Raw genomic sequence first — 244,765 nt, forward strand, 5'->3', positions numbered from 1 at the left:
AAGGGTGGGATAGATAGTCCGTTGATGTGGCTTAGGCATCTGAACAGGATGTCTCCTGGACACCTCGCTGGTTAGATGTTGGGAGCAGACCCCAGGACCCACAGCCTCTTCCCTTATAAGGAAGAAGTGATCGTGGCATTTCCGAAAGTCGTTTTAGATCAAAAGCCTCTCCCGAAGTTGGTCAAATGTATCTCTTGCGTCTAATATTTTCGTGGCAACCGAGTTCTCGTGGCACCATGATTGACTCTTTCCCATCGTGATAGAGGTAAAGACTGCTTTAATGTATACACAAAGAGTGTTTATTTTCACGTTTCCATTATTTTTTAACTTCTTTCCCGTCACCATTGTCTTGTACTAGCTACTAACAATCCCTCGTTCAATGTGCATTTTTTGACCAGGCTTAAATTTAAAATGCATTAAAATGTTGAGGTCCTGAATGAAATGACTAACCTGGTGACTAATGGTATGATGTCATAGTTCATGTATGACCGAGTTTCACGTCAACAAATGTTGTCATCTTCCACGAAAGTTTGGACACCCCCCCCTGACTTCACACTCTTGTGTCTTCACTTGAATCTCCGGACGGACGATCCTTTTTTTAATCATATCTTTCTCTTGAAAGGCAAATTTCAGCTACAACACATTCGTACGTGATAAAAAGTTTTTTTGTTTTAATATCTTAGCTTCTGTCCCCCTTGTCCTCTGATAACAGTCTTGCAGAAATTGGAAAATGTCTTTGAGGGAGTTTTAAAAAGATAAAATATGTGCAACGGGGAAATGATAGCAGAGATGGGAGGGTGTTGGAGGTGAATAAGCGAATGAATGGCAGCAGGTGAGGGTTGAGAGTTGATGTGACATTTGCTTTAGCGACTGTAGAAGAGTGTAAAGCCCACAGAGATAGGGTTTGAAGTTATCACGTTTACTCCAGGGCTATAGGTCTGGTGCCAAAGCTGCCTTCATCACTTCCCACCCTCACCCCTGCTCTCCGACCTTCCCCCCTTTTCTCCACCAGACTTCTTTTTTATCTTCCACGTTTTTTCAATCTTGTCTCGGACCGTCTCCGCTGCATCCTGCCTGCCCCTCCATGCTTCACGCTTCCATGGGCAGCTGCTTATCTCCCCCTCCTCTTCCTCCTCTTCAGGATTTCTGTTCTAAAGTAGGATACACCCTCAGAGATGTGTGCGGATCTGTTTGCCTGGTGGATGTTTAAAAAAAAAAAAGCACACATACATTGAAGCCGGTACATGCACACACACCGCTTTGTGTTGTCATGAATTATTCACTTTGTTTTTGCCGGACTGCAAACTGTGGTGTGTGTGAGGCGGAGGGATGAGCAGCGAGTTTCAGGCGGTGGTGGGAGAGCTACACCTTCTACACACTCTTGAATCATATATGCTGAAGCGAATACTAACATAAATGAGCCCTAACAAGATTGTTTAGTAACTACAGATCCTCCTTTATAAATATAATGCATGTTCTTCAATGGTCATAACCTATTATTAACATGTACTTCCCAAATTAATTGTTTTTGTAATTTGACAGCTCCTCATATGTCATAAATTGGAGGGATCATCTTCAAATGTACAAGAATATACTAATTCATGAATTCACATTACATCCTGGTTAAGAACTGGATTTGTTTATTCTCATAAATAAATGTTCGCCTCATTTCAGTTCCATGGGTCTGGCCACGCCCATTTCCTTGTGATTAGTTAAAGGCAGACAATTCAAATTATTTAATTATTTTAGACGAAGTGGCGACATACGATTTCAGAAAGTGAAGTCAATGTTAAAATGCAAAAAAAAAAAAAAAAACGCAGTTCATCGAGTGTCCACTTGAGGCTGGTTGCAGTAAAAATCAAAGTCACGTTCACACATAGCAAATAAAACAAGTCACTTTCAAGCATTTAAAACATATTTTATAGCCAGTTTAAGCACGCACTTAACAGGGGTAGTTATAAGCCGCAGTATCCTCAACTACATCGACACAGTTGTATCATAATTCAATAATAATAATTCATAATAAGTTGATCATAATGCTGCAAAATTTACCTCTTGGCCGACGCTTTGCTATACTGTGAACTAACACCAAACGTTAAAGAAACTTGCTAAGAGACTTGTTATCTGTGGAATAACTAAAGATGACTACATATGGGTGTCTAGTCCATATTTAATAATAATAAAATATTTTTTATACAGCACTTTTAGACACTTGCAAAAAGATGAACCAAAGCGAAAGCCTTATCAGTTAACGCATTGCTCACTGCGATGTCAACCCTGTTTAAAATATATTGATGCAAAAGTCATTTACGATAGTTTTTCTCTCTTCAAAGTTGCCAAAAGTTTTGACTATGCAGCTGAAAGTAAGTAGACTGTGTTGATATTTACCGTTTTAAGGTGAAACACTTGTTTTTAAGTGGTCTGCTAATTTTATTTGAGCAACAAACGAGTAAAAGTTACTTTTACCATCTTCAAAAAACTAACTTCACTATAGATATTCATTGTTTAATATATTATTTACATATTTCTTTTCAGTGGGTAGATCTAATTTGATATGCACAGTGTGTTGTAAACACGTATTCCCCTGAATAAATACATAGAAAATATTAACAAAGAGATGAAAGGCGAATGACAATCGTTTGTTTCCATCAGTGGAAAGAGTCTTCGGTAATACATGACTGACACATGAAGATGAATTGTGAGCTGCTACTGTAGCGCCTCATCCTCGCTGCAGCTCTCTGACGATTGAAGCTCGACGAAATGAAGAGAGACATGACTTTCTTTCCTCCATTTTTGCTTAAATAAAACAAGAGAAAATACCTTTTTACTCTTGAACTCCTGAGTTTTTCTCTCAGGAACCAGATATTTTATTTGACTTGGTAAATGTTTGTCAGAATACAGATATACAGATGGATGGATGGATTGATCGGGAAATTGTTTTTCCAGCTCACAGCAACACGGATGATAGATTCATGAAACAAGAACAAAGATGACACAATCTAAATCTAAAGATTAAGAACATTTATCAAAGAAAAATAACAACAATTTAAATGAGGAAAGGAATGAGTCCCTGAGTCCATTAGTGTTGCATCATGGGAGGAGCATTCGTGCGCTCCATCTGCTTCTCTGCTCACTGATGACAGTGTTCAGAGGATGACTGTCTTCATATACAGGATTTGAGTGATTTCTGAGTGTTTTCAAGGATTGAATTTAACATTGAAGTTGCTCTGACCAAATCCCTGAATCTCCAAAATACGATTGTAATTGCAAGTCAATCTTCAAGGTTGCCATTAGTATTGATATCGAGGCACGTGGAGTGCCACTTATTCAAGACCACATTTTCTTTCTCCTTCATTCAAAGGCGACTGTATTCAGATCACCAAGACTCACGTTACTGAAAAATATAGTCCATTTTCTATTGATTCTCCAAGCTTTAACAAGAGTTTTAACAGTTTAATTTTAGTAATTTTCAGTGTGAAAATATAAAATACATATCTGTTTGAATAATTCCACAGGATGAGACAGCACGAGGCAGATTGATCCACCGAATCCCCTTACATGTATCAGGGCTACCTTCCATCTTCTGTCTCTGCGTGTAATGGGATTTCATGCTGCAGTGTCCAGAGGTGCTGCAGCTCACGCATGCAGGAGAGCAGGACTCTCATTTTATTTCATCCCCACTCAGCAAATAATTCACACTTTAATCCTACGTGAAATTGTTCTTCTTTGTCTTCCTCTGGGTTTCAGTACACATCTTAAATGATTTAAATGAAACCTATTGGCGAGACCAACCACCCAAATGAGAAAAGAACTTGAGAGGGCAGACCTCTGCCAAGCAGCTAATTAACACGCACATTTTTGGTCGACATTTATTTTGTCTATTAAACCTTCTACCTTTTTACTTACTTGCACACCACACACAGAAAAAAGAAGCACCAGAGATCTGTCTACAAAGAGATTAAGAGATGACATATCCTTCAAAATCTTCATGTACTCGGATGGTAAAACGGAACTCCAGCAAAAGTCAATCATCGGTTTCCTTTTGAATTTTCTTTTCTGAAAATTTCACTGGAAACTCATCTTGCATTTTTTTTTTTAGTTCATTTGCAAACCGACCAACAAAGGTCTGAGACCACATACCTGAAATTATTTTGGCTGATGCATCAACCAAATACCGGAAAAGAGATTTGACTTTATTTTTTTATTTTTATATATATAAAAACGCCTCCTTTTGTGTCATTTAGAATTTTTTGGAAACTGCAAGTTGTTTGCTGTTTTATATTTGTGTCTTGTAATCCATGTGAAGTACAAACAAAATGACAAAAGACACAATAGAGAAGTGTTTTCATAGTAAAGTGGAAACCGATGAGTGGAAAACTTTGTGCATCCATGAGAAAGAACAAGTCAAGTGCATCACTAACATATTCATGTCGTCTTAGTTTCATAGCTCCGATGATGTCCCAGTGTCTTCTTACTCTGAACAACATCAACCAGGGTTGATCATTTCTGACGATGACATGTTGGATTTAGTCAATTTTTATTGTGTTTTACAACTTAATACATTTCATATTTATTAATATTGTGTTTCAGAATATAGAAATGACATAAACAGTCATATTGATGATGTATGTGTTCCCATTTCAGATGATTGACATTGAGGAACATGTCAGTACAAAGCTAAAATAAATAGTTTAAAGTCAGATGCTTTGTTACCAACTTAAACACTTAATGTTCATTTTTATGATGGGAAGAGCCTTAACCAGTTTTTACGGTTCAAGAAAGTTTGAAAAGATGATATACGCCTCAGAGGGTGAGTCTTACAAAGTTGAGCGGAGGATTATGTCAACAGATTGTTATCAGTTATTTGTCAAAGAAAATAATAACGAATAAATGTTCTGGTCAAACATTGATCATAAGACAAGATGCAAATTCAATCATGGCAATCATCCGATGATCAGTTTAATTAAATATATTATGTTATAAATTCAAATAAAACTGTTGTAAAAAAAAAAAAGAAAAATTATTGCATTAACTCAATAGACGATGGGGTATCTTTAAAAAATATGACGTACTAATGCATTCAATAGAGTCACAAAAGAAATTCTACTTTCACATTATTCATAAATATCATGTTGACTCAAGACTTTGTGGTTGAAGGTGGAATAGCTGTTCTTCAAAACTTTGTTAGCAAGCTGCTTTTAGATGAAAAAACCCAAAAAAAACCGCTGTCCATCTTTGATGTGATGGATTATTACAGTCAAGTTAAATTGACATATTACTATGAAGTCAATTCAAACGAAAGCTAAACATCGTTGGACAACGGTTTTATTTAAAATGTATTGCTTGGCTGCAATTAGAAAGAAAACAATGGAGCAAAAAGTGTTCTAGGAAATGGAATTTCTACCTTGTACGTGTAATTTGTAATTTTGTGGCCAGAATGGACACAAAGTATCCTTGAGTTTATAAGCAAAACATTAGTTGAATAATTAGTCAATACCTTTGCAAGTATGGTTTGGCTAAATTATATATGTTTTCTTCTTCTCCACTTGGTACAATAATATTTCAGGTAAAAATTAATTGCTTAATAGAGGTAAAATATACTTCTTAAAAATCTAGTAAATATCTTCTTTTTTTTTTTTGTTGAGTTAAACTGGATCATAGTCATGAGCAACTCTGGCTCAAAACTCTGGTCGACTGAAACTGGACTTACGATGGTAAGTTTAGTAGGTAAATGTTATTGTGGAACTGGCAAATATAAAAACAACAGTATATTGAACTCTTTACCTAATGGAGCAATAGGTAAGTCTCAAAATAATATTTCTGGCTCCCCCCAGTGTCAGAAATGTGCAACTTCGAAATTGTAGCTATTCATTGCGCTGTTGTCAAACACAACATGTACATTCTCTTAGTATTCTCAAGACTCTTGATGTATCAATTTCTCGTTTTATTTTCCTGGTAACTCTAAAAAGTTTATCTGTACTTGAAAACTCTCCCTGACCCACTGCTGTAAAGCAGTTTAAGGGTCGGTGGCTCATCCAGACAAAGTAAGGCATTGTAGAGTTTTGTTAAAACTACAGTTAGAGTTTTACTACAGGAGTCATGTCTGTTCAGAATTAAACTTTCATTACACAGATTATGAAAACTAGAAATAACGTAAACATTTTAAACATTTAACTACTAAAGGTTTCAAAACGTACCAGTGGACTAGTGAAGGCCGAAATTCTCACTAGTTAACTAGTACATTCAGAACACTCACTACTAGTAAACATGGAGACCGTTTGTGTATTACTAGTTCACTAGCTTACTAGTAAGCCCATTTTTTTAAGATGGACTAGTAAACTATTAACTGTCTTACCGTTACTAGTTCACTAATTAACATGTTGAGACTAACTAGTTAACTAGTAGCAGGGACGTGCGCTCAGGGGAGTCAGGTGAGGCAGTGCCTCACTTCTCAATGCGCAATCATTCCCAAACTGTGTTGATAAATGCAATTGATGCGCGCAGGTTGCAGTATCTCTGAATGTCGCCAATATAATGCTCAAGGAAACGTCCATTTGCATTGGTTTTCCACAGTCAGGCTGATGTCTTTAACCATTGGAGCGTTATGTTTGTAAGGGTCTTATTTAGTTCCGCTGATCGGAAATACAACCACAGTGTGGAGTTGGAGGCACACGCTAATGAGCCTCCACAAACTACGTCACAGCTCCATTGAGGTGGAGAGTATTTTAAAACTAAAGGAAATAAGGTGGACTTTTAAAACAACGTAACAGAGGTTTCTGTGGTGAAGGAAAAGCGTATGGACTATATCTACAGATAAAATTACGACCAGAAACGGGTTTTATTTTTTCTCAGGCTTATATTGACCCATTTAATACTCAATATTTATCTTTTCACCATAATAAACATTGTTCCAGTTTGCGATAATCAGAAGCAACAACCAACCATCCAAGCCAAACTTAAATCTGGAGAGTCCTCGCTCAACTTTACGGTAAATTCCCCAAACACCATTTAGTAGGATAAAATAAACGCTCGGCTTTTAGATTAAGAGCATTGAATCAATTGCGTCTTCCTTGTAATCCTTTATTATCACGGTCATGCTCTTTACTGTTTAAATCCAAGTTTGCTAATTTTTTAAAAATTATTTATCAGTTCATTCATTTTTTTTTTTTAGATTTTCAGCCAATTAAAAGGTCTCATTAAATATAATAATGTATATATAATATTTCAGCTATGACTCTTGTGTCAATGTCAAAGATGACATGATGATGAAGATTTATGAAGCTATTAATCAATATTTATCCACAATCGATGACTGCCATAGATGGAGATCTTGATCATAGATCATAGATCAGAATCACTTTATTGTCCCACGAGGGGAAATTCGTTTTAACAACAGCCAGAGCAATATACCAGAAAAAATAAAACACCCAGAAATAAAATATTAAAAAGAAAAGAAAAAATCTAAATAGAATAGAAAATAAATCTGCACTATATTATATACACAATCATATTTACAAAAATAACAAGAAAGGTGCAGTTAGATAATTATCTGGCTGTGTTCTTGTTGTGGAGTCTGATGGCAGTAGGGACCTGAGGTACCTCTCCCTCACACACCGGGGATGGAGCATCCTATCACTGATGGATCATATACCTCACTGCACGTCACTGATTAGTAGGCATGTTGACCTTCACTTGTAATCTAAAACTGCATGAATAGTTCACTAGTAACATAAATTAGGTTTAACTAGTTAACATGTCAGAGTTTTTGGGACCCACTATTGAACTAGTGTGTTTTTGACATGTGATATCAAGGCTATGGAATCAATCCTCACTTGGCTTTCCATAGATCCATAGTTTTCCCTCCCTTTCTCTCAGTGGTTCTGGTTCTTATGCCGTTGCTGTAAAAAGGTTTAAACGAGTCTAATGGATGGGACGATACTGGAAAAACCTGTGAATCAGCAGAGAACTCCCTCAGGTGGAGATCAATATGGCGTTATTAATATTTATACACTTCTCAGCGAAGGATCGGCGAGTGGAAGCAGGAGCAGGGTGGGCGAGAAAACACCGTCATAAAAAAAAAAAAAGCTCTATCCGGCCGACAGAAAGTTTGTTCAGCATGTGTCACCGTGTTTAAACAGCTACTCCCCCGACAGATAAATAGAGTGAAGCATGAAGCCAAATCCTGCCCAACATCGATCTGACCGAAACCCCCCCCTTCCTCCCTCTCTCCCCCCTTCACTGATGTCACCAGTGCACAAAAGCATGTGATGGAATTCGATGATCTCATGATCACAGTTTGTCAAAGTGTCCAAAGATCATCCCCAGTCTGGAATTCTCACCGCGACCCCTCCAAGTTGCCCAGATACTAATGTTTTGTTTTCTTCTTCCCCTTCATCTCTTGAATCTACTATTACCGCCTCACTTCTTTTTCTCTCTCTCTCTCTCTCTTTCCCACCCTCTTTTCCATCTCCCAGGCGAGTGATGCACAAAGAGGTGTGTGCGTTTAGTGTAAGAGCCAGTGTGTGTGGAGAGAGAGTCGCAGCCCGAGCCCCCAGCACAGAGCATGCCTCTGCGTCCAGCGGCCGGCAAACATGAGCCACCCAGCTCTCCACGGCAGGACCAGCATCAGCCTCAGCAGCAGCAGCAGCAGCAGCAGCACACACACACACTCGCACACCCTCACACACACACCGGGAACGGCAGCCAGGGGGGCAGCACCGACAGCTCGCAGGAAGAGGACAGCGGCGCTCCTGCTTTCCATCCCACTGCAGAGCGCAGTGCACGAGCACCAATGGAGGAACCGACGGGCAACACAGTGGTCATCCGCATTGGAATCCCAGACCTGCAACAGACGGTAAGAGCTCGTTCTGGTCTGGCGGTCTGAGCGGCGGGGAGGCTGCCTCTCCCTCCCACTTTTGAAGAAGAGAAATCCTCTACTTTTTTTCCTTTCACCTGCGTGATTATTGTTTGGTTTCCAGTTCTTGTTTGCTTGCTGCTGGTTTCTCCTCAGAGCTCTCGCCTTTTTTTCCCCACAGTCCTCTGACTGATAAATCTACCTCTTCATTAACTGGGCTCGACTCTGACAACAGGCCACTTAGGAAGAAGAAGTAGTGAGGCAGGGGGCGTCAAGGGAGACCCTAGGGATGGGCAAACAAAAACGCTTTAACCACACGTGTCTAACTTTGAACCTGCATGCTGTGGTTCTTGTAGGTAACGTCTCCTCCTCCTCCTCCTCATTCCAGCCACTGAGATCAGTTTTCTGTCCTCGACTATCCCATGAATATTTCAAGCCCTGCAAATTCAGATGAAATCAAAAACAGCGAGTGTGTAGTGTACTGCAAGAGGCCATTCTTAATTAATCATCCTGCTGGCATGCAGTTTTTTTTCCAGTTTCCCATGAAGCTTTTCAAAAGAGGACGCTTCTCTTGCGAGCACGACTTTAAAACACACTAATGAATAGCGGGAGATTGCCTGGATCGAGACATGAAAGCGGGATAAGTACTACTCTGCACATCGCCAGGATGATGGGAGGCAGTTTAGTCCATGTCAAGCAGGAGGATTTCGAAGCTTGACTGAGATTCTTTTTTGACAAGTTCTCATTCATCCCATCGTCTTAAAATGTTGAGCATCTTTTCTCAGTTAGATTTCCACCTGAGACATCTTTAGCTGATGATACAGTTCGCTTGTCACTGCACAGTCACGCTCTCTTGGCTCCCAGAGTTCATTTGAGTTTTTCTCCTTCTTCCTATATCGAGAGGCTTGTGTTGTTGATTGTGTTCCAATTGTTTTGGACTGATCCTCCACCATTGTGTGTTGGCAGGCTGGGGGTAGTTCAGCGTGAAGGGAAAAGCAGAATCTCAATGGTGCTTCTGAGATTGTGTTGTGAAATCGGTTGAAGGCAACAGACTGTTGGTCCGATTGTCGTACGTCCCAATGCACTTGAATGTGAGACATTTCGATCTCTAGGAGAGTTGATAACCATCCATGGATTGTTCGTGCTTGATGGACCACATAACCAGGAAGTGACCATCTATGTCTTCAAGCAGCTGATTTTAACCACCTTGTTTGCTCGTCTGTTTCAACAGTCTTTGATAACTGTTTGTTATCTGTTCATTTCACGATTGAATATTGAGTTTGTTGTTTTGGAAAATTCAAAGAAGACGTCATCACTTTTTATCGTGACGGTTTGATTCGTAGTTTGATAAATAATTTGACAGATGTGGCACCTGAGCCAATGCTAACTAGCAACATAGCTAACACTTAGACCAATGAATCCCATCTATATTTCTTGCATTTGAGACTAATGAAAACTGGACTAGTTGGTTGGAGCCCAAATCCTTACAATCTACAGATCATTGTGATCTTCGATCAAATTGAACACAGTTCACAGAAGTTTAGGACTATTGCAGAAGTTATAGATCTAATGTTAATTGGTATTATCAGAAAATAATATGTTTTTTTTACTAAATGACAGCAGAGAAAACCACGTTTTACAAATAGGAAGGTAGTATGGAGAATAGGTCCATTTAAATTACATTTTCTAAAAGTTATTTGCATTTAAAATTGGCCAAAACGCTTCACCTGGTTCGAATACTTCTGTGGATAAATAGAACAGTTACTCTGAACCATCACTTGTCTTCTGGATGATCATCTGTGTATTTAAAAAGGTTCAAGGAAGCTGAGCTGGAAGGATTGAGACACGTTAATGTAGTCCAGGTGAATAGGACAGTTTGCCTTCTATAGGAAGAACAACAAATACCTATAGGCCAAAAGCTTTGTCGTAGCTCTCAACTCAAACCTTTTACATGGCTTTAGAAGAACTCACATCTCTCCGGTCCTTAAAACTCTTCACTGGCTTCCAGTTTCTTTCAGGATCAACTTTAAAATTCTGGTTCTTACTTTCAGAGCTATTCATGGTCAGGCTCCTCCTTACATAACTGATCTGATCCAGACTTACACCCCAGCTCGGGCTCTTAAGTTTTTGGATCAGAATCTACTTATGGTTCCATGCACACGGTTCAGGACCTGAGGAGAGAAATCCTTCCAGACTGTTGCTCCTAAGCTTTGGAACAATCTTCTTCTCTCTTTGCGCTTGATGGAGTCTACTGACTCCTTTAAGAAACATCTTAAGACGTTTCTATTTGTTCAGGCTTTTCCTTAATTTCCTGGAACTCCTGTTGTGTTATCAGTTTTATCTTGATCTTTAAAGTATATACTTTATTGAATATTGTTTTGATTGTTTAAGCGCTTTGTGACCCTGGTGTGGAAAAGCGCTATATAAATAAAAATTACTTACTTACTTACTTACTTTGTTGGTGAACTAAATAACCAATAAAAGATGAAAATCTCGCATTTTCCCCAAACAAAATCGTGTGAATGAAGCCTAGGAACTGAACAAGCATAGAAAACATTACATTTAAAGACATATTTTCCTGCCAAGATTCAATAACAATCCTTGACTATATCTTACTCATAATTGTTGCTTGTTATTGCATCATTAATAACTTCCACTGAGTAGGTTATTTCTTCCGCCCTGGTCCACCAGTGATGTTATACTCAAAAAAAGCATCAATATGTCACCACGGCTGAAGAATCATAAAGCATCGGACACTTTACGTCAACCTTAATATATGCTGTTCGAGAAACACTTTATTTATGGAGCAAATCCATCAACAGAGTAGGAAACTAGGATCACAGAAAAATCTCTTAAAATCAGATTTTATTTTAAAGATTTGGCGGAGTAGTCAACATTGATTTGCCTTTAGTCTGACAAAAGTATATATATATGTGTGTGTGTGTGTGTGTATATATATATATATGTATGTGTATATATATATATATATATATGTAGTATGAGCTTTCACAAGTTTTACCAATAAAATGTACATTATCCTCAACATTGATGTCAACAGATTTCTCTCTATACTCTCATCTTATCTCTCACTGTATCCTTCCTCTCTATTTTCTCCATCGCTCTGTCTTTGTTAACATGGAATTTTCTGATAGAAAAAGAGGCGATGACCGTACCAACAATTATTGAAAATTTAAAAAAAGTATATAAATATTTTATTTTTTATTACAACGAAACTATTGAATATGTTGGGCGTACCATGTTATTTTTATTATAAATTACAACAGATAAAATGTATTTTAAACATGTTTTGACACTATTTCGTTTCAATTAATGTTAACAAAACTAAAAATACAATAAATGCTTGCACTCACCAACATGGATATCTTCTTCCATTTAGAAAAACAAAAAACATACTTTCTTTCTTTTCTCAAGACAATTTATCTGTGTGCTTCAGCTCCATACATAAGTATAAAATGTATATAACTGCAACCAAAACTATTAGTTCTCCTCCTGAAGCTTTGGTTTATATTCTGAATTATTTGTACCTTTAACAAAGTGCGTATTCAATCACAAGACACGTTCATGTCACCTTATGTAAGGCTACCCTAGTAGAGTGTTGATTGGTCAGGAAACTTTATTTTTTCCCTGTGATTCAACACAAACAAGTTGAGTTAATAGACTCAATGGTCTCCTTGGCAGAGGCATGAGTCGTCTCTGTGCTTCTACAATCGCATATGTGATGTCGTACCAACATTAGCCAACATATCAGCTTAGTTCTGGCAGCACGTCCAGGTTGATACAAAAGAGAATCTTCACTTTATCATCCATTTTTCCAAATTCATCAGATACCGTTCGGGTCTGAATGATCAAAGTGAGCGAGAGCGACAAGCTGCTCATGTCTTTTGGGAGAACAGCAGTCGGACACAGTCGGTGCAGCAGAGCTTCTTTGAAAGATAGAGGGGGGTTTGAATCAACCGTAGGATGGCTAAGCAAAGCAAATTTACAACTCGGAAATATAATGAGTCCTTGCAGGAGGAAGATTGTGTTATAATATATAGAAAACTTGTTTTATTTTCATCCTTCCAGATATTTAAATGAAAGCCCCGGAGAAGAAGAACTGTGTAAACCTTGTACAAATGTCAGACAATGGAGCAACGTCATGTGAGAGACAAATATGCAGATAATTCATGTGTGAATCTTTTATAACGCACTCAAATGTGACATTTGTGCACTGAGCTGGAGATTAGGCGAGACAAGCCTGTTAGAGGATGGATTATAGATCTCCTGTTGTGTTTCAAATATGGATCAGGAGGATCTCTGGACTCACGGAGGAAAGTACTCGCTCTCAGATGGGAATTTGACAGAAGCGAAGAAGGAGTTGTCGACAGAGTCAAACCCAAGTGATGTCATAAAAACATGAATGGTCCTAATATGGTTCCTATGCATCTAGTAGCACTTAAAGCTGAGGGCTACTTTGAAGTATAAAATACTTTGGAGCAATATTTTAAAAAAAAAAGTAAATTGACTTTTTCTCATTCTTTACCTTTAAAAATACATTTCCAAACCGATCTGGCTAATAGTATAAGCTTTATAATTATTCAATACTGAGTGTAAAGAAACAGCAATTAAAATTCAGTTAGAATCCCAGTGGAAGAGCTCATTGATAAGACGAAAATGATTTCATCATTTAAAGTTCAACTAATGTGTTGATTTAAGTGTATCTTAAATAGATCTTGTATGTGTCTGTTTTTACAAAAAACCCTTTTAATTGAAATATTCACATTAGAAAATGTGCTTAAGCCCCGCCCACTGAAAATACGTTTTTTTTCTGGAGATGTAATCTTGTTTACCATAACCACACCCACCCTGCTGTGATGTTAACCAGCAAGGTTTTGTGCGCGACCAATCATTTTTGCATCGTCAATCCCAGAAGTCTCCTTTTAAAAAGGCAGTCGTTGTATAAACAAAGCAGGGCGTGATTACAGCTAGGCTAGGAAGTGAGGCTATTATTACGTCATAATGGAATCCGCTCTCGTAACCTTTTGTTCGCCAAGATTTCAGAAGGGGGGAGAACTTAAGTAAATAAGCAAAAGAAGGTTAAGTATTAACTTGCGTGTTTCAAATGTCGAGGTCTTCCTCTCCACGCTGCAGTGAGTCGGGTAGAGTTGGGTGTTCACATTATTTGCCTTTTAAGGAATGCTTTAAGAATTATTGCCAAGTAAAATGTTTTACGGAGATTTGACTGCACGGTCAGGCGTCCAAAGTGAGATGGCATCTACTTTCCACTCGCATCGTACTTGGTCATGTTTTCAGCTGGGCTTAAAAGTTTTGGGCAGTCACAAGGGAACTGCATTAAAAGTTCATCTTCTCTGGGCGTCAGACCAAAAATATCGGCGCATTCAAGTCGGCCTAAACCGCGCTGGCATCCCCGTCCTTCCTTCCACCTGCTGTCCTCTCTGGTTGAAAAGGATTGTGCTGTGCAGAGAAGAGTGGATGTGAAAACAATGAGTGTCGAATCATAGACTTGTTTTTAACCGTGTTCATCCATCTGTTTAATAAATCCATCCTGGGCCAGAAGAACCATAATGTTGCAGTTTTCCATTTCTTTGCTATATTTTCTGTCCTTTTTTCTCTAATACAGGGTTGAGCGATTACGTTTCAGGCCACAATATATCATATTACTGTTGCTCAATTGAGATTAAACATGACTGGAAAACTTAAAGTATTCAAATGTATGCGATAAGACTGTTCGTTTTGTGACTACTTATAAACTAAAACATTTTTTAAATGAAGGTTAATAATAAAATTAAGTAATTCCAAAAAAGATTGACTGTAAGGTTTACAAAAAAACAATTAAATGACCTGAGGCCACACTTCGTCCATCAGCTCACACATACTTTTTGTTATTTGGTTCAATTTGTTAAACAATTTATTTTAAAATAATTCACATTTTCTTAAGGCATTTACGGATGTTGCTACATGAGTTCCGCATAGTCGGGGGAAAAATAATGTGAGTGTGTGTTGAAAACTAGTGGAATATCTGTTTGTGGTTGCGTGTGTTACTGTTACTCCTCAGGGCTGATGCCTAAAAGTGTGTTCGGTGTAGAATAATAGTCTGGAGGTCATATATGATGAAAACACATTAACTTTAGATTCAAAGTACACATCTCGAATCAGTGTTTTACAGAACATCCTCGGGCGTTTACTTGAATACATCTCTGGAATTCTCTGGGAGACTTTCTGAATCAGAGAAGAGGCCGGTGATGAAACAATGATGACATTTGGATAATAATCTTTCTATAAGTGGATGGAAGGAAAGTGTTGTGTAGTGTTTGTAGATGACCTATAACTTGTAAGTGTGTTTTACATTGATCTTGGACTCTATTGTACTCTACAGTATTTGTCTGTTTGAATAAAACTATTTTAATTGAAATATTTACATTGGAAAATGTACTTAAGACCCGCCCACTTAAAACACTTTAAACTAAGCAGGCGTGATAACAGTTAACTCGAGGAGTGAAGCCCATATTACGTCATAATGGACTCCGCTCACATAACCTCTCGTTCGCCCACATTTCAGACGGGGGAGAACTTTATAAAGTAATACGTTCAAAACATGGTTATGATGAGAGACTTTCTGCAACTTTGAGAGGAAGAATTGAAACATGTGAGTGAGTCAGAAGAGTTGGATTTTTTACATTAGTTGCACTTTATTGAAGTGAGTATCTACAAAAACTTAAGTTGCTGAATCTGTAGATGTTTTTTTTTCGACTTTAAAAATAGCTTTTTCATGCTGCAAATTGTAGGTTATGCCTATGTGCCGGAGCACAGGTCACGTCAAACATTAAATCACGTCCTGATCCAACTGAAGTGAGCATCTATGATTGAAGCATTAATTAAAGATCCATTTGGCATCTATTCATTTCAAAATATAATTATCCATTTGTTGGTGGGGAAGAGGTGAAGGTGACACTACCAAATTGACAAGAACGTAATGAAGGGATTTTGTCATTGCTAAAGCTTTCCCTTTCCAACAAGAGTTACCATGACAACAGTATTGAGTCTAATAGACTGAAATGAAAATGCTCTTTTCACGGGTTAGATTTTTAATATACGTTATAAATCTCCAACTATTCCTGTTGAAATTTCTACAGTACAACATCAGCATGACTGTGAGAGTAAGTGAATTGGAAGCCCACGGGAATCATCCAACAAAATTACGACATTAGCAACATGTAGGAAAAGATGAGGGGTCTCCAAGCTTAGCTAGTGCAAGAGGTACGTTCTCCTTGAGACTGGCACGCAGACTGGTGGAGTATATTTGTATACATATATTGTTGTTCAATGTTTTGTGGATATCTGTGTTGTTTCACTGTGAATCTGGTTTCTTTTCTATGTTTGCTTGTAACAAAAGCTATTTAAATAACGTTGTGATGGAATTAATTCAATAAACTGTGAATTAGTTGCATTAACAATTACTTGATGTGATCATTGTAGACAATATGTTGACAACAGATCTGCACATTAAGTACATTTTGACAACCTGCATCCATTCATGAACTGTTTGGCAAATACATATTAAATACATCTTTATGCTAAATACATCTTTAAACTATTTAAAACTTGTTCTCTGCACCAGAACATCAGAGATACTTTCTACCCACTTCTCACAAACAGACACTTCAAAAAAAAGAATTTATCAGTGTTTATTGATAAAGTTTATCAGTGTGAAGAGTGCCACAAATGGACAAAATCATCACTATGGGGTGGTGGCCCCAGCTGAAGCTAATATGTGTGAGTCGTGATGACAATACAAAATTAGTTAAATTCATAATAAAAAGACGGTAAAGACCAAAGAAGAATGGATTTGAGGATCTCCGAACAACAATGGGTAGACATGAGAACACACAACTGAGTCATCGGTTTATGCTTTGACTGACATGTCACACACAATATTTATAAAAATGGTCGGTAAATATTCCAATTGTTTCTGTAACTGAGTTCCCCTCATGGAGGTTGATTTATTACTGTTACTGGTTGGTTGTATTTGCTCTCGTGGGTCGATGCATTGATCCAGTGGGTTCAGTTGAACACTCATTACCTCTTTTATCCTGCGTTTCTGTGTTTATTAGTCAGATCAATACAAATCTTTGCCTGGAGTGAAAATGTAACATCTTATCCTTGCATGTTGTAAGAGAATCAAAACTATCCAGTCCACGTGAATCATTCTACTTTATTTTTTATTTTTTTTTACCATTGGCCAAGGTCTTCTACAGAGATGTCCTTTATTTAATTGGCTCTTTTTCTTTTTTTTTCCGCAGCCGTGGTCGTGACTGGATTCTTCTTTGTGACATTTTAAAACAGCAATCTTACACAGTGATGCATACAGTGTTGTTTCCCCTTTTATTTTTTTCCTCAGTTTACAGTGTTCTGTGTTTTTTGCATTATTTGTTATTGTCCCTGTGGTATCTACCAAGTTAAGCTCGCCTAAATTGCATCCTATTTTCAAAGAGTCTCTGAAGCCTTAATTATGGATATCCAAGCGCATTCTCTCTATTTCTGAACTCTTTGTTTTTTTTTTACTGCTTCATTTTTGCTGCTAATTACTATGAAGCGATGAGTTGATTTTTCACGGGCTTGATAGTCAACAGATGCCCCAGTGATCGGCCAATCAGCGGCGCCGGTTTCCATTAGCTGCCAGAGTGTAATAACCACTATTGATCTTTGGATGCAGGAGGCTACTAAAGCACAACCACTGCCATTTATTCTGCTTGCTTAGATCACTTCCTAGTATGATGCCACTGGTGGACCGGTAAAAACACTCTGTCCTTGGTTAAGAGAAAAAAAAATGCTCGCTGACTTCAAGATAATGTGAGTACTTCCGAAAAGCACTAGGAGATGAAAATAAGTATTTAATGTCCTGCCTATCATCACCCCTGAGATGTTTGACAAGTTCTGCTGTCGGTGAAATGCAGTTGCAGTTAAGTAACACACTCAGCAGTTGCTTTTATTCAAGAGTTTATTTGATTTATGTTGAGAACAACAAGCTCTTTCACGGATGCTTTTTATTTCAACAGCATATAGATCTCTTATGCAACACAATAAGAATCCTCTGCTAGAAGCTCTTGTGACTGGGATGTCGATTCAATCTGAAAAGGGGTTCATTATTTGTTGTTGAATCAGGGAGTCGAAGCCAAACAAAAGGATGTACTGAGAAAAAGAGTGTATTTGCCATGTCGTATATCAAATGTATGTTTATTTTATGGGAGAGGCAAATACATACACAGATGACGAAAAAATAGTATTCATTGATACTCCAACATAGTGAAATGTTGATGACACCTCATGAAACGGCTGATGAAGTATCATGATACAGTGTCTTCATTTTCAAAGGCCACTCGTTGGCGCTCTAGGTTTGAAAATGATGCCAGGTTTCATTCAATTAATAGATCAGAGACAAAGACATTTTAAAGCAGAGAGTGCCATCTAGTGGTCATTCAGAAGAAAGACACTGTATCGTGATACCTCATCAGTTGTTTCATGAAGCCTCATCACCACATCACTACTCGAACGTATGACAGGGTTTGGCAAAAACAAAAGATCTCACTGATCAACCAACAAAGGATGAGCACAGATGTATTTTTAGCCTCTTTTCTTTCTTCTTTTCGCCGAGCACTTGTTTTAGTTTTAATAATTTGCTGTCACACGAACATCTCCATCTCAAAGAGCTCAGTGCATTGTTTGTTGGTTAGTGGACTATGTTATTCTCTTCAACAAAAACACTCTTGAGGTCTTGTGGTAGCCTTCATGTTTTTTGTATGTATTGCTGATATAATTATAATCGTCTCACTTGTGTTTGCCTCTCGTTCAACGTGATCCTCAAGGAGAAACTGCTTGTACCGTGTGTGTGTGTCGGGTGTGGCTGACCTGTGCAGAACTAAACTGTAGTTCACACACAGTCATGCCAGGTACTTGATCATAAGCAGAGAGTACAAATACTTTTAGTGCTTTAGTACAATCCTTTTGGCATCTGCACTTAATATGATATTTTGCACGGACGTTAAACTTTTACTCCTCTACATAACATTGAAATTGAATATGTATCTCCCACTCAAATATACATTTTGTTCATAACCTTTCCTTCTAAAGAATGATTATAAAGAGACTACAATGTTGCGTCTAGAATTTACCAATGAAAGTTAATGTTTTAGTTGATTTATGAATATGAAGTAAAAATAACCTTAAAAACAATATGTTGAAACACTATTTTGTACTTCTTTCTGTTGTTTCCTCTCTGCAAATAGGCTCTGCATTATTGCAATTGTGTATTGTAAATTACAAGATTATTAGCTTAAATATAGTTGAATATATGATTGTGTTTTACACCTAAGGGCTACTGTAGCTTCACTTTGAACAATGCTAATGAAACCACCATAGCCAGAGTAGGGGCCGCAGCGATCCCATAGACCTAAACAAGTAGTAGTAAGTAAGTAATATTTATTTATATAGCGCTTTTCCACACCAGTAGTAAGTAGATTCATCTTCTAACTACTAAATATCAGCTGGACCTACACAAACGTCGCTTCTGGGGCTGTGTATTGTCAGTGCATCTCTTAATATTAAGCCAAATGAACAAAAAAACTAACTTTTTTTTTAAATTAAATTCTCAAAGATAAAATGTAGTTTTTATTTTGATTCAAATCAAGTCTCATCACTCAGCCTCTTTTGATGTGAGCTCTGTTGTCAGTCAAATCAACCACTTTTTCTGAAAATTCAGGGAAACTGATCAAAAAGAATATAATCCCCCCCAAAGTCAACCAGGCTGTTAAGGATTTCACTACAGTAAATAACCCGGTGTGTACACAACTAACATTCTCTCTGCAGCCAGACTCCATTGAACACTCAGTAAACTGCGTCTTTATGCAATTAAACATCGACTTCACCTTATAAAACCACTTGGATACCGTACCTCATAAATAAAATGGAGATTCCATGCAAGATTGAAGCCTCCTGTGTTGACACTGGTGTGTCTTACTGGCTGATAGTTGAGAGGGTTTAGGTCTCTGCCTGTCGCTTTCAACAAAGAGCGACTGATAAGGAGATGTTTGGAATGTTTGACGCTCCTTCCGGCCGACGCATTCTCACTCCCCATCCTTCCTCTCAGACCTTCAGACGTCCACCTGTCTGCTGAGGTGAAGCTCGACTTCATCGCTAATCTAGCCGCCACAGATCTCAACGTGAACAAAGCCAGATTGATCCGTTGAAATTGCCCTGCGATGAGGTACATAAGGAAGGAAGTTAATGGATTTTCCACGCGGTTCATGTAGATTTTTGATGAAGGTTTTAATTATGTGCTGACAAGATGTGTGATGGATAAACTTAATCAAATAATGTCCGTTATTATTTACCAGAGAACTGGGATTCATTTCAATTAAAACCTTATCGATCCACTTATAGATTGAGTCACCTTTCTCATTTACCTTGGGCTACATAATGTTCTTTTCATCATCGTCACGCAAATTATTTTCCATTTTTTTTATTTCACACAAGAATGCTCCCTATAGCTCCGAGTGATGCCTGTTAATTGACTTGGTTATAAATGATGGAAAAGTCAACCTCAGCTTTTTAATTTTTAATTTTTTTTCTACCCGTGTGTCACGACACTACATGTAGGTGTTCATACAGAAATATTGATCATGAACCAAGAACTTCTTTCCAAACTTGATAAAGTCTATTGAATAAAAGTATACATATTATTTTTACTTTTTCTATAAGAATTTGAAAGTTTTTTTTCCTAATATTATAAAGGAACACAGGATGTTTTTGTTGTGTTTTGGATACATTTATAAAATACAATAAACTAAAATATATCCAAACAATATATTTAAATAAGTGACTAATGGAATAAAGTGTGCATATAAAAAAGTAAGTAATTTCGAATTATTTTATTACCTGTAGTTTAACTTGCTCTCAATTCTTGTTATCTCTGGGTCAAGTTGAACGACCTCTGGGTCACCTCGACCCCGAGATAACACAAGGATTAACTTTATCTTCAGCCTTAGAATAAGATGATCTCATTATGGCTATAGCAGCTGGATCACGTAAAACTCAATAAAACAAGGGGCAACAATCTTTATCTAAAATGTATATTTACTGGACTGTCTACAAGCACAACTTTAAAAACTGTCTTTTCATTCTCCGAGGCTAAATTTATCTAAATGACTTCCGTGTTTGTCTTAACACACCAAACACTCCCATCAAATTCCTTTTCTTTGACATCAGTTTTACGCCTATTGGAAGTCTCGGTGTAACTGTTGACATCTGTCACGACACCAGCTTGTGAGGGTAAAGGTAAATAACTTAAAAAAAGATAGTTTGTTTTTTTTTACAGAAAATTAGTCTTTTAATATTTTGCAGACGGATAAAATAAGAAACAACTCAGGGAGGACTATTCCATAAAACAAGCACCAATACAAAATGGGAATAACAAAACTTTGGAATAATCAACTTAAATACTGGCTCACAGCCGTCAAAAGAGCGACAACATTAAACGCTAGTGAAGGAGACGCAGGCCATAAAAACAGTGATCGATCTTGCAATAAAGAGTTAACGTTGGGAAACATGGTGACAAAAGAACCAGAGTTAATAATCATGGACGGGCGGTTTAAAGAGACGACACAGGCATGAAAAGCAGAGAATACAAGTTCCAGGATTGGGGCAGGTGAGGATGAACCGGTGGATCGGTGGTGAAAGAAAGCAGGGAGCAGGTGATAACAGCCAAGGGCCGTGACAACATCCTTATCTTATCTTAAACACCGGCATTTTACAGGTACAAAATATCAACATGATCATTGTCTTGAACCCACCATCTGACCGTGGCCACATACAATGACTTGATGATGGACCATGAGCTGGATGCGATGCGAGCTAGATGGTTGGAATAACATTATTTTCTCCCGAAGCATTTTAATGAAGAGAATAATATGTGTTCATCACTAAGTGCATCTGCCGGCTCCTCCACATGAATGCACATTCTGCTCCTGGAGGTCACATGCTATCAGAGTAGCGAGATATCTGACTCTGGGGATATGTAAATCGTGTATTCTCAGGCTTGCAGTCCAGTTGAATATGATAATAAATGAAGTGATCACATAGCCACGACTTTTCCCAAGGGTGGTATTTTTATTATCTCGTTGATGGAGAAGAAGTGCGTTTGCTCCTATGGAGTCTTTTCCTGAGGTGATTCTGGGATGTCAGTTCACCATCGGTTCTGGAACTCTTTCATGTTCCCGCTACGACACGCACATCTACGTCGCAAGATGAATAGTCGGCCGTGTATAACGCCGTCGGGGGAATCAGATGGCGTTCAGGGAAAGAACGACAGCATGAAGATGATCCTTTCTCTGTGCTTAGGATTTGAAGTTGAAGAGACTTTTTCAGAGTTTTGATTTACCAAGAGTTCTGTGGCAAATGTTTAAAGAATCTGTAAGAGATATCTTTAGATCTTCAGTGTCGGTGATTGAGGAAACTCCAGATTGGGAGCAAACCGCGGTGCTTGTCTGGGTTATCTCTGGTCACTCCAATTTCCGCCCACAGTCCCACTTAGAGGCCTTTCACACCGTCATGGCCCCTTAAACTTAACTTTCAACCAGACAGCTGCTCACACACAACAATCCAGAAGTACAAAAAGCCGCAGTTCATCGAATGTCCACTTGAGGCTGGCTGAAAAAAAATCGAAATAAAAAATCTATAAAATAACAACTGGTCAAAAAAACAACTGGGTCTTATTTCACTATCGGGGTGTTGGTAATTTGCATAATAAGGGGCGTGGTTGACTTGACTGATAAGTGAGTCCTTGGGAAGTTGGTTCGAGCTCTGGAATGGTGACATCCTCCCTGAGTATATGTTATGAAATAAAAGTGACTTTAGTTCGAGAAAAACATTATAGCAACGCCTGACTACAGATCCACTTAAACTTGGTTTAACGTGGGGTCGTTCGATCACAAAGGTTCTGAGAATCAAAAGAATAAAACATGTTTATTTTTTTAACTTCAAGTTGATAAATAAAAAAGACAAATTAACAGTGGGTTAAAAATTATCCTTATCATTTAGTACTTACTAGTATTGATACTATGTATTCTGATAATTATATTATACTTTTTTTTTTTAAAAAAGCTTCCTTCATAATCCATAAAATCATTCTAAATCGACAAGTGCGTCAAATACCAATTATAAAGTTATCATTCACACTTTTCAGCCATATGTTCTTCCCTATTAGTTGCACCTCATTGAGTCGTCAGATAATTCACACTGGTTCTCATGTCGTCTTGTTGGTGAGTTGTTTTATTATCAGCTTTTTGAATTATGTCGAGTATTGTTTGATTTATTTCAAGAAGGAAGCTGCCACGATACAGGGATTAAAACTATTGAGAGAAAGTTTCATACAGATAACTGTTTAAGTCAAGCAAATGTCAAGTAGAGTTTCAAATAGAACGTTTAGAGATAATGGGATCTTTGATAATCAGGACGTTGAGTGTGAACTAGATCAGCAGTCAGTTGGAGTTCAGATTGTGAGGTCAGAAAGTTAGAACGATTCAAATGTATACCTGTTGAAGTTTACTTCCATCTCTGTGAATTTTTCACATGGAATGGGATTTAAAAACGACCAAAATGGGTCGACATAATATGGTCAATCGAGACTCGGTCCCTGGTTTCTTGCTGAATAAGTGTTAAAAACAAACTTCTTGAACAGTTCAAAGCAGCAAAATACATTTGAATTAAAACCTCCCGTCACAAGTCAATATTAACTTACATCTTAACTGGGTGTATTTAATTGACTACTGTTCAACATTGACTTGTGGTGATCCTTCAAAAGACAAATCTATATGTCGCATGAAGCACAACTGGACTCAAAAACATTATTCATTGCAACATTTTTTTTGTCACTTGACTTCTATAAAGCTAATAATTCTTCATTGAAAATGTATTCCATTTTTTATCCTGTGGTGTTGTAGAGACTTACTTTTTATTATTTGATGGCAATTTATCTATAATATCTATGTGATGGTTCTTCTTCACAAGAAATTCACACTTGTCAAATCTTATCTTAAAAACTGACCTTGGTATAGGTCAGTTAATCAACATGAAAAATAATCTACTTTGATTTTGCTGACAATAAGCTTAAAGGAAAGTTACAGAGTTAGAGTTTTGTTTCTCGAGAAATGACAGTTTGTGCTTAAGATACAGTGACCGCACAAGATATACGAGCTTATCTTCCCATGCAAGCTGTTATACAGCGCTCACTGACTCATACAGAGAACTGTTTCTAGCTGACGGCGTCCAGAAACAAGAGAACAAAATGTTTGTATCTAAGTTTGTAATCATCTGAGCTATCGAATAAAAAGGCAAGTACAGGAGCGTAGACCTTCAGTGGTTTGGGACGAGCTGTAACATTGCAGCAAGGATTGGAGGCGCTTCTTAAGTAAGTAAGTAAGTAATATTTATTTATATAGCGCTTTTCGAGACCAGGGTCACAAAGCCTTAAGACGTTTCTATTTGTTCAGGCTTTTCCTTGAATTTCTCGAACTCCTGTGTTGTTCTCAGTATTATCTTGATCTTTAAAGTATGTACTTTTTTTGAGTATTGTTTTGATTGTTTAAGCGCTTTGTGACCCTGGTCTCGAAAAGCGCTATATAAATAAATATTACTTACTTACTTACTTAAGAAGCGCCTCCAATCCTTGCTGCAATGTAAGTTAAATCTAGAGTCTGACTTTGTTCTCATACTAACACTTGTTCTCATTCCGATTGTCCGAGAGAAAATCCCTGACAATAGAGTCAGATCTCGATGCCTGTATCTGGCTTTTACTGTAGTTTCCTCATCATATTTGACGGACGTTTTTCTCTCCAGATTACCGTCTAACTTCCAGTATATTCCAGTATTGTCAAAAGTATATGTCAATCCACTTGTGTAACATCTGTCCTTTTTTATGTTGGAATATCTTCCCCTCTTTTCGTCTGTTGCGACTGTTTAACGATGACACATCTGTGTTGAAAGATTTATGAAGTGTATTCTCCAGAAATGTGCGCAGGCGGTCCCTGGTCAGCCTTCCTCTGGTGAGCGAGGGTCCTGCCGTACAAATGAGGGCAGATGTGGAATGTGGCACGAAGGGCACCAGCTAGCAATTACAGCCTTGTGGCTCTTTACTGATTCAGCTCCATGGGTCTCTGCAGATAAGGTCTCTAGTCGATTTAAGCTGCTCTCACTGACACAACTTTGGTCGCCCCTCTCGTCAGTTGTCTTTACACTGTTTGACCAAGTGTTGCAGAGAGGAACGTGGATTTAATGAAAAGAAAAAAAGCTCTAAATGTTTTGTAGATTCCACCAACGAGGCTGAAATATTAGCTTTTCAATCAGCTGTAAGCTATTTCCGCCATCATTTGTACAAATCAAGCTGAGACCTTTTCGCTCGTTTAACAAGAGAATGTGACCGTGATGGATGCTTTTCAGCTCGTCATTTAAAACCGCATTCATCTGAGCAATAGAGGTAGATGTAGTCACACTCAAGGCCAGTGACACATCTTCTATGCATCAGCATCCAATGACATGTACAGTATATATAATATGCCACCTTTGAACAGACTCGGGCTCAAATCATACCTTCGCCTTCTCTATGGTAATTAGAATCTGTACATTGAAGATGGAAACTAGTACATTTTCCACCTTTCTTTTTCCCTTCTTAGTTGCAGTTTAAAAAATAAAAGCTTTGATATATACCTTATAATGTTTTAATTTATAAAATATTAGCCTAAATGCCAATGTTTTACATGAATGTGCAAACCAAATAAGATAAGAAAAACACAGAGGAGACTCATGTAAATCAGATAATGGGCTTAACAATTGCAGAAAGACGAGTTGAAATCTTATTTCATATGAAATAAATATGCTATCATTTTAATTAAAACTGTATATTTACATATTTTAATTGTCATTTTGTGTTTCTCTTAGTGAATTTTAATATTAAAAATAAGAATCTAAAATATTACTTATATGGTATGTAATAAGTGTGGTTTATATTACATTTAATTTGACATTTTTCAATTTTCATGGGGGTCTTTTGTCCCCTTTTCTGTTGATAGGATCAAGTTGTGGTCGGTAAGCTACATGCTATTGTGTCAGGCATTTCGTGAGTCAATAAGACATTAACGTTAGATGGATCTCCCACCCCACACAGAGAGAGACCTACTGTTGTGTATAAATATATACAGATAGATGGATGGATGGACGGACAGACATATTTTGTTTTGTAAATCAAAAGTAAAAAATAATTAATCTACACAAATGTGTGTTCATCATTATTGTTAAAGAAGTGACTTCCATTTAAAAAAATAAATGGTAGCAAATCTTGCTGAAATGTGGAGAGTTTGGAGGCTCATTGTGAAACGTTCAATAGCTGTAATTATGATGAACAGGATAAGATGAGACGGACTCACACAACTTGACAAAAGAACTCACAAATCCTCGATGAATTAACATTTTCAGTCGTCGGAAAACTTGCTAACTGCACAAACTATTGTCCAGCAGCTTCACACGAAGAGGATCCAGCAGAGGTTTGAATTATAATTCTGACTGCTTTGTGTTTTCAATTCCATATTCTGTTTATTTAAGGTGTTTGTGTGTCCACATCCTTGAGACCTGGAATTGGATTCAGCTGCTCAGTGATGCAATATTGGACATATGGGCCTGACTTATGAAACTCTTGCAGCATCATTCTGATGTGATTTACAGTCGGTAACAGAGCAGGTCCAGGTCTCACAGAAAGTCTCTTGGATAATGGTGTCAGAGGTGGGATGCTAATAGGAGGACATTGGAATATAAGGCAGTGTTTAACTTGGTGATCTCACTAAATCAGTGGTTTGAGATGTATTTGTTACCAGCACACACAAACATCTGTGTCCATGCCGTATAAAACTCCAGAGTGTTTGACAAGATTTATTCAAAATAAGTATATAAACTACCATATAGCAGCCTGGCCCCAAGAAAATTAAATAACATCCTATAAACCATATGTATAACATAGTAAGTAGGGTACATCAGCAGCTCCTTTTGCTATTTGTAAGTGATTAGAAAGGAGGGTATAAGACCTTCAAGAAATTGAAATGCGTTTTCAATAAACATTTAATTAATGCATATTGTATTAGTAAGTCCCATAACCACTTCATTTATTTTCATGTTGTAATTTTTATTTGTACCCTTACTAAAACAAATCTACGTTACTGACTTACCCATGTTAGTAAACTATATTTTTTCTTATTTCTATACACATTTTTGGTCTGTATTTATTTCCACTAAACTATATTCATAAGTATATTTATATCCACATAAGTAAGTAGTTTAAGGGTTTTTGTAAAGTGCCTTTCTAGACTAGGGTCACAAGGTGCTTTAACAATCAAAAACAATTCACAGTTAAAATATATGCCTGAACATGAATAGCTCTGAAAGTAAGAACCAGAATTTTAAATTTTATCCTGAAATCAACTGGAAGCCAGTGAAGAGTTTTAAGGATCGGCAAAATGTGAGTTCTTCTACTAGAGCGCGTCAGAATTCTCGCTGCAGAGTTTTGTATGAACTGCAGGCGAGACAGATCCTTCTTGTTAAGACATGAAATCAAACTGTTTCAACAGTCCAGGCGAGAAAACACAAACGCATGGATTACAAGCTCCAGATCGTGTTGTGACATAATTTTTCTAGTTGTAAGTCGATGAATCATCACGAAAGCTATAAAATATTTTATGAAGGTAATATTTTATCCTAGTTATGCTTTAAGCTTGCTGACTAGCTAAAACAATAGTAAGTAGTAATAAAAAGTAATAACTGAACATTTTGTTGCTGCATAATCAGCCCAATGCTCAACTGAACCAGTTTAAAAGTAAGTTCTATCTTTCATGCATATAGCATTTGGTGTTACTTATTTAGACTTTGTGTTTTTCTGCCACACATGAAAGGCAGAGCCGTGAGAATAATTTTCAAAATAAACAGGTTTGTGGTGCAAAAAAAGTGTTGATACAGGAATAATTGAATGCACTGTCTCCGTAAATAACTAGGAGAAATACTGTAAAAATGAAAAGGTGTGTAACATACATAATAATATAAAGGCATCAATGAAAAAGGGTTTTTTAGCATTATGACAGAAGTCTAGATTAAATTGGATTCTTAAGCACATGTTTAACTTTCTGGTTCTCGAAGAGGGACACTTCTCATTTTTATACCGCTGCTTGGAGAAATACTTAACAGGGTAATCATTGCTAAGTACTGTTCACTGTCTGGTCCTTCTTCTCTTGACAATGAGACTCAATTTGAGTCAATGATTCGTGTCTAACCGAGCAAATGAATCATACTGTTGTCCGTGATTAAACAGAAGCGCGGCGTCAGCATGTTCCGTCTCTTCACCTCGTGTTTTCCAAGGTGTGTGAATCCCGATGTAAGCTCATTAATCTGAGTTAATTGAATCAATGGTGCTCCCCCTCTCTCATCTCCAGAGTGCAAGGTAATAGTTTGGATGTTAACCCCTGGGTGATGTGTTCATTTTGTCTTGGAGGTGGTGTAGTGGAACGTGTTTGGCACCGTCAGCAAGGCTTCAGATGAAAGGGAGCTCATTTCTGTGTTTAATTGATGAAGCCGTGGATCAAACCAATTTCCACCGACGAGCCGAGTAGCGGCGGGCGTTCGCCAAAAGGAGGTCAGGCCTCGCATCGCTCCGTAACAAATGCACGCCAACCTGGACTGTGACAGACATACTGTGTTTATATTAGCTCTCCTCACGCCAGATGTGTCCTCGCATCATGTTCCCTTGTAACGCCACAGCTGACCCGCCGCAGGCACCCATGGAAGGAGGGCGAAAAAAAAAAAAAATGATGACTCACAGTCATCACTTTAGGCTTCACAATAAAGTATATGGGATAGATTTATAAGGCGTGAAATTGAAAATGATTTGTAGTGCAATATAAAGAATAGTCATTTACAACCATGGTAACAGATGGACTCTCATTCTGGCCCAATTCATGTGAAAAGGCAAATCAAAATAGTTGAACCACATCTCGTGAATGTACCGTGAGAACCTCAGGGACATCACGATATGTAGATCATTGCATTTTAGCTACTTCTTATGCTTAAAAGATAACACTTTTTTGGTTAAAATGGAATTTCATTTTAAATGTAATGCCAGCAAGGTATTTTTAAGTTATTATATATACACGTTATTATGGGGTGTTGACAAAAGGCAACATGATACAGTCAAAGAAGGACGGGCAAAAAATAAATGGAAGCACCAGCGAGTGTAGACCTCTCCCAAGCAGCTTGTTTTCAACAAAATTGTAATTTCCACCTATTATTATTGCCCTACATATTTATGCATTTGAAATGACACTATTAATAGTGAAATTCTAGTAAGCAGATTTTGACAGCAGGTGGCAGTATTGTTCTAGAACTCACATGCACAACACACACTTAATGACAAAAATAGTTGAGTATTCATTGCAACACCACACAGTTATTGTTTTCCTTCCTGAAAATGAAATGATGTTTTTGAGGGTTATTTTCTACTTGGTAAACAAACACAGACATGCACTCAGCCTTTATGGCGGTGATATACAGTGAATAAAATAACAGCTTGTTTAACACAGATTTCTAAAGATGGCTCATTTGATCCAAAAATTGAAATAACTTGCAAAAAAAACTCCAAAAATATTTACATTTGAGTACCGTTTTTTCCGCACTATTAGGCGCACCGGATTATAAAGTGCACCTGTAAATCGCACAAATTTTGAACGAGCAGCAGTGAAGTTGAGCGCATGTATGACAACTAGAGCGTGTGTGTATGACATGTTGATCGCGTGTGTATGACTGGTTGAGCACGCAGCAGAGTGATTTTGAGTGTACAACAACCAGACACACTCGCTCAAACAGGTTGCAGTAGTATCACTCCATAGCCGTCCGCCATGATGTGACGTGCATCGTGAATCCCACCCCATGATGACGCAATGACGAAATCTCGACCCGGCATGTTGGCTCAGTCAGCGCAGAGTCATGAAAGATTTTGGAAACAAGTCACCCACCAGGTTATGTTAGTATATAAAGCGCTCCAGATTATAAGGCGCACTGTCTTTTTTTTGAGAAAATTAAACGCTTTCAAGTGCGCCTTATAGTGCGAAAAAGTTAGTAACTAGTTTAGTATGTGAAACAAACATAAAAATACACTTTTATTTCTTTGCTAATTATTTTCATCATTTACATCAAAGAAAAATACTTCAAAAATCATCAAGCTTTAAAAGTGCAATTCATTTTGTTTTGACGAAGGAATTCAAATCTTTATTGAAATGTTTCACTCGATCTGCGATATAACATGTGCCCGCATAGACTTCCGTTGTCTGCTAGTATCTGCAGTTTCCTTTTGGGGTTTAATTAGAGTAAAAATAAAAAAAATATTAAGAAGCAAAACTGATGAAACCTCTGATTTAATTTACACTTTCAAATGGAAACCAGTGCGTGTCCTTTGGGCAACGCTTACTCGTCTCTCACTTCGGGCAACTGGGGCTTCATTTGTTATTTGTGATTACCCTTCAACATTTCATAATTAAAGAAATGCGTAATAGCACGTTCCAGAGAGAGATGGAGACGGCTAATTGGGTTTTGTGGGGTTTGAATCCCGAATAAGTTACCAGTGAGCCCCACAGTAACACGATAACCTGATAAAAATGGAAACGGAAGAATTAATCTTCAAATGTGAGAATGCAAGATTACTTGCTGAAAATAAGGTTTGTAGAAGGAGGCTGATGCTCTGAAGAACCCCCATTGTTATGTAGGTCAAGATTTCAACATTCATTTTTCGACGTCAGAAGACGTCTTCGCCATAGACGTTGTCAAGAGGGAATCTTTGGAAGGTAACCTCAAGAAGACTCGCGAGGCCCCATTTGCCTTGTGAAACTTTGGGTTCTTGTATTATCGTATGAGTGAATCTCTCATTAAGCAACCATTTCTGGTTCCATCTGTTAGGTCAGTCTGACCCGCCAAGTCAAGACTAACAGAAAAACATCATCTGGACCCCCAAGAGAGAGGAGAGCGAGCTGATATGTCAAGACGTTCAGAGCCAACATCTCCAATCTTGGCGTCTTTCAGTGTGTTAGCAAGAATTTGAAAGTGAGCCGCGACCTGATTGGGATTCCCTGTGCATGTGTGCATGTGTTGGTAACTGTTAATTTGTTGTGAAATAGAAAGTATATGTTGAAATGTCATCATATGTCATATAATATATATATTTTTTATCGTGGCACACTTCTCTGTTCCCATGGGGGAATTTTTTCTGAACAGAACAATCACTATGTGATCATTACAGGGATAAAAAAAAGTTAAACTCAAGGCTCAGGGGCTAAATCTGGTTTGCAATATACCATGTTAGTGTGTTCAAAGTAAGTTTTGGTTTCAAGGAAAGTTTTGCGCGAAACAAACGCCCCATAAAACTTTCACTCTAAAGAAAAAAGCTTTTCCTTTTTTACACAACAAAATAAGTTGATTATAGATGAGTGAGTTGTAGCACAAGCTAATGCTTATGTTGAATTAAATCCAGTTTTGAGAAAGTTCAGTTTCTATGTGAACTAGTATAAAGTTAAATTCACCAATTTTGAAATCAATTAGTTCAGCGCATCGTTCAAGATTTAAAATATTTCAAAAGTTCACCACTTTTGTGCATATACAGTATATGTTACTATTTTTCGAAATCGTGTATATATATATACAACCAAAGTCAGCAATTACTGTATCTGTTTGTCATTAAAAATACACGTTAGATTTCATGGTCATATGAGAAATAACAAAAGTACAGAGAAATACAATGACACAGGGATTTTTATGTTGTGGAAAAACCTCAATAAGATAAAATAATAGAATGCGATAAAATAAGTGACTCTTACATTAAAGTTGGCGTATAAAAATGAAATAACTGAATCTTAAAGAACCAGGGGCCTCATGTACTAAGAGGTAGTACAAACAAAAAAAACACGCAGACATACTTTTCCATGTCAAAGTTCAAATCCATCAATAAGGAAAATAGTGTTAAAAAGGTCGGACTTCCCGACACGTTTGTAGGTTGCGTACGTCCTTATTCACTGCTAAGATGTAGGTCAGCCTCACTTGTGACGTTGAGATGTTCACATTAATGATAAAAATTGATCAAAAATTAACACACATACACAAGTGTTTGTAGTTACACAAGTGGATATTAAATTATTCACAAATGTATGTGTTAAATATGTTAGGAAATATGTCAAGACATTGATCGTTTTATACTGAATATTTGAATCCACTATTTCACACAATTCAGAAAACATGTAAAGGAATTATGAGCTTGTTTTTATAATATAATGAACAAAATGGCTGCAACTCTTCTACGAGAGTCACAGACGTTCTCGTGAAACAACATCGCTTCAGTTTGATCAGAGTGAAGCTGCAGAATGATAGCGGTTAAGCCAGTTTACCTCACGTGATCGGACAGATCTCCTGAAAAACACACTTGTATAAATGCACAATCACATGATTTGTTCATTTATAATTTGTGAATAAAGAACTTTTATTTAAAAAATACAACAAGAAATGAGGGTTGCGGAGGTGCATCACACATTCACATGAAGCTCAGACGATCAGATCATCATCATCATCACTACTCAGCGCTTTAAGCTACTGATTTAAAGTTTTATTCTTGTTAAACTCCATTTAATGATGTTTCAAATAAGCCCCTGATCGTCTCTGTTAATAAAGTAATCGGGCTAATAACTTTGTGTGTAAAATATAAACATTTACACCAGAGCTCGTCTGCACTAATTAAAATTTAAGTACGTGATCTATGTCAAAAATGTTTAAATGAACGAATATAAACTATAAATCCAGTTTAAATTCATGTGTTCATTAGTTTTTTCTGATGGTGGAGAGAAAAATCACAGACTCTGGTTTCTTTAAATATGATTTAAACTAGTAAACGAGGGCATGGAAAGGGAGGAACAAGGCTGCGATTTATTCTACATTGTTAGGGATGAACAAAGAAGAAGTGCTTGTATTCGTGTGCACTTCATACATGTTGATATTGTTGTACGTGCACCATTTTCTGGATTTGAGGAGAAGATCCAAGAACTTCTTTGTACATGAGGCTAGTGATGGTCTGATGAAGCTTCATGAAGCAGTGTCATTATTTTTAGAGTCCACTAGATGGCGGTCTCCACTATTTTCTTTTTTGTTTGAACAACTGTTCTAATGAAACATCACACTGATGGCGCCACCTACTGACTTCTCAACAGCACTGCTTTATGAAGCTTCATCGGTGCCGTGTCTCAAATCACATACTACTCTTAGTATGCTAGAAGTTAGTATGCATCAGTTTAGTGTACGTACTAACTAGTACGCAAATTCTCCACAGATAGTATGTCTCAAATCAAACTCTGCTGCTACACACTAACCGGAGATCACATGACAGCTTCTTCTTCTACTTATATTTAACGATGTTTCAACCAGCTGTTTGAACGCTAGCGACACCTGCTGGCAGCAGGTTTTGCAACTTCGGAAAAAGAAATAAAGAAAAAATATGAGAATCTAAACAATCGTGAGATATTTAAGCTGGTGTCAGCACTGAAGACGTGTTTATCCTCCTACTGCTGAGGAAAATACACCTGTAAGTATATGCATATATATATGCATTTATATATGACGTAACTTCCCGTTAAAACGTCACTAAGATGGCGGCTGTTTAGTGTGGTTAGTGTCCATCAAACCATGCTCAGTTTTGTGGGCGTGTTAGTACGCCAATTTAGTGTGCATGGCGCACTAAATTTCGCATACTAAGAATTGAGACGCACTAAAAATACTAACTTTTAGTATGCTAGTATGCGATTTGAGACACAGCACAGGTTTACATCTGGGAAGCGTTTCCGTCTATTCAGTCCACAGTGGCAGTGATGCGTTCGCGGTCCTGACGTGCGGATTTTCTTTCAAGAGAGTGTGACGTTCATGGTCACCAGAATAAACGCGTTCAAGGAAGCGTTCTTCGGGCAAAACACCCAAAGTTCAGTTGCCTTGATCTGTCTCCCAGTGACCTCTACATCCAGCCTACAGTACAGAGCACGAGCTGTGACCCCTCGAGGTGTTTGCTTCTCTTCATGAGCCAGGGTCCATCTGACACTCGCCGACGATCGTCCTTGTTGACCCAGAGAGAGAAAAAATAACGGCACCAAACAGTGAGTCTCGGGGTCCCTTTTGGGTTTTTTTTTGTGGTTACGTAACCAAAGAGTGATCTAGTTTAGTCGGGAACAAACACGTTAGCAGAAACGTTGTATCCCTTCAGGACTCCTCTCGTTCAGTCGCAGGATCGCTGCCGTTAATTAGTGCATATGTCATCGGGGCCGGCGACAGCCAAAAGGTCCGGGGAGATGGAACAGGCCTGAGTGAGAGTCATTACACTCCATCATCTCAGCCTCCCTCACTGCTGCCACCCTGCTCCGCTCTCCTTTCTTTACCCTTGCCATGCATCATTTCCTGCTAAAAGGCAACAACAGTCGGCTTTTCTTTTCTTTTGTGAGTCAATGCCATCTGTGTCTGCGGAGATACTGGAGTCCTCTCCAGCCCCGTGCATCATCCCGGATCACAGCATCTACAGCACGTACAGCAAACAATGGCTCTTAATTAGTGCTGCCTTTATAATGGAGAGCGAGAGAGGGAGAGAGAAAAGAGAGAGAGTTGGTTGCATTTTGAACCCGCTCTTAAAACACTGGCTGTTATTCTGCTTGTCAGTTTCGCTGGTTCCGTATGTGAATCATCGTTAGACATGTCTTCCCCGACAGATGTGTGGAGTTACGTCGTGTGTGAAATGGATTAAGCTGAAGGCGAGTTAATGAACTTCATCCCAGCGTGTCCCACCTACAGCTTCACACCGTCAGTATCATCAGAGAACTGCTTATGATGGACCTAAGCGAGCTTTGGCCCCCGGGGGCCACGTGTGCGATCCTTTGAGTGTATTCATGCAGACCATCATGAGTAGAAATGTAAAGACTGTTTTATTTTGTGCTTCTAATGGTTTTCTTTTACTGCCCTCTATGTTTGCATCTCACTCATCCTCCTTTTTTTTTTGAGTCTTTCTTATTCACTAAAAAAATTTGAAGGAAATTAAATAAAAGATTAAGAATTAATTATAATTTGTTCTATTTTGTCCATATATCTCTATGATTTCTTATTATATAAATATATATTTAAAAAAATATTAAATTAACATTTTGTGGTTTAAAGTCGCAACTTGACCTCATTTTGCTACTTTACCCTTAAGTATTTTTCAAGTTTTTAGTTGTTTTTCTTGGTTGGTGGTTCCTTACAAGAGTTTAACCCAAGCAAAAAAAAAGAGGGGAAGAAATGTTTCCCAAAAAACTACAACAAATTCTTAATTGTGTTTATTTTTCCTTTTTTTTTTGTAAATCCATTTTGTTGTACTTAAATGGATTTCACCCTAGTTTTGGCACGGAGACAGAAAATTCAACTATTTTTAAATGTGTGTATATATATCTATCTATCTTATCTATCCTATCTATCCTATCTATCTTATCTATCTATCTTATCTTTATATATATATAAAGATAGATATGTGTATATTTATTTATTTCAAGGAGTTTCAATTTTGGTTAGTGATAAGTCAGATGTCGATAAGAAATTAAGAAAATCAATATTTCATATTTGATTTATATATATATAAAAATGTATGTATATATATATATATATATATATATATATAAATGTATATATATATATAAATGTATGTATGATTTCTTTCTTTCTAGTTTACAAGCAAGTTTAATTCAGAATAGAACTAATTGGAGGATATGCATCTCTTCTGCACATCTATTTCTCACCTTTCTTTTCACTGTTTTGTTTTTGTGAGACTTCAACAGTCGACTAATGAAGAAGAAAAGGCTGTTGTTTATATGAAAAAAAAAAGAAAATCATTTGAATTCGTTCTACTCTTTCACCTGCTCTTCGAGTCATCATGCTCTCCACCAGTTCAATCAGCCTTTCGTCGAATCTATAATTTCACCAGACTGAAGACGAAGCCCTAACCTTTGATGAGAGTGTGTGAAGACAAGAGCGGGGCAGAGAAAATGTCATCCCCGGGGGAGTTTGACATTGATGACTACATCACGCCGCAGGCCCCTACATGTAAACAAAAACTGAAAAAGTGATAAATCAAATGTGTTAATATGCAAAAGTGGCTCAGCTGCTGATATCTCATCCTGAAGGGAAGACGACCTTATTCGTCCTTTCAATCTCTGTCGTGCTTCAAGTCTGCGAGCGAGAAAACTCGCCTCCAGCCATCAAAGTCATGCATTTTTAAAGGAGTTGCATCTACAAGCTACACTTAACAACAAGTTTAAGCCTAAACAAACTGAACTTGAAAACATTTGCATGTTGCTTAATCTGACTTCAACTGCTGGAACCAAGTCGGTAAATTAATATTAAAGATTCTTGACTTGTCATTCATTGTCTCACATTGAATAAAAAAAAAAACGAGAGTTGGAGACATGAAGTACTGCAACTGTTGCCAAAGGCTCTTTATGCAACTCTCAAGTTGTTTTTCAAGACAAACTTTACAGGTGTGATGAAGGAGGGAGATGAAGTTTATGTAGGTCGACAGAAAAGGCAGGAAAAAAGACTCAAAATATAGTTAAAAATATACATACTTTTATTTTCAAATGTACTTAATGTTAATTTAAAAAATGAAAACATTACACAGTTTTTAAAAATATTTAATTTCAATTACCATAAAAACTGCTGAGATAGGAAATACTGATATATATATTTTTTTCTCATTTTTTTCTAATGCAGACATAAAATCAACCCAGTTAAAAAAAACAAAATTTAAAAAAGGAATTCAGCCATTTTGAAAAACAGACTCCATAGAAGAGAAGAAAGAGAAATCAGGCTCTTACATGAAGAAATATATTATCGTATATTATATCATAATATAAATATATATATATATATATATATATATATATATATATATACGTGGGTCTATATATATATCGTAATATTTCACAAACCTAAATTATAATTAATTGTTACGCATATTAGAACCTGCTTTCAACCGGAGAGTTAAAATATAGCAACAGAGTTTGTCACATGACAACTGAGCACTTCCATCTGATCAGTTTATAGTTTTATACCGACCTCATGAATACTTGATTCATACACATTGAGGTTCATCGGTGCCTCCAGATGTGATGTCTCTTAAAAGAAAGTGCATTAGACTAGTTTAATAGAAGCGGTGTTTTGGTTTAGGTCAAACATGTCATTTTCCACACGTCTAGTTTTGGACAAACCTTTAATAAATAATGATGATCTTCTCTTAAAGCGGCAAAATGTACAATTTTTAACAAAAATACCATGTAAAAATGTACATGTGATTTGTGGGAAATGTATGATGGGGTAATTACAATATTGCAGTTACACTGTTCTGTACATTGGGGGAGCCAGAAATAGTAGCTTCAAACTTACATAGTCACTTTAATGTTTGCATTTTTGCATGTATGTCAAACTGAGCCTGAGAAACCTGGGTGTTGTATTTGACAAAGACATGTCTCTAGTTCAACACTGCAGAAAACTGACCAGAAACTGTTTCCATTAAACTGAGAAAAGTCTCTTAACTTAGGAAAATGTTGTCACAACATGATCTGGAGCTTGTAATCCATGCGTTTGTGTTTTCTCGTCTGGACTATTGCAACAGTTTGTTTTCATGTCTTAACAAGAAGGATCTGTCTCGCCTGCAGTTGATACAAAACTCTGCAGCGAGAATTCTGACCCGCTCTAGTAGAAGAACTCACATTTCTTATGTGTCTTGGAATTTTATAGTATATAGTTTTAACCGTGTATTGTTTTTGATTGTTATAGTGCTTTTTGACCCTGGTCTAGAAAGGCGCTTTAGAAATAACCTTTACTTACTTACATGTGACGATATGTAACGGGGCGTGAAAGCGAGAAAGAAAGAAGGACAGAGAATGTTGGGTTGTGAAACAGCAAGACTTTGGGGGTAACAGAACGCTAAATTAAAGATATTAAATGTAATGATTTGCATGGATTTTAAACTGACTATTATCTGTCACTGAGCTGCATTTGTGATCTCTGGAGTGTGAAATATAGAGAGAATTAGTTTGTCCGTGGTAGAACGACTTGGGAATAGAGTGAGGAAACACACGGGAGGGTTTGAATAGATTGAAAACTGAAACGGAAAACAGACATGATTTATGTTGATGTTTTCTCAACATCGCTGTATATATTTCAAACCTGCTTTAACCGCCGAGAACATTCACAATCCACTTCACATTTCCCTCTAATCATCATCATCATCTCCTGGAGTAAAACGATCCTTCCCGAACAAACATCTGTATGCCTTCTGCATCCGAGTCTCACGCACGTTTTAAATTCTGCACCAAGAACTACTTGAACGCCAGTTTAGCAGAACAAACAAGCAGTAACGGAGCCAGATGAAAATGACAAAAATGATTCTGAGCATGTCAGTCATGAAGGGTTTTTATGTGAGGAATCGTCTCTTGTGTTATGCTAAACAAACGTTAAGGAACATGAGCAGCAACATCATCTCTTATGGTAGACACTTCAAATATATTCATCAATATTCTTTCATCAAGGACTGTTAGCATCCGTGTTTCTCTTACTGGCACTTGAAATACATACTTGGACATGCATAAAAGTACTTTACATCTCTTTCAGAAGGATCTACTATAGCTGGAAATACCCACTTCGACATACATAAAAGTACTTTACATCTCTTACAGAAAGATCTTCTATAGCTGTCCTGTTCAAAAACTGTCTCATTAGAATGTGCCGATAAAAGAACACCACATTTCTTCATCCGACCCATGCATTACTTGTGTTCAGACGTGTTGCTCGTGGTTGTGCTAAACACAGCAGATTTAAGGATGGGCTGCTTCAGTTATTAATGTTGAGACCTAGTGATGGTCTGATGCTGCTTCATGAAGCTTCAACAGTGCATCACTACTGAGACCAGTATCAGGGTTGTGGTTGAGGGTCCACAAAGTAGTTACTGGAAGTAGTGCACCACAATCTCACTTAGCTAGTGATGTGTTGATAAGGCGTCATGAAACAGCTGATAAGGTATCATGATACAGTGTCTTCATTTCTGACAGGCCACTAGATGACACTCTTAGATTGAAAATCTTAGGCATTGTAAAAGTAGAGTAGTAGAGTTGAAAAATGCATGGTTAGATGTTGAATCACACGTTTGTTAATGAAAGTTTCAGAGACAAGCCAACACGTGGAGTCGTTTCAGTTTTCCATGAACGTATTGAGGCAGATAGAAACCACATGTGGGAAAGTTAGTGATCGTGTAAGAAGCTGAGAGTCTACATTTGAAGCATTTCAATACCTTTTCCTCAGAGACTGAATCAATACTTCAAGTTGTATTATTTCTCTTCGTGTATGACATAAGATAATTCAACCCCAGTTTCCAAGGCGTAGGTGATAGTGAAGTGTTACATCAAAACCAAGGAAATAATTCTGAATTCAAACCATTAAATCAATATCAGTACTTGCTGAACCCTCCTTAAATTTTTGGGATTTCCAAAAATAAGTGGGAAGATATTTCACCATTTTCTGAGTTGAATGCCTGTGACCCTGGTCTCGAAAAGCGCTATTGAAATACAAATTACTTACTTACTGTCAAGCACAACTAAATTAGAGCATTACCAGCATCAGCACAAAAAACACAGAGAAGATAGATCTCCCAGAAACATTTGCTTAAGATTTTTGATTTTTTTTAAAAATTAAAACTGCTGAATTTGGCATCACGCTATGAAACGACGTGCTATAATGGACGCTGAGCATGAAAAGATAAATTGAAATCACTTTAGTATGACATTATTTTTGTATTTTATCATGAGTTAATCGAACCCTCCTCAAACAGGGGGCTTGATCTCTCCACCACAGCAGATGATTGTTAGGGTTGTGATTATGCTGACACGGCAGTTGATAGCTTTACCCTTACGTGTCAACGTGTCCTAGTCCGGGAGAGGCCGATGGTCTGAAGTCCAGTGGTACAGGAAAAATACTCAAATACTCAGATGCACATGTCATCACTAATCAAGGATTTCACCGCAAAAGCCTACGACCCTGTTGCCCATTCTCTATCTGTGTCCAAACTTTAAAATCTGGAGGGTTACTGGGATATCCAACTGAAGGGGGGCCTAGGGCAGAGGCAGAACCTCTGAAGAGACAATAATATGTATCCCAGTAAACCTGGGGATTCTCCCAAAAGGTGTCTGGAAAGAGGTAGGCGTGAGGTCCCTCTCAAAATGAACACTTGAATGTAGGTGAAGATGTTTGGGCAAACTGTATCCGGCGCTTTTCATAAGAGCTGAGGACCGAAGGCTGGAACTTATCAACACTAAAGCACTTAAATGAAGCCATTTCAATTCGAAAACCCAGGAGTTTAATCATGACCCTGTTTGACAGTCAAGTATATATACTTGCATTAATGATGGACTCTGTGTCGTTATGACGGTGAAACTATTTCACGAGATAGTGTCAGGCGGCGCTTTTACACATGTTAACTTTTATCCGCCGCCGCTAACGCCGCCTCTGCGAGTGACCTTTCGGCGTAAAAATGACGGCGAGTTTCTCCCTCCGTTTTGACCTGCTCTTTCTAAAATGGCAAATTTCTCTGCAGGTATGACATTAGAAGTTCAGCGCCGGTGTTACGGCCTCTGTTTAATATTCCACCACATTTCAACCCTGCAATCTTTTATTTATGTGAATCGTTTTATTAAATATGTTTTTTTGACAAAAGTGCAAAGACGTGATATTTAGAGAAATGACTCCTGTTGACCCGCTTTTCGTTTCTGCTCTGGTGTCCACAGAAATGCTTGAAATTCAACGTGGACGCTCCTATCTGGCGCTCCAAACAGCGTATCCTGTGTACGCTCAACCAGAGCCTGAAGGATGTACTCAACTACGGCTTATTCCAGCCGGCTTACAACGGCAAGGCTGGCAAGTTCCTGGACGAGCAGAGGCAGCTGAGGGAATACCCCTTCCCATCTATCGCTCCGGTACCATACCTCGAGGTGAGGCCATGAGAACGTTGCGGGCTGTGGGGAGGAACTAGATTAGGGAAGAGTGAGCGTTCTGCATTTCAAACAGCAGAAAATGGAATTTTCCTCAGTCCGTTCAGAGAGTTCTTTAATATGCATGGCGTTGATTCAAGCTTTGCATTAAATTGACTTTGCTGACAAAGAGAGGAAAAGAAATAAAAGCAGTAGTAAACCCCCTGCAATTGAACTGTGGTGCACTCTTGGCATTAAACAAGACTTTATCTACTCTCTTATGATCCTCTCAAGGCTGGTGGACGACCAGGAAATAAACCGTAATTGAACCAAACTTAAATTACTTCAGAGCAAAAGCAATTCAATGCATTTCCAGAGGTGGAAATTATATGAGTGTGATAATATTTAACTAACCTGCAGGTACATTTATGAGTTGAAAAAAATATATATAAGTGACCCAAACAATACAATTGAATTCTTATTTTTAGTATTTCTTTTGTGAATGTTATAATTGAAATTAAAAATATTCTAGACACACCCTTTGTAATCTTATTGGAGGTCACCTAATGTGAAAAACCAACTCTCCTGACTTATTCACATGTTCTAAATGTTGAAGTCGTATTACTTAATAAAGTTCTCCCCCGTCTAAAATCTCGCCAGACAAGATTAATGTTTAAATTAAACATTCTGACGTCACACTGGTGCAAATGTCCTCCCCTAGAAGTCCTGAATCGGTTAATAACCTACATGTTAATTGTGAACCAAAATAAATATTTATGTAAACATGATGAGAGTTACTTCTGCCTTTAGGTGTTTTTTTAATGTGTACATTAAGCAGCAAACCTTATTTTTATTATTCGTTTTTAATGTACAAAACAGGAGTTTTAGGGGTGAGTTTGAAGTTTACGTGAGTCCTTGAATGCAACTCGTGTTTTTGAGACATACCATCTGTGGAGAATTGGCGTACTAGTTAGTACGTACACTATCCTGATGCATACTAATTTCTAGTATACTAAGAGAAGTATGCGATTTGAGACACAGCATTCTTCTGCAGCCGAAACGGCGCATCTTAAGTGGGCGGGGCTTAAGCGTATTTTTATGATGTAAATATTTTTTAAATGAGAATTTTGTGCAAAAAGAAACATACTGATGAATATAATAGAGGTCCTAGAACAGTTTAAGAGACACTTAAATCAGCACATAAGGTGCCCTTTAAGTTAAAAAAAACTACAGTTATAATAATATAATGATCACACATAACACAACATTTCGATGAGACTAACCTAGTGAATTGAATGTGTTTCTTACACCTCTGCTTGTGTCAAACTCATTTGTCCATTTGTGAAAGAGGTTTAAAAGAAGCGAAAAGGGAAAAAAAAAAGTGTGTTGTGTGATGAGTTGGTGGTGAATGGGAACAACCTGCAGCCCAGACTGTGTTTAACAATATGGCGTCTTCCCAAAGGGGTAAGACGTGTAATGGGTCTATTATTCTGGTTCATGTAGGAGTCAGATTTACCTCAGGAAGATTTGGTTCTCCTGCATATTCATCCAGCTGAGAGTTCGAAAAATATTCACAAGCCGGAATACAATGTCTAGGTTTGTTCCAACTCATCCATCCAAATATAATCACAGGTCTTGTTAACTGTGTACTTGTACCAGAATACGATCGGTAAACACTATTATCAAATTTTTTTTAGAAAAGATTGGCTAAGAAAGAAAATAAAAAAAGGAAGCATTATATTCTGAAGATTTTTTAAATAAACCATGACCTAAAACAAACATAATACTGTATATAAACAACTGCTTTTCTTACTGCATTTTAACATAAATTGAATTCTACTTCTATATATGTTAGTATTTTTGTTTCTTTCCCCCTTCCATTAACCCCCCCCCCCCCTTACTGAGCCACTTTGAGAACCACTATTCTATGGAATAACAAAAGTTCACTTTCAGTAAAATCATTTAGTTTTTAAACCAATTCAAAATTAAAGACCCAACTTGTGAGATTTAAAATATTAACTCTAGCTTCTCCTAGTGTTTGATCAGTGCAACTACATCATCGTGTAGGCAGTGGAATTAAATAGTTTTTTGTTTTGTTTCTCAGAATATTAGCTTGACTTGCTGATGATTGCCAGCAGAGTCGTAACACGCGGTGACAGCCTGTCATCTGTAACTGTTGTCTTGAAGAGTTAATTGCACAGCTCGACCATAACAGTCTGAATGAAGGAATAAATAAAAGACAAAATGACACAAATGCTTTTTAATAACTATGTGTCAACACAAAATATTTAAATAAATAGCAAATTTTATTGGATTTTTCTTTTACTTAATCAAATGTCAATTTTCCGCTGGAGACACATTTTCGGTTGTTGCTCTGTTGTTGTTTTTTTACCTCCTGGCAGAGCATCACACGTAATAAATCTTCTCCTTCAACATCAGAACACTCACAAGATAAACATATTTTGTCAGGAAATATTGGCAATAGGAAAAGTAAGCAACTCAAATTGTGTCTGGAAAAGCGCTATATAAATACAAATTACTTACTTACTTACTTACAGTTTATTTGCCGAACTCTGTTCTGAACCAGCAAAACACATAAAATGTAACTTAATACTGAAGAATAAAGCACTTAAATATAATCGACTTTGATGGTTCTATGGAGACAATACATGTTATTTTCTTTTACACAATGGGTCTAATAGTTCAAAATAGATTTTACTGGTGGTCTATTGGTTAAGACACTGTAGCATGTAGCTGGTGTAGGTTTGCCAAGTCAAACATGTAATTAGCTTTCATTGTGCTTTAGAAAACAATACCAACTCTTTATTTTGGTTATTATTGGTATTGGTGGGTTCATGAAGATTCATGAAGCAGTGTCCACTAGATGGCGCTCTGAACTCTCATTCTTTTTCTTTAGCTCTAATTTAATGAAAACTTTTTAACTGTATTTGTTACACTGAAATAAGAAAATGGTTCATGAATAATCATTAATTATAATGAAATCCGTTAGCAAGTAAAATGAGAAAACCTTACTCTTAACCCATGTGTTTTCTCCGGGTCATGGTGACCCGAAGGCCCCGACAACAAATGTGTTTGCAGTATCCCTTGTGTTGTGTCTGGGTTAAGGTGAACGACCTCCCTGGTTTACAGAAATACATATGCAGTGGTGGAGGTTGTTCACTTTGACCCAGAGACAACACAAGGGATAAAACAAACACATTTGTTTTCAGGCCCTTGGTCCCAATGACCCTGAGATAACATGAAGGTTAATAGTATTATTTACTTTATTATTATATTTTTCTAGCTTTTACTGAACTGAAGTTTGGACAAATGACTAAAACTAAATGACATTTATGTTTGAGAATAATATTTTATGGTTTATAGTATTCAATCGAATTTAATAATTTCCCAGAACAGAAGTTACTGCAGCAAGATAATTTAAAATGAAGATGATAATTAATATTGATAATATTAAAGCTGAATTATTGAAAATCATAGTAGATAAATTCAAATATATTATATCTCATGTAGTATAAGTTATTAATATAATAATTATATATATTTATATATATATATATATATATATATAACATATATAACATATATACGGACGTATTTAAGTAATTTTATCTAAGGAATCGGTGGCATAAAAATCCCTTGATTATTTTTCATTTTATTCTACATTTATATAATTATCTACTTCAAATAACTTTGTTTTTTTATGTGACTGATAATAAACATTTTCTGATTTCTAATTTCCACCCTCAATTTCCCACATATCAGATATCATTCGGGGTTGCAGGTTTGGGTCCAGGGCACATGAAACAGCGACCTCTGAATGCTCCCTGACAGCAGGATCCCCCGGAGCATCGGCAGCTTTCATGTTCAATGATAGAACCAGACACGAGCCCCTCACGGTAACAGATGTTGGAACCCGATTTACAAGTGCAGAAAATCGACAACTTATCTTTGCCAGAACACTCTGTCACAGACGCTGGGGATTAAAGTAAGTGTTCTTTGAGTCACAGCACTTAGATATCAGACTGTTAGATTTCTGCTACAACACTCTATTCCACGGGGAAGAGTTTTTCTGAGGTGAACTTAAATGGTTAAAGAGGAACAAAAGGACACTTGCGGGTTCAATACGTGGTTAAATGACACTTCAACAGACTCTGGCAATGAGTAGCCACTCATGTCCAGTGGTATTTCCACCCGGGAAAAAGGTGAGAAGAGGAAGCGAGGAAGGAGGTTACATTCAGATGCTGTCACCTCGTGTCAGAGGCTGGAAAGACGAGCTTTCATGGAATAATTCCACTTTTTTTATTGTATTTATGGATGATAATTGGATCTTCACGGGGAGTCGCTCATCCTGTCTGGATCTGACAATGTGATGTGAGACTAGTTGAGAGTGACAAGCACAGCAACTACAAGTTTGGTTTTCGCTGACTTAGCTTTTTTTTTTTTGATGGAATGTATAAAAACAAACCTGGGAAAAGTGTAGACCGGCCCAATCTGGGGCTTTGACTGTATTCTCGCGGCCCTCATGCTGCCTTCAGTGTTTAACTAGAAGCAACTGATCATCGGACAGTTTTTTCCTCGACACACTTGAGACGTTTCCTACTATTGCTGAGCTGTTCGGGATGCTTCGCTAGTATAGACGAATTTAAAAAAAATGTAACATTACATACTTTGTCCTGGTACTAAATCTTTGTAGCATGGTACAAAGATTCTTCACTAAAACACATCTTCACCAACGAAAAATTGACAACTCGCCACAGGACAGAATCAATATTAATGTTTCTCACCCCCAAAAAAAGAGAAAAGGAATAACAATATTTTGTGAGAGAAAATTCAACACCTTCTCTAATGTGAAAACTTGACTCACTCACACGTTTCAAATGTTTAATCTTCCTCTCCAAGATGCAGTAAGTCTCTCATCAGGACCATGTTTTGAACTTAATACTTTATAAAGTTCTCCCTCGTCTGAAATCTCGGCGAACGAGAGGTTATGAGAGGGGAGTCCATTATAATGTAATACCAGTTTTTACTCCTCCAGCCAGCTGTAATCACGCCCCACTTTGTTTATACAATGAGTCCCTTGGAGGTGGAGACTTCCAGGATTGAGCGCGGTGACAAACGTTGATGATTGACCAATCACAGCAGAGTGGGCGTGGCTAGTAAACCAGATTGAATCTTAGGCGGGGCTTAAGCACATTTTCTAATGTAAATATTTCAATAAACGAGTTTTGTACAAACAGACTAATACTGATGATACAATAGAGTCACACATATATTTAAGACACACTTACATCTACACATTGGTTTCCCAGTCAGTCTTTCATGAAAATGGTATATGCCTAACAGGACCAACATTGTAATGTTGCTGAAATCTGAATTAATACATCTTTATGACAACAATTTTATTTCTATTCTTGTTTATTTTTTTTAATTCAATATCAGTTTCATTCTAAATAAGTAATACAAGTAAATTTTTTTTTAAATGTTCAAAATCTTTAAATTGTGTGATTGATATAAATATTTTACACAAAAAAATGAAATTCATTTTTTTCACTATGCCTTGGCCTAATCCTCCTAATCCTTTTATTTTATTCATTAGTTTTCCTTATTAGACTTTTCCCCTTCTTCTACGTTCTTTTGATTTTCTACATCTTATTCACACCTGTATTTGAATCTCTGATCTAGAGGGATGTATTTGTGGTTCAAATTTAAACATCAGAAGTTGCTTAAAAAAAGTAGATGAGAAGAATTCCTCTCTTGAATATTCCTATATGTGACGGTAGAGATACTTGATAATATATTTATGTATAATAATCTGGGGGCAGGAAGCAGCTGGAAGAATATGTAAAGAATGTGGAAGAGGTGAAGGTTAATATAAAGAAGGTGTATGCAGGGTCAAATGTCAGGTCACATTAAAAAATAGAGGAATTCTCTGAAGCACCGAGATGTCACAGGTTAAGATGGAATCCTTTAGGGAAAGTTCCATCGAGGCTGTTTCCACCAATAATACCGTCCGGTTTCCACCTGCCACTGAAATACAGATGGATTTTTTAGATTTAGAAGTGTTGTTCGGATAAAGACAAGAAAATAGAGAGAATTTGTTTTCATTGGAAAACTGGGAGACGATTCTCAACCTGGAATGTAAAAAAAAAAAAGGTTTCCAGTTAAGTCCCGGAGGACAGCAGTTCCAGTTCAGTAGGTCTGGACTCTCTCCGTCTCCTGTGTTGCAACACAGCTTTGTGACATTGATTGACCAGCAGTGGGTCCCTGATGGACGGCAGTGGGTAAAGATGATTGGCAGGTTGGGATTAACCGGCTCGCCCTGTGGCGGATTTACTCCGCCGGTGACGAGTGCGACCGCGACGCACGAGAATTAAAAACTTTGCGAAGCTCTCCGTGAACGATTGTCTTCATGATTATGTTTCACGAGGGACTCGGGGGGGGGGGGGGGGTTGATGTATAGCGTTCGCTCGGGAAGGAAAATTGTGGAGGGACTTGAGCGTTTTCTCCATTTTCGTCGCCGTATTTCTTTTTAGCATCAGCATTTGTCAGTGTCACTCGGCATTGAGTGTTTGTAAAATAAACGTCAGCGCGGTGGGAAAGTAAACGGATGAATCATTTCAGGGTTTTTCTACTGTCAGAAATATACTTTCTGTGCTAATAGATCCAACAGCATTGACTGGATGAACCTTTGTTTCTAATTAGCTATTATGCTAACAAGGTAGCTCAACATTAAATACTATATACCCATTTTAATAATAATAAACTTTGGTCATTTTTGCATAAAACTAGCCAATCACTGATGCCACCCTGCAATATTAGCCAATCAGACGCAAGATAAGGCGGGTCTATCCAACAGGATCTCTACTCTACTACACAAACTACAGCCACTTTAATTGAGCAGAAAGTTAACTTAATGCTAACATAATGTTCACCTGGTCATAATATTCACCTGGTCATAATGTTCACCTCGTCATAATGGTCACCTTGTCCATTCAGAAGGAGGAAATAAACTATCTCAATTTTCTGCCTTCATTATTACGCTGGTTTATTTAATTTATTTTATCAAAAATGGCAGGTTTTAATATTAAAATAATAGCATAATAGGGAATTAATACAATTTCAGGACATTTGAATGTAGAATTTTGGAGAAATCGAGGACTCAAACTCATTTTTGAGCGGCGACTTGATGCTACAAACCAATAATTATCCCAAGTTACAATCAATGCTGCTCAAATCTCACTGTTGTCGCTGAAACTTGGCAGCCCTGCTGATCCGTCATGATTTCTACATCGTTTCTGCTCTATTAGTGCTATTTCTGTCGTCGACATTGACAAACCATCAACTGCAGCTATGCTTAAGTCAGGGGTGTCCAAACTTTTATCAAATGGTGCTGCATTTGGTGAAGTGAAAATGACAAGTGGCCAAATGTTAATAGTGACTCTCGGTCAGAAGTTTAAAATATTATCCCTACATCCAGTTTAACACAAGATTGAGGCAGAAAAGTAAAACATTGTCACCATTTAGAAATGGCGTTACCACTAAGAATCTTCACTTCGCCGTTCTTTCTTTCTTTCTTTCTTTCTTTCTTTCTTTTTGAACTCATCTTAGTTGCTACTTTGAATATGTCTGCTTCAAGTCCTTATTTTCTGGATTGCTGCGATATTATAAAATTCTCTAGCATTTTGTTGGTGACCTACAAGTGAAAAAAAGTGCAGCAAACTCTGAAAGAAATTTACAAACTCTGAAAACAATTTATAAAAATTCTAAATTTGTTTGAGGAAATTCATAGTTTGATAATTGATTCCGTTTTATAAATATGTTTCAGTGTGAATTTCTATTGGAGTATGTTTTAGGAAATTCAATTTGTTTTTCAAACTCCAATAAATACTTGAACACTGAAACAAATTTCAAAAACTGAAATTAATGTTCAAATGTTAAAAATTACAAAATCCAGAATAATTCTTAAAAAAAACATATAGATACAAATGTAAGTAAGTAATATTTATTTATATAGCACTTTTCGAGACCAGGGTCACAAAGTGCTTAAACAATCAAAACAATACTCAAAAAAGTACATACTTTAATGTAATACCTATTTATTTTTTTCTTTTAACTCTGTGGAATGTTTTATTCTTCAGATTTTGTTTGTTTCAAACGCATTTACACACTCTTAAAATCACGTTTACAAACTGAAATGTATTAAAAGGTCCTAAAACAAATGAATGATTTCTTAAAATGTTTTGTAAAGACTGTGTAAATCTGTTTCAGCTAATTGTAATGTTGTTTGTGTTCGAAAATGCTTAAAATCTTTTTCCCATCATTAAGGATTTAAAAAAGAACTTAAATGTCTCACACAGCACTACATTAGTTATTTATTTCCTCAAATTTTAAACGTTAATCCCTAAAACATAATAAATACATGTTTTTATTTTGTTTTTGGCGCCCTCTATGGTTGAGTGTGACACCGCTGTAACGGAATGTTTTGGTTTGTCGATAAGATCAGCGATTGTTGAATGTGTAGCGAGCCAATATGAAAAGAAAGGGTTAAAAACAAATGTTTTCTTTATGTTCCAGTTCCGTTACAAACGACGTGTTTACACTCAGTCTTACCTGGACGAGAAGCAACTCTTAAAACTCCACACAAAGGTAAGAAATCTGCTCAATTCTATAATAATGTATGGTTTTGCAAAACTGTTTGACATGGAGACGCATCATAAGTTGATGAAAACTTTTTATTTTTCTGACTTGCTTGTGGGAAATTCTAAAATTCTAGCCAGAATTTTTTTTCTGGTGTCCTTTTTTAAAAAAAAAATCAGTATGAATTTGATTTTTTATGTTGTTTGTGTTTTATCGATTAATGTGGATCCGTGATCATCTCATAGCAAGAGTTACATGACACTATTTTAAAAACAGTTTTTCTTGCTTAAATATTCAAACTGTGTCTGGAGTGGATGGTCCACCACTTGTTAGTGGCAGAGTATTAAACTGGCAAGAGGGGGCGCTTTAGTCACAAATCCAGAGGCACGAAATGACTAAAATGCTTCCAAATGACAATAAGTTGCATCTATATCCTCATTTAAAACAATTAACTTTTTTACTTCTTATTCTATGATTATAGTATTGTGAAGTTTAAATATACGGTTGAGTTAATTTCTGTTCCCTTTACAATTTGTTTGTATTTCAAGAGTTAACACTTTGGTTATTACTTTGAACAAGTAAGAAAAAAGAAAATTAGTTAATTAATTGATTGATAAAACAAATATATCTTTTTGTCTGAGCCCTGGGATTTGTTAATGAAGTGATTCATCTTCATAAATCTGGATGAATTAGTCTGACTAATCAGATAAGTCCTTTAATAGAACTATTTTTGGGATGCTCTCTTGCAGGTCGGACGGATGATTTCAGTAAAATTTAATTACATTAATTTATGTTATTAATCAAGTACCGTCTCAGAGAAGCTTCTCTTCTGACCTGAATACTTTTTAACCACACCAGAGATTTCCTTTTTTTAAAGCCACGGTCAAAAAAAGCATTTGTCCGGTTTAATTTGAAGACATGAAAGTGTCCAGCAGAGAACATCTTCCCCACGCAACGTTTGACAGCTTCCATTATTCTAAGAACACACTGAAGTGGCTCGGAGGGCCCGGGAGACGAGTATCCGACACGGAAACGACGATGTGATCATAATTAAACCTGATATGAATCCATAGGAGGCAGAAGATTTACATTGGAGTTTATTAAAAACGGCAACATGAGCTCAATCCGGCTAATTGATCCCTTTAACTGCTTTCACGCCTTCAGCCCATTGAATCCCTTTATCTTTAATGAAGAGAAACTGACGCTCTTGTCGTAAAACACACCTTTTATTAGTGTTTACGTACGAACAGACAAGACCCCATCGTTTTTTTAATGTGTGACTAACCTTCTTAGATTTGCTTCTCTTTTGGATAATCGACTAATGTTAGCACGCTCGGCGGCTTATTGCTGATTTGGTTTGGTGAGCTCCGTAAATTCACTGTGCGGAAAATGTGATTAAATGTCATGTTAATCCATGTTAATCAAAAATGAACAAGTGGTTTCGCTGTTTCGAAAATACTGTCCTGATGATTCATTATTAGAAATCGTCCAGAAGCGTCTTAAAATAATGATCTCATTGTCTAAAATAATTAAAGTGACTCACCTTTTAAAATAACCTGTACATCATTAGCAACCATTTGGACGAACTTTTACTTCATTTAAAGGTGAAGGGTGGTGAAGAAGAGAGTGCGGGGCAGGACGGAAGAAGTGGCCACAGGAAAAAAACGTAAAAAAAGGGTGATATTGGGAAACTCAAAGTCAACCAAAAGTGAATGCAAGGATCAATGGTCGCACAAGATTGAAACTGGAGGAAAAAAAGCAGAAAGAAAATGACCATCAACTCCATCAATTGCCCAGTAATTAGAGTCTGTATATTAAATAAAGTAATTACATTTTTTAAAAAGAGACAATGGCAAAAAACAGGAGAACAAAGTTGCTGTAAAAAGCATGAAAAAGGGAGAGACAAGGTAGCAAATAAATAATGGCTTATCCAGCACAAAAAAACAACATAACAATAAAGTAATCATTTATATCTTCCAGTATATCAAGTTGTTAACATAGTTAAGAAGTGATGTTTACAGGTTGTTTCTTTTCATCATATTGTGCTGGAATTTGTTTTTTTTTAAAACTTTTTTTGCACTGATTTAGGTTTTGGATTTCACTGTGTTGGGCATGTTTCATGTTATGTTTGGGCTGCAAACCATCCTCCAGTTCGGCAACCCTTTCTTGGAAGAGAGAGCTGTGTTCTCCTCACTTTCCTTCTGCATCTGCTCCTCTACTCACACTGTGATGTTTGACACTCAAAGTGCTGCTACTCTTCAGAGAGAAACACATGAGCCATGGTGGTAGATTTTTGGAAAATGGTTCAAGCCTTTTAGAAGAATTGTTTTCTTTGTTGAGACATTCATGTTGGAATGAATGGCCAAAAAAAGCATTTTTTTATATGTATATATATATATATATATATATGATTGTTTCTATTCATGTTGAGAAGAATGAAGTGTTCCATCAGAGTTGAAGAGATACGTTCTGGCATCTGACACAGCATCGCTCACTGACAGGAGAGATGACGGATGGAAGAAACCATGACTGGGACGTGACAGAGACAAATATTTCGTGGTTTGGGAAGAGAATTCATGTATTTTAAAGGGTGGAGGGTGGAAAATGGAGTCTAAGAAGAATGGTTAAACTGGAAAGAGTCCAGTTAAAGAGGAGGATGCTGACTTGACATGGCAACCCCTGAGCGAATCAGTGACTCCTTTAGTGTCATATTTACAAGTATATAAATTCAAAAGGAAAACTTATTTAATTGACTACTGGAGTCATATCTCATCACATAATTCACACACATATGAAGTTTAAAAAATATATGATAATTATATAATTATATAATAAACTTATAGAAAAATTATATAAGGTAAGGTAAGGTAAAACTTTATTGATTAATTTTTTTTTCCAATAGCCAATACATACAGCAATTTTATATAAAAAATAAAAAATAAATCAAAATAAAATAAGAACAAGAACATAAAGAGAAAGAACAAAATGACACAATCTAAGTCTAAAGATAAAGACAAAGAACATAGATCAAAGAAAAACAAAGACAAAGGATACAAAGACTAACATAGAACAGAACATCCAGATACTCTCACTCCACTCCTGCCCCCGAACTCAGAATTGTACAATTTAATAGCCCGAGGAATGAATGAGTCCTTGAGTCTATTTGTTTTGCACCTGGGAAGGAGCATTTGTGCACTCATTCTGCTTTTCTGCATGTTGCTTATATAATTTCTTAGGGAATTTACCGTAAAGTTTAGCGAGAACTCTTCAGATCTAAGCTTGGATCAAGAGTGAAGAATCCCGAGCGACGGCGTTAGACAAGTGTTGCTGTAATGACAGATAGACCCGCCTTTTGTTGCTTCTGATTGGTTAATATTGCGTCAGGCCTTCTGTGATTGGCTACAGTTACGCAAACCGGAACAATGTTTTTTATTGTAAAAAGATCAATTTTGAGAATTAAATGGGTCAATATGAGCCTGAGAAAAACAAATAATAATTTATTTAAGGCCACATTTTAGTGTATTATATATTGGAGACATTCAGAGATACAGCAACCGGCCCCCGTCAATTGCATGTATCAACGCAGTTTGTGATGGATTGCGCATTGAGAGGTGAGGCAGAGCCTCACCTGCCTCACCTGACCGCACGTCGCTAAAGCGAATAGATGAATACATGAAATATTAAAACATATTAAACATACAACTTAAAATGCTAATATCTTTTGCCAGCTGATGCAATTTTTTTGTGTTTTCCTTAAAAACATGTTTTATGTGTTGATGGCTACATTACCAAATGTATTAAAACCTGTTAAATTGGCGTCAAATTAAAAAAAAGAAGGTAAAATTTTTAATGATTATGCTGTCTCTGGACAACACGTTGCAATTCCCCGCTCCTGCTCACAGAACCTTCTTTTTGTTTTTATCAAAGGATGTTTTTTTGTTTTTTTTCTTTTGTGCGAGTTCCAGCGAGAGAATTATAAGGGCTGGCAGAAGAAATGAAAGGGATGAGTCATCTTCTCAAATAGTATCTCATGTCTAATTCGTCTGACTCAACTCTGTCTGCTATAGTTCCACATCTCGGTGTTACTCCGCTGATGGCCAGCGTTGCTCAGGAGCAGCAGGTGTTATTTTCAGGCGGTAACTCAAAAACTGAGGTGCAACACTTTTACCCAAATTAGTGTGTCAAGGATTTATTATACAAGCAGATTTGTGTGTTAAAATTAATAAAAGAGTACAAAATGTTCTCATCAAAACGCTCTAATAAAACTTGTGCAGGTCCTAAGATAACCAGCTAGCGTCATTGAAGGAGATGCAGAAACAGACAGGTGACCTCTTCTCACCCTCTCAGTGTCACATTGTGACGCCCCGTGACCTCACATGTACGCCCAACATGCTGATGCATCCACTCTGCTTTTCAGCACGACGTCCTCGGCATTAGTGCGAGTGTTTCGGCTCCATCGATGGAGTGATGTGTGCCGTGGCATTGATGGAACATCTGCCCAATTTACACATTCATTACTGAGCGCAATTATCTCAAAACCAGGGAAGCACTTTACATGTGAAATTACACCTGATCTGGTTTAATGCTGCCTGTGCCACGTTCCATGTCAGCTTTTTGGCGATTTTTGCGGTGCGGAGAATTTCGTGTGTCCCAACACCTAAGCAATGTGATTTTCCAATTTGTCTTTTTTTCTGTTTTACCCTTTCTCACTTTTAAGACTGCACATTTCTTCAGGATTCACATTTTAAATCAGATTATTAACCTTTTTTAACCTTCATTATTGTCTATTATGTTGAGTAGTGCAATGTCAGGTTAAGTTTAACATAAAAATGTAATTCTATACTTCCTAAATGTTCTAAAAGTTTCTATATAGACAAGATACACTTAGAACAATAACCTAGATTCTAAATTCTGGTTCTTACTTTCAGAGCTATTCATCGTCAGGCTCCTCCTTACACCACTGATCTGATCCAGCCTTACACCCCAGCTCGGGCTCTGAGGTCTGTGGATCAGAATCTACTTATGGTTCCACGCACACGGTTCAGGACCAGAGGAGAGAAATCTTTTCAGGCTGTTGCTCCTAAGCTTTGGAACGATCTTCCTCTCTCTTTGGAGTCTACTGACTCCTTTAAGAAACATCTTAAGACGTTTCTATTTGTTCAGCCTTTCCTTGAATTTCTCGAACTCCTGTGTTGTTCTCAGTATTATCTTGATCTTTAAAGTATGTACTTTTTTGAGTATTGTTTTGATTGTTTAAGCGCTTTGTGACCCTGGACTCGAAAAGCGCTATATAAATAAATATTACTTACTTACTTACTAGATATGATGGCATTCAAATAAAAATAAATGTAATAGGATATAACTTTTTACTATTTTTGCCAATAAATGTTGTCAGGTTATTAATATGACTTAATGCTTTTACTTAAAAAAAAACACAAGTACAAGTGGGAAAGAAGAACAACACAGAGCTTACATGTCTGTTGACAGAGCTGTTAGTTCGCTGTTATTTCTTCGTTGCAGTTTTACAAGCAGTGAATTATCTTACTCCAGCCAAACACCAACTTAAATGAGTTTTTATTATTAAGAAAAGAAATATCAACAAAACAAACAAAATACAAGAAAGCTAATTGATCATAAAACTAAGTACATTGACACCTTCCAGAAACTTTTTTACAACATAATTTTCGAAAAGCCAAATATGTATCCTTAAGCTTCTATTTTACATGTCTCCCTTCTAAAATACTGAGGCCCCCAGCATGCATTGCAGGACTGGAGAGGTTCAACTCGCCCACTTTTTGAATGTTTCATGAAACAGCAGAGTAGTATTGTGTTACAATAATTGTATTGTTCTGGCGCCATGATCTGTTAGTTAGTGTGTCATAGGTTTAGCACGGTAAGTATAAAAGAGCTGCGCACCTCATAATACTTTATTTGATTTTTGCAGTTTAACCATTTTCCTGTCGCGTTAATACCAACTGCACCTCGATGTTCTTGTATTTACTGCTCAGGATTTAACATTAGAGTTGTTAGTAGTGACAGGCATGGCGTCGTCATGTGGAGATGTCATTCCAAATTTGAAAATGATGCCACGTTTCATTGAAAACGTGGATCACACCGACGATTATAAATCAGAGAGCGTCATCTAGTGGCCTATTAAAATGAAGACACTGTATCATGATACCTCATCAGCTGTTTCATGAAGCGTCATCAACGCATCAATAGTTTTTAGTGAGGTTCATGAAACAGTGTCATGTTGTTTAGAGGTCAGAATGTGGCGCCATCAGTTTTAACATTGTGTGATGTTTCAATAGAACAGTTGCTCGAAACAAAAGAAAAACGCAGGGACCGCCATCTAGTGGACTCTGAAAATAATTACAATGCTTCATGAAGCTTCATCAGACCCTCACTACTAGTTGTTACTGTGAAGTGATGAAATAACACAATGTTTTAATGGCTAATATTTTTAACAATATTGTTTTAAATTTAAGAAAAATCTACAATATCAAAGTGCATTGAAGTAATTAGTATTGTAGCAATGCAAGTTTAGAAAGAGAATGTAAATAATTGGATTATTATTAAGCAGTTTTTTCGAGTACTTTTCCAGGGAAACTTTCTATAAGCTTTTCAAGATGGTGGCTGTGATATAGAACACATCGACAACACAATTATTCCAACATGAAAGTTGTTTTATTGATCTCAATGTATGCTCATGAGTACTTTTCTTTACTGAACTGTATGCCTCACGTTATTTAACAAAACTAGATTCAGTGTTTCCTGAATAAAGAGGCAGTGAAGTCACTGCAGATGGAGAAGAAGCCGGTCTAAAGAAAGATGTCTTGGTGGTGTAATGAGAACGGGACTTGAGGGAAGCTGCTGTAACACAGCTAAGTAACCCGTCCTGAACTGTACAACCTCAGACTTTTGCAAAGTAAAAGTTGTGGGCTGGCTCGACTTTCCTACTCCTACGATCCTCAGAACTTTTTTTATTTAATTTTTTTTATTTTGGGCCTCAAAATATCAATAATGTTCCGCTGGCGGTCTTGAATATGTTAACGGGCTGCAGAGAGTCGACACTTTAGAGCAGAGGTGCACTCTATTTAATAACAGGAGGCCGGTGTGCTGGAGTGCACGTGGTAATTGGACTGTAAGAGCGCGAAAAGAAGTGCCGCGCTAATACATTCTTCTCTCTTAGCTGAAAGATATGAGTCAATATTAAAAGACATGGGCGGCACACGTGGAGCACTTGTGTCTATGTGCGGAGTTTAAATATTTAGTGACTTCCTGTGCAAATATTGGAGGGATCTGAGTGAAAAGGCAACAGAGGCTGTGCTTGCAGCTCCAGCTGTTACTCTCAATGCTGGAGAACCAAAAAAAACACCGCTTTATTAACTGCTTGTTAATGCAACATTTTTCGCTGCACATAAAGATGTATATCATCGTATGAAAGTCTCTGCATTCGTTGCGTAATGGCGGGAAATCCTCAGCAACTATCCCGCCAGAGGTCAAACATTAGCCTAGTTTGCTAGCGCTGGGCTCATTAGCCACAGGCTAAAGTTTAAAACCAGGTCATAATTGATAGGATCTGCACATTATTTCTTTCTCTTTTCCTGACCCTCACCCTTCCTGTGTCCTGGTTAACAGCGCCGGCTCACAACATGGAAAAATGTACGAGCGTCACGTGTGTTGGAGAAAGAAAGCTTTATCGTGACTCTTTATATTGTCTGCTCTCCCTAAATTAATCTAACGAAATTACTTTTTCTTTCCTTTAAATTTTGATGTTTGCGGTTTTTATCTGATCATTATTACTAATAAGATCCATGTAGGAATACGAAGGTTGTCATTTAGTCCATCGCAGAATTCCCGGTAAGGATCCGTAAAAGATTAAAAAACTTATCGAATCTCTGTAGATTAGATGGTTAGCGTCTGGAAGGCGTTTTATTTTGAATAAAAAGTACATTTGCATTTAACTCTTGGCACATAAATATGCTCATTTAGCAAGTGATTACTTAAAAAAAAAGCCTGTAAAGAAAAACTAGTTGTAGTTTTGATGTTTTTTATCTGAAGGTTTGTGAAAAATAATGACGTAATAGACGATAAACATTCCACTTGAAACAAAGATTCATTTTGATACACTTGTGGTATTTCCTGCCATAAAATAGATTGCCAATAAGTATTGTAATACAGTAAATTATAGTTTAGTATTTTATTTGAAGATTTACTGAATTCAGATCTTTATTTAATTATATTAGTATTTGGGGGGTAGTAAATGTTGGATCGGAATGATTGCGGTTAAAGATTTTGTTTACTTGAATACACTACAGTTTTTAACAGTTTCCCTCCCTATCCCGGGCTATAGGTTAGTGTTTAATGGACCTAACTACCGAAAAGTGGATTAATTGCTTCAAACTGTGTTGAAACTTGGCTGCTTTAGACCTGATCTCCTGTAACGGTTTGAGTAAAAAGATGTCGACGATGTTTTTGGTGTATCCAGTAAATGAAGGTGTTTTGGGATGGTACGTATTTAATAAAGTCATAAATATAATGAATATCTTTACATTCAAACTACTGTAAAAGTGTTGCTTTACATGTCACTGAAACATCCATTATGTCATTCACAAGGCTTCCTTCAAAAGTTCTGGGACTTTGATTGACATTTTGACACATTTCTGTGGAGCTGAAGGAATGGACCGGACACAAAAGGGGCCAGTTTCATAGGATGACCCTCATATAAATTCACTTTACCATGTACGCTCCTCCAGCCGCAGGCGTCGATGCTGTTGAACCAGCGGTGGGGGATGTTTAGGTGGAAGCTGAAAGACATTTGTGATGCACTATTTATCAATGTGGTCACGGAGCACACACAGTAAAGCAGTGTGTCTCAGTTCTGTGTTTAAAAAAGACATAATACCAAAGTTAATCATCTCTTTTCAGGCTCGTATTATAACGACATTGAACTCATTTCAGCATTTTTTCCGTCTCAATATGTGTGTTGGACTCACAACAGATGTGTTGTTGTGAGGCGTCATCCAGTGTAATTGTATTCCTCCTACACCGCACATTTAATTCTTCTTATACAGGCTCAGCTTCTGAATGAGCGTCAGTGTTTCTTTCATTCACAATAGTACGAGTCAGAGAATTAGCCCGTTGTAGGTGTAATATTGTTCCGAGATGCTAAATTGTACGTCGGCAACGTAGCCAACAGGAAATTTGAGCGAAAAACACTCATGGCAGAGGATGAAACGCAATTGCATGAAATTCTCCCTTGATGGTTAAATCTCGCTGAAATTATTTTGTGAGCAAACAGAAAATCCTCAACAATAAACCGAAAAAACTTAAAGTTTGCATCTTTTTTTCAGGGAGAATATGGTGGCATCTTATTGGAAACAAAGCATACATGGACCTAATATTAATGTTGAAATCCCACTTTTGAAGAAATAATAACAGCCGACAGCTTCCTTTTAATCTGTGTCTTCTACTTTTCATTCGATTTTTTTCTGGCTATTCTAATTATTTTCATTTTGGATAAATTTGTGGCTCTGGGACCACATCTGGATCCAACTAGTCAAACTATAAAACCTTAATTTAGAAATATTTAGAAAGAAAAACTTTATATAAATGTATCACTATAAAACTAAAACTTTGGAAAATATGTCAGAGAGCTTACTGACTTACTTTTAAAATATATCAGACTCATGTATATATATTTATGAGTACAGGATTTCTCACTAACTCTCGCTAACTTTTTTTTTTTTTTTTAATATTTCTGACACATATCTTGGTCTTTATTTCTAATGTATAACTGTCAAACTAAAAATGTGGATCTATATCTGACTGTTTATTTTTTGTATCACTACAAACAAAAAAATGGAAAACGTGTCAGCCATTTAACTAACTTTAAAATGTATTTCATTAAAACTAAACATTTAGAAATACCTCTGACCTCTAACTTAAAAAGAAGAAAGTATTACTATAAAATAAAAAATGTAGTGATTACGTCTGACAACTAACTGACTTTTTTAATGATTAACTAAAAAACTCGAAATTTAGAAATGTTTTAGACGACCAACTTTTTGTTTTATTTCTCATAACCCGTTAAACTTTTTATACAGCTTTTATTTGTCGTTTTTGGAAGCTATTCCCTTCAAGTAAATATTTTAAAAATCAATCTTTTTTTCCCCCAAAAACGTGACTTTTCATTACATTTCCACATGTTATTCAAATATATTTAATGATTAAAATGCTGTATTACGACTTTATAAAAAAGACAACATGGAATCAAATAATTAAAATAACAAGTCTAACTGTTTTTTACCTTCAGAGCCACCGTACATATAAACTCAATGTTTTATATATTAGAAACGTTTGAACATCACTTAAGTTTGAACATATTTTCTTCGCCATCAGCTAAATTCCCCTTAAGATGTCATTAAATTTGCAGTTTTGCCAGCAGTAGATACATTAAAAAAACTCAATTCAATGTCAGAGTTTTACTGACGCTGGACTGAGGCCAGGGAGGTCGATGAAGTCGTCTTTTTGAACTTGAAATTGTTTCTGCGGCTATTTTTTTATTCTCTTTTTTTTCCATGTCTCTGCATCCACAGCCATTCAAACCACTCTCCTCCCTCATCACCCCCCTCTTTCTATCTTCCGCTCTCTCCACCCCTCCCTCGCTCTGCATCCCTCACAGTCACCCCTCGCCATCCTCTGCCCGTGCACAAGAGGCGACACGTGTGTCTCTGCGAGCGTCGCTGTGATTGATGCGAGTGTCAGAGCCGGAGAGAGGGAACAACGACAGTGACGCGAGGAGAGGGACGGGGGTTTTTTTTTTTTTGCTCTGGATATGGCCATGTGGATGATGTTTTGGTTCTGGGACTGTAGCTGACCTCTTGGGAGTTGCATGTGTGCCGCGAAGTGTGACTGTGTGTGAGATGGGTTCCTCGCTGGGCAAAAGTCAAGCAGCCAAGAAAAAGAGGAAACAAACCAAAGATACCAGGAAGGCCAGACTCTCTAGTAAGGTACCCCGATTGTTTTTCATCATCTATCTCCCAATCCTTTTTATCCCCACGAAACTTTTTCTGTAGCAATGATTATTGTTCACCTTTGCTGATGTTGTCATGCTCTGCTGCGTGTTGTGTTGTCCTCTCTGATCTGAACCACCGACGGGATGTCAATCTCTCTTAGCTCCCCCCGTGTTTACTGTCCAGCCATGAGCTGCGATCACAGTGTTTATTGTCTGTCATCAGACATGTAGACAGAAAGACTATTCATCTGTTCTCGTCTGCATATCTGTGTGTACATCTGTGTGTACATCTGTGTGTGGGTCTGCGATCCTGCATGTATTAGCGGACGCGTAAATGTGTCGTTTACAACTTAGTGACTGGAACGTTGAGGACACTTTCTTCTAAATATGCTGCAACACAAAGTGGTGTGAAGCTGCTTTTCTTTGCTTTTTTTTTACATGTCTTATGGAGGTTTTATCTCTTCATGTAGTGACGTGAAGCAACCATTTTTTTCTGAATGTTTATTTAGAACCTGCAAATGGTAAAATTGTAAATGGTTTTAATAACATCACAATTGTTTAGATATATTTTCACTTAACTGTTGACTTAACTTGGGTTGTACCCATAAAACTGTGAATTAAAATAGATTATTTTGCTCCAATTAAAGAGACAAACTTTTAAGATTTTACTACAATTATTTAAGTTAGATATAGTTCAGAAAATACTCATCCATTAATTGTGATAGAATATTTAGTGGTGGCATCTCAAAACAAAAAAAACAGAGGCTCCATCCCTCTCAAATGATTAATCAAAAGTATATTTTTAAAATAATTGTGTGTCTGGGTGATATACGTCATCCTCGTTTTCTGAACAGAGAACAAAACCTTCATGTTTTTGTTGGATAAAAACCTTAAAACATTTTTTATAATAGTTTCACTGGAATATTATTATTGTTTTTTTTGTTACCACCATTTCCTCCAACATGAAGCTACCTCAGATTTTCAGTTATTAATTTGTCGGACAACATGTCGGATGTACTGTATATTTTTGTAAATATATGATTTACCATCTGGATCCAGACTTTATTTTGAAGGAGGAATGACTTCTATTAATCTTATTTAAAATTTAAGCCAAAAAAAGGTTACAAAAGCATATTAGTTAGTATATCTCACAACAAATAAAACAACACATCACAAATGAGTGTAAATAAGGCAAATAAAACATTATTTAATATTTTCTTTCTATTTACAATAATATTAAGTTGCAATAAACTGTATTTACGCACCAGATCCAGCATGAGGGTTTGCGTCAGCGTTTTTATAGTTTCCTCACCTCACTGGAGGGAGACGGAGAAGAAAAACGAAGCAGATGTTCAAAACCACTCAGTCGAAAATCTGAGCCGCGAACACCTGATGTGATCATAAATACCATAAATAATATCCTGCAAAGTCTCAGATTAACTTCACTTTTTTTATATCATTAATATCACAAAAGTCATTTAACATTAAAGTTTTTCTCGAGCTCCACTTGTTGGCGAGTGGAACGTGCGTCGTCATCCATTATGACTCTTCACGTCTCGCTCCATTACCTAAAGTCATCCCGCGGTTGCAGGGGGGGGGAAGAAGAAGAAGAAGAAGAAGAAGAGATGCCATTAGAGATGTTGCTGTTCACGCTACACAACAGCTAGCTTAGACGGCTTCATTCTAGGTCAGCCGGTATGAATGGCTGAATTGGACGCCACAGGCGGAGAGTACAATAGAGTGCTGGTAATCATATGGCTGAATAAATACTCGACCCACACACTGGCCCGTCTCAGCCGTGAGTCGCTCTGCACATGTGCCAGCAGCAAAGCTACCATGCAGGGGAAACCATTCAGTTTCAGCTGAACGTCTGCTTTATAAAGACACATCGGTCTGCGTGGTCACTTTTTTTTCTTTTTTTTTGGCTCCTTTTAACTCTTATGATGCCGAGAGCAGTGTTGGGGAAAATTCACTTTCAATGTAAACTAGTTCAAAGTTCAGTTCACCAAATTTAAATGAAACTAGTTCAGTTCATAATACAAACGCTTTGAAAGTTCACCACTCCAAGAATGAACACGTCCATAGCTCTTGTGTTTATGTATGTTGATGCAAGGTATTATTTTTCAAATCTATTGCCACCACCCATATATAACCACAGATAGCAATTATATCTGTTTTACACGTTAAAAACATATTTCATTGTCATAACAGAAACAATTCAACATTTATTGTCCGTATTGTAAGAAGACGCCCATAATCTTATTTAGTGTAATGGAATTCAGTGTAGAAATTAATGCATGAAATAAATATCGATAAAATTAGATGAATAAAATCCAAAAGAATAGGTTACTTTTACATTAAAGGCCAACTAATGTGTAGATTTAAGTATGTCTTAAATTGATCTTGGACTCTATTGTATCATCAGTATGTGTCCATTCGTATACTCACATACTCTTTTCATTGAAATATTTAGATTAGAACATGTGATTAAGCCCCGCCCACTGAAAATACTTTTTTTCTGGAGATAAAATCTTTTTTACCATAACCACACCCACTCTGCTGTGATTGGTCAAGCATCAAGTTTTGTTACCTTGCGTTATCAATCCCGGAAGTCTCTACCTCCAAAGGACTCGTTGCATAAACAAAGCGGGACGTTATTACAACTTGAGGAGTGAAGAACGACATTATGTCATAATGTATTACACTCTCGTAACCTCTCGTTCGTCGATATTTTAGACGATAACTTTATAAAGTAATAAGTTCAAAACCTGCTCATGATGAGAGACTTACTGCGTCTTAGAGAGGAAGATTCAACACTTGAAAACCGAGTTGGGTTTTCACATTAGTTGCCCTTTAGAGTTGGCATATAAATATTAAATAACTGAAGGGTTCATGATCCAGATTTGAACCCTAACGATTCAGGGTTAACATCGGCGCAGCATTTCTTTCTATTCAGTCCACAGTAGCAGTGATGTGTTCACGGTCCTGAAGTGCACATTTTCTTCTTAGAAGTTGGCGGATAAAGGAGTAAAGAAACGTACAAGTGTAACGTCCTTGTCGATCTTGACGTAAAACTGATTATAGGAGGAATTCTTCATACTTTGTGGAGTTTGTCTTCTGTGCAGTACATGTTGCTGTAGCCCTTCTGTTTCTTGAGTAGATGTGAGTTTCAAGGACATTAGAATGAACGCACAATTATTGTGTTACATGTTCAATTTTTGTTCTCCTTCATAGTAGTCATAATAATACTAGTTCATCAACTATGAATGAACTTGTTCAGACAGAACACTGGCCACGAGTGTGTGTACGAGTGTGTGTGTGTCACATGACTGTATCCGATTATTCTCCACCATGTATTTGACTCTTTGATTGAGACGACAACACACATTCCTGTGATCCTCCGTAACAAGCAGCGACGCAAAGACAATAGTTTGATGTGACAAGCTTCACGATGACCAGGCTTCAGAATCTCAGAACAGATTAAAGTTGTTTCTCATCATTCGATACATTTCCTTGTCGCCATAGCGATATCTGTAGAGCGGAAGACTCTGTGAACTTAAAGATAAACATTCTTATTTTTATTTTATACATTTTATAACACAAACAGACATGATCAGCCGTCAACCGGACGAACATGTTTTATTCAATATTCATATGATGAATAATTTAGTACTTCAGGAAGAAAGATCCTAAAATATAAACCTTGTACATGTTCAGCCCTTTAAACTGTGCTTTTTGTTGCAGCTCTGTTTGTAAGGTATTGTTGATAATGGGACTAGTTAGTTGGTGGTTGAAGTTATAAGCTAGAAAATAAAATCTCACTCTCTGAGCTGCAGTAGGAGAACTACTATTTATCAACAGTACTAAGAATGTAAAATTTTATTAATTTCAGAAAAAGAACAAGAATTTATTTGAGACAGAAAATAGTATTGATGTATTTTTACATTTTGAATGAAAAAAAAACAACAAATAGTTGCAATTAAAAGTAAGCACTGAGACGGGGCATACTTCCCCCAAGTGCCCGATTGCTATAAAAACAAAGTAAGCTAACTCTGTTGTGATATTCAATTGAGGTGTTTGGCTAACTGCAAAAAAATAAAATAAAATCCTATTAATTCTCTAGATGAGGTTGAACTCAATGTAAATTGTTCTATCTAAAGTGTTAGCCATCTTTCCAGGGTGTCCCATCAGTCACAGGAGAGTTGCTAAATTTCATTGGTTCAATTCTATGTTGTGTTTTAAAAAGCCAAGCTTTCCATTGTTGCTTATTCTGTTCTTCTAAGCTAGTCGAGTGAACAGCAACGGTGAGAAGCCATACAAGTGAAGAACTTCTGAGCATTAAGAGCCAGTCCTGAGGTTTATGTTAGTTTTGTATTTTTTATTTTATAATATATATGTGACCAAATGCTTAACGTGAAGCACAAAGGAAACATTGATGCAGACTTGTTTGCTGGACATAAACCATGACTTAATCTGTAGTTAATATTTTACCTTTTTGTGGAATAAATACTTTGGCCATGTCAGGAATTTTCTGGGATGTTTCTGTGCGGTTAAAAACAGAAGCCTGGCGTTTCAAACGTTCATGTCACCGTTACTAACCTAAAGAGATATTTGAATACTTGACTGCCCACACCTGAGCGATTGAATCGACTTTATTTTGCATCGTTCTTCAAGCATTTTTCTTTTCAAATGACGAAGCTTGCCAGGGCTTTATTTTTGCTGGACAAAACTGGACTGCCATTGTGGTCAGAGGGCCGCCCGGATTTGGTTGTTTGGCAGAACGTCGCATAGAAAAAGTGCTGTGTGTGTTGTTGTTGCGAGGGACAGAGAATGCAGCTTTTGCCTGGTGCTGAACTTGAGTCCACTCTGTGATGCCTGGATGAAGCTTCTCTTGATTTAGTTTCGATCATTTGAATGTGAAGATCCACTGCTTGTGGGGAGGATTTACTCTGGAGGCGTCATGCTGCTGCAGAAAGACCGATCCAGCAGGAGTCGGGCCAGACAGGTTAGACAGAACATTACTATTGAACGACTCGTGGGATTGTGACTAAATAAAGATACATGTTTGAGTGGCAGAAAGAAGTTTTTAGACGTGTGACTTAACAATATATTTCAATCTATTATTACAATGGTGCATTTATATATCTTCAAATACATTTGAACGGTTTATTCTTGTCTGTTACTGCTGTATTTGTCCTATACTGTATATATATATTTTTTATATATATATAAACAAACTAATATGTGTCAACTTAGATGTACTGGATTCTAACAAAAATGTCTGAAAATACCTGATTTTCATACTTTTAAACATTATATTCAAAATTTTTACATGCTTAAGCTCCTCTGGTGTCAACTATTAAAACTCTCTAAGCGTATAACAACGTTGATAGGAAGTGAATTTAAAGGATTCTGTTTACTTCTGTTTAAACAAAAGTGGTTCACGTGCCAGTGTTTGCTTGTATTATGTGCAGCATTGACTGTGTCAGCAGTTTGTATACAGTCATGTGAAGCTGGATCAGGACGGAGGAATTTTGACTTTTCAATCTTTGTTTTTCTTAGTGTTTGGCTTTTTTTTTTTATTATTCTATAATTACTATTTTAGGTCAAAATAAACTCATTTAATAGATACTTAAACAGTTTTTTCGAATAAAATCAGTTGTAATTAGTAAAATTGTTGCATCTGTGACTAGCAAAATACTTTAATTATGAGTAAATATGTTGTATTTAGTTGAAAAATAGTGAACAAAAAATTTCAGCAAAAATACTGGTGATTGATAATTAAGAAAAAAAAATCGTGAAAATATGCTCGATTATTAAAAGTCGAGGATTTACAAGAGGCCAGAGACATGTTTGTTATTGCACATGCACTCAGGGTATTTCTTGTTTAAAATAATCATTTTTTCGTCGCAGTCGATTCAGAATACAGTCTATCTTATTGATTGTACACACTAAACTGATTGTAAATTGCATATTATTGATGAGTTTTATGTAAAACATTTTTTAAATTCCTAGTAGGTTCTTCAATTCTTCTTTAATTTTGTTTTTTTATTATATACGTATAAAATAATAGTTATTTATTTTGGAATGTCTAGTCATTCTTTGATGACTTATATTAAAATATTTCACCTTGAAAAATGTAAATTTAATTAATTTTAAATTTAGAACGGTTCTGCCCAATATAAATCAATATGGGTAAAATTTTATCCAACTGTTAATACAGTGCTTCTTTTGAAAAGTGATTTTGGTTTGCTCTACAAAAGACGGAGCTTGTTGTGTTGTTCATTTTTGTACTCTAGGTACTCTAGTTCCATCCTATACTCCCATAGCAGGAGTTAATATGTTCCACAGGTTTGTGAGTGTCCATGTTGTGGCTCTTGTCCCAACTAGCTGGGATTGGCATCATCTCTCTCTGAGCCTTTTAAGAGAATAACTTTGATTGAATAATTGTTTTAAACGTGGCTTGATTTCTAGCCTGTAGCTTCGAGGATTTGCTGATATCATTGCAGTCTAAGCTTTAATTGACCTTAACGTGTTTTAACAGATTTAATTCAGCATATTTCAAGCGTTTGCAATAGAAACTGACAAATAGAGAAGTGCTCAACATTTACACTGGTTGTTTGCTCCCCGTCAGTAAAGCCTCTGGCCCTCGAAGCACAGTATCGGGATGTATGCTTAATGATTTTTTTCAAATGCGCTATAAATATCGCCGCGAGGTCAAAAGAGTCAACCGATCACGTGTGCATACATTTCTAACTTTCTTTCCTTCCACTCGTAAAAAGGAAGTCACGCCCCTGTACAGTTTCAGCTACAGTTCAGATGTGTTGCGTTCTGTTGCCATGGTAACAGCACTTTCATCCCTCACCATGAGTGTGCGAGAACTTTTTTTTTTTTTTTTGTTCCTCCTGCTATAAATGATAAATAAAATGTGTGTCTTTTAGTCTGTTGAATTATGAATCCAAGTGCTGCTCTATGCCGCTGTGTGCCATCGAGAAAATCTGGTTCCAGAGTCTGGATATTGGCGAAGGTGTTACGTTACGCACAAGTGTTTGGATTACTCAGAGATTTATTTTGGCTCTTCATAGCAAAGGTTGAAGATTTGGCCTTTAAGAAATCCCATTATTGTGGTTGAAGTCTAATGCTGTCAGGCAATATCGTGGTGTTTTTGTAACACCGGGCTTCACATGTAAGCCTGTTAGATCTGGATATTCCTGGAGAAGTCGTTGCCCTCAGCAGGCACACGTCAGACGAAGTACAGCGGCGAGAATATCTGGAGTAGACGGAAGAAGCAGCAAACTTTACAGTCTGCAAATCCTGGATGATTGCTCGAGCGCTTATACTGCATTTAGATGTTCCTAGTTCACCACATGAACACACTGATGACTTGGCATCCATTTTTAAAATAGGAGCGTCACATTTATTTATTTTTTATCAGCACTAACATGGTAATAAGATTCATATAAATAGTCGCTAAAACACATTTCTATCTTTCAGGGACACAGCTCTGCTGTTTACCTAATAATGATTTCTGCTTTTGAGCCTTCATTTCTTCTTTTCTATTGACTTACTATATAATTATTTGATTTTCTGAGAGAAATAACACCTTTTATCTTTATCTTTAGACTTAGATTGTGTCATCTTTCTCTTTATGTTCTTCTTCTTATTTTATTTTTTATTTATTATTTTTTATTGTTTATGAAAAATTGCTGGCTATTGGAAAAAACAATAAAGTTTTACCTTACCTTACCTTACCTTTATTTGATTTGATTTTACTACTGAAGTAGTTATTAAAAAGCTCCTATTTATTTATTTTTAAATTTGACATTACTTGATTTTACATTATATTTAGATATAATAAAAGTTTTTTTTCTCAAAAATAATTATTATGACGTGAGAAAAAACCACTTAAAATCATCTCTCAATATACTTGTAAAGACATGAAACACTTGAAAAATAAGGAAAAATGAAGGAAAGCAGTGAAAATAAAGTCCTATATCAAGTGATTTTTAGATTAAACTTGTTGTCAAAAGTAAATGAGACATTAAAATAGTTGTTTTTTTAATCACATGATGAATATGATGGTTTTACTCGGGGCAGAGACGCACCTACCCATGATAATTACTTTAATTTGATTTAACACACAAGAAGCCGCTGTGCTCGAGTCTTTTTTATTTTAAGTAAAAGCTTCACTAAATCATGTGAACTGATTTCGTTTTATTAAAATTATTAACACAACCCTTTGTGATTTATTCTTTTCTCCTCAAGATTTCCATTTAAAAAGCAAAATTATTCTCAAGTTTAATACCTTGAACTACACAATCCTGACGAGAACAAAAGAGAAAACTGTTTTCATCGGGACATGAAATAGTTTTTCATTATTTTTATTTTGTACTTCAAGCATCAGTCAACATCTCCATCAAAGCTCTTCACATCTTTTTGTCTTGGCTGGAAACAGTAGTATTTGGCTGCGAAGATCATTCAAATCTGCTGTTTATTTATCATTTCTGGGTTTTAGGTCATTTATGGATGATGTAGTGTGTATTCCAAACTCGGTTTTAACATCTTTTAACAACACTTTTGTTGTTGTATGTGTCGTCCAGTTCAACAACATTCAATATTACTGGAACAGGTTAAACATGAAAAGCTTCTTTACTAAGCTAGTATGTTAAGTAAGTTAGTTTATAGCCATCTTTAGCCACCATACTTCATTATTAATTCTCATCACACTTTGGCCACCACCATGATCCATCAAACAGGCTTGCGTCAAGGGACGTATGGTCTTGCCCAAGGACACTACGGCAGCTACTGCGATGCAGCGGGAATTGAAAACTGGATTTGAAGGCAGTATGTGTAGCTTCAAACCGTATGAAGCTGGTGGTTTAATTCTCTATGGACTATGACTGAAGCGTTCAGTGACAAGAGTTTCGTCAATGGTTTTGACTGAAAATTCAGCAGTAGTTGACACCATCTTTACTTTCTCATCCTTTAGTCCCCAAACATCTCATACTCGCTCGACTATCCAGCCATTTGTCGAGTCTAGAGCATCATAAAAAAAACTATAAACTTAATGTTTGCTGTGCCTTATTAACAAATGCTCAGAGTGACAGTAGCTCAAGTACTTCACGAGAATTCCACGTCTATTTATTCTTTTGAATTGAATCCTTAAACAGTCTCATCGCTTATTCAAAGTTTGGTCTTAGAAGCAACATCTTTTCTAAAAAACGTTGTTTTGTCCACTAAACTCGAAGATAATTGCAGGCCAGAGGGAAGAAGTGATCTTCCTTCCTGGTTCTGGCATCCAGTTAAGACGCTTGTATCACTTCACTTTCTCTCCTCTGGTCCGGAAACGTGTTCAGGAACAATCAGTAGATTCTGATCCACAGACCTCAGAGCCCGAGCTGGGGTGTAAGGCTGGATCAGATCACTGATGTAAGGAGGAGCCTGACCATGAATAGATCTGAAAGTAAGAACCATAATTTTAAAATTGATCCTGAAAGAAACTGGCAGCCATTGAAGAGTTTTAAAGATGGGAGAAATGTGAGTTCTTCTACTATAGCGGGTCAGAATTCTTGCTGCAGAGTTCTGAATCAACTGCAGGCGAGACAGCTCCTTTTTGTTTAACAGGAAAAAAAAACTGTTATAATAGTCTAAACGAAAAGAAACAAACGCATGGATTATAAGATCCAGATCGTGTAGTATAGAGAAGTAATTGATTTAAACTCAACCCCTGAAAAGGTTTCTGTCAATCACAGCAGTAATTGAAACCATAACAGTCGTCATCACTCACCACACTGTTTGAACGTCTTTGTACACATTATCCCAAATTAACCACACAGGACGATTAAGATGAGCCGTTGTTTCTGGAAGTGTGTTCAGCTCTCAGCCATCATCCAAGTTTAATGAGATCATCTTACCCTCAGCACAGATTAAAACTCGCCACTCGGGGTAAAAAAAAAATCATCTTTAATCCTTTACAGTTTATGTTGTAAGCAAATATGTTCAAACAGATGAGATAAATCTGACATGATATAGAGTCAAACAATTAGCGATGGAAAGACATCTGTGAGGTGAACCAGATCAGCGGCTTTTGGATGGATGTGGAATGTTCGGCTGAATGTGATAATGATGATGATATGAAACATTACGTCTCCTTTAATAACATCAGATAACGACAGAGGCAGCAGTTTATTACTGGAGAAATTAAAATGATCATCTCAAACCCAAACTGATGTTACACTGAAAACAAATATGCTTTTTATTCACCATTGGATTTTATAGATGTACTCGTGCATTTAGCATCATATTTCTGTTTATTGTTTTTACTGTAGTTTTTCACATTAAACACATGTTTTACTTGGTCCTTATGTAATACACTTTGTGTACTTTATTATTCATTCATTCATTTTTTCCCAAGAGTTCCCAATCAACCTCTGTATGTTTTTGGACTGTGACCCGAGTACCCGGAGTATATATATATATATATATATATATATATGCTCCCATAAAATAGTAGTTTGTGAAAGCATATCGTTTTTTTTCTGACATTTTAAGGTCATTCTCTGTAACCAGATTTTTCTCTCAACCCGTAACTTTTCTTGTGTGCACTCTTTTATGAATGAATGGGTTTATTTGGGTTAAAATAAGAAACACTAAAATCACATTTTCTCACCACAAACCTTTATACAAACTCTGTAACCGAAAAAGGAATTGGCTGAAACCATGCCTTATTTTTGCCTATTGTATGCCTGCCAAACCATAAAATAACCCAGATTATACAAAGCAGAAGAAAAACACACGCACACAAAAAAAAATGTCTACATCCAAATAAAAAAGCCCGACAATTGGGAAAAAAAAAAAAAAAAGTGTTACAGATGCACCAGAGGAGCTGCTCAAAGTGGATACAAACTATTAATACTAATATTAAGAACTACTGTTGTAGTAATTTTTAGATTTCCGGTATTAAACCAAAGGGATACTTTTGGGAGCTTCTCTTGCTAGTGCAGGTAATAACACTTTCAAATGTATGTATATAAAGTTAAATAATTATATTATTAAGTTATTATTATATTATAATTGAATTTAAACTTAGCCTGTGGTTAATGTTTGCATGTGGTTTCAAACATCACACAATACAGTGTTTGCCTGGCAGCACTCATTAATTCAACATAAATGACTTGAACATTGTAGTCGGAGTGACACTTGTTCGAGTGTTTAGCATCATCTCACTCTTCATCCTCACGCAACCCCATTCGCTTGTTTTTGGCATACGATGTCATAGTGTTGCATATTTAATGTCTACAAGCCTCTGGTACTTCATACGCTACTTCAGAGTCATAAATTAAACAAACGATTCACCGATAAAAAAAAGTTGCTTATCCAAAAAAAAAAACGTTTCCACAGAAGTGTGATGGCTTTAAGTAGGTTTTACTTGATGGTATGAATCTTGTCACTAAGTGACTTCTTGGCCCAATTCACACACTTTCATCTCTTATTTTGGAAGTGGAGCCAAGATTTCTTGGTGGAGTTCAGAGCCAGAATTTTTTTGTTTTATCTTCTGTCAATCTAAAAAATCATTTGCGTCAGCGATATAGATGACATAATTGGTTTGAAAGGAAAAACAAGGCAATACAATATTTACTTTGCTTTCAATATATTTGAACTGTTACATGTAAAAAAAAAACATGCTTTTCCTCATTTATTTCTCACAAAATAATTATTAGAAAACCTCCGCAGAAGTAAACAGTTACATTTACCGCTGACATCAACAAAACATCAACAATAATTGAATATAAATATATAGTATTATTATTTAGATAGTGTGAATGTAGGTTTTTAATTAGTTCACAGGATAGAAAAAAGGGATAAAATGATTATCATGTTATGATTAAAACGTTTTATTTTATTTTATAGTGGCTAAGAAAGAAAACCATTAAAAGGTTTTTGTTATTTTACTTAATAAATAACTTAATAAAAACATTAACATGTCTTAAATCATGTCCACAATACATGGTTTGATTTTATCTTACTTTTTGTATTTTATCTGACATAAGTTTCTCATGTTTGATTCAATTCAGTAAATACTCATTTTCGTATATAAATTATTGATGTGTTTATATGAGGAAAAAACGTTGACCCACACATACAAAAGAAAGTTCTTATCATTAAATAGAGTTTTGAAAACATTTAGACAAAATTAAACAAAGATTTCCTTTTTTTTATCAATATAGATCTGGTCTAAATAAATATGTGGGAGAATGAATCATTAGAAAAGAGGTTTCTTTAAAAACATAAATAGTTTGTTGTATTAAAGAATAACTATTTTTCCCAGAAAAGTTTGAAATAAAACAAGTAAAATATCTAAATCAGCAAATATTCTATGCAGTTTTCGGAAGATGTTTTCCTTGCAAAACTCTTTGGATGACCATGACCTGGATGAGTGACACATCTCAGATAATAGGAAAAAAGTTGCAGAGAATCATTTTGAGAAGTCACCGACATGACATCATTACCGCTAACAAGGAGTGGCATTGAAATGTTAATTAAATTGAACGACTCAGAAGGGATTTGATTTGGAGATTTTTTTTTTTTGTACAGTCGATATGGCTCCTCATAGCAGCTGCTCTGTTCAGAACTAAGAGTGAGTTGCTTGAACAGACATGGTGAAGATAAAACTAGATGCTGAGTTTTAAGCCTGAGAGGTGCTAATCTTGGGGAACATTTGTGTTATTTTTATTATTATGATTATTAGCAATTTAAAAAATAAAAGTAAATGGATTTGTGTAGTCAGATAAAATGAGGACCTTGGAGGGGGTATGTAGTGTGCCAGTGCCTTTGTAGTTTTTGTTGAATTAAACAAAAAATTAAATACTAAATAAATGTTATCTTATATCAGTGGGGGGAGGGGGGCCGTCTCTGCTAGCCTAATTTTTGTTGTATTATTGTTTAATAAAAGCGATGCAATGTGTGTCGTGGCCATGGAAACCACACAGACTGTAGTGGGAGTGATATTTTTATATCATGCACTGATGTTCATTTGATGATAAACATCTAATTGACCTATAACTGTACATGGTCAGATCCCTGTGGTGTATAAAGAACATTAAAGTTATATTATATTATAGTTATTGTGAGGTGTGTATTCATTCAAACGTGCGCCGCTGAAGGCCTATGTATGTGTGAGTGCACATCCCGCCACTGTCTTATATTAACTCAAATGTGTCGTGTTCATGACTCATTGAAACACATTGTGTTGTGTGTTGACTATAGATCATTGAATAAATAATTCTCTTCATAATCAGTGTAACAATGTAATTGATATCTCTGGCACCGAGGAGGTTTTTGGAGCACACGCTGTTTCCAACTGTTTAGTCATCACGAGGGGTCCCCCGGGGCATCGCTGTGACCCACTGGCTTCCCTCTGTTGTGACACGCCGGAGTGTGTGTGTGTTTTATGCACCAGCTCCCATTAGGCCAGTGTGTCATCCTCCCCAATAAGCATGATCTCGGTGTGAGCCCTGATCACTACTCAACACTGCGTGTACTACAGTCCAGCTGCGAGCGACCAGAGGCTGTGTATCCATGTGGGTAACCAGTGTGTGTGAATGTAGGGCAGCCTCAGCGTCTGACACACATATGCACACGCTTGTATGCCATCGCACATGGATGCACCGCAGCTACTGAACCGGACATTTCGTGTGTCACCTGCTTTTATGAAGCCATGAATAGCCGGCCGATTAAAAGAAGTTGCCGGAGAGAAAAGGGATGGAGGATGTTGACAGTGAGTTAGAGGAGAGATGGCAAGAGAGATGTTCTCCCGGTTCCTCGCTTTTATCAGTCAGTGACAGATTCTTTCTTTTCTTGCTCAGCGACCCAAAAGCTTGAACTCCGGTCCATGCATGTGGCGGGAACGTCTCTTGATCCGAAGATAGTCGATGATTTCTAACATGTTGAAAGTCAAGACCGAATCGTAGCTAGCTAGTCAGGTTAACAGAGGGCCGACTCATTAAATATGCTGAGGGGAAACATTATATCCTGTCATCGTTGCGAGGGGCTGTCAAACGACATTATATACCCTTAATATGACTGAAAAATCATAACTATAAAAGGAAAGTAACTAGAACTAAATCTCAGAATTAACACCATTATAAGGTGAAATTATGATCTTTAATTATGATAGTGAATTAAAATGTTACTGTTTATCCCTTCATTTTATATAAATGATCATACAAAAATCCTATTAAATCTTGTAGGTAAAAACTGATTAAATTGTTCTTTCAATCTATGTTCAAAGACATGCTCACAAACGCACGGATAAAAAGAAACTACAGCCCCAAACAACTTTAACAAGTTATATTAAGATACAAGTGACTTATTAATAATACAAAAATAAAAAATGTTAGCTTTCTGCCAGATATGTTTTTACATGATAGTATCTCACTTTTATTCTTGCTTCCACTGCGATTGAGGGGGGAGGTCAAATTCAAAGCATGGACTACAATAATATATGAACTAGGGATGTTCTGATTTCGAACAAAATGACTGAAAATAAAAGTACTTTTTAAGCCTTAATGAAAGAAAATTATAAATAGTCAGTAATTCAGTCAAGTAGCAGCTGTAGCCTTGCTATCAACTGATCCCTCTCACGTACAAACAGAGACAATATTGTGAGTGTGGAAAGTTTCAATCCTAGAAATATTACATAGTCAATGGGCCGATCACCAGCTTATGATCAACTTGAATGAAGGACAGCTTCTGTAGCTGCATATGAGTGACTAAACTTTAGAAACTTTAGAATCGAATATTTGTGACGGGCTATTTTTTTTCAACAAAACTAGCTGTTTGACAATAAGATGTGTTAATGTTACAGTATATATTCAAGGCGCTGGCTTTGGTCTTGGCATAGATGTAAAAAAAAACAAAAAACAGGATCAATCTCTAATATAGACAACAAGATAATTTTATAATAATCCATATATTTTTTTAAATGAATCTTGGATTGACAAATAAAAAAACTTTAGATTTCATTCCTCACTCTGTAAATAGTAGATGGCTTTTACTTATATACTGTAGAGCTTTATATGCTTTCCAGCACCAAAGTACTTTATACAAAGTATCACAATTACACACAATCACACACGGGTGGGAGTAGGCCGTGACGCGTCATCATCAGTAGCCATCAGGGTAAAGTGTCTCAGTGACACACAGCAAGTATTTGATCCAGTGCTGGGATGGAACCTGCAACCACTCCATCTGTACTTTGATTACCTAGAAACTCTATTACATATTATTACCTGATAACGTTGATATTACAAATCAATTTATGATATTTTTAAAGTACATACTACTGTTAATTGTTATCTACTATAATGTCAGAAACTATTTTTATTTCTGCAAATTTGAATTCAAACCTTTCATCTGACTTGATCATATACTATTTTAATGCCAAAATTTTCCCGAGTCAGTTTTTTTCCTGTTTGAATCTGTTTCATTCATTTGGAGAAAACTTCTGTTGGAAACTCAAAGAATGCCTTTTGTATCGAGCCTACAAATGTATAGTTGAGGAGAAATCTCCTCTCGGATGATGAGCAGGGAAGCACATCGTGTGCAGAACATCAAGTGAAGCTGAAGGTTATTTTCTTGGAGTGATAAGTTGGTAAATTGTAGATTCTAGGAGCTGATTGTTGCATCACATTCTCGCTCTCCTGCTCCGTGATGAGAATCTGTTCCTTATCTCTTCCTTCCTCCTTTTATTCTTTTCTCTCAGCACGCAGAGTTTTCCTTTTAGCAATTGTTCAAGAAAGAAGCTGCTGAAAATGACCAGTCAGGCTTTTTGTCCGGTTAAATATGTTTTAAGTTGTATCCAGAGTACATGTTTAGTAGTATTATGTTATAGTGTTTACTATCAAAGTATTATACCATATTAAAGTGTAAAACAGAGACACAAGGTAAAGCTTGTTTTATTTTTGATATTGTTGCTTTTAAAAACAAACAAATAAAAACACACTTTACGACAACAAATGTAAAAAGAATATCTTTTTTTATTCTTTTCACAATTGTAAATGCTCTTCCTTTTATTGAAGACCATTTCTGTTCTAACATCATTTTATATATATCTTTGCATTTTACTCCATTGTGAAAGCAACAATATGTACAATTTTTACATTTTATTAAATGTTTAATTTTGAACAGTCGGGACTCGTGTATTTTCTTAAATTTTCATTGTGTTTTCATAGGAAGTACTGAGACCTTTGGAAGGTAGCAGAGAGATTAAAAAAGAAACTTGTCAAAACTTTTGTTTTTTTTACTAAAAACTAGAACCTTTTCCACAGCAAGACGAAGAATCCATGGCATTGCATAGTCCCTACTCCAACACTAGGGGGAGACAAAAACACAATTTCAAATCCTACCTATTAGGTCTTTAAGAACCATAAAAATCTAGAGATTTTAAGACCATTGAAAAACATTGTATTAAATCAGCATCTACTGTAAATCAGATGTAGGTGAAAAACGTAATTATAAAATATACGAGTAGGAGAAAAATGTGGAGGTTAAGGTTAAGCAGCCGCTCGGCGACTCATTTAGTATAAAAGAGTAAAAGAGGAAAAAAGAGACGAAAATGTGAAATGTGAGCTGAGGAAATAAGCAGTTAAGCGGAAAAACATTTTCCATATTCACTCGAACCTCCTTAGTCTCGTTCACTTTTACCTTCAGACAATTTTATTATTTCAGCAGACTCTGAATGTTGCATCGCAGTCATCCGTTTCATCTTCCAAACTCCCCCCAAAATAAATAAATAAATAAATTGAACGCGAGAGTTTTGTTTGTATTTCCCTCCTGATTTAATTTTCATAATCTGAACGAACGCAATCATATCGTCTTTGGCAATCATGGCAGGCGAGCTGGAATGATGAATAGAGATTAATAAACATTTCGACTCCCCGTCTCTCTGCTCAGAAGACTTGCTGCAAGATTTTGCTCCAGCAGGGAATGTGACAAATCATGACATGGACCCTTTTTTTTTTTTTTTTCTTTTCTTTTTTTTTCAAGCACGAGAAGAAATAAATTTGCAAGACTTCAAAGGAATGTACAGAAGCTCGGCTGCAGTTCATAAATAAAGATGCTTTTGCTTCTCTGAACAAGTCAAATGAGGGAATATAGGTTTAATGACAGATGATGATTGAGATATAATTTGGGGAAATGGCTTATTGTCAGCGTAGTTCGATTTTTTGTTCTAGTAGTTCAGTTACCTCAGGTTCAAAAGTGTCCCTGACTATGTTTTGTCAGTCGAGGTGACAGTTTGCTTTAAACCGTTGGTCCAGTTGCTGTCTAGTGTCTGGCCGAGTACGTTGAATAAATGGGGAGAAATGTCACTCAAAAATAAGGAAGGATGTCTTTTTTCTAGAACACTTGTTACTGTATGGCTTACAATTCTCTTTACACCTCAATTGCTGCCACCAATGATTTCAGTGTTCTAAGAAATAAGAAAAACGTTTTGGATGCTAACGTGTAATTCAATCTCAACTGCCATTTGTCTCTCTCTACGCTCTCTCTCTACACTGAACAGATTCAAATTTCCATTTTCTAAGAATATTTTTAATATTATTTACACTCCCTATAATCCCCTTGTATATGTGTGAAGTACATTTACCCCTAGAACTTGACATTCACTTCAGGTTTACAGATACTGACAACAAATGGCTTTAAATTATTGCAGATTGGTTTTCAAACAATGATAATGTTTTACTCAGCCTTATTCAATAAACCATTCTGTATTTGAATTCCGGGAAAATCGCGCTTGTTTTGCTATATTTATTTTATGTCTGACTCTGAAGGATTCATATCCCCTCTTTGTTTAAACATCCTATGAAGGTCTATTGTATAATGTATAAACAACACATTCTTATTCATGAATAAAGCATCACAGTAGATTTCATGGCGATTATTCTCTTCCGATACGACTTATAATAGGCTTTATAAAACATTATTAGTGGTGGAACTAATGCATCATAATGTTTGATAATTCCATGCCAACATAACTGATGTCACACATTATAATACATGACTTGATCTAGTTTCAAGACCCAAAGAACGACACACACATTCAATTAATGTTTAGAAAAATTGCTACACAATTTAAGAACTTCAAGTAAAGTGGTAACTCTATATCATGTTATTACAGTTGTTTGAAATAACAGTGTATCAATCAGGTTGATTCACGATTGAAAATCTGTTAAGGATGAAATCTGATGTTAATTGATCCCACTTTACTTAAAGAAATAATTCACCAAATTGGAAAATTTCAATTATTTTCTACTCGACCTTGTGGTGGAAAAAAGTTGGGAAAACTTTTGTATATTTTGTAGAGGGCTTTTTGGGAGACTCTGGCAGCTATAGCTACGAACGAGCTTAAAAAAAATGTAATTTAAAAATAATAAAATAGGTATACATGTACATTCCAATGAAAATGATAAAGATAAGCAGTAAGGAGGTATTTAAATGTTTTTTTGGATGTTGTCTCTTTTGACGAATAAATGTGAGCCCAGTTCGCCATCAACATAGTGACTTATATTTGTCATCGTTCAACATGAGTGTGAGTAGAACATTCATGAAGTTAGAATTTGGGGTAAACCATCACTTTAAAGCTCTTAAAGTCCACGACTTGAAAATTCTGATAAAGCTTGTAATAAGTTGATATTCATGATTATATACCGTCATATATTCTTCAATATGCTTGATAAATGCATTTTAATTAATAAAAGTGCTCTTATATTTGCATTTTACATATTTAAAATGTATACTTACATTTTAAATTATACTTTCATTAAGAACTAACTTTGCTTTGAAAATATGTAACGTGAGAGCTAATGCTAAATAGCAACACAGCTAGCGCTACCCCTAGCGGTTCATGTGATGTTACATCTGGTTTAATGAAAACAATAAATCTCCTTCAATAACCCCCCCATCAGAGACCAATTCCTTATTGAACGCTTTGGCATGCTAATCTGTGTCCCGTGTCTTATGTCATAAGGAACGGAAGCTTCTCTTTAGCGGTAGTTCATCATCCAGTGGTTGACACTCTCGCTCCGGGGCGACTCAATTCTCCGACTCTCTGCTGCGCTAATGCAGTAACATGACCTTTTCTAAAATAGATTGTCATGCCACTCTGCGCTTGTAGTTCCCGATGTACAACTGACTCACGGGTTGCATTGACGAGGCTGTTCACAGGGCGGGCGCGGAGCAGAGTCAAGATAGTCCAGAGACTCATTGGTACTTGGTTATAAGGACACTTTACTTTAAGTAAAAGTAAAACTTCAGGTGAAGTAAAACACATCTGACAAACTTGGCCAAATCTGGCCCAGAAATTAAGTAAGTAAGTCATTATATGTGGCCCTTTCAACAGGTCTTAAAACCATACAAGTAGATTAATGTTTACGTTGGTGACCTATAAAGATAACAGTGTTTAACAATAAGTGTAAAAATGAATTTGTTTTGGCAAAGGACAATAAACACAAAAATAATTTAGATAAATTGAGCCTCAAAGAATGAAAAGACAACTTCAAAATCGGATTCCAACTTCCTGTTAGGGGAATAAATGTTTAGTTTGTTCCGCAAAATTGACTGATAATCGATTTTGGCCGCTTGAGTCATTGAGCTACACACCCCTGTTGTAACACAACATGTCCCGTCAACATTACGCTGCGTTACCTTATGTAATGTTACGTTACTTGCTCCACATCTCAGAATGTACGACCGTATTCAACGCATTATTTCTCACCTGACTTTATACATGTTTGATGACATTTCTTAAATATTACGCATCTAAATGTTGTATTCTTAAACAGGAAATAATAGCTTGGACAAAATTCTATTTTGTATTCCTTTTGCGACGTTTCCGACAGGATCAACTTTGCCTCCTTATATGGTCATTCGTGGGCGGAGTTTTATCCTAATGACTACTCAAACTTTTTGGAATTCATCAAATACTTTACGATCAGATCTGAGGAATCTGGAGTATGTTTTCACGCCGCAGAGACCTTTATGTTATTTACTCACCCACTGGGTTTTGTTCTTGAAAAGTTAGTAAACTCAAAAATAGCTCTTAAAGGTCTTGCCTACTGAAGAACCTACTCTACAACCATCATGTATATATATATATATATATATATATATATATATATATATATTTAGGTTAGGTAGAACTTTATTGATTCCTCAGGAGGTCTCTTTTGGGAAATTGTTTTTTTTCCAATTAAGCACAGCAATATAGCAATTATTCATAAAAGTAAATATAAATAAAAATAAGAACAAAGAGAAATCAAGAGAAAGAACAAGATTATAAAAATCTAAGTCTAAAGATAATAAACATAGATCAAAGAAAAATAACAAACACAAAGGATACAAAAATTAACATACACCGGAACATCCTGATACTTTTACTTAACTTTTACTGATATATACTTTTATATATGAGTAAATTAAAATTAAAAATTAACAATAATTAAAAAAATCTGGAACTGAATCCCTGTAATTGCTAAATAATTTAACTTTTTCCAATAGTAATAGTGCATTAATCGACACAAACACTACACATGGTCTTAAGAAGGTGTAAAATTTGTGAGTAGCTACGAAAAGATTGAAGCTACTAAAATTTGGATAAATTCCGAAATTCGGCTGCTCACTTCGTACACAGAAACACCTCGAGGGGCCACTTTCGGTCCACAAATGAGCAGATCTGCAGGGACTGGTACGACCGCCTCTGACGGTTGATTTCTTTTTTTAAAAAAAACCGATGATGCATTATGCAGATGAGCCCCCCCCCCTGACAACACTACCCTTACGTTCTTCCCACTCTGGTGTACATTGGCTGCCTCGGCTGTCTCTTGTATCCCATCACCATAACAACTGCCTCCTGGAGTAGGAGAAAAAAACGCTAAAGTGAATTTTCTCTCACTCACTTTGTCTTGGAGATGTTGAGTGGTGGTCGACTGTGCTTCTTGGCATGTTGGCGAGGAACGGGCGAGGTGGAGGGAGACGATGTGTGGGATCTAGACTGGTTTGTTTGAGGGGGACAAAAAAAAAGGATCTCTACAGCACATGATGCCACACAGGGTGAGTCCAACGGCAGCTTTTCCTCTTCGTCTTTTTTACCAAAACGATGCTTGTGTGTGTGTGTCAAGAGCCACATGTGGGTGTTACGTAATGATAGCCTTGAGAGAATTCAATAGTACTGAAAGTTGTTTGTGGAGCCGTTGCTGCAGATGTGCTGCGATTACATCATAGTCTTAAGTTTTATATTCCCCGTAAATAATCGCGTCAACTGTAGTTTGTTGGTCTTTTTTTCACTCACAATAAGTCCGGTCGCTTTTTTTTCTTACAATTCCCTTTGTCGTTTCATATCAATAAAGCCTCAGAAGATGTTTTTTTTTTTTTACCATCCGAGTGAAATCGAGTGGAATGCGTGGATTGAACTTTTCCTTTTAAAGGATCAAATGTTTCATCATCAAGTCTCGCTTGGGGGTCTTCAGGGGGTCCTCAAGAGGCAGGTGTTTGCAGGCCTTCACCCCCTCTAATGACTCTCATATCTGGTCCATTTTCTTGGCGTGACGGAACCGAAATAAACCTTCAAACGGAGAAGAAGAGAGCTGCAACTGTAGCTTTCATCTCTCGGCTGCATTATTAAACATCCCCAGCCACAAAGTCTGACATCAACCAATCACAACGCTCTCCTGCTTCTCCCTCTCCCCCCCCATCACCTTGTCTCTCTCATTTAGGCCAACCTGAAGAAGTTCATGGAGTATGTGCAGCAGAGGAACACCGAGAAGGTCTCCAGGTTTTTGGATAAAGGGCTGGATCCGAACTTCCATGATCCAGACACAGGAGGTTTGGTTATGTGTGGTCTCGGTCTTTTTCTCTGTGGGTTTGTCTTCACCATGTTCTGCACAAACTTCAAGGCCAGTTATGTTGTGTGGCCCTGAAGTGAGAACATCTCAGTCAATACAGGCAATAAGATGCTACAGTTTAGGATAAGATAAGACATAGATATATTTAGGACCAGTGTCCGGTTTAGCTTGAATGATTTAAAAAATAATAGAAGCAAAATTTATATTATTTATTATTATTATTTTTTAGGTAAATACTCGTTGGAAGTACAATAACAATCTCATGAACACACGATAAAACAGAAAACATTAGCACTCAAGTCATTGTATTAGGAGAAAAGAAATGGATTAATTAAATAAAAAGATAAAGACATATGGATGATGAGTAAATGAAATACTAAGGAATAAAATAAAATAAAAAAAATAATAATAAAAATAATAAATTAATTAAATGAAAGACTTAGATTGCATCATCTTGTTCTTTCTCTTCATTTATCTTTGTTCTTGTTCTTATTTTACTTTTATTTATTTTTATGAATAACTGCTGTATTGCAGTGGCTAATTGAAAAAAAAACAATATAACCTAAATAACCTAACCTAAATATGTTACATGTGCAGTTAACACATTTATTTAAGTGCTCAGATGTATGATTTTATTAAAATTGTATGTTTAAATATTGATTTGAATTTAATAATCAAATGATTCCAAATACAAGTGTTTTATATTTAGATGTTTTTAAATAAAGAGAGAAACCAACCACATTTGTATAGCTATAATTTTCTTTTTTTACAATATAATTCACACATTTATATTTATATTATTGATATTATAATAAAATTAACATTATTATTTTTTATTATTATATATTGATATTTAATTAGAAAATAGAAACAGGTTTGGTTGGTGGTATTATTGTATGTTAAAAGCACACAATAATATAAATAAAATACTCTCATAAAATACTAGAAATTATATCTTATTGCAACCGAATATATGTAACACAAAATAAATGCTGATCATTTATATTTGATTGAACCTAAACTGTAGCTCAATGATGGGTGTGCGTCAGTGTTGTGTGTAAAGGGCAGCAACATAACAGGAAGTAACTAATTAGCTGAACTCTGATGTCAGCTCAGGATCTAATTAAAATGTTTACGAGTCTGAGAAGTCGAACCCGCTCAGACACTTCCTTCTGCTTCGTGACGGGGGGAGAATATCGTCTCATGTTTTTTTTTCTTTCGAACGGCATCCTGCAGAATCTCCCATGACGCTGGCGGCCCAGCTGGAGGGATGCGCCGACCTCATCAAGGTGCTGAAGAGCGGGGGGGCGCATCTGGACTTCCGGACAAAAGATGGAATCACGGCTCTGCACAAGGCTGTGCGCAGCAAGAACCACACAGCACTTATCGTAAGTGCAACGTACCTGCGGTACCATATCTATGATTCAGATCGCGTTCTAGAAAGTGCACTAAAAGAAATCTGTTGCTCTTTTAGAAGAGGGGAAAAAAAACTGTAGAAAATGTTGTTTTTACATCATTCGTGAGTCATCTTCACTATTATTGATAAGTGTAGCTGGAAGAAAATTTGAACAACTGCTTTAACAATATAATTTTTATTTTAGCCTCAGAGGCAGTTTTGAATGTCTATACAGTTTAAAGTGACACTAAGTAAGATTGAACAGGTTTGTTTCTTGCTCCCTCTAGTGTTGTAACGTGTATCTGCAATCTTGGACCTCTGTTTCTATGTGTGGGCATTTGTTTATAAAACAAGACTCTTGCCGAGTCCGTTTCTGGTTTTATCTTCCCTGGAAAGTTAAAAAAAAAAAAAGTATTTCATATGAAAATAATTTAACTGCTGTTTAATTAGTAGTGATGTGACACAAATGAAACTTTCCAGGTCTATGGAAGTATATCAGTATTAACAGAATCTTCAATGGTTGAATAATAATGTTTAATAATATTTGAAATGTTGAAAGTTTGAATTTTTTGTTGAAATGATGCCGTTTTTTAGAATTTTCTATATTTATTTGAATCATTTATTTCAATATTTTATATATGGAATGGTTGAATTTGTTAGGGTTTTTTTTGTTAAAAAATTGAATAAAATTGTTTTAATGTTTTGAAATTATTATTATTTTTTAAAACGTAGAGTTTGCTATTTTAATATCAATAAATTAAAAAAAGGAATCTTTCAAATTAAATTTCTATTTTATTTGTAGCCTCTTAAATTCAATGGGTATAATAGCGTGCGATTGCCTGATCATATTGAAATCAAAAGGCTAAAAATGTAATAATATTTTATTTGTTATTCTTCTTATGGGTTGTCCAGGAAAAGTTAATATTTAAGATCATTGTTAAAAGTAATAGTGACCACATGAATTGTAACTGTTCAAGATCAAACCAAAAAAATGACTATATATTGTAGCTCAAAGTTCAGATTGTGTGTAATGTACTTCTTCTTGCAGACACTTTTAGACTTGGGTGCATCACCCGACTACAAGGACAGCCGAGGGCTGACCCCGCTCTACCACAGCTCCATGGTGGGAGGCGACCCGTACTGCTGCGAGCTGCTCCTGCACGATCACGCACAGGTCGGCTGCGTGGACGAGAACGGCTGGCAGGAGATTCACCAGGTGACTCTTGACTCGCCTCGACTGCTCTTAACAATAGAGTCTTATCACTGCATCTTATCTTACTTTTAAATGCCTCTAGTTATTCACTTTTTATGAATTATTTACGAGTAAGAAAGTAAGTTATTTATATTAATGGAGCGCTTTTTTTCAAGACCAGGGTCACAAAGCGCTTAAACAATCAAAACAATACTCAATAAAATATATACTTTAAAAGATCAAGACACATAAGACGAACCCAGGAGTCTCAGAGAATCAAGGAAAAACCTGCACGAATAATTAATCTTAAGATGTTTCTTGAAGGAGTCAGTAGATCCATTTAACACGGAGGGAGAGGAAGCTCGTTCAACCTTTAATTTAAAACATCAACATGATTCGACAAGCAAAACCTCATTAATGGAAAAAGTTGCCAATTATTTTAATAAAGCTTTTTGAAAACTGACCCAGCATGCTTTGCATGACTAAATTGGCGCTTCAGTTCTTATGTTGATTTGAATTTTGGGGTTTTTATTTAATATTTTTCTTAACTATGCACAACTTATCTTTTTGGTTGGAAAGGTATGTAATTTTTCATAATTATATTTAATTGTATATGGTACAGTTAATAAAAAACTAAAAAATGCATAAAAATAATAGGATTTTTTTTATTTGAACAACGATTTCATGATCAACACAAGTGTCAAAGTCACGTCTGTATTTGAAAATGCAGGCGTTAAATATAAAGTGACACTCACGAAAAGAGGATTAACTCCCAGCTCTTCTTATGTCAGATCCATGTTACGCACGTCCATGCACAAGAAGCAGCGTAACTTCCTGTAAACACCGTAGATCTACGCGTCGGCGTGTTTTGTCCGTGCGAGCGCGAGGCTTTATGTGCGACTGATAGAGAGCGCACTGGCAACAAGCAGACAGCTGTGGGAGTCATTATTTGATTTGCTGACACACAATATGAAAATGCTCCGAGGAAATGTTGAATGAAACACATTTGTGGAACGACAGCGGAATGAAGTCATGATGTCGTGGCTTGTTTTCGTGTCACATTCACGCCGTCGTGACGTGAGAGACGAGCGGCTCAGGAAAAAGTGTCTCTGTGGTTGCAGGCGTGTCGCTACGGTCATGTGCAGCACCTGGAGCACCTGCTGTTCTACGGAGCTGACATGAGCAGCCAGAATGCATCTGGAAATACAGCCCTGCACGTGTGTGCGCTCTACAACCAGGTACACACTTCACTTTTACCTCATGTGTTTGGATTAGGAAGGTCTCTGGACCACTTCAAAACCTTTTTTTCAAACCTATTTGTATGTCCTATTGCCTTAAATATCCCATGTATGTTCCTCTGTAGTATTCCCAGATCTTATCAAATACGTGTAGAGGTTATTTATTAATTTTAAATACAAATACAGACTTATTTGTAAATTAATAATATATATGAGATACTAGTATGAGTGTGAATATTAACTAAAAGATTTATGCTCAGAAGAAGATCATGAATTTACTCATGAAAGTTACACTAAAAATGTAATTTACTACTGACCATCATGGATGATGACAGTCATCCTCTGAACACTGTCAACAGAGAAGCAGATCCCATGATGCAACACTAATAGACTCAGAGACTCATTCATTCCTCGTGCTATTAGACTTTATAATTCTGAATTTGGGGGCAGGAGTGGAGTGAAGGGATGATGTTATTCTATTCTATCTTAACATTTGGCTCATTTTCTTTGTGGTATTTCTTGATCTATGTTCTTTATAATTGTGCTTTTTCATCCCTTGTGTTTGTTCTTTTATTTGCACTTTGTTCTTGTTTTTATGAAACTATTGTCTGTTGTCAACTGGAAACTCAATTTCTCGAAGGAGATCACAAGAAGGATTAATGAAGTCTATAATCTAATCTAACCTAATTTTAATTCTATTTTTAGTATCATTAAAATTGTTTTATTTAAACCATTTTATTTGACTACGTTTGTTTATAGATAATGAATGAGTAATTGTTTATTTCTTTAAAAATAAAAGGCTAAATAAAATGTGGTTGAATTTGTTTTTTTAATAACATTAAATCATAAATACTCAACTTTTAATCTTAACTATTAAAAAAAGTAGTACAGTGTTGATGTAGAAAACGGTGAAGTTAGGCTAGAAGGATGAGGATAAGAGTTAGGGATCATTTATATAAGGTAAGGTTAGGTAAGGTAGAACTTTATTGATCCCTCATATTATATATGTTGTATATATATTTATATATTTATACAAAACAAAAACAAAAAGTCATATTGAAAACCGGACAATTGTTAAACATTCCCCTACAATCAACAGCCGTTAAAAAGAAAGTCCACATCTTTATCATATAATTCACATCTCGGCTCTAAATCAACAGCGGCTGATAAATAATTGACGTTGTTGGCGACGACAACTCTATGGTTTCAAGGCCTCTTGAGATCCAAGTCACATCGAGCACTTAGCGTCGAATTCGTTTTGAAATATAAATGAACTCGTTCTACATATTTGGAAAAGATGAAGAATCGAGGGAACCGAGACAAGTGGAAAGCGGAATTCTCCCGGGAGCTATTGTAGGGGCAACACGCTGGGGTGGTTTGAAGCTTGTGGAGGAGACGTCGTCGTCAACTTTAATTGAGCTTGAGTTGCGTAACATGTTGGCCGTCCATGTGTGTGACGGCGGGACAGAAAGTTCAATATAAATAGTTAACATATAGTGTAAGAAACACACACATCTTCTCGTGTGCGCTCCAGAACACAGGGATTTGTCAGAAGCTAGGATTGGGCCGAGGCCAAGCTGCCGGCTGCTGTGCCTGTGTAGTCTGAGAACCACGTAGAGCCTATTGATCCCTAAAATAGTGTGTCCAGGCAGGGAGTGGGACGACTGAACGAGCAGGCTTAGATGATTATCTGCAATCCAGAGAGGGACATGCAGCGCTGTCGGCGACCGGGAGCCTCGGGGTCCAAATGACTGGGATCAATATGCATCAGTAGAGAGTGAGAGAGTGTTGTAAAGAGTGACAAGGACATCAGCAGCAGCAGAAGAAGTCGGATCAGACGCTTAAATCTGGGGGTTTATGGTGGTTTTCAAGTGAGATTATTGGCTTTTGGATCTGCGGGCATTGCATCGAGACAAGCTGGGTGGATGACAAATCCATTACTTGTCGTTAATGAAACAGTTATCTGTCCGTCCATCTCTCTGTCTATACACCTACATGTCTCTCTTTACATTCTATCTACCAATCCACGTGTCTTTACCTACCTGCCTACCTACCTACCTACCTGCATACCTACCTACCTGCATACCTACCTACCTACCTACCTACCTACCTACCTACCTACCTACCTACCTACCTACCTACCTACCTACCTACCTACCTACCTGCATACCTACCTACCTACCTACCTACCTACCTATACACCTACCTACCCACCTATCCACCTACCTACCGACCTATCTATCCACTTACCTATTGACCCATCCACCTACCTATCCACCTAACTTCCGACCTACGAATCCACCTACCTACTGACCCATCCACCTACCTACCCACCTATCCACCTACCTACCTACCGACCTATCTATCCACTTACCTACTGACCCATCCACCTACCTATCCACCTATCCACCTACCTACCCACCTACCTATTCACCTACCTACCTACCTACCTACCTACCTACCTACCTACCTACCTACCTACCTACCTACCTACCTACCTACCTACCTACCTACCTACCTACCTACCTACCTACCTACCTACCTACCTACCTACCTACCTACCTACCTACCTACCTACCTACCTACCTACCTACCTACCTACCTATCCACCTACCCACCTACCTATCCACCTACCCACCTACCTATCCACCTAACCACCTACCTATCCACCTACCTACTGACCCATCCACCTACCTACCCACCTATCCACCTACCTACTTACCTACCTACCTACCTATCCACCTACCTACAGACCTACCTACCCACCTTTCCACCTACCTACCGACCCACCTATCCACCTACCTACCTATCCACCTACATACCTACCTACCTACCTACCTACCTACCTACCTACCTACCTACCTACCTACCTACCTACCTACCTACCTACCTACCTACCTACCTACCTACCTACCTACCTACCTACCTACCTACCTACCTACCTACCTACCTACCTACCTACCTACCTACTTACCTACCTACCTATCCACCTACCTACCTACCTATCCACCTACCTATCCACCTACCTACTGACCCATCCACCTACCTACCCACCTATCCACCTACCTACTTACCTACCTACCTACCTACCTACCTACCTATCCACCTACCTACAGACCTACCTACCCACCTTTCCACCTACCTACCGACCCACCTATCCACCTACCTACCTATCCACCTACCTACCTACCTACCTACCTACCTACCTACCTACCTACCTACCTACCTACCTACCTACCTACCTACCTACCTACCTACCTACCTACCTACCTACCTACCTACCTATCCACCTACCTACCTACCTACCTACCTACCTACCTACCTACCTACCTACCTACCTACCTACCTACCTACCTACCTACCTACCTACCTACCTACCTACCTACCTACCTACCTACCTACCTACCTACCTACCTATCCACCTACCTACCTACCTATCCACCTACCTACCTACCTATCCACCTACCTACCTACCTACCTACCTACCTACCTACCTACCTACCTACCTACCTACCTACCTACCTACCTACCTACCTACCTACCTACCTACCTACCTACCTACCTACCTACCTACCTACCTACCTACCTACCTACCTATCCACCTTCCCACCTACCTATCCACCTACCTACTGACCCATCCACCTACCTACCCACCTACCCACCCCACATATATATATTTGTAAGTGCAAATACATAATACTGTTTCTTTTTTGTGGTCTTCGGACACTGATTCAGCAAAAGGATAAGGCCAACCTACCTACCACTGAACAATCCGTACCAAGTGATTCATAAAAACTACTGGATTACACTTTTGCTGCCAGAGACACGGTTTGATGTTCGAAACCATCCAAAGCCTCTTCAACGGCGTCTCCTTGTGTGACACATCTTGGTTTGGAGCGTCCTGCAGGGCCGTTGACACACAGCTAACACTTGATTCTCCTGGTGTTTGTTTAACATTCCTGAGCTGCTTCTCCTTTTTGAAACTGAAAAGAAGGACTCTCTGTCAGCTTCACTTCATCTCACAATCCTCAGACGTATAGACGATGCTGCTGCAGGAAGCATCTGTCTCGACGGCTACACATGGACGAGCAGCAGCGTCACTTATACCTGCTTTCCTTCCTCACCAATGAATAATATCAACAATAACTTGGTTACGAGCGCTGGAATGTTTTGCCTATAAGAAGCGCAGGACAGATGGCGTCAGCTGTCATTAGCCACAAAGTTGACGTAGATAAAAGTAAAACATGTTTTCAAAGAACTTCTAAGACTCAATTGAGTCGAAACTGAAATGTTCTTCAATCTTAAACTCCAACTGTTTACTTCACTTACAGGCTTGTTGAAGGAGAAAATAGTCGTTTGACATTTGCCCCCAATTTCTGCTTTTTCTTCCCCGAGAGTGGAACGTTGGACATTTATGAATTATTCTGTCGTCTGCGATCAAAACAAGTTTTTTTTTTTTTTTAATATGACATGAACAGAGCCTCCATCTTTGCCGTGTATTTATTTCATTAAAGGTGACGTCAGCAGGTAGTTTTAGTGAATACAAAATGTCATCTGGATCATGCTGCGTTCTCCTTCTCTTTCAGGCAAAACCACAGATTTGTTATATTTTAGAAGCAATTTTACAACATTTCCTGAAGAAGTCTGCCTCAGATCTAGTGTTGGCAGTTGAATTTCGATGGAGGCGGCATTTTAGGCCCAGGGGGTTGTGAAGAATAAACAAAATAATTTTGTGCAAAATGAAAAAAAGTAAATGGAAAAGATTGTTTGACATTTACAATTAATTACACAAAAATAAAAAGAAGTCAAAACTTGAGGAATCACTTTGTCAATAGGTGATTATTTCACCTAAAAACAATATAAAATTGAATATACAATGAATCAAGCGAGCTGAGTAACGATGGGTTGGTATCATGAAACAGCTGGAGTATCATGATACAGCAGATCACTACTGTTTCACGACACTAGATGGCACTCTAAGCTTGACATTTTTGGGGGATTTCATTGAATTACAGAGAAAGCAGATAGTGTCATCTATTCATTATAACTGTCTTAAAGGTGTTTTTTTGTTTAGTTTTTTTAGTTTTTTTATTCCCTCTGAAGTAACATAAGCCTGTGACTCTTGACATGTAAGGACACTTTTCTTAATCCATTTAAAGCAAAAATTAAACCAGTGAAAACCAGTTTGTCTATGAAGGTGAATCAGTGAATAATAGTTTATATAAAATTGATCCCGTCCGCACTGCGAATACATTTGGGGATCCCTGATCTAGTGGCCTTTCAAAATGACTATCATGATACATCATCAGCTGTTTCATGAAGCCTCATCAACCCATATGAAAAATATATATACAGTATTTATTCAATGTAAATCCAATAAAATGTAGGGAAAAATACAATAATAAATGAACTTAAGAATCAAAATACATACAATTTATTATGAAAATGGACAATAGTTTATTAAGATAAAAATAAGAAATAAAATAATATATTCCTCCCACAGTCCAAAAACATACAGAGGTTGATTGAGAACTTTGGGAAATTGTCCGTAGGTATGAGAGGTTTGGTTGTCTGTCTTTGTGTGCCCTGCGACATACTGGCGTCCTGTCCAGGGTGTCCCCTGCCTCTCGCCCTATGATACTGGGATAGGCTCCAGTCTCCCTGCGACCCCGGTAAGGGATTAAGCGATAGAAAATGAATGAATATTAAAAGTAGCGAATACAAAAATGAAAAAATAAACTGTGGAAGGAAAAAAATCAGATTGTTGTTGTAGAGAAATTAAACATTCAAGAAAATTAAAATTAAAATCACTTGGAAATGAGAAAGAATTGATATACAAAACTAATGTAATGGGCAAAAGGGCCACATTTTTCCAAAGACAAACATTAAATTAACCTTTATTGTTGTGTTATCGCAGGTTTTGCCTGTAAACGTATTCTCCTGCTTAATATTTACAAATAATTTCTGAGTGCAAACCTGTTCTTCCTTGTGACTCTGTGGAGACTGAAAGTGGACCTCTCTCTCTGTCATGATCCAGGACAGCTGTGCTCGGGTCCTGTTGTTCCGAGGAGCCAACAAGGAGATCAAGAACTACAACAGCCAGACTGCTTTTCAGGTGAGTCGGTTCCTCCGCCCGCTTGTTTGTGATTTCCCTTAAGTGAATGTAAGACGACAGCTTATTAAAAAGTTTAAACGGCCGTAACATCCAGCGTCTGAGCTCGGCTGTCTGTGCCATTTTCTCTTCCTGTTTGATGAAGTCCGTGTGAAATCAACACTGGCACCAACTTCCTGTTCATATCAGAGTTAATTTGTTTTTACACGCGGCTCACACACACTCTGACCAGTGACACACACACACTTCTTCTCTGAGCAAGTGTGTGAACAGGAAGTTGAATAGATAACATCCATGTACTCGGAGTAAACCTGGGTTTCCTCCCCCAACAGGTGGCTATTATAGCAGGGAACTTTGACTTGGCTGAAATCATTAAGGTCCACAAAACATCAGATGTTGGTAAGTTCAACTGCTTTAAAATGCAAGTGTACAGATTCCCACGGTTGTTTTAAATACTATTGTTGATGGACGATTTCTAATCGATTTATCAGAACAACCCTGGTACAACCATGCAGATAATTTCTGCCATCTAGTGGCGACAATTAGTATAACAGTTCATTCGTGAGCGGAGGTTGATTCCTTTACATTTTATTTTGAAACATGTTTAATATTGTCTCATTAGACTTTAAATTAAAACTCCAGAGATACACATGGAATTCGGTTTAAAAATCTCAATATTCTTGAGCTTTTTTTTCTGTAAAGTTATCCAAAATATACGTATTAAATTCAAATTTGGCAAACGTATATTAAGATAAAAACATACATAGGCTTTCAGCAGGTTAAATGAATATGTAATACAAAAAATGATTTAAATATATAGTAGTACATGTATAGGAAAAAGTACTGTATATTACTATATGTACTATATATATACATAACAAACGTATATAATAAACAATTAAAATAAATGACCGACTAAATTCTGATAAGATAAAAGTTATAACAGAGGGAATACATACAAGTAAAGATACATAGCAAAAATTTAGGGGGGAAATATTTGTCATATAATCAATTGTGTTTTAGTGATATAAGAAGTAAGCATATATGAGAAATTAAATTTAAAAAAAATTAAATAAAGTTATTACAAAACTTGGATAAAAAAAGAGAAACTAATAAGATCCCATTTATATATAGATAAATAAAAAAGGGTAAATATGTAGGGAAGGGAATATTGAATTATGTTTTATTGACATGGAAAAAAAAAGAATAATGAGTACGTACAATTTAAATATGGTACTTAAATAAAATTTGGATCAAATTAAAGTGAAACAGAGCGATAAAGATTAATAAAAAAGTAATAAATATGTAGGGGAAAATATTTGTCTATATAATGAATGGTTAAAATGGAAATTTTAAATAAAATATTTATATTTAATAAAAATCAAAGTAAGAACGGAGGGAATCAAATGAATTTGTATTAAGATAAACAGAGAAATAAGGGGATAAGCACTTTAGTAAACAAAATAATATTTACAACTGTATCAGATTGTTCTATTAGTCAGTTTAAAGTGTTTTATTTGATTTACTTTCCCACCAAAGTATGTCGAGGCTGCAATAGACTCACTTTAATTTGATGAAGCATCAGAGCTGAGCCAGAGATGTGTCTGGAGTAGCTAAAGGTTGAAAGCGTTCCGTGTCATATTTCAGTGTCAAAAACCTTCTGTGTGTCTCAGTGCCTTTCAGGGAAACTCCCTCCTACACCAACAGGCGACGTTTCACGCCTGGCACAATGCCCTCGCCTCGCTCCCTGCTCCGCTCCGCCAGTGACAACAACCTGAACGGAGACCACGATCACCTCCACACGCAGGCTCCCCGGGAATACCGGGGTCGCCAGGGTCACTCTCCCGTCCCATCCCTGCGCAGCCTGCCGGCCTTCGGGCAGCAGCACTGCAGCCTCGGAGAGGTGAGTCTAGACCCGAGAGAGAGTGGTTGGACACGAGGTTGAATAATCCCCTTGGTGTCTGATGTAGAGTCGTCACGGGGAGATCCCTGACAGTAGCATCCTGAGCACCGGCAGCTCCAGATCTTCTCACTCCCGCTCGCCTTCGCTACATCACCTGCATGACGACGACAAGCCGGTGCAGAGGAGGTCACACAGCCACGGATACCCTCACGGACACAGTCCTCGTGGACGCCTCAGGTCAGTTCCCCCCGACGTCATCATGAAATAAAGTCGAGGAGTCACTGAACCGTTTCAACTCACAGGAAGCATTAAATACACATTTATTTAGCCTTAAAAATTGAATTGAAGCTTGAACTCTGGAGCTACTTTACCTCTGAACACCAGTCCCGGAGCATGGTTATGGGTGGTTGTGATCGGACTAGAAAGGTCATTTCAGAGAAATCTCCTCTGAGACATGTGCTGAGAAATAAAGTGCAGTGAGGGTCAGGACGCTCTCACTCCGTCTGTGAACTGCGGGGGTCCATCAGTGGTACCTCTGCCCTTGGAGGACTTCATTAGCTCACAGGTCCAAGTGTGTGTTTGAAGTCTTTTTTTTGGGGGGTTGTTTGAAGATGATCTCAGACAAAGTGTAAAGACAGAGACGATACGATGCGTGTTCACCCAGTTGTGAAGCCAAACTTGTTTTTATTGAAGTTTATTTGTTCAACACCTTCAGTGCTTTCGATGCTAATCAAGTTTCCATTTCTCTTATTCCATTACGACGATGCACACCTCATCATTTCTTACATTAAAAACCAAAAATACCATTTACAGCGGCATGCATCATTAAAATAACAACATCTTGTCGGCTCTTTAGGTTCCTAAATTTTAAAATGAAGAAAATCACTCAAGAGCAAACTTTTTTTTACTAAGAAGAAAACCATGAATAAATATCCATGTGTATACTCGTTGTACTTTATGCACTGTACTCACACGAGCAGTGTGTAACTCCTCAAATACACCCCATCTTCCCAATTTCATTTTTCTCAAGGTGTAAACACATTTTTTAAGAACATTTTTATACTTTAAAAAATAATAAATTCAATTTAAACATTGTGTTGTTAGTGAATCTCTTGTCAACCTGGTGCCCCAGGGACTAAATCAAGCCTTCCAAGTCATACGTGTTGATTAATGTTTAACTTTATATAAAGACTACATTTGATAAGTCAAGCACTACAATTTTGTAATTCCCTAGAAATCCGTTTTTTGAAATGTATTTGGAGACCTTAAGCAAATATGAGATTTTTGCTGATGACATTCAGCATGGGTCTGGATCTGCGTTAGAATGGTTCTCATCATACCTTTCTGGGCGCAGTTTTAGTGTATCTGCCAATCAAACGAGGTCTGAATCGGCAGATCGGTTGTGTGGAGTCCCTCAAAGTTCTGTTTTGGGTCCTTTATTGTTTTTGCTGTACTTGATTCCCTTAGGTAAAATCATTCAGAGATTTCCTGATTTTTCTTATCACATTTATGCTGATGACATCCAGCTCTACTGCTCATCTGATCCAACTGAGCCCCAGAGGCTGAACAGCTTAGTCAATTGTTTGCTAGAAATCAAACAATGGCTGAGTGAAAACACTTTACAGCTAAATGTGGACAAAACTGAAACTCTGGTTATTGCTCCTGAAGACAAGGCTCCAGGGTTGAGCCAGTACTTGGGTGACTTAGGTCAGTCTGTCAAACTGAGCCTGAGAAACCTGGGTGTTGTATTTGATAAAGACAAGTCTCTAGTTCAACACTGCAGGAAACTCACCAGAAACTGTTTCCTTCAACTGAGAAAAATCTCTAAACTTAGGAAAATGTTGTCGGAACATGATCTGGAGCTTGTAATCCAGGGGTTTGTGTCTTCTCGCCTTGATTATTGTAACAGTTTGTTTTGCGTCTTAACAAGAAGGAGTTGTCTCGCCTGCAGTTCATACAAAACTCTGCAGCAATAATTCTGACCTGCTCTAGTAGAAGGACTCACATTTCGTACTTACTTACTATAACATTTGTGACTAATTAGATTAATTAATCACAAATTCTGTAATAATCTTTTTAATGGCCTGACAGCACAAATTGTTATACTGGTTTCTTTCTACTCAAAAAACACACTTGTGGGAGGAAATCAGAGTTAACCCAAAGTTAACCATGCAAGCAAGAGGACAAAAACTCCACACAGGCTACAGGTTGCCTCAAGCTGGAAGTGAACCAGCAACCTCCTCGCTGTAAGTAAGTAAGTAAGTAAGTAATATTTATTTATATAGCGCTTTTCGAGACCAGGGTCACAAAGCGCTTAAACAATCAAAACAATACTCAAAAAAGTACATACTTTAAAGATCAAGATAATACTGAGAACAACACAGGAGTTTGAGAAATTCAAGGAAAAGCCTGAACAAATAGAAACGTCTTAAGATGTTTCTTAAAGGAGTCAGTAGATCCATCAAGCGCAAAGAGAGAGGAAGATCGTTCCAAAGCTTAGGAGCAACAGCCTGAAAAGATTTCTCTCCTCTGGTCCTGAGCCGTGTGCGTGGAACCATAAGTAGATTCTGATCCACAGACCTCAGAGCCCGAGCTGGGGTGTAAGGCTGGATCAGATCAGTGATGTAAGGAGGAGCCTGACCATGAATAGATCTGAAAGTAAGAACCAGAATTTTAAAGTTGATCCTGGAAGAAACTGGAAGCCAGTGAAGAGTTTTAAGGACCGGAGAAATGTGAGTTCTTCTACTTGAGCTGTGAGGAGATCCCTCTAATTACGACACCACAGTGCAACGATGACATCCGTGTTACCTTGTAATAGCAATAGATTCGACCTCACGCGTCTCACATCGATCTTAAATCCGAACCGGTCCTGGCGACAAACCCGGAATATATTTAACATTTCCGCGGCGCCTCGTTCAAGCGTTCCATTACGACCACCTTGAGTCTGAGACCAGCATCAACGTAGCACGGACTCACACCTAAGTGGGCCTGGCAGTGTCCTTGAATACGTTCTGCATGTACTACTCCCCCCCTTTCTTTCTTCCATCCCGTTGACCTTCCCTTCTCGCCCGGGGTAACTCTCAAGGCATTATGGGTAGCAAGGGAGTGTGAAATTAGCCCCGACTGGTCATTAGCGAGGCCTTTAGCCAGAAACACGGCGATGACTTTGAAGCTGAACATTTGTGCAGAGACGCAGCGGCTCACGGAGAGAAGATTTTGTTGATGGTGTTCGCTGGACTGGCGAGGTCGTCGCCGCTCGTAAATATGTTCACAGAACGCTCGTCGTCGAGCGTGTCCGTCGTCCTCCTCCACAGGTAGATGTTTCACCTCCAGACTTTTCTCCCACGTTTCCGGGATCTTCCTCTTTTTCCCTCGTCACCACATGACCCGCTGCCGAGGGTTTGAATTATATATGTATCGTCCTCGGGCTCGTGGGCTTGTTCCTCGCTGTGACAGTTTAGCCAAACACTTACATCTCTGCAAATTCCAGGCTTGTCATTCATCCACATTCAGCTGTCAATCACGAGCTGGAGCAGGTTGAACGGCGTCGCAGCTGTTTCTGACAGATGTTTGTCTTCCTGTACCGATGAAATTCTCCCTTTTTTTTGGAGTGATATAAGCCGCCGTCTGCACTGCTGAAGAATGTCACTTATTCCTAACTGGGACTCCGGATCTCTTTCTCTTCATGCACACAGTTATTGAATATTTTATATATATATTTATATTTTGCATTGTTAAATAGACGTCAGCCAGCTCTAGGCAAAGTGCAGTTTGGGGACCATATGCGGCCCCCTCGCTATTTATTTTCTGGCCCTGACACTGATTGGTATTAAATAGTATTACCGGTAGTTAATGACATGTTTACATTTACAACTAAAAACTATATGAAGCCATTTTGCTGTAAATCTACAGTCATGTAGATCAATCAGGATCATTTGAATTTTACTTATTTTCTTTTTCTTATGTATATACAGTACGTTATATTTATCTAGTAATTTTGTTTATTTGTAATCATTATATTTATTTAAATTAACTTTAACTGAAACATAATCATAATAATCTCGCCTGCTGTTAATACAAAACTTTTTAGCGAGAATTCTCAGTAGCTCTAGTAGGAGAACTCGCATTTCCCCGATCCTTTAAACTCTGCATTGGCTGCCTTTAAAAAGCATCGTAAGACCTTAATTTGTACAGGTCTTTTCTTAATTTTCTTATGGCTGCTGTGTTTGTCTCTATGTTGTTTCTTACTCAAGGTACAAAAATATATTTATATAATGATGTTTTCACGTACTTCGCTTATACTTAGTTATTTAGAGCTACGGTTTCATCTCACAGTCTAAAAACAAAGATATTTTGAGTGAAAACCTGTGCGTAGGTGTGAGTGGTTGTTTGTTTGACGACGTGCTCAGGGTGTCCCCTGCTTCTCACCCTAAGTAGCTTGGACAGGCTTCATCCCCCACAACCACAATAAGGGAATAAGAAGAGGAAAAGGAATACATTTTTTGGTTAATGTTTAAATTATCTTAATCAATTGTTATTCACCCAAAAGAAAAAAAATGACTGTAATGATTTTGTAATTAAAAAAAAAAAATCAGTATATTCAAGCCCTTTTCAACAATTTAAGTATGTTATTTAGCCAGACTTTTAAAAAAACTGTCAACATTTCAGAACGTAAACACAGGGGGCGCTAAAACAAACATAACCTCAACAGAATAACACTTTACACTAAACACAACACAAGACATATATGTTCAAAAATGTGGACTTGAGAACTGGGAAGTAAATATTTTGATTTCTTTGTCAATTACAATCATCTAGAAAAGGTTCAGATCAAAGTTTCTGAATTACATTTAATGAAACATTTTCCTCACAGTTTATTAAGGTCCTGGTTGAAATGATTGACTTGTAATTTCCAGCTCTGACGTCTTTTTTTGACAGTCGTCATGGCTACAGGGAAAAGGCAATGGTGTTCTCGGAAACCATGAGGCTTTTTGTGATATGTTAGCATTCGTGAGTATGTGAGCGTTTGTGAGGATGTGATGGATCTCCTCTGTTGTAGGTCGTACGCTGGAGCTTTTATATTGAAACAGCTTGAAAGAATTGGGGAAATTGTCCGTAGGTATGAGTGTGTTTGTGAATGGTTGTATTTCTTGATGTGTCCTGCAACAGACTAGAGACCTTTCCAGGGTGTCCCCCGCCTCTCTTCCGAGTAAACCCCGCGACTCATAAGGGATTAAGCGGTAAAGAAAATAAATGAATGACTGAATACTGAGAAATTAGGAATAATAAACCTTTTGTTTTCTGTAAAATAAGAGTTGGAAAAATTGAACTACATGAACAAAAAATGTATAAGTTATAGATTTATAGGATTATTCACTTACCACTAAAACGTTTTTTTTTTTTTATAATATAATGAAAGATTTTAGCCTATAATTTAATCTTTTCATCGTTATTATAATAGGAGCTATAAAAGTAGAATTTCATTCATTCCTCGCGCTATTAAATTGTACAATTGTGACCCTGGTCTGGAAAAGCGCTATACAAATAAAAATGACTTACTTACTTACTTACTTACAATTCTGAGTTCGGGGGCAGGAGTGGAGTAAAAGTATCATGACATTCTGTTCTATGTTAATCTTTGTATCCTTTGTCTTTGTTATTTTTCTTTGATCTATGTTCTTTATCTTTATCTTTAGACTTAGATTGTATATCTTTCTCTTTCTCTTTCTCTTTATTCTTGTTCTTATTTTATTTTGATTATTTTTTATGCAAAATTGCTGTATCTGCTGTGGATAATTTGGAAAAAAAATATTTTATTTGTATTTGTATTATTTGTTTATCAATAAACTTATACCTATACCTAACTTTAACCTAACCTAACCTAACCTAAGAAGATAAATAGAATAAATAATAATAATTACTTACTTAATAAAAATTGCTAACTTACTATGGTGAAGTGGAAAATCAATCGATATATCAGAATGTTAATAAATTAAATGAAGTTAAAGAAAATCTGCACAAATAAAACTTTCTGAGAACATAAAATAACGACACATTTCTTCACTGAAACTGACCTCACGTGGTCTGCTTGAATTAAGCTTCTTTAGTCTCAGTTTTATCTTTTTTTTTCTAGCAGAAATACAAGTTTCTCGTCGACTCAATCACTTTCAGACAATCAGAAAACTAACAATGAGTTTGTCACTCAACATTTCCCGACAATCCCTCCTCGGCGTTCACACTCCAGCTCAACTCGAGTCGCATGATGATCTTCATAAACCAGAATGAACTTTTACTGACAATGGAATCGTTGACTCTTGCTTGTGATCATCAGCGCCCGTTCTCGGGCTTCAACACGATTCCGTCGAACCCAGCCCTGCGGTGGCAGCGGTAATTGGAAAGCCGTCAGCGAGCGTTTGTTTCTTGGACGACAGAGGAGACGCTGAGTGAGAGCGGCAAGAAAAGCAAAGCGAAGGAGCAGAAAGAAAAAGAGACAAACAAGGCTGGAAATGAAAGGGAGGGTAGGCGGAGGGATTGGGGCGAGAACAGGGGAGGGAGCACAAATCACACGAGTGTGAGAGCTCTTGAGTGATGGACATGATGTGCCAGGGCAGCGGGGCAGGAGGCCGGGGATCTGGGGGGGTGTAAAGACGGATCGATGGGGTTTACCTCTTCATTTTTGGCACTTGTGAGTGTGAACGACAGAATCTCATAGTAGCAAGTTTACAATGTTGCTGCCAGATTTGAGGATTTAGTCCTTGAAAGACAAAACAAAAATATTCAACACCTTAAATAAATAGAGAGCATAGAGGTGATGATTAGCATAACTTACTTCTTTTAGACTGGATTTGTATTCTTTTGGCTCTTCAGTAAGTATTATAATGTACATTTTACTTCTCAATGTGATCAAAGTCGTATTAAAACCATTTATTAGCAAGTTTGACATTATGGTTTTATAGCCATGTTGGTCTTTACACCTACATACACATATTTATATGGTCATCTGTGCTTATCTATGTGTATATTAGTAGAAAAAACTCATATTTGGGCAAGAAAACAAGGATTATTAGCAGTATTCTGAATTATCATCTGCAGCCAGGAATCTTTTTTAGGGATTCATTAGCGGAAGATTATGTTCTTGGAAGTGTATATTTTATGTTATATGTCATATATTTTTAAATGCCACAGAATATAAAAGGTAATATTGATTGGTAATATCAAGGTAATATTAGTATATAAGTGTATTTCACAATACAAACTAAATAGTAAAATAAAATAAAATACAAAAAAGAAAGGAAAATTAAAAAATGAAATACATATGAACGTTTTTTGTGCAACACCTTTTCCAAACTCAATTGGTTTGACATTTTCCAAAATAATATGTCTGAACTATATCAAGGCTTTGCTCCAACATCGTTTGGATTTTTTTTTGGAATTGCTTTTTGATGTCCAGCAAATTTTCCTGTCGAGGAAAACTGACAGTTTTTACTCTCTCTTTGTTGGTATCTGTCCAGAAACCTGTGTCCCTCGTGTCATTCTTTTTCTGCCGAAAGCAGATCCGTCCCAGATCTGTCGACTGATATTAAAACCACTCAAACAAAGCATCATGACCACTTGTCTAACATTTACTTAATCTCTAAACCTTCTGCATATATAAAAGTGCTTGTAAGAATTTCTAAAACTGAGGGTTGTGTCGCAGGTGACCGAAGTCTCACAGACCCACACAAGCTGGTGAAGAATGGTCGATCCCATCACATCACCAAATCAAGTCTTTGTCATATGAAATGTCCACAGCAGATTGGACATGATGCACCTATAGCTCATTGAAAGTGCAAGACTTTGACCCTTTTCTCTACTCTCAACGCTGTAGAACAAACCTGATCAAGGGCAGCTCAGACTTCTCGCTACAAGAAGTTCTATCTTGTATACCCCGTCCATATTTTTCCTATTCCTTCCGTAGAGATGGCACAGACACGGTATGCACGGCCAGTTGATTCTTATGTCATTTTAAAAAGTCGAGATGATGCTTGTATAGCCATAGTGGGTGTAGATAAATTGAGATTTATAGACTCAACAAAATCATAAGGTTGTCAATGTTACATAGTTATTCTTCACTCAGTAGAGATTCAGATGAGACAGTCGTCCTCTTGATCTAGACCACCTTGAGAGACTTTTTAAAACTGCAGTTTAACCCTAAAAGATACTTAAAACATCCACGAAAAACATCAAACTGCCTGTAAAAACGTGTTGATTCTGTTCATATTTTTTCACATATTTCGTTTTTTGTTTACTTGTTATCGTAACAATGCATGACCAGAAATGATTGTAGCAGAGAGACTGGGTTAGAGATGGTTTGGACAGTAAGGGAAGAGGAGTGAGTACGAGGTAAAAGACGAGAGACCAAGTCGGTCAAGTCGGAGACATGACGTGACTGATGTACACAGTTTGGTGAAAAACATCTTGAAAAGTACAGATAATGCAAACAAGACTCTAACCTTCTTGTAGTAGTATACCAAGGGTTTTGACTTAATTGTGACACATTTCTACACTGAAATCTTCATTTATTTAATTTCTTCTTTAACTCCAATAGCTCTGTTAAGTCTTTGAACGGGGCTATTCTAGTTTTTGTAGGTTTAACCATAACTTCTAAACTAGCTTTATCAATTGAAATTTCAAAAAAAGAAAGTGGAGAAAACGGCAAGAGAGAAACAAAACAATACCTGCTCCTGTACCTTTTGAAATAAACACATTTTAACTAGAATCACAGTTAAATTATGGATTTAAAAAATGCATCAAACTCTGGAGTTTGATGCATGTTTTCATTTGAACCAAAGCATCGACAAATCTTGCTCTCTATTTAGGGTGACGTATTCTGAATCACCAAAAGGGGGACAACTTATTTTTAGTGTTTTTCACAAACTTCTTACTCGGTTAAACCCATATTCTCAACTCCCCAAATAGACACTTTTGAGAACGAAGATGTATTTATATACAATTTAGTCATGTATCTAAAAAATTTTACCACTAAGTAATCAGTAAAAAATCTCAAACAACTGAAGTTTTGTAATAAATCTGAGTAAATATTCAGATGTTTCTCTTCTCGTCTAAGTAATTAGAAATCAGAAGTAGTACAGACTTTGGATTAACTTTGCTCCTGTTGATTATGTTAGAATGTTTATTTTAGCACATTTTCTGGAACAAATAAAGACAGTAATATGAGGATTCTAGAATAAGCTTTAGTCTTGATTGATTCTAAATCATTTTAATTTGTTTAATCTATTTTAAGTTTCTAAAGGGGAAAATGCATATTACATTTATTTTACCATTTAAAAATAAAATATAATGTTATAAAAAGTGTTGTTATGCCATAAAATAAATTGTTTAATATTTAATTTGCTGTACATATCATTCTAAAAAAATATAACGTAAGCAAGCAATACGAAAAAAATATAAAACCAATATCAATAAAAAAGACAAATAAAAGGAGGGAAATGGGAGAGAAAAAAATGTCTGGAGTTGAACTTAACATAACATGAATGGAAAAAGCTGGAAAAGGATGAATCCCCAAAAAAAGAGCGAGAGCCTGATGTGGAAGGATGTGTGACATGAAGCGGAGGCATGTTCCGTAGTAGCCAGAAGTGATGAATGAAGACGAGGCGGAGCTTTACCTCGGCTGTATTAGTATTCACCCCGAGAGCGAGGGAGAGAGAGAGAGAGAGAGAGAGAGAGATGCGGTGCGAGGCAAGGCTGTGAACGATGGGAATGAGAGGGTGAGACTCATGTGAGCCAATGTGATGAATCGGGAGGAGATTCAAGGCGAAGAGAAGAAGGGAGGAGCCGGGGAAGAAAGAGAAAAAGGCGGTTGTTTACCTCACTGTACGCCAAGTACACACTCTGAACCATAGTAGACTCACAGAGGCAGGGGATCAATTGTGTGTGTGAGTGTGTGTGTGCAACATGTTAGTGACATGATGCTGGTGTTGACGGCGGCGGAGGAGGAGGAAGTGTGTGAGAGGCTGTGATGTACACAGAAGTGTGAGCTGGTGGACGGGGAGGGGAAGCCATCGAGTGCAGCAGCAGCAGCAGCAGCAGCAGCAAAAAGCGTTGTTGGCCAGAGCTCCTGCGAGTGTGCATGAGCGAGCGCGTGAGTGTGTGTGTGTGTGTGAGACGTGGAAGGGGGGGAAAGGAAGAGGCAGACGCGACGGGACTCCCGGGAGAAGGAGCGGGAGTCGGGGTTTGCAATTCCAGCCTCTCTCCTCCCTCAGCAGGACGACCGGGGGGGGACAAGGAGCCGGGGATCTGAAGCACCGGAGTAGGACGCTGGATTTCTCTCTCTTCGTCCCGTTCCGCCGGCGTCCCGTCTCAGGATGTCTTTGATTGACGGGGGCTCAGACATTCACAGAGGACACCGGACTGTCCCTCCTGGGGTTGAACGTTTTCCTATCCAGATGTTGGAGGGGGGGAGAGGAGAGATAGAAGGCTTTTAAAAGAAGCTGGAGAGTGAGCGCTCATGATTCACCCGTGGATCACTGACTGTTGGCTGTAGACTGTAGGGACCAGCCAGACGTTTATGAATCTCTCTTTGGCCACTGTGGCGTCCCGGGGGGGGGGTCACCCGGTTGCCGTCCCACTGACCACCATGTCGGTGACCACGGGCTTCGGTTACCAGCTCCCGGGAGTCACCACAGTAACGTATGTGTTTGTTTACAGCCCCGGCTCAGTGCAGCGAGACCCCAGCCCCCCTCACCATACCCCTCCGGCGCTGATGGGCCCTCGTGGCCCCAAACGGAAACTCTACAGCGCCGTGCCCGGCCGGACCTTCATTGTGGTCAAGCCCTACACGCCACAAGGGGAGGGGGAGATCCAGCTCAATCGTGGGGAGAGGGTCAAAGGTAGGCGGCTTGACTTCACCTCTGTTTTTACATTCAATATGCTTGAGTTCGAGTCGCGTTTTATTCTGATAGCAACAGTTTGTCCTCAACAGTCTGGACACTATCAGCACTTTCTGGCTGTTTTTTGTTGTTGAAATGATAAGCGAATCATTCGTGTAACATGGCAGAAGTGCAACAATACAGAATGTCCTGATATAATTGACCACAGCATTGACTAAAAACCGGATAAAAACTCACTTCAGTCCCGGCTAGTCACCACACGCTGAACATTGGAGAAGGTGCGACTTTGCCAATAGGTGAGCCTCGGGCGCAGCATGAACCTGATGCCACTTCTACACAATTCCTGTCTAGAATTGCTTATGATATGAGCGGCGGATACACAGGTTTGTAATAGGAGACGAATCTCTTGCTAAATCTTTAACGTGGGTCAGTCTACGAAACCAGTGCCTCTGGTGTGAAGTCCAGGAATTTTGAAATGTTATTGAAAATTTACTTTTTTGTCTTTTTTAACAAACACCTGGACTAAAATGTTACATTTAGAATCAGTGCCTACCTTTCTTCTTTCAAAACTGTTGCATACATTTATTGTGTCAAACATTTCCCCACTAGACTATTGGCTTTTTCTTACCAATCTAGCTTGATCCGGCCTTACACCCCAGCTCGGGCTCTGAGGTCTGTGGATCAGAATCTATTGATGGTTCCTCACAGACTACTGACTCCTTTAAGAAACATCTTGAGACCCTTTTTTTCGTGCAGGATTTTCATTGATTCTCTGAGACTCCTGTGTTTGTCTCGGTGTTATCTTGACCCTTTAAGTATATATATTATTGAGTATTGTTTTGATTGTTGAAGCGCTTTGTGACCCTGGTCTAGAAAAGCTCTAAATAAATATTACTTACTTACTGTATCGTTAAAATGTTCAGGGTTATTGAAGTATAAATTATTTGCCTGTAACATATAACTGAAGATGACTTTTTAAAATTAACTTTTTATTATTATGTTAATTTAACTGTAATGTGATTTAAATACAGTTTCGTTTACTAACTTTCAGATGGTATCCTTGCTTAGCATAGCTCAGCAAACTTTACAAAAACAAGAAACATCTTACACATTGTGAGGTGAAATTTTTCCACCTCTTAACACATTGTGTGTTTCAACTATATAAAGATTTGATTTAACATTATGCAAATGTCTAATAGAAAAACAAACCCAAAATGTCTAAGGCATAAAAACGGTATGTTTTAAAATAAATACATGTATATTTTGACACACGAAGGGGGGATATTGTATTGTGTATCTTACACTAATAGATGTGTAATTTTATTTTATTTTCAATCATGACTTTTTTATTGAAGATTAAAATACTGCGCTTTTACATTGAATACCACATAATTATAAAAAAAAAAAACATAAGAAAAACTGCAAAAAAGACATTAAAATGAAAAATAAATAATTATAAAGAACATTCAAATAAATGCAAAATATATGCCAAAAATGCAACAGAATCATTGAAGTATAGTTCTACATGTTATGTATACATATTCATTTTCAAAGGGTCCAACGCTTCATAAAATGTGTTTTCTTTTCAGTTTGTAACCAAGTATCTGATTTAGGCAGAACGTGATGTCTTCTATCCATTGTGTGTGTTTGATTTGTTTAAAAGTCAAGCATAAGTGGCACTGGTTTCCCAGAGTCTTGTAACATCAGAACACCGACCGACGGCATCACGAGCTCCCACGTGACCTCACAAATACCATCCATCACGGTCGCTTCACCTGCTCACGTTCCCATCCACCTGTTTACTGTCTCAACTCTGGAGGTCACCGACGGGGCAGCGTTCCACTCACGTTACTCTTGTGCTTCACTCGCAGCCTTCATGTGTTTATACGTGTGCTTCTGTCTCCATCCACGCTTCACTCTCAAGACTATGACTCTAGTGACATAGAAGGTAAACCATATTCTCTTCACCTCCGTGTGTCACCCCCCTTAAGTTTAGTCCTCAATTACCGGCCCTGTTTCAACCCCCCCCCCTGCCCGCCCTGCCCCTGAGACATGTGTAAGATCTGACTTTTTCAATCTGTGATGACTTCCAGGGCATGCAAACAGTTCCCTGGCACGTGTGGATGTTTGTTTGAATACAGATATTGTTTCCGACCCCCGACTCCACGAGTGCTTCCAGCTCTCCCTCCCCTCTTTACCTCTGACCCCTCTGCCCCTCACTTCCTGCCACTAACATCTCCGTGGACCCACGTTAGCTTAATCGAAATAATCTCCAAAAGTCCTCAGAGATCCGCTGCAGTCAAATGTTCCTCTGGTAGGGCAGAGGGAAGAACAGGTTGAGCCTCCAATTCAAATTTTAACAACGCTCACAATCCCTCTTTCTCTTGCCAATATTTACTTTTATTGCAGACAAACAATTTGGGCTAAAGTCCTTTTTTTTTTTTTTTCCTCTCAATAGTGTATAGTTGGAAACATTGATGCATATAGATGTCGAGCGGGAAATGTGATGACTCGACAGCGGCTCGAATGCCTCCATCTAGTGAATGGATCTGCTGTCAGTGTTGTTTCTGTCGGTGCAGCTGAATCCCTAACCTTGTCGCTAATGTGAACACACAATGTTTTGCTGTTCTTTCATGTTGACCGTGCAGGAAACAGCCTTACACTCTAATGGCTGCCAGCGCCAAAGCTCGGCCAAATAAACCATCTGGCCGCTTTATGCAACACTGACCATTAGAGTCGTTACTGTGTGGCGTGTCCTGTGCTGCTGGAATCTTGGGATTGGGAAGGCCTGGAATACATCTTTGATGCCAATCGTTTGGGTTTTTTCAAATCCCTTTCAATTTCTATTGTTGGTGCCCCCTTTATTTTCTAAAATAATAATTGCAAAAATAACTAATTTAATAAGACTTTTTTTAAACACTCGAAGCTAATACATGCACAATCAATTCCAAGATGTGGTTGCTATGCAACTGTTCTGTGCCGTTTGTTGCTCTCACTAGTTGCCTATAGTTCCCCCACTTTGCATGATTGTGCTTTGTTTTAAAATGAGCTTGATTCGAAGAGGAAATTAGATCTCAAAAATGACAACAAACAAGCGGAAGAAAACGACCGGGATCGTCTGCAACCATTGTGTTGTGATATATGGCCAAATAAAGCTCTATTACCATTTAATCATTTCATTACAATGTCTTAAAGGTTTTGATCACATTGAACACCTGAGACGCAAATTACTTAAATAAATGGGTATTACAATCGTTCTTATTATTTCTTCATGATTCAATATTTGTATGTTAACATTTATTTAGAATGTAATAACACATTCATTGTTCGTTTCATTAGCTTTCTTTTGGTAAATTAGCTAAATGGGGGAAATTTTAAAATGCAGGGTCACCATGTATTTCAGACAAAACCACTTTTTTGTCTAATTAAAAAAAAAAAACTATTACCATCTGCAAAAACTGACCCAAGTTTGTTGTGTATTAATGGAATCTCAACATCCCATTCTACATAGTGTTGTGTTTAAGTCGTAAAGGACTCCCTTGTAAAAGACATCTCAATGGGACTTACCTGCTTAAATAAAGGGTAAATAAAAATACATAGCGATACTTCAAACTGCTGTCTATTCATATTTTGTGCTCGATTTCATAGTTTTGGCTCGTTTTCGTAGATCAAATACTCAACCTTCAGACCTACTTTTTGCCAGGTTGATGGCCAATTTATGGAAAATTATTGTAATTTGAATTAGCTAGTGCTAACGTAGCATTGTGATGGGAAAACAAACTGGTCTTGCAGGTTTTAAAAGAAGTGTTTCTGCTACTAGCGTCTACCTTTATTTGATTTTTCCGAAATGATTCTGTTTTTTCCTTGGTCAGCCACTCGAGGTATGATATGTAACATCCCGTTCATATCAGAATAAACTACAATTCCGGCAGTTTCGGTTGCTAATAGCGAACATCCTAATTAATCATTTGAGTCCAACCACTGGCGTCGCACACACTTCTAAGTTAATGTCTTCACACTCTTGTTAATCAGCAGCTGAGCCAGACGAGCATTTCTACGACGACATCCAACTGGGTAAATCTCACTTGTTGGTGTGTGTGTGTTTGTGTTTGTGCTGCTCTCTTGCTCACTAGCATTACGATCCTTGTCCCGTAGCTGTTGATTGTAAGTGGTACTCGAGCGCTTTTGACATGTTTGGTGTTCCAGTATGTGTGTATTTCAGTGATTAATCCATCCTTGTGGTTATTAACTTTGACATTTTTTCTAATTTGGAGCCGAGAAAAATGATTGTCAAGACAGAAACGGTAAATACAGCAACATCTCCAAAAAAATAGTCATTTCTTGCTCTTTAAACTATTGAATTCATTCGTCCGGTGGACTTAAGGTGACACCATGTTGGACGAGGCTGCAGACGGTGACTCAGAAGATTACGAAGGTAATTTTCATTTTGAGGTTTTTCTCCTTAAAAGAAGGATGACAACGTGGTCTATGTCCTCTATTTAACACTGACAGTTTAATACCCTTAAATTATCCTGTCCGATTTACTGAATGACTCTGATTTTTCTTCGTAATACTTGAGCAAAAAAAAAAAGAAAATGTTGTTTAGAACCACGTTGTCGTCCTTCTCTTAGTCAGACGAGTAGATACCTTAGATCAGGGGTCGACAACCTTTATTGTTTTAAATGAAATAACATTAAAAACACTTAAAACGTTATTGTATCTAATACATGTTTACAAGCCGGCTATCTTTCATTTTTTTGGAGCAGCAAATTACAAGTTCACAAGAAAAAAACAAAGACAATTCAAGTTATAAATTGTTATTTTCTCAATTAAAAAAATATTTCTGTCTTTAATATGTTCTCAGTTTTTCAATCGTTAGTTCTCACTTTAGAATATTTCTGTCTTGGAACTATTTTAATGAGAAAACAACTTCCAAAATACCTGTGACAGAAATATTTTGAAGTCGGAGGTAAAGAACCAAAAAGTGAGAAAAGAAATCTAAAATATTAAAGACAGTCATATTTTAACGTGAGTAATAAAGATGAAAAAAGTTATAAAAAAAAAATACTTCTAATTTTCACAGTTAAAACATTTCAAGTTTTTATTTTTGTGTTTTCCTCCATATTAAGCATCTCTTAACTGCAGGGGCCAAATAAGGAGGATGAAAGAGCGATATGTGGCTCCCGCGAATTAGGTTGAAGACCCCTATCTTAGATTGTATTTGTAGGAAAGATCTAGTTGAGTTTTAAAGTTTTTTTTTGTGTAATAGCAGTCTGTTTTTGTGATTACCGGGTTAAGAATCTTTCTGTCTTGCATTCCACTTCAGATCAGTCAAAGGTATTGCTACCCAGGGCAAGAGGTGGACACACCCTGGAGACATAAATATGAAACTGTTTCATTGTCAAGGGAGCTCCTTAATCTATTTGTCTTCTATAATTTATCCAGGAAAAATTCTATCCTTCCGTTAGTGTGTCTGTTTGTCTGCCGGCACAGATCAATGTCTGCAGACACGTATCGTCTGGACTAACAGCCACACTGTCCACCGGTTAAGAGGGTCATCGTCGTCTGGCTCACAAAACAGTCTGTCGTCTAATGAGATCTGTTTGTTCTTCCTCCCTCCTCAGACTAAATGTCGGACAAGAATTAGGTTAAGATGTGCTTCTTATTTGTGCCCTTTGTTTTGCTTTAGTCTATTGAAGTATTTTTCACTTTTAACACAATAATGATACGGATTTACTACATGAAATGTGTGAACAAAGTGTCTCATTCTAGACCAGAGAAGGGGATTTGAGTTGAAATATTGGATACAAAAGTGTATTGTGTTGTTTTTTTTATGTTGGCCTTGCTTTAAGTAACTCACCTCCACACCTGTGAACAACTGCTTTCTATCACTATGGTTACCAGCAACAGGGAACAGAGTGCCAACAAATTGCTTGACAGATGTGCACATTTAAAAATATTTTTTAAAAGCTTAAAAACACCACAAAGAGAATGTTTTTTTTTGGGGGGGGGGGTTTTATCCCCCAACTCGACAACAATAAATCCACAGAACTGACCTTTCCCTTTATAAATCTTGGAGACAGCCATGGAAATGGAACCAATGCAAGTAACATTGAGATTAGACATTCACAAACGTGATTAATGGCGCAGGGCTGCGCCCGCTGTGTGCAGAATATTAACAGCGTGATGGGCAGCAGAGGAAAGGGTGACAAAAATGGACTTGCAGTGAACTCAATGCATCAGACCAAGATGATAACGGCTGATATGGGCTTGCGGGATTTTCACATGGCTGCAGCTAGCCATTGGATATGTCTTTGAGTTAGAGAAGGGTTTCACAATTGTGTGTTTGGATGGAGTGCCCATGTTAAAGGGGTGATACAAAGGTGACCAGGTGAATAAGGGGCTGAGAAATAACAACTATTATATTAAATAAGAAAATCCTGGAACAAAGATTTAGCTGAGGAAAGAAATAACATTTTCTAAACCTCAAAATACCTCATTTACCACAATGGAAGAAAACAAATAAGAATTTGAAAGAAAATCAATTAACCACCCTATGAGTATTTTTCTGAAGGAAGAAATCTTTATTCAACTTAATTAATTAATTAAAAATGCCGCATTAAGCCTGTAAAAGAGATAAATATTTGTTCTACATCAAAAAATACCTCATTATAAAAAAATATAGAATTTAAAAGAATAGCAATTAAACATTCAACAATTATTCTTCTGAAGGAAGAAATGCAAGTTCAAATGCAAATGCAGTACCTAAAAATACCACATTAAACCTCCAATTAATATTTGTCTAAAGAAAGACATTTTTTTTAATAAAAAAATTGATTTGCCATTTGACAAATATGCTTTGTAAAATCATTTTGACCTTATTCTAAACATAACAAGTATTATGCTGAAGGAAGAAAAACAAGAATACAAATAAATTAATAAATATATTTTATTTTAAAACAACCAGCAAATAATCTGTTTAAAATTCTGATTAAAAATAAACAAAACATTCAAATAAAAAAAGAAAACAATCTAGCTATAAAACCTGTAATCTAATGAAGGAACAAAATTGATTATCATAAAATATTTATTTTTTTGGAGGCAGCCGTGATGTCTCTGCTGAGAGAAGAGCAGCCTTTAATTTACAACAAGTTGAAGTAAAGCCTCTTTAACTTTTGATTCAAAGATAGTCAAATGTCTTCATCAGATTACCAGAGTTCTCATCCAACGTTCAGTGATTTTTCTGAACTTTCCATGCATTTATTGGCTCCGTCGTTGTTGTTGCTTTGACCTCTGTTGAATCGCCGTTGATCTCTGGATGTAAATTTGTAAATATATCAATATTTTGTAATCAAATACACCAGACATTTGCGTGAGCTGATCCTCATCCTGTTCTTTGCACACTTAGCTGTGAACAATTCCAACAACAGAAAACAACAACATCAGATAATCTGCAAAGATGAGAAATAATACAGTGATTCCATCAAACCTTCTTTGTGATATATTATTTTTAGGGTTTTATCCTTTTGAAGATGTAGTAGCTGAGGACGAAATTTTCAATCATCTCAAATTGTCTAAAATACCTTTAAGCGAATATATACACCCCAATGACTCCAACTTGTATCATTCTCTACACCTACCTAAAGGTGATTAAAATACACTTCCTCCTTGTTAAAGTGGCGCCCTCGCATTCCTGTGGATTCCTGTAGGCTTGCGAGTATTTAAGGCTCTACATAGTGTATGTTTTCCTATCTCGTTCTCTGGCTGCATATTCAAAGTAATTGCCTCCCACAAGTTAGATAAACAGCATCCTTCAAGTATTCAGCAGCCAGCTGTCCTCGTATCCAAGAAACACATGGAACAACCGCGGCTGTTTGTCCCTCTGTTTCCCCGCACTGTCGCTTACCACAAGCATAATTAAATGTCTTCGCGTTGGTCTCTCTGCAAGGATTTGTGGTTGAAGTTTTGCCCACAATTTATTCATTTTAGGTAATTTAGTGAACTGGACCCTGGAGGGAGATTTAACCAACGTGTAGTCACAGTACTATAGATACCTTACCAGGGAGCAAGAGGTGTGTCCTTAATTTTCATTTAAATGCATTTATTCATTCATTTTCTACTGCTTATTTTCTTAATGGGGTCACATGAGCCTTTTCCATCTATATAAGACTTACTTAAATTCAGACCTTGTCGACGAAGGGTTGGGATTATTTTCAGAGTCATCTGTTAGTTTTTAGAGTTATAGGCAAACATGTAAGTCAATTTTAATAAAGGAACTGGAGCTCAGTCATCTTCGTCTTCATCTTCGTCCAAGAAGACACTTAAAAACATCCAAATACCTCCGTGGTGCTCGTCTGTAACGTCCACTTAGTATTGAAGCCTCGACATGAAAAATTGTTCAAAAAAAACCTTAATAAGTATATATATTTTGCGCTTTTAGCACAAGTTATCAGTCTCTCAGTTCTTCTTTGCTCGTTGAAACACATTGCAAGTGTGCATGCGCAAGATTTAGACCTTTTTGTCGAGGCTTGATACAAGATGGATGTTGCTGAAGAGCATTCTGGAGGAAGATGAGCCTGAGCATCAGTCGTATATTAAAATGAACATACATTTTTGTCCCTACGTCATAAAAGGAATAGATTACTCTGAAAAGAATCCCGACCCTTAGACGACACAATAAGTGAAGTTTAAAATATGGGTAAAATAAGCCTTTAATTTATTGACAAACAACTATTCACACAATTTTAACTTTTTGGTTCCATCACTGGGATTCTAACCCAGAACTTACTATCCTGTTGTCATTGTTGTTGCCCAGTGAGCTAACTAGCCAATCTTAATATGACATTACAAAAAATAAATTACGATGGAAAATTACTGAAGCGTCTAATCAAATTGGCTCAACCACGGGTAATAACATGTTTATCCTTGCTTGTGTTTTAGAGGTTTGCTTGGTGTTATGTGGGAATGTCCCAAAAAAATTGCCTTAACCCTTGTGTTATCTCAGGGTCAAGGTGACCGGAAGGGCCAAAAACAAATGTGTTTGAGGTAACCTTTGTGTTATCTCTAATTCAAGGTAAACAGAATAATAATAATAATATAAATTACATTTAAATAAATATTTTAATGATTAGTTGTGGTTGTTGTTGGTCCTGTGCAAGCTAGCGTGACAATAAAGTTGGACCAGCCTACGGGGCCTGAGGCAAGGACACCGATGCCTCTCGCTGCTATCTCTTTAACCGTCCAATCAGAGACACAGCAGGGGGGCGTGCCCCGCCTGCCATCGCAAACTTCCAGTCACCCCTCCTCCCTCTAAATGCCCCAAATTACAGTATTATAATTGCACCCAAAATGCAAATAAACTCGGCACAAACAGCAGTTTTGGAGATAAGCCGTTTATGAATAAACATGAAGAAAAGCAACTGCGGAGCATCACTTGACACATATTTCATATTTGTGCAAATGGTTTCCTCTCTGAGCAATAATGTTTACCAGCCGCGCCGTACTGACTTGTTTGTAGATTTAGCATCTGGGTTGATCATACTAGTACTCTTGGTGTTAAAGTTGTGGTACTGTCCTACTGTTACCACTCATACTACAGTTGCTTCAGCTGATGCTAATATTTCTACCCAAGCTTTAGTTGCCATGGAGATTTTTGCTACTATTTATTTTATACAACAGCTCCTCGTGTAACCGTTGCTGTGAATATAAAGCCTGTTTTTCTCCTTATTATACTGCTATGAATGGTACAGATGCTAATGCTAATTTTTCCACTCATGTTGCACATTGTCAATGGTTACTAATGGCTCTTCCATTGAAGCTAAATCTATGGTTCCTGTGGCCATAGCCTCGCTTCTATAAAAAATGTTTGCTAATGCTTCTATAGGTTGATCATTCTGAACTAGATCCATTTTTAAGAGTCATAATGTCTCTACTTTTGAAGCTTTTTGTTGTTTTAGCTGGTGCTGCTATTGCTTGCTATTTTGCTACTATGCTTTAGTTTCCATGAAAGCTCCTACTCAAAAAGTACTTTTTAGAACTTTGTTTATGGACGGCATTGTACCACGTATTATTCAAATGTTACTAATTCATTCCCGAGATGTTTCAGCTGGTTGCACTGTTGCAACACCTTCTCGAATAGTTGGTACGTTAGCTACTGCTGCTAGTCCTTCCGCTAGTGAATACATTTCTGATACCAATGCTAATAAAACAAACGGCTTATAATGCTACTCATGCTAGCCTTCCTGTTGCTACAAATTATAGTTTTATTTCTTTTAGTTCCCCTTTTTCTAACACTGCTTTTAACTTAACCGAATAGTAAATTGTTGCTTTTTAAATTGTAAATCATTTTATCAAAGCTGCTGTTACTATTAATACTATTAATACCACTAATACTATTAATAAGTGCTATCTCCGAACGGATGCTAATCCTACAATTGCATCCACTGTATCTCGGAACAGAGTAAGTAAGTAATTACACAGAAACTGGTTAGTGGCATTAAGATATTATTTTTTAAATAATTGTATTGTTATATGTTATAACTGCTTCTGATGTTAGCATAGCTAGCTGCAAGGTACTTGGGCTACAAGTGCAACCACTGTTTTGACAAAAATAAGATAAGACAACTTTATTTTGTTCAGTGTCAGCAGTACAGATAACAGAAATATTTACATTACCTGAATTTCCTCTTTTTTACTATTGTCATTTTAACCATTATCCCCAACATCTTTCCCCCCAAGGTTCCCAAAAAGTCCTTTTGAATATTTACTGTACCTAAACCAATTTCAATGAACCAGACTTTATTCTTAATACTTCTCTTTTAGGTCTTGTGAAGCAGAGGATGACACATATGAGCAGATTCATGACCATTTAAGTTAATTTAATGCACCGTCTCAGCCACGATGGTCAAACGTTTAGCCATGTGATTAACAATTCAATAAATCCAACAATGCATCAGGAATTTACCAACAAGGCACGTGAATTACTCCAGGAGTAGTGTCTTCCTACCTCCACGTATGGACTGCACTAGTTTGTGTGGGTCCAGAAATAGAAGGGAAATAATTCATAGTTTTCTATTTTGGTCTGCACTTGAAGGTCAGCCCTGCTGTGGGGTTGAGATTTTTACAGGACTAAAGTAAAGTGGAGACGAGATGAGAGGAGGGATTCCTCTGAGTCATCCTTGGGAGTTTTCCACTCTCCTCCCGCCACCGAGATTTACCTCCCTCCCTCCCTCCGCCCGTTTCCTTCATCATTCTTTCATCCCACGATTTTCCTCTGGCGTCCAAAAAACTAAAACCACTTTTTATTATTGTTATTTACTTCTTCCTCGTCCGTCTTTCTTTTTTTTTTTCCTGTCTCACGTCTCTTCCTCCTCTGAATACTGATGAGACACTGCAGAACTCCCTCACCCTCTTATAAGAAGTCCTATTAAGGGGAACACACGGCATACTCAAGCTCACTCGTACTGATGGGATCGCCTTAACCTCCTCATTGTTCCTGCTTAGTTTTACGTCCGCTCATCCACCTTCGCCGCCGCTGTTCTCTCTTCTTGTGCAAAGTATCTTTTTCTAGTTATGCCTCCTCCATTTCACAAAGACGACGTTCTTCTCTCTCTTTCTATCGCATTTGATTGAAGTGCAGTTTAATAAAGAGTGCAGGGATCCAAATCTAATAACATCTCTATTCTGGTTATTGGACTGCGCTCTCATCTACCTCACACACATGGCCACACACACACACACACACACACTTGTGAGCTGAACAAAAGGTGTTACTCATCGTCGTCTTTCACACTTCGGTTCATACTTGTTGCTCAGTCAACACACATTTGTTGGCACAAAATGAACACATTCATTTTATTACGCTTATTCTGAGGCTATAGAAGAAGAGACAGAAGAGAACGGCGTTTACATCTTTTCGATAGTGTGAATATATTGACTTTTAATGTCGCATATAACCTGCAGAATAATGTTGAATCACCTGAGGTATACTTCCAAATTAATATCATACGTTTTTATTTTGACACCGTATTCATTTGAATTAATCTTTACCACCCTGTAATATATGAATGACATTCAACATTTCCCTGACATAATCAGGATTATAAGGCGCACCTTAAATCAATGGCCTATTTTAGAACTGTTTTCATAAATAGGGCGTGATTACAAGACGCATAGAATAAAAGATACAGTCAAACGTTTGACTGGGGTTACGTTATGCATCCTCTAGATAAAGCTGTGCTAAAGGGAATGTCAACTAAACAGTCAGATAAAGTCAAACTTCATTAAGTGTTCTGACAACTCCGTTCACTCCCGTGGTAAAGATGTTCAAATGATGTTTAAAAGGCTTCAAGCAGCAGCGCGTGATACTGGTGTTGTGAGCAGACAAATGATGATCGCGCAGCAGAGAAGTTGAGCGCGTGTATGACAGCTAGAGCGCGGGGCAGAGTGATTTTGAGTGTACAACGACCAAGACACATTCGCTCAGACTGGTGGCAGTAATCTCACTCCATAGAGTCCGCCATTATGATAATCCCACCCCGTGATGACGCAATGACGTAATCCCGCCCACGGCGTGTCGGCGCAGAGTCATGAAAGTGTTTGTAAACAAGTCACCCACCAGGTATGTTCATATATCCCATTTATTAGGCGCACTGTCGTTTTCTGATAAATTCAAAGGCTTTTAAGTGCGACTTATAGTGCGGAAAATACGGTATACAAAGACGCAAAGTTTATGGAGATCAATAAAGTTTATGAACTGAATTGAATTGAAAGTATTCTGGGGTCATTGTCATGGGAGGAACTTCAAAGGACCCAGAAGTGGAAACAGTCAAACAAAAAAAAGTGTATCCAAAAGTCTGTGTCTTTACTAAATAAAATCCTCAGGGGGCAAATCCAAAACAGGCTCCAATATGAGCAAAAACAAATTCACAGGAGACAGGGACATGTCTGGAACAGAACTCAGACCGGTGAGTTCAAATGAGATTCTGTCAATGTCAGGAACAGTCTCAGAAATATCATACAAGTTCAAGTTAAGGTAGCGATCAGAGTAGAGCCAAACCTTGTCCATGATCAACCAGTGATCTCTTCCTGCTTTGGAGCTCTTTTTCACATTATGTGGGAATTTGCTTGATACCTTGGCTCCTTGAAGGGTTTGAGTTTGTCATGGGCTATGATATTACTCAATGAAACAGGGACTTTGTAAGAGTGGTAGAGAGTAACATAGGAATTTAGAATTAAAGGTAGTTGTTGGTTACAATGATTGAAAAGTGGCCCCCAAACATCAACTAGTCTGGTTTCAGTGAATGACTCGACTGAATTATCCACCTGTGAGTATCTGTCTTTTGACTTGTGTGATTGTTTGAGACTCAATGCTGATGCAATTTGTGAGTCCAAAGGCAATTCGGGGGAAGTCTAGATGAAAAATAGAAATGTCTTTTACACTTCCTGTGAGCCGACTAAATCATACACCTCGTGTGATTGCATTCTGGCTGCAGGAAAAAAAAACCTCCCAACTCTCCCTGGCTTTATTTTTATTTTTTTATCCAAAAGAGCTCTTGCATCAATGAGCCAGTTTCTCCATTCATGACAGGTAGCAATATGTCAGTCTGCGTACTCCCCGAGTGCGAGTGTGTGTGTGTGTGTGTGTGTGTGCGTGTCTGGGTTGGTGTTTGTTGAAGTTTTCGCCCTTGGACAAGTCAGTCACGACTCGTGGTTTAAAAATAGCATCAGTGAGACTGCAGAGCTATTTATAAACCACACACATCCCGTCTGCAACGTGTCGCTGCTCCCGGTGCGTTTGTGCGTTCGCACAGACGTGTGTTTGTGCACTAGACAACCAATTTAGCTAATGTTTATTCTCCCTTTGCTTTGCTCTATCAATTCTGCTGAGTCATTCATTTGCATTGAGCTTACTCACCATTTTTTTCACACACACACACACAGATGCCTTTGTCACGGTTTCTTTTTTTTTTGTTCCGCTCTCTTTTGTGCTGCTGGGGATTTGTCACGTCTCCTTTTATGCTCTTTATCGATGTCGCTACAATAGTAACATTTTCTCTTGCTTTAACCTACTGCTACAGCGTTTGCTTCAGAAATCACACAAAGATTCAAAGATGGCTTTAAGTTCAAACCCATGTATGAAGTTTGGCTTTGAATTGAGTTTCTCATATTAGTTTTAAAGTAGAGCCTGCTACTCCTTATTTAGGATGGCTCTTTTACACAGACATGTCCTGGGGGGGCTGTGTTTTATAAAATGCTTCAAATATCCTGATTTTGTTTTCAGTTTTTAAAGCTTGTATTTGATCTTTTATGTACCCTAGATACTATAAAACATTCTCAACCATCCATCATTTATCGCTCACAATCTAACTTCGGTCTGATCCCGGATAGGTCCTTTGACAGAGAGCACTACTCTTAATTTCAAAGAAACTGGTTTGATCTCTGTATTTTAAATTGTATTATTACATGGTTATTATAGACACCTTATTGTGTTGTGACTGCAGTAGGAGACTTGCGTTATTCATCCTAATATTGTATTTTTTCTGGCGACCGCAAGCCTATATTGACACTTTAAAGAGCAACTAAAGTGAAAAATCAACACTTCTTACTGACTCACATCAAATGTTGAAGTCTTCCTCTCCAAGATGCAGTAAGTCCCTCATCATGAGAAGTTATTACTTTATAGTAATCATCTGAAATCACTGCGAACAAGAGGTTACAAGAGCGGAGTCCATTATGATGTAATAATGGCTTTTCCAGCCAGCTGGAATCATGCCCCGCTTTGTTTAGACAATGAGTCCCTTGGAGGTAGAGACTTCGGTGATTGATGATGTGCGGTGACAAACTTTGATGTTTGATCAATCACAGCAGAGTGGGTGTGGTTATGGTAAACAAGATTTAATTTCTAGAAAAAAATAAACGTGTTTTCAGTGGGCGGGGCTTATTTTCTAATGTATATACATCAATGAAAAGAGAGTTTTATACAAACAGACACATACTGATGATATAATAGAGTCCAACATCTATTTAAGAGACTTTAAATCAATACATTAGTTGCACTTTAAATCACAGAACTATCTTACAAAAAGAAGACTGATAAAAAAATCAAAGTTAAACAACAGATACCAATTTTTTTAACAATTAAAACATTGTATAATTGTAATACCTTTTGGTTTTTTTCTTTTAGTTTAGACATTATTTATATTCGGACATTATTAGCACTAGAGAGTTAATTTTGTATAATGTACTAGATCAGTATTTCTCAGATTTTTTGGATCTAGATATTTATACAGAACTACAAGAGGCCATTTTGTTTGTTGAGGAGATGCAATTTTTTCCTGATAAATATATCAACTGTTTATAAACAACTTTGTTCTCCAAGAGGCCTGGTTAAGTATCTTTTTAGTGTTAAATAAAGCTTCAACTGAGTTAGAACAAAAACACTAAACTCAACAGCCAAATTTTGCGTCAACTCTATTCCACATAATACACGTAGGACTTTTTGGTGATTCAGTGTTCAAACTACCTTAGCTAGCGCTATCTAGTTGGGAAAGCTATTTAGCTTATACGTTTATTTAGTGTAAATAACACTGACAAAAAAAGTTTCCTAATTGTGATTTTGATCTTCGTTGTCATTACATACAGTAGTTTACTTCTACAGCATATTCTTGCGCTGCTATTGTCATGACAACTACAAATTTGTGTCACTTGCGGACAATTCTAAAAGAAAAGAAAATATCCACGTGGACTTTTGCACGGCTGCCGCTCGTGTCCTTGGCCTGACACATGCTGGTCGTTCTCTGCTCACGGTCTTAAAATGCATGGGAAGTTCCCGTCGCCAGCAGGGCCGGCTCCTGCTGTTACAGGTATGTGATGAAGGTGTGATTGCGTTGGGACTCTGGGAACACACACTGCAATAAAGTCACCGCTGACCACCGGAGAGGTTCTTCATCACACAGCCTCGCATATTTCTACATCTTTTTATAACCTTTGTTGGATTAAGTTTGCTCACGGACGACTCCTGGTGATCGGCTAGTTATGAAGGAAGGCCTGATGTTTGGGTTCAGTCCAAGATCAAGAGAGGATAGAACATATATGAGGGTATGTAGGCTAGATGTGTCAAACCAACACCAAACACACGGGAGTCCATCAAAGTAGATTATTGTTCATGTTGATATCAAGACCTATGAAGATGTCAGTGTCTAAGATAGGATAAGGAACACGGCTTTTCCATGTCAATAATTATACGAGTTTGCAATCATAGTAAAAATGATGTTTGTTTATGTTTGATAGAAGAGGACAGACACATCGATAATTAAGATAGATTGAGCCTCCAAGGAAAATATATATAAATGTTTGGTAAATATAAATTTTGTTCCTCTCGCAATTTAAAAGGCTAAAGGATGTTAGCTTCTTGTATGATTGAGTTTGACACCACTGACTTATCAGTTTCACGACCTGCAAAGAGTCGCCCCCTAGAGGCTGTGATCGCAAATCTGAGCAATTGACCTAAGAATTGTTATCGGGGCAAACATTTGTTAATACTTCATCTCGACAGTGTCTTTAATAGAAACAGGCTAAACATCAAACCTTTCTTTCTAATTGATACAAGTTCTATTGTTAATTGATGATAATGATCAGATGATTACACAATTCAAAATTAATTTAGATTTTCCTTTATTAATGCAATAAAAGGCTTTCTAATGTTGTAGCAAGCTAACTTCATAAATGAATCCAATTTACCTTTTGACTTTTTAATGTAGTTGGTCTTAGACTTATTTTAACCACGTAATAAAATGGTTTTATTCCATGTTCAAACAACCTATTCTTCAAAATATAACTGATTTTTTTTTATGTGCTTTTTTAAAGTAAAGAATAGAATACACTTTTATCTATTTTAGGGGCATCACAGCTTAAATGCGGCAGTGGTTGCTCGCGGTCAGAGAGGTTGCACGTTCAATCCCAGTTCCGGAAGAGTTTGTGGCGTTTTGTCCCTGAGCAAGACCCTTTACCCTGATTGCTCCTGATGGCAGAACTGGTACGCTGCGTCGCAGCCTACTCCCATCAGTGTGTGTGAATGGGGGAATGCGTGACTGTTAAAACGCTTTGTGACCCTGGTCTAGAAAGGCACTTACCAAATAACCATTCATCTTCTTTTAATACTCTTTACAAGATATTTTATTTTATGTTATTTTATCATTTAACCTTTTAATTACCAGAAATAATCCCATTGAGATTCAGTAGGTCCTGGTCAAGAATGCACCGCAGTAGGTCTACAAAAAGTACTGAAAAAAGACCAAAAAAAACATACATAAAAACAGATTTTTAAAATCACATCATTAAACTTTAGTAAACTGATGTTTTATGTCGTGATGCGTTGTCCAGTGCCTGCAGCAACCATTCTGCTATTTTGAAGGTTGATGGACGAGTGTGTGTGGAGTGTGTGTGGAATATATTAATTACCTGTTACAAGAGGTCGTTGCATGCGAGGAGAGGTCGGCACGAGATAGAAATTCCAACCGAGGTGTTGATTGTGTTACTGAAGTTTGTTTGTTCAACAACAGCTTGAGGTTTTCAGAGTGAACTTTGACCTCATGTTATTTAAAGCCATAAATGTAAGAACTTGTCAATGTTCACAGTTGAAAAACGACAGCTGGTATTTTTTTTTTTTTTTTTTTATCTCACTCCCGGCTGCTAATTATTTCCTCTTCAGAAGTTTTATTTTAGAGCCATTATCTTATAATATGTTGTTTTTTAAACTCCTGCTCGGAGGAAGAGAAGCTTTTATTCATGATTAGCATCTTAAACAAAGCGCTTCCTGGTCTAATTAGGCTCAGAACACAACGTAAAAAGTTATTGAAATTAAATTCAAAGTAACATAATGAAATATATTTTTATTAACAATCTGTCAAATGGCCATCATTTATTTTTAAAAACACTAGCTTAAAAAAAAATATTTAAATATTATAATTATTTCTTATCAAAGTTAAACATACCGGAAATATTAACAAGATACAATAGTTGTCGTAATGGTTATAAAAATGAAGTATCTTCTGATGATTAATGAGATTATATGAGGCTCGTCCAACTCAAGGTCTGAGGGACACAGCCAGCCCATAATGTTGTTAACCTCTGACATAATTTTATGATGTCGATTATTAATATCCTGCTGGTGAAGCGCACGCCCGTCGCCCCGCACTACAAGTCCCATAAAGCAATGCAACAGAGTTTTCGCCAGAGTTTGTCTGATTCACACGGACAGTTGTCATAGCAACGCTGCATCACAAAAGTGTGGTTACTAACACAGCTGGATCTCTGAGAGCAATTGAGGGCATTTACTTGATTAGACAGATGTTTTGTTCGTGTGGCGCCACTCAATACGGAACAATAATGACGCCAAAACAACCATTCAACGCTTTAATACTTTCAATTGTCGTTAACTTAAAATAGCGTTGAGCTCGTCCTGATGAAGTGACCAAACGCTATTGTGACGGTCAATGAAGTCTGCATAACAACTGCTGTAATTCTCTTTCTGTTTCCCTCCCGCGGCGCTCTTCATCTGACAAATTACTGCAGAATTACAACAGTCTGCCGGTGGTTTGGCAACGAATAAATCCACGTCCAGAAGAGCAAGTGTGTTTAACCTCCTAAACAGAAGACGTAAAATGTCTATTTTATACTTTTGGAAAGACAATTTAACTAGATCGATTATTACCAAACCATTGTTTTTTCAGTTTATGTTCACATACAGTATACGTGAAAGTTTGAAATGTCAGTTTAAGTTCATGAGAATGGTGTATAAGGGGTTATAATGCTCAGAAAGAGTGAAAACATTCATATATAAATGAAAATAAAATGTTGGACTGATATGTGTGCATTCTAACATATATCAGATCTGTGATTTTAAATATATATTTTGCTCTCAACTAGCTCTTAATAGTAGGTCAATCCTGACCTCTTCGACTTTCATATATTTAGAACAACGGTGTGTAACCAGGCACTGCAGATAGTGTCTTAGACTTTGAGTCATATTTCTAGACTCTAAAGCGTGAAACTAGTAGTTTCTGAGACTATGGTACATCTTTTTGTTAATTTTATCCAGACACTTGTGTGTTAAGAAACATTTAACTTAATACATTGAGAAGAGGGAGGACACGTTCGAATGACACTTAGTTGAGACAAAGGTCCTCAAATGAAAACTGCCTTCATTTTTAATTTAGAAATCCCTTTAATATTTTTTTCTAAATAATTAGAACTAAAACATTTATGTATGCAATTAAAAAAAAAAATTGTTATGATGCAAAGACCAAGTTGTGATGTAGTTTAGACGTGGGTACATTTTCAAAATGTTTTGCTTTAAACTGCTGTGTGGGACCAAACAAAAGAAGTGATGATGAAAACAAGTTAATAAAAATTAAAACCCTTTTTGAAAAGAAAGAAATAGAAAGACCAGAATATTATAAATTTTATCATATGTTTTACTGTTATTTATATTTATATTTATCACATTTTAAAATGTTATATACACTTTATTCAAATATATGTAATGAAAACCATTGCAATTACATACAAAAGTGTGTGTGTAGGACTAGGAATATGGAGTGTTATATTTCTGAAATAAATTGTTTAAATGTATTTTAATGTTTATTAAAAGTTTCAGTTGTTTTCTTGATTTGTTTACGCTTTTATTTCAGACTTTCTGCACTTATGCCTTTAACTACTACCCACATAAATACGTAATTAAACAAAGCATGATTTTAACAAATCTAAGAATATGAAATGTATAAAAAGCACAGAAGCATGATCAGTTTTATATTTTTTCCTCGGGTGGATTATAGCCAGATGTGGCCGCAGAACCTGAAGATTAGGGTTATTGATAAATGTAGCAAAAATCACCCATTTATAGTAAAACCTTCTTGACTGTTTTGTTGTTACGAAATATGTCTGTACTGAACCTGCTCAGAGACGTCCAGGCTCGACAGTAAGATGTAACGGGCAATTACATGATCCAGGCAAGAGTAATATGAGTGACTTCTCTTTTATTATGGCGTCAGTTAAGATGAAGTCCAGCTGGCTGCGCCTCAGAGTGGCCTCCCCTCTCGCTCCACTCTGTCAGGTCCTCGCGCCAGAGTAAAAAAAATGCTCTGGAGGAAACGGGCTACATCATTTTACAGGCTGTCTGCCGGCTGCAACATCACACTGCTGTATCCTAGCAACCGGCGTGAGAGGGCTCGCCTTCACATCCAGCTGGTGGAAGTGTGTTGGTTGTGTGTCTGTGTGTGTTTGTGCTCTGATAATGGATTCTAGAAATGAGTATGCTTGCTCAGTCCCTGCAGGGAAGATCAATATCAACTACACATTCATCTCTAATTACCAAAGCTGGAACTTAAACGCCTTTTTCCCCTCGTGTTTACTTCAACCATCCGTCCTCACCTTTTCTCCGGATATCCTTGCTCTCCTTTGTTCCTCAAGCCCTGCGGTCAACTATTCAGAAGCACTCTTGTATGTTTCCTTCCTCGTCTGCCAAGACAAGGCAGCAAATCAAAGACTCATTTTGACATGATTGATGACTGATGCACGACTTTCCTCCCTCGTTTCGCAGTGTTGAGCATCGGGGAAGGAGGATTCTGGGAAGGCACGGTCAAAGGGAGGACCGGCTGGTTTCCGGCGGACTGTGTGGAGGAAGTTCAGATGAGGCAGTTTGACCCGCGACTAGGTAAGATGCCTTCAGATTAATGAGCAACTCTTCACTTGGACTCATAACTATGGTTCCAAGACTCTGTGAAAGAATGTGTGTTTTTTTCTTGTTTTCTGTCTTCTATGAAAGAGCAAAGTCTTCAGAGGTCAGGGTTGGGTGAAAACACAACTTCTGTTACAACGCATTGTAAAACACAAGAAATATCGCTTTTTATATGAACGAAAAACACAATATTGGATGTATACAAAACGACAGCCATCCCTAATCACAAAGTCTGTTTTGATTTTTCTTAATGTTTCTTCAACTTATTTTAAATAATTTGAGGAAACATGTTGTTTAAAGAGCAACTCAAGTGAAAACCAAACTTACTCACATGTTTCAAATGTTAAAGTCTTCCTCTCCAAGATGCAGTAAGTCTCTCATCATGACGATATTTTGAAGTTATTACTTTATAAAGTTATCACCCATCTTAAATCTCAGCAAACGAGAGGTTACGAGAGCGGATAAGAATGGTTTTTACTCCTCCTCCTGCCGGCTGTAATCACGTGCTGCTTTGTTTATACAACAAGTCATTTGGAGGTGGAGATTGTCACAGTGACAAATCTTGATGCTTTACCAATTACAGCACAGTGGGTGTGGTTATGGTAAACAAGATTAAATCTCCAGAAAGAAAAACATTGTTTTTTTTTCAGTGGGTGTGGCTTAATCACATGTAAATAGGTTTATTGAATGAGAGTTTTGTACAAACAGACACATGTCGATGATACAATAGAGGACAAAGATCAATTCGAAACACACTTAAATCAACACATTAGTTGCCCGTCATTGTGTCAGTTAGTTTTAGCAATGACCTTGACTTGAGTCTTCAAGGTTGTTGGACCTGCATGATGTCTGAAAATCTTCTAGTTGTAAGTTAATATAAAATAAAACCGTTTTTGGTTTGTTTAAACCCTTGTTGGACTCATGGTATCTTATAATTGAAGCCCAATAAACGAAGCAAAAAACAATCTGTTATGTCAGATCTGTTGTAAAAAGGCCTTGAAGTATTTACTATCTTTCTTTTTATTTATTTACATGGATATTTGCTGTCAATTTGACAAATCTTTACTTTAATAGCAACAATTGTACTGACTTAAACTACGTCTCCTCACGCCTCTGTCCGTGGTCCTGAAAAGATCCTTTCTTTCTTGGCCCTCCATCAGTTTATGTGGCCCTCTGGACAATTGTCTCAAAATCAAATTCAATTAATGTTCATGTTTATATTGTGACCTATGTCAACAATAAGATTATAACTGATGTGGAAGGAAATAAATGTGGTTGTTGAAGTAATGAAAACACAGATAATTAAGGTAAATCAAGCTTCCCAGATTTCTTGTTCAACATACATTTGGAGTTGAAGCACAGATTGTAGGTTGTCAACCAAAATTTACTTCAAAATTTACAGAAGAAGCCAAATGTGGCAACACCTTAGAATTATTAAACTTGGAACACGAGTAAAAAAATAAGTTTTCCTGTTGGCTAGATCAAGGTCGGTGATGGACTTTTATCTTCAGGGCTGAGCTGTGATAAACAGGTGGCATCAAGGACTTCTTGGTTAAAATTGGTTCATTTTTTGAAGAATCCAGTTCTAAAAAATGTTTTTTTTAATGCTGACCACAAATTTAATTAATTTCTGTAAGGTCTGCTCTTGCTGCAGTGCATTATGGGACTGGTAGTTTTAAGGAGATGTATTTAAGCAGCAACTAATGTGTTTATCAAGTTAAATATATATATATATATATATATATATATATATATATATATATATATATATATAATCATACGTAGCCTTTGAGACTAACATGTCTGTTCTGAAATCAAGGATTGAATTGATCTTGCAAATTAAACAAGGGATCCTGAAAAAAAAAAATTTGGAAGAGACTTTCCCAGCGTCTGTGGACTCAGCAGAATCTTTATCCCTGCAGGAAATCCATCTGTTCCTCAGTCCTTGGAGAGAAGGACAGGTTGTGGGGGTTCAGGCGTGTTGTCTCACCATCAGTCCATCATTTTCACGAGCTGACAGCTCCTAATACTTTGGTGTCTCGTCAAAAAACGTCTCTTATTTACGGTTCCTGCCTGTACAGCCCCGTATAAAGATCCGCCCTTCACAGAAAAAATAAAGGTCAAATTAAAGCAGTTCTTTCCAAATTGGTCCTTCACTCTAACAGAGGGAAGCTTCCAACTGAACATTAAAAATAAATGTGAAAATGTCTTATTTGGCAACTATTCATAGTTGTGTTAAATGAAATAATGATCAATCAAAATCATCTGCCCACCAGGTCAATATTAAGAATGAGAGACATCTTCTGACTTCAACTTAGCTGTAAAAATTCAACACATTCTCATGAGAGCTTCAGTTTATTTGTTTTGTTTTTTTCTTGATTTTTCTTAATTGTGATCCATAGCGTTTATTTTCAAGTCGGTGTCAAGGTCAACCTTTTATTTAAGTTTTTCTACTCACCCTCATTTCGATTAAGGAAAGAATTCCTTCTTAAGTAATCAGTTTCTTTTTAGCGTTACAGACAAAACTGTATGTTAATTTTAATGTAGCGACTGAGCTCCAAGTGGACAAACTTCCTCCAAAAAGATGCTTAAAAACATCCAAATACTAGTGATGGGTCTACGAAGTTTCATGAAGCATTGTCATATTTTTCATAGGACAGTAGGGGGCGCCATCACCTTAAAAATTATGTTAGGTTTCAATAGAATAGCTTTTCAAAGCAATCGATTGTAGAGCAAACAGTGACATCTAGTGGACTCAATTAATATAGACACTTCTTCATGAGGCTTCATCAGCCCATCACTACCAAATGCCTCCATACTGATGTCGGTAATGTTCATCTTGTATTGAAGCCTCGACGAGAAGAATTGCTCCGGAAAATATTAGTCCGTATTTTACACTCGTTTGTTGCAGATGTTTAAAGAACAATAGCGATATAAGCCGGAAGTACTACGTCGTCGAGGCTTCAATAGAAGATGGATGTTACATATGAGCAGCATGGAGGTATTTGGATGTTTTTAAGTGTCTTTTTTTGAGGAAGTTGAAGCATTAAGCTCTAGTCACTACATTAAAATTAACATATATCTTTATCTTTAACTCTAAAAAGGAACAGATTCCTCCGAAAATAATCCCAACCCTTAGTGGCCAAGAGGGCGAGTAGAAAATGAGTGAAGTTTGAACCATCACTTTAACTACCAAGAATGTCTGCAATTATATTTTTTGCACAAATTACTTAAATGTTTCCCCTTAAAAGTTATTCCACAATAAAATACCATATTTTAATTTGGATTTTTGACTAAACTATGCAAAAACGATCTAAAGTCTCTGATAAATGTATATGTTGCGTTAAACTCTAAAGGCCAAAATACATTATTTCCCATATTTGTCCCTAGAAGCTGATTTATTTTTTCATTAATGGGAAAACCTTTTCAATGTATAATTTAATGTTCCACACTTGTGTCACAGGTTTACGTTTAAGCATTAGTAGCTGTGAATTTACCAGAAAAAGCTTCACTTTCAATACATTTTTTATAAGACAAATTTCCCTATTTTTGTTCTATGCAAATATGAGTTGGTTACTTTAGTAATTTGGTGATTGTCGAATCATTAAAGATGAGGGATCATTCATAAGCAATGGACAGCGATCAAGGGAGGTGAAGAAGAGAGTGCAGGCGGGGTGGACTAAAAGAGGGAGTTATACATGTCAGAGAGGAAGATTCTGAGGAAGGAGAGAAGATCAGAAATGAGCATATTAGAGGTGCAAGTCATGACGGGAAATCATAAGAGAAAACTGTAGGAACTCCTGTTTAAAAAGTTGCTGGTGGAATGTTCTGTTACTGTGTGTGGTTGTTAACTTGATGTAAGAAGGTTCTCCGGGGTCAGCGCTAACTCATCTACGAACACAGCACAGATTGACGGATGCCTCGGACAACACCTGGCAAACGTCCTGTGAACGCGACGAGTCTCTCATCCATGCAGCCGTGACAGATTTGAATTGAAACCGCCGTAACAAGCCAGATTGTGTCAGACGAGCGCGTCCTCTCTCTGGACCGTCGTTTCATCAGCAGATGGCACGTGCTCCGGTGTCGTGGGGTAACCACGTGTGTGGAGACGGATGCCGATGTGTGTTTGCGTAATTACACAACATCTGCCGGTTTCGAACCCAGTCTAATACGTGACGTGGATTTCAAAAGTCTGGAGGTACGAATCCGGGAAGAAAGACTCACGAATCTCTCATTGTGATGCATTGTAAGCAGCAGGTACAGAAAATAGGTGAGAAGATGGAGGGAGAGAGAGGGAGGGAGAGAGAGAGAGAGAGGGAAGTAGGGCCCGGGGAGGAGCAGAGATGGATGCTGAAGCATACTTTAGGAGACGGCAAAGTGGTCTTTCAGAGAGGCAGCAAATGAGAGGTTGCAGGTTCTGAGATGAGGCGGATCGTAAGTGAGCACTCGTTCACTGATTTTAAAAAATACAATTCAAGATGTGCTGAAAGCTTTTTGTCACGGTCGTACATGGATGCTGAGAATGAAATCAGAGCGATTGTGTCTGATGCTTGTTCTTGTAGATGACTTTTTCTTGTTCCAGGCTCAGAAAACTCTTTTAAATCTCAGAATTAAAACAAAGAAAAAGTGGGATTCCCCGAAACAGAGCCAGCTAACACTCATGTAGTAGGTGTGAAATAAACAAACTCATGTTCTCAAGTTATATTTTATTATCATTTTTTTATTATCTCCTTTAAAAATTAACAATATATCAATTTTCCTTCATTGTTTATTACTTGGTTTGGTTCATGTACTACATTAAAAAGCGATTTCAGTGCTTCTTTTTCAACTCTATATATCACAATTTAAAAAAAGTTTTTTTCTTTGCCGTATTGTACGCTTTTTATAGCCATTATTACGTTGCAATGGGGCTCTGCTCTCGTAACCTCTCATTTGTCAAGATTTCAGACGGGGGAGAACTTTATAAAGTAATACGTTCAAAACATGGTCATGATGAGAGACTTACTGCGTCTTTGAGAGAAAGAATTCAACATTTGAAACATGTGAGTGAGTCAGGAAAGTTGGAGGTTGATATTAGTTGCTCTTTTCCAAATAACAATAAATATGAATATTTCTTTACCACCGGGTTGTTAATCCCTCCTCAGTGGTACAGCTTTAAGAACTGAGTAGCTCATGCATTTATATTCTGAGTCAGAAGACGATCGAAACACTGACAAGATTAGCTAAGATTCACGTTAAATAAAAAAGACTTATTTCTAAATACTATCAATTTCTTTTCTAATCTACAATAAAAAAAGATTAGTTTTACTTCCGTGCACATTGTTTTGCTCATAGACGCCTGTGGACAGTAGAATATCAGGGAATATTGAATGTATTACTTGATACTAACACACTGATATTTGAACACACTGAAGCATTACAAAGCTAATCTCTCACCGAGGCTTATGATTAGAGTAACAGCAGAATAACAATGACAATCATACACACACACACACACACACACACACACTCACAGGCACATGTTTGTTGATCTAATATTAATGCAGCTATTGATGCGTCGCTGACAGTTAAAGCAATGAGTCTCAGGCTAGTGAAGCAACAAAGACATTCCTGTTTACAATTTAGTCCAAATTCTCCATCTCTATCTCTCCCTCTCTGAAAACACACATCTCCTTATCAATCCATCAGCTCTCCCAGCGCTCACCAAGTTTAAAAAAAGCGATGATGGGAGATTGAGTTGGAAAACAAAGGCGTAATAGCAGGAGAACAGAGAGCGGCGAAGGCGTCCAGTCGGACTTGAGGAAGGTGAACGCTGGAAGAGAGCGAAGTTTAAACCATCAGCCGGTCCCTCGGCTCTCATCCGTCACCACAGCGCTCGGCACGAGTCAGAGTCGCTTGCAGGCAACATTTCATTCTCCTCCTCCACGGCTCCAGGGGACGGAGAGAAGGTGAACAGACAAAGACAAAAGTGTAATAATAGTCGGCGATGAGCGGCAAGGACAAGGTTCAGACGACTGTCAAATCATTTTAGCATTCAAGAGACGGATGACTTACCAGAAGGAGGTTTTTGTCACGTTTTTATTTAGAATATTTGTATTTAGTTCTTGTTTTATCTTTAATTTGAATAATTAGTAAAAGTGGCGTTTTTCGACACAACAAAATTATTTAAAAATACACAAAACTTAGACATGTTTAGCAACAAGTATAACACAGTATATGTAGGTATAAACAATATTGTCAAATTTTGTTTCCCTTTCTAAGGAAATAGATTATTGGTAATAACTTGTCTTCTGCCAAGGAGATTATGTTGTGTTTTTTTTATAGTTTATGTTTGCTGGCAAAGCTTTTGAACATGTTTGACTGTTATTTTCACAAATTGTTGCAAATGGAAAAAGAACAAATACAGTTTTTGGAGTTCTATTAAGTTGAAGGAAAGTTTTGATTGGCTTACATGGCTCCTTACTGCTGCTGCTCACATACCGAGTAAAAGAAACAAAATCTCTCAAATGAATTATGTGACCACAGAGATTAGCTGTGTTTTGAAGATGCTAGCTAAGACTTGGTTAAGATGTACTACAGCTATATCTTTGGTAGATAAGTGTAAACAACTCTTGATTCTCTGAGACTCCTGTGTTTGTCTCGGTGTTATCTTGATCTTTTAAGTATATATTTTATCGGGTATTGTTTTGATTGTTTAAGTGCTTTGTGACCCTGGTCTGGAAAAGCGCTCTATAAATAAAAATGACTTACTTACTTAAACAAGGAATCACAATTTTTAACTTGACTCGGTATGTTTTCCCAAAAATGAATGAAAAATAAAACAAAACAAAAAGATGAACTCCTAGTACTCTAGAGGTATACTATGTTTCAATGCCTATAAAGCAGTAACATGTCTCTCCTCCACTGTAATTTGATGAAAGTAGATGGTGATATAACAACCATGTTTCTACTACATCTAAGAAACGTGAGTGATTTATGCTCCATTGTCTTCCGGGGGTTTGTATAATCGGCAGCATCTGGCTTGTTTTCAGGGGTTAACATGTGATGTTTACTCGTGCTAATGGAGGAGATAATGATGTGAATATGAACTGCTCTTCCTTTTCTAATGATGTGACCAAATTGCTGGGGGGCGGATCATTCCGAGACGGAATACTGTTAATCTTTTTTGTCCTCAATCTGTTGGGATTCTAGAGACCGACGGCACAACACACATCACGCTGCTCTCAGTGATAAATAACATGTTGACGGGGAATAAAAAAATTGATTTTATTCCTGATCTAAATTTCCCATTATAATAACGTTCGCTTTTTTTCTGTTTAACCTCGAGATACTCGCAGCATAATAACACTCTTAATTTCAAGAGCAGGACTAGCTCTGCTCACTTAATGGTTTAATATCCTTGCATCTTCTCTCCTCCCTTTGTACTCATTCACTCCATCCTCAACTAACAGCAGCATGAATCAGTTCAGTCAAATGCCTGGACTATTTATAGACTGCCCATTAAGAAGTTTAGTGTCTGCACTGCTCCAGAATGCCTAAACGCCAGCGTTCCTGCGGCAGTGCAGGAGAAAGAAAAGAATGAACAGGACAAAGAAGATGAGATAAACGAGTGAGACCAAACATGTTTAATGAGTGGGATTAAAAATGAGTCGATTTAAAGCTTATTTATTTAGTTTAGGTTTTTTTCTGTTTGAGTTAGTTGCAGGGATCAGTTTCATTATTAATGGCGGTTAGTTGGATCGTAAATAAGAAGAGGAGAGTGCAGGCAGGGTGGAAGAGATGATCTGTGACAGGAGATGGGGAAAGAGAAGTTTTACATGTTGGTGTTTAAACAAAAAGACAAGAAGAAATGTTTAAACTCCTGTGTATCAAATGATTTACATTCAAGGAAGTAGATCAAAGAATTGAATGGATAAATATATCATTTAATTTGTTATGACCTTGATTGTTTTATTGTATTTTGATTTTTTGTTGAAATGCAGCTCTTTTTAAGTAATTGAATTCAATAATTTATATATTGAAAATTAATTTATTTCTATTGGGTGATTCAATAATCCTTATTAAATGAGGTTGAATTATTTTTTTGCTTTTAAATAATTTTCCACATGATTGGCTGAAAGTCCAATTAACTCGGTAGTCTGTTGGTATTGACTTGTGGCTCAATTAATCCAACATTTATATTGAGTTTAAAGGTCTTCGAAATTAAAAATGCTGTTGTTTTTTTTGGTTTGGCTAAAAAATAAAAACAATTAAAATATTGAATTAAGAAAAAGTATTTTTGAATTTAAATAATTAATGCAAAAATATTCTAGTAATTTAATTAAATGACTTAATAAAAGCACTTCAAATAATTGCATTCAATTCTAAAATTAAAAAAACTTTACATTTAGAGACAAATTCAATGAAGCAATATACTTTTAAATAAAATTATATTTAAAAAAATAAAAATTTTAAATGCAACTATTCAATACTCTGATTAATAACTTACATATAAGTGACACGTTGGAGGCGACAGGTTTGCAGGTTTATCTGTAGTTTTGAATGAAGTTCACAAACATGAATTCTAAATAGTGATCAGATTCTATGATGATTTATGATTTAGGACAGAAAGTTCAAAAAAAATAAAAAAAACAAAAGCAGAATGAAAGTCGTCTAACCTACGGTGCCTTTTAAGGTTCATCCTTCAAAATGTAAGTAAGTAACTAAGTAATATTTATTTATATAGCGCTTTTCGAGACCAGGGTCACAAAGCGCTTAAACAATCAAAACAATACTCAAAAAAGTACATACTTTAAAGATCAAGATAATACTGAGAACAACACAGGAGTTCCAGAAAATCAAGGAAAAGCCTGAACAAATAGAAACGTCTTAAGATGTTTCTTAAAGGAGTCAGTAGATCCATCAAGCGCAAAGAGAGAGAGGAAGATCGTTCCAAAGCTTAGGAGCAACAGCCAACAGCTAAATGTCAAACCTTCTCATTTAATTAAAACTATACTTCTGCCTTTCTCATTTACTGTTTTGATTTTCCACTAACTTTAGACCCGTCACCCAGCGGATCAACTTGTTTTTCTAGATGCAAAATGAGAAACGGCGGGAAGTCATTTTGTAATTGGAGACCAACGACTACTCAAAGTCCATACATCTTTTGATGCATATCATTTACCAGTGTTTAATTTTGTATAACTGTGGTCATTAATCTAAAATGTAATAATTAAGAATGTGCAATTGTAGTAAGATAAACAATTATTCATGATTATCAATAATATATTCCTGTACTAGCACATAAAGGCTAGACCACATGTCTGTACCAATCCAATGCCGACCCCTAAAACCAATGCCAGCTTTATTTTTATTTATTTATTTTCCAAGCTTTTTATGTCAAAGTAATTTTGATGCCATTTTTCAGGCTTTACATTTGCGAGTAAGAATCTAGGCCACCTTCAAGAATCTTACAGGAAATGCTATTTCAGTTGTTTTCTTCGCTAAACTGACAGATGGACTTTGGTTTTAAACATAAAAGCCGGAGACTTCTATGATTTACTGCTTGGAAAATGACAGGAGGTTGCGAGGAATTCCCTGAATACGCTTGGAGTGACTGAATAGGTCATTTAGCAAAATGGTGGGAAAAAAAAAATCAACAAATGAGATGTTTTATTTGCTTCGCTTGGAGAGAATGGTTGTGACGTAAAAAAAACATGTTTTACTCTTTTTCTTCCTGAGCTTTGGTTAGTTAGCCTAGTATAGTTGATATTTCCAAAAAAATCCCAATATGATATCCCAAAAAAAATGTATCAAATAATTAAGAATATCGAGCCACCTTCAGGTTTGTAGTTGGTTTACAAATTGCCGAGCTGGCACGTCTGTTGTTATGCAGATGACTCGCTCTTATGCATGACCACACCGAACGTGACACACATGATCATGAAAGTTGATCTGATCCATCTCATTAGCAAGCTTTTGTCCTACAGGTTAGAAGTTTTAGCCTTTTCAGGTTTCGCTGACTCAGCTGTATTCCAAACAGTGGCACAAGTGTGTGTGTGTGAGAGAGAGAGAGAGAGAGTGTGTGTGTATGCGCGTGTTGCGCCTGATTGTTGGCAGCAGGACTATGGTGACTATCTCCACTTTTCATCAGAAGTCAGTGGAGTGTGCTGAGCCATCTCTCTCCATCTATGCTGGACAGATTCATATCAAATCATAATAGATGGAGCTGCTATTTGAACAATTCCTCAAAGCCGAAAGCGGGTCGCATGCTGGAGGAGAGACTTATCACGTTTGACAGGCACCGCATTGCATGAGAGCCGCTCACATTCTGACAAACACACGTCTATTTCATGGCTGCCCGGCGTGTGCGGAGGCCGAAGACTGTAGCGTTTGTTGGTGATAACCGGGTCATTCTAGGAAAGCAAGCTGTTGATAATGTGGACAAATGTACTTTAAAAAATAACAGATACATTCTAAATATTTGTCAACCAAAAGTTCATTGATTTAATTAATAAAGCCATGCAAAATAAAACTTAAGCATTTATTTTAAGCGTTTATTTTATTAAGATCATTATTTATGCCTGTCATACAGTTAACATTCCACCCTGTAGGTCTTACCTGTCCTGCTCTTACAAAGACCATGTTTCTTTACAAGGTCTCAAGCAAGAAAGTTCTCAAGCATTTTGATATAATTTATTTGTTCTTTTAAGTATGGCAGGCTCTGTTTATTTAATGTGATGTGTCGATGAGGCATCGTGAAACAGCTGATGATGTATCATGATATAGTGTCTTTATTTTAAAAGGCCACTAGATGGAGCTCTCCGCTTTAAAATCTTCGTCTCTGATCTACTAAATCAATGAAATATGGTGTCATCTATAAACTTGGAGCGCCATCTAGTGGTCTTTCAAAATAAAAACACTGTATCATGATACCTCATCATCTGTTTCATGAAGCCTCATCAAAGCATCACTAGTGTTAATGTTAATTTAATTTAATTTTTTTTTTTTACATGAAATGTAAAGTGAATTTAAGTTTAAACTAAATGCTACACTTGCTATCTACAGTAGGTAGTTGATAATTAAGGCGATCTTTACCACCAGTACTACCTTGTATTTTTATAGTATATTTTTTAAGATTAGATTGTAAAATCTGTAGATTTTTGATAAAATATATAACAAAAAAAATGAGGTGATTAAATCAAGGATTTGTGACAATAAAATATTGAATGTTTTAAATATTTTGTGTCTGAAATGAAGCGTGCCTTGTTCGTAACGGGATGGTACGGATGAATTAATCTGCTTTATGAAAAATGACGGCTGGGTCGTGATAAACTCTGGAGAGGGGCCGAGTCCAGGTCGTTACTTTTGATGATTAGCTCCGAGTTGGTTTTTTTTTTCAGTTCAAGCTTTTATTTCACATCTGAATAATGAGTTCAAATTCAGCAGGAAATGAAGGCGACTTGACGTCAAGTCCCCTTTTGAAGCCGTCAGTCTAATCACATCTTCGTCATCTAATCCACGTTTCAAAATCGGATCCACGAATGTTGTGATCGTTCCCGTCGTACACGGAACAATGTCTGCCCTTGAGACCTTTTCTTTTGTCAGGTTTTTTTTTCTTCTTCTTCCTGACCTGGAATCACAACAACGACTTGCCAAGCTGTCACTGCGTTTGAAGAGTTGTACAGTATTTTTTTTTTCTGAATTATTCAAAGCTTTTTTTTTTCTTTTTTTTTCTTTTTTATCCCTAATATGACAGCTGAGGTATTTATAGGCGTTGGCATCTGCCTCTGACACTTTTACACGGAAACAACAAGCTCTCTGAAGGCTCTTCACAGCAGCCGACCGATTCCGCTGGAGACTCGGAGAAAGCAGAGACAGCAGAGATGAGAAACAACACAGAGCGCCGGAGCTGTTTGCCGGAGGCTGGACCACGGTGGGACTTTAAACACCAGCGAGAGTCTCTCGGTGAATCTGAGGAGCCGTGAGAAGTACCACAGCTTAAAAAGTATGGAGAAGAGAGTGACCAAGAACGTGTTGACCCTCCCTGTGTCGGGAGCCAGCTGACAGTGACAGGCTTTACGGTTGTCCTAGAACAAGAATTGAAAAATGGACTGTTGTCCCGTCCTGGTATCGGGTCTGCCGGTGATTTGTAGCAGAATAGATGGGATGGTGACTGTTGTGAAGTCTGTGGAGCCAAACTCTAGCCTTTTCCACCTGTACTGGGGTAAGTCCCTCCTTCCGACAAACACCAAACTAATGGCTACGTAGTTAAAATCTGAAATTTAATGGAGATATTTTTCTTTTTGGATTATTATTTCTATAAGTCTGTCTGTCTGTGTGTATTCTGAAATCCAGATATATAATGCTTGGGCCTCAATATTTCAAATACTAAAAGAGTTATTTATTACATAATAATAGAAAAGCACTCAGAAAGTGCAGACCTGCGCCAAGGTAGCTCAATACCTTACATCACAGTCGTCACCTGCTGAATGAAGAGCCAGAAAATCCATAAAAAAAAAAATGTAATGATTAAATTTGTTTGGTTCGAAAAAATGTTCAAAGACCAGTAATCAAACCTCAAACCACAACCACAAGTGACCTCAGATGAAATAATGTTGTGTCAGTGTTTGGGTTTACGCAGGTGAATTCTTCATGGCTCATGGGCAGCAGGGGTTAGAATCCATACAGTGAATCTATAAAAACCTAATCACAAACACAACAATAAGAGAGTAACTGAGTGACTTGTCAGAGTTCTTAACTGTCCTAGAGCTTTTCAATGTCACCTATTTTTCGGACTATAAGGCACACACCAGATTATAAAACACATTAATTGCTTTACTGCTTAGTAGAAAAATTTGCAAAGGCCGAGTATTAATAATATGGGAGGGAGCCTAGCAGAGTATTACTGTGATTTTTTTTGTTGTTTTTTTTCTGAGAAATACTTCGAGAGGGAGCCTAGCAAAATAATACTGTGATTTTTTAATTTTTTTGCTCAAACACTTCGAGAGGGATCCTAGCAGAGTAATACTGTGATGTTTTTCCTTCTTTTTTTTGGTCAAATACTTTGAGAGGGAGCCAAGCAGAGTAATACTGTGATTATTTTGCAGAAAAATACTTCAAGAGGGATCCTAGCAAGGTAATGCTGTGGGTTTTTATTTTGCAGAGAAATACTTCGAGAGGGAGCCTAGCAAAGTAATACTGTGATTTCTCTTTACTAAGAAATACTTTGAGAGGGAGCCTAGTAGAGTAATACTGTGATTATTTTGCATATAAATACTTCGAGAGGGAGCCTAGTAGAGTAATACTGTGATTCTTTTGCAGAGAAATACTTCGAGAGGGAGCCTAGCAGAGTAATACTCTGATCCTTTTGCAGAGAAATACTTCGAGAGGGTGCCTAGCAGAGTAATACTGTGATTTTTTTTTTGCTCCGAAATACTTCAGGAGGGAGTCTAGCAGAGTAATACTGTGATTATTTTGCATATAAATACTTCGAGAGGGAGCCTAGTAGAGTAATACTGTGATTCTTTTGCAGAGAAATACTTCGAGAGGGAGCCTAGCAGAGTAATACTCTGATCCTTTTGCAGAGAAATACTTCGAGAGGGTGCCTAGCAGAGTAATACTGTGATTTTTTTTTTGCTCCGAAATACTTCAGGAGGGAGTCTAGCAGAGTAACACTATGAAGTCTTTTACATTAATACAATGAAGTTTTTTTTTAGTAATACTACAGAGTCACAGAGTAATAGTTAGGAAGCTTGCTGAGGAATACTGTGTTGTTGTTTTTTTTCTGAGACATACTTCGAGAGGGAGCCTAGCAGAGTAATACTACGATTATTTTGCAGAGAATTACTTCGAGAAGGAGGCTAGCAGAGTAATACTGTGATTTTTTTTTTTTTTTTTGCTGAGAAATACTTCGAGAGGGAGCCTAGCAGAATACTATGAAGTCTCGCGCAGTAATACAACGAAGTTTCATGGAGTAATACTACAGAGTCAGAGTAATAGTTAGGAAGCATGCTGAGGAATACTATGCAACAGAGCCTAGGAGAGTAATACAACAAAGCCTTGTGGATTAAAACTATAGAGCCTTGCAGAGTAATAGAAGGTAGCCTTGCAGTCTTAACTTGCCATAGACATACTAAAATATTTTTGAGTTACGTGTTCCCTTCAATGTAATAAAGGTTTGAGGTCAGTAAGTATGACCAGAATTCAGGTAATATATGAGGCATTCATAAAGCGCACTTTCATTTTTTGAGAAACTTTTTTCAGAGTTCACCTTATAGTCTGAAAATTCTGTACATATTTTCCATTTTAAGTTTTATTCAGATTGATCTTTGTATCACTCTTTTAAACTTAACTGATGATTCACCATCAAAACCCTGACTTTTTTAACATTTAACTCTCTTTATAAGTAACATAATAACGCAAACTGTTGTTTTCGAACCACATCTAAATCCAGAAAATACATTTTAAACTACACAATGGGTGTTATTGTTGCGTTCATCTTCCACCGCTGGTGTTTGGAAGTTTAACACTCACGACCTAAAGAGGCAGTAAAGCAGAGATAAAGGTGAGCGGAGGTGTGGAAGGGAAGAATTAAAAAGTCAATGAGGCTGACTTGATAATTGCGTGTGTCGGCATGTTTGTCTGAGGCTGTTATCAGAGGTAAAACAGCAGAGGTTAATCCATGTCAGCGGGGGTGTGAGTGTGTGTGTGTCTGTGTGTGTAGTTAATCCCAGTTTACAGTTCACAGAGGATGAAAGAAGGATGCTTACTTGAGTTACACATTTGTATCCTTTTGTAGTTCTCAACATCCCAGTGCGTCCGCCCTTATCATTCAGCAGCTCTTTATGTTTCTTATTATTATTATATCCTGCTTTTATAATCTTTGTCGGTCCAACTAGAGAGATCCGGGACCGCTGAGACGACGGCTTCTCCTAACAAGCACTTTTGTTTCGAAGGCGGCGCCTGTTTAAACTTTGCTTGCGGAGAGACGGTGCTGCTGGAAAAGTTTGACAGTAATGAGGCCGGTGTGGGAGAAGGTGTTTCTGTGTCACAGGTTAAAGCACCAGACTTCAAATGATCAACTGTTGGTTCACTACCTGCAACACCTGGCTGTGTTTACCGAACACAGTTGCAGTGAGGGGGGTGAGATTACCATTTTAAAATGCGATAACTGGCTTCGGTCCCTTTTTGAAGGGTAAATATTGTTCAAAATGAAATGGAAAATGTAGTTTTAATTGCTTCAAATCCACTAAACACTGCAACCGACATTTGAGTGCTTTAACTCAAGCAGTATAATATTTAGTTACCCGGGTAAAATTTACCAGCAACTTGTATAAACCGACCCCTTCGAAATGGTAATAGGTAGTGATGGGCTGATGAAGCTTCATGAAACAGTGTCATGTTGTCAGTAGGTGGGGCCATCAGTTTTAAAATAATGTGATGTTTTATTAGAACTCCAAACAAAGGAAAAAAGTGCCGCCCTCTAGTGGACTCTGAAAAATAATGGCACTGCTTCATCAGACCATCACTAGTGATAGGTAAATAATACTCTACTGTCATTTGCCCCGCCTCCATTTCTATCCGGGGGCGTAGCTTCGTGTCAGGGAATGGAATGAAAGTCATTGAGGGTTTTTATCTAAAACAATCTGTTGGTACCAATGACAGTAGCCTAAAAAAATGTGTTTTTCATTTGTTTTATATAAGGATAAGCTGATAATGTTTCATGATACAGTGTCTTCATTTTCATGCTCTACTCTATTATTATTGTATCTGGACTGACTAATTATTCTAACCACTGATTCTTTATAATCTAACATCATTTTTTAAAAGGTAAAGCTGATGAGGTATCAGTGTCTTTATTATTTTAATAGACCACTAGATGGCACTTAAAGTTTTATTATATTACTGGATCAGAGTACATTAGATTCAATATTATAAAGCAGAGTGTGCCATCTAGTGGTCTTTCAAAATAAAGACACTGTATCAGGATGCATCATCAGCTGTTTCATAAAACCCCATTAACCCATCACTTCTTAAACTAACTATTTTAGAAGTTCATCACTATTTTTACATACTTCCATGTATATACTGTATATATAATTAGTTTTTAATTTCAAGAAAAAACACATGAAGTGTGAAACAAATTTTTCCATCAAAGTACACAGTACTAGAATGAGATTAATTACAAATTATAAAGTTGGTTTACATTTCTACAATGTGGCCTGAAAATCTCTTTCACAAAATCTATGTGTATTTGGAACTAGTGACGTGTTTAGTCATTAATGGATCCTTCACTTTCAAACTGTGTTTTTATTTGGAAAGTGAGCCATTTTGAGCACATTTTTTAAAAAATGAAGGAAGTTTTGAAGGCTGCATAAGAGTCGACCTAATATCGACGCTTAAGAGCACAAATCTTTGACCGACTTGTATCTAGTGATGGTTTGATGAAGCTTCATGAAGCAGTGTCATTATTTTCAGAGTCCACTAGATTGATAGATTCTTTGTTTTGAACAACTGTTCTAATGAAACATCACATCATTTTTAAACTGATGGCGCCACCTACTGACCTCTAAGCAACATGACACTGCTTCACGAAGCTCCATCAGACCATCACTACTCGTAGGACTCTCGCTCCTCACTGAGGTCTGAAGGATCACACTAGACCACGACGGCTCCGTAGCTTTTAACCAAAGAGCAGCTCTGGAGCAAGAACCGTTGGGTAAAGAGGACGTGACGACTCGTGATGGATGGCGTGTCAAAGTTGAGCGTGAAAGTGAGAATTTTCCGCCGACAGCTAAATGGTTTTATTTATTTATTTGCGTCTCTGTTTTTTTGTCACGAGAACAGTGTCGGTGGCTGAAAGTGTCACTCACACATTCACACACTCGTGCAAACAAGGATCATCCTGCAGGGGTCATTTAACTTCTGCTTGTTAGTCAATCATGATGTGTGTATTACAAAGAGGACACGTCATTGTGAACAGCTTGCAAGCAGACGTGTGTGTCTGTGTAACGTCAGTGCTGTAAATCACAGCATTAAGAAGGAAGTATGATGGATGCAGCTTTGATGGCTTCTCTGTGGTGTTTTTCAAACATGTGCTGCTCTTGTTAAAGTGCCAGATTGAGGCAGAAAACATTTTTCATTCAGCGTAACTGGTTTATTTATCGCTTCTGTATAAAAAACAATAAGCATTTGTCACCATTATAAGCGGGGCAGTCTTTTACATGAGTGCTTCTCTTTCTTGCAGAGACTCGGGAGGATCGCACCAAGAGACTGTTCAGACACTACACTGTGGGTTCCTACGACAATTTCACCTCATACAGGTATTTACTTCATCTTCCCGCCCATCCTGCCCTTCGGTATTGGTCCCTTTGATCATCAGAGAGAGTGGGTTTTATTAGTAATGATCAGCAATTTGGAAAATACCCCACTTAACTGCTGCCATCTACAGGTCACTAATTAGTATTGCATGATAAATAGGTGCTTTTAGTTATAATGTGAATGTTTATTCGCAGTCTTTAAAGCAAACTCCATCCATCATCACACATTTCTTTTAAAGTTTATGGGAAATATTTCCTTCATTTTAATACGTCATTCAATGACGTTGCCATTCTTATTTTGGATTTAAAAGATAAAATAAAAAACAAGTCTATTTAAATATTTCAATTTCGAGTTTTATTAAACATTTCTGATCTGTTTAAAAATTAATAATTAAAATGTATCTTAATCACCATGTACCATTTGAGGCAAAAAGGGGGTTTAAAAACATTCAATGTGTATCTCAATAGCTTTTTAATTTAGTATTTACGAAAATTAAGAGTCTATTATTATGTTACGAAGTGGTTTAAATCCCCCTTATATTGGCTTTAGCTAGCACTGCTATAAAGCTAGCAAGTATAGCATTCAGTTTAAAATTGTCTATCACTTTATATTTTAGTAGAAAAATAACAATTTTAACAGTTGTTTATCCATAATGCGTTATTTATAAACATAATAAGCATCATTCTCTAATCTTACATCCAAAAAAACCTCTTTCTTTTAAATAAATATTCAATATTTTTGAGCATTCATGAAACAAACCTTTCACAAAAAGAGACGAAGAGTTACAAAATAAAAGTTTGAATCTCAACCAACACTTATTATAAAACCCTAGTATTTTTATCTGACAGTATCAATAAACACTACAAAAAAAGCCTGGAATCCCCAAATTGAGATCATGTCCTTGTGTTGGTGCCAAAATGTGTCACCAGGTGATTTTGTAAATGTAATATTTATGGCTACACAGTATTATGATGTGTTATAAATATGTAAAGTCTAATACCTGAATAACAAGACGAGCCTCTCAGTCCTGCATAAAACATGAATACAGTCAATTGAACCACCAACTTTAAACGTGTACTTATGATTCTAAATGTCATTTTTAGGTGATCTGTCTGCATTAGTAGTTTTCAGCGAGTGCTTGTGCGTGTCATGAGGGTACATAAATAATGCAACGTTTTTCTCAAGTGCACAGATGAAAGGATGGTCGCGCTCATTAAAAACATTTGACTATTCTTAAGTGGGAAATTATATGTGCAGTAATTAATGCACAAAAGAGTGTAGAAGGTTTTTTTTTTTAATACAACCAGAACCTTTGACCTCCCTTCTGCAGAAAGGTTTGTTTTGGATCTCCCGGTCCCATGAGCAGAAGCTCTGTGATCTCTGGGTAAGTGCTGAGAGTGATGAGTAAGCCGAGCTGGCGGAGACACAGTTGCAGCGTGAAATGAAGATGTTTACGTGTGTTTGTTCGCTCGTTCGTGTGAAATACTTGCTCTTAAAACTGCGCTTCAGTCTCCTGGTTAGGTTGAGAGTGTGAGTGAAGAAGCCGTTCCTATTCAAACCAGAGATCACTTCCTGGTTTGTAGCTGGTGATACTGGAGAGACACAGGTGTACAAACTCACCACCAAGGATAGCACATTGAAAGTAAATCATTATTAATGGAAAAAGAAAGTGAAAATGAGAAAATAATTGAGGCTATTTTTCACCTTCACCAAACATAAAACATCCTTTTTATATATATATAGGCCGAAAACATGTAAAAGTAAACCTCTATATATTGTGGATGCACTCGAACTTCGCCCTCCACCAAAAAATGTTTGACCGAAAGACATTTATCACCGAAAATTTGGGCCAAAACAAAGTGAGAAAAAGTTGTTGCAGCCTGCTACACTAGTGACTGCACAAGCGCTCCGCAACATTTACTTCACAACAGTGGGTCTTAATAGAGAACATTTTTTCCTCTGAATGTCCACTTTGAGGAGCTTTTAAAAAGATGAACTCCTCTGATGCATCTGTTGCAACATGATGAAATGTTTAACTGCTCTGAACCATCATTTGAGCAAAGATTTCTAGACGGACTACCGAGTTAAAATGATGAAAAAACACTTTCCATTCTTATCCTCTTCACTTCATCGCGACCGTATATGATCTGCATTATAAAGGTGTGAATGAAGGAGTGCACACAAGAAAGATCCCGCTGGACGAAAGTAAAGAACCGAGTTATTTAAATGGGAGAATTGCCAATTTTAATTAAAATAACAAAAAAAAGTTTAGATTAACTTTACATTAAAGACTAAAATGTAAACACTCATTATCTAATTCACAACACATCTATTTCTTTCTACATTTTTTAATCATTTAGAAATCGACCAGACACGAAAGGAAATGAAAGATTATAAAATAAAAGGGTTAAATTTGTTACAAAAGTTTGTGAACAAAGTTAAAGGTGAAAAGCTCAAGAGAAGGAGAACAGAGCACCCTTTGTTTTGATCAAGTTTTGTGGGCCTACAAAAAAACACTTTTACTGTGACAGTATAACTTAATTTTGTTCATTGCTGGACATTATATGCAAGATAAACTTGCTTTAGTTGAGTGATTTAATGACCCTACCGTGCCTTAACTATACCTAAATCATAAAACTTCAGTTAAAAGTACTTCTTTACGGTCAGAAAACACATACTTACTTTATTAAATTACTTCTGAAAATACATTTTTTTTCCCATGGATCATCAATGAACAAGTGAAGAGTGAATAATACATCTTTATTGATACACCTCCACAGTCCACAGTGATCTTCTTGTTTGATTAAATTGTTGTACACAACAAACATACACATATAGTTTAACTTTATTAATCCCTCTGGAGAGCGCCTTCGAGAAATTGGGTTTCCCGTAAACAGCAGACGATTCATAAGAACAAGAGCAAAGTGCAAATAACAGAACAAAGTGCAAGGGATGAAAAAGTGCAAATATAAATAACAGAAATCAAAGGAAATGACACAACACAACAACACAACATACACTGCTGTAACAACTTATTTGTGAAACACTTAATTTACTTTCAAATACTTAGTTGTGTTCTCTGTGTATATTTTGAAAGTACATGTGAAAAGGCCTCAGATTGTGGTGTGTTGCTCGCCTGCACATGAATACCCGTGTTGCTTGCTTGGCTTTTAACCTGATTGATCATGAGGGAAGTACAGGTGTGTGTGTGTGTGTGTTTGCCTTCATCCTCCTCTCTCCTCCACTTTCCAAACCACTTTACCTCCCGTGAGTCCGTGAGGATGGACTCATACCTGCTCTCGCTCTCCTCCCTCCTGCACAGCGACTACATCATCGAGGAGAAGAACGCCGTGTTGCAGAAGAAGGAAAATGAAGGCTTCGGCTTCGTCCTGCGCGGAGCCAAGGGTGAGACGCACACACACACACACACACTCGCGTTGCACTTTTGACAGTCGTGTTTGTGTTTATTTGCATGCGAGTCAGTGACTTTGTGTCAACACCGAGGTCGGTTTAGGTCAACACTCGGGCTTGTGGACTCGGATGCACCGGTGGATCTATACCAGTGTGTGTGTGTGTGTGTGAGTGTGTGTGGAGTCGCTCCGGTGGCGTCAGCCTTGGCTGTGACTCTCCATCCCATCTGTTCCTCACACATGGTCCTCAGCTTTAATAGTCTCTCTTCCCGCCTCCTTTCTTTTCACTCATATCTTCTCATGTCTCATGATGTTTGCGCTAACGTCCTCCTCAGCTTTTCTCATGGAAAAAAGGCACCACTTTGCTCATCTCCGTTTACCGAAAATTCACTTTTACTCCTGCACGTGCTCAGGTTCGTAACCACGGCAACCGTCTTCAGGCTCCCTCGTCCGCTTTCTTTACTCCATCACTCACGAGCATGGATTTTTGGCTGCGTCTCACACACACACACACACACACACACACACTGCTCTTCTGAGAACATGTATGAGTGAGTTAGGTGAACTCATTCCAAGATTAAATGAAGTGTGTGTGTGCGTGCGTGTGTGTGTGCGCTCATTTTTTTTTTTTTTTGATGAATGAACTCCCTCTGACAGCATCAGCTGAGCGGAGAGGGCGCTGTAGGTAACAGTCATTCATCAGTCGCGAGTCTTTCTGTCAAGAGAAAATGTGTTCATGTCACTTGTTTTTTCACATCATTCCCATCTGAGCTGCAGAGCTGATCAACCTCGACATTACGACCAAGTGTCTATTCTTTTTTAGCCACCCCTCCATTTTATCGAGCACACAAGGTCAAGTCCCGGATTTTACTCCACACCTTCAAGTCTACTGAAATACAAAGGTGTTCTGAGGACAATGGAGAGACATTATCTCTCTCTGTGTTGTGCTGTGTCTCGCCTGGTGCTTCAATGTGTCACTCATGGGTTTTTTTTCTCTCTGAGGCAACATGTTTATGGTGGAAGATTAAGGGTTTTTTTTTTTACCTAGAATGATGGTCTGCTTTTATGACTAAATGTTCTTGCATTAACCAAGGTAAAGTTAGTTTGATATTTGAGATTCAATAGCTATTCGCTCCAGCACCAGCCAGGAAGATCAGCTTCAGTCCAGCTTCTGTTAGGGATCGTCAACAAATTATAATTCTGAATAAAGTTTATATATCAGAAATACGAAATTAATTGAGGGGTTAAAAAAAAAAAAAAAAAGGGTGTATCTTAAGTGTACAATAATCTGACATTGATTTTGAGCTAATTTATTTTCAAACATCTGGAAGCTTTTAATGAAAAAATGCTAATATTTACATGAAAAACATATTTGAAAATGAATCGAGTTGTGAAATTTCCACAAAATAAAATTGAAGGTATAAAAATAAATCATTTTGTTTTTCTTTTTAAGAATTTGAGTTGTGAAAAGAAAAGGTGTATTAAGTACATTGACATCACAATAATCTTGAGTGTATTTTCCAAAACATCTGGAAGCTTTTGACAAAAAAAATGTAAGTATTTACATATAAAATGATTGAAAAATCCATTGAGATCTGAACAACGACAACAAAAGATCTTGTACTTATGCATCTGATTAGGTTCAATCACCCCACACTGTTTTTGAGTGAACTTTCCAAAACACCTGGAAGATAATTTTAAAAAAAATGTACCACGCCGTGTCCTCAGGGTTCATGTTTTCACGGAACCCCATAATTCTTCAACTCTGAACTCAGATTCTTGCTAAAAAAAATGAGCATTGGTTGCTGCCACCTGCTGCCACTTTCTGCTTAATACATCAACAAAACCGATGTTGAAGGAAAAGAAATTGGACAGGACAAAAAAAATGTCAATAATTATGATAGTTCCAGATATAGAATATCGCAGTCAAACTCTTACTTTCTGTCACAGACAGTTTGGTTAATATTTCTGATCAGTCAAAGTCACGGCCCAAAAAACAGTTATTTACTAGTGATGGCCTGATGAAGCTTCATGAAGCAGTGTCATTATTTTCAGAGTCCACTAGATGGCGGTGTCTGCACTATTTTCCTTTGTTTTGAATAAATGTCCTAATTAAACATCACATAATCGTTTGAGCTGGTAGCGCCACCTACTGACCTCTAAACAACATGACAGTGCTTCATGAAGCCTCATAAGCCCATCACTAGTGAATACCTGTTATTTTCTGGGCCGTGACTTTGACTGATCATCAGTAGTATCTTTTAGTGATGATCTGATGAAGCTTCATGAAGCAGTGTCATTATTTTCATAGCCCACTAGAGGGCGGTCTCTGCCTAGGTTTTCTTTTGTTTTGAACAAAATTATAGTAAAACATCACATAATTCTAAAACTGATGGCACCCCCTACTGACCTCTAAACAACATGACACTTTTTCATGAAGCTTCGTAAGCCCATGACAAGTATCTTTCATCAACTGTATATTCAGGTTTAAGGAAGAAGTTTGAAAAACAATTCATGGGAAAAATATATTTTGTGATCGCTTCATTATTCAGACCTCGCATATTCTTTCTGTTTTTTTGTAGCCGAGACTCCTATCGAGGAGTTCACGCCGACCCCGGCGTTTCCGGCGCTGCAGTATCTGGAATCCGTGGACGTGGAGGGAGTGGCCTGGAGGTCGGGTTTGAGGACGGGAGACTTTTTAATCGAGGTACGTCTTCCTCCATATGGTCCTGGATCTGTCCATGTGGTCGAGTCAACGTTGTATCTGACGTCAGGTCAATGGGGTGAACGTGGTGAAAGTCGGCCACAAGCAAGTGGTGTCACTGATCCGACAGGGAGGCAACCGGCTCCTGATGAAGGTGGTGTCGGTCACACGCAAGCCAGAGTCGGAAGAGGTCGTCCGCAAAAAAGGTAAACACCGATAAACGGTATCAATGCGTGCAAGAATGCGTGTTCATGTTTCCAGTGGTGTAGTGTTTGTTTTGTGCACTGATCAGTTTTGCTTAGCTGTTGTCAGGGTGATTTTGGTATCAGTTTTCTTTGCTGTAGTTTCAAGTGGTTTCTATGTCAACCAGAACTCGCCACTACTCGGCTCCCACTCAGTGCTAGTACTATGACCTCAGGGCTTTGCAGTTGTGTATTTTATATCTCAGACAGAGTGTGGAAGGCTTGGATGGATTATTCGTACTTATGGAGACTGTTTAACACCGATGAGCTCATTTCCGCAGTCACTGTGAATTTTTAACAGGAACGATTGTCAATATATTAGTCAACAACTGCTCGTGGTCGGACTCACAGCTGGAAGGGAGAAGAATCCGCAATAAGGCTTACAAAGTGTTGCATCATCGCCGTGCGATGATCTTTAACCAGACTCGGCTACGATGTTGAAAAGGCCTAGAATGTTGCGGAGCAGTTCATAGTCTTCCAGCTGTTTTTTCAGCGCGTTTTCGATCTAAACGTGATTTATTGTGATTTTAAATTGTATTTTTCTGTGGTTTCACTGAACCAGTTGATGGCGTTTGCTCGGCCCTCACTCGTACAAGTTTCAGTCTAAACCCAACAGAATACCACCGATATGTTTATGACGCCTCATGAAACAGTTGATGAAGTATCATGATACATGGTCTTCATTTTGAAAGACCACTAGATGTCACTCTAGGTTTGAAAATGAAGCCAGATTTGATTGAATTAATAACTCAGAGCCAAAGATTATAAAGCAGAGAGTGACATCTAGTGGTCTTTCAAAATGAAGACACTGTATCATGAAACATCATCAGCTGTTTCATGAATCCTCATTAACCCGTCACTACAGAATGCTATTCATATATATTGACTTTTAAGAAACATTAGCCTCAGAAAATATGTTTTTTGCTTCCAAATTTGAGAGTACATAAAGGCAACTGATCAACTTTTTTTTCAACTCTGCTGTCTTACTCACATGTTCTTTGTTCTTTATTGCCTCTGCCTAAACAACATAACACAAAAAGTACTTAATGGATTTTAAAGAGTTTGGTTTGAAATAGACGTAGGTACTGTGGTTTGGACATAAATGGAGAAAATGAAAAGAAACGCAGATTCTGGTGCTTTATTTTGGTTTAATTTCAGAATATTGAAGCCTTTTTTTTAATATTTAGAAAAGTGCATTTAAAATAAATATTAAATTAGAGTCGTATCAGTATAAATGTCAGGTGTTAAAACCATAATAATAAATTGTTTTTTGGAACTAAAAGTAAAAATGTATGTCCGTATGGTTGCAAATAGCGCTTATTCTCTTATTCCTCATTTACTAAAATTACTCAAATACCTTCATACTTCTCGTATGCTTGACTTACTTGATTTGGTAGAAAAGAAAAAGACTTGCAGTCAAAATATCCAGTCAGTTGCCACATTTATCAAAACAGTTTATTAAGAAAACTCCAAGTTGACCTCTGAATTCACCTGGCAATGCTCCACATTTTATCCACAAAATAATACTGACAGAACATAAATTCTAGCGCAATAAAAACACACTCAATGCTGTTTGACGAGTATTCCTTTTATTTTTGCAAACGAAAAAGAAATGTATGCATCTGCATAAGTCACGATAATGACAAATATTTTGCTAATAAGAGCTGATTCATTATTTAAAATACAAGTTTTAAAATGATTCTACATTCATTCGGCATCGGTCGGGACATGTGTTTTAGACCTCGAGCAGCTATATTTCCACAGTTCTGGCATTAAATATTGATACAAGTCTGTGCAGCCAGACTGCAGTGACTCACAGAAACTAAATTCACCTGCAGACAACTGTCCTAACTCGAAGGAGCAGGCTTCAAACTTCTACACGTCTTTCTTTACGGGCTGAACACAAACTCCCTGGTCCCCGCTCGGTCGCTGCATGATTTGCAATAGCTTTGCCAAAACGCTAGAGCAAACGTTGTCTAATAAGCAAACACGCATTTTTATCCGCCCTATCCCGGGCTTCACTACAGCCACTGTTGCCATGGCGACTACACTGCATGTTTGAATTAAGCATTGCATTACAGCAAAAGCACATCGCTCTCTCCCTCGAACTCCTCTCTCCTCCCGCATCCTCCTCCGTCCAAACCCTGCACACGGCTGCAGCGTTCAAACCTGCAGACTGTCCGGGAGATCGCGAGTTTTCCGATGGACTTTACCGAGAACGGATATCACCCGGCAGCGGCAGACGCAGGATAGCTGGGATCTTGTGTCGCGGGCTCAGTGGGATTTAAAGGTTTTCGGTGCGCTGCAGTGATGCATTCAGTGTTAGCCCGGGGAGCGCAGTGAGCTCATCAAGTCGCTCTGGGAGGCATCATTAGGAAACTTGGATTTGAAACTTTGGTTTCAGCTCTATACACTTTTTCCATAGACCGGCAAGACTTTATTTGACATGCATTTTATCTAGCATACTTTTTTGGAGGAGATCCAACTGCTTTTTGAGAGATGACCTGGATAGAGGTTTGGGCTCTGTGTTGGACTTTTGGCTTTTCATCTCTAATATATATTGCATGTTGGTGCTAACCTACTAGAACTCAAGCTAAAAAGAGCAGTAAGGTTGGTCCGATGAAGATATTTCTAAGGCGGAGGATGTCGCAAAGAGGATGGAGCTGTACGTTTGTTGCCTTCGGGCTCCCTACTAGAGGTATTGAGGAAGAATAGAACGCCTTAAGAATCCACCACCCGTTGGACTGAGAATGAAGAAAATTGGCTCCAATCGTGGGGTGAAAAAGGTCCTCACGAGGAGCGACGCCACCACCTCACCTGACCGGGTGAAGGCTGCAAAGACGGGATGGGTCGGACGCATTGGGGGTTTCAGGAGGGCGCTCAGCCGCAAAGGCAAAGGAAATTCATTCCCTCCCACTTCCTCTTCAACTCCATGCCTTTTCTCCTCAGCGCCGCCACCCCCCAAGAGGGCTCCCAGCACCACCCTGACTCTACGCTCCAAGTCCATGACCGCAGAACTTGAAGAACTGGGTGAGTGCCAACCTGCTGATACGATTTTTCTTTCTCTTGCCATATTTGCGCTATTTCTTTTTTCACACTTTTGGCCTGTTCTTTTAATGTTTCCCCTTCTTCTGCTGACTCTATCTTTTTCTCACAAAGCTTCTGCTCGGAGAAGAAGAGGAGGTGAGTCTGAGGCAAGAAATGAACACATTAAAGAAGGTTATCACAGAAAGCATTCACAAGTACAAACAGAACTTTAATTCATTCTTTTCATTTTCCATCTGTTTTTTCTCTCTAGCATAGAAATGTTTTGTGGGTTTTATTTAAAATTCAGAGAGATTTAGTCACTTCACGCTACTGAAAATTGAATGAGAATTTTTATTGAGCAGATAGTCACAGAGTTTATTTTATATGTAGGTCAAGTCTTTCAGTTTAAAGATAATTTGAAATTCAGAAAAACTCAAATTACCTCAGATCGCTAGCAGTTTGTTTTTAAGTTGGCACAGTGAGTGTCACCTTTGTCTTGTGTTTTGTTAACATATTTGCTTTCTCAACAGAGAGGCTCGATGAAATGTTGGCATCCCAGGAGTCTATATTACGTTCTCAACCCTTGGAGGCAGATTACAGAGCAGCTACTGTCAAACAGCGGCCTACCAGCAGGAGAATAACACCAGCAGAGATCAGTGTGAGTGCCTTCTGACGAAATACACAAAGCCTTTCAACAAGCTGACAAAAACAGCCTGATTCATGATCAGACACAAACATTTCTACTGATAGGGGCAAATTACCTGGTCTGGTTCTTCTTCTGAGGTAAACAAATGCTGCCTCAACTGACACAGTTTTATTTGTTGCAGTCACTGTTTGAGAGACAAGGGATGACTCTTCATGGAGGTCTTCAGGGCATGGAGAGGGGTCATATACCATTTCCAAAGGGAATGTCAAGGACCAAATCATTTGGTAAAATACGTTTTTTATACATTTTTAGATAATATACATGAATTATAGCTTAATTTGTCATTGAACTTTGGACAATATTTCCTGTGTTGCGCTGTCGACTTAGCTTAAATCTGAGGTCCTGTTTTTTGGCAAAAAGCCTTTAAAATAAGCAATCTCTCCTCCTACAGGTGCTACAGAGGAGGATCGGCTATCTGCCCTGGCAGGTGAGCATCGATTCCCCCGAAGTTCCTCGATGACAGACAGCCTTCGAGAGCCCAAGCCTCACCCCATCCCTCCCCCTCCACAGACTGCGCCCCCTCCTCCTCCCTATTACTACGACACTGGTATGCCCCCAGCATTCTGTCCCCCACCACCTCCATCCAGGACTCAGAGTCAGGGCCACGACCCTGGGGGGCGTTCCAGTTTCAAGCCCTCCTCATTAGATCTGCCTTATGAGTCTGCTCAACGACAAGCTTCACATATTGAAAGACAGAAAAAGGCTCGCTCTATGATTATCCTTCAGGATTCTTCCCATCTCCCTGTGGAGCCAACTGAAATTTCCCGTCCTTCTGCTGTGACACCACCCGAGCGAATCAAAAGAAAAGGCAGGGTTATTGATAACCCATATGCTAATGTAGGTCAATTTAGCATTGGACTTTACACTCCCACAAAGCCGCAAAGGAAGAAAAGCCCCCTTGTGAAACAGTTACAGGTAGGTTTGATTATCAATTCCTGTAAAAGTTGTATCAGTTGGTTGAGTTCATTGTTTCATTCCAGGTGGAAGATGCACAAGAAAAAGCTAGTATAGCCTTAGCAGCTGCCCATTCACGGGAAAGCTCACCCTCAGGACGACACCCACATACGCATGGGCAGACACACACCAGCCGAGCGGAGTACTACCAGCAGCAGTTGATGGCAGAACAACACCGTATACGGGCCCACGGTGAGACAGTGCTCCAGGGTAAGGGTCCATTTGCCGCTGCAATAGCTGGGGCAGTGAAAGATCGGGAGCGTCGCCTAGAAGAACGGAGGAAATCCACTGTCTTCCTTTCTGTCGGAACTATGGAGGGAGCTTCTACCGCCAGCTCGGAAGTCCCTTCATTGACTCAGTCTCATTCCATTGATGAACGATTGCTTACACGAGAGCTGGGCCAGCTTCCCCCTCCTGCCTTGGCACTTAGCCCCTTGCCCAGCGGAACCACCTTTATTCATCCCCTTACAGGAAAGCCCTTGGACCCTAACTCCCCATTAGCTCTTGCGCTGGCCGCAAGGGAAAGGGCACTGAACTCCCAAAGCCAGTCTCCAACTGGCAGCCCTGAACCAAGGACTAAACAGGATAGGGCGGGTCACGGCATAATGTTTATTGACACTCAGACCAAAGAGTTGCTACATGGTGAAGGGGCACCATCATCTCCTCCATTTTCATCAAAAAGTTCTAAAGCCTTTGGGGCTGGATCTCTTCTAGCATCTGTTTCTCAGCCTAGCAAATCCCAGTGGTCACCGTCCCAAACAACAGTATCATTCAGAAAGGAGATGGAGGCGCGAGTAGAAGAGAGGAAAGAGGAGAAAAAGTATGAGGATAAGAAAAGCATGTTGATCAGTATTATGGATACATCACAGCAGAAAACCGCAGGTCTGGTCATGGTCCATGCTACCAGTAATGGCCAAGCCGTGGGGATGGGTTCAGAGGCAGAACAGACGGCTGTTCCAACTCCAAAAGACCAATGCAAATCTCCAAGTCCACGTGTCAAGTCGCCCAGCCCAACTGTGTTCCAACTCCAGGCTCAACCGACAGCCCAAAGACCCGCAAGTCCAGGGCAAGAGAAGAGTCTGGCTCCAGGAAGCTCGGAAGAGGACATGGATGCATATACAGTGACTTTACCTCCTGCAATGCTTTCATCTAGTGACGAGGAAACAAGAGAAGAACTTCGCAAGATTGGTCTTGTTCCACCTCCGAATGAGTTTTCAAATGGGCTGTTGGCAAGGGCACAAAATATAGCAGCACCCCCAACTAAACATGCCACCTCCCCAACCACCCCGACAACAATAACGCCCCAAACCCCGTCCACACTGACGACCCCCTCCTTGACCCCCACCCAAAGTCAGCCTTCCCAGCTCAAACCTCTGTCTAGTGCAGCAGCTGTCTCAGGGAAGACCTCTGAGCCTTTGGAGCCCCGACCAGTGGGTGAGTCTGGCTCTGCAGCTGACTCGGGCGTGGAGGAGGCTGACACCCGCAGCTCCAGCGACAGGGAGCGAGACCACCACCTTGAGACCACCAGCACTGTCTCCACAGTTTCTAGCATGTCCACTTTGTCCTCAGAAAGCGGCGAGCCTGCAGACACACACACGACACACACTTCCTATGCCGATGGGCAGACTTTTGTGCTCGACAAGCCACCAGTGCCTCCAAAACCACGACTCAAGTCCCAGATTGGAGGCAGTAAGGGCTCTGTCACCTTCAGGGACCCTCTGCTAAAGCAGAGTTCTGACAGTGAGCTACTGTCACAACAACAGTCTGCAGCCCTGGCAGCTGCCGCTGCCGGAGGAGTGGGACTACCCGCTGGTGGTTCAGCCTCAGTCACCGGACTAGCCCCTACTAAGCCACGCTACCTCTTTCAGCGGAGGTCCAAACTATGGGGGGACCCTGTGGAGTCAAGAGGGCCAGGAGTGGGACTTGGTATTGGTAGTTTGGGCAACTTAGGGGGGTTAGGGCTGGGATTGGGTATGGACGAAGGGTCTAAACCGTCTGTAATGGGTGAACTCAGTTCAAGACTTCAGCAGCTCAATAAAGACACTAGGTCATTGGGGGAGGAGCCACTAGGAACATCTCTGGATCCTGGGAGAAAGTCGCCTGTGGCAGGTGCCAGGTAAGAGGAAACAGAGCATACGGATTTGCAGGACAAAAAGTACAAAGAGAGAAGCAAAACAGTTTTAAAATAAAGTTACATAACACTTATTTACTGTTCTTCTTAATAATAGATGCAACATTGTTAATCTTTGACCTTAATTCACAGCGAAATAATAGGGATTGTTTTTATGTTTTTATCATGGTGAACAATATTAAAACTCAACACAGATTTAAGTAGAAACTGTTTTTTTCCAGGCCTGCAGATTTTTTTGGCATATTTCTATTTTAATGTGCAATTTGAAGGCTAACTTGTTGTGTGATTGAAATGACGGAAAAGTACAATGAAGACCTTTATATCTCTACAGATGTGAGGACACCGAAGAGACAAAACCTTAAGGTTATAGCTTCTAGGGTAACACACATTTTTTCTTGACAAAAATATGTATTCCTGACAAGCCTGTCAACTAATCCCACTGAAGATAAAACCTTTTTTTTGGTAAACGTGTCACCTTTTTTGCATCAATTTAGGATGTTACTAGATTTTCTAGTGTAAATGTATTCTTAAGAGGAACTAGCTGAGTAGTTTGTGCTCATGTTGTGTCAACTCTGGTGGTAAAAAAAATAAAATGTTTTTGTACATTTGTAACATATTTGTTGATGCAAACTAGGTTACCTGGTCTGGAGGCACGAACTTCCCATGAGCCTCGAGTATCTCAGACCATTGGGTTCTAACCTGCAGGCCTGCTAGTAGAAACCCTCCAAGCTGTTCCTTGAACTTTTTCTAAGGCAGATGTTCAAATGATATAAAGAGAGATACATCCTATCCCTCCATTGCACATTGTGGTCATCACTGATAAGAACTGGTAAGAGTTATCTTACCGTCTTGAACTGTTGGATCAGTGATAACCTTGGAGATCAAAGGATGTATTTTCAGATATATTTGAACATAGCTGAATTAATGGTGTGCTATGTCTGAAGTCATCTTTTAACCATCCCCCCATGATCCTAACATTGACAACCAGACAGTCCTCACCTGGTGAACATTAGCAACTTCATCTCGAGTGGAGTTCAGAAACGTCACCTTTACACATTTCAATACTTTCTAGCGTTTCACGTTAACATATTTTTGCCAAAAAACGATTTTATCGTTTTTAATATTGGACCGGCGTGTTTGCCTGTGTCTTACCAGCATAGTTGCTGTTTAATACGGACCAACTGTAGCATAGTTAATGTAATTGATGCAGGTAAACATGTATCACTTTGTTCTTCAGTTGTGACAGCCAATGCATAGAATTGTTTTCTGTATTACTACATGATAGCTTGTGTTTTTAGGTTTATTGCTAAAAAAGTTTTAGTAACAATAGTCGTTACTGATATGAAGGGTCAATTCTCCCTCTTACCCCTATTCCTTTGTCTACCCCTTAAAAAGGAGTGTCAAGGGCTAGGTGTATAAATATTGCACTAAGAATTGGGACAGCCCTACCTCTTGCTTCATCATCAGTTATTGTTGCTGACTGAATGCTACATCTTATCAAAATACTTATTAAAACAAAAATAACAGTGTGACTAGTACAAATATTAAACAGAATGGGAAATACACTAATAAACAAGGGACAATAATTAAAAAAAATCAAGAGAATAATTTTCCTACTTTTTCCTCAGTGAAGATTAAGATGGAGCATTTATTTTAACCAAATATGAACACAGCAAACATTTAACATTTAAATGTAGTAACTTGTTTAATAAACCCATCATAATGATTGGATGGTGATGTTAAACTCAACTGCCATTTGCCCCGATTTATATCGTCTCTGTGCTCTCTCAGTCTCACTAGAAACAGCTGTCCAAGATTGAAAAGTCGAACTTCTAAATAAATAAAATGATACATTTAATTAATAATTAATACATTTGTTATTTAGGTTGTTTTTGATGTTGCTAGATGTTGTCATAATGTTTTTCCTAACTGTTAGCCATAAGAAAATGGCTTTGCTTATAGGTGATTTTAAATCCAAAACCAAGATCACCTACCCCACCTTTAAGTCCATATTTCAGAAGTCCAAGTCCCACTTCAAATTCACTCCATTGTTTTGTATTTCTGATTATGTACCTGTAGCTTGAATCCACCTAAACATAAGCACTTACTTTAGATGAAAAGCTGAGCAGTGTTGTCAATTAGCACAGAGTCAGCTTTTCATGCATTTAAACATTAAATTAAGGCGATAAAACAGGACTTTATATGTTTCTGTTAATCAGGATCAAACAAAAAAGCCTCAGTATTATTAAGTGTCTCAATTCTACATCTCTCATCAACATCGACTGTCCAGGGAGGATCATGCACACCATTATTTCTCTCATCCTTGCACTCGTTTTTCCCCCCCGCCCTCCCTGCACTGCATCTCCATCACTCACCCTCTCTGTCCTGTTTAACCCACACATGCTGCTGGACTTGTCTTGCGTCCACCTCGTTCACACGCTGCTTGATCAAAGCTTTGGGTGGTTTTTAGAAAAGCCTTGTGGGAAACTGTAGTTTTGGTTTTTTTTAGTTGTGATTTTGTGTTTCCTCTCTGTTCATGTGTAACTTGCATAACTTTGTTTTTGTTTTTCAGTGATTATGTTGAGGACGGCCATGGTCCGTGACTGTCTTATCAGCCACTGTCTAAAAAAAAAAAAAAGCCTTGTGTACCAATTATACAACAAGATAATCAGTCAATACACGTGAATTCAGTCATGGGACATGTGCGCTCCTTTTTCCTGTCTTGTTTTTATTTTCTTTTGTGTAATGCAATGTAGTCTCATTTCTCTCTCATGTAGTCAGACCTTCACAAGCTTATGCCCAATCTGCTGCCTTTGTCATATTCACACACAAACACACACACACACACACACACACCCGACGGAGGCAGTGGACTGGGATGAAGCAGCTGATACGTCTGGTTGGCAGGCTGCGTCTCATGGAGAGTCTCTAACATTCTCTCTCCCATTGCTCTCTCTGCTCACCTTGCATGCTCCGCCCTGCTGCTCTGATCTGATTGGTCTAGAACTGACTGTGCATCCAGGAGGGCAGGACAACTGTGTAAGTGTGCATGGAGCTCATATCATGTCCTTCAAGCTCCCTTTAGCTCAGTTTTTTTTTTTTTTAATCCAGCCACTGCTCAACCAGACTGACTTGTGTCCACACACGTGCAGGAAATCGTGTTTTTGCTAAAAAAAAAACAAAGTTTGAATAATCTCACTCATGGCTGCTCCCGACACACAGATCGCTTAATCCATCATGTTTCATTTGTCTCATCCGATCACCAGACATTTGTGCATCATGCAACTAATGTTCATTTCAAACAATGTTATTTAACTGTACACAACAGCCTCTCTTTCTCTCTGGATCTGTATCAAAATTCATATTTCCAACATTGTTTCCCATTTCTGTTCATAGGAAAATGATTCCTGGTCTGTTTTTCTTTTTGTTATTAAATAAGCCTTATATATATATATACCAAAATAAGTGATAATAAACTTCAACTTTTTTTTTTTACTTAAGACCCAGATAGCTCTTATGATTATTAAAGTGATAGTTCACCCAAAATTCAAACATCACTTATTTTCGACTCGCCCTCATGTTAACTAAGAGTTTGGATTCTTTTCAAATTATCCGTTAGTTGAATCCATTGTAACATAGCAACTGGTCCATGAATACAGAGTTAAAAACATCCGAATACTTCAATAATGCTCGTCTATGAATATATGAATGTATTAAAGCCTGGACGTTAGAAATATTTCTAAAAAAAAAAATGTAACAACTTTGTATTTTAAGTTTGTTTGTTGTGGAAGTTATTAGTCACTAAGCTCCTGCCTGAAGTTCTTCCGCTGAAGACTCTTAAAATACAGCCTTTTTGTTACGTTTTTTTTCCGGAACAATTCCTTGTTGAGGCTTTAATATTAGAGGGACGTTAAAGACGAGCACCATCTTGGTATAGGGTTTTTTTGTAAGTACCTTTTTGGACAAGGATGAAGAAGACGACACCTGAGGTTCCAGTGGCTACTTTAATATGAACATACATTTTTTCCTTTAACTACAAGAAGGAACACATTACTCTGAAAATAATCCGAACCCTTTGGTCGACATGAGGGTGGGTAGAAAATTAGTGAAATTAGGATTTTGGGTGAAGTAAATCTTTGATTTAATCCAGAAATGATTAATGAAATAACGTCTAAAATGTATTTGCCAACAAAAGGAAAAAGCAAAACAAGAGCTGATCTATGTTTCTGTTGTTATAACCAGGTGTTAGCCTTAAATAATTGTTATTTTTATTAGCCTGAGCTGAAGCTCTGTCTCAAACCATGGGTCAGTTTCATGGTCACATAACTTCCTTGACAGTTTGAGTATGAGGGTAAAAAGTGCATTTGCTTAAAGGACGTATAGTATAGTTATGACCTTCTTAGAGTTTAAAAAGTCTTTCCCCTCTAGTCTGCAACATGCCATATTTTCTTCAATGACAGCAGCTTGTTGAGAAGGACACCTAACAGGAGGAAGGGCTGCATATGTTTAATATTTAATCATATTCAAATGTGTCCTCCAGACTGAGGATGAATATTGTAAGGTAAAATTCTCTGGGGATGTTTTAACCTTAGACGTTCTGTGTCGGACACTTTAACAGAGCTCAGGATATTTCATGAACTTTTTTAATAAAAAATCCACTTCTCACCTGCTTGTCTAACATTTACCCAAAATCTCATTGTGTCCTGCAGACTTTTCAGCAGCTTAGGTGAACTTCACACCATTTCTCAGAGAAGTTACGGCACCACATTCACCATCCGGCCCGGCAGCCGCTACCCCGTCACACGTCGCAGCCCGAGCCCGGGTTCCCCCGACCGCTCCGACCCCCTCGGACGCTATTCAAGTTTCGGCCTGGCGACCTCCCCGATAACGCCGCCGCCGCACACCATCCTCAAATCCTCCAGCCTCAGTCTACCCCAGGAGCCCAAAGAGGTCCGCTTCGTGATGAGGAGCTCCAGCGCTCGCTCGCGCTCCCCGTCACCGTCGCCTTCCCACTCTCCCGGACTAGGGTCTCCCCTGCTGGCCCTTCGACCCTTCCACCAGAAACCCCTCCACCTGTGGAATAAGTATGACGTAGGCGACTGGCTGGAGAGCATCAATCTGGGGGAACACAGGGCGGGTTTTCAAGAGCATGAGATCGAAGGCTCGCACCTCCCGGCCTTGACCAAGGATGACTTTGCGGAGCTGGGAGTAATACGAGTCGGGCACCGCATGAACATTGAGCGAGCACTTAAGCAGCTTCTGGAGAGCTGACCCCTGCCCTTCGACACGGCTGGATGGGAGGGATTTGACGAGTAGAGATGTGAGGTCAGGAAAAGCGACGGCGCTTCTTTCCTTCTCGCTGGTTTATCTTGCGTTTGAAATTCAGCCGTCCATACCACACTTGGTGCCCCCACTGAGGAGCGTACACCCTTCAGTGTCTGCCAACCGAGATGCCTGGAGCCGACAGGACTTAAAAAAAAAAAAAAACAACCTCAAGACTCGACGTGATCCACTTCTGAGAATACTTCGGTACCACCCACACGAACTCTATCAGGACTCAGATCCTCTCTACCTCTATCCCAACATCCTGGAGGCCTCGGCGAAGCCTTTAGCAGTGCGAAGCGAAGGCGCAAGAGGGAGACGGATGAGTTTCGGAAAAAAGCTCAGTTGCCTTCAAAAAAAAAAAAGTATTTATTATACGGAGATCAACGATGAACACTTGGAAGCCTGTCTTCTCTATATCTGCTGTTTGTAATCTTCTGAGCCCAGAGGCGGAGCTCCACAGAAAGGACCACGGGGGATGCCCCTCCGCTTTAGTACCCAAACTGTGCTATCGATTATATACGGAGAATGTTTAACCAACACTCGTGGCTTTTTTTCATAGTCCTTTTTTCCAAAGGGAATAATACAAATAAGTATTATATATATATATATGATATAAATATGTATCTAAATAGCTTTTAGAGGAAATGTAAGTGCAGAGAGGAACATGTACTAAACTGCACTTGTTTTGATTTAGAAAAGAAGGCAAAGAGGATTCTATTCCACCAATAGTTTACTCATTTCTACCACTTATATACCTATATCTATGAATATATATATACATAAATATATATATTTCAGATATTAGAAAAGATAGATATATATAAAAAAAACAAGAAACTTTGTCATACGAATTTGCTTTTTTCTTAAACCGTAGCATGACGAATCATTTCATGTCGGTCACAAACAGAGATTTGAGTGTTTTTGAATTTCTTATGGTCTTCCTTCATACAAAGGGCATCCCGAAATGTGAGGCAGAGACCCCCCTAGGTGGACTCCTTACCCCTCACCTCTGGGACGAGATCAATGAGGTGGATTGTGGCATCAGAGCGACTGTTAGTCTTGAAGACATTGCTGTATATGTGAGATTTGAATTTGTAAAATCAGCTGTTAGTCGGGAAACTGGATTAGCATTGAATGGATTTTGATGAGATAATATTTAATTTTTTGCAGTGCGTTTTAGGACTTTAAAAGCCAAAGTAAAGTTTGAGTCTAAATATCTGGTGTTCGAGTCTGAATATCTGCTAAAATATGAGCTACAGCTTTATAAAAATGGGTCAAAATCATGACTGATAGTCCAGATGTCAATATGATATATACTATTTTTTTTAAATGGAAGCTTGTTGGAGGTGTTGCAGTGTATTGTGAGTGGTTGGGATTTATTGTTAAACGATGGCCTCTTTATTAAAGAGAATATAAAATGACATCGCAGACCTGAAATAATTACGTTTTCTGAAGAAACGGCTCTGATACTACATTCGACCTCACGTCGGACTGCTTTAAAACCTAAAGAGTCGCCCCAAAACACGGTCGACGTTTAAGTCCAGTGGTGAGGACGGAAGCCCCCCTTGGGGGGAGCTCGAAAAATTCAGTGTTTAACAAGGATCTTTGCAAACTTGCTGCTACTTTGTATCTTCAGACTTAACTGAATGACATAATCAGAAAAACAAGGCAGGCTAGAGGTTACAAAGAACGGGCGGAGCATTTCCTAATCTTCTCTAAATGTTTAGAAAAGAACAATTGTACAAAATGAGTAGCTGGCAGTGAGTTTTATTCAGGCGACTAAAAATCATATCTGCAAGTTGTTGTTTTTTTCCTTTTCTGAAAACTCGCAATGTAACATCAGCAGAATCCCTCTGCCACGTTGTGTTAGCGGTTGGCGGGTGTGTTGAGACGAGCGTGTTTGCTTGTAAGAATAGCACTCACTGCCTCACTGTGACCTCACCGGTTCTTAATCGTCGCTCGGTTCCACCCGGAGTCTTTATTTACTCTCGGATGATCCATCACCCTCAAGACACTGTAGGTAGATTTTGTAGCGTGTGAATCATGATTCTTTCACTCATTCAGCTGTTGGGAGTGGCAGAGTAAAAAAAACATGCATTATGACACTTGTATAACTTTGAAAAGAAAACAAAAAAAAACAATTATTTGCTTTTTTTATATAATAAAAGAATAACCAGTGTATATACGATAGATTTCATATAATTTTTTGGGAAAAGTATATAGATCTATATATGAATGTTTGGCATATATATGCATAGTTATAACCACCTGTGGAAAAAAGGGTGAGCAGATTTTATTCTTTCTATGAACTTTTAAACTCTGAACTAGGGGATGATTTGCACAAAACAAGATGACAAGGTGCTAACATAAAAAGCCACCCATCGTCCAAGAAGGCATGCGTGCATCTGGGTTCCCTGAATCTAGCCGTGTTTGTTCCTCCTCACCGCGTGTTTGCGTGTAACATGTTTTTAGAGAGTGAATGCACATTGTGTCTTTTTCTGTCCATTAGAGCTTTATTGTAATCACAGGAAAGGGGCTTTCACAGTAAACGTGTATCCAACAGAGACGAGCAGAAGCAACACAAACAATATCTCTGCACTGGACAGCTCATCCTCCCCCATCTAGCCTTTTTTCTTTTGTTTTTTTCAAAAGTTTGGGATATGCTGTGAGGAACAAATACAAATGAACAAAAAAAAAAAATGTGCCAAAAAATACTTGTATATTTGTCTTTAATTTAGGACGACTTCATAGTTTCAACATTTGAGACTCAATAATATGGTGCCATCTCCTGAGAATCTTGAGAACTACAGACATTTGATAGGTCTTTTACTCTTTTGTGACACACCGTGGCGAGCAGGTACGTAAAAGTGTGTATTAGTACACAGTCCGTGGAGAACCTGTGTGTGTACCTACAAGTGAGTTTTACTGCGTTTGCTTTTATTTTATTTTTGGTTTCAACTATAATGACAGATGGAAGGCTGAAGAAAGGAGTGTGTGTGTGTGTGTGTGTGTATGTGTGTGTTTGCTGAACTCACACTAATCTGCTTGAGAAGAGACAACACTGATCAAAACGATGAGTTCGGTGAAGGGTTGTCTTATTTTTATTTTTTGGGGGTAATCAACAAAGCACAATCTAAATACTTGGAAAAGGGTTCGGGTATGTGGGGGTATTAGGGGTAATCTTTTGGGGTCACCGACTGAAACCAGTGATCTTATCATCAACTTTACTTTCATCGTTCTCCTTGTTTGCACTGTGAAGTAGAAACGGTGGATGTATCACTGCAACACCTCGGCCTTGTCTCGCGTCGGCCTCCCTCCTCTTTTGACTTCTAAATTTAGGCGCCCTGACATTTAAACAAGCCCAACCGATAACAACAAGGATCTCTTCGGTCCTCAGCGCAGACTGGCGGCTGATCTTTAAGAGGCAATCTGAGATGTTGCCTCAGATATCTCCACCACAGAGATATATGTTTGTTATATTATGTAATAAATTTATAATTAAAACACGAGTCGCTCTTTTCTTATTATATCCTTTCACAAACACAAAATATTCGTTTTTACCGTTAGCTTTTCTTCGACGAAGGACATTTTTCTTACCTGTTAGCGGTTGTTTTTTGGTATGTTTTTCTCAAACTCCTCTGGCACTGTTGTGATTTAGAATTCATCTTTTCAATTAAAGATGGTGTCTTTGTCTTTTTTTTCCCCCACTGGTTGTTTACTATAACTCACAACAATTGCTTAATATTTTTCTGCTCACTCGACATTTGTCCGCTAACCAAATTCTTTGCTAAAGCAGATGCTAGCAGTTAGCATGTCCCGCAGCGTAATGAAAATAATATTTAAAAAAAAGAAAAGTCTTATCTTGCAAAAAAAGCAATTGTTAAAAAAGGATTATAGTGTATGGACAACTTAATAATTGTTATGTCTGACAATTTCTGTCTTTTTGTCTGCTAGCAATGCTATAATAGCTAACTTGTAAAACAACCTGCCAAAAATCTACCGCAGGATCCCGTATTTAAAATTTAAATAGTTTTAATTAAAAGTGGCTGTTTGTTATAAAGAGTACATTTAAATTACTCTTTATAACAAAACACAACTAACTCTGGAACACTTTACCCATTCACCTGCGACAGTTGGACTTTTTGGACATTTTTAAATCACAACTCAAATCATACCTCGTCAAACTGGCTTATTCTTTGTAATATTTTAAATGTATTTTACTGTGTATTTTCAATGTTTTTATTGTGCTGCTTTTATCCTTTGTAAGGCATCCTTGGGCGTCCTCAAATAAAATTATTATTATTATTATTTGTTCCTTTTACTTAGTTTTAATCAATATGAATAGAAATACGGTGATGGTGGTCTCGTAATTCAGTCGTAAAGGTGGAAATAAATACGGAAATATTTAAGAATATAAAATATTTTTCCAATATTATAAGTCGGAAATTAAATTGAAGACAGAAAATTAGTTAGAATATCATATATATTTATATTCATATATCCATTAATATCAGAAATCTTTATTAGTGGAGAGGGTCCATTATTTAGGAATTTTCTTTGGTTAATTTTGCAACATCTAACATTAAGCTATAAACATAGAAATTATATTTGAGAAGTGTTTATTTTCTGTTCCCTGCCTTGTCTATTCTGTTATTCCATGTTTAACTAATTTAGGAGGAACTTTGTGGAAAAACGTGTATAATTACAGTGTCAACAAATAGGCTTGACAATAAAGTAACGATACATTTAAAGCATCTTTGTTAATGATTGCTGACCACCTGCTGTATTATGATGTATAATGTGTAAATGAAGTGAATATCAGGTTCATCATAAATGTGTTGGTTACTGCTCAAAATTATTCCTCACTAGCAACGTGATGTACAATAAGACACATTTTTTTGGAGCGTTCATGTTTAATTTAAAAGGGCACTGATGATTCACAGATTTCCATAATAAAGCGGACTCACCACATGGAGCTCCTGCTGACATTTCAAAGAACAAAACCAGGAAAAGCAGCAAAACATCCATGATCACTGACGCTTGGTTTTCAGACTTTGCTCGAGCTACATTTTTTACAATCATTGTTGATTGTCGATAAAACAAAAATGCTGGTTTATTTTGGTTTAACTTTCTGTGATTTTTTTTTTAACATAATGACATAGTAGACTCTCTTCATTTGGATTTTAATTGTTCTTCATTATGGCAGCTCTGGGCTCTCGACCTTTAATCCATCCTCGTCTTCATCTGAATTCTCTTCAGGCTTCTCTAAGTCAAAGTTCTAGAAGATAAAAAAAAAAAACACAAGTCAACACTGTAGGCGTCATAAAAAAAAAAAATCCAGGCAAAAAATGTTTTTGATTATTTTCGTGGTGTTTATTTCCTACCTCTAATTCTTGCATCACTTCATCCATGAAGTCACTCGGGTTCTGCTTGTAGTCCACCGCTCGCTTGATCATCTCTCGGAACATCTGTTGGTAAACCAACGATTCCTAATCGTTACGAGTCACACAAACAATCAAACAACGTCTAAAATCGTCTCAAACCTTCACCACGTTTGTCCCGTCAGCTGCCGATACGAAGTAAAAAGGAAGCCCTTGCTTCTTCCCAAAGTTAAAGCTTCTTTGTGTCACCTTTGAGTCGGCTGAAAACAAACAAACACTCGAGAGCTTCTGTTTAACAAAATCTCTGTGAATCTGACTCACCATCTATTTTATTGGCCACAACACAGCAGGGGATCTCTGGTCTGTACTCTCGCAGCTCCTTGTACCAGCTGGCCAGATTCTTATATGTGATTTTTCTTTGGACGTCAAACACCTACGGGCGCCAACAGAACAAGTCCTCTTCTTTGTCAAAGAGTGTGAAAAATACAAGCACACACAGTACTCGATCACATCGTCGGCTCCTCACCATGATGCAGGCGTGTGCTTTGTGGTAGTAGGACGGGTGCATGCTCTGAAACCTCTCCTGGCCAGCGGTGTCCCAGAAGTCTGTCAATGACGATCAAACGGCAACTTAAGATGCATCGGGTACACTTCTTCTGATCTACTTACCGATGACTATGGTTTTGTTGTCCACGGTGGCGGTGTGTTTGTAGAGAGTCAGCGCATACGTGGACAACTGCAGAGGTCGACTGACGTGTGGGTTTAGGATTATTTGGTACTTGAACACAACACACACCTTACAGTCATCATTTCCAACAGGCCACTTTATATACTGTAAGTAAGTCATTTATATTTGTAGAGCGCTTTTCCAGACCAGGGTCACAAAGCGCTTAAAAAATCAAAACGATACTCAATAAAATAAATACTTAAAAAGTCAAGACAACATCGAGACAAACACAGGAGACTCAGAAAATCAAGGAAAAGCCTGAACAAATAAAAGTGTCTTAAGATGTTTCTTGAAGGAGTCAGTAGATCCATCAAACACAGAGAGAGAGGAAGATCGTTCCAAAGCCATGAATAGATCTGAAAGTAAGAACCAGAATTTTAAAGTTGATCCTGAAAGAAACTGGCAACCAGTGAAGAGATTTAGGGTTTGGATAAATGTGAGTTCTTCTACTAGAGCAGCTCAGAATTCTCTGACACTGTGACTGTTGCAGAAGGGACGGAAAAAAGATATAAAGATAGATGAGAAGATATAAGATATAAATTAAATATAAAAATAAGAAACTTTTATCACCAGTGTTATCATGATAACTTAAGTAAAAGAAAAAAAGAAAACCTTATAAAAAGCCAAACATGAAGTGTAGTTACACCATAAAAACATACAACAAACTGAAGTTAGTTTTTAAGTTAGTTGATATCACATTTTATATACATTTAAAAGAAAAGAGAAAAGAAAGTCCTCAAAAATGACTTCAACATTCGATAAGTAGAATGGTTTGCCATCAGAAACATTTATAGATTTTCATTTTCATAGTTTTACTGTGACCTCAAAGTCTGATCAAAACTGTGGACAACACACATGCTTTTCAATCAACATAACTGTTCAAATGTATATTAAATATCATTTTTGTAAGTTTTACTTGGACTAAAAGTATTTCTCTGTAAGACTGTTTTTTCACTTTTGTCATACGTGTCTGCAAACATACCTGCAAACATTAGTGAATAGAATATAATTCCTATTCTTGATCTTAATATATTTTCTTTTAAATCCTTACCATACTGTCTCATATACAGTTAAACATGTCACTATTATCTCGATCAAAGGTGTGTCACCAGGTAAAGGATACTATTCGTCCAGTAAAAATCTCTCCATCAGCCTAAAAAAAAAGACAGAATGTTTGTTAAGATTACGAGACATAAATCTGTAAATGTTACTTACTTGGACTTCCCCACTGCACTGTCCCCCAGACAGATGATCTTCACCTCTCCTGCAGCATCGTACTTCTTCTGGTCCAGCTCTGGGATGCTGGTGCTCAAGTCGCCCGCCATCTTTGTCAACCTGCCTTCTTAAGTAGCATTGGTGGATCTGCTATAATAACGTGGACCTTCTTTCTTTTTTTTTAATCTAGAAATTCACATAACATTTCCAGTAGCTGTTGTGGTCACTTACACACCAGATGGCGTCGAGCCTTTAATCTGCTCCAGACATGCGAACCGTCGTCACCATCCAAGTGTGAGGCGTTTAAAATACACAACAACTCGGAATCACAGCGAAAATAAGACAGATTTAAAGTTAAAAAACGGTGAATGATCCTTTAGCTGTTGTCCACGACGACTTTCGTTTCTACGCAACGGAGACGCCCGAAGGACCCCGGAGTGGGGATTTTTGATGGACGGGGCTGTCCTCCGATGTGCCTGATTGAAATTAACAACGGATGCGAAAATGTATGAATTTAAATTTAATCCGAGTAACACTAACATTTAAAAGCCTATGTGAGACTCAAAAATGAATGTCGGGAAAAATAAGTTTTTAATCGCTTTTTCGGTAAGTGTGGTGAACAAGCGTTGAGCAAAAAGTATTTGTTTTAGCATGAATGTGTTTCCGTTTTTAAAGGTGCTACACAGAACAAAAAAAAATACAATAAACAATATTTAGGTGTCTTTAAGTTATAGTTTCCATCATTAGTTATGAAGGAATATTTTACTTTTTTATCTTTTTTTTTAAAATAATGTCTTTAAGCGGATGTGATGCCAAAATTGTTCAATGCTATTGGAAATAATCGGTTCAACTTCGATAACATTGCTAAGATGTAACTTCTACTAAACTTCCCTGGGATATGCTTAATGTATATTGAATTAAAAAGGGGGTGTAAAAAAAAACGCACATGGAAGGGTTTAAGTAAACATTTGTCTCGACTTATCTACTAGAATCTAACTAGACATGGTAACACACATGGCTGTATTGTTTCTTTATTAAACATTATATGTGAATCATATGCCAAAATATGTCAACTTTGAAAGCATTCATACAGGTAGGTCAGTTTTTTTTTTATAGTGAGTAAAGGTGATTTCATGAGTTCATAAGTGATATTCTTCTGCATCAACAATGCAGGGGGCGAGGAACTCTGAATGGCGGATTCCAAAAGAAAAACTTGGAGCTTTTGGGCGCGTGACCAACACCTGGAGGTAGAAATATACATTTAAAGAAAGTTCATTTTTAAAAATCTTCAGTGAAAGCCTCGTACCCTCTCAGGCACATGTGCTCCAGGTCCTGGGGTCTTTGTGGACTCGGTGGGCGTGTAGTGGCGACCCATGGCGCTGTACTGAGGGGCTCTGGTCATGTAAAGGCAGGGGTCCACCACCTTGTAAGCTGCCGGGCCTGGCGTCTGCCCCGGTGAACACATGGTAAATAGACAGGCCAGGAGTTAACCAAACCTACTGTTAAGATGACCTTTCACCTTCTTTAGGTCCTCTGTGATGCTTCCAGCTTTAGAGCGACCGCTCAGGGTGTAAGCGGGCGCTCCGGGGATGTCCACAGTTTTGGACCCGAACACAGACGGGAGAGTGTATGAGGCTGGACCTGCAGTATTAAAGAGGTACGTGCAAGGGACTACAACAGACCTGGGCAAGCGGCCCCCCATGAAGTGAGACTCTAGTTTAAAACGGTTTAACTTTACTTGTTCAACTTTTACTTAAGTTCCATCTTACTACTCGTTTTTTATTCCTGTTTCAAGTGTTAATTACATTATTTTAGTTTTTATAATATAAATATTATTTAACAAATTGCCCTGCAATAGATAAAAAAACACATAACAATTACAATCATTTCATATCACCTTTTATGATAGATATTTACTAATTAAAGGGAAAAGTGTTTATCAACATCTTTAAATTATGTAATCCAATCCATCCATCCATCCATCCATCCATCCATCCATCCATCCATCCATCCATCCATCCATCCATCCATCCATCCATCCATCCATCCATCCATCCATCCATCCATCCATCCATCCATCCATCCATCCATCCATCCATCCATCCATCCATCCATCCATCCATCCATCCATCCATCCATCCATCCATCCATCCATCCATCCATCCATCCATCCATCCATCCATCCATCCATCCATCCATCCATCCATCCATCCATCCATCCATCCATCCATCCATCCATCCATCCATCCATCCATCCATCCATCCATCCATCCATCCATCCATCCATCCATCCATCCATCCATCCATCCATCCATCCATCCATCCATCCATCCATCCATCCATCCATCCATCCATCCATCCATCCATCCATCCATCCATCCATCCATCCATCCATCCATCCATCCATCCATCCATCCATCCATCCATCCATCCATCCATCCATCCATCGCGGCCCCTCGGGGAACATAATTTCCCACCACTGGGTTGTATTGAGTAAACCTGTGTATGTTACAGAGACTCACCACTTTGAGAAAAGTGTGAGAAATAGTCTCGACTTACCCGGCAGATGGTTACTCTTGTGCTCTTTGCTTCTTCCAGACAGAGAAAAGGCAGATGCTGATCGGAATACTGACTTATCTGAACGCTCTGGTGAATAGTGACCTGAAGTAGACATGCACAAAAGTGTATTATTTATAGAAAAAACAACAACTATCACTTTACCAGCTAATCGAAGATAAAACTTGTTGGTGTTGATCCTTGTTTGGACAGAACTGACCTGGCCCAGGAGCCAAAAACACTTTTGGCTCCTTAACCCGACTGTGAAGTGAAAAGGCAGGTCCTCCGTCACGCCCTGCTCGGGTGATGTTGGAAGGGATGGCATATTTAGGTCCGGGTGAGGTGCAGGAGTCGGGCTTGTCATGGCGCCGCCCAAAACTGAACACGGGCGCTCGGCTTTTGGTCTTGTCATGGTTTGATGAGCCTGTTAGTGAGACATTACCAGTAATTGGGTTTGAAGTAGATCATTTACCAGAACACATGTGGCACCTATGAGACCTGGCAGGGCGTATTTGGGTCCTGGGCTTCTGTAATGAGCAGCAATGGGGCCTCTTGGTTTGTGGGGCCGCCAAGTCCCGACCCAGTTTTCCGTACGTGTCATTTACCCTTAAAACAAATTGACGTAGCGTTAATCATTGTCATGTTTAAGACAAAGTAATCATGCTGTGGCAGAAAAATATACATTTAAAAACATATATAAAATCATGTTAAATAAGTATATGCTTTGTTTTCCCAATTTATAATTTCTCCTAACTATTCAGTGAAAAAAGTGGGATGCCATCACTTATAAGAATAATCATGACCAACAATAGAGTCAAAAACATTTAAAATATGTTAGAAAAAGACAATATTTAATATCAAAATCACCCCGGAGTTTAACACTGTTGACTACTGTACATAGACTTGAATACATTTAAATGTACTTATATGTGTGAAATAACTTAACCAAGTTTAACTTTAAGTTGAAAGTCAATACATGTACAATTAAAATACTGTTAGTAATGCACGAAAACGATCTTACCGTAAGTAAATCCGACTGGCATGTGCTTTCGGACACAAATTGTTTCCAGCCTGTCAAAGTCACTATGACAACGTTGCCATGACAACGACCCTTTGACCGTTTCAGAAAAGGCAGTGTGAATGTGTGCGTCAGATTAATGCGATGTCTGTGAAAGTTAATAATGAACCTGGTGAATAGGGTATATATTTAAAAAAGCTGGTATAATTTTAAAAAACAAACTTGATCTTTTTATTATAAGTAAATGTTCAACTTATTTTGTCTTTTCGTATACAATTCTTGGTCAATGCAACACGTGAGGAAATATAAAAACTCAAAGTAAAGCAAAGTAAACAAAAATAAAAGTTACATTTGTATCTGAATCATATTATTGATTAATAATTATAGAGCAATAACTTATGGTTCCATTCTTGAATCAAGACAAATGGTCAAGTATAACATTTGATAGACAGTAGAGCAATTTCAAGGTCAAAAGTCTAGGTCCCATGTGTGGAAGTGTATCTAAAAGTTAAATCCAACTTTTTATACGTATATTTTTGCTAAAATATTTAGGGACAGAATTCAAAACACAAGCTGCCTTTAAGGTGAAGATTAATATACCATCTGTAACCAAAACATTTTTCTGACATTGTCCACTATTATGTTTGTTTGAATTGAAAGGATAATCAATTATTTATACAAATACATGCTTTACAATAACTCTGACCTACTGCGACCTTTAAAGCCCCGCCTCCTCCGCTTCAGACAAATGAGACACTTACCTGAACTTATTGAATCACTTCATTACTTGAATAGTGAGAGCTGAAGCAAATTAACAATTAACTTCACTCTGCCCTATGAATATAGTGTGTGGTTATTAGCGTAAATCCTGATAACAAAACTGGTTTTGTAGACTCAAGTGGACATTTCTGTGGCAGAAATCTCATCTTTATATATAGATTAGAACCAGTTTTCTTCTCTTTTTTTGATGCTTTGTCCTTTGTGTTGGTCGTGGATACGTCACCTACTGACATCACATGTGGTCCCGCCTACTTTTCAGTGAGAACACAGATGGCAGCTGAAAATTCCAGTACATATTTGTTTAAAAACCATCCAAAACTATCTAAAATATTTATTAACCATAGGTTAATTGAAGCAGGGGAATACATTACTTTTCCCGCAGTTTGAAATTTAGCTGCCGAAAACAATATATTTATATTATTATTGGAATTATTTCTGTATGTAGCAGTCATAAAAGGAATTTATTGTTCTGGGCATAAACATTACACTTCTGTGGTTGCTTCTCAGTCAGATTCTCTTGTCCCATAGCTTTTATATGGTTAGACATTATCTTTACCTGGTGGTTCAGAATCCTAAATCCACAATTCTGCATTGTTTCCTTTGTTACAACCTAGACTCAAGTCTAGATTGTTAATTAATTGTAAATTAGCACTAAATAAAGCCACTTATTAGCAGTAAATAGCCACAGCTTATTTAGTTTTTTACATGTGGTGAAAGGTACTTGCCACTGCAGGAAATATTTTTCTAAAACAAACACAAATTAACAGATTATTATTTATTAATGTCGTTCAAAAGGTATTCCGAAGTTATTAGGTTCTCATGAAGTTTGTTAAAAATGGATCTTCTTCAAAACGCAGTACTTGAACTGGCCACTAGATGGTGCCTGGAGTTATGGAATAGATCCCCCAAGATCCTCCTCAAGAGTTTTGTAACTGTTGCAACGTTCGACATTTCCTCCGGAGGCAACTGTTGAGACACAAAAGTTCCGATGAGCACACGTCGACCCCTTCAAACGCGTCTCCGGACGTCATTCTTACACGGGTCAGGGCTCGGGTCAGTCTTCTCAACACGGCCTCCTCCCTGTGAGGACACAGTCGGGTCACTGTGCTCACCAGGCTCAGGAGGCAGCAGATGGTGTGTTTCTGAGGCTGGGGAAATATAAAGATACTTTTTTAAGTATTTAATGATTGTGGTCAGGATTATTAAACGTTGGGTTTCACCTTCTTAAGCACGTAAAGAGGATTCCTGTTGTTTCTTCCGCAAATTAACTTGACTATATCTTCAGCACTGAGGACTGGATCCTGCAGGAAACAACAGTTTGATCTTTAACAGTCAGTTAACCCTTAGCATAAAATGAGTGTACAAGTACAAGTATAGTTAGAATACTAAGGTACTGTATATATACTTATAGTGTAATAAAACTATACTAATTTGAAACTTTATTTGGAACATTTAAAATTTCAAGTATACTCTACATTACTAGTGTACTACGTATACACTCCAAGTCTGTAGTTTAGTTTTTAGAATTAAACTCAAAGTATACTCAAAGTACATTATTCTCTACATTACTATTGTACTTAGTATGTACTTCTAGTACATATTTTGGTAAGATGCAATACATTAAATACACGTTGGACATGAACCAGCCACATATTTTTCTCATAATAGTATTGTACATGGTACAGGTACATGAAGGTATCGCAAATATACACAGCTAATATTTACTACGAACTTTAACAGCAGCACTACATAATAATACAAATGTAGTTGAATAATTTAATACCTTAAAGCAAATATGTGTATCTAAAAGTCTGTTTTGTGCCACCATTCATCAAGACTCCCATAATCCTTTGCACATATTACTTCTTGATCACCGCAATAGTAATTAAACAAATAAGAAAATATATATTTTTAGGTTATGATTATATGTTATCAGAAGGACAGAATTTAGAGAGAGCGAAAAAGCGATACAATTGTGATTTATTTTATTTAAATATGTATAATTGGTATTGGGTAAAATATGTATAAATAACAAGATGCTTTTGAGAAGGATTGTAAGGATAAAAAAAGAAGTATATATATTCAGTGTATCAGGGATTGGTTGATGATGAAACATTTTATGAGGTATCATGATATAGTGTTTCTTTTTGAAAAAACACTTTCTGCTTCATAATCTTTGGTTCTGATATACTAATGGAAACCTGGTATGATTTTCAAACGTACAGTGACATCTAGTGCCTTTAAAAATGATGTTATAATGTTTCCAAAAAGAAAAAAACGTTTTGTAAGTACATTTCATAAAGTATACTTAAGTATAAGTATGTATCGTCGTACTATTTTGAAGTATATCACAACAACTTTGCTTTAAGTGTTAAACAAGTGTACTCATAGTAAACTTCAATATACTCTTTTTCACTAAGAGTTAATTTACCTTCAGCTTTTCTAACCAGGTCCACAGAAGACAAGTCAGAACCTCCGGGTCCGACTCGGTGACCATCAGAGCCCAGCCACAGTCGCTACTGTTCAGCTCTTCCTGGTGGAAGAATCACGATCAGAATCATTTTGACGAGAACATCATCAGATATGAATAAAGACGTCACACCTGCAGCAGAGCAGATCTCTGCAGCACGGCTTCTCCTGCAGGACTCTGCTCTGCCAGAACTTTTGCTATCACACGAGCTGCTGAGGTGGAGACTGGATGATCTAGTCGCCTGTTTATCTTGAAGAGAAGACGTTGTGACGCGAGACCTTTAAAAAAATTCCTCTTAGAGATAGTCACCTCAATGTTGGAGTTGGATTTGGAAAGAGGACAGCTGGAGGTCCTTGTTCTTCTGTTGGATTCTTTCTTGGTGATTGGGTCCAGAAGAAGTTCCGGACACATCTGTGTCATATTTACTTTGGTCTCTTCCTGTGTGCGCCATTCTCCTCCTCCGCTGTACGGCGTCCTAGACTTCAGACTCAACTCCAGATCCTTAAAGCAAACAGAACGTCATCACCTGACGTTTTTCAGAGACGTCGACGTCAAACGTGACCTCGTTGAGGGTGAGTCTGCAGAGTTCAGAATCACTGTAGCTCCGTTTGAGGAGCAGCCAATCTCTCCGTCGCTCCAGGAGTGGTTCATCCCAGGAGGACACGGACCCCCACCGAGAGGCCCCCTGAACGTCCCTCAGTAAAGGCAGGTACTGTTTGGAGACAAGCGTTTCCTTCACGGTCCTGCTCAGGGTCCTCAGAGCCGACCTCTTGTCCAGCTCGGCGGTCACCGCGGCAGGCGAGGGCAGACCCAGGGCCAGGCAGGAGAGACGCAGGCAGAGCAGGTACAACACCTGACAGGTAGAGGGCGATATGTCGGACTGGAGTCTCATACCAAACCAATCACAGACGCCTGACCTTGGGAGTGTGTCGGAGGGTCCGGCCTTCCTGACCGTGCAGCAGCAGAGCCTGTCGGTTCAGGTAGTGCTGCAGCGTGAACGGAGTTCCGTGTCTCAGGTTGAGGTCCGGGTACTGGACCAGCTGAGTTCCCAGCAAGCGGGCAAAGTCGAACACTTGGCTGATCTGTGCTCGGGTTTGAATGGAGCGAGGACGTTTGATGCGCACGTAGTGGACGGCCTCGCTGGGACTGAGACGGAGGGTGTAGATGAGGTAACAAGCTATGAGGACACCTGGTGGGCAGAGGGAGAGACTACAGTTTGTCAAGCTTAGCTAGAATTTTTAACTTATATTTTAGTTATTTGATGTATAATATTTAATTGTTTTGCTGGTAGATTCGTTTCTTTATTACTAAAGCAAAATAAATAAAATCAACTACAAAACTTATTTCACTTCAATAACAAATATCTATGATTAAAAACGTGTTTTTGATTGAAGTACTTTTTGGGGATTGAGTATTAAAGACACAAATTCCCCTCCAAAAATATGGCCAAAACCCCAAAAAAGGTTACTTCAATCAAAGAAATGTTTTCAAACTTTACTTTTTATTTTTGAAACAAATTTAAATCTAGAGCCTATTACAGCTACTTCATTAGACATAGAAAACGTTTTGTTTGATAGAAGCAACTTTTTTTTTTATTGAACATATTCATAATATATTTTTGTTCAAGCATTTTTTTTATTGCAACCTTTATATTGTATTTTTTTTTTATTCTTTTGATTGAAGCATTTTTTTTTTTTCAAAGCAACTTTTTTTTAATGGAAAATAATTGTGTGGATAGAAGCAACCTTTGTTTTTTAATAACAAATAAATATACCTACCTCCATATGTTGTTTATATATATATTTATTTTTTATTCATAAAATAATCAAGGACAAAATATAAAATAAAATGTTTTACTTATTTTTACTTGTCAGAAATAATGATTAAAAAGGAAGCTATATTTAGAGTTGAATCAGTTATGAACATTAAAAAAGTGTAAAATTGTCAGCCTTGAAAAGCAGTACAATGATACATGAGCACATTTACAGTTTGACTCATTAGGGGCGCATGAATAAGGTTAAAGGGTCAAACAATGAAGTAGATAAATGACAAGAAATGAGATTGATCCTACCTGTCCTCCCCAAACCTGCATGACAGTGCACTGCAACTCTCCCCTGTCTCACAGCAAACGCCAAAACCTTCACCCCATCGATGATGCCCACCAAGGATGACACCCCGAAATCTGGCATCCCAAAGTTGTAGAAATAAACTGTAGGATAAAAAAAAAGTGGGATGGATTGAGATTCTTAAGATACCCAATGTTTAACTAAACTGAAGATTCAAAGATCTCACTGTTGTTGTCCATGAAGACTTGTGGGGCGTATGTGAAGCCACTTTGGGGATCCAGAGGTGGACCACAGTGAGCATGTTCACCTGGAATCTGCATGTTGATCAACGACCTGATGTTCATCCTAAACAAGATTCATAAACAAATGAAGCTGCAGTTGACAGAAAAAAGATACAAAGCAATACAATTGTAAGTAAGTAACTTATGTTGCGATTTATTTTAACGTGCAATTCAAGTAAGTAAGTAAGTCATTTTTATTTGTATAGCGCTTTTCCAGACCAGGGTCACAAAGCGCTTAAACAATCAGAACAATACTCAATAAAGTATATACTTTAAAGGTCAAGATAAAACTGAGAACACAACAGGAGTTCCAGAAAATCAAGGAAAAGCCTGAACAAATAGAAACGTCTTAAGATGTTTCTTGAAGGAGTCAGTAGATCATCAAACACAGAGAGAGAGGAAGATCGTTCCAAAGCTTAGGAGCAACAGCCTGGAAGGATTTCTCTCCTCTGGTCCTGAACCTTATGCGTGGAACCATCAGTAGATTCTGATCCACAGACCTCAGAGCCCGAGCTGGGGTGTAAGGCTGGATCAGATCACTGGTGTAAGGAGGAGTCTGACCATGAATAGCTCTGAAAGTAAGAACCAGAATTTTAAAGTTGATCCTGAAAGAAACTGGAAGCCAGTGAAGAGTTTTAAGGATCGGAGAAATGTGAGTTCTTCTAGTGGAGCGGGTCAGAATTCTCGCTGCAGAGTTCTGAATGAAACTGCAGGCGAGACAGCTCCTTCTTGTTAAGACATGAAAATAAACTTTTATATACCATATATATATATATATATATATATATACTGTATATAAAATGACAAAGTAAATCCCCTGAACAAAATACCTGTGGAATTGTTCTATGATTTCGTATTTCTCAATGAGATGCTTGGAAGGTCGAGCCATAGCAATGATGTCATCCGTCACCCTGATGAAAGCATAAAGATAAAACCAGCCATCAGTATGTTTATGAATGACATACAACGCATTTATAAACATACTAACCAGGACGAGAAGACTCCACGTATGACCTGCTGGCTTGATTTCCAACACTCTGGTCCTTCGTACCGACAATCTATTCCGCCACAAGCCAGTAAACAAAGGATTCTGGGAGGAATGGCTCTCACCAGGTTCTCCCGAGCCTGTGAGTAAGCAGGTCGGGGAACTGGGATGTGCGGGTTCACGCTCTGCATTGTCCTGAGAAATATAAACTTTTACATTTAAATCGGTTTCTAGCGGCGCTGGACTTACCTTCTTCATAAACGATGTCCTGACCCGCGCAGCTGCTGCTGCCACACTCACCATGAAGAGCTGACTCGGCTCCACTAAGCCGGATTAGTTGTCATAAATATATTAAGAGTGCCACAGCAAGCCAATTAAATATTGCTTATTCTCTAAAAGGCTTGTTGCCAATTAGTATCATAAGAGGTTATTACTCAAAGGAAGTTGATAAAAGGCGATATTTTTTATTTCAACAAATCCATACCTATGCATCCTGAATTGATCTTGAAACCCTTTCTGTTCAAAACATTGAACTTTTGGTGACTCGATCTGAGATGTTATTCTTACCATGGCTGCTTGGAATTTTACTTGGTGATGAATCGTCACTGTTCAGCCAAGAATGGAAGCAATGAGTTAAAACTTATTTATACAGCGGCCAAAAATGTTTTAGATCCTGCGATCGGTCTTGGCTAAGGTCTGTTATGGGAGGGAGAGGAAGTTTGGAAACACTCGGAGACAGACCAACCGTTCACTTAAGAAAATATCAAAGGAAAAAAAATGACAAAACTTGTATTTGCTATTTTTATTGAGATTTTTGCAACATTGTATATAACACACGTCCATGTTCTGCAAGCAATTGCTGGAATGTAAACTCATAAGTCGACGAGCAAGATACTCAAAAGATAGCACATTGAAGAGATTTGTAGTTGTAAAGAAAAATCAAGCAATAAAGTACTATTAAAGAAGGAAACAAACAAAAAGATGAATTACCATCTCACTGGCTCTGTAAATGCACACTTTAAAAACCGCTGTGAACGTTTTACTTCAACAAACAGATTGTGGCGATTGCATCAAAGGTATTGCTGGTTTGTTGTAAGCAATGTTGCATCAGCGATTCAAAACACCACAGATCATGTTAAAAAAAATCCTGTTTTTTAAGGCACTTGGCCAAACAACAATAACGAGGAAAAGATTCTTCCGTGTTGTGAAAAAAGCCGGACGAGAAGGCACAATTTTACTTTGGATCCGTCACCCTGAGGCTATACGTGTCTAGGCAACAAATCATCCCCGTAAAAGGTCCTCAGCGAGACCTAACAGTTTTCAAAAACACATGTCGAGATGGGGTCAAATTATCCAGGTAGGAATAGAAAAGTGTTGTTATATACGTCTTTACTCAAGCGATAGATGCGTCTATTAAAATGACCCTGCATGGACCAGGGTTAGTTGACGAAAGAGTGCTTCTTCAAGACACTAAACATTGTAAATACTGCCACTCTTGCTGTTAACCCACAATGTTGGTTTCAAGTAACAGGTTTGTGTGATTGACTAAACATTTTGTCTTGTGCAGTTCGGTTTTAATAGATGTCCATAAAAAACAATTCACTATGTAAAAGTTATATGGTTGCTGCGCACAAATTGTGTTGTAAATGATCAATTGATTTTATGCTGATAAATTGAGTGAATATACAAAGGCTTCAGATGTTTAAACCATGCTAATCCTTTTAACTTGAAGCCCGGAGACCAAAATGAATCTGTTCCTTTTTGCAATGTCCTCTGACCACCAGTCCCTCTACCTCCTCGTGTCCAGCCGAAAACCCTTTAGCCCTTGGAAAGTTCTTTGGATAACCAATCCAGCCCCTCGTACAGCCCAGTTCCTTGGGTTGCACAGGTGGACTGCATGTACCACTGCGGGTTTGGAAAATGGAGAGCAAGATCAATATTTGAACATCTTCAACCACTCACACCAAGTGACTTACGCGTTTGTTGTGGAGACTGTGGAGGCCTAGTTTGTCTGTGAGCTCACTGACACTGATGGCATTCGGGAGATCCTGCTTGTTAGCAAACACCAGCAGAACTGCGTCCTTCAACTCGTCTTCCTGCAACTGAAGATTAAGAACAATGGACTTAATTAGTTGCTTACTTAATAACATGAACACTAAGTGACAGTTGTTAATCTATCGTTGATTTATTTACCATGTTTATTTCATGTATTCGCATTATTATGAGATTTCTATGTGAGGATCAATTTAGTCAAACTACCAGCCTTTCGTTTCATTTAATACGTACCATTTTACTCAGCTCAGCTGCCGACTCGGCCACTCTTTCTCGGTCATTACTATCAACAACAAAGATGAGACCCTAATGGAGGACAGAAAATGTTAAACTTATACAACTGTGTATTGAACTCAATGCAAAACCTTTTTTTTTTAGTACCTGGGTGTTCTGGAAATAATGTCTCCACAGGGGTCTGATCTTGTCCTGGCCACCAACGTCCCACACAGTGAAACTAATGTTTTTATATTCAACCGTTTCCACATTGAAACCTTTAAGAGAGAATTTTTTTTTTTATTAAAATGACGATAATCTCTCAGAGCAAAGTGTTTAAAAACCGTGTGTAACAGTAGTGACTCTTACCAATAGTTGGGATGGTGGTTACGATTTCTCCCAGCTTCAGTTTATACAAGATGGTCGTTTTACCAGCAGCGTCAAGCCCAACTGTTGATGAATGCAAATAGATCAGGATCAACTATGTCAACAAGAAACAACAGGCATTCAAGATCCAACTAACATACACTTCATCGTGTCCAACATGTGTGTATATTTTTTGTGAAAAAATACACATGAAACCATCGAAATTAATACTTTACTATTATACTCTCGAAAACTAAATTGTGAATAAAACTACACTAGATATTATTAGAAACACGTTGTATGTATGATTTACTATAACAATATATTCGTTTAACATACATTTAGACTGTTTCTTTTCAATTGTGAGACTTTTTTCAAGTTGTCTTCGACCAAGCTAACGGCTAACGCGGCTAACACACAGAACATGAACTTACCCATTAAAATTCTCATTTGTTTCTTTCCGAACAGATTACTGAAAATCGACGAGATGGTGAGACCCATTTTCCACCAGACGATGTGCTCGATATCGTTAAGAAAGATTGGGTTTAACTGCGTTAGAAAGAAAGTAAAGTGAAGCTCCTCCACGAATCCGGTATGTCTGATTTCTTCACTGTCGTGACGTGTGTGCCACGTCCGGGCCAACGTGGAATCTCTGACGTCATCGGTTTGAATAATCTTTATTGATCCGTTTGTCTTAACAATGCGCTTTAAATTATTTATTTTAATTGTTTTGATGATCGGAAATCATATAAATGTAAATAAAAAATGATGGGTGAAAATAAAATAAAAATTACAATTAAAATATAAACAGTAATACAAAAGCGGAAAACATATTTAAAATGTATAAGAATGCTTTCCTGTCCACCTCCTCGTTACTTTTTCTTGCTTCGTTAAAACTGTTTATAGTGTAAGGTATAGGCAGAAAAAATTATAACCAATATTGATGTTTTTATTAACGTTCGTACTCAAATATAACGCCATACATATTGTTTACCGATAGATGTCGCTGTAAATCGGCAGAAAAAAAACTAAATTATTTCATTCTAAAGCACACAATCTAAAATTATTTATTTAGTATTTGTTGGCGTTGTTTTTGACAAATCATGTATTCGTTACATTTCTGTCTATATATAATTTATTACCCTGGAATTTTAAAGGGTGACATAGATCAAGCAAACCACTAGATGTCGCTTTAAAACATTTGTAAGTTCAAGGTGGCATCAACAAGGCATCTATCATATGAATGCATTCATGAAGCTGTCCCTGTCATAAACAATTTCCCGAAGGGATCAATAAAGTTGATCTAATCTAATAATAATACAATAATTAAAATGGCTCTGTTGTCATTGCACAACCTCCAGTTGACCTCCCTTTTCAAAAGCACATATTTGATGTTTTATCCAAACGTTAATCTGAGACTATTTGGATTTGAATTACATTTGATTTGATAAACTATATATTATTATTTACAATACAATAAAACAACCTTGAAAATTAAAAGACAGGTTGCAAAAAAGCAATTGCTCCTTCATTTATATGACCTGAAGTTAATAAATGTAAGATAAAGTACTTGAAACCAGTCTCTGAATAGTTTTTATGGGCAAGAAAATAAATGCGTGTTGTTGGGAAAGAGTTTGCTGAATTTTCTTCAGAGTTAACAACTGTTACTTATATATTTCTCACAATTATTCCATCTACTCTGATTTGGTGAGTAAAAAAGTAAAACTACTATTCTGATGTATGTTTTTTTTTTAACTAGATACGATAGTAATAAGAGAAAAATGAACTATATATATATACTGTATATATATATATATATATATATATATATATTTATATATATATATATATATATACTGTATATATATATATAAACTGAGAGCGCCCTCTAGTGGGCTCTGAAGATGACGTGTCGTGAAGCCTCGTCAGCTGTTTAACAAAACCTTTAAATAAAACAAATCTATGGTTATAACTTGTAAGTATTGTATAACTTAATATAAATGAATAAATAAATGCAACTTCTCGTTTAAAACATGAACTATTATAACAAAAATGAACATGAGCAACATAAAGAGAACAGGGTTATTTTTTGATCAGTGTATTTAATATCAAGTATCTATATATATATATACATATATACTGTATATATATATATATATATATATACTTTTTTTCACTAGAGGACGCTCTCAGTTTTAACAAGATGTTGGGTTTCATCGAGTCGTCATGCCTTTGAAAATCAGTGTTTTATGAAACTTCTATTATAACAGTATCTGTAAAGCAGAGTGAATAATACATCGTGGATCGTGCTTGTTTTTAGTATTTCAAATTAAATATTGATATATGATGTTAATTATTCTGCAAATGTACAATGTGTAACGTTTCAACCATTGGACTGAAATCATTTATAGATGTTTTTACAGCCGAGGATTCCCAGCGTGACAGGGTCACACCCCTGAACACGCCCACACACCACCAGTGGGAACAAATGTGACTTATCTCGTCAAAGGTGAGCACATAGGAGCAGGTGTCGTTCATTGTTGCAGGTATCCTGGAATGTTCCGCTGCTGTTTGCTCAAGACTGGACTTAATATTCTATCATGGAGTCGAATGGAACGCTGAGGGAATATGATGTAGGTTTTAAAACTTATGCTCGAATTATAAACTTCATTTATAGTTAAATGAATTGATTTTGTTTTACAGATCGATGTCCTCTTTGCTGTGTACTTGTCTTTCCTGACACCGAGGTGACCGAGTTCCTTCTTTAACAATATTACTTCTTCAGTCAAACACATTTAATTCATGAGTGAGATTATGAACTCTCCTAAACTCTCTTTTCTGTTGCAGCGTTGTGGGAAGTTTCTCCGTCCTCGTGGTTTCCATCTTGAGGTGGAGGCATCTGAAGGAACAGGTTTGCAAACTATTTAAACCTCACGTGCGCGTCCTCAAGTCAAAGTCACAATGAACTTCTGTTATTGCTGATGTGATGCCAACGAGTTTCTCTGAAGACCGTGTAGAAAAGATTTGGCACAGCTTCGTAAAAACGTGCACTTGATTGATGACCTGGCATGTGAAATGTAAAAGGTGGGTTTTATTGCACGTCTCACCAGACATAACTTAAATACTATTTCGATTAAAATACTAGTTTGGGTTATGTATTTCTGTGTTGCAATTAATATGGCTTGCCTTTTATTGACATTTCCTTCACATGCATCAAGAGTTAGGTTCTCTATAGAGTCTTTAAAAAACTATTTTAGAAAATATGATGAGTTTACTGAGAGGGAGCTGGGCGAGTGCAAGTGGAGGAGTTTTTATTGAGTTAAAAAATGGCTTTGAAAGTTATTTTATTTTCATTAGAAGCTTAGTTGGTCAGTGTTGTTTTCAGAGTCAGAACCTTTTAATATATATATTTTTTGTGGCGTTTTTTGAAGAATGAAATGAGAAAACACACAAGATAAGCACTAGAACAGCAGAACTGAGCTCCAAGGCAGCCATTCTGCGGCGCCTGCTTTATTTAGTGCGAGAGAAGCCGTTTCAAGTTCTACCAAACCAGCTTAAAAACACATAAATCAAATGAAGAAAAAAAAACTGAATTATGCAAGTCGATTGTAAACATTTAATGGTTGTAGGTTAAAAAGATTTATCTTGGTTTTATTATCGATGTCATTTTTATTGTTCTTACTGGGCTGTAAAGTTGAAGTCTGTTTTTTTTTATTATTAATAAAATCTAAATTAACTTGTATATTTGTGAATAAAAACCTTACTATCACATTATTTAGTTTCAGTTTTGGTATTTTGCTGCATATTAGTCGGATTCAGATTCTCTGTCCTAATGTCAGCACCTCTGCAGCTCTTGTCATTAGAATGGAATGCTTGTTCCGTCGTTGTATTTACCGTATTTTAACTTCTGATAAATTCAGGACAGAGTACACAAGAGTACTTTTTTCATATGTTGACCATGATTTGACTTGTGTGCAGGTTTATCTGTTGGTCCAGCTGGCACTTGCAGATCTTCTAGCTGCTCTCACGCTGGTCTTCTCCACCATCCTGAACAAGGAGAACTCCGGCTACAGTGTGACTCTCTGTCAGTACAGCCTCCCGCTGGCACTGGTGAGTCCTTATTACCCTTTTATTACCATTGTTATTACTAATGCTTTTAATTACACTTAGATTTATAGAACTACTTAGTTTTCAATTTGTGTGACAAATGCTCCAAAATAAAAATAAGAATCTGAAATTTTGACTAAAAGAAACAAAGAACAACATAAATGTTGGATTTATATCAGTTTAATTTTCAAAGAAATGATTCAAAACATACAAATTTCATAATTTGAAAAACATTCGATCTCAAGTTTCGTATACGAGAAGAAAACATATATATATATATATATATATATATATTTAAAATAAAGTAATAGATTTATCATATAAAAGTGGAAGAACAAACTGATAAAATACAAATATTTAATTGTGCTTATTGAAGAAATCTTATTTTATTATTGTTTTTTTACTTTTCTGGACTAACACTAGTAAATTATCAAAAATATATTTTATTTCATTTCCTAATTTTTTAGATTTATTTAAATTATTTTCTTTTATTACATTTTTTTTAAAATATATATTTATGATTTGACATGAGTTCAAAGCTCAAATAAACAACATTTTCCCTGAAATATCTGTTGTTTTTCTCAGACATTTTACTTCATTTCGTTCCTGCTCGTCGTCGTTTACGCCTGGAGGTCGAAGAAGGCGATCCACGGCTGGAGAGCGGCACCAGCAGACGAATCAGGAGTGCAAGTGAGAGTCCGACAAAACAAACAACTATGACTCTCAAAAATGTCCCAGTGATTCCTCATACCTCCCTTGTTTACTTCGCAGAGAGAACACATGGTCGTGCTCGTGTGTTCACTTGTGTGGTGAGTTTTTATTGTTCTTTAACTTCATGCTGACACGTGTTAATTCTGTGGATCGTTTCAAGGTTCGTTCCGATCTCACTGTACTTGACCTACGTGCTCACTCCCTTCATCAAAGTCACTCCTCTGCTGCCAGACAATGAATTTCCAAAAGACATGGCGGTTGAGAAATACTGCAGAAGGTACTTGATACACTTAAAATCAAAGTAGCAAAAACAACGTGCTGTGGTTTGACCTCCATCTCTTCTCTACAGATGTATAATGTTCCTGCACGTGTCTGGAGATCCTTGTCCTGATGCCGTGAGTCGCCTTGAATTATTATTTGTCATTATAAACATACATATTATATAGATTTTTTAAAACTTGTTGGTTGGTTTCAGTTTATATATTTGAGTATTTAAAGTCATTTCTTCTTGTTTTTATCTCTTCAGGACGAGAGGCACGACACACTGATGAGAGTGATTTTGGTCTTCATTGTCGTCCTCGTGATGTTCTCCTGCTCTGTGAGTTATTATTGTGTATCTCTGTAGTGTTTGTTAAAGATGACAAACTAAATCGATCGCTCAGATCTTTTAACCAAAATTTGTTAAGACGTTAACCAGAAAATATTTAGAAAATAAATGATTAAACATTCATAAGTACACGCAGAAATGTAATAACACTTGAAAATATATAATATAGCCTAACAAGCATAGTACATGTATAATAATTATATTTAATTTTGTCATCTAAGCCTTCATTCATTAATTTTTCGTGCCACTTAATCCATGATGGGTGTAGCAGGGGTTCTCATCGGACGATTTTCTTAAGTTCTCAATCAACCTCTATATGTTTTTGGACTGTGGGAGAAAACTCTAGTTCCCGGAGTAAACCCACGCAACACATATTACTAAATTTACCTGGCTAAATTAAACCACTAATACAACTATTTTCCTTGTCTTCGCCACCATTGATTTCAGCCTGGATGCGCAAGGCATTCTGGGATACCACTAAATGCCACTAAAGGTCCTGAAAACCTTTACTATTAAGACTGATACACTCGCCCTCCACCACTCGTTTGATAGGGGGTTGAGATAAGGTAAGGTAAAGGTAAGGTAAAACTTTATTGATCCCTCAGGAGGTCTCCTTTGGGAAATTGTTTTTTTACAATAGCCAGCAATTTTTCATAAACAATAAAAAATAATACATAAAAAATAAAATAAGAAGAACATAAAGAGGAAGAACAAGATGACACAAATCGAGGGCTACGGGGGTAAAAGGTATTAAGCCTTTGACTAGAGTATCTGTTCTAAAGAAGCATTTGAACGTTTCTAGGTTTTTAACAAGTTTGACCTACAATGAAAGCAAGAACACAAATCTTTTATATATGACCTGCTTATATATATGACCCGAGTTATTGCCGTCACAAAACTATTCATCTTATGACAAATACTAAATCACAATGACAAGGCAAAAGCGAAAGTTTAAGACTTAACATTTTATTTTTCAGAATGTTTATAGCAGTAAGACTTAAAAATCTAAATTAAATTAATTTACTTTTATTTTATCTTGTTAATACTAGGTCAACTGTATTACAGTGTTGTACGACTCGATCTTTGTCATTTCTGGCTCGATGCTGATCGAAAGGTTCTCGGCATTTGGAAGAATAATAATTTTTCTTTTAACACAATTCTTGACACCTTTAAAGCTTAAACATGTTTTTTTTAAATCTAAATTTGATTTTAATCTGCCGTGTTTGGCCTTTTTTACGAACCTTAGAATTTATTTATGTGGCCCTCGTAAAATAAGTAAAACTAATGTATTCAAAGTATTGTATTTTTAATTTTTTTTAAAATAATTTAGTTAGAGTTAAACTGTAGATAAAAACTTTTTACTTGGTTTTAGTACTTTTTCACTTATTCCTTTGCCCTTTTCTAGTCTGATTGAAATAAATAAAAATAAACAATAAATAAAAGACTATTTTTAAAAATGTTCTTTTTCATCAGATTTTGTTTGTATTCATTTTATCATTTATATTGAGTCTATAGAAATAAATAAATAAACGCTGAGTCATCATTCATGTCTAAACTATGTAAAAAACGTCTTCACTTTCTTTCAAGGTCATTTATTACAAAGTGGGAAAGTGGTACAAAGCCCACGAGCATCAGGGTCTATTCCCGGTGGAAGGAGACGGACGCTCCAGGAAGAGATTCAAAAGCATGTTCTCCACCGCCAGGAATATGGTGATGGTCATCATGTTCTGCTGGACTCCAGGTAAACACACTTTAATGAAACCTTGTGGGGTTTATTTCTAACGTTGTGTGAACCCTCTCAGCGCTGCTCCTCATCCTGGTGTCACTGATCAGGTCTAAACACACGGGCCAGAGTGGCCTCTTTGCTTTATATGTTCTTCAGGTGAGTTGAGCTCAGATTTAAGGAGTAAAAAAATCATCATCGGACTAAATCCTTCTTCTGCTCCAGGCGGCCACCGTGTCTCTGCAGGGCTTCCTCAACAGCATGGTCTACGCCTGGAGACGCCGGAACTTCACGGAGGCCGTGCTGGGCGAGAGAACGCCGCTGCTGCTTCAACACCGACTCCCTTTCTTCGAAGACTCGCTCAAGAGTCCTTTCTGACGAGCCCAAGATTTCATTTTGAGGTGAAAAAAAAAAGCGACTCAAACACTTGCCTCGTGTGTCGCTCACGTGCGCGAGAGCCTGGAACACTGAGGAACGATGACCTGTCGCACACTCTGTAGACACTTCTTCTTGTGTGTATTTGTGCTCGTAAAAAAAGTTGTGTAACCAAGGCTGAGTCATGGAGAGGACAAGATACAAGAACTTGTTGTTTTTACAATAATACCTGTTAATGTTCGACGAGCAGTCAGCCGACTTGGAATTACATAAGTATTCGCTCACGTCTGGACTGACAGGGAAACTCGACATGTGTTTGTTGTGTAACTCACTGGATCGACTGTCAGTGTCTTTCGAACGCTTCACTGAACTCTCTTTTGTCAACACATTCCTAAATCAAAGGCACTCGGAGTCACCGGGCAGCGGAGCTGTTATGAAGGGACACCCTGGAAAGCTCGACAGAGTGAAAACCTGTATTTATAGATTTGTCTCCTCCATTGTGTGTGTTTTTGTTGTTGTAGATTTCCTCTGTGAGAGGAAGGACTGTATTGCACAGGGAAAGTAAAATCTTTGCACTGATTTGATTGAATGTCGCACTTTTTGTAAATGTCTTTTAATGTAAAGTTTTGTATTTATGTTGCACTAATATTTGTCATTTTACTGTAATAAACTTCAACATAAGCACTTTTTTTTTACCCTTTAACTTAATCTCTGAAGTGATGTGTTTAATAAAATACACATTTAAGAAATACAATGTGATATTTAGCCTAAAGCAACTGTCACTATGTCAACAAAATAAATACTTTTTATCCATGAAGTACATACATGCACCTGCATTATGATCTTTCAATAAAGTATTTTATCGTATCTTTGGGGTTTTGTTACATAATTTGAATCTCCATTCACAATGTTTGACCTCTTCATGGATCACAACAGATTCCAGTGCAAGTTAAACCAAGACTGAATTAAAATTTAAACAACTTGCACTCGACCAAAAATAGTATTTTTAAACATTTGAAAAAATGCAGACGCTTTTAAAGCCAAATAAAGTTTAAATAGATCGTCATGAACTCTGAAAATTCTCACCAAATGCTATACTTGCTAGCTATGCTATGCAACAACAAGCTAGATGCTAATCGTTCTGAGGTGATATTTACCGCTTTGTAACACTACTAGTGTATGTTGTCATATTTGCATTACTACTGTATACACTCATATTGTTATAGTATTGTTTTATTATAAATCTAATTATTATTTGGATATGTTCACTGTATTTTTTAGTGTTTTTCTTGCTGCTGTGACAACACAAATATTATTTCTTAAAACGATTTTGAAAAAAACATTCTTCTGTTTTCCCGTCAAAGTTTGGCAGAACTTGAAGTCCTAGTGTTAGTTTGGGAAAACCCTGTTTTGTGGTTAAAGTATGTAGACCAGCTCAACGGCAACAGGTTTGTCCAAGAGAAGTTTGAAAGCAGAGAAACGAAGGTACTTTTGATGACGTCATGAAAAGGGCACGGTTGGCAGCTGTTCATCTGGTTCTAAACAAAGGTAAGGAATAAAGTTATGTCACAGCGGACTATCACTGAAGCCTTTATTATTTCTCATTTCTTTTTAATTATTTCATTTTAGTTTTTGTTTTTTAAAATGTTTACTGTATGTCTTAATATCATGTGTCAATTATAGTGATTATCCAAATGTGGGAAAATATATATATACTGATAACTTTTGCTCCCCTTGATTTGTAAATGAATAAAGACGGATGAGGGTCAAATATTTTTATTTTCATCACGTGTAAAAATTTTCAAAACCGTTTTCTTCACCTTCATGATGTAACTTTTCAAAAGTCCATCGACAGCGATCTCTGCTGTGCGATCTCGTAATTCCCTCTTCTGCTTCCTCCTCTGCGAACATGCAGGTCGTACTTCCTGTACTCCTCCTCGTCCTCCTCCTCGTCCTCCTCCTCCATCACTCTGTCCTGACACCTCGCCGACGGGTCGGTGTCGCTCGGGTGCGCCTGTCGGCCCGGCTTCATGCTCGGCCAGCTCTTCTTCCTCTGGCCGTTGCCGAAGTCCGGGAAGGGAGGAAACGCACCCTGGACGTCTCCTCCTCCTCTCAGGGGGGGCGGGAGGTCCACGGACCCTCTGCTCGCACCCAGGCCCGCCTTGACCGAGTTGATGGAGGCCTGGGAGCCGCAGTGGTGCTCGTGGATGCAGCGGGATCCGGACGAGGATCTGCGGAGCGCCTGGAATGGCAGCACCTCCTCCGATAGGTCGCCCATCTCACGAGACGCCTCCTGGACAGTGTTGGGTCGAGAATGAAAAACGAAACTTGAGAAATCCTAACTTTGAATACTGTTAGATGAAAAATGATTATACACTATACGTATACGCCATACTTAAATTAATGCTAAAAGATAATCAAAATATAAAGTATAAATGACTAGCTTCATCTAAGAGCTTAAACGTTTGAATACACATTTACAATCAACATTTCACTGACACACTGTCTCAAGACAAGCTTGGAACAGAATTAGAGACATGACACCGGTTATTTAAACGTCTGTTTGTCTGCCCTTTCACACCTTGGGTCGTGGATCAAAAGAATGAAGCGGGACACATCCGTGAGGGGGGGGACTAGGAGACAGAAACCCCCACCCAAGAACATTTGAATGATTAGAAAAGGAAACAAATTAGGAAGGAATCTCCACAGGGGAAGCTTGAAGGAACCAATATGGCGATAGGGGGAGGACCTCTCGGCCCGGAAATTTGCCTTAAATATAGCGATGTACCTACAGTTCGAGACCTTTTCTCCAGGGGCTATTGACCTGTGAAGTCACCGGGAGAAAGTGCGTTCGATCGATCGTAAAGCTTGTATTTAGTTTGACTTGAAGGGGCGTATAAACGACCCGTGACACTCTGCATTGACCTTTTCTCTCCACAAAGCGAAGCAAAAGAACCAGCAAGTGACGGCGTGTTGGAGCGACCGGAACGGACTCCTGTTTTGTCCGTATTAATACCTTGTCACGCAGGGTCAGGAGCTCGTAATGTGGCGGGTCGAACACCTCCTGCAGGTCGCCCTGGTGGAGCGGCTTACTCTTGCGCACCAAGACCTTCGATCGCCAGGTGAATAAAAAACAGGTCAGGTACGATCTTCTCAGCAGTTCCTCTGCTACCTTTTTACGTGGCTGCTTGAGCTGTACGAGGACGGATACGATGAGCAGCAGCAGCACGACGCCCGTGGACGCGCAGATGACCGTCCCGTGAGTCTTGGTCATTTGGTGAAACAGACCTTTGCTCTTCTTTTCTGGAAGATACAGAGTTGAAAATGTTATATCGCATAAAAAGTTCAGCATCACGTAGAATGGTGACGTCCTGGAGATACAAGACATATCCCGATACATGGGTTACTGTAGGAACAATAATATATTTGTGGTATTGTCCGAGTACTTGACTCTAGTGTCGCAGAATTTACAGACTACATGACTTTTAAAGTTCTACTGTATCCTCTCGTCCTCAGTCAACACTCAGGATTTCACTGTTCCTTCAGCTGTGGAGGACGTAATGACTGCTGCCATCTATTGGCTAGAAGTTTAATTGCAACAAGTAAATGAACAAACACTGTGAATATTTGCATGTTAATTGTGAACTAATTTTTATTTTATTGTATACACACTTTTTCCATATAAACCATAACATAAATATCAAAACAACATGTGATTTCAAAGCCAATAATTAATAATATTTATACAGTTCTGTTGAATATCGATACATTATAGTGAAAGAAAAAAAAAAAGGTGCAATATCTAAGTGTATCAATATTTTCTCACACCCCTAGTTACAGTGTGAGCTGAGAATGTTGTCGAAGTACCTTTGCAGTTACTTTCGTCCCAGGGGAAAACACAGTTCTGGACGCCGTTGCACACCAGGGACGTGTTAATGCACATGTTGCTGTGACAGAAGAAAGCGCTGCTCACACAGGGAGCTGAAACACAAGTATAGGGTTAGCAAATGACCTGCTGAGAAACACAATATTTTGGAAAATAATTTGAAAAAATCTATTCAATATTATATGTAGGGCATTCTACACAACAGTTGACATTTCCACTTTTTTTTTTTTGTTTATCATCTTTCATATTTTTCATTAAAAACATATGATTTGCAAAACGAAAAAAACACCTAACAAGAGCTCAATAACTCTTGACTCTTGACCTACCTGGAACAGAAAAAATGCCCTCCATTTTGAGATATTATGCTTCAATTTATTTCATGACATTTTTGGGTTTTCTTGTCAAGATACTTTTTGGTATGGTAAATTTAACCTCATTGCTTCTAAGATTTTTATCATCTGACTAAGCTAGCATTGTTGTCCTCTAGCTAAGATATAATGTTTGTCATCTGGCTAAGCTAGCATCGTTATCTTCTGGCTAAGCTATCATTGTTATCATCCAGCTAAGATAGCATTGCTATCCTCTAGCTAAGATAGCATTGTTATCCTCTGGCTAAGATATCATTTTTATCATCTGGCTAAGCTAGCATTGTTATCCTCTGGCTAAGCTATCATTTTTATCATCTGGCTAAGATAGTATTGTTATCCTCTGGCTAAGCTATCATTTGTATCATCTGGCTAAGCTAGCATTGTTGTCCTCTAGCTAAGATAGCATTGTTATCCTCTGGCTAAGCTATCATTTTTATCATCTGGCTAAGCTAGCATTGTTATCCTATGGATAAGCTAGCATTGTTATCATCTGACCAAGCTAGCATTGTTATCTTCTAGCTAAGCTAGCATTGGTATCCTCTAGCTAAGCTATCGTTGTGTCATTTGGCAAAGGTAGCATTGTTATCCTCTGGCTAGGCTAGCATTGTTATCATCTGGTCAAGCTTGCATTGTTATCCACTAGCTAAACTAGCATTGTTATCCTATGGCTAAGCTAGCAGTGTTGTCCTCTTGCTAAGCGAGCATTGTTATCGTCTAGTTAAGCAGGCACTGTTGTCCTCTAGCTAAGATAGCATTGTTATTCTCTAGCTAAGTGATTGTCGGTGAACACAAGGGGGTGCCAAATATCAAGTGAATCAAACTGAATTATAACATTAATACACCCACACAGTTGTATATTACGCTGAACATTCTGTGTACACTTTGGAAGCTATTCAGTGGCTGTGTCGTTAAAAAAGAGAAAATGGGCTTTTAATTTTCACAACTTACGGTCGGCAAAAGATGTGAACAGCATCCGAAAGCGGCTGAGTCGACTCGTCTCATCGGCCCACATCCGCACGACTCCGACGCCGTTGTCCAGCATGATGTCGTTGGCGACAGTGCTGCAGAACTTAGCCTGGTGATAAACAGTAGGTTTTTCTGTTGTTGTTTTTAATGTTCTTAAAGACATCACAATAGAAGAGTGTTGGCAATTGGCAGTTGGCTCCTCCCACTTTTTGAATTGGGTTATAGTCATAGACCCACAGATGCATTTGTTTACAAAGTAAGAAAAGTTTTTTTTTTTTTTTTCTGGAAGCTGTAAAAAACTACTTTCTGCGCGATATATAAATGAATGCAACTGCCGTCTCCGACCATCAATATTGAGATCAGAGATTAAGGTCATGGTTCACTACCTTAAGGTCCTCGATGGCGCTACTCCCGTCATAAACGGCAACAAAGTTCTTCTTGCACTCGTTGGAATTTTCCATCTGGTATTCCAAGAATCGAAGGTAAATCTAAAACACAAGGACAGTTCTGGGTTAAAAAAAAAGAAAAAAGGATGTGGATTAAACCTGGGAAACTCTGCCAGATTAGGGATTAATGAAACCTTGAAAGTCAGTGATGACGAAAAAAAGATGATAGTAAACAAGTGAGTTTAATTTGTCGTGGGGGATTAAGGAAATACAAAACAACACTTATGATGTCATACCCGGTTGTTTTTGGGTGCACGTATGGTCCAGATGCAGTCGACCGGCTGGTCAGCATTGACTTTATACTCCTCGTCTACTTGGCTGGACCGGATCAGACCATCGGCTCCAGTCAACTCAAACTGGCAATCTGCAGCAAGAAGATTAAGTTGTGAAGGACTCTCTGTCAACGGGGATTTCGATCTTGAGGGTGGAGACTTTATTACGGACCTGGTATGGGGTTGAGAAGTCCTCCTACATGCAGATGGAATTCAGGGTCTTTGGAGGAAAGTTATTAGGAAACAGAAACTCCCACTGATGTCACGTCAGGTTGAGCTTCTTCTCACCTGCGGTGAAGTTGTACTGAACCCGGAAACCAGTTCCCTCCAGCTCTTCGTCGCTGTAGAAGCGGATCCACATGAAGCGGCCGCTGGAGTGGACCGACCCGGGACTGGTGGAACCGCAGAAGCGATTGATGAGCGGAGAGAAGCTGAAGGGACCGTCCCGCACCTCGATGTGGTCGAACCGACACTCGAACGACGCCTCGATGAAGAAGACCTTGTCGAAGAGCAGCTCTATTCTCTGTCGGGGCTGAGCTGGTGGAGGCAGACGAGTTCAGATCAGAGCTCAAAGATCCAGACTATCATTTTTTTCAAAGGTGTCAAAACAACTTCACATCATCTGTTGTTCGAGCTAAATCTGCGCTACCCAGCGAGACCAAAGCTGCCGACAATTGGCCAATCAAGCTCTGCACCTTAAAGAGGGAATCTGGACCTGTTGTCGGCGTCAGTACGTCGCTTCTCTTCACCCTGGTAATATTCTGACTCTTGCTTGTGTTGTTCATTCATAGTTAAGAGACTGTATCCTACACCTTGACTGCTTTTCCATCAGCTCTTTTTGTTCCTTGTTTTTGAATAAGTTTTTCTTTAGTTCTTATTTTTGCCTTTTTGTGTTCTAGCATCTCTCGCTTCCTGTTGCGCCTCATCAGCTCCTTTTTTTATTCTTATTTCATGATGGACTGAGAAAGTGGACTCCTTGTTATTTATCCCCCTCTAGTGGACGTTTTTGGTTTTGTGCTTGTATTTATTAAATTATATTTGTATTCAATTCTACCTTGGCTTGTGTGACTTTGTTGCCATTTGATTCTGGGTCACCTTGTTCTTAAATTCTTGACAGTTTTAGTAGTCATAAATGTCTTAAAGTGAATTTGATTTTATTGTGTTATCCAGGTCTTGTTTTGTCATAAACAGCAGCGACTCAGATTTGTATGAATGAACTCTGAAATATTTGTCCAAACATATGTTGTTTGACAAGCAGACCGAAGATTAAAAAAGTAAAAGAATGAAATGGGTTTTAATCTGAGAGCGGATTTGTCGGTTACCTTCCAGGACAAACAGACATTCTCTGTTGGGTGGGTACATGTCCGGATAGTTCGGGGAGCTGAAGGTGCCCCCTTCTGAGTTTCTCTCCCACGTTCCACACCGTCGAGACGTCTGCGGCCTCTGAGACGGCTGCACGCCTTTGTCCGCTTGTAGAGTGAAAACGACAACAACGTAATTCACAGAAAAGATCATTTAAGTAGATAGTATTGTTGGAATTATTCTACGTTACCTTCAGGTTTCTTGGCCATAGCAACTCCCTCCTCAACCAGCCAGAGAAGGATCCAGACTGTTAAGCCGCCAGCGTGTGAGAGAGACGGAAACAGAAGCTTAGCAGGATTTATGTGTTTCCTTTCTTTATGTACATCAGATCAGTTGACGGGTTGTGGGGAAAAAAAGAAAACAATCGAAGTGTGTCCACCATCTGCTGACGACTATTCTGATATGAGGGTTAAACCGAGGCTGTGGGGAGGTTTTTTCGTCAGGGTGATGAGAGAAGACGGCAGGGAGTCAAACATGGAACCCTTGTGCCAAAACGAGACCTAAATAGCACAATTGGCCTCAAGCTAGCAACCAGCTTGAGCAGGTCAGTGATGTGTCGCCTCTGTCTGCAAGAACATGACGATGAAGAAGTAGACGTTTGTAATCTGCTGCTGTCACATTGTGTAAATGTATAGTACTATATATATGTATAGCGAGTGTTTGCGTTTGAATTTATTTTGTGCCCTTTTTGTCAAAATTGAATTTGCACTTAGCCACAATAAATAGCCGGAGGTGAATTTTAACTATAATGACTCTTGACATGTCGGCCTTTTTTCGTGTGTGTTTTCTAAACTTGTGTAGGTGTGTGTTTGCGGTGGAGCGTAGGTATTTTCTTGCTGCTTTACTAAAGTTTATTATGATTATTTATGCTTCATGAAAATATTTATTTGTTACTAACACCTTTTTATTTTAGCAATTATTATATACAAAACATTTTTGTACATATCTATGTTGATAAAAACTTTAAGGGGTCAAATCTGTGAAATTAAACTTATGATAAATATGATTTAAAAGCTCATAATCAACCATTCTGCCGTCATCTTAACCATCAGCAGCAGTGATCTCTTGAGTGTAGTACCGTCTGTTTTCAGTTCAACTCTTGAGCCTCGCTCTGCACCGACCAGCGGAGACCCTGAAGCCACATCTTTGGCTCTTGCCTCGTGGCGAGTCGCTTTGGATAAGAGGGTCAGAAGGACGTTATGTAACTTGTGGTCTTGATGTGAGTCATTGACTTTTACCCGGCAACAGCTAAATATATTGAAACACAACCGCGTAACAAACAGTGTGTGAACATCAATCCCATCATTTTCAATAGGAACTGGACATTTAAGATAATTGTTGAAATATTTTATATTGCCTTTTATTTATTATTACCCTTTTACAATACTTTTTCTTATCTTCAAAAAAATATTTATCCTCTTATATCCTTTTAGTCTTTTACTGCTGTTTTGGTGTCAACTTTTGTGCTACCATTTTTTTCTAAACAACATTATTAAATAATATTTTTAAATAGCATTTCAAACAATGGGCTGGAAACACCTACTTAGTAACTGCAACAATGTTAATAGCAAATTATTTTTTGACCAACAAGATTTGTATAATGAGATATATATATATATATATAAATTAAAAAAAATTCTCTCTGTTAATACTTCTCAGACACACCTGATGATTCTCTCCTAAACAATTTTGAAGTACAATTTCTGACAAGAATTTATACTCAGGTTTTACACTAATATTTTGTCAAAAATGTAGATACAAGTCCTGTAATGTCAACTGATGGCTGCACTTAAGTGGATGAATATCAGCTTTTTGCTACAGACCCTAAGAGTTGTGTTTCACCTTTAATTTATCTATTTTTCACCCAAAATGGCCTGGTTAGAATGTTGAATTCTTTAAATACTAATATATATATATATATATATATATATATATATATATATATATATATATATATATGTATATATACTGTATATATACAAAAACCTTATGAACAACCTAACCACAGAGAAAAAAAATACTATTTTGTTATACAAGTTGTGTTTCATCGTTACAAAAGAATTAGTAAACAAAGCAAAAAAAAAGATATAAAGAAAATTAGCTTTTTATCTGACAGTGGGTTACATTAATTGAACTCTTGTTTAAAGGAAAATATATGGGGGAAAAAATGAAACCCTATAAAATAAAATGTTTTACACCCGTGCTACTACTTTTCTTTACGTTACTAACTTATGTTGATAATGGTGGAGGAATGGATGGATTATTACAGGATGGATGGATAGAGAGCCAGATGGATATATTGCTTTTTAACTTGACTTAGTGTATTGATGATAAACGATATTTGTATTGTTTGACTCCCTATTTGAATTTATGAAATACATTTTTCACATTATTTAGATGCTGTTTTCAAATATAAAAAAAAGGAAACTCACCGACACGCATCCTCTCTTCCCAACTCTGTTCTCAGCAGTTCAATGTCAACATTAATCAACAATGCAGTGGTTCACATCCTCGCAGATCCAAATCAATGTCCAGGATTAGATGATAGAAATCAAGGATTTAAAAAAAAATCCAACTTTCACCTTTTCATCCTAATCCCGGCTGGTCAAGATGAGAGCGAGAGAGACTTGAACTTCTTACTCGTGCTCGGCTGTCGTGGAGGACCTCGGTGGGATGTGTTCAAGTGTGTGTCACAGACTGAAGTAAGCAGATGAGCAGTGTGCTGGTTCAAGATCAGGAGGAGCGCACTGAGCATGTGCAGCAGCATCCAGCTGCAGACAGGACAACAAGAGGAACTTAAATATCATTTAGTTGAGAATGTTTTTGTTAGTTAACATCTAATAAATATTATATACAAAGATAACAAGCATCAGTTTCTCTAATGACATCTAATTTCTGGATTTTTCCTCTTTCAACTGGGGTACCGCAAGGGTCTGTCCTAGGGTATTTATTCTTCCTTCTGTATACAAATTTGCTTGGATCTGTTAACTGTCGTGGCTTTTAATTTCACAGCAATGCAGACAGCACTAATCTTCCTAATCCTCAAGTCTACAGCGAGGGAGGCCGGTGGAATCTCAGACGGTCTGGTGGTCTCCCGGTGGATGTTTGAGACTCGGCTCAAAGTGTCGCAGTAACAACTAGAGCAGGGGGTGGAGTAGTGGTTAGTTTTCTTGCTTTAAAGCAAGAAAGTTGCAGGTTCACTTACTTATCGTACTGGTATAAAATCGGATTAGGGTTTTACGTACTAGTAGTTGTGTCAACGCAAAAAAGTACACATTTGCAACAAATGTTCTACACAAAAAATTGTAATCGTAGCAAGACTTAAGCCAAAGTCTTAAATAAAAAAGACTTCTTTGTTATTCAGGTTCTTGTGTGATTTACTTGACATTGAGATTCATATTTGTGGACCGGTGTTCAGTTACACTAACACACATGTTACACTCTAACGATAACAACCCAACTGAAGAAACAAGTGTCTAAAAAGGAATAAATAATAAATACATCGCAAATCTGAATTTAGGATGAATATATTTCATAATAAAATGTGAAAGAAGCAATACAATACAATACAATACAAATAAGCAATACTCAACTTTAGGTTACACTTGATTAAACATTCCTGGAGTATTTTTTTTCTGACACTTTCATCATCTGCCGAGTGTCTTTCAATAGAGCTTCTGAATTGTAAATCTAAGGTGAATAGCTTCAACAGACACTGTGTTGCATCACTGCTTCTGAAATGTCCCTCTGTGGATGATGATAAAAACGAAAGGGCTGTCCGTGGAATGCATGAAATATTAACTTTATGTTTTAGGGTCGACACTTGAACTGCAGAGAGAAGAAGAAAAAAAAACAGTGTCCTCTGGCTGTGGCCACTGACAGATGCTGCACAGACGACACACTCGGCTGAGCTCTTTTGTTTCTGTCTGCTCGTCTCACTCAGGAACTCCAAACGCAAAGTGACAATATGAATACATCAGTCGTCATGGTGACCATCTTCTCCAGCAGATGACTTTGATATCATGGGTTTGATCAGGTGTGACGTTTGGGTGATCAAAGTTTATTTTTATTGAACTCATAAACCGACTGGTGGAGAATTCAGCGACACAGTTGCTGCAGTGAAACTCAACAGCTTGTCCAACTTAGGAAAAAAAATCAGCTTCCGAGGAAAAAGTCATTAAGGCGCCACCATGAACATGATGGGCGGAAAATCTCTGTGGATTTGGCCTTTTATAGCTGAGAAAGTCCAAGTGATGGAAGTCCATTAATTAATAGTGCGGAACAGATTAACGCCGCGCTGCAGTAACTGCTTAATAATCAACATCCTTCCTTTAAACTTACAATGCGAGCGCTTGCTCTCCGATTAAATCCCGCGGCGAGCGCCTCCTGACACACAAACATGCTTCCTCCCAAACAGATTTGGACATATGTGACATCAGAGTACTGCGACAGCGGATGGTAGATTCCAGCCTTATCTTGTACTAGAAAAAACAACAGATTACTCCAGTGTAGAAAACAAGGATGACCCCAGAGCAACACTTACTTAATACAACTGAGATTCTTTATACGGATTGGGATTCAGGATATAATAAATTCAGAATTTACTTGTACAGAAGTAAGTTGGAAAGATTGCAACTCACCGGCGACTTTTCTACCTGCTTCAAGATACATTTGCGGACAGTCCGGTCATTGTGTTTTCATATGTTTCAAGGTTTTTTGCTTGAAGTACTTTGTATAAGATCTGGACAGGCTTTGTGGAGTCTAGACTCGCTGAGATTGTACTGTCATCTGCGGTTATCTGTGTGTAATTAAAGTAACTGAAAAATGGAAGAAAGTATTTCAATCATAGAACAAGGAATAGTATAATGACATTAATTCCATTTTACAGATAACCATCAGGAACCACAAACCTATTGAATGAATTGTATATATCTGTAGAGTATTCTTTCTTCTTCTTCGCTCCTACTGAGTGATTTGTGGGAGCTAGTTCCGAGAATGCTACCGCCACCTGCTGTCGTGTTCAGCTCATTGGCGATTTCAAATGATAAAAAAAGATCTTAGATTACCAGATTATAAACGGCTACTTTAAACACCCATTGAAAATTAATAATTCGAATAGCCTCGGGCTATTAGATTGTACAATTCTGAGTTTGGGGGCAGGAGTGGAGTAAAAGTATCAAAAGTATCATGAAGTTATTACTTTATAAAGTTCTCCCCCGTCTGAAATCTCGGAAAATAAGAGGTTACAAGAACAGAGTCCACTATGAGACGAAGTTGTGGAGTTACACGAAATTATTATTAACCCCAAGAACGCCCAGATTTTTTCTCTATACACGTCGGAGGTAAAGACTTCCTGGATTGATGATGCTGCGTGACAGACCTCAATACTTAACCAATCACAATAGAGTCGGTGTGATCATGGTTAACAAGATTTTAGTTTAAGGACAAACCAAATGTTTTCAGTGGACAGGGCTTAAGCACATTTTTTTATGTAAATATTTCAATTAAAATAAAGTTTTGTACAAACAGACACTTACTGATGATACAATAGAGTCAAACATCTATTTAAGAGACACTTAAATCAACACATTAGTTGATCTTTAAAGACATCCAGGAGGCGCTCGACATGTTGACGTGATAATGCACAGGATAGGACGTAAGTTTTTGGAACAATTGGTGGCAGAAGGTTTCGAGGTATTCTAAGTTATAAAGGCAGATAGCCTGACCACGACAATGACTATACCAAAAGCCTGTTTATGTATCTACCCGTTTTACTGCCGTATTACAAGTATTATATTATTGTAAATATTATACTATAAAAGCTTTTGTGTACAATCTTTTTGTTAACTGATCTTATGTTGCAGTGTAGACACCTGCGGCTTATAGACAGGTGCAGTTTATATATTATTTTTCTTTTTTTTAAGTTAGTGTGTCCTACATTTAGGCCTGCTCTAAAACCCTCGCAATTACTACATATAGTTCAAATAACCATCAGTCGTTTTGGGTAAAGGAAATTGGAGTTTGCGATCAAGGCGTCTTAGGGTCATGATCCACTGAGTGGATCTGAAAACATCCCTTCTCTGTTTTGCCATCTGGGTGCCGACAGGTCACGGAGGGACAGATGGCTGACGTGACGACCATCAAAGAAGGAAGGGTTAAGCCCAGGAAGTCATCGCCTCCGGAAGATGAATCTGACCAATTAGGACCCTCGAAATGAGATGAAAGCAGACGATGTAAACGCGCTTGTTTAAATATGTGTCCTTATTTGACTTTTCAAGCTAAGGAATAGTGTGTTGTTAATAACCGCTTGTAAACTAGTAAAAATGACCACAAACTTATTGAGCTTTACGGCGAGACGTAGTTTTTAGTTCGTTTTTTTCCACTGGTCGTTTAATTTTTATCTTTAATACTTATATCGTTTGTCCATTAAATAAACTCCAGCATTAAACCCATTCAGAATGTTATATTGAAAAAAATTAAATTAAAAAAATTAAATGTTGCCAAAATGAAGTATTGGCTTTGATAAGAGTGAACACTTCTTAAAATAAATCGCAAAATAACTATTAGACACATAAATATAATATAGACCTACTTCTTACAGGAAGCACAAAAGAAAGGAAGGAAAAATTATAATTCAGTCCTAAATACACTTCATGAATTTTAATGATTAATAATCAAAATTAAAATAGCTGCAGAAAGACAACTTCATTATAATAATTGTATCTTTTTTTTCTCTCGCCAGGCATTAGCAAGGAAGTCAAGGGATGTTGGTTTCAATCCTGGTAACCTTCATGACTGCAGATCTCAGCCTTTTTATTGGTATATTTAAAACAAAAAATACATATAAATGGTTCTAAAAGTTGATCCAAACACCTGAAGCTGAGAAGAAAACACATTTTTAGGTACTAATGAAGGGAAGATTCTGGCGACGCTGACCCCTCGAGCTCAGCCGGTTAAAGGAAGCAGAAACAAGCTTTGATTTGCAGATAAAAAAAAACACAACAAAATCTTCTTAGTGGAGTCTTATCAGTGGATGTGGATGAGAGCCCGGAGCAGGATGAGTCGATGTTTCTCTAATGTGGCAGCGATATTTAGACTTGATTCGAAGAGTTGTGCTTCAAATAAACCACACATGTAGCAGATCATTCAAACATGCTCAATAAAAAAGGGCAGGTGGGCGTGACTACTGGGCCCCCCTTGCATCCCCTTCCTTTTTTATTTTTATTTAGTCAAATATGCGAATGTTCTTAAGCACTGGTGGAGAAGGAGGGGCCTTTAGAGAAGCAATTAAACAGCCTGAGTGACAGGCGGCAGCTTTGGGGAGGAAGTGAGGGTCGAGTGTGAACGTCAGCAAATGAAAAGAGAGTGATAAAAGGATGATGAGGGAGAGAGGAGTTTAAGAAGGGGGGAGGCGGAGGGGGCTGGGATTAAAGGGCAAAAGGTCAACCATGATCACATTTTCTGATGAAACTTATAAGCAAATTAAGAAGACGACTCTTTTTTTTATAAAATTAAATGAAAAATGGTCAGTTGGCAAGCGAGAGCCAGTGATGTCATTTGTTTTGTGATGACGTCACACGCCCAGACGCATGTTCTTCCGGTGAAATGGTTCAAATATCAAATCAAATTTTTGAGTGCGATCTGCTGTACTTCCTGCTCCTCAACACACCACTTTTTTAATTTCCCTCCACGACGAGGACCACTTGTTCATTGTCCACTCAACAGTGCAATACATCGTGTGTCCACTGGGTGACGCTGTCACACACACACCATCAACCACGTGATCTTTCTGCTCTAGCAATGGCGGATGTTTTGAGTGGGAAGTGAAAGCCATGGCAGAGAAGAGCAGGACTCTTCCAGCCTGGATGTCCAAAAAAGAGGGCAAAAGGAAAGAAAAGGAGGCATTAAAGAGTTGCCAGACACGGAAAACATTGAGGTAGAAGACAATGATTGATTTAAAAACGATTAACGAAAAACAATAAAGCAGAATTGCTCCCGGTTTAAATAGAAAATGGCATACAGGAAATAAAAATATAGTAAATAAATGTTCTATATAAATGATTCCAGGTCGATTTTCTACTGCATGAACGAGAAGGAGCTGACAGAAGCTGCAGCGTCATGTCTCGCTGCCTCTCCAGATGTGGAACTCATCTCCCAACACAAGGTGGCGCCGTTTTTATAAATAAACGTTTACACACACAGAGAAAAAGAGGAGGGGAGATGTAGCTTAAAAAATGTACTGTTACTTCAGAATACTATTACTCAAGCGACAACAACGAGTAGTTGACCAAATAGTTACTTAAGTAAGAGTAAATCAGAATCATAATTGTTTGTATTGCTATTGTCGGTGAAGGGTTCCACCATATAAGGGTTTTCTTTAGTTGTGTAACATTAACAAATACAAACTTTAAACATAAATAACAATACAATTACATTTTACTTAGTGCAGAATCTGTTTAAAATGGAAATTGTGGACCGTTACAATAATTGTGTTTGGTGAAAAACCTATAGTTGAGAAACATGTTGTTTATTTGTGCATTCAATTACAAATATCAGTCAGTAGTCAATATAAATAAATAAATAAAATACTACAGTACATGAACAAAGAAACTTAAATTACACTACAAGTAACACACATTTTCTAACCTATTACTATTACTAATTATTCTTTCCACCTGGCTCTGCTGGCAGAACTAGAACAAGGCATAGGGCAGACAAAGGCCATAAAAAGTCATATTTATATAATAAAGAAACAACTTATTGACACCTTTAGATGAAACTGCATCTGCTGTTTGAGTTCCTATTGCTCCTCGCGGGTGTTTACCTTATGTCATCATGTGCCTCACTAATCTCCGTTGTTCTCACATGAAGCCTACAATGATCCTTCTTGTCGTGTAGGTTGTGGACGAGCCATCGGACCCCGAGGTGAAGAGGAGGAGGACGGACTCGTCTGGGTCGGACCCGCTGAAGAAACCTGTGACAGACACTACAGAGGAGCATTTCTCTTCTGAGCAGGACACTTATGTTTCCCAATCAGATCTGGACGTCACCAAGCTGCAAACTGTGTCTTACACAGAGATCGCAGAGCATGGCGGTGCGGCCGAAGGTCAAAGTTCAACTGCAATTCCGGGCGACATCAGCCAAAAGAGCGATGGCTGTGTTTTGGAAGAGGAGACGAGAGAGAGGGCGGAGAAGGACGATGAACTCAGATTAGTCAGGGAGATCTTTTTTAGCTGATTTAGTTTGTGAACTAGTGAAGTTTTCACTGGATCCTGAATGCAAACATTATATGTTTTTCATTTTCATTTTCAACACTCGTTGCTCAGCAGTTGCAACAAGTCAAGACAGGATGGTGTCAAGGACCGTGCAATATTATAAAGTGTCATTTTGAGAGACTTGGCTGAACTTCTGCTCATTGTTGACAGCAAAAGAATAAAAAACAGATTTCATACTTGCTTCGTAAGACCAGACTAAACATGGTCAGTTTCTTGGTCACATCTGGCTCGGGGTTTTTTTTGCGACGTGGAACTCTAAAAGAGAAATACAAATCTCTATAGTTTTAAGTCAGTCAGTCAGTAGTTAAGGTATTTTTTTTTACTCGTTTTAAGTAAAGTCTATGGAGAAAATTCCCTGCTTTAATACAAATAAATCCAATATTCATGATCAAATCGAACCTCTTCACCAGCTGCCATTACCTTTTAACAACAACACCACTCCTAGATTCAGCTGAGATGTTTTTTTAGATGACGTTTGTCAAAAATACTCAAGTCAGTCAAACTCGTCAGGTGAAAAAAAAAAAAAAAAATCGTCCTTCCTGCTGTCGCGCGCTCTTGTCGCGTCTCGGGTGCGCGCACGTCAGAGAGCGCTTGACTTGCGCTGCGACAGAACTTGTGCACATCGAGAGAAGGTTCGACTGAGACTTTTGACTCTTCTTCTGCTCGTCTCCTCCAACTCCACAGGTCAGTAACAACCTCCATATTTTCATGAAGCGCTCGTTTTTATTTATCTTGTGTTTATCCTGCGATTGTGTGTGAGGTTTAAAACTATTTTAGGGGGGCGGGGTCTCCAGGAAGAGACTTCTTTTTTTTTCCACTGAATCCAAATAAATAATCATTATTTTCAAGAGATTCTCTCTATTTTGTCTCAGTGTTTATAAACCATGTTTATAGATGAACAGTGTGTATGTTGTTAACAGCTGAAATGAGAGGTGCAGCCAAGTTTTTATTACTGAACAAATCTGTTGAAATAAAAGAAAGAGATTAGCAAACGTCCATCCACTCAGGTCACAACTTGTCTTGCATTATCCTTCATGTAGAAATAGCCTCATGAAAAACAAACACTCTTAGATATGGGCGTGAGTCTCACTGGTTGACGCAGAAATGATTTTTACGCAATATTAAAAAGGGTTTTCTTACGAGCAACAGAGAGAAAAACACATTAAAAATAAGAAAATATTATTTTGTCAACTCTTATTTTGATCCTTAAAACTTAAACAATGATTTGACCACCCATTAAAGACTCGGGTTAGTTCACACAATCTTTAAGAAGTAGAAAAATGAAAAAAAAAGAGTGGAAATATTATGTTTAAGACATGAATTATAAGATAAAAGAAAATACATGAGTATGACATCTGGAATGTCAAAAGTACCTCATACAGGCTGATACAGATGTATTATCAATTATTCAATTCGATTTAATTGTAGTTTTTTTGCTTTTTTCTTCATGTTATATCAATAAAAAGGATTTTTCTATAAGATCCCAAATACTTTAAATGTTTTTTTTAATTAATATTTACCATGTATTTGCATATAATTACACTTTTTTCCCTGAACTTCCTTCTGTACACTTTATTTTCTTAGCATCCATCTATGACTGTCCAGTGTTAATCTTCAAACTAGAAGTTTTCAAAACTGTACACAGGGACGATGAGTCAGCAGGATTGGTATGTTTAGTTAGACATTTAAAAAGAAGTATCACTTCTTTCTTTAGGCGCCTGAGAGAAGGATATGACATTATTATTATTTTTTGCTTGGTAAGCAACATGAGGATGTAATTGTAGAGGAATGTCTGGTTAAAATATTCATGGTGGCTTCAGCAATTTTAAGCGGTTGCGTGTGGACATTCTAAAAATGTTTTATGGGTCAGTAGTCATGATGAAACAGCATTTAAAGCCCCTGTGATGTCAACTCCTCAGCAGGTTCAGGATGGGACTCAAGTTCAGCAAAAGGATAGCGACTCCAGCCAGCAGTGATAAGAATGCTGCGTCCAACCCGGAGGCGACAAAACCGGGAAAAGCTGAGCCAGAGCAGCCTGTGACGGCAATGGAACCCCAGAAGCTAGTGGTGGAAGTCGGGCCGCCGGTTCCAACCGACGTCTGTCTACCCTCAGGAAATTGTGTGGTGGAAGAAAAGCCTTCAGCAGTGGCTGATGTCTCAGCTTCAACGGGTGACGCAGAAATTCCAGTCGACAAAGCTGAGGATCCGCTGGAGGAGAAACCTACTGAAGCAACACTGGAAGTTGTTCCTGAGCCGAAAGCACCGGCGATCCCTGACATCACGATCCCCTCCCCGTGCACACTCCCGGACCCCGTCGCTGTGGACGTAAATGTGGGCGCCTCTGCAGCCGGCGGAGACAAAGAAGACTGTGACGAGTCCGAAGGAAACGCGACGAGTCCATTGGAAGCCCTGAAGAAGGAAGCCAGCGACATCACCCAGGGAATAGTGACTGGAATCCTGGAGGACATCTCCAAGACAGGGAGTGATGCAGTGAGTGGCCTCCTTGAGGGTGAAGCCCAGATCCCGGGAGAAACCCCGAGCATGGACATTAACACCACCACTGAGCTGATGTGAGTCTAGAAGTAGATTCTTTTAAACGATACTAATCGCGAAACCTCCTTCTGTTTCCCCCACGGTGCCTTCATTTTACTTTTTTTTTTACAAGGGTTTATTCAGGGAACAGACCAAAACCAAATATTGATTCTCGCTCAGCACGAGTGAAGTTTGCATTAAAATACAGCTGACTTTAAACAATCATGGCAAAAAAGAGGGAACGAGGCAATAGAACCAAAAAAAAAAAAAAAGGAAAAATTATCTCTATAAACATTTCTTTATTTTGTGTAATCATTAACGCGATGATGTTGGCTTTGCTTGTGTGAATAAAACATAATTAAACAGTATATTCTATCCTAGTTTTATTTTTCCTCAATATATTCAAGCATTAAACAAAGTATTACTAAACCATAATATTGTTCTGCTACTTTTATCGCATTTTACTTCTTAAGAGTCTCAGGGGTTGTTTTTTTAACCCTGAACTTCAACTGTTTGTTCCAAGTAGTAACAGGTTATATTGGGTGAATATGAAGGGATATTTTTTTCATACCAGCCAATATAAATAAAATCCACTACATTTGTCGATCTTAAATGTTCCTCGTTAGTCTTAAGTGAGATTTGAAGGTATTTTTACTGTTTTAATTCCATCAAAAGTTGAAGCACAACATTATATAGACCTAACCTGACCTGCATCTTCACAAAACAAAATGGGGTCAACTTTAAAACCCCCAAAAATGACTGGCAGGTCATAGTCATGACACAGCAATGTTTAAATGCTTGGAAGTAGGTGTTAATTTAACTCACTTTGTGTCTAGATTTGGATCCAAAATGCAAGTCTTCAACACTCATTATCATTGTCTGTCAAAGACAATTGACCATATTTCATATGTTTATCCAGGAGTCGTTATTGTCTGATCAACAATTCCTTGTTCAAAGCGAAACATGTTTAAGTTTTAACACACATAAATGAATCTTCGACACATGGCTGCCGATTCTCTCTCTCATACACCCATCCTCAATGTAGAGTTGTTTATGACTAATTTCTTCCCTCTTTTGGTTGTGAGTCACTCAGTTTCTTGGATCTATAAACAATGTGAGCAATAAAAAGCAAAAATAAATGAAGTAACTTAAACCACACAAATCCATCAAATTCAATAAAGTACATTTTAAGTTCCAGCTCTGCTGTCGTTTTCTTTGTGTGTTAATAGAATTAATTGAATTTATGGTGGTCGTTGGTCAGTATTTAAAAAAAGATACAGTTTTGGTTTGCCAGAATACTGTGGCTTTAGGTCGTTTAAAAATATCAAACGCTCCATTAAGGAATTTTGGAAATCCAGGTCCCGATTGTGCATAACACCGAAGCTTCTCACAGTCTTGTGGGAGACAAGATGAGAGTGAGGGGGAGAAAGGGGGAGGAGTGAGCACATTCTTTCCAAAGGAAGAAAGTTTTTGGGGGGCCTGGGTCAAAAGTCTCGAGTGTGACCGTCTGAGTGCATGAGAAATCTGTTCCCTGCATGCCTCTCCCACCAAACTTCCTCTTCTATCATGCACCATGACCAGAAGACTTCATGCTCTGTAAGAAAGTGACTGTAAAATTTGATTAGTGAAAACTAATCAAGATGGACAACAGTGAACCAAAGAACTTTTTCAGAAGATAATCTTCCTGGGATTATTGCGCTGAACCACTCGCAGCCCGTTTTTTTGAAATCCATAATCTTGTTTAGCCGCCCTCCTTGAAAATATTTCCTCTTGTCGTCTGGAAAATAGATTTAGTCTCTCGGTTTTGCAAAACCGTCTGCAGTGGATGTGTGTGTGGCATTGCTCTGTGTTCAGTGACAGTTCTTCACAATAGATTGATGTCATACCAGAGCGGTCCTCCTCTGTAAACAAACCACCACTTCCCTCTCCTCGTTGATTTCTGTTTGCTGCGTTGGAAAACAAACATGTCCCGAGAGTGTGGATTTTTCAGGCAATAATCTAGGGCATCAAAAAAAAAAAGAGGCATCTGGAGTAGAACATGGAAAACCTAAACTGTGCAGTGATCGCTGTTGAAAAGAAAACATGGAACTCAATACTTGAGGTCTGTATGTCTAGTCTGGAGCTGGAGGCAGCGATAACACACTCAACATTTCCTCAAATTAAAGTTCAACATGGGTTTGAAAATAAAGTCACACAACCATCACTTTGCATACAAGTTTCCAGGCAAATCACCTCATACACACTGTCTCACATGGACACAATTTAGCCCGAACACCCCACTGACAGAACATCAAAGTAAACGTTCTTTGTTTTTTGTTATATATTTAAAAAACCCTTTCAATGTTTTTTTTTTTTTTTTTAAACAAATAGAGTTTATCCTTAAATCTTGTGTTATCTCAAGGTGAACGACATCACTGGCTTCCTGCAATAGATACCGCATACTACGTCTGAGGCCGTTCAACTTGACCCAGAGACAACACAGGGATACCTCAAATGCATTTGTTTCCGGGCCTTCAGGTCACCTTGACCCTGAGATACCATAAGGGTTAAGCACCCAAATATTAAACCTTAATGATACAAATTCCTAGTTATTGTTGTTAATTACAAAGATTTCACTGGCATTTTCATTGGTTTAAAACCTCTGCCTGCAACTTCAAGCTATAATAAAGATCCTGTAAACAATGTTTCTGACGGCTTCAAGTTCACTTTCAATTATTTAAATATTTTCGTAAGGTAATCACTCTAAAACTCATCATTTCAGAATTCACGTTCAAAAGTGTTATTATTATGTGTTATTATCATCATTATGATAATATAATTTATGATATTTTAAAATTATGATATCATCATTTAAATTCAAAGATTACAATATAAAGGTATATAAATGAGCATTTAAATATTTGAATAAAAGGTTCATAGAGTGAAGAAGTAAAATTGAATTGTACAAGTATAAAATAAATGATGTTATTTTAACATACATAAAAAATTGATATTTAAATGTGTATACAGTTATATCTTTATTTGTGTTTAATAAGAATACTTTGAGTCGTTCTGTGTATGTTTTAGTGGAGCATCAGATTCAAAATCATCCATAAACGTGTACCTTCATCTATTATTGTGTTCTATAATAAGGAAAAACAAATCAGATGTTTGAGTCAAAACGCTATTATTTCAAGGAAACATTTGGATGAATGTGTGTGATAACGAAAGTGATGTTTGGCTCTCTAAAGGACTTATTCCAGCATTCTGGGATCTCCTCAAATATGGGATGTTGATGAACTTCCTGGCGACGGCTCGTGACTTTTCTCAAATCTGACGTGTTCCTAAGGTCATGATTCTTCCCTGAAAAACCTCGTGCAGAATATTTTGAAACAAAGGAACTGCCCAGTTTAATCCTCAGTTTTGTTTCACACTCAACACGTGACGAGCTACATGTAGTGTCCACAGTCTGATTGTCCAATTGTTGTGAAACTCTTACAAACAAGGGCGGGGAAAGAACACGGATCATCACTCTTTCACAAACAACCTTAGTCAGAAATGTGGTAGAAAACAAATCAATCTTTTTAGACATCAAGTTACATACACAAGTGAATAAATAAATAAATAAATACAACTCTAGGAACAAATATGGAAGTCATTTTACAAGTATTGAAGTCTTTTTCCACACAGAGACAAACTACTTGTTTACCTTCTGCAGCTATCATGAACTGCATGTTTATACGAGAGACATTTTTCAGGTCAAAAATAGATGCGGGCGCTTAAAATATTTGTAATAAACCAGATAAAGTAAACAGCTTCTGTTAACTTTATATTACCTTGAGACATCTGTACTTGCGAGCCAGGTCAACAGTAGTTCGCCCTGGTTTGAAGGAGTATGACCTCAGGATGAGGCTCCAGGACGGGCCGTGCTTCTTCACGCCACACAGAAGGTTGCGGACCTCTTCGGGACTGAAGTCTTTGTTCTGCTAACAAATGGTTGAATAGTTGTTGAGTACATTTCCACTTGTTATAATGAAAAGAAATCTGCTCACGGAAACATTAATCTTCTCTCATTACAGACACTTCCCATTTATTTTCACAGATTTGTTCAGTGAGGTCTGAGAGGAGTCTCCATGGACAATGATGTTCATTGATGATATAGTTATTTGTTGTAAAGAAGGAGAAGGTATAAGTCTGACAGATGAAGAAGTCAAGTCCGTAGAAGGGAGACAGAATTTTTATCTGTGTATAAAATATTTGGGGGAAAAAGTCCAATAGCCGAGGTGAAGAATCAAGGGGTCAAGAGAGGTGAAGAAGAGAGTGAAGGCGGGGCGGAAAGTACTGTCATGGATGTGTGTAACTTCAATGAAAAAGTTGGGCTGGATGGTTAAAATGTGTGGTTAAGATGGTAGAAACATATTAAAACTGCAGGAACCAAGTAGAAAAGGTAGACAGTCAATGAGGTACATGGATGACGTAAAGGAGGACATGACTAAATTGTTTATTTTTAAAACTATTTTTAAACGTCATTGTCATGTCTCTGTCACAAGATGTCAGTGAGACTTGAGGAAGCTGTTACAAAATAAATGATTTCCTTTTTTTTTAATCATCTGACTATAAGATAAGTGGTTTAGAAGTGAGTGCAATCTAACAGAATTTAATTTGATTTTTTTTATTCCAAAACATTTTTGGTGTTTCAAGTTTTCTGGAGATGCCCCCCACCCACTCACTCCTATATATATCAGTTATCCCCCCCTCCCTATTTTTCATCAATATCATCTCAATCTACCCTTACTTTTTAAAAGTAACTGTTAGAAACATATGCTGCATTTAAAAAGAATCAAATGGAATGAATGCTTGACAGCAATGTGGAAGTGTTTGTCATATGAATGTGATACAGCCAGCAGAGGGAAGTAAATTTGGGTACATGAAGTTAGTTGCAACTAACTAACAACAGGTTGCATAACAGGCACAAAGGCTTACACAAGAAGGTCCGCCATGACGGAAATGTTGCTCACTGTCTTCTTCAGGAAGCCCATAGCCAACAGTTTTGCACTGATCTGAAAAAGAAAATGCACTGCTTGGCTTCAGCTTGCAGGGACGACTGCAACTCTTGGCAAGCAGAAAATTAGCTTTGCTTGGTCATGTGACATTATAGGAGAAGCAGATGGTGAGAAATGACAGTGTAACACAAATTCAGATGCTATCTCTTTAGGTAAAAAAATGGCTGCAGCTGACAAAACACTGTCGGATAACACACACACACACAGACACACACTCCGGCTGCTAAACTGTTCAATGTAACTGTGCACCCTTTAAACCAGCTTCGCTGTGAAAAGTCTGGCTGCACTTAAACATTCTTTCCGCTTTTCGGGCTGTTTTTCTGCCAGGAGGAGATTCTATCGGTTTTCCCACTAATGACATTCACACTTAAAATAACATCTATAAAAATCTGCATACCTGGAGGCAGACAAGGCCTTTTACGGGGTATCAAACCTGTTTTAGAGAGAAGATGTCATTGCTGCCAAATAAAAGTTCAGGTGTGGCTTTTTTTCATTAACGTACCCGTCCTGCTCTGAGCAGCTTCTGATCTCGTGTTCTGTTTCCGTGGAGTCAATGAAATACCTGAAAATATGTAAGCCAACAAATTTTTAGCTGTTTTTCTTGATCTTATCACTTGATCTTACCCCTTGGATTCAAAATGTTCCCACTTTGATTTTCACATAAAAACTGTTTTGAACTCAGGCCTTCGGTTGTAAAATAAATCTTAAACTAGTAGGTTTTTTTTTAAAGATGACATCTTTCAGAGACAGGAAACAGTTGTCACGCATATCAAACTTGATAACATAGATGTGTTCGTGTAACAGTATTTGTTCATTCCTTTTCTTTTGCTTATTCATGTCCTTGAGGAAATCCTGGCTTCATGGTCAGATGCGTTGGTCACTCTTGATAGGAAACAAGCTTATCTTAGTCCGGTAACAGTATTTTAATGCGCCCGGTCATCTCAAAATATTTTACCAGCTATTTCATTTTCCAAAAAATCAATTTGCTAGGAAAAAGTCCCTCGAACCTTGGATCACAAAAAGAGAAATGTATCAAATGTATGATTTATTTTTGTTCCATTAAAGCCAAACTGGTTTAAGATGTGCTTTGCTTATTTTAATTGTATTCGCCTCAAGCAAGGCAAAGTTGAAAGGTATTAAAATGTTATTAAACAGACCCATGACGTTAAACAAATGAACCATCAAGTCATATGATTTCCCAAGAAACTTTGCAAACTCAGAATGGAAGGCAAAGACACTAAAACAAAAATTTCAAAAATAAAAATTATGTAAAAGGAGGATCACATTTAAACAGTTTAAATATATATTTTTTTACTAATAGTTTTACTTATTATTTTTTAATTCAGGTATAATTGTTGATGTAATATAGATGACTGCATTTGTCTTTTATATACAGTATATCAGTTGATGATTCTTTTTAAGGGATTGCCCTTTCTTTTCTTATGCTCAATGTTTATGAGTGAGATTTGTTAATTTCTTTTTAATAAAATCCCTTTTCAGCTGTTTTTTACGCTCAACTGTTTAAACTATTTTAACCATTGTGTTACCTCTGGGTCAATTGGATCCGGATACCGTAAAACAAATTTGTTTGAGATATCCCTTGTGTTGTCACTGGGTCACCTTGAGCCTAAGATAACACTACTCTGCATCTCACTCCCTTTTGGTGAACACATTGCTGCAGTTGTGTTATCTCTGCAGGATTCTTCTATTTTTATCTTGCATGCCACAATTGGAAATTGCAAGTTTTTTGCTTTCAAAAATCTACAATGCCTTTCTTATGGTACCAAGTAGCCAACTAAACTCTCAATGACTGTGCAGGTAAGTCTGTCTAACAGCCTTTCTGCAGTGAAATGGACTGAGACTAGTATATCAACCACTTTAAAGCCCTGCTTCTTGTTAGAATAAACACTAGTGGAATTCAAGTGAAATAGAAATGCAAATGTAAAATCTGTCTGTCTGAATCCTCAGTATAGGCTAAACCATTTAAAATCTACCTGATGCCGCAGCTGACACCGTCCTCGTACTTTGAGTTTCACTGCTGCCGTCCAAATTACATCTCCTGATCAGAAGTTTGCAATGCTGAGCCCTATATTGTTCCGTGGCCTTGTGGAGAACCATGTGCATGTCACAGTTCTGAGGGCATGTCGAGAGGAGATGGGCAAACGTTCGGCTGGTTACGTTTTCGAAGCCCAAAACACATCCTGAGAAGAAAAAAATATTTACTGGATAAACCTAATGCCATGGCTGAGAATATACTTGCCTGCACATCTCATTTGACGCTGGGAACCTTTGTCCGGTTGAGGAGCCTGCTCAACAGCGCTTCCCTTCAACTCCACACCCATGCCCGCAAACTCTTTAGACAAGTCCCTTCTAAACTTTCCTGAACTTTTAAAGCCTCGTCTGAAAAATAAACGGTTGATTTTAGAACCTAAATAATTTATGTACCTGTCAAACAAACGCTCTACCTCAACGACTCAACAGGCGTTTGCGTCACTCTGCCTCCCTCTGGTGGCATTCCAAGAAGGTTGTACTCTGACAGTGTTCTCGGTTCAATGAATGGACCTGGCTCCTCATCTGCTCCCAAACTAAAGATCTCTGGCAGACGTCCAGTTGTCTCAGCACACAGGGGACTGGTTGGAGTGGGTGATTTGCCTAATTTTCCCCCCATTTTCTCGAGAGGACAACATGAGACTTGAGTAGATGTTTGGTGAATTAGCTTGTTAGTTGAAGTGACCATGCTTTCCTCCTCTTGCTCTTCGCTCTCCACCTACAGATACAAATACGTCATACTGTCAATTAGAGGACATTTTTAGGAGAATTTTAAGAGAATGAAAGTCAGACTGGTAGGCGTTTCTTCTCTAGCTGCTCAATTCGTTGGAGAAAGTCTCTGGCAGAGCTCTTGAAGACTTCCATGTTTTGCAGAGGTGTTGCCTCTTCTAGCTCCTCTGCCATGGTGGGTACACCACCCAAAGACATGGCCGCTGAGACAAAAGGGCGATAACGTTTTGGAGAAGACGATAAACTATTTCAATTTGATTAATATGACTGGAAACAGCAGTGGCGAACAACATTCTGGTTTTCTTTATGTACTTATTGTACTTTACTGTGTCAACAAATGATTTAAATTTGATTTTGTTTGACCTAGATTGATTTTACATGATAAGATTTTTCAAGATGTAAAGGAGTATGTTTAACTGTCGAATATTACTATAAATAATATTCCCTGTATCTGACTGACTTTAGATGGTAATTTAGAAGACATGGAATAAGTATTTCAGGTATTTCGATTAAAAAAAAATAATGCACTTAATTACTTTACATATCCAGACACATTTATTTCCAAGCAGACACACAAAAAAAACTTACTGGCCTGTTTGCAGGTTTGCAATATGAACGTAGCAGCTTTCCGAACCTCTTCACTAGCATCTTCTGCTAGTAATGATATCATTATTGGCAAACCACCACACTGCACCAACTGGATCTGATGTTCCTCTACAATAACGGGACATATTTTCATCATGATGCTGGAGTTTTGGAGAAAATAAGGGATGCAATATTCTTTAAATTCTCACCACACTCTTCGGTGCAATATCCCACGGTGAGTAATATTGTGAGTCTGTCCTCACAGTCAAGGTATGGGCAGACAAGAAGAGAAATGAGGCGAGGAACAACACCATACTGAGCCAAGCCTGAAGCCAGGAATGCTTTAGAATGTAAAGAAAAGAGTATTGTCAGCGATAAAAGAAAAAAGACACGGGTCACAATTACTTACGGTTGTTGGCGATACATGCAGACAGTGTTTTTGATACAATGACAGAGAGCTGGCAGGACATCAAACTTATCTCAGTCCCAGAAGCCAAACAAACCAAGGCAAGACTGAGAGTTTCCAATCCCCCTGAGGCGGAAAAAGTCTCCTGAACATGTGCTGCAATGGCAAATAAAACAATAATAATATGATTTCATTTTAGAACATTTAATAGAACACAGAAAAAATGTGGAAATAGTTATTATTGGTTTACAACTCACAGTTGTTGGCGACAGTCATCGATATGAAAGAACATAGAGGCTTGAAAACCTCTGTGCATGTGAGGGAAATCTGCTCAAGCCACATTTTCACAAAGGGGAAGACAATGAGGCATTTCTGCTGACCATGCCCTGCAAAACAACATCAAACATTTCCACATTTCAGTTGTCAAATGTATCACTTCATAAAATAGTAGCAAATAGTAGCTACCATTCTGTGGGTTGTTGATACACCCACAAAGAGCACTTGATACTGAGGCCCACAGTTGGCAAATGTGAGAAGAATCCTCTGCATTAGCAGCCTCTGTAGAGAGTGGGCAGTGTGTCCTGCAGTGACAACATTTTTTAGACATTTTCATTCTAATTGTTTTTTGTTTTAGAATTTGTTCATGTGTGGCACAAGGACACTTTGTGGTAAAATAACATCTCTTAGCGCTATATAAATAAATATTACTTACTTACTTACTTACTTACTTAGGTTGTGATTGAAATTCCTTTTATTTTCCTTAAAGCAACCAATTTAGTGTGAGAGGAAAAAATGAAAGGTCGTAAAAATACTTCTGAATAAACTTGAAATAAAGCAATATAGAAAAAAAATAAACAGTATGTATGAAATAGAAATCTGACACATCTTTGTAAAATAAAATAAAGAAAATAAGTAATAATAATAGTATTACTGTCCACAAACTAGGACATTCTTTTTTTTTTTGCAATCCTGTAAAATGAAATGTTGTTAAACGTTTAGTTATTAACTTTACCAGGTCCTTCTTAGAGTAAATAGCAAAAAGATAAGGCTCTGGTGGAGTGAAAAATGAAGGCACAGTCTTGACAGCATACAAGGTAATTATGTCGTAAATTCTATTTTGAATTTAAAAATACCTGAAGAGATCCAGCAAATTCTCAAGACAGCCTGTAGTTTGAGCTAAAGTTTGTCCAGACTCTGCAATAGTTAACAATCAGTCACAAATTAAAACCATCAAGAAAAACATAGATAGAATCGTCAAATCTCTAAATCACTCAACAAATGTATTAGAATTGAAAGATTCTTACTATTGTTGGCCACCAATATTGAAAGCAAATACACAGAAACTCTCTTCATCCTCAGAGGGAGATCCTCTTTCAGTAACCAATCCGAGAGGTCCAGAAATATCCCTTCGCTGCACAGAGACATCTTGCAGTACACTAGAATATACAGAGTTGCCAAGGTCAGTTTAAAAGCGTTAGGATAGTCTGGGGAAAAGCTTCTAAAATGTTACTCCAAGAGAATTCCAACATCATCTTAAGGCAGAAAATCTGGATCCCGATAATGTTTTGCAAAATCTCAATTTATATAAGCAAAACCCTTCAAATTAAATATGTGATGCACATGCTTCATGACACACAGAGCTGCAGTGATGAGTTCTATGAGAGTGATTTTATTTAGCCATACCACACCAGCTAAAAAAACCTGTAGACTCCATTCATCAATAAGCAGAAACACTGAATAATAAAAGGTCAGGAGTGAAGGTTTGTTATGCTTAAACATGTAAAATGGTTCAAAGTTTAAATTCTAAAGCTCTGTTCGACTATTGACCTTTTAAAATCCTTACCATGTCATAAAGTTAAACAATATTACGGTGCATCTATTTGAACTGTTCTTACACAATCCAAAACTGAACTGATGTTGAAAAACTGCCAGATAAGGGATGCAAATCTGAGATAGATAAAAAATAAACAAGTAGATGAATGTGTTGTAGACATACCGTTGGCTTCAGCTAGTGTTGCGAGGGTAAAAAGTGCTGTTTCCTTCACTTCTGAATGCACAATTGCAGATTTTGAGAGATCGTAGATGAACATCACACCTCCCATTTCTCTCAGCAAGTCAACAGTGTCCTCTGTTCCAATAACAACAACACAAATCCATCGTGATAAAAACAACAACAAATCAGGAAAGAATGCTGTGAACTAGTTATGAATAGATGTCTCCATTTATTCCTGTCAATGGGTGACAAATAAGAGTTTAAATATTACCTCTTTTTTCACAGATGGAGTGAATGGTTAGAAGAGCCTGTCTCTGTAAGTCAGGACATTTCATCTGGAACTTCACACATTCGAGCAGTAGACTGAGGTCAGTTTTAACAGCTGCCATGAAGAAAATATCACATTTGTTCATATATTTACACGCCTATTCAGTGTATTTTTATGTAAATATTTTTAAATATCACTTACAATTTCGGCTTTCATTGCAGACTGCTGTGTTTTCCATTTGTTTTGTAAGTTTCGTACTGTTAATGTAGCATGCTAATGGTACTAAAACTCAACTAGCCTGACGTCATATCAAAAATATTTTTTAATAATTATAATATTTTTTTACAAATACTAAGCTATTCCTGAGTCAACAAGCAACAACAAACAAATAGATAAAAAGGTAAACCTTGTTTTCTTTCTTTTCTTTTTTTTTTCAAGTGTAATTTTCCACGGGTCAATATAGTGTTTACAGTAATTCAAAATGGTTGCCACAATATGGCGCCTTCAGCTTGGAATAAAAAAGTAAACATAATTGTATTAAAATGTTAATATTTTTAATTAATTTAAAAAATGCAGCAGGAAGCATATAAAATAATTTCTTTATCTCAATTCGGTTCCGCCCTCTTTTACGAACTACAGCTGAAGAGGAACTACAAATGTACGCGTGACGTCACGCGTCAGGATTCACCCGGTGCACTTGCAGTCCACGATCATTTCCACGCCGACCCAATCTCGAGCTGACCTGGTTAGTAAAACCCTTGTTCTTTTTTTCTTATATTAAAAAATATATATCGATAAGAATGCGGTTTCAACAACTCTTTAAGTTGGTTTGCCATGTTAAGATAAGCGCTAACGACACAGCGCTAACACGTTAGCCTCCGTTCCAACTTTGGGTTGTGACGCTTTAACCTACTTTCTGCGACAAGTTGGCAAACGTTTCATCTCCACGTGTGCTCCATTTTGTTTATTTATCTCTTTGGTTAGACTGAGATCAAACGGCTCAAGTTGTTCGGGACGCAGACGTTGACGTAGAAATGTCCCGGCGTGTGTACATCAGACTCCTGCACCGAGCTGTCAGCTACACCAACACAGCTCAGCTACAGGTAACTACGAATCTACTACTATTTACTGTTTTAAATCTAAGCTTATTTACCCATTGTCTCTGTTCGGATTACTTGAAAATGAATGTCGTGTGTAACCTATCAAGCAAGGCATCTTGTCAGTGACACTTCAATAACATGGAAAATATTGAATACAACAAACAAATTTTAACAGTATTTGATTGATAATTTTTTTAATAGTTACAGAACATTCAGACCAAAAAAATGGAACATAAAAGTACAAATGAATGTTTTTTTTTTCCCTTAATCCAGTACCTTAAACATCTTTCAGTTATTTCCTTGATTTTCTGGAACTGCTGTTGCTCTTGACCTTTAAATGATATACTTTATTGAGTATTGTTTTGATTGTTTAAGCGCTTTGTGACCCTGGTCTGGAAAAGCGCTGTACAAATACAAACTACTTGCTTAATTACTTAAATAAATGCAACAAGTTATTCCTTGTAAAATATATATTTTAAAAAAAGGGTTCCATATTCTTTCACAATACTTCTCTTTCAATGTGCAATGGATCTTTTCATATGGAAACACATGAGAAAGTCCTGTAACCAATGATCCTCTTCCACACTGTGATCCATTTTAATGCTTATTAATATTTAAACTCTTTGATCTAAGTTCCCCCTGAGGCGGGTGCAACATTGTTGCACATCATACTGGAGCAGCTCTCAGTTGGACAAGTCCAGCTGTGGATTTAAAAGGTCAGGACGTCGTATGTCAACACACCAGGATTTCGATTTCCAACTCAATCAAGTTCAGGTCAACAACATCCTGCGCGCTAATGAACAGGTATTTAGACGCATGTCCCTCACTCTGTGTTCAGTTCATATGACGACGCTGTGAATCCTCTCTCTGTTGTAGTCCGTGAGTCTTCCACAGTTTGATGGACGAGGACTCAGTTCTGTGAAAAAGTTTGAGAGCAACCAGTTGCCGGCCAACACACCAAATGAAGATCGCCGCAGCGCAGCAACATGTTTGCAGGTGTGTATCAACATCCTTGTTTTTCCTTCCCATTTCTCACACCCCGTCTCTTTTCTGCACAGACGAAGGGGATGCTGCTCGGAGTGTTTGATGGACACGGCGGCTGGGCGTGTGCGCAGGCGGTCGGCGAGCGCCTCTTGTACTACGTTGCAGTTGCGATGATGCCGCGTGAGACTCTGGAGGTGCTGGAGAAGTGCAGGGAGCTCGGCCGACCTCTGCCTCCACTCTTGCAGTGGCACAAACATCATACAGACTTCAGCTATCGGGAGTCGGCCTCGCTCTACTTGGAATACCTCAGAGTTTTCTGGCAGGAGCTGCTGGACAGCGAGGACCACATGGACGGAATGAGGTCAGTGCGATTGACACTGTCAGGACTGTTGAGTTATTTCTATATTCTTGTAGCACATTCAAATTTCTTTTCATTTAAAAAAAAATAAATAACTATTTAGTAATAACGGGACCTGATTTAAAAGAATGAACCAGAACTACCAAACCAGTAATGCACTTAATTTAATTTCGCTTTATATTTTATATCTTAGATTTTTGGTTTTATTTTACATTATTGGATTTTGTAATTTCTTTGAAAATGGCTGCTGCTAGAAATATGAATTTCTTTCTGTAAGATCAATAAATATATATGTCTTTTTATTTAGATCTTGATAAAAATGTTGTATTTTACCTAACTTTCTAACTATTTACCCTTCTTTAAAACATTTCCAGCCCTCCCGCCAAAGTTATCAGGCTTGAACAAAAGTTGACATAATTTTTTAGAAGAGTTTATTTCGTTTACACTCATTTTGTATAGTTTTTTTTACTCTTTAGTTGTGCCTGATGGTGTCATTACTTTTGTTCCATTGTCGGCCATCTTGATTTTGACTTCTTCCTAAGCTTTGGAACGATCTTCCTCTTTCTTTGCGCTTGATGGATCTACTGACTCCTTTAAGAAACATCTTAAGACATTTTTATTTGTGCAGGGATTTCCTTGATTTTCTGGAACTCCTGTGTTATATATATATATATATATATATATATATATATATTTTATTGAGTAATGTTTCGATTGTTTAAGCGCTTTGTGACCCTGGTCTGGAAAAGCGCTCTATAAATATAAATCACTTACTTACAACGGACGGCCAATAGGTAGTACTGTATGAGACGTGACACACTAGTTTCCACCATCATGAAGTTTTGTCCCTCAACCCGGCCGCTCAACGACATCCATTTTTTTTGCTGAATTCCTATTTTTCATGTAAAGTTTTCAGAATTTTGATTGCAACATATCAATGTTTTCCATTCATGTAGCCCCGCTGAAGCTTTGGCTTGTGCCTTCAAGCGACTTGACTCTGACATCTCCCTGGAGGCCCAAGCTCCACTGCCCAACGACTTGATAAGGAGCACGGCGATACAGGTAACTATCTCAACTTCTGTTTGCCGGACCCACACAACGTCATCATAATCGACACATGGTCATTCGTCCAGGTTGCATTCACCGGCAGCACGGCCTGCGTGGCTCACATCGGCAGAGAGGGGATCCATCTGGCCAACGCTGGCGACTGCCGTGCGGTTTTGGGGGTTCAGGAGGAGGATGGATCGTGGAGCGCTTTACCCCTCTCCCAGGATCATAATGCAGAGAACCAGGCAGAAGTCGAGCGGATCGTGGAACAACATCCAGCTTCAGAGCGGGACTCCGTGATCGTCGACGACCGACTCCTCGGGGTGAGTTGTTTATTATGATGATAATGTGCCGACGTTCAGTGTGTCCATCTGACTCCTATAAACGGGTCACTTTGGTTTTTATTTTAATTCAATGTCTGTAGAATTAAAAAATATAAAAAGTGCTAGAAGTCAATTCCTTCTCAATATCGGGCAAAGGCGACGCAACCTTTACGACACTTTGCATTTACATTTTTTTGACGTTGTCTGACCAAATATTTTGGTCCCAGTAGGACATTGGTAAATCATTGATTTGCATCCCTTATCTGGCAGTTTTTCAGCGTCAGTTTTGGATTGTGTAAGAACAGTTCAAATAGATGCACCGTAATATTGTTTAACTTTATGACATGGTTAGGATTTTAAAAGGTCAATAGTCGAACAGAGCTTTAGAATTTAAACTTTCAACCATTTTACATGTTTAAGCATAACAAACTTTCACTCCTGGCCTTTTATTATTCAGTCTTTTCGCTAATTGATGAATGGAGTCTACAGGGTTTTTAAGCTGGTGTGGTATAACTTAATAAAATCACTCTCCCTCTCATTGAACTCATCATTGCAGTTGTGTGTGTCATTAAGCATGTGCATCCCATATTTCATTCAAAGGGTTTTGTTTTCTGCTTTTATAAATTGAGATTTCGCAAAAAAATTACATGGATCCAGATTTTCTGCCTTTAGATCAGGGGTGTCAAACTGGTTTTCACCAGGGGCCACATCATCATAATGGCTCCCCTCAAAGGGCCAGATGTAACTTATAAATGTAACTAAATGTAAGCTAATGTAAAATAAATGTAACTACTCCTTAATGTTAAATGACTTTGAATTTATTACTTGAGAGGCATAACTACTGTAAAACCAACAATTGTGAGCTGCTAACATGTGTGATGTAGCATTTTACAATTAAATAAAAATGGCTACACACAGCCTTGCATGTGGTGCACTAAATAAGATATATAAGGTAAGGCAGGCGGGCCACATAAAATCACATGGCGGGCCACATTTGGCCCGCGGGCCTTGAGTTTGACACATATGCTTTAGATGATGTTGGAATTCTCTTGGACTAACATTTTAGGAGCTTTTCCCCGGTGTTTGAATAGTGATACCACAAAGTTGTAGATTATTTGTTTTGGCTTTATACATACATTGTTAACATAATAAGACAAAGGATCTTTTTGTGATTAATTATTGTTTTGTCTTCCTAGTAACTAGTAAAAGAGTTCTGATACATGAGTCATGAATGCTCAAAATAAAACTAATATAGGAAATATGAAATGAGGATGTCATGTCCTGTGGCAGCCACAAGAATGTTGGGTAAATAAACTATAAATAACAAATTCTCCATATCTAATTCAACCTTTTTTCTACTGTTCCTCTTCAGGTTTTGATGCCGCTGCGGGCCTTCGGTGACGTGAGGTTCAAGTGGAGTCACGAGCTGCAGCAGAGTGTATTAAACAAACTGGATTCTGGGTTCGACCTGGACTCTCTTAACCACTGCCACTACACTCCACCCAACTACCTTTCGCCGCCGTACCTGGACGTGGCCCCGGACGTCACGTATCACAAACTGAGGCCGCAGGATCGGTTCTTGATCCTCGGCACTGATGGATTGTGGGACGAGCTGAGCAGCGAGGAGGCTGTGCGACTTGTTGGGGAGCATCTGAGTGGGATTCACCTACAGGTGGGTGAATGTTGTTGAATTGCTGGGATCTGTTTTTCCTTGATCAACTATAGTCTTACTTCAACTGTAAAGTGTCTTGAGATAACTTTGTTATGATAAGACACTTTAAATAAAATTGAATTGAATTGAATGTGGAGAATTGAAGGCTGTGTATTAGCAAGGTTCTGGAGATAGTATTTGTATATTAGATCTGTAGTAACAAGTATATATTTGTAGTATTGTTGAGAACTTTACTCTGGTGTTGCCGACTTTACAAACCAGCAAACTTTGAAAACCAAACATGTCCAGACATCGGCTTTAAAAGTTGCTGGAGTCTACTGCATCCTCTTGTCCTCAATCATCGCCAGGATTTTATTGGTCTTTCAGCCAAGAAGGATGAATTGATGGCTGTGTATTAGCAAGATTCTGGAGATATGATGCGCGATAAGATGTGTATATATATATATATTGTGATACTGTAGTAACGAGTATATATTTGTAGTATTGTTGAGAACTTTACTCTGGTGTTGCCGACTTTACAGACCAGCAAACTTTGAAAACCAAAAATGTCCAGACTTCAGCTTTAAAAGTTGCTGGAGTCTACTGCATCCTCTTGTCCTCAGTCATCGCCAGGATTTTATTGGTCTTTCAGTCAAGAATGATGAATTGATGGCTGTGTATTAGCAAGATTCTCGAGATGTGATGCGCGATAAGATGTGTATATATATATATATATTGTGATACTGTAGTAACAAGTATATATTTGTAGTATTGTCGAGAACTTTACTCTGGTGTTGCCGACTTTACAGACTAGCAAACTTTGAAAACCAAAAATGTCCAGACATCAGCTTTAAAAGTTGCTGGAGTCTACTGCATCCTCTTGTCCTCAGTCATCGCCAGGATTTTATTGGTCTTTCAGCCAAGAAGGATGAATTGATGGCTGTGTATTAGCAAGATTCTGGAGATATGATGCGCGATAAGATGTGTATACAGTATATATATATTGTGATACTGTAGTAACAAGTATATATTTGTAGTATTGTCGAGAACTTTACTCTGGTGTTGCCGACTTTACAGACCAGCAAACTTTGAAAACCAAAAATGTCCAAACATCGGCTTTAAAAGTTGCTGGAGTCTACTGCATCCTCTCGTCCTCAGTCATCGCCGGGATTTTATCGGTCTTTCAGCCAAGAAGGATGAATTGATGGCTGTGTATTAGCAAGATTCTGGAGATATGATGCGCGATAAGATGTATATATATATATTGTGATACTGTAGTAACAAGTATATATTTGTAGTATTGTCGAGAACTTTACGCTGGTGTTGCCGACTTTACAGACCAGCAAACTTTGAAAACCAAAAATGTCCAGACATCAGCTTTAAAAGTTGCTGGAGTCTATTGCATCCTCTTGTCCTCAGTCATCGCCAGGATTTTATTGGTCTTTCAGTCAAGAATGATGAATTGATGGCTGTGTATTAGCAAGATTCTCGAGATGTGATGCGCGATAAGATGTGTATATATATATATTGTGATACTGTAGTAACAAGTATATATTTGTAGTATTGTCGAGAACTTTACTCTGGTGTTGCCGACTTTACAGACTAGCAAACTTTGAAAACCAAAAATGTCCAGACATCAGCTTTAAAAGTTGCTGGAGTCTACTGCATCCTCTTGTCCTCAGTCATCGCCAGGATTTTATTGGTCTTTCAGTCAAGAATGATGAATGATGGCTGTGTATTAGCAAGATTCTCGAGATGTGATGCGCGATAAGATGTGTATATATATATATTGTGATACTGTAGTAACAAGTATGTATTTGTAGTATTGTCGAGAACTTTACGCTGGTGTTGCCGACTTTACAGACCAGCAAACTTTGAAAACCAAAAATGTCCAGACATCAGCTTTAAAAGTTGCTGGAGTCTACTGCATCCTCTTGTCCTCAGTCATCGCCAGGATTTTATTGGTCTTTCAGCCAAGAATGATGAATTGATGGCTGTGTATTAGCAAGATTCTGGAGATATGATGCATGATAAGATGTATATATATATATATATATATTGTGATACTGTAGTAACAAGTATATATTTGTAGTATTGTCGAGAACTTTACTCTGGTGTTGCCGACTTTACAGACTAGCAAACTTTGAAAACCAAAAATGTCCAGACATCAGCTTTAAAAGTTGCTGGAGTCTACTGCATCCTCTCGTCCTCAGTCATCGCCGGGATTTTATCGGTCTTTCAGCCAAGAAGGATGAATTGATGGCTGTGTATTAGCAAGATTCTGGAGATATGATGCGCGATAAGATGTATATATATATATATTGTGATACTGTAGTAACAAGTATATATTTGTAGTATTGTCGAGAACTTTACGCTGGTGTTGCCGACTTTACAGACTAGCAAACTTTGAAAACCAAACATGTCCAGACATCAGCTTTAAAAGTTGCTGGAGTCTACTGCATCCTCTCGTCCTCAGTCATCGCCGGGATTTTATCGGTCTTATAGCTGCGAAGGATGAATTGTTGGCTGCCAACTAGCGGTCGGAAGTTTAATTGCAACACAAAAATGATCAAAAGTCATGAATATGTGCATGTTAATTGTAAATCAGAATTTAATCATTTTATTTAAACCTGTGTTATTGAAAAATAAACCCTACATGCAAACATAAAATATAATTTAAAAGGCAAAAAGATATAGTACTCTTGATTATCGATACAATATCATAAAAACTATTGTGATATTTAAGTGTATTGATATTTTCTCACACCCCTAATGGAGCGCCCACTCGTTGTGAAGTAATATCTGTATTTGCTCCTCCAGATGCCTGTATCTCGGGAGGACCGGCAGCTGAACTTGGGTCAAATGCACGAACTGTTGCTGAAGCGTCAGGCCAGAGCGTCCCCGGCTCTGGACACCAACGCGGCCACACATCTCATCAGACACGCTCTCGGGACCGGCGAGTACGGAGAGCTGTGCCAGGAGAGGCTGGCAACCGTGCTGGCTCTGCCCGAACACCTGGCACGCATGCACAGGGACGACATCACGGCCACCGTGGTGTACCTGAACTCTGACCTGGCACGACACCGCTAAGAGTTTTAACTTTCAGAATTGGATCCTTTTTTTTTTTAAAGTGTTAATTTACTTCATGGACAAGGATTTTTGCTGGAAACCACCGTGTAAATCTTCAACACGGAAGGTTAATGTGTGAGCTGCCTATGTCGGACAGAGGTTTGTGAAACGTTTTGCTACCTTAGCCTGTTATTATTGTCCTTTTCTCGTCTCAATCTTAATAAGATGCTTAAAATCAATTATACCGTTGAGTATTGTTGTTGGTAAAGTGTGTTGCCATTAACTTTAAAAGTACCAATTGTTGACACTTTAATGAGAGTATTTTTTTGCTTATATCTCCATCGATCTTGTGGAATTAATTCCCAAAAAATGTGATCTCAATCCCCCCGACCTTGAACCATCTTCCTTATCCTGAAGATTATCCTGTGTGTAATAAGTGAATTGCAGATTATCCAAAGAAAAGTTTATATTTATATACAGTAAATCGCTTGCACTTGAAGTCTTTGTGTACTATGTTGTTCAATGAATGCACTGGAAGTTGTTGAAGTGAAATGATGGGAGTTTAATTTAGTCTGTTTGTCGTGGTTTTATAGAGCAGTGGTGTGTAAAAGTTGAAGTTTTCAAAATAAACTGAGTGTCACAGTGGCCGAACTGGTCCCAAGTGTTTTGTAAACAAGTGTGATAACGGCAAATACGAGAGTTAAACCGTCTGGCTTTTCTGCATTTGCATTAACTGTTGGAAAATGAGTGGAATCCACAGATCATCGAAGTGATATGTGGACATGTTTCTTTATGGACTGTTGATAGACTAACACAAGATCCAGACGGATGTCAGTCAAGTGGCATCAAATAAAAGGGGAGTTGTCGACACATGAGTGGGGGTGGGGAGGAAGTCATGGAACACAAGCGTGTTTGTGTTTTTGTTTCTAGTCATTCTTGAAATATCTGAGAGTGAAGCAGCTCAAGACGGAGACAGCATGAGGAATAACTTTTTCAAATTCATCATTTTAATCTTTCAGGTAAATCACCTTCTTTGATCGTTTGAATAGTTTTTGCAAATGATCATTAACTGTCACGCAGAGTCTTCCTCAGTGCTCATCAGCCTGGATCCTAATAGAGAACAACTCGCACAACGCCGGGGTCACAAATTTCTCTGTAGAGTATTCAGAGGTACATTTAACTTTGAAAGAGATTTAATTCCAACGTTCAGATTGTTCATCGTCATTTGAAATTCCTTTAGCACAGCATTGTGGCGCGACATGTGTCGGGAGGTTTGAGCCGTGTGAGGCGGGGATGGATCATTCCACCCCTCAACTTTCCGGAAAATGACAGAGGCCCATACCCAAAGTTCCTGATCAAGGTAAGTGTTTGATTTTGGTGTGTTAAATACGCAGTCTTAAGTCGCCACAGTGTTATAGTTTTTGAATGTTTTATTTCTATTCCAAGAGCCACAGCTCTGACTCCATGTCAACTTTGAACCTGTAGATGTCATTTAAATAACATCAACATATATTTGAAACACATTTAACTTTTTTAAGTATTTTTTGTGAAATATAGTGTAGTTTGTATTCTGCAACATAAGCTTGTATTATCACACATTATTCGACATTATTTGTTGATTAATTATTATTTTTTATAATTTATAATATAATTGTTATATTATAAATATTTATGATTATTACACCGTATTTGTTGGATTTCACTTAAATTTAAATAATTCAACAAAACCTTTTAGATTTCCCCTTTTTTTTAATTTAACAAATAAAAAACATCTTCGAAAAGCAAGTTTTAATGTACTTCTTATGTATTTAACTATTGTGTGGTACGTCTTGGTAGAAACCCTGAATAGTAACCATAAAAAGCTAATAAATCTTTTTAATTTGTGTGGAAACCTGCCTGCATGAGACCTTGGCTCCTGCATACAAATGATACAATCTACTTTCTTTGATACATCTTAAAGAAACGGTGTCTTCGTATCATCCAGCACATGTATCTGTTACAGGGGTGGTATGTTAAACTGCGGGACTGCCTACATTTTCATTTAATGTGTAATAAAATATATTTTTGTTAAGCATAAAATAATGTTTTATATAATCAAGGGCAATGTTTACTTTGAAAATATATTAAGGGTCAAAATTTATGTGGTAATTAACAGATGTGTAAATGTGTATAATGTAATTTATATGAACTATTTTGATCCTTTAAAATAAGTTTTGACACTTTTTGAGAGCTCATGAAACAGTGAGAATTACTATGTTTTCTATTTTTAAATAAAGCCATTTTAAATTCATGTTTTGCACTTAAGGCCAAACCGTTGTTGTAATTCCATAACCACAGGCATCAGGTGATTTGTATTTCTCTGACAACTACTCCAGATAAAGTCCACCAACCACAAGAAAGTTGCAATCACGTACAAGATCACAGGACCAGGAGCAGACGAGCCTCCTGAAGGAGTCTTCGTGGCCGAGCGTCAATCTGGGTCAATATATGTGACTCAGCCTCTGGACAGAGAGAAAAAAGCCACTTATATTGTAAACCACTTTTAACACAAACCTCCATAGACTTGTTCTGCTCAGGTAATGATGTGAAATTGTTAGTTGCTGGCACACGCCTTGCAAGATGACCAGAAGGCAGAGGAGCCAGTGGAGCTGATGGTCAACGTGATCGATCAGAACGACAACCCTCCACTCTTCCTGCATCATCTCTTTCACGGGGAAGTGAGCGAGTTCCCTCATGCAGGTAACATGGAACGTTAATGACTCAAGACTTGATGATTCAGCACTTCTTCAAAACAGGCGACTCTGTTCTGAGAGTGACGGCGGTGGACGAGGACGATCCGGAGACGGTCAACGCGATAATCCGGTATCAGATTAAGTCCCAGATGCCCCTTGAGCCCGAGGAGCATCTGTTTGCTATAGATCCGGTCAGCGGAGTGGTCAGCGTGACGGCGGCCTCGCTGGACAGAGAGGTAACTGTCTTCAGACTCGAGGGATTTACGCTCGTCAGCCGTTTCACTCGCCTCTCATGTCAGACTCATCCGGAGTACAAGCTCGTCATCGAGGCCGCCGATCAGGAGGGCGAGGGTCTGACCGCCACGACCACCGCGGTCATCGCAGTCACTGACGGGAACGACAACGCTCCGCAGTTCACACAAACATCTGTGAGTTTCAACCAGCATGACCTGAATAATATTTGCATCTGGATTAAGATTTAAAGAAAAACATTTTGGTTTGTTTATGATGCCCGGAATAAAAGGCGAATGGCATAGAATGTTTAATTTAAAGAAATGTAATCTGTTTCATAGGATTTATTTATAGGATTGTGTGTCGGCAAGAATCTAGCGATACAGTTTGTATCACGATACAGGAGCAAGATACTGTAGAAGCAAGTAGTATTGTTGAGTACTTGACTCTGGTGTTGCAGAATTTACAGACCACATGACTATTGACATAGTCATTACTTCCTTTATTTTTTTATGAACCCAAAATATGTCCCAACATCAGCTTTAAAAGCTGCTAGAGTCTACTGTATCCTCTCGTCCTCAGTCATCGCTGGGATCTCGCTGGGTTTCATGTTCCATTAGCTGTGTAGGACGTAATCACTGCTGCTTTCTTGCTTATTTGCAACCCAAAAAATAAACACTGCATATCTGAGTTTTTAAAAAAAATAAACATGTTTTTTTTCCTCTTTTTACACACAAACAAAAAAGGATACAGTGCTGTCAAATAGCATTACAGTATACTGTACATACAGTATCATGGAAAATAATATCTCCACATATCACCATATCAATATTTACAAAGAAATCTAGTCATTTACACATGTCCTGAGATCTCCTATCTCTTTTTTATTAAGTGTATTTTATTTTTTATAAGTGTCTAGATTTCAATATTTCCAATTACAAATGCTGATTGTAACTTTTTAATATTAATTAAAAGTATGTTAAAAACCTAAACAATGCAGATTTTTACCTCCATGATGAGATCAGACTGACTTTCATTTAAATTAATTTATGTTTCTATATAACGTTTTAATTTAGAATAGAATATGTTTGGTTATTTAATTGATGTCTTCTATATCAAAAGTTATTAGATTCCAAAAAGTATGTATTTGCAAACCCTCATTTGTTGTTAAAGCTTTAATTAACTATGTTATATTTTTTAAGAAGCCTAAAGTCAGAGAGAAAAATTAGTTCACATTTTGGGATTTAATTCCATTATCTTTTAAGAGAGAAAAAAAACCCTGTTAGTGTTCATTGACATGGCTTATTTTGCATGTTATAATTGTAAGTAAGTAAGTAAGTAAGTAATATATATTTATATAGCGCTTGTGTTACCTTCATTAAATCTTTTTAAAAATCCTTTTGTGAAGGAATTTTCAATCATATCTCTGATGCATTTCCACCTCCACAGCAAACTCTACCTGTCCTTCAAACATATGATTGTGTTGATCATCTCCTCGGCTGAAGAATCATCATTTTGTCCTCAGGTGTCGACAACGGTGTCAGAGAACCAGGTCGGCGCTGTGGTGGCGAGGTTAGAGGTCACCGACCGGGACGAGTCAGGCTCTCCAAATGCCAAAACCAAATACTCAATTGTTGAAGGCAACGATGAAGAAATGTTCAGGATTGAAATCGGACCTTCAGGAATGGAGGGCGTAGTGGCCACAAGAAAGGTATGTTCAGTTTTGTCTTTAGTTTCCCCCTAAAAGTGTTGCAACTCATTTCTCTACAGGAGTTGGATTACGAGGGAACGGCTTCCTTCTCCCTGCTGGTGGTGGTGACCAATGAGGCGCCGTTCTCTGTGCCGGTGACTCTTTCCACCTGTACGGTCACCGTACAAGTCACCGACCAGAACGAAGCTCCTGTCTTCAGTCCAGCAGTGATCCAAGTGTTCGTCTCGGAAGACGAGGCTGCTGGGAGTTCTGTGGCTGAAGTCCGAGCTCAAGACCCGGATTTAGGACGGAGGCAGACTGTGAGGTACCGTCAAATTCTGACCGTCAAGTTAGTTAAACTCAATGACTTTTCCATGCATGGCAAAAGAGTTTGTGAAAACTTGTTTAAATAAAGTTTTAGAATATTTTATTTTATTAATGGAAATGAATTGCAATTTTCAGAGTTTAATAGATTATGAAAACAAATTATTTGTGAACATTGAAATTGTTGAATTATTCCTCCCTTCAGCCCAAAATAACAACAAAATTCACAAGAATCACAATAAAAAAGTAGTATTTCATATTTAAGATGTTTTCTTTAAATTATTTTCATGCTCATATAAAATATAAAATACAGTATCTTCAACTCCTTTCCTCCGTTTAACCTTCACATTTTGTTTTAAAATACATTTTTGCTTGATAACATTTAATGGAAGCATTTTCTAAAACAAGTGATATAAAAACTTAATATTTTACTTTAATATGACTTATTTTGACTTCTTCTTTCCCAGATATAAAAAAAAAAGAAAAAGAAAATGCACCACTTTCCAGATATTTATATAACAATAATAATACATCATATTATCGTATATATATATATAAGTACGATGTATTATAATAATTATTAAAAGGCAATTACTACATTTTTATAGACTATAGCTGAAAAGTGCATTCATTTATTTCCATTTTTATTTCCATTTTTCATCAATCAAATATTAATGAAATGATCAATTTTCTCCTTTATATTTTATTGTTGTTGTTTTTTTATCCATCTGCACATAAGTCAAAATAACTTGAGCAAATATGTATATTTTAATGTTAATAATTAGACAACTAGTTACTGATCCAATGAGAAGCATGAACTGACGACCTTTCTAACCTTGAGCCATTTATTTCCTGATAACACATCCTTGTTTGACTAGTTTTTCCAGTTCATCCAGTGAAAATATGTTTGTTTTTGTGTCTCTCAGATACGTCTTGCACAACGACACTGCCCGGTGGTTCTCTATCGACGAAGAGTCTGGACTCGTCAGAGTCAAAAGCCTCCTGGACAGAGAGGCTCATTTTGTGGAGGATGAGAAGTACACAGTCCTGGTGGAGGCGTACGACAATGGTAGTTATTGATAGTGATGCGTTAGTGAAGCTTCATGAAACGGCTGATGAGGCATCATGATCTGCTTCATCCAGACACGCTGCCTGCGACGGGGACGGCCACTCTTGTCGTGACTCTGGTGGACGTCAACGACCGACTTCCTTCCGTCAAGCAGAGGAAGGTGTCGCTCTGTAACGCCGACCATGTTCCCGCCCTGCTGGAGATCGTGGACCTGGACGGTCCTGGTCATGCCAATCCCTTTACTGTGGAGCTGCAGGGGGAGCAGAGAACCAACTGGAACGTCGTCGTCAACTCTTCGAGTAAGACACGATGGAAATGTATTCAGGGTGGGAGAAAGTTTCGATACACTATCTATCTATCTATCCATACATCTATGCATCTACAGCACTTTATATATCTTTCCCCCTTTTTTATTTTATTTATCATTATTATTATTTTGCTTTTTAGTTTTTTTTACCTTTTCAAAACTCCAACATTAAAATATATGTCTTTTTTTAACCTCTTCAAAACTCCAACATTAAAATGTATATATTTTTTTACCTTTTCAAAACTCCAACATTAAAATATATACAGTATATATATATATATATATATATATTTTTTTTTTTGTTTTACCTTTTCAAAACTCCATCATTAAAAAATATATATATATATATATATATATATATATATATATATATATATATATACAGTATATATATTTTACCTTTTCAAAACTCCAACATTAAAAAAGATTTATATTTTTTTTTTACCTTTTCAAAACTCCAACATTAAAATATATATATTTGATTATGTTTTTATTGGTTATATTTGAATTAAATGTATGCAAAATAAATACATTTGATATTTTACTTTCAATTAACATACTTATTCACGGCGTTTGTTCATTTTTTTTGTTGCAATTAAACATCCGGCCACTAGATGGCAGCAGTCATGACATCCCTGCCGCTTTAGGAACAATGAAATCGCGGTGATGACCAAGGACGAGAGGATACAGTCGACTCAAGCAGCTTCTAAAGCTGATGTTTCGGCATATTTTGGTTTCAAAACAAATGAGATAGTTAAGAATTTGTCGAGAGTCAAGAACTCTGAAAATATATCCTTTTTCCTACAGTATCGTAACAGTACCAGCAACTAAAGATACTGTTGTGCCTGTATCATGAATTCACAATTTATTATTTACGATACATGTCTTTACGAAAAACACACCCCTTTAATTTAAATTTTGTCCGTAACAATCTCTTCTTTTAGGCGTCTTTGCGTCCTTGTCTCCTAAACGTGAGCTGTCCATCGGTAACTACCACGTGGTGTTGAAGATCCATGATGCCGGCCTGCTGTACCAGGACAGCACTCTGGATGTTGAGGTGTGCGAGTGTCGGGGAGCCGTCTCGGCCTGCCTCACCCCTCACACGGCTCCACGATTGCAATCTCCATCTTATGTCGCCGCCGTTCTCGGGACAATCCTGGGAGTCTTAGGTCAGTCCCTTTAAAATCTGCTGCTTTGATTCCTGTTAAAAACAATCTTTTCTGCTCCTCAGTCCTGCTGCTGCTTCTGCTGCTGCTGCTGAGAAGGAAGCGGGCGGAGAAAGACGTGTACCTTCTGAAGGAGGTGGAAAGAGACAACATCTTCTGCTATGAAGAGGAAGGAGGAGGTGAAGAGGACCGGGTACGAACGAACACAAGAAAATCTTTTTAAAAAGTTGACTCCTGCTGGTTCTTTATAAGAGCTTTTCACGAGGAGGAGATGTGGTTGAAAACAGATAGTAGTTTCCACTGTAATCAATCTCAATGAAACTTACTATTTGTCTGGTTGCTATGACAACACAAAAAGTACAATTTAAGAGGATATCTCTTTGAATCTAAATTAAATCTAATATATATATATAGATATCTACGTAGATGAATAGATGGATGATAGATAGATAGATGATAGATGTAGGATAGATAGATGGATAGATTAGATAGACGGATGATGGATGGATGGATGGATGGATGGATGGATGGATGGATGGATCAATAGATTGATCTATATCGATTGGAAGACTATTACATGGAGTTTTGGGGGGTTGATTGTTGTTTGCCCAAAAAGAAACCAGTCCTCATGGAGAATAAACACCTGTTTATAAATAATATATTAATTGATCTAAATAATTTCATGACAGAAATATCTGCAAGAAAAGAAGTCTCCAACAACAAAATGGTGGTCTGAAACACTTCTGTCAAAATATTCCAATTTTTTGACCACAAAAAAAAAGGAAAAAAGGAGGTAGAAACCTTTACTTTGTGGCTAATACTAAAACTATAAATTAGAAAACTTTGTCAATAACATTGCGTTGAGTGTCCTTCAGATTAAGTGTGTCGTGCTCTAACAACTGTAGTATCCAGGCTAGTGACGTAAAGTAGATTGTGACAAATACATTAAAGATGGATGGGTAAGAATAGTAACTATATTTAGCGTAAATACAATGGTCTGTGATGAGAAGTTGAGAGTAAATGCTGCACAAACCCAAATCCTCAAAAGTGAGGATATGTCCGAGTAAGAGAGGGATATGGTCACTCTTACATGTGATCAGGAAGCTCCCAGCATTTATTGTAACATAGCATATTCTGATGAAACATTCTAATGTGTTGCCATCAATATTGTTTTGGTCGTTTTGGTCTAATTATTTTCTCCAGAAGCAACCAATCACCTACAGCTCCCCCTGCTGTCTGTGTGAAGTATAGTCACACTCTTACATCACTGATCTGATCCAGCCTTACACCCCAGCTCGGGCTCTGAGGTCTGTGGATCAGAATCTACTTATGGTTCCACGCACACGGCTCAGGACCAGAGGAGAGAAATCTTTTCAGGCTGTTGCTCCTAAGCTTTGGAACAATCTTCCTCTCTCTTTGCGCTTGATGGATCTACTGACTCCTTTAAGAAACATCTTAAGACGTTTCTATTTGTTCAGGCTTTTCCTTGAATTTCTGGAACTCCTGTGTTGTTCTCAGTATTATCTTGATCTTTAAAGTATGTACTTTTTTGAGTATTGTTTTGATTGTTTAAGCGCTTTGTGACCCTGGTCTCGAAAAGCGCTATATGAATAAATATTACTTACTTACTTACTCATATGTACACTGGTCATATCCGGTTGTAAATGTCTGGCTCTACTCAGAATGTCCAACAGATGACCTTGAAACAAGTCCTTTGAGTCCTCATTTGTGCGCAGGAATATGATCCGTCTCTGCTGCGACAAGGGTTGAACCGACACCCTGAACTGGAAGACTTTCCCTCCGTCCGGACTCACCCTCTGCTCCACACGCAGCCACAAGACATCCACGACCTCAGCGAGTTCATTGACGACGTGAGTCAACGACGAACGGAAAAATATCTGAGTCTCCTAACGCCGTCACGTGTTCCTCCAGAGCCTGCGAGCAGCCGACGGAGACCCTCGCGCTCCTCCCTTCGACTCTCTGCTGGTGTTCGACTACGAGGGTCTGGACTCCGAGGCCGGATCGCTCAGTTCCGTCCCATCGGGTGACTCGGAGGACGAGCTGGACTTCGGCGGCGTCGAACAGTGGGGTCCGTGCTTCAAGGGTCTGGCCGACATAACCCACGGCACGGATGACACGGACACACTCCCCGGGAAAACCGAATGGGTCTAAACCACATTCCTACAAAGAGTCTTTTATTTTTTACATCAAAGATACATTTATTATTATTTCTCTTCTGTTGAAATCCTTCTTCTCATGGTCCTTCATTTGCTAAGTAAACTTACTGAATCTTACACGATTCATAATCTGGTGATTTATGAATCATAAATAAACTTTTTATTAGCTCATTAATTCAAAGAGGTCAAAATGACAATGGAGTTGTAAAGAGTTTGGGCTAGTCATGGGTTGACGAGGCTTCATGAAACGGTTAATGAAGTATCATGATACACTGTCTTCTTTAAAAAGGCCACTAGATGGTGCTCTATGTTTGAAATAATTTAAAGTTTCATTGAATTTGTAGATCAGAGCCAAATATTATAAGTCGGAGAGTGACATCTAGTGGTCTTTCAAAATGAAGACACTGTATCATGATGCATCATCAACTGTTTCACTTGTTTCTGATGTAATAAAAATATTTATATTAATAGAAAAAAGGGCATGTTTTTATCTTTCATCTGCATCTGTAATTATAATTTGAGGTGTACTGTATATTGAATTGATTTTAAAAGCTTTTAAGTGTATATTTGACAACATTGCAGTCATTTTTATGTGAGATTTACCAGCCTGTGGATCCTTGTATCGCTGCCTGTTTTGAAGATTATAATCTAAATTCCAGCTAAATAAAATCCGTACACATTTGGGCACATTGTTATGACAGGAAAACATAAATATTTTAAGTAAATCGATCCACTGTGTCTCAATTTGAGTGGTGGTTAAAATGATTTTATTTGCCTCGTAGTCACAATACAAAGTCTAATAACAAGCATATATGCTCCGAGGTGATTCTTTTTTTATTTTATATTAAAGGTTATATTTTTCCAAGATGATAAAAATGACGAGTCAATGATAATTCTTTGGCACCAGTCGATCCTCATGATATTTAATGGTGGTCTGAGGACTGGAAAAGCAACTTTCCCTGTGAGCTCCAGCAACTCCTCCATTATGACCTCACTTCCTCCCAAGTGGACTTTAGTCGGTCGCTATCAACCATCTCAGGTGAACTTTGACCCTCATGCCGCCTTTTAGGAGTGACCACAGCATTCCCTTCCCTCGCTTCTCCCTCTGTTTGGTCATGAAACTCTTCACAAAGTAGTCGACGGTGTCAGTCACGGTGACGGGTAAGTTTGAATTGAGGTTTAAAAAGTTTTCTTCTGATCCTGTACTTCCTGTTTTTTTTTTTTAAAGCCATGACGGAGAACATGTTCCAGGAGGGTCTCTACCAGGTCTTCGTGAAGGCCAGACCCTCCCAGAGGCGCTCGCACGCTCAGGTCACCCACAATGAGGAGCTGGACAACGTCAGGATCCATCGCTGGTTCGGCTCCGTGGTCAACACCAGACTCCTGCTCTCTGGGGTGAGACCTGGACTCGTCACCACGACTCCTGTGGCTCCGCCTCTCACCGTCCTGCTCTTCTTCAGCTCATGCAGATCCTCAGCGCGCTCGCCTGCACGCTCTCCACCGTCACGCACGCCTGCGTCAGCTATGACTGCTCCATCGCCATGACGACGCCGGCCTGGTCCAGTCTGTTCGTGAGTGACCTGTGACCTCCAGCATCATGTCCACTCTGGTCATGTCACTGATGACGTTTGTTGCAGTTCTTTGCTGCCGGATGTTTAACGCTGGCGGTCCAGAGGAGCGCCAATAAGTTAAAGGTAAAGTCTTTGTTGAAAATTACTTAAAGGTCCAGTCTTATCATTTTTCTGATTTCTAAAAGGTTAAAGGTTAAAAAGTTTTGCAATTGTATTATAAATTAAAGTTTTTTTTTAGTTTTTTTTACAAGTTTATTTAAAAGTTAAAGTTTGAAAATTTATTTTTAGAAGGTAAGAGTAAAGTTTTACCATTTTGTTTAATTCACTAAAGGTTTAGTTTTACAATTTCAATGATAAGTTGAAGGTTAAGTCTTTTTGATAATTACTTCTTACAATTTTGATGATTACTTCAAGGTAAAGTTTTGCAATTTTATTAAAAAGTAAAAGGTCAATTTTTACAATTATATTAAAAGGTTTAAGGTAACATTTTATAATTGTATTTAAAAGTCAAAAGTAAAGTTTTATAATTTTGATAATTAGTCAAAGTTTTATAATTTTGATAATTAGTCAAAGTTTTACAATTTTGTTCTAAAGTCAAAGATAAATTCAATTTACATTTAATTGCGCTTGTTGGTTTTGACGTAGTATTAAGTTAATTATTATTAAGTATTTAGTATCAAACATATTTGATTCAACTTTAAAAGTATAACTATGTTAAAAAAAAATCGAATTAAGAAAAAGTCACTAATGAATATATCAAGGTACTAAAGACAAAACTAAGGTACACTAAAGAATAAATATCTGAGGAGTATATATATAATTTATTAAAATGAATAAAAATAAAGATAAAATGGAGGAGGATAACTTGTACCTAATGAAAAAAGCTGTTGAACTATAATATATAATAATAATAATATAATATAAAAATAATAAAGACGAAATTAATGGAATATGTATGTATATTTTGAACACCTGTCCCAGTATGTTTTCAGATGTTTGTTTGACATTGTGCTCTTGATGATGATAACACTTTTATTCTTACTTAAGTCTTTGGGGATTAGACCCCAAAACATGCCGCACAGAAAAATGAAATTGTTCTTCTGACAGATCATCGTTTTGATGAGTCTGAACATATTCACTCTGGTGTTTGGATTTTCTGCCACTCTGGCCTTCAGCATCAGGAAAGGAAAAGCTGTTCCACTGAACACAAGCCAGCAGGTAGTTAACATTTATTTTTAACTTACCTGGATTCCCATGTTTGAGTTTGACCTCTGAATGTTCCATCACCAGCTGGTTGGTTCCTATATTGCGATGGGGAGTTCTGTGGTCTTCACCATCTTCTCTATGCTGCTGTCAATCTACGTGATCTTCCTCTCATGGAGGGGTCTTCATCGCTACAGTCCTCCTCAGGTTCCTTCGTACAACCGTGTTTCTCAGGTGAGTCGTTCAGAGTTTACCTGTGTGCACGACCTTCTCATGGATCCATTCACGCAGGAGCCGGACGACACAAGCGGACCTTTGCTGGAACAAGTAGAACTGAATATGTGAAGTTTTTAATTCTTATATTTGTAGAATCACTCCTCTGTGTTGTTTGATCTTGTTACCAGACCGAAGTGCAATCCAAGTTTAATATATAAAGAATGTTGTTGAATTTTTGTAAACTAGAAGCTAATTTAAGTTATCAGTAAGAAACTGTTTTTATTTAATTTATATATATATTCTTTAATTATTCACATACTGTACAGGAAGCAGAATTGACAGTTATTCGTAATATATTGACAGTGAATGGGGAGAAAACACATTTGAATACCTTCATAATTTACCTTTCTTGAATAAATTGTTGTACTGTAGTTACCAAATGTCATGGTATTACTATATTTTTCACTTTATTTATTATTAAATGAAATTTAAATCAACATTGGAAGAGCTTTTTTTTTTCCTACAAATATATCAAGCTTTTGAATATGTCGGCCTCTATAATAATGACGTTTTAAAAGTTACCGGTGTAGTTACCGAATGCTGTCGCATGGTGATGTCATCACAAGTTGGAGTTTCGCTTTTTTTTTTTTCAAAGTCAAAACATTTGGATTTAAAGTTGAAAAGGTTACAACGGGTTTTCCTACAATGGTAAAAATCTTTGACAAAAAATAAAATGCGTTATTAATATTAATACGAGACGAAAGAAACGACTGTTTGCATTTCAATTTTCATTATAATAACTAAAAGAGAAAATTAGCGAAACGAAACTACATTAGGGAAAGATTCTGCTCCTACACCACTTATTTCTTATTAAATAGTTTTTGTATTACAAGCGGTGGCGATGAAAGATACTTTCATATGTTGACCAGCAGAGAGCGCCATTGCGCGTGTTTAGATTTTTATATAGTAATTATTTCTAAAGTAACATAGATATTTATGTAAACAGATTAGTTGGTATCTTGGATTCGATTAAAGTTCTGTTCCAATCATCCACACACACACACACACACACACGCATCTTAATCCTGACCCTTGACCTTTGACCCCGGCCTCCTGTCCCACCGTCGCTCAACGCTCGCTCGCACGCGGGACAAGGAAAACGAATCTCGGCCGAGTTTCTCACGCCATGTCAGGACTAACCACTTCCAGCTGTTGCCCGGTCGCTGCTATGGGAACATGGCGAGCACACACAGCAACATGGGATTCATCAGGACACGGGAGTCGGGGAGAGAGAAAAAAGGACGAGGGCGGGGTCTGCCAGAAAAAAAACTCCCGAGCGACTCCTCCGGGAGGAACGTGTGGAGAAGAATGTCTCAACCCTTGTGTCCAGCTGCTCGCCGTCCAGATGTCGGTGAGCGACACGGTCCGGGGGTTCGAAGCGTCTTTGACCGTAATTCCACAGGAAATCCTCTTCCTCTCCTCTGAGGGAAAGTGATGACAAGACAGCGTCTGGAGGGGAAGCGCTGACCAGATGTGGGGATTCCCTGAGTCCATGAAGACCCTCAAATGTTCAAACACGCTCAAGACTTGTATTGTTGTGAAGTGTTTTGATGGAACATCTGTGATGTATTTTTGTCGCCTGCTAATGCTAGCTAGTTTTATTTTTTTTACTGATGGTTCATCCCATTTATTACCTCCTCCAAGGAGATTAGTTGATGATTTGATAGATCACAGGATGGATGGATCTAGATGTAAATGGTGCTCATGGGACAAGGAACGGATGATTAATCTATAGCCAGGGGTTCTGGATTACGTCAAGATGCAACGCTTTCTTCTTCTTCACCCCAGCTGTGTGTGTTGTTGTGCAAGCAAGCTCACAAACGTTTCGCAGACATAAGATTTGTATTTGCGTGAAAGATTCTGCTCCTGGGTTTAAAATTGACCAATGAGAAAGGGAATATATAAACGGTCAAATATGTTGGGAATAAGCTTTTTGGAAAAAATGAAATAAATTGGATATATGCTTGTCCTTATTTATATACAAACACAACTTAGTTTCTCTTAGGTTTATAAAATAGTAGTTTAATATATACTGTATATAATAGTAGTTGTATTCTCATTGTGCTGTTGTAAAAGTGTGTTTCCCCTCTGAGGATGAATAAACTTATTCTATTCTATTCTATTCTATTAAACTTTCATTTTATAACCTAATAATGGCCCTCCTGGCATTTCATACTTTCAAACAGCGTTTTTGTCATAACCAGATTAAACGGGAACCGACATTTTAAGAAAAACCTTCAGACATTTAAACGGTAAAAGCAAGAAGGAAATGAACCTGTTTAATAACTCACCCCCTTCAGGCCACTCTTGGTAATGCCAGTAAGAAGTTCCGTGGGTAAAATGCTCCTGTTTTTAAGACTCAAGGTTCGAAAAGCTCTGATGATGAAGGTTTTTATGGCGTTTTATGGCGAATATGATTTTCGCGCAGGTAAGTGGCAAAAAATAAAGTGGTTTGAGCAAACAAAAATCTATTTTAGGTTCAAAAGTTTTGCTGCTTTACAAGCACTTCATCTCCCTGCAAGTGCTCGGATTCTTAAAGGGCACCTAATGTGAAAACTCTCCTGACTTACTCACATGTTGTAAATATTAAAGTCGTCCTCTTCAAAATGCAGCAGGTCATTCATCATGACGTTGCTCCTTTTGAAGTTATTACTTAAGTTCACTCCCGTCTGAAGTCTCGCCAAACGAGATCACGGTTTAAATTATACATCTTGACATCACTCTGGTGAAACGTCCTCCCCTAGAAGCCCTAAATCTGTTAAGTACCTACATGTTTATCATGAAACAAAATAAATATATATGTAAACATGGTGAGAGTTACTTCTGCCTTTAGGTGTTCTTTTAATGTGTACATTAAGCAGCAAACCTTATTTTTTATTATTCGTTTTTAATGTACAAAACAGGAGTTTCAGGGTTGAGTTTGAAATTTACCTGAGTCACTGAATGCAACTCGTGTTTTTTTGACCAATCAGAGCAGAGTGGGCGTGGTTGCTTGGACGGGACTTCTTCTCTAGCCTAAACGCGCATCTTAAGCGTATTTTCTAATGTAAATATCTTTATTAAGTGAGAGTTTTGTGCAAAAAAAAACATACTGATGAGTATAATAGAGGTCCTAGATCAATTAAAGAGACACTTAAATCAACACATAAGGGGCCCTTTAACTTCTACACATAGTTCATTTGCTTCACAGCTGGCTCCAATCTTCATCAGGATCTTCAACAGGTCCCTGGAGAAGTGTGAAGTCCCTCCATCTTCAAGTGCTCCACCATCATCCTGGTTCTTAAGAAACCCTCCATCACTGAACTTCATGACTACAGACCTGTGGCCCTGATGTCTGTGAAGTCCTTCGAGAGACTTGTGTTGTACGACCTGAGGACAGCAACAGGACCCCTGCTGGACCCCCTAGCAGTTCACCTATCGTGCCAACAGGTCAGTGGAAGACGCGGTCATTAAAAATGATTTCTGGTAACTATTTATTAATAAACACGAATGAGAATAATAAAATACTTCCTTGTTGTTACGCATCCATGCCATGTGAGGGCGCTGTTGTTAATACAGGTCTCGGAGCCGCATTTAAATGAGAAGCGAACAACAAACTGAATCGGTTATAGAAACACAAACGTTGATTTAACTTGAATAAAATATATATATATATTTTATTCAACTTAATCAGTGCAGAAAATGAACATTTTCGTTTCTCTTTAAATCCTCTAATCTTATCTTTTATTCACTGCATGATTTACTTGTATTTTCCTATGTTATAAATATATTATAACGCAGTATAGTAGTAAATGGTTTATTTTAATGCGCATTCATTTTTACAT

The 244,765-nt window shown here is 37.8% G+C and overlaps 13 protein-coding genes across 24 annotated transcripts; 7 read left to right on the forward strand and 6 right to left on the reverse strand.

Moving 5' to 3' along the window:
* The first annotated feature begins 8,533 nt into the window (after positions 1-8,533).
* On the forward strand, positions 8,534-165,360 carry shank3a (SH3 and multiple ankyrin repeat domains 3a). 8 transcript variants are annotated; one of them, XR_015712113.1, is made up of 27 exons: positions 8,534-8,854; positions 40,825-41,028; positions 49,603-49,674; positions 82,456-82,564; positions 83,821-83,972; positions 85,029-85,196; positions 86,294-86,410; positions 92,448-92,525; positions 92,855-92,921; positions 94,196-94,425; positions 94,493-94,662; positions 105,133-105,314; positions 107,239-107,262; positions 125,914-126,027; positions 143,279-143,354; positions 146,675-146,757; positions 149,345-149,469; positions 149,537-149,672; positions 152,658-152,738; positions 152,868-152,891; positions 153,266-153,393; positions 153,563-153,665; positions 153,833-154,356; positions 154,422-156,511; positions 156,858-156,904; positions 159,531-159,565; positions 161,236-161,373. XR_015712113.1 is itself a non-coding variant. In XM_087797545.1 (26 exons), the coding sequence occupies exons 1-25, from the start codon at positions 8,564-8,566 to the stop codon at positions 156,886-156,888; spliced, it is 5,379 nt and encodes a 1,792-aa protein (XP_087653671.1). In that variant the 5' UTR covers positions 8,534-8,563; the 3' UTR covers positions 156,889-156,904; positions 161,236-161,382. The 8 variants fall into 8 exon arrangements, 7 of the variants coding, with proteins under 7 accessions (XP_087653671.1, XP_087653666.1, XP_087653668.1 ...); XM_087797545.1 differs by lacking the exon at positions 159,531-159,565 and having other exon boundaries at positions 161,236-161,382; XM_087797540.1 differs by lacking the exons at positions 156,858-156,904; positions 159,531-159,565 and having other exon boundaries at positions 161,236-165,360.
* Positions 165,361-166,744: 1,384 nt separating this feature from the next.
* On the reverse strand, positions 166,745-169,606 carry rabl2 (RAB, member of RAS oncogene family-like 2). 2 transcript variants are annotated; one of them, XM_087797549.1, is made up of 9 exons: positions 169,406-169,606; positions 169,175-169,301; positions 169,083-169,112; positions 167,902-167,981; positions 167,759-167,838; positions 167,554-167,665; positions 167,395-167,492; positions 167,236-167,319; positions 166,745-167,129 (listed from the first exon to the last, which is right to left on the reverse strand). In XM_087797549.1, exons 2-9 carry the CDS (start codon positions 169,282-169,284, stop codon positions 167,049-167,051), a joined length of 675 nt encoding a protein of 224 aa, XP_087653675.1. In that variant the 5' UTR covers positions 169,285-169,301; positions 169,406-169,606; the 3' UTR covers positions 166,745-167,048. The 2 variants fall into 2 exon arrangements, with proteins under 2 accessions (XP_087653675.1, XP_087653674.1); XM_087797548.1 differs by having other exon boundaries at positions 169,175-169,606.
* Positions 169,607-170,229: 623 nt separating this feature from the next.
* cimap1b (ciliary microtubule associated protein 1B) lies at positions 170,230-172,820 on the reverse strand. Its single transcript, XM_087797550.1, has 7 exons — positions 172,752-172,820; positions 172,220-172,336; positions 171,951-172,154; positions 171,734-171,835; positions 170,694-170,815; positions 170,481-170,621; positions 170,230-170,415 (listed from the first exon to the last, which is right to left on the reverse strand). Exons 2-7 carry the CDS (start codon positions 172,329-172,331, stop codon positions 170,314-170,316), a joined length of 783 nt encoding a protein of 260 aa, XP_087653676.1. The 5' UTR covers positions 172,332-172,336; positions 172,752-172,820; the 3' UTR covers positions 170,230-170,313.
* A 1,554-nt stretch (positions 172,821-174,374) lies between these two features.
* LOC148073760 (protein tyrosine phosphatase domain-containing protein 1) lies at positions 174,375-179,521 on the reverse strand. The gene is made up of 12 exons (XM_087797770.1): positions 179,334-179,521; positions 179,176-179,256; positions 178,291-178,409; positions 178,070-178,207; positions 176,916-177,187; positions 176,561-176,851; positions 176,308-176,499; positions 176,131-176,247; positions 175,960-176,061; positions 174,749-174,829; positions 174,566-174,676; positions 174,375-174,494 (listed from the first exon to the last, which is right to left on the reverse strand). The coding sequence occupies exons 1-12, from the start codon at positions 179,519-179,521 to the stop codon at positions 174,375-174,377; spliced, it is 1,812 nt and encodes a 603-aa protein (XP_087653896.1).
* Positions 179,522-180,117: 596 nt separating this feature from the next.
* On the reverse strand, positions 180,118-182,594 carry LOC148073761 (ADP-ribosylation factor 4-like). The gene is made up of 6 exons (XM_087797551.1): positions 182,396-182,594; positions 181,965-182,045; positions 181,764-181,873; positions 181,617-181,688; positions 181,307-181,432; positions 180,118-181,235 (listed from the first exon to the last, which is right to left on the reverse strand). The coding sequence occupies exons 1-6, from the start codon at positions 182,460-182,462 to the stop codon at positions 181,149-181,151; spliced, it is 543 nt and encodes a 180-aa protein (XP_087653677.1). The 5' UTR covers positions 182,463-182,594; the 3' UTR covers positions 180,118-181,148.
* Positions 182,595-184,458: 1,864 nt separating this feature from the next.
* On the forward strand, positions 184,459-190,264 carry LOC148073762 (transmembrane protein 116). The gene is made up of 12 exons (XM_087797143.1): positions 184,459-184,594; positions 184,665-184,708; positions 184,809-184,872; positions 185,940-186,071; positions 186,654-186,758; positions 186,840-186,877; positions 186,940-187,056; positions 187,129-187,174; positions 187,306-187,377; positions 188,974-189,127; positions 189,189-189,268; positions 189,335-190,264. Exons 1-12 carry the CDS (start codon positions 184,562-184,564, stop codon positions 189,485-189,487), a joined length of 1,038 nt encoding a protein of 345 aa, XP_087653269.1. The 5' UTR covers positions 184,459-184,561; the 3' UTR covers positions 189,488-190,264.
* Positions 190,265-191,321: 1,057 nt separating this feature from the next.
* On the reverse strand, positions 191,322-199,395 carry neto2b (neuropilin (NRP) and tolloid (TLL)-like 2b). Its single transcript, XM_087797170.1, has 12 exons — positions 199,217-199,395; positions 196,975-197,031; positions 196,745-196,891; positions 195,711-195,959; positions 195,595-195,642; positions 195,387-195,514; positions 195,091-195,192; positions 194,687-194,813; positions 193,352-193,465; positions 192,657-192,787; positions 192,501-192,593; positions 191,322-191,777 (listed from the first exon to the last, which is right to left on the reverse strand). Exons 1-12 carry the CDS (start codon positions 199,224-199,226, stop codon positions 191,322-191,324), a joined length of 1,662 nt encoding a protein of 553 aa, XP_087653296.1. The 5' UTR covers positions 199,227-199,395.
* A 5,204-nt stretch (positions 199,396-204,599) lies between these two features.
* On the forward strand, positions 204,600-206,508 carry LOC148073764 (uncharacterized). The gene is made up of 3 exons (XM_087797173.1): positions 204,600-204,720; positions 204,852-204,948; positions 205,683-206,508. Exons 1-3 carry the CDS (start codon positions 204,617-204,619, stop codon positions 206,019-206,021), a joined length of 540 nt encoding a protein of 179 aa, XP_087653299.1. The 5' UTR covers positions 204,600-204,616; the 3' UTR covers positions 206,022-206,508.
* Positions 206,509-206,623: 115 nt separating this feature from the next.
* On the forward strand, positions 206,624-208,959 carry LOC148073765 (uncharacterized). 2 transcript variants are annotated; one of them, XM_087797171.1, is made up of 2 exons: positions 206,624-206,743; positions 207,979-208,959. In XM_087797171.1, the coding sequence occupies exon 2, from the start codon at positions 207,989-207,991 to the stop codon at positions 208,631-208,633; it is 645 nt and encodes a 214-aa protein (XP_087653297.1). In that variant the 5' UTR covers positions 206,624-206,743; positions 207,979-207,988; the 3' UTR covers positions 208,634-208,959. The 2 variants fall into 2 exon arrangements, with proteins under 2 accessions (XP_087653297.1, XP_087653298.1); XM_087797172.1 differs by having other exon boundaries at positions 206,634-206,743; positions 207,982-208,959.
* A 3,020-nt stretch (positions 208,960-211,979) lies between these two features.
* On the reverse strand, positions 211,980-219,944 carry terb1 (telomere repeat binding bouquet formation protein 1). Of its 2 annotated transcripts, none has more exons than XM_087797821.1 (18): positions 219,865-219,944; positions 219,667-219,777; positions 219,399-219,530; positions 218,707-218,838; positions 218,536-218,596; positions 217,868-217,983; positions 217,660-217,788; positions 217,406-217,558; positions 217,206-217,337; positions 217,000-217,125; positions 216,475-216,614; positions 216,099-216,400; positions 215,894-216,033; positions 215,628-215,834; positions 214,136-214,195; positions 214,031-214,066; positions 213,554-213,630; positions 211,980-212,553 (listed from the first exon to the last, which is right to left on the reverse strand). In XM_087797821.1, exons 1-18 carry the CDS (start codon positions 219,899-219,901, stop codon positions 212,398-212,400), a joined length of 2,247 nt encoding a protein of 748 aa, XP_087653947.1. In that variant the 5' UTR covers positions 219,902-219,944; the 3' UTR covers positions 211,980-212,397. The 2 variants fall into 2 exon arrangements, with proteins under 2 accessions (XP_087653947.1, XP_087653946.1); XM_087797820.1 differs by having other exon boundaries at positions 211,980-212,556.
* Positions 219,945-220,013: 69 nt separating this feature from the next.
* Positions 220,014-228,842, forward strand: pdp2 (putative pyruvate dehydrogenase phosphatase isoenzyme 2). Its single transcript, XM_087797822.1, has 10 exons — positions 220,014-220,063; positions 220,303-220,408; positions 220,648-220,766; positions 221,397-221,567; positions 221,640-221,759; positions 221,822-222,108; positions 223,062-223,167; positions 223,239-223,475; positions 224,848-225,147; positions 227,947-228,842. The coding sequence occupies exons 3-10, from the start codon at positions 220,698-220,700 to the stop codon at positions 228,214-228,216; spliced, it is 1,560 nt and encodes a 519-aa protein (XP_087653948.1). The 5' UTR covers positions 220,014-220,063; positions 220,303-220,408; positions 220,648-220,697; the 3' UTR covers positions 228,217-228,842.
* A 229-nt stretch (positions 228,843-229,071) lies between these two features.
* LOC148073768 (B-cadherin) lies at positions 229,072-237,887 on the forward strand. Of its 2 annotated transcripts, none has more exons than XM_087797862.1 (15): positions 229,072-229,214; positions 229,276-229,365; positions 229,436-229,555; positions 230,571-230,726; positions 230,793-230,934; positions 230,991-231,163; positions 231,227-231,355; positions 232,684-232,869; positions 232,929-233,173; positions 234,099-234,241; positions 234,316-234,540; positions 235,493-235,717; positions 235,780-235,907; positions 237,451-237,585; positions 237,647-237,887. In XM_087797862.1, the coding sequence occupies exons 1-15, from the start codon at positions 229,173-229,175 to the stop codon at positions 237,884-237,886; spliced, it is 2,379 nt and encodes a 792-aa protein (XP_087653988.1). In that variant the 5' UTR covers positions 229,072-229,172; the 3' UTR covers position 237,887. The 2 variants fall into 2 exon arrangements, with proteins under 2 accessions (XP_087653988.1, XP_087653989.1); XM_087797863.1 differs by having other exon boundaries at positions 229,085-229,214; positions 229,288-229,365.
* A 1,075-nt stretch (positions 237,888-238,962) lies between these two features.
* On the forward strand, positions 238,963-241,292 carry tmem253 (transmembrane protein 253). Its single transcript, XM_087797864.1, has 7 exons — positions 238,963-239,052; positions 239,120-239,286; positions 239,352-239,462; positions 239,529-239,585; positions 240,570-240,680; positions 240,753-240,899; positions 240,957-241,292. The coding sequence occupies exons 2-7, from the start codon at positions 239,122-239,124 to the stop codon at positions 241,008-241,010; spliced, it is 645 nt and encodes a 214-aa protein (XP_087653990.1). The 5' UTR covers positions 238,963-239,052; positions 239,120-239,121; the 3' UTR covers positions 241,011-241,292.
* Positions 241,293-244,765: the final 3,473 nt, after the last annotated feature.

The sequence above is a fragment of the Callionymus lyra genome, chromosome 8 (genome assembly GCF_982586985.1).
Source record: "Callionymus lyra chromosome 8, fCalLyr1.hap1.1, whole genome shotgun sequence".
NCBI classification, from domain to species: Eukaryota; Metazoa; Chordata; class Actinopteri; order Syngnathiformes; family Callionymidae; genus Callionymus; species Callionymus lyra.

Excerpts from the sequence above, each read along its gene's own strand:
- LOC148073768 (XM_087797862.1), top strand. The coding sequence starts at position 229,173 with ATGAGGAATAACTTTTTCAAATTCATCATTTTAATCTTTCAG. Across the intron at positions 229,215-229,275 it reads TCATCATTTTAATCTTTCAG|AGTCTTCCTCAGTGCTCATC; the intron begins GTAAATCACCTT and ends ACTGTCACGCAG. Across the intron at positions 235,718-235,779 it reads GACAATCCTGGGAGTCTTAG|TCCTGCTGCTGCTTCTGCTG; the intron begins GTCAGTCCCTTT and ends TCTGCTCCTCAG.
- LOC148073762 (XM_087797143.1), top strand. The coding sequence starts at position 184,562 with ATGGAGTCGAATGGAACGCTGAGGGAATATGAT. Across the intron at positions 186,878-186,939 it reads CTCGTGTGTTCACTTGTGTG|GTTCGTTCCGATCTCACTGT; the intron begins GTGAGTTTTTAT and ends GATCGTTTCAAG. Across the intron at positions 187,057-187,128 it reads GTTGAGAAATACTGCAGAAG|ATGTATAATGTTCCTGCACG; the intron begins GTACTTGATACA and ends TCTTCTCTACAG.
- rabl2 (XM_087797549.1), bottom strand. The coding sequence starts at position 169,284 with ATGGCGGGCGACTTGAGCACCAGCATCCCAGAGCTGGACCAGAAGAAG. Across the intron at positions 167,982-169,082 it reads AGATTTTTACTGGACGAATA|TCGACCTCTGCAGTTGTCCA; the intron begins GTATCCTTTACC and ends CCCACACGTCAG. Across the intron at positions 167,666-167,758 it reads AAGCACACGCCTGCATCATG|GTGTTTGACGTCCAAAGAAA; the intron begins GTGAGGAGCCGA and ends TGGCGCCCGTAG.
- shank3a (XM_087797540.1), top strand. The coding sequence starts at position 8,564 with ATGCCTCTGCGTCCAGCGGCCGGCAAACATGAGCCACCCAGCTCTCCA. Across the intron at positions 153,666-153,832 it reads GTCAAGGACCAAATCATTTG|GTGCTACAGAGGAGGATCGG; the intron begins GTAAAATACGTT and ends CTCCTCCTACAG. Across the intron at positions 156,512-161,235 it reads TCGCCTGTGGCAGGTGCCAG|ACTTTTCAGCAGCTTAGGTG; the intron begins GTAAGAGGAAAC and ends TGTGTCCTGCAG.
- pdp2 (XM_087797822.1), top strand. The coding sequence starts at position 220,698 with ATGTCCCGGCGTGTGTACATCAGACTCCTGCACCGAGCTGTCAGCTAC. Across the intron at positions 221,568-221,639 it reads TCCTGCGCGCTAATGAACAG|TCCGTGAGTCTTCCACAGTT; the intron begins GTATTTAGACGC and ends TCTCTGTTGTAG. Across the intron at positions 223,168-223,238 it reads TAAGGAGCACGGCGATACAG|GTTGCATTCACCGGCAGCAC; the intron begins GTAACTATCTCA and ends TCATTCGTCCAG.
- cimap1b (XM_087797550.1), bottom strand. The coding sequence starts at position 172,331 with ATGACACGTACGGAAAACTGGGTCGGGACTTGGCGGCCCCACAAACCA. Across the intron at positions 171,836-171,950 it reads GTTTTTGGCTCCTGGGCCAG|GTCACTATTCACCAGAGCGT; the intron begins GTCAGTTCTGTC and ends TGTCTACTTCAG. Across the intron at positions 170,416-170,480 it reads GAGCACATGTGCCTGAGAGG|GTGTTGGTCACGCGCCCAAA; the intron begins GTACGAGGCTTT and ends TTCTACCTCCAG.
- LOC148073761 (XM_087797551.1), bottom strand. The coding sequence starts at position 182,462 with ATGGGTCTCACCATCTCGTCGATTTTCAGTAATCTGTTCGGAAAGAAA. Across the intron at positions 181,874-181,964 it reads AACCACCATCCCAACTATTG|GTTTCAATGTGGAAACGGTT; the intron begins GTAAGAGTCACT and ends TCTCTCTTAAAG. Across the intron at positions 181,433-181,616 it reads CAGCTGAGCTGAGTAAAATG|TTGCAGGAAGACGAGTTGAA; the intron begins GTACGTATTAAA and ends CTTAATCTTCAG.
- LOC148073760 (XM_087797770.1), bottom strand. The coding sequence starts at position 179,521 with ATGCAGAGCGTGAACCCGCACATCCCAGTTCCCCGACCTGCTTACTCA. Across the intron at positions 174,830-175,959 it reads CCTGGTTAGAAAAGCTGAAG|GATCCAGTCCTCAGTGCTGA; the intron begins GTAAATTAACTC and ends TGTTTCCTGCAG. Across the intron at positions 174,677-174,748 it reads CTCTTTACGTGCTTAAGAAG|CCTCAGAAACACACCATCTG; the intron begins GTGAAACCCAAC and ends ATATTTCCCCAG.
- neto2b (XM_087797170.1), bottom strand. Across the intron at positions 195,960-196,744 it reads ATGTCTGTTTGTCCTGGAAG|CTCAGCCCCGACAGAGAATA; the intron begins GTAACCGACAAA and ends TGCCTCCACCAG. Across the intron at positions 192,788-193,351 it reads GGACGAAAGTAACTGCAAAG|AAAAGAAGAGCAAAGGTCTG; the intron begins GTACTTCGACAA and ends TGTATCTTCCAG.
- LOC148073764 (XM_087797173.1), top strand. The coding sequence starts at position 204,617 with ATGGCAGAGAAGAGCAGGACTCTTCCAGCCTGGATGTCCAAAAAAGAG. Across the intron at positions 204,721-204,851 it reads CAGACACGGAAAACATTGAG|GTCGATTTTCTACTGCATGA; the intron begins GTAGAAGACAAT and ends AAATGATTCCAG. Across the intron at positions 204,949-205,682 it reads AACTCATCTCCCAACACAAG|GTTGTGGACGAGCCATCGGA; the intron begins GTGGCGCCGTTT and ends CTTGTCGTGTAG.
- tmem253 (XM_087797864.1), top strand. The coding sequence starts at position 239,122 with ATGACGGAGAACATGTTCCAGGAGGGTCTCTACCAGGTCTTCGTGAAG. Across the intron at positions 239,287-239,351 it reads CCAGACTCCTGCTCTCTGGG|CTCATGCAGATCCTCAGCGC; the intron begins GTGAGACCTGGA and ends GCTCTTCTTCAG. Across the intron at positions 240,681-240,752 it reads CACTGAACACAAGCCAGCAG|CTGGTTGGTTCCTATATTGC; the intron begins GTAGTTAACATT and ends TTCCATCACCAG.
- terb1 (XM_087797820.1), bottom strand. The coding sequence starts at position 219,901 with ATGGAAAACACAGCAGTCTGCAATGAAAGCCGAAATT. Across the intron at positions 216,401-216,474 it reads TAGAGAAGAAACGCCTACCA|GTGGAGAGCGAAGAGCAAGA; the intron begins GTCTGACTTTCA and ends TTGTATCTGTAG. Across the intron at positions 213,631-214,030 it reads AAGGCCTTGTCTGCCTCCAG|ATCAGTGCAAAACTGTTGGC; the intron begins GTATGCAGATTT and ends TTTCTTTTTCAG.
- LOC148073765 (XM_087797171.1), top strand. The coding sequence starts at position 207,989 with ATGGGACTCAAGTTCAGCAAAAGGATAGCGACTCCAGCCAGCAGTGAT.